This window comes from Pelodiscus sinensis, chromosome 21 (assembly GCF_052426305.1).
Source record: "Pelodiscus sinensis isolate ZL-2025 chromosome 21, ASM5242630v1, whole genome shotgun sequence".
Classification (NCBI taxonomy): Eukaryota; Metazoa; Chordata; order Testudines; family Trionychidae; genus Pelodiscus; species Pelodiscus sinensis.
In genome coordinates this window covers 2,290,100-2,548,599 of record NC_143072.1, presented here as the reverse complement: position 1 = coordinate 2,548,599, position 258,500 = coordinate 2,290,100, and the positions used below count along the sequence as shown (strand labels likewise).

At 45.5% G+C, this 258,500-nt stretch overlaps 2 protein-coding genes across 4 annotated transcripts; both read left to right on the top strand.

The window, feature by feature from the left end:
• Positions 1-2,509: 2,509 nt before the first annotated feature.
• P2RX1 (purinergic receptor P2X 1) lies at positions 2,510-49,243 on the top strand. Of its 3 annotated transcripts, XM_089772095.1 has the most exons (14): positions 2,510-4,311; positions 14,828-14,975; positions 15,917-15,988; positions 18,411-18,480; positions 21,195-21,291; positions 24,202-24,264; positions 26,590-26,670; positions 30,266-30,407; positions 33,148-33,278; positions 36,266-36,356; positions 37,199-37,264; positions 38,748-38,849; positions 40,632-40,700; positions 41,134-49,242. In XM_089772095.1, exons 1-13 carry the CDS (start codon positions 4,175-4,177, stop codon positions 40,695-40,697), a joined length of 1,266 nt encoding a protein of 421 aa, XP_089628221.1. In that variant the 5' UTR covers positions 2,510-4,174; the 3' UTR covers positions 40,698-40,700; positions 41,134-49,242. The 3 variants fall into 3 exon arrangements, with proteins under 3 accessions (XP_089628221.1, XP_089628224.1, XP_089628223.1); XM_089772097.1 differs by lacking the exon at positions 24,202-24,264 and having other exon boundaries at positions 2,524-4,311; positions 41,134-49,239; XM_089772098.1 differs by lacking the exons at positions 24,202-24,264; positions 26,590-26,670 and having other exon boundaries at positions 2,513-4,311; positions 41,134-49,243.
• A 9,401-nt stretch (positions 49,244-58,644) lies between these two features.
• Positions 58,645-256,188, top strand: CAMKK1 (calcium/calmodulin dependent protein kinase kinase 1). Its single transcript, XM_006136070.5, has 16 exons — positions 58,645-58,794; positions 127,526-128,094; positions 157,836-157,883; positions 160,836-160,889; positions 174,120-174,171; positions 176,660-176,793; positions 178,466-178,502; positions 179,904-179,925; positions 186,434-186,522; positions 212,557-212,756; positions 213,342-213,395; positions 216,007-216,080; positions 228,230-228,317; positions 231,665-231,793; positions 233,063-233,166; positions 246,836-256,188. The coding sequence occupies exons 2-16, from the start codon at positions 127,627-127,629 to the stop codon at positions 246,906-246,908; spliced, it is 1,626 nt and encodes a 541-aa protein (XP_006136132.1). The 5' UTR covers positions 58,645-58,794; positions 127,526-127,626; the 3' UTR covers positions 246,909-256,188.
• The last annotated feature ends 2,312 nt before the right edge of the window (positions 256,189-258,500 follow it).

Below are 258,500 nucleotides of genomic sequence, written 5' to 3'. Positions count from 1 at the left end.
GTGCAGCCTTCCCTACAAGGCCTTCTGTCGTACAGTCTGTTATGATTTACTTCCCCCCAACAAATGTCTCAGCTTATAAGGTCTGTCTGTTCTTCCCATTTGCAATATTGGGCTTCGCTCTTAAATGGTTATCATCAGCATTTCATGCTTGCTCTTGGCTTCCCATCGGATGGCTCTCCACATCCTCTAGGGCTTAGGAGCCTGCAGTACATCACGTCACTTCGGAATAAGCAAAGTGCTACCATCTGATTTAGATTTGTAAGCTGCCTGGTATGTCCAAAAGAACTTCTATTGAAATTCAACTGTTTCCATCCAGTCTATTTTAAAGGCACCAGGTTGCTCCTTGTAATCAATTTGTTCAGCTCTTTTCTTGTTTGTCAGGCTCTCACAGTATCGGGCCCATAGGTCAACATGTTGCCAGGCTAACGCCAGGTGAAAGAGAAAAATGACTGAATGACAGTATTGCCATGTGTCACCCGGTCGGCTCCCTGCGTGCACTCAGAGCCGACCTGCTCACAAGGCACGTTTCTTTTAAAAGGTACATTTGACACTCCTTAGACTGGTGCAGCCTCAGTAGCCAGGAGCTGGAGTCTGCTCTGGTTCCTCTATCATTTAACACAATCCTTGTGAATGGCTCCTTGGATACTGGGCATGTTGCAGACATCAAGAAGAGCCCAGGTTGACTCTCGGAGGTCAGGCTGAATTCATGGAGCTGGCTCTTGGGGATGTAGGGGGAAACCCTCGTCAACTAAGCACTTGTGCTACACAGAGGCAAGAATTATGGAACCTCTCCAAGTTACGTCTCCCCCCTCCTCAGGTGTCCTTCAGAATCTCACTTCCAAAACTGCAATCCCAGAAAGCATTTGACCTCACTTGGTCTCCTGCAGTGGGACTTGTGCATTGTACCTACAGCTTTCGCACTAGTGAGGAGTCTGGGACACACACTCTACCTCCAGCCCTCCCGCACGTCCAGCTCCAAATCTTAGCCTGAGGCTAACAGACCCAAGCACGCTTATTGGCACTCACGCCGAGAAGCCACGCTGGCTGTCGCTCTTTGCTCCCTTCCTCCTGAGATGGGCACGTCCCTTCACCCCTGTCCCAGTTTGTCTACGGGTAAAGAAGAGAGGAGCCAATAGTATTATCTTGCTGAAGTGCACTGATACCAATGAAACTGACACGAATACTAGTTGTTATGGGCTAGAGCATGGGTTCCCAAACTGGGGGGCATGAAGAAATTCAAGGGGGGGTTCGAGGTGACCCAGCCCCCCCCATCTCAAGTTTTGCTGCCCCGGTCGGGGGTGGGTGTTGTGCGGTTGTTTTTTTTTCTCGACAAGTGTTGCTATTTTGGGGGGGGGGGTGAGGGTTTTTCAAAAATCAAAAAGGGGGCATGATGCCGAAAAGTTTGGGACCCACTGGTTTAGAGCCTCAATCCCACAAAGCTCAAGAGGTGCACATGGGCCTTACTTTCCAGTAAGGCTGTGAATGCTTAACCGGATAACTGGTTTGGATTAACTGGCAGGGGCTTTGTGATGCATCAGAACCAGAAATTCAGACCGAATAGTGCTGTGGATCCAGGTGGACTAGAATTAATTCAGAAACTTATGGGGACTTCCTCAGTAACCCTCCCCTAGTTTACACAATGCTAACTGACATTCTCGCACCTTCCAAGTCCATCTCCTCGAGACACACCTGAGTTATACAATTTAGCTATGGGTCTCACCTCTCCCCGAGTTCAGGAGTGTTTGTGCAACGGAACCAAACCTGAGACCTCTAGAACTTAGTGCATGAGCCTCTCCCGCTTGAGCTAAAAGCCAGCTGGCTCTCAACGAAGGCTGGATCATAGAATCCCAGGGCTGGAAGAGACCTCAAGAGGTCATCGAGTCCAGCCCACTGCCCAAAAAGGGCCCACCCCAACTAGAGCAAAGTCATTCTGTAGAGGAGGGGAGGCCTACCTGTGGCTCTCCTGAAGATAATATGTGCCTCCTGGCTCAGGCACTGACTCCAGGGGTGCAGCTACAGGTGCCAACTTCCCAGTGCTCAACTCCTGGCTCCACCTCCTCCTCCTCCAAGTGTATTGCACCCTTGCTCCTTCCCTCCCCCACTGAGCCTCCTGAGGGCCACGAAACAGCTGATCGCAGTGGGCAGGAGGCACAGGGAAGGAAGAGGAGGCGCTGATCAGTGGGGCTGCTGGTGGGCAACAGATACTGGAGACAGGAGAGGAGGCACCTGATGAGGACTGCTGTCAAATCACTGTAGCTCTTTGGTAATGTACATTGGTAAACTGTGGCTCCTTCTCAGGCTGGCCACATCTGCTGTAGAGCAAACTCATTCCTTCTCTCTCTAAGTAGTCTCAGTGCCACTACATGGGACAACGAGTAGTCCTGTACCACCTTAGAGACAAAAAAATATATAAAAAATAAAAGCCTCTCTGAGACCTTACTACATGGGGCAGTACACCACACCCAGTAGGAGTGTGGGTTACCTTTGCAATAAGCTGGAGAAGTAAGAAGTTGGATTGCACCTATGTCTAGTATCTATGGTTGTTGCAAATGGCAGTCAATAATCTAGGCAAGATATGAATCTGATCCCAGGTCTGGGAACCAAATCCTCTTAATGTTTTTAGTTTGTCTTTAATGGATTTCCTCCATAGCACTTAGGTCCTCCAGTCCTGGTCTAGCACTCCCATTGTGCTAGGTGCTGTACAAATACGGGATAAAAAGACAGGCACTGCCCATCTATAATATGAGGAACGACCCACGTCCCAATGTATTGTGAGGTGGTTAATTAACATTTATGGTGCTCTGTAAGACTATGTCAACACAGCAGTGTTATTTTGGAATAACTGATGTTATTCTGAAATAATCTCGTCCGTGGCTACCCACAAGCAGTAATTTTGACATACAGGCAGTCCCCGACTTACGAGCGGGTTACATTCTGAACACCTGGTCATAGCTCGATTTGGTCAGAAGTTGGAAATACCCTTAAAAGCGTTGCCCGTGCTGTTCAAAAAACTTGACATACATTGTTCTCAACTTGAAAGTATTATAATGGAGTTAATGGGAGGTTGGTCGTAAGTAGGGATGGTTGTAAGTCGGTGTGTTCGTAAGTTGGGGAGTGGCTGTAATGCCAAAATAATGTTGAGCTGGAGGACTTCTTACTCCGATTCCTGTACTCATCATTGTACGAAGAGTAAGGGAAGTCAGGGGAAGAGTGCTGTATCTCGAGATAACTGTGGCGTAGGCAGCGCCAAAAGTCAAAATAAGCTATTTCAACGTAAGCTATGTTGGCTCTGATGGCTCAAGCCAAACCCTGGCATGCAAACCCCAATGAACATTCAGATCTGAATACCTTCCCTCGGGCTGTTCTTTTGAGTTCATGACTCCTCTTTGACCTCCCAATGTGATGCTAAGGCAAATAGGGAACAGAACTGTAGAGTACTGGGGTCGGATGGGTGAGTCAGTTACAAGAGAGCTGCACCACATCCTGTAATCATGAAAACCAAAAAAAAAAAAAAAAAAAAAAAGCCGTTATTTCTCCATCTACCGTTGCTTGGGGGGAGTAGTCTGTAACAGGAAAGGGATTAAAGTCCCATGCACTCCCAGAAACCCACAGCAATCTACAGACTGACCTAGACAATGCATTTTAATTTCACAACATCCACTCTGCGCTAACGAGCAATTTTTGTTACCCTGGGATGAGTTTCGCCTTCTGAGAAATTAGACACAGCGACATGCTGCTCCTGACAGCAGGCCTGCCCCAGACAGATGAATCAGAATAGTAACTTTAGCAATTTCCACTGCCCTCTGTATTATCCCAACACTGTAAGTGTTCGTTCTTCCTGCCTGTGTTGCATTGCTGTCACTGTGCTGCCAGAGAGCCTGGGTTGTATACTTCCGTTACATACCACACAACCCCCACCCCCTGGCCATCTAAGGAGACACTGAGTGCAGTGCTGCACCCAGGAGTGAATGTCTAGGAAGAGCAAGCATCTACCCCTCGCAGAGAAGAACTGTCCAGAGGTGCAGAGGGAAACGCTGATAAATGTTTGTGCAAACAGAAAACTTTACCTCTTGTATTCAGGAGCTCCGCCCACTACAGTCAGAAGCCACAGAGCCTGTGTGTGGTGGTGGATTAGGCATTTGCATAGAAGAGTACTAGTCCTGCTGCATCAGCCATGGGGCTCAAACTCAGGGAGAAAGCTGCTTCCTTCTTCTTTGAATATGACACTCCTCGGATGGTGCTTGTGCAGAACAAGAAAGTGGGACTCATCTTCCGGCTGATCCAGCTCGTGGTGCTTGGATACATCATAGGGTAAGGCTTTTCTAGCTTATTCATAGTGTTCAGGGAGAAACTCTTCTGAACCTGCTAGATACCACACCTGCTGGCCAGCCACACAGTCAGTTCTCGATTGGCTCAGTGATTTGAATTTCTGTTCAGCTCCTTCTGGGTGAGAAGTAAAACCCTGAGCGAGGCATTGGCCAGATTCTAATGTTCTGGGTAATGAGATTGTGCTTCCTTACATCCCCCAAACAGTTTCAGCTGGGTACAATATTCTCTTTGTCGAGTCGTGTTCCACTGCACTGTTAAACAGTCGCTGTGTCAAATCCCAGAGGTGGCTGCATGTCAGTGATGACAAACACAGTGTATAAAATTTGTAAATCATTGTAGGCTCACTGGAAGAAAGGCTTTCTATAACGGGCTGATCCAAAGCTCTTTCTGTGATTGGTTCAGGCCCTTAATACCTGCTGCTGCTGCGCTTTTCAGTATATTAAAAGAAAAGCAGCCAGGGGTGGCTTTGTAATGTGTGCTCCCCAAGCGGCTGAAAGAGGGAGGAGGAAGGGAGAGGAAGGAGGCCGTATATTTTCCCCCCTCTCTAGTTCTTTTTCCCAAGAGGGAGATGAGACCAGCTTATGGGTTAAAGAATGAACCTAGGTTGTGGCATCCCCCAAAAAGCAAGGGGCAAATGTCTGTTTTGCTTTGCTTTGGCTTGAGGCCCGGCCTGAAGGCAGTTAAAACTCAACAGAAACTGTTTTAAACCACGAGTAAATAGAGCAAAGACGTCTAGAGCTCCTGACTGAAACTCAAAGGCAGGTCCCTGGGGGAACATGTGCGCTACAGGATAACACGGAAACATAGAATCATAGAATACTAGAACTGGAAGGCACCTCGGGAGGTCATCGAGTCCAGCCCCCTGCCCTCTTGGCAGGACCAAGCACTGTCTAGAGCCGTGTTTCTGAAAGTGTATCACAGAAACACTTTAATTGGCCACCCAAGTTTGTTTATGTACCGGCGCCACAGCCATAGGGCCCCATGGCTCCCTTTGGCTCCGTTTTGTCCTTTGCAGCCAAGGGGAGCTGCGGGAAGTGCGGCTGCAAAGGACAAAATGGAACCAGTGGGAGCTGTGAGGCCCTGTGGCCGTGGCACTGGAACTTAAACATACTGGGGAGGCCAGTTAAAATGTTTCTGAAAGCGTTTCTGAGGTACATTTTCAGAAGCACTTTCTAGACCAGGCATGTCCAAAGTCCGGCCCGCGGGCCAATTGCGGCCCGTGTTCCGGTTTAATACGTCCCCCGCTTCCTCCCCCTCTCCTGGCTCCCCGGCGCTCTTTTGAACTGGTGCGCCCAGCGCGCCGCTTCCGGCCGCGCCGCCGCCGCCCATGGCCTCCGCGGTCCTAGAGCCTGCCCTGTAGGGCACGTCCGCAGCCCCGCTCCCCCGCTCGGCTGCGGATTCGCCCTGCCTCCGAGCCGCCATGAGGCCGGCGTGCCCTGCGCTCTCCGCCCGCCTCTGACCCCGCGGGCCCCTCCGCCTTGGGGCTGAGAGTGCGGGGACGGCCCTCACGCATGTTCACTTCTTCAAATCTGGCCCTCTTTGAAAAAAGTTTGGACACCCCTGTTCTAGATCATCCCTGACAGATGTCTAGCCAACCTGCTCTGAAATATCTCCAGTGGTGGAGATTCCACAACCTCCCTAGGCAATTCATTCCAGTGTTTAGCCACCCTGACAATTGGGAAGTTTTTCCTCATGTCCAACCTAAATCTCCCTTGCTGCAATTTAAGCCCATTGCTTCTTGTCCTATCCTCACTCACCTCCTTGTAACACCCTTTTAGATACTTGAAAACTGCTATCATGGCTCCCTATCAGTCTTCTCTTTGCTAAGCTAAACAAGCCCAATTTTTTCAGTCTTCCCACATAGCTCTTGTTTTCTAGACTTTTAATCGTTTTTGTAGCTCTTCTCTGGACCTTCTCCAATTTCTCCACATCTTTCTTGAAATGTGGGGTCCAGAACTGGACACAATACTCCAACTGAGGCCTAATCAGCGCAGAGCAGAGTGGAAGAATGACTTATCGGGTCTTGCTCACAACACAATGCCTCCCAAAATCATGTTTGCTTTTTTGCAGCGGTGACACACTGTTGACTCATATTTAGCTTGTGGTCCACTATGACCCTTGGATCCTCTTCTAGATCCACTATGGCCCCCTAGATCCCTTTAAGGTTGAATTAAGATATGTAACTTCGGCTATGTTAATTGTGTAGCTGAAGTCGAAGTACCTTCACTTGACTTTTGCGCTGTCCACACTGCAGTAAGTTGAAGGGAAAACACTCTTCCTTAGACTTCCTTTACTCCTCATAGAATCAGGACTACTGGCATGGACCGAAGCAGCCTCTCCCAGTTTGAATTAGCATGTCTCCACTAGCCCCGCTAATTCGAACCCTGGAAGTTCGACGGCGGCAGCTGTAGTGTAGATATATCCTGGAAGTTTAGAGCTGTTTAGAGCTGCAGAAGGATCTCACAGCGAGTGTTCCCATGCCCTGAGTTGTCTGAGAAGTCTTCAGCACAAGTTTGTTTTTAAAAACTGGTTCTGAAGCAGCCGCCCCCAGCAGCTCTCAAACTCTGTAGTGTGGCACTGGGTGTGTTTCAAAAAGATGGCAGAATCCCTGCATCATGTACCCAATAGGCCTCGCTGCCTATTGAACACTCTCACCACAGTGCATGTGGGCCAGGCCAATGCTGAAATACACTGGTGGAGCCAGTCAAGTCCATGCACCAGCCTCCATCTCTGGGCAGGCCAGCTAAGGGGCCTGGTTAGCTCATCTGTTGCAGCCTCCCCTGGTGAGGCGCCTGTGAAGCGTCCAGAGGAACTTAAATTTCAATTCAAGGATGGGCGCCTTGAAGGAGGGCAGCCATGGGAGTAGCAGGCCACTGCCAGCTCCCGTAGCTATTTGCATCTCCCTGCACCAGTGGTGATGGGCCTGGTGAGGTACATTCAATGGTGGAACACTATGGATTTCCCACATGTACATAGAGTTGCCAGATGGTTTAACAAAAAATACCGAATCCCCTCCTACCCCATCCCACCCCCCCCAAAAAAAACCAACGGGAAAAAATTCTGTTGAGGGGGGGGGGGGAAAGGGGAGACCAAAGTTAAGCCAAAAAAAAAAAAAGGTGCTGTGCCTTTAAATGGCCCCACGCTCCTCACTCCCCTGCCCCTGCCAGACACATTAGGGGAAAATTGTCCCCTCTGGGCTTCCGTTCAAGGGAAACGAAATACTGGACATTTCACATGTCTAGTATTTTCTGTTGTATTTGTTTGTTTTTTACCGGACGGGGGACCCAAATACTGAACTGTCTGGGCAAAAACCGGACTCCTGGCAACCCTACATGTACACGGAAGATGGGCAAAGCCCCTAAAAATGGGCCTTAACTCCTCTTAGGAAATACCTCCCGGAGGGTTTCTAGGACAAGGCCCTAGCTTTCCAGAGCAGAAGGCCTGTCACTTCACATGCATATTGATGGGAGATTGGGTTGTTTAGCTCCAGTTTGTGGATGTTCTGGTCTAGTCACAATTAGCAGGAGGGGCAGCAGGTGAATCCCTTTTGTCCCCAACTAATAATGTCTTAGCGGACAGAGCAGCAGCCTCGCACGGGGGGGCTGATTGCTGGCATGGGGACAGCACAGGCCTGGGGTGGCCAAACTAGAACATAGATGAAAACTCACGTTCTGTGCAAGCACGGAAACGGCGGTGACAGATTAATTGATTTATTAAGTTTTGGTTTGTCGCCCACTCCGCTCTTTTTCTGACCAGCCCCATCCTTAATCTGAACTGGGGCGGGGGGAGGCTATTGCAGAACCAGACACAAACCAGAGATGTCAGGGAAGGGGAATACTTCCTGCAGTACCATGCCATGGGCAGGCAGCAAAGCCTCTGCACTGCTCCAAAGCCAGAATCCAGTCGTTTTTTTCCTTTTAACCTCAGCAAGTCAGTGTAATAAAGGCTGGCTGCATAAGCAATAAAAACAGCTGCCAGGCAGGTAGAAGGATAGTTCTAAACCCACTACCCAACCCCCACCCCCCACCCCCAACACCTAACTGGCTTGAAGACGAGACTTAAGTTCATGGAAGGGACCATGACGTAGCTCTTAGCAGCAAGTATTCCCAATGGCCAGTGATGCAACACTAGATGGGAAGGGCTCTGAATTCCTATGGAGAATTCTTTCACGGGTATCTGGCTGAAATGCTCCAGGTCTAACTGATCGCCATATTTGGGTCAGGAAGGAATTTTCCCCCAGATCAGATTGGCAGAGATTACGAGGTGAGGGAGGGGATGTCATCTTCCTCCACAACAAGGCACATGGCTCACTTGCAGGTTTAAAGTAGTGTAAATGGTGAATTCTCTGTAACAGAGGAAGTCTTTAAATTATAAATTGAGGACATCAGTAACTCAGACAGAGGTTATGGTTCTGTTCCAGGAGTGTATAGGTGAGCTTCTATGGCCTGTAATGTGCAATAAGTCAGACATTTTCCTACTAGAAGCAAACTCAGTATTAGCACACTGAAAAAAACAGAGGCCGCTTTATATTTCTGTAGCTTCCTCTTCCTTGGTACCCTGTTATCTATGCACTTCCTAAGATAGTGTTATCAATGCATCTCAAACATATGCAGTTCACATGGGCCTGAGGGTTTTCCCCAACTTAAAAGTTTACACGCAAAGAGATTTCTAACTATGGGGAGACTGAACTGATTCATTTGTGTTTTCCCTCGTGGTGCCCTACTGGAGTTGCTTTTATCCAGGGGAGGGTTCAGAAGGAAGTGAGTGTTAGCATGCACCATGTGAAAAAATGATCCCTTTGTTTGTCTTGGTGTGTGCTGAGTGCAGAATGCAGGTAGCAGATACAATGCATCTTATCCCAGGCTGTCCTAGCAACAGTAAGGCTTAGCCTGAACCCAAATCTTCAATCTGAGCATTCCCAGATACTGGAGGTTATTATAGAAGGGTACATCTACACTAGCCCCCTCATTTGAACTAGGGAGGCTAATGAGGGTGACCATGGAACAAGGGTGACATGGAATACCAAAATAGTGTGCCCATTATTTCAAAAAATATTTCGAAACAATGGGTGGCTTGTTAAGACGTGGGGTAGCTATTCCAGGATACTTCCAGGATGCTGAAATAGCTGCGCTGTGTAGATAAACCAATGGGCTGCGTCTAGACTGGCAAGTTTTTCCGCAAAAGCAGTTGCTTTTGCGGAAAAGCTTGCCAGCTGTCTACACTGGCCGCTTGAATTTGTGCAAGAACACTGACGATCTAATGTAAGATAGTCAGTGTTCTTGCGCAAATACTATGCTGCTCCCGCTCAGGAAAAAGTCTAGACAGATAAAAACTGTTTTGTGCAAAAAAGCCCTGATGGCAAAAATGACGATCGGGGATTTCTTGCGCAAAACTGCGTCTAGATTGGCATAGGCGCTTTTCCGCAAAAAGTGCTTTTGCGCAAAAGCGTCCGTGCCAATCTAGACACTCTTTTCCGCAAATGCTTTTAATGGAAAAACTTTTCCGTTAAAAGCATTTGCGGAAAATCATGCCAGTCTAGACGTAGCCTTAGAGACTAACATATTTATTTGGGCATAAGTGTTTGTGGACAAAACTCACTTTGTTCGATGCATCAGGCTTCGCCATGGAAGTTTATGCCCAAATAAAACTCGTTGTCTTCAAGGTGCCACTGGACTTCTATTGTTTTTGCAGGAAAAAGGTTGGTTTCAGATCACCAACTCTAAGCCAGAAACTAAATTATAAGTCTGGTTACAGGTAGGGCTCTTCTGCCCACCCTTCCATGCTATATTCATCATGCAGGAGAACAAGTCTCAATTCCCATTTTGTCTTCCTAGCTGCTGCCTCTGCCAGAAAGGCTTATTTTCAAAATCAACCCCTTACACACACACTTAGAAAAGAGTCATAGAATCATAGACTCCTGGAGCTAGAAGAGACCTCAGGAGTCAAGTCCACTCCATTGCCCAAAGCAGGACCAATGACAACTAAATCATCCCAGCCAGGGCTTTATCAAGCCAGGACTTAAAAACCTCTAGGGATGGAGATTCCATCCCCTCCCGAGGGAGCCCATCCCAGTGCTTCACCACCCTCCTAGGGAAATAGTTTTTCCTAATATCCAATGTAGACCTCCCCCACTGCAACATGAGACCATTGCTCCTTGTTCTGCCATCCGTCACCACTGAGAACAGCCTCTTTCCAACTTCCTGAAGGGAGGTTCCAGGCTGCTATCAAATCCCCCCTCATTCTTCTCTTAAAAGCCAGCTCTTAAGCCAGCTTCCCGCACATACCGGCTGCTTGCATGTAACCGTGACTGTTAACCAATTAGCCCAGGCTCATCAGTTAAGCGTGTACACGGTTACACTTTCACATCCCTATTGCAGACCTGCCCACTGCTGCGGGGTTATGGGTATTGAGACTTGGCGAGAATGAGCCACTCTCGAGTTACCAAGTCCACCTCTTCTTTTGTGAATTGCATTGTGCTTGATCTCCATCGGGAATGAGTCATGTCTGACAGCACCAGGAGCTGCTGAAATCCCTCAGTCTGAGTTTCCCAGCCTGGTTGCTCTCGCCAGCATCTGGCAATGCTGTTTGGGGGAGCTGGCTGCACGGCTAAGAGGGCAGTTCAGCCTCCGTGCTCATTAGCGTTCCCGGTGCCCTTCGCTCCCAGTGGAGTCAATGGGAGTTGAAGGTGCACCACACCTTGCCAGAGACTCCCACAGAAGCAGGCCCTTTATTTGTGGCTTCCCCGCTAAAATCTTCACACTCTTCAGCCTGCAATGACTGTAGTGTACCAGATAGGAGAAGGAAAACTCTGGTGATGCACGTGAAATTTTGCTTTGTGGTGTACGGAGCCGGACTGAGGCTACTGACTTGGTTGGTGGAGGCCTCGCAATGCTGATGTAATATCCGTCTCCTGGGTGTGTCGTTGGCAGTAGGGTTTGAACTTGGGGATTGCTGAATGGAAAACCAGGAGTCTCCACTTCCTGAGACAGCAGACCTCTGCTGACAGCACGTATCAGCCTCTATAAGGGTATGTCTACACTACAGTGTTATTTCAAAATATCTAATTTTGAAATAACATGTCTATACACAAAATGCATTTTGAAATAGCTTTTTTGCTATTTCAAAATAGCGCGTCCACACTGATTGGACACTGAATCGCATTTAAGACCAGACGGAACTGGTTCCGACAGGGCATCAGGTCAGAAGTTACCTTGTGGCCAGGGCGGCCAGCAGGGCACCCTGGGAAGGGCTGGAGGCCCCCTACTTCGAAATAAGCATCTACACAGCGCTTATTTCGATATAGCAATTTCAAAATTGGGCTATTCCTCGTGGAATGAGGTTTACCAATTTCAAAATAAGCCCTCCGCTATTTCGAATTAATTTTGAAATAGCCGTTGGCTTGTGTAGACGCTAGGAAAGTTATTTCAAAATAACGGCTGTTATTTCAAAATAACTTTGCCGTGTAGACATACCCTAATATACAGCCCAGCCACCACTGGAGGGGTGACGGTGCCACACTTAACCGGTGTACGTTAAATGGATTAGGGCTGCATTTGAAGTGGCATCCTAGGTGGCTTAGAAATTTCATTTTCTCTCCCCTAAACCACCAGGCACTTCGTTCCCCAGAGAGAGAAACATTCAGGGTACCCACAAATTCACCCATGATTAACACCACATGCTAATCAGCAGAGCGCAGCCTCTGACATGTTCTGCAGTGGCTTCCCCACGTGGCTAGCTACAGGCACCCACCACAGCTAATGACAGGCGTTCACCACCGCTGCCTCTATGCTCTGCTAGAAAACGGCCCCAGCAGGGCGCTTGCTGTTCATGCCAGAGCCGGTGGGATCAATGCCCATGCGCTGCAGAGGATGAAACCCAGATGTCTCTTTTTTTAGTCTGACTCTCGTGTGGATGATGCCATGAAGTCTGGCATTCCAGCCCCAGATGGACACCTGGCCTTGTTTACAATTTCTCACAGAGTTAATTAAAAGACAGGTTGTTCATGTGATAGGTTAACAAGTGTCAAAATCTGGCCATATTGAAAGTATTAGAGACTATATAAATGTGGTGAATCTTTCATAAATTAATCTGTAAACTAATATTTAGACAACTAATTTACGTAACTTACTGCTGCTGTCCTCAGCTTGCCAATTGTCAGCAGAAACTACACACTGGTTAATTATTAACCTGAGTTACATCAGACATACCTTCCACTCTTGGGCAGGGCGATGTTTAGACCATTAAGCGTTGTTCTGATTTAATTTCATCTGACAGAGGGTTTCTTCACATGCTTGATGAGGTCAAATTCAGAGTAAGAGCAGGGAAAACAATGGAGATTCCTCTCTCCTTCACCCCCATCCCACTCCCTGACTATATTGTGGCCTGTGAAATTAACCCACGTCACCAGCAAAGGAATAAATTGCCTAGGGAGGTTGTGTAGTCTCTATTATTGGAAGTATTTAGAAGTAGATTAGACAGACGTCTTCAGGGATGATCTCGATCAGGTGTATGGAAAATTTTTTGGGTCAGGGCCTACAGAAAAATCAGCTGGAGCTGCACACAAGTGAGAAGCAAAAAAACCCAAAACCACAAACAAATAACAAACCCTCCCTGTTGTGGCCCCTGACTGAGGCTATGTCTACAATATAGTGATCTATCGGGAAAAGGTATGCAAACTGAGCTCCGCAATTTACATACCTTTTTCTGATTTTTTTTTTTTTTTGGAAGAGGCTTTTCTGAAATTTGGCCTGTCTACACTGGGCCAAATTTTGTAAAAGCCTCCTCTTTTGGAAAAGCCTTCTTCCTCGTGGGAGGAGGAAGACAGGGCTTCCAAAAGAGTACGTCTGCTCTTCCGTTAAAAAAAAAAAAAAAGCAAAAGTTACCTGGACATGGCGGAGTTTTTCCAGGATACCTCCAGTATCCCAGAAAACCCCATAGTCTAGATATAGCCTGAGAAGGAAAAAGACACTACCCACATTCTCCTTTCACACCAGAGCCTAGAGGGGCCCAGACTAGTAGATTTTGTGTGCTCCAGTCCCGTGATGGGCCGGCAGGGGGCGGCTGGAACACCAATGCGGGCTCCCCAATGCTGGGGGAGTCCCCTGAGCTTTGGGGGTCAGATGCAGGTAAACCGGGGGCTGCATCCTGATCTAGATAATGCTTGGTCCTGCCGTGAGGACAAGGGTTTGGACTTTATGACCTCTCGAGGTTCCTTCGAGTTCTAGGATTCTGTGATTCTATGAAAAGCTGCTGAATCCACATTGGTAAAGAACATATATTTTAATTTGAAGATCTCTTGCTTTATGGAACCATTATCTATACTATGTTGAAATCTAGAGACAGTGGAGTCCATCTTAAACCCTAATTTAAGAGGGTTAGCAAATGATTAGAAAAGAGGACTAGAAACTGGGACTTTCAGGACTGTGGGTTTCCATTTCCGATTTTCAAACTGGCTGCCTTAGATTTTTTTTCAATTCCTAACTTTAAAATCTTTTAAAAGGGAGAGGAGTTTCCCTCCACTTTTGGGGGGAGGGTGCAGAGTGGCTGAACAAGTTACTTCTGTAGCACACGTTGATGCCTGTAGATGAAAGATGCTACGGAAGAGATTGAAAAGCCTTCAAGATAAGGATTCTGATGTAGGTCTATTTCCGCAGCTCTCCTTCATGCCAGTATCCTTTGTGGACTCAGCAGGCTTGCTTGTGTAAGCTAGCCTGCTGAGATCTGCAACACATTTAATATAGTGCCTGGAAGGTATTTTAGCTGTTTGTGATTCTGGACCAAGTGCTGACTAGGACTTGCAGGACTGTGCAAAAAGGAACAGTGGTGGTAGTAAGGGACGGGGGAAGTTTAACACCAAAGTTTGGTCTGAGTTACATTTTTGATTGAGCTGAAGCAACTCCTGTTCTTCACCAGGAATTTCAAAATATATTTTACACAGAAATAGCTCAGTAATGCCTTCCAAATCCACCGACAGCACTGTCCATCTGCAATTGCTTTACCAACATGACTGAGTTCATACGCCCAGCACTTCTCGTTCTGCAGATGAGGGAATTGAAGTCTGTCAATACAGTTAAGGAAAAAAATGTCTAGTGTGGCCTCTGCTTCTGAGTGCCTTGGGAAATGTCCAACTTCTGGTGCCACATGGGCCTGATTTTCAGAGGAGCTAATACTATTGCAGGCCTCGCCCTTGGCTTCCAAAGCAGGAGTCCCAAAAACCTGAGGCCACACTTGAAAACTTAGGAAACCCAGGTAAGCCCAAGGAGTTAGTGGCAGACTGAGGAACAGAAACCAGCTCCCCAAACACACTGTTGTTCTTCAACTACTGCACTACACTTCCTCCTCCTAGCTATCTGCCTTCCGCAGTCTGTAAGTGGAGCTATTCTATCTACTCCATCCTGTTAACAAGTAATTAGACAAAAACCAGAGACGACCCCCCCCCCCCCGCGCTCCTAATGAATGTGATGTTCTGTAACTCATCTGGATGACTTTGTTTGCCTAGGTGGGTTTTCCTCTATGAGAAGGGCTATCAGTCAGAGGATGGCATCATCAGCTCGGTCTCGGTGAAGCTGAAAGGTTTAACCGTTACTAACATTAGTGGGATGGGCCCACGCGTCTGGGATGTGGCTGACTATGTTTTTCCACCTCAGGTAAGGAGGAGGGCAGGTTTTGCTGATCGCTGTCCTTTATGGGCACTTGTGGAGGAGAGGGAACCAGCCAATGGCTCTCAGGCCTGGTTAGTGCAGGACCACCACTGTCTGATAGGACGTCCTGCAACACACTCGGGGCCCTTTTTCTAGGGGTCCTGAGCATCTGCCACTTTTCTTAAGGCCAACAGGGACTGAAGGTGCTTAAGCCCCTCTTAAGGAAATCAGGCCACAAGTAACTGTCCGCTCTCGACTAGTTACCGTTTATTTCCTGCCTGTATTATAGTGATGTCTGAACCATTTTGGATAAGATTAGAATAGATTTTCCTTCCAGCCCTACTACTTCCATGCTCTGTCCTCCCCTCCTCTCCCCCATCTTCTCTGTGTCTACTTGACTCTCCTCCTCTTCAGGGGTGAGGCCTGACTACCCTCATCCCCCTAGAGACTAGGGCCTCTCTGGACTCTGTTCTGAGACGTGGAGGCTCTTGTCCCCTCTCTCCAAAGCAGGGGCTCCAAACTGCTGATGGGGCTGAGGAGAGGTGCAGCACCCAACAGCAGCCCAAAAGGATGTGTCCCCAGGAGACAGTGTTGGCCTCACTGTCCCTAGTCTCCTTATTTGGGGGGGTGATGTTTTATCTCCTTTTCCTCCTGCTGCTGCTCCCCCTTGTAGCATCCATGGGAGAGACTCCTTGCCCCTCACGAGACACTAGCTGGTTGAGTCTTTAAAGTGGCGGTGTTGGGAAGAGGGTGAAGGATGAGTCTGCCTAAGTGAGGAAGGGTCAGCAGGGTTGTTCACCACCTGGGACACAGTCAGATGGAGGATTTGTGCACAACTGCAGTGTCTTATGCCCAGTAATTCCCCTCCCCCACCCACACCCACACACCATGACGACTCGCTTGAAAATAAGTTTCCGTTACTGACCTGATTCCATTCCTCTTTGTAGGGGGACAGTTCTTTTGTGGTGATGACGAATGTCATTATCACCCATGGACAGAAGCAGGATATTTGCCCTGAGGTAAATAGAGTTGTTTTATATTTGCGGGGCTTTATTATTATTATTATTATTTATTATTTAGGCTTATTGGGGATGAGTGAATGAATTCAGGAAAAAAATCAGGTCTCTTCCCTCTCTTCCCCCACCCCCTAATATTTACCTAAAATTCCACACAGCCCCCAGAACTTCCCTGGAACTATCCCCCTTTTTGGCTGGTTATTTCAATAAGAACTCTGGAGTCACACATTTCCTCTTTGCACAGTAATAGGCAAGTCAGTTCACAAAGGGTTCCTCCCTGATGGATAAGAGACAGCCTCTAAGCAAGAGCAGGCCAGGGTGGAATTGTTTCCTATTATAGTAAAGCCCCATTTTCTCCTAGCTTACAAATCCCACTGTTTCCCCACCAATTTGCTAGTGGCAAGCTTCTAATCTTTACCTTTATGGATATTATGCTTATTCTTTTTGGCAAAGAAATACCTTGTTTATAAGCAGGGGAAAGCTATTGTTAATGTGGTGGATGCATTGTATTACAGTTGCCTTCCGTAATAAAACACTCTGGGAACTAACAAGCCCATTAGCAAATCTATTTTCAGCCTCCCCATTTCAAATGTGACTTTTGGTAACTCTTGTTATGTGGTTTCCAAAGAATTTGCATTTGCTCAGCAGAGACATGGTCGGGAAGCAGAGTTTTCCTTCTGATATCAGACGGATTTGCCAAGTCTCCGAAATTCCAGAGTCGCAAAGAAACGTTGTATCTCCTGTGGCTACCTGTACTCAGAGTCACTCAGGAATGCTCTGCGCAGTGTGGCTGAAATTTCCAAAGCCATTTAAAGGATTTGGCTGCTCAAATCCCCCTTAATTTTTAAGTGGAAATTTCAACATCCAAATCCTCTTTAGCAGAACTGAGAATCCCAGCCTGTATAGATATAACAAGGACCAGTACAGCTCCTCTGGGAAAATTGGATTTTCTACTTAATTCATTTACATTTACCCTGGCATCATTTATACTTGTATTCACAGTATACTACTGTCTTTTGTGAGGCAGAGGATGGCACTTCGGTATCTGCTTAGGCCCAACAGTGAAAGTAGTCAAATCCTTTAGGGGTTTTCCTCCTCATATTCTAGGAACAGCTGTCTAGAAGATCTGCCACCCAAGAGCATGATCCTCAATCCGGTTTAGGGCTTCTCTTCACTACTTTGTGTTATAACTCCAACGTTGCCCCTCATTCTAGTCATGTCCCCATGCAAAACCCCTCAAATTGAGTGTGCTGGAGCTTTTAACTTGAGTTGCCTGGCTCCTCAGGAGGTACAGGTACAGCTTAAGTGAGTTCAATTTGTCATCCGCTCGTCCAGTCGCTCAGAGCGGCTCTAGTGTTACTTTGCAACCTGGTTGCTGTTGCTCGAGCTAGGGTGGCTACGAGCGGTGACAACTCAAGTTACTCTGCAGTAAAGACACAGCTTGAGGGCTTGTCTATGTGGAAGGTTACATGCAGCACGCCAGTATGTTGGGGATTTGCATCCTTGTTTGCCACGCAGCAATGTCCCATGTAGATAAGCCCTTAGTCTAAAGATAATTGGAGTTCCCCACTACGGACAGTGCAGAAAGAACAAAGAGGAGTCCTGTGGCACCTAATAGACCAAGGGTGGGCAAGAGCAGTGTTCCCTCTAATACTGCCGCCCAGCTTCACAGGTGATTAATTAGCCCTGCCCAGTCAGTCAGCTCCATGCAGGGAGCCCTGAGCCTCTGACTGGGCGGGGCTGATGCCTGGGAGCAGGGACAAGCAAGCCCTTTCAGGAAGTGGGTAGAATCTTCTATTTAAAGGACTGTACTTCCCTTGGGTATAATTGCTGTCGTCATTGCATTCTCCTGCATCTGGCAGCTGTGGGGAAGGTATGAGCCCTTTAAATAGGCAACACACTAGAGGCGCGGGAGCTGCGAGCCCTTTAAATAGAAACAGTTGAAAGGGCTGGCAGCTCCTCCCACCCCGCTAACGTGATGCCTGGGAGCCACAGGGGAGGCATAAGCCCTTTCAACTCTTGCTATTTAAAGGTCCCGCCCCTTCCACCTGAGGTCCCGCCCCTTCTGCCTGAGGCCCTGCCCCTTCTGGGGCAGCCCACAACTGCTTCAAAAATTTCTGAAGTGTCTCACCTTCAAAAATGATTTGCCCATCCCTGTTACAGACAGATATATTAGGGTAAAACCCACTTCATCAGATGAATTGGAGGGGAAGTTACAGAAGAAGGGGTATAGCTGATGAAGTGGGTTTAACCCACCAAAGCTTAGGCCCAAATAAATCTGTTAGTCTCAAAGTTGCCACAGGACTCCTCGTTGTTTTTGCAGATACAGACTAGCAGGGCCACCCCTCTGAGACAGTACAGATAGAGATTGCTGGGCACCTGACTCCCAGCCACTGAGAGATGTCTGCTTTCTTTCCCACCACAGCTGCCAGATGCTGGAGAATGCAATAATGACAGCGATTGTACCCAAGGGAAGTACAGTCGCCAAGGGCAAGGTAAGAAATGAAGCATTCAGACTGTGAGCTCTTCAGAGCAGGGACTTTGTCTTTCATTGCCTCTGAAATTCCTAACTTGCTTTTGGTGCTATCGGAGTAGCAGGCTGCCAGCAGTTCTTAGTCAGATGGTACAATGAGAGGGGAGATCTAGGTTGGATATTAGCAAAAACCATTTCCCGAGGAGGGTGGTGAAGCACTGGGATGGGTTCTCTAGGGAGTGGGTAGAATCTCCATCCTTAGAGGTTTTTAAGTCTCAGTTTGACAAAGCCCTGGCTGGGATGATTTAGTTGGGGTTGGTCCTGCTTTGGGCACAGGGCTGGACTCGATGACTCCTGAGGTCTCTTCCCACCCTAGGATTCTGTGATAACAGAAATGCAGGGATTAGATGGGACAGATTCTTTGTTACTTTCTCACAGTGCAAGGAAGGTGGCAGAGACGGGCTGAACTCACAGGAAAGGATCAGATGAATCTGAATGTGAGAAGATTCTTTCCTGTTCCCATTCCTTGGGAAAAGGGTCACGTTCTATCACATCCACACCTGCCTGTGCCTCACTGGCAGCAGAAAATCACACACACACACACACACACACACACTCTTCAGTGCCAGAGTTACTAACTTCCTTCTCAGGGGTTCACCTTCCAATCCACACCTGCCTGTGCCCCGCTCTGCAGAAGGGTTGCGAGAGCAGAGAATCCCCAAATGCAGGACAAAAAAAGCCCTTCTCAGGCATTGATGCTAGTCTGTAACAACCACAGAGGTTGCATAGATACAGGGAAGATACACTGAGCAATCCAGAGGAATCCACAGAGGAAGTTTTGGGCAGGAAAGGGGAGGAGACGGGCATCCTCTCATGGGAGGAGGGGTGGTTTAGCTGCAGTATCAGCCAACACCAGGAAACAGCAAGCTGGAAGAGACAAACAATGCACATCAGGAGAGAGGCCTGTATCCCCCCAAGATGGAGGTGGGGAACCTTTTTTGGGTTGGGGGCTGCTGACCCACAGAAAATCAGTTGGGGACTGGGGGCGGCAGGGAGGCAATGGGGGGGCTGGCTTGCCAGCATTGGCTCCCCAATGCTGGGGAAAGCCCTAAGCCTCAGGGTCCAGATCCAGGCAACCCAGGGGTTCCATGCAGCCCACGGGCCTTAGGTTCCCCACCCCTGCCCCAAGAGAACTCTCCCCAAGAATGCTCTAGAGTGGTGAGCAAACTGAGGCAGGGAAATGCCTGTAGCTTGTCTTGTCTTTGTGTATATCTGGGTATTTCTCATGCTACTCTGTAAAGAGCCAATAGTTTTATAACCCTGCTGAGGGCCTATCTGCATTGTATGTGCTATACCTGTCACGTGCCCTAGAAAAATTAATCTTTGAACCCAGAACATCCACACAACTGGAGTTTTGGGAAAGGGTGTGATTAAAGATGGAAAGTCCGAAGGGTCAATATTAATTCCCGGGCCAGGCAGCGGGACTTTGGGGTTTGAACCAGATTCTCTGTCTTATACCCCCTCTCAAGAGTACGCCTAGAAACCCGGCCAGAGACAGAGCTAGGGGCATTACACTTACAGGAGTCAGTGGTTGGATCCCTCACAGCAGTGTGGTGAGTGTCTAGGGGAACCACTCAACTAGATCTGTGACAACAGGCGCTGCTAAAAACTGAGCAGCTATCTGGACTCACAAGAAACAGGATCTCCTGATCTTCAAGACAACAACTGCTTCCTACCACTCAAGCAGAGCTATTTGCTGGAATGGTTGGGGGAGTCAGAATTCCTGGGATCCATCTGTGGCTTTGCCAAGGACTCGTTCTTGGGCCTTACCCAACTCCCTTAGCTTCAGTCTTCAGAGTGAAATCCCCCCCTATTTGTTGGTGTAAGAGCTGAATAGACCCAGTGTGGACCATCTGCACAGGTGTGAATCTGACCCACATAGTGTTATTGTCCCTCTGGGTACGTCTACACAGTGGCGCTGTTTTGGGATAACAGACTTATCCTGAAATAGTGTTCTGCGCTGTCTACACAAGAAGCCTGTTATTTCGAAATACAGTCAAAATAATAGGTGTCTTAGGCCAGCTTCCTGTAAACTTTGTTGCATGAGGAATAAGGAAGATGCTCTATTTTGAAATTTAAATCTCAAAATAAGCTCGAAATAAGTTACACAATTTGCATAGCTCAAATTGCGTATCTTATGTTGAGCCAGTGCCACTGTGTAGACGCGCCCTCTAAGTATTAAAACTGGCTGAGTTATCCCTAGACCAATTACAAAGCCTCACAGACACTCTGCTTCAACGTTATTGCTTTCCTCGAGGCACATGTGATATGTGCCACCATGCTGTGCCTATCATCATAATTACTGTATTTATTAGTTACTGTTTTGCTATAACTTTTAGAGTCTCCATGCGAGATTGGAGTGTCATGGGGGTGTAAGAGAAAGAGATGGCCTGTGTTCCAAAAAGCTTACAAAGCAAACTGACAAAAGAGAAAGGGAGGATAGTGATCCCTGTTTCGCAGCGGGGCAGCCGAGACACAAAGAGATGATGTGACTTGGTTACAGTCACACTGGGAGTCGGTGGTAGAACTGTGATTTGCACCCAAGTCTCCAGAGGCCTGGGAGCACAAGGCTGCCCTCTGTCTCAATAATGTGACATTTGGCAGGGAGCATCTCTAGCTCTTGGACAGTCTCATTATCCAGCCACAAGTGTGACCTTTAAACTCTATTTCCTTCAGGAATCATGACTGGGAAGTGTGTCAATTTCAACAGAGATGACAAGACCTGTGAGATTTTTGGCTGGTGCCCAGTAGAAGAAGATGATCAGATTCCTAAGTAAGAAATGGTCCTATTTTCGGTCATGTTTCCCTACTTGGTTGCGAGGGGCATTGCTAGGGTGGGCTGTAAGCTCAGGGTTGCACTGGAACAAGACCACTGAATAACTATTGCTGCTCATGAGCCAAATCCCGAAGCTCCTACTCAGGCCAAACTCTAATGGGGCCAAATGCTGACCCTGCTGCTCCATGACATGGGCACAACTTTGCAGAGTGGTAAATACCTCCTTGGTGGTGGGCTGCAGTGGCAGGCGCCATGTGCTGCAGTTTCAAGATCACGGCACCTATATCCACCCTCCATGGTCCCATGAGGGCACCCGCTTAAGGTTTCTGGCTTCCAGGTATCTCCTCTCTTGGGCAGAGACCTCTGTCACTCCCTTCAGGATGGGGCTTTCAGGCTGCACGGCACCCCACCAGCCAGTCTCCGATATCCCTGGCAAGCCAGTCTGCCTACAGGCCAGCCCCAGTGCATTGCTTTCTGTCTTAGAGAGCGCAGAACAGCGCACTGCCAGCCGTTACAAGTTACCACCCAGTTCTTTCTGAGCAAGCACACTTATTCTTAGGGCAAAAGCATTACAGAGAAAACATAAACAGCCAGACCAGAACTTACACTCGTACTCAAAGCTTAGCAGTGGTCACCCCCAACTCCGTCTACAGTATGGTAGGTGTCAGTCTTTCCACTCTCACAAGAATTTGCCCCCTAGGTTACAAGTTCATTCAGATTTTCAGTGAGGAACCAGACCCCCAGTGGGGCTATTCAGCGGTTTCTTTATACACCATAGGCCTTTGCTTTCCTCCAGCCGGGACTGGGTGATCACCAGTCAATGGCCCTCTCCTCAGGACGTAGCTTCAAAAGGCTGGGGTTGTAGAATTTGCAATAACCATTCCCCAGGTAATCCTCTTAACACTTAGAGTGCATCTATGCAGCAGGGCTTAACTCGAAATAAGCTACACAAATTGAGCTACCTCAGTTGGGTCGCTTATTTTGAAATGTGGAGCATCTACACAGCACTTACTTCAATACAGAGCAGTCTTCCTCCCACTTTCCTTACTCCTCGTACAATGAGGGTTACAGGCGACGGAGTAAGAAGTCCTCCAGCTTGACAGTATTTTGACTTTATTTCGAAATAATGTTGCTGTGTAGACGTACCCTTATTGTATCAGACAGGAACGGGCTTTCGGGACATTTCAATACCGTTAGGTGCTGGGTTTAGGGTACGGCTCCTGGATGGTGTTGGCAGCCTGTGATATACCGTGGGTCAGGCCAGAATATGATCTTCTGGTTTTTACCTCTCTTGAACTCCTTACACTTCCCAAATTTCACATCTGTCACAGCCCTTATTAGCAACCAAGACGTTTCCCTCACACTTGCACACTTGTATACCTGGGTGGGAAATACCAAGGAGACATACTCACTAATATACATGTAAGAGCAACAGGGGCCTTCGTTGCTTCCTTTTCCTGATCCTTGAGCTGCAGATCACAGTCTCCCCTTTTGGTCTGTGGTGTGTTTGAGTGGTCGGGGCTGTCACGGTTACCGAGCTAGCTGTGAACCTGTCCTCTCTCTGGTCTCTCGGAGCGCACCATTTGCGTCGTTAGCATTTACTACGATTCTTCCACATTTAGACCCTCCCTGGGCTACAGTTCCCTGTGGATCAACTAATCAAATCCAGCAGGTTCAGCTGAACTCAGGTACCTGCTGCTCTTCCCTTCAGGAGTCTGCGATTGATAGTTCCCGGGGACCAGACCGCTTTCCTGAAACTCAAGGAGGATTTATTTTAACATTTTGAGAAAAAGGATTTTAAATCCATCGTCTCTCTTAGATAAAGGCTTCCCATTGCCTGAGGGTAACCCGGGCAGGCCTAACCTGTAGTCACACTGAATGACATAGGCATGCAGTGGCGCTGGAACAATTCTTGGAGTGGGGGTGCTGCACCCCCTCCAGCCCTGTCTGCACCAGCAGCAGAGCCCCCGAAGCTGGTGGCCAAGCAGGCTCCCGGGGCCAGCAGCGGAGCCCCTGGGCACAGGGCCAGCAGCCGAGAGGAGGTAGGCAGAGTGGACCCTCAGGGCAGCAGTGGGGCAAGCGGTTAGGAGCATGCTGGGTGGGTAGCCAGGACACTGGGGCTGGCAATAGAGCCCCAGGCACCAGTAGCTGAGGGGGATCCCAGGCTGGCAGCTGAGGAGAATGCCAGACAGGCCGCAGAGTCCCCAGGTCAACAGTCGTTGATGACCAGGAGCCCCACGTACAGTGCTGGCAGCCAGGACCTTGGGGCCCTCACCAGAGCCCTCAGGGCCAGCAGTGCAGGGGCAAGGACACTGGGCACAAAACCTGGAGGCACTACAGTGCGTGCGCTTACACACACACACACACACACACACACACACACACACACACACACCCACCTTCGCTCCAACTTCACGTGAACTACAGGTGTGGAGATTGCTGCAGGATTTTGCGCGGGGTCCTGCTTGTCCCTAGCCTTGCACCCAGGACACCTGTCCGGAGCTCTGCTATAGTCCCAGTCTCAACCCACCCACCCCACACCCTCCTGGAGCCATGGCCTGGTCCTAGCCCCAGCTCTGAGGGGGCACGGATAAGGGTAAGAAGAATGTGAAGTAAAAAGTTTGGGGACCACTGGCTTTCAGCACCCCCTCTGTGAAAAGTGCTCCAGCGCCACTTCTGCCCTCTCGAGAGAATGTTCCCTTTTAAACCTGCCACGGACCTTTTAATAGGCCTTCTCCTCTCTTGGTATCGTCGCTTAACCGCTCTCAAGGGTTAGCAGAGAAGCGGCTTAACTGGAACCTTTCTTCCCTTCCTGCTTGTTTTCCCATGACCGCCGCCTATGAACCGAAAACCCTAGAAAGCCTCTAAGTCGTAACCATCTCACCATACTGTATTCATAACTTACAGAGCTGCTCCAAATCCATCCCAGAGTCTTCCAGACATTCTCGCAAAGGTTCTTCCCCTTTCAGGGTAAGTCAAAGTTTCCAACAAAGGGAGACACCCAGCAACTTCCTCCTTCGCCCCCCCATAAACACCGGGGCGGGGGCAGAGCAGGACAAGGTCTGGGGTAGGAGCACTTAGCGGGGCACCCCGGCCACATCTCCTTGCCAGGAGTGCCCCGACCTTGAGTATCCGCATCCAGTCCAATATCTGCAGAAACAAATGGTGGCTACCCGCATCCACAGGGCTCTGAGTGTAGCCCGTTGCGGCTCTCGTGTCAAGCCTCTTCCTTCCTCTATGCACCTTTCCCAGGTTCTTCTAAATCTTACCTCCTCATCTCCTCCCCGCTGCGGGCTCCTCAGCATTCTCTGCCCCACCTCGAAGAACCTCCTGCCGGAGCCCTGCCTTATATACTGCCGCCTGTCACATGACTGCCCCTTAGCCCGGCCCCCAATCTGCAGCGGGACTTGCTCTCTGTTCGGTCACGTGGTCTGGAGAAGACAAGTCCCTTAAAGGGGCCGGGCTGTGGAACAGGGCTGGCTTAGCGCAAGCCCCAGCGACCCTTAATTAGAAGACAGAGTGCCCCGTTATGTAGGCAATGCAGCTAGCTGAGAGAGCACGATCTCCTGGGAACATGAATACCTAGCATTGTTCCTAAGTGAGCAGGTTCACAAAAGCTGCTCTTGGGCACTGCAAATGTCTTCTTGATTAAGTGGATCTTAGCAGAGGGGAAGTGATGTTTTCCCCCCTCCGTGGGGAGGAGGGGCTGTTCCAACACAGTAAAGTTGCTGAATAGACTCCATGCTGCTCCTCCCACTTCACTGAGTGGCCAGAGCAGGGGGCTGTGAGAGACACATCCTGCGTGCTTTCACCGGACGGGCAACAGGCTCTGAGGCCCATCAGATCATGTTACGGGTGCTCTGACTGGCCCATTGCCAGGATCCCTTCTCCCATCCCTCCCTGGGTGCTTCTGGGCTCTGGGGGGTATTGTCATGCCAGGGTTTTATTAGTCTCCACTCTCAGCTCTTCCCCAGCACAGGGGTCATGGAAAGCCTGGATCCCTGGAGTAGTAGGTCTGGGTCAGAGAGCTCCCTGCCCTTTTCTGAGGCTGCCGAGGCTCTTCCCATTGAAAACCAGGCACTCCCGTCATTGGGAATGGGAGCCTGCCATGGGAGCCGAGCTTGTTGCCTTTCCTGGGGAGTTTTGCTTGAGGGTAAAGACTTCAGAATGTGGCCAACGTGTTCAGCAGTAAATCGTTCTGGGGATCATTTCAATCCCTCTGTTCTATCCGTAAAAGAAGAGGTGCCACATAGGAAGCCAGCTGCGAAACCAAAGCCTTGCGACAGGCATCCGATTCTAGGCTCTGCACCCGCCAGTGGGCCTGTGGGTGTGCCTGAGCATTATGGCTTCTCCACAGTAAAGTCAACACAGCAGATCGTGAAAGGAAGCTCTTTCAACAGGCACAAGAAATGTCTTGTAGTCCTCATAGCAAATAGTCCCCCTTCTCTACCGGACTCCACCGAGGATACTTTGAAATCCATTTAGTTACCTACAAAGTGCAAGAACTAGGCCAAATATCTCATTGGGTTCTGAATGTGGTCATTTGGGTGCTACCCCATGGGATTTCTTTGCATCTGGTTTTCTTCCCTTTATTGTAATTACACTTGAACGACTTTAATCTGGCAATCCTGGGAAACAGGGTTTGCCAGATTACAGATTTTGCCAGGCCAGGGAGGGAGAGAAGAGGATGAGGGTAGGGCGCTGTACCAGATACTCTGCCTCCCTCACCATCCCAGGCACTGCCCCCATCACCACTATGCATCACTGTGCTGCAATTCCCCCAGCTGAAGGGAGTAGAGGGAGCAGCAGCATGGAGTCACTTCTGCCTCCACCCGGCAGGGTCTGTACCACGGTTGTTCTTGAACGAAGGACACCCAGGCTACACCGACACTGCTTCCGTCTTTCGCAAAAGCCTATGCAAATGAAGCACAGATTAGCATATTGCCGTGCTTCATTTGCATAATTAATTAGGACCTGGTTTTGCGCAAGTGGTTTTTGCGCAAAAAGGAGCCGTCTATACCATGCCTTTTTGTGCAAAAGCCCCCTCTTGCGCAAGAGCCGTTCTTCCTGAAAAAATGAGGAAGAATGGCTCTTGCGCAAAAGCCTTTTGTGTGAAAACAGCTCCTAATTAATTATGCAAATGAAGCACAGCAATATTCTACTCCATGCTTCATTTGCATAAACTTTTGTGGAAGAAGGGTGCAGTATAGATGTAGCCCCAAGGTATGGAGGTGCTAGTATACTTTAGATGTTGGCTAACTAAAAGACAAGCACTTGTTAACACGTCTTTTTCAGCCCCCCGTTGCTCTTAGAAGCGGAAAACTTTACCTTATTTATTAAGAACAGCATCACCTTCCCCAAGTTTAAAGTCTCCAGGTGAGTAAACTCTTTTTTAGAGCTCAAATGTCACATCTGTATGACTTGTATTTGTGATCGCCTGTGAGTGTGATCCCTGACACTATGCAAAGGGATGTAGAATTGGAGCTCTTGGCTCATTTGGTACAGAAAAACACCATCTTTTGTCCCTGAGTCTAGAATATGGTTGAATGAAGCGTTCGATAACAGATTGGCTGGCAGGAATCAGAACCGGTCCTTAAACAAGTCGCTAACCAATACTGGAACAAAAGTCCAAACAATAAGATTGCATGTGTGAGTAAAGATACACGTTTGTTCACAAGAGCAGAGTTTAACTTTATAACACATGGTTCAGTGTAGCTGGGCGTGAGTCTCAGCCTTTGCAGACAGATTCGTGCTGGCACACTAACAGTAGCAGCGTGGCTGTTGCTGTGCTGGCAGAGACTCAGGCTAGCCACCTGACCTCTGACACTGGAGACTGCGTGGCCAGCCTGAGCCCCTGCAGCAACGTTCAGTCTTCTTTTTTTACCACCCGAGCTCATGCTAATATGAGTCTATCTACTGGGAACTCGCAACCATCTTAAGAGTAACCTTCCTATTGGATTGGGACTCAGAAGACCTGGTTCTATTGCCAGATGTGCCACTGAGCTTGCTTAAGTCACTTTCCCCGCGATATGCCTCCGTTTACTGATCTGTACAATGGGGATAATGATAGTGACCTCCTTTGGAAAGCACTTTGAGATGTATTGATGAAACTGCTTAGATAGGAACCAGGTATTGTTACAAGGAACACGTCAGCTATGTAAAACCTGCTGGCTTGGTGCTAGCATTTGGCTATGTTTGCCTGCAAACAGTGTCGAATTTCAATCGTAAAATTAGAGAAGCAGAGATTGCAATGACATTTACTAGAGATCTCCATTGTCGTGGTGAACATACCTCTCCTCTGCCTGTCTTTTGATTCTTCTCAAGGCAGAAATGTAAAATACAGTTACTACAATGGGAGCAGCTAAAGCACCAGGACAACCCCTAGATTGTATAGAAATTGTCAAAGGCCCTTCTCATCATAAGGATTTCTGCTTCTATTACAGTAATTGATTTAGGAAATAATTCCCTCCGTGCCACTCAGTAAGTGCTCTCTCTGACCAAAGTAAGAGGATTTGTTGCTGAACTGATTATAAATGTGATCCAGAACAAATGAACAAAAGTCATGACTGATTCCCTTTTATAGATGTGCATGGTCCCTGTACTGTTTATGAGGTTAAATACACAGTAACCTGATATTAATCCATGCTGCTTTCTGAAGCAGCATGTATTCAGTAGAATCTATCCAGTCTCCATTACTTTAGTGCAGCAGTTCCCAAACTTTTTGGTATCACGCCCCCTTTTTGATTTTTGAGAAACCTTCATGCCTCCCCACCTCTTCTTTACCGTCATCCACCCTCCCCCCTTAACAAAAAAGGCAATTAATAATTTTTTACACTGATAATTTTTTTTTTCATTATGAAAATGTCTCAGCCTTGTGCCCCCCTTGGAATTTCTTCATGCTTCCCTCCACAGTTTGGGAACTGATGCTTTAGTGCCATGGCTTGCCAGTTCACCCAAAACTATGCTCCCAGCAGAGGAGAAAGAGGATAAGATATTCTATAGTGGTAATAAGGTGAACTGCACAGAACCCAGCTAAACAAATCCTTCTCTGTCATCCTGTCATATTTTGCCTTCACTATTTTAATTTCTGCATGACAAAACCTTGTTACCAATTCAAAATGGGACCAGTTTCACTAATTCAAATCCAGAGAAACTCCAACTGACAAGTTACCCTGGTTTACAATAGTGTAAGTGAGCATTTTGCCCTTTCGGCCAGGAACTCTGTTAGGAGGTGTTCGTACAGCACCTAGCACAATGGTACCTGTCCTGACCATGGACTATTGGAACAATCGCTATCTAAACAAACAATTGAAACAGTCTGGATCAAAGTGAATAAATTCTACTATGTCCCTAGTGGGTTCTAGCTATAATGTTCTCTTCCACTGCTTCGAAAACAAATTTCCGAGTCATGCCTCAGACCTTATTTTTGTCTCTAACGTGTCTCCAGATGATCCAGTATTTCACAAAATGTAAGTTCTTTGTTCTTGTGTTGCTGATTTAACAATGTTCACCTCAGCCTAGCTTTTCGAAAGAGCTCAGTACCCCTTAGGCCCCAGAGACAAGTTTAAAGGTTTTCAAAAGAACTTGGCCTGTTGGGTGCAGAACTCTTCTGAGACTTCTGATTTTGAGGAACAGCTAGCCAAAAATTCAAAAAAAATAGCAAAATGTTTTTTAAGTACATTAGAAGCAGGAAGCCTGCTAAAAAACAGTGGGGCCCCTGGACAATCGAGATACAAAAGGAGCAATCAAGGACGATAAAGCCATTGCGGAGAGACTAAATGATTTCTTTGCTTCAGTCTTCATGGCTGAGGATGTTAGGGAGATTCCCAAACCTGCACCGTCCTTCATGGGTGATGAATCTGAGGAACTATCCCAAACTGAAGGGATCAAAAAGATCTCACCAAACTGAGTGACTGGGCAACAAAATGGCAAATGGAAATTTAATGTGGATAAGTGTAAAATAATACATATTGGAAAAAATAACCCCAAATATACATACAATATGATGGGGGCTAATTTAGCTACAACTATACGTACAGTATGATGGGGGCTAATTTAGCTACAACTAATCAGGAAAGAAATCTTGGAGTTATCATGGATAGTTCTCTGAAAATATCCATGCAGTGTGCAGCGGCAGTCAAAAAAGAAAATAAGATGCTAGGAATTATTAAAGAGAGAGAGAAAATAAGATGAAAAATGTATTACTACCCCTATATAAAACTATAGTATGCTGACATCTTGAATATTGTGTACAGATGTGGTCTCCTCGCCTCAAAAAAGATATTTTGGCATTAGAAAAGGTTCAAAAAAGAGCAACTAAAATGATTAGGGGTTTAAAATGAGTCCCATATGAGGAGAGGCTAAAGAGACTGGGACTTTTCAGTTTAGAAAAGAGGAGGCTGAGGGGAGGTATGATAGAGGTATATAAAATCATGAGTGGTGTGGAGAGGGTGAATAAAGAAAAGTTATTTACTTTTTCCCATAATAAAAGAACTAGAGGACACCAAATGAAATTAATGGGTAGCAGGTTTAAAAAGTATCAAAGAAAGTTCTTCTTCACACAGCGCACAGTCAACCTGTGGAACTCCTTGCCTATAACGGAGTTTTAAAAAGAGCTAGATAAATTCATGGAGGTTAGGTACTTAAAATGATATTAGCCAAGGGGTAAGGAATGGTGCCCCTGGCCTCTGTTTGTCAAAGGCTGGAGAAGGATGGCAGGAGACAAATTACTTGATCATTGTCTTCAGTCCACCCCCTCTGGGGCACCTAGTACTGGCCACTGTCGGCAGACAGGATACTGGGCTAGATGGACCTTTGGTCTGACCCAGTATGGCCGTTCTTATGACACTGGATATCAGCTACTGGGTGAGGAGTAATGAGCTCATTTGAAAATCTAGCCTTCTCTACCTTAACTAGCCATCAGCTATCACATTTCATTCAGCTAATCTCTAGATTATTTTTTTATTCACAGACGCAACCTGGTGGAGAGCATTACCTCGAGCGATCTGAAAAAATGCACCTATCACAAAATACATGATCCCCTTTGCCCTGTGTTTGAGCTGGGATACATCGTGAAGGAGTCGGGACAAGATTTTCGTGTTTTGGCCCTTAAGGTACACAGATTTCAACTGATGTTTCCTTTGGTCATGAGAATGCCCAAATGTACCTCGGAGGCAGGTCTCCTTCAGCTGCAAGCACAGGCTACAGGGAAATATAGTCTAATCTGCAAAAGAAGAGTCCGGGAAAGGCAGAGCATGTTGTGTGCCTGTTAACAATGATTGTGTGCCTTTGCCACGTTGCTGATCATGAGTTGCTACGAAGTTGTTTGTTTTAGAACAAAGAAGGGGTGGTTGCGGGGGGGGGGGGGGGGTTGGTCTCCACCCTTCTCATGCTGTTTGGCCTTTGGATTGAGGAGCTCACCACAGCTTTACTTAAAAGTTTTTTGCTTCCTTATTGCTTTTTGTTAGCATTACTCTTCCCCCCCCCCCACCTGCAGCCACAAGTGCACACACATGGTTCACACCCAAGCCACCTGTCTCCATGTTAGCATCTTACACTTGGGCGGAAGAAGAGGTGAAATGTGTTACTATGGAGCTGTGTTGATGCTGCCACATTAATTAGATGGAAAATGGCCTCATGAATCCCAGCACTATCCAGTCTGTGCCCCTTCCTCTCTCTTTCCCAACCACAAAAATCGGGTACGTTCTCTCCATCACAGCCTCAGCCTCTGATACCTTCATGAGTAGGGCCCAACCAAGCTCATGGCCATGAAAAATGCCTCTCTATCGACCCCTATAAGGACTGGTGTTTTCTTTGCTTTTACCCTGTACTATACAGATTTTACAGGGGAGACCAGTGTTTCTTAAATTGGGGGTCCTGATCCAAAGGGGAGTTGCAGGGACCGAGGCGTCGCAGTATTGCCACCCGTACTTCTGCACTGGCTTCAGAGCTGGGTGGCCGTTGGCTGGGCGCCCAGCTGTGAAAGCAACACTCCACCAGCAGCAGCACAGAAGTAGGGGTGGTGCTGCTGGTGGGCGCTGCAGTCAAAGCCGGTCACCAGCTGCCCAGCTCTGAAGGCAGTGCCACCACTAGCGGCAGCACAGAAGTAATGGTGGCAGTATCACAACCTTCCCACCCCACAATAACTTTATAACTCCTCCTCCTCCCCTCATTTATTTTGGGGGCAGGGCACCTACAACTACACTCCTGTGACAATTCAAATTGAAATAGTTGAAATCACGACATTTATCATTTTAAAAATCCTATGATAGTGAAAGGGACCAAAATGAGCTGAGCATTTACTAGGGTTCGGCTCATGAGTGACAGCTGCAAACCTACAGCACTTGGGTACTAGTTGTTGATCCACTGGACTGACTAAAAAACAGCTAGAAAAACAGTGAATTTGTGCAGGAATGGGGTCCATACATGAAGACACTGTGCCTCCCGGATTCATTCTTTTGTTGTTGTAGAGGTTGAACCTCTCTGATCTGGGACTCTCTGGTCCGGCAACATCCATGGTCCGGCAGTACCACGATGTTGTACCACTGTCCGGCAGTGGCTGTTGACTGGAAGTCCAGCAAGGGGCTGGCAGCCTGGTCAACCTGGCAGTCGCCATTGACCCGGAGTGGAGCCAAGCCAGCCCTGTAGCCTCTGAGCTGAGATCACAGCCCAGCTGGCAGCTGTTGGGAGTCAGGAGCAGGGCGACAGCCAGGTGGGAGAGCCAGGTCCTCCCCTTGTCTGGGACCTGTCAGGTCCCAAGAGTGCCCAACCAGGGAGGTCCAAATTGTGTTTCCAGTGATAGCCAATTGTAACTGAAAAGATTAATCTCTCAACCAGTTTGATTGGCCAGACCTCTCTATGGGTATGGGCATGAGCTGCCAAATTTGAATCCACACCCAGCCTGCAAATTGTAGGGGTTTTCCGATGTCGGCTTTTAGCTTGGGCTGCTCTCTAATAATCACCAAGTGAAAATCCCTTCTTCTCTCACAAATGCCATCAGTCCACGCACCGGCTTGGGCTTTGCAGCCCCAGGCCTTACCAACAGGGGTCATAACTGCTCAGGGCAGTGCTTCTAGAAAAAGGTTACTGAACAAACAGCACTGCACTGATAAATAATCACCCCAGCTCGCAAGCTCTTGTAATCGAATGTCAGGACTTCTCAGTGAAACTCCTGATTTTCTCTTTCCGAATGGAGCAGCGTGGTAGTGGGACAGAGGGCTCTCCTGGTAAGCGAGGGTGAGGCTAGCATATCGACTGTTGTACAAAGAACCAGATGATTGATTGATTGCAAGGTGGAATCCTAGGTCACTGAGGCTATGGCTATGCTGCCCCATAGCTTGAAATAAGATACGCAATCTGAGCCATGCAAATTGCATATCTTATTTCAATTTTATTTCAAAATTCCTTATTTGGTAATTTGGCGCTGTCTACAGTGCCAAATTTTTAAATAACCTACTACTCCGAAACATCTCTTACTCCTCGTGAAATGAGGTTTACAGGGACATCGGAATAGCGATCCAGAAATAACAGGCTTGCTTGTGAAGATGTGGAAAAGCTATTTCGGGATACTCCGGTATCCTGAAATAGCATTGCAGTGCGGACGTAGCCTGAGAGTCCTGGGGGAAGAAAGAGAAATAAATTGGCAGGACTTGTCTGTGTATCATGGATGAATCTCTGGTTCCTCAGTAGCATCTTTGGAGCCAGCTGTGGAGCATGAGTTGATGGGGATGCAAAGAGCATCCCTTTGCAAATGAAAGAGCTAACAAAACCAGGATGTAGCCAGGTGTGCTGACCACAAATTTTGGCATGATAATGATGTGGGTATTTCCTGTCCTTTTGTTGTCTCTCCAACAGGGTGGAGTTGTCGGTATCACCATAGACTGGAATTGTGACCTTGATTGGCCTGTGACATACTGTAAACCTCTTTATGAGTTTCACGGACTTTATAATGATGACAATAATGTTTCACCAGGCTTCAACTTCAGGTAAGATAGCCCTATTATCTTCTGTTCAAGCTTCACATGTAGTGTCATTCCTCCTGCAAGATCTCAAAGCACATTTACAGATGCAATGAAAGCCCAGATTGTTCTCCTGGCAGCTACCAAAATAAATGTCACCCTTGTGTGAGCAAAGTGCAGCCCTTCGCTTTAGAACAGGAGGTAAAAAGTAATTTGCAATGCCCCCATTTCTCTTTAATCAGCTGCCCAGCCCCTCTTCCTCCTCTCACACACCCAGGCACTCACTCCCGACTCCTAGCTCTGAGCTAGGGATGTAAAATTTTGTGTAGAACAGCTCCAAGGCTGTTGCTACGCTTCAAAGGTGAAAGCGCTGGGGAGCACAGAGCTAGCGGGGGAGTTCTCAGCTGACCCTAGGCTCCATGCAGTGCTGCCGCTATGAAACGCTGTGTGCAGCCCGGGCCAGCTGGGAAATCCCAGCTGGCCCCAGGCTGCATGGCATTTCAAAGCGGCAGTACTACGTGAAGCCCGGGGTCTGGCCGCAGGCTCCACATGGCACTGCTGCTTTGAAGCACCCTCTTCACTCCCCCCCTTGCTGCCTCTTTCTGATAGAGGCATCAAGGAGGGGGGAAGCAACTAGTCGACTAGTGTGTCCACTATCCGATAAGCATTTGCTTATTGGATAGTCGTTCCCATCCCTACACTCAGCCCCTGCAGAATCTTCCCAGAGTCACCCAGGTAGTAAGATGAAGGTCTAAAACAAGCCAATGCCGCACAGGCCTGGTCTGAGGCCTGAGGCCTAGCTAACAATGGACAAAACCTGGCAAACATAAAGCAAAGCTAAGCTGTGAGCAAGAGGCAGGCCCCAGCTCACAGAACTTGGCACAAACAGGGCTGAGAGTGCAAAACACTAATTGGTAACAGGCCCAGGTACAGAACAATAATTGGTACGGGTCATAAGTGGAAAGCACATGGTATCACTAGCTCATTTAAAAAAGACCTTGGTGCCCACTCCTCACAGATAGAGACCCAAGTTCAGGAAAGGGTCTAAAATGACAGCATGATGGATAGAGATGATCTAATCAAACCACAAGATACAGGGTGATGGGTGGTATCGGACTATCGTCAGAGGCTGGTAACCTGACAATGTCAGTACTGAGGTGTGATTTGTTTGTATCTCTATATAAGGTGGTGTCTTGGGGGGACAGTCTTTGTATGACCAAGGGGGCAGTGGAAATTTCCCACTGACTGAGTCATTCCATTGTGGCAAGTACATGTGCGTAGTGGTTCAGTAAAGTCTACTGACAACTATGACTGTACTTCGCTTTACAATAAACCTGGCCTGACATCTTTGATCCTGGTTTGTGGTCTGTGGGGGCCCTCTCGGGGTCTGCTATGGTCATTGGGCCCACATCATTGAGCACACACGCAAGCAGCCTTCTGGTTACCATCATCGACGGAGCCAGGACACCATGGCAGTAAATCCGCCAAACTACAACCCATAGGCCCCAAATTATACTAATTATGTTTTAATCACCACACTGTGTCTCGATGTGTCTGCTTTGTTGAAATGGGTTAGCGGATACCGTTGTTGTCACTCCAGCAATGGAGAGCTCCAGCTAACATGGCACTTAATGATAGCACCAAGCTTTCCCATAGGACTTTCCATTCTCAGCGCTCATGAGACAGGAGGTTACTATCATAACTGCACCTCTGTTGTGACAGGCGAGGCAGCTGGACCAAATTTGAGTGACATAGTGCATGGGGTCAGTAATTTGGCCTGGCTGCCTTTTGGCAGCCAGGCCAAACCCGAATGGCATTGACGCCCTCTGGTTCTAAAGTCCAGAGAAGGGAGCAGGGCCAACTCCATGGGACAAGAGCCACTCCTGCAGGGTGAGCGCAGGGCCGCAGGTTTGTTCTCCAGCCTTCCCTCCCGTCAGAGTTGGTGATGCCATGCTGGCAGGTGCTGCTGAGAGTGGGCAGTGCTCCCTACTGGGGTGAGGAGGAGCAGAGATATGCTAGTCTATGATTTAGGGCTCCCCACCTCACAGACTTGGATGCTGGAAGGGCTGCAAAAAACAAAAACGAAACACCACCATAAAGTTGGTAGGTTGACTTTTCAATAGGTTCCACCTGTAGTAAGATCACAAGTATATTCACACCACTTATTGTCAAAAACAAGTGATTTGTGAGTTAGGCCAAACTTTCCTAAAACTTTCCTAAAACTCCATTAATCTGAAGAAGTGGGTTGTGCCCACAAAAGCTCATGAGACCAACTACATGGTTCATTAGTCTCTAAGGTGCTGCAAGAGAATGTGGTGTTCTTTACGTTTTTCTTAAAGCCAGCCAGATAGCCTCTAAACTGCTACTACAGTGATCCCACCCTATATCCATTCACCCATTAGTGATATTGGATTCTTAGTCAAATGCCTCATCATGAATTGCCTAGCTATAGATATTGAAATACCCACCCGTTTTTTGCATGTATTTGTTATTCATTTAGTTATATTTACATAATAGTAACAAATGAGAGCTCTGTACATCATACCACTTACTTATTCTTCTTGAAATAACATAATACACCCAGTAGCATTAAACAGCAAATGGTCAAACAGGAACAAATGAACTCATCTCAGGCAGCTATGACATTTTCAGTTGAACTCAGTTCATTGATTGACTTAGATTTGGTAGCAATCCGCTTCAGGGAAAAAATAATAGCTACTAATAAGCTATTATCTAGCACTTTGCCTCAGCTCTTATCCTCAAAGCACTTTATAAAGGATGTTACTGTTAGTAGGTCCATTTTCCAGATGAGGAAAACTGAGGCACAAAGCAAGGACATGACTTGCCCTAGGTCACCCAGCAGGCCAAGAGTTTCTCAAGTCCCTGTCTCTTCCTCTGTTCACTTGGTCCCAAAAGTTCTAGTTTCTCAAAGTGGTATATATTAGTTTGGTTTATTTTTTGTTTTCTAAAGACCATGACAGGCTATTTAACATATTATCTATCTGACTGGAAAGGTATGCCAAATACTACAGAGATAATGGAACAGACTACAGGACTTTGTACAAGGTGTTTGGAATCCGGTTTGACATTCTGGTGAATGGAAAGGTAACATCCAGTGTGAATTCATTTTAATTCAGACTTCTCATCAGCAGGGGCGGATATAGGGCAGGGTGAACGGGGCGGCCGCCCCGGGCCCCGTGCGTGCGCTGTGGCGCCACTGCGCATGCGCATGGTGTCACGGCACATGCGCCGTGGCAAAGGGGGGGCCCCGCGGAGTTATGCTGCCCGGGGCCCCGCAAAACAGTCATCTGCCCCTGCTCATCAGCCTAACTTTTAAACTCATTGCCAGTTTATATGTTGTTAGATAATCTCCACCCCTATCTGAACCTCATGCCTTAGCCTCAGAAAGAAGGATGAATAAGAGTCAGGATGGTGTGTGGGCCATTTCCATGTATTACTGCAGTTTGTTTACTGAAATAAGAGGTTGAAGTGTCTCAGCAAACTTGGTATGGGTGCTGGATGCGATTTCTGCTGGACGTGCCCCTCGTCATTAGCAGCTGGTTTCTTTGGGTCATGAGTAGGTGAGGAGCATTGTGGGAGAAGCAGAAGAAAAGTGTTCATTGGACCTGCCCATGTGCTACTTCTGATCTTTGTCTGAATAGAGAGCTCCAGTTGTATGGACAGACATCCCCATGTATTCCATTCAGAAAATAAAATAAAGTAATAGCTTGATATTGAAAACGCTCAGTCACCCCTCCTCCTTCCCTAGTAGGGTATCCACAGCGCCTGCCCTATCTTTGAGAAGGAGTGAACTCTTCTAGTGGTAGCAGCAGCAAGGTTCCCTAGCAGGGTCATCCCTAGCCCTGCTTTTGACACTGTTTCCTTCCCCCTGCCAGATTCTCCTGCTTTATTATGAGAGCCTGCCTATTTTCTCCTATTTTTTTCAGGCAGGTAAATTTGACATCATCCCTACGATGACCACAATAGGCTCCGGAATTGGTATATTTGGCGTGGTGAGTATTGATATGTCCAGACTGCCTGGGAACGTGCCCATTATTCTGTTTGCGTGTGGCACTGAACTGAAAGTGACCCTCAAGTATAGCAAAAGACTAGCTCCATGAAAGCATCCACCTGGCCTTTTTAGCATGGAAAATGCAAAACGAAAAGAGAAGATGTTTCCTTGCAATAGAGTTAATCTATCTCCAGATTGGAGATATGACCAAACAAAAGTAAAATGGGGAGTGATGCTAGATGGCTGGCATATTAGATTGGTTTGCTATCTTGCTGGACTCAGTCAAGCTAAAGAAAGTTAGACCTAGTCAATATTTTTGTGGGAGACCTCCAAAGAAAATGCTGGAGCAAATATCTGGCTGATAGGTAGAGATAGTCCTTCTGCTTTCGTATTCAACAAGTTACAGTGGGGGAGGTCTAGGTTGGATATTAGGAAAAACTATTTCACTAGGCGGGTGGTGAAGCACTGGAATGGGTTACCTAGGGAGGTGGTGGAATCTCCATCCCTAGCGGTTTTTAAGTCTCAGCTTGACAAAGCCTTGGCTGGGTTGATTTAGTTGGGATTGGTCCTGCTTTGGGCAGGGGGCTGGACTTGAGGACCTCCTGAGGTCTCTTCCAGCTCTATGATTCTATGAACCAATACCCCAGCATGGTTTGCAGAGGTGAGCTCCTGTCTTTGAGGTGAGATGCCCCATGGCTTGTGGCCATGAAAGACAGCATGGCACTTTTTGCAACAGTAAGGGTGTTAAACTGGAATGTGGGTAACACACATGGCTACGTCTACACTGGTGCGATCTTGCTTAAAAACTCTTTAGCGCAAGAGTTCTTGCATTAAAGTAGTAGTGCAAGAGAGCGTCTACACTGGCATTTGCTTTTGCGCAAGAGCAAATTTGCCAGTGTAGATGCTCTCTTGTGCAAAAAAGCTGTGATGGCCATTTTAACCATAGGGCTTTCTTGCGCAAGAAATTCATATTGCCTGTCTACACTGGCCTCTTGCGCAAGAATAGTTGCGCAAAAGGGCTTATTCCTAAGTGGGAGCGTCAGAGTTCTGGTGCAAGAAACCCTGATTTCATACATTAGAATGTCAGTTTACTTGTGCAAGAACACGCGGCCAGTGTAGACAGGCAGCAAGTTTTTGCGCAAGAGCAGCTGTTTTTGCGAAAGATCGTGCCAGTGTAGACACAGCCACAGAGTTTAAGTTAATTACATTCTGCCTGCTTTCGTGCCCACACTTGAATTTTGCATGTATCACTTCTATCCTAAACTAAGGTATAGCATGTCTGTGCACTATTAAACCGTTGTCATGTTCCACATCCAAAGTGGATGAAGTGACTGCAGTTTACAAGGTGCTTTGGGACACTGTGGGATGAAGGGTGTGTTATAAAATCAAGAGATTGGTGCAGATTCTTGGTTTAGATGATTTAATACTTTAGGTGCTGCTCTAACCAAGGTTTGGTCTCTGTGTGGCACTTTGTCTGATTTAAGGCATCGGTGGTGTGTGACCTGGTCCTGCTGCACTTTCTCCCAAAACGGGATTATTACAAACAGAGGAAATTCAAATGCGCAGAAATGAAGCCTTCCGGGCCTGTAAGTAACAATCCATTCCTCCTTGAGCTGAGGCTGCAGAGAGCAGGAGGCGTTTGTATATATGTATGCATGTTTGGAGGTATGTCTACACTAGCCCCCTAGTTCGAACTAGGGAGGCTAATGTAGGCATTTGAAGTTGCAAATGAAGCCCGGGATTTAAATATCCCAGGCTTTATTTGCATCTTCCCGTCCGGTCACCATTTTTAAATGCCATGAGTCCAGACTAACTGCCCGCGGCTACACGCGGCAGGGACCCGGTAATTTGAATTAAAGCTCCTAATTCAAACTACCATTAAACCTGCTTGCAGGAGGAATAACGGTAGTTCAAATTAGGAACTTTAATTTGAACTACCGGGTCCCTGCCACGTGTAGCTGTGGGCAGTTACTCCGGACTCATGGCATTTAAATATGGAGACCAGATGGGAAGATGCAAATAAAGCCTGGGATATTTACATCCCAGGCTTCATTTACAACTTTGAATGCCTACATTAGCCTCCCTAGTTCGAACTAAGGGGCTAGTGTAGACATACCCTGGGAGAATAGCTAGACACTTCCTTGTCTGGCTCTAGTGAGTATCAAATCCACGCAACTGAACAGAGACTAGAACCCATGACCTTCAGCTCTGAAGTTACAAGGCCCTTCTATGAGAAGACTGTCTAGTCATGCTTTGCTTAGTCAGTCAGTGGTCTACTCACTAAAGAGTGACACAGTCACATGCCTGTAGGGTAAGGTTTCCAAAAGCAGTCTGTGCCTGAGGTGATTTTGCTAGCACTGGGGTCTATGGCAAGACTCCCATTGGCTTCAGTGGGAGCAGAGGTAGGCCAGCACTGATTGCTTGTCAAAACCCCACCATATCACCTTAGAATAACATCAGAGCATTGCAACACTGCAAATCCAGGTTGTTTTCACAGCAGCCTAATGGATCTGGACTGTGAATTTCCATTCAAATGAGCAGCTATTCCTCAAATTAATTGTAATGGGCATTGAGCACCTGGATAGCTTTGGTGGGTTTGAAAATCTCAGTCCTTATGTCTAATGATTCACTCTCAGCCCTGGTCTACACTAGAGAGTTATTTCAAAATAACCCCCCTTATTTCAAAATAATAAGCAGAGTGTCCACGTTACCAAGCCTGTTACTCCTGCTTTCCTCGGGGAATAATGCTGATTTTGAAATTGTTAGTTAGAAATAGTGTTAGTGTGGACACTCCACTGCTGCTATTTCGAAATAACTACTCCCTAGTGCTTCCTAGGGCTCTAAGTCGAGGTAGCACCTCCATGGTAATGGAGCCTGCCTCGGACTAATTTCCAGGCTTTCTTGTAGTGTGGACACGCTATTTCGATTTCATTATTTCAGGAGTCATTAAATCGATTTTAGTTATTTTTAAATAGTTTCCTAGCGTAGACATGCCCTCACAGTCCTGAGGTTGAGTTGGAGTTAAATCCTTTGCTCTATCTACAGTGCATCCTACAGGACAGGAGGTGACTTGCAAGGGGAGGATATTTTAAAGGAATAGCCATTGAGATCTGGGTTATTCATGAGTCACAGGGCATACACTCACTGATCTTTCTAGGCTACTTTTTAGCACAAACTTGTTCTGATTTCCAAAGAGTCAGGAATCCTTGATATACAGCTGCACTAAGCATGGCATGAAATATATTGAGACCCAATGGATCGTGGTTACTGTTGCACAACACAGAATAGTATTTTTTCATTGATGCCATTGTGGGGTCCTCCCAGAAGTAATAATTGTTTCATCTGGTTTGGACTGGATGATATCACAGGAAAAAGAAGATGCTGCCCCTTCCTCCACGTACAATCTGCAGAACAACATGACGGACTCTCAGTGAAATGTAAGTGGCCTCTCCCCATCTAAGTTAGTCACTGCTGAAAGTTGATGAACTAGCACCATTTGACCCAGTGGTGAATTTGACCCTCCCTGTTTCAAGGGAGGCTTGAGAAAGATGTTAAGAAAAGAGAGAGCTGGGGAGAGCAAGAAGAGAGAGACTGAATGAGGTTGTAGATGAGGTATAAGGTCGGGGGAGGGGGGAAGGGAGGCTGGTGAGCCATAAGCTGTAAAATCAAAACAGGAGTTAATGTTTCATTGTGTGGACTGGGTGAAAGCTGTCTGGTGGAGATAACAGCTGAGGTGAAACGGCATGGGTTTGAGTGTGTCTTTGGCAGTCAGCTGAAGTACAGCTTAGCTCTGAGCTGTGCCTGCTGGCGAGATGTAGGACAGAAAGAACCGTTCTGGAGAAGATGGTGAACCAGTTTCTATCTTGGCAGGGCCTGCACTGAAAGAAGAACCTGCATCCTCTTCATCTTCTGATATGTTTTCACTGCCCCTGGTTCATCAAGCTGTCAACAACCAAAGGCCAACTGAACTCACTATTTTGTACCTTAGACTGAGTCTTCCTAGGATGATACATCGGGTCTGTTTTTCAGCTGGCTCTGTGTCAGGATAGGAGCACGTACCTTCATGAGCCCACTCAAAAAGGGAGTGGAAGGCTGGTGCAGATGGTGCTGATTTACTCACTGCTATAGACACTGACTAGTTTTAACGAAACGATTCTGACATAGGGGATCCTCCCGGTCTTCACTCTAAGAAAAGAGATGCATGGAGCCCCATTCAGTTAAAGCACAGAGGGACTTTTTCATTGCTTTGTTTTTGTTTTTTAAAGGCCTTCTCAAATGCTCCCTTCTTTGGGCCACATCACATAGACAGAAGGAGAGAGGTTAGGCCAAAACGAATGTTGAGTCTAAAACAACCGTGGGGAGACCCAAACAGTACTGATTACATCGCACTCTCGACCCCGGTGGGGGGCTGGCGTGGCCTGAGAAGGCCGCGGTTTTCAAGCTTTTTTCCTCAGAACCCACTTGAAGAAAATTGTGGATGCCTGCGACCCAACATAATTTGGCTGGAGTGTGGGCTCCAGAGTGGGACTGAGGAAGAGAGTTTGGGGATGGAGGTGGAGACTCAGGATTTGGAGGGAGGGGTGTCAGGGCTGGGGCAGGAGGGGTTTACCTTGAGCGGTTCCCAGACAGTGGGGGTGCTAAGGTAGCATCCTGCCTCTCTTGGCCCTGTAGACCATGCTGCACCCCAGAAGCAGCCAGCGGCAAGTTCCTAGCTCATGGGAGTGCAGAGCTAGTGCTCAGGGCGGGGGCAGTACACAGAGCCCTGTGCGCTCTTCTCCCACCCCTAGAGCTGGGCCTGTTGCTGGAAGCTTTTGGAGCACAGCATGGTCTGCGGTGCCAGGACAGGCAGGTCGCTGCCTTATCCTCCCCACTGCTCACCTGATCTCCCTGCAGCAACGAGCTTCGGGACCTGACATTCCACTACTCAGTACTTGGGCGCGACCCGTCGTTTGAAACCCACTGCAATAAGGCACCCACCCATTGAGTCTAATGAGATCACAGCAGACAGGTCTAGTTGTGACTAGACCTTCTGTGGTTTATTAAATGCACAGAGGCTGTTTAGAGCTATGCCTTGGATTAGCCTAAGCTTTGCCTCCTTTGTTGGGACTTCGTTAGCCCTGGCTAAGCTATTGCCCGGTCGGAGGACCTCGTCCTGCTGAGGACTGCACTGTTCTTCTTGGTCAATTAGAGCACTTGGTAATTATCTGTGGTGGAAAAATGGTTATTTTGTAATAATGTATTTTATTAAAAAATAAACCTCTAGTTTTTCAATTATGTCACCTCTCTGGGCCAGTCCTTGTCCTTAGGGGAGTAGGGGGAGGTAGCATGCTGGCAGTGTTCTCAGAAAGGTGGTATACTCAAGTCTACAGCTCTTCTCCTCTAGCTTAAGAAAGAATGTGCCCAAAAGCAACCCCCTGTGCCACAGCCAAAGCTGCATGTAGGCCAGGGCTGGCCTTACCATGAGGCAAACTGGGGCGCCCGCCTCTAGGGGGCACCACTAGGACCGCCACCTCCCCTTGGGGGAGGAATAGTTCAGTGGTTTGAGCATTGGCCTGCTAAATGCAGGGTTATGAGTTCAATCCTTGAAGGGGGGGCAGGTCCATTTTGGAATCTGGGGCAAATTTGTCAGGAATGGTAGTTGGTCCTGCTGTGAGGGCAGGGGACTGGACTTGATGACCTCACAAGGTCCCTTTCAGCTCTATGAGATGGTATATCTCCTTATATTATATATATTGACCCAGAGAATTGAGACCTTTCAAAGTTTTGGCCCAAGCGAGGGGGCACGAGGGCGTCATTTGAGCTCTCCGCCTCAGGTGCCAAAATGTTGTGGGCCGGCCCTGATGAAGGCTGAGGATATGCCTACCCGTCCTTTCGACTCTGCACAATCTAGGCTGCAGCTCTCTACTCACTTTTTCTTCATGCTGTACATGCCTGGGGTCCCTCTTAAACTGTCTTCACCTGTTTAATTTTATTTATGCTTCCAGTGTGCTCTGCTGTCTCAGAGGGAAATCCTGCTTGAGTCAATGGTAAGTTTCCCTCTGATCCCATCTTTGCCCAGGGATGAGCTATTTTTGCTCCAATGACATAACAATTAATAATATTTGCAATTCTTTTCTCCAAGGAGCTTAGAACATTTCCCACAAATCACCTAGTTACACATTACAACATTTGTGTGAAGGTAGTAACAGATTTACAAAGATTACTTCATCTACCATGGAAAGGCAGCCACCTCTGGGATGGGACATGAGCTGTTTAACAGCACACAGCAACACTACACTACACAGGGAAGGGCAGAAGGGTAAGGAAAATCGTACAATATTTGTAACAGCAGGCAGAATTCAGTTAGAAGCTCACATAATTAGCATTGCAAACCATTCATTTACAAGGATCTATTCCTCCCTTGTGTAGCCAGAAAAGCAACCTCGACTTGCCCCCTATGCTATACAGATTGATCGATTTAACTAATCTTTTCTACTGCTTGTAATGACCTTGCTTTGCTCACTATAGCCCTTTAAGAGGGCAGATGACAAGAAATCTATATCCTCTATCAACTGAACTTGATTAAGGTTAAAAGGCATAGGAAGAGAGATCTGAGGTGAGCGGAGGCACTTGAAAGGGTGCGTCAACACAGCATTGTAACTCAAAATAAGATATGCAATTTGAGCTATGCACATTGCGTATCTTATTTCGATGCTATTTCAGAATAGCTTATTTCATCATTTGGCACTGCCTACACAGTGCCAAATTTCAAAATAAAACACTATTCCAAAACATCTCTTACTCCTCATGGACTGAAGTTTTCAGGGATGTCGGAATAGCGCGCCCGAAATAACAGGCTTGCTGTGTAGACGCAGGGTAGCTATTTCGGGATATTCTGGTATCCCAAAATAGCGTTGCAGTGTATACATACCCACAGGCTCTTGTGTTTTGCTGTGCAGGAATGACACTAGGCCAGCAGGACTGTACAGGGTAACAGGTTCTGACTACAGACACCTCCTCATTCCACAGTTTACAAAAATCCTGCCAGTGCTGCACTGTACTTAGTAATTTAATGCAGTATTAGATGTACCTGCTCCTAAGTGAACTATCGCTTCCTGCCTGGATACCGGGCATCATTGTCACACCATTGTGCTAATTCAGCCATGTTCTGAAATAAAAGCATTTCTGCAGCAGTCACCATGCACGTTTGTGCCAGAATCATACAAAGCTGATTAGCAGCCATATCCTGGAGCTGCTCAAGAAAAACACAAGTGCAACACGCTCTGCATGGTTGAATTTTCAAACAACAAATAACGCTGCCGCAATAACTCTAGTGTGGCAGCATTGTCCCATCTGCAGTGACAGGCTACAACCAGCAGATGGAACCAACAGACCATCTGATGTCTCCCTCAGTGGTCACTCGATAACGAGTAGGACTTCTTCCTGGCGCTCTCCTATTGGTGGATCCATTGATGGTGACCAGCCTGATTCTGGAGCCACAGGTCTTATCGCAGAAGGGGCAGGTGCTGGTGGCTATTGGAGGGACGTGGGACAGTTTTTGCCACTGTTTTCCCCTTCTCCGCCTCTGACCTTTGAATTAAAAGCCAACATAAGGAAAATGAAAACTCAGATCACAAGCACCAAAATAAATGTGTTTGCACAATCCTTTGTGGCAGTTTAAGTGAATCAGTCATTAAGGTAAAGCTGTGTTTAGAACTTGATATTTCCTGGCTTCTTGATACTTTAACTTTTGGCCTTCTCATAAGTGAGTTGGAGGCATTTGGGAAAATGCTACTTTATTAGTGTTATCAACTCTAAACATTCAAGACCAATGTTCCTGCTAATATGTTCCATCCATGGAATAATTTTATGCACGTCAAGGCATGTGCGAATGTGCACCACCAGTAGAAAAAACTCTGTGGGGTGCTCTACTAATCAGCTGGGCAGCATTTGAATCTCTCCAAAGTGGCTGTACAAGTGCTTAGCTTACAGGGAACACTTCTCTAGACTCAGGAGCCCTCAAAATCATGAGCTTGTCCTTAAAATTATGAATATTTAAAAATATATATTCATTGAGTTCTTTTCATTTGCTGTGTAGTTTATGGCTCCCATAAAACCAACTGAGTAAATTCTTTACCACTAAGGGCAGACACCCAGGGTCTCTTAAGCCTGAAGGATGCCTACAACTATAAAATATGTATTTCCCAGTCTACACAATCTCTCCTAGCTCTGATGCATTCAGGATGCATCCAGTCCTTAAGGGAAAACGCTCTTGGATTTCTCTATAACAAAGCCACTGGTCCTTTGTTACATCACACAAGTTTCAATAATCCTAACAAATACTCCAGAGGATACCTCGTACAGAACAGGCAGGAACACCTGCTACTCTTACCTGCTTCTCAGTGATGCTTCTCATCCCTTTGGTCTCAAAGAAATTCATTCTGTGCCAATACTAGGCTATATGGAGAAAGGTACCTTCAGTAGTGTAACACTAGACACACAATATTGTGCCACAAGTCATAATCCCAGCAACAACGTGGTTGTTATATAGCTCATTTCCTTGGTTATAAACTGCAAACTGGTATTTTCTATGGAAAACGGAAATTTCCTTTTGCCTTTTTTAACTGATCACTTTATTTTAGGATGAGTGGCAGGTAGGCAGGGCCAAATCTAATCTGGCTGTAACAGCAGTGAAGTCCCTGGACCAAAGCTTCATCTAGCATAAATCAGCATCACTTCATTGATGTGACTAGAGCTATTCCAATTTACACTAGATAAGGATCCAGTTCAATTTTTTTTTAAAGGTAACAACTTTGGCTTCTTCTTAAACAAACTGCACTTTTTCACGCTGGCAGAATGTATGTCATGTCACCCTTTTGTGGCTGCCCCACAAAAAAACAACCTATTCATGCTATCTAGTGAAGTTATTTCTTTAGCTCAGCAATTTTCAAACTTTTTAGACTTGTCAAATCATATAGCCTGCTGCATTCCTCCATCTGAGATAGGGTCATTACATACCTATGAAAACAGAAAATAAAAGATCTGGAAGGAATAACATGATGTATTGTTCACCATTATAGGATTTTTCTAGCATTACCCCTTCCATCCGGAGACTTCAGTACCCAGAGGGGAACACATACTCCAGTTTGAAAACCACTGCTTTAGTCAAGCGGTAGAGGTCTGTACTGCTCTGCAAAAGATAATAGATTCAGAGTTTGCTGATGTCCATGAAGCTAAGAGTTTAAAAGGGACCAGTGATTCTGGTGCCTGACCTGAGACATGTTTCGGAAGCAGTCCTCAAGCTCTTTTAAGGCATCTCACGTTGAACACCCAAAAATAGAGACAGTCAAAATTAGCAGTCACTTTGAAAATCTTGCACTGATTTTTTTTTAAAACCAAAGAAATAGGGAAAGAAACTCCCATTCCTGAGATCAAAAGATTCTGTTCTTCCCTTGAAGCATGTGAACAACACTTGGTTGGCATCAAAGACAATGAGCATCATACACACTACTTTGAGAGGTATCAAAAGTGGAGAGAAACTGGCCACTGTTTAGTCTTCCGTATGCTGAGATCTGTATCTTGTAACATTTCATGCTCCAAAGATGTGCTTGCATGACAGCACACTATCTCTCCAGATGAGCGCATTCTCTGGATCCTGTGGTGCCACGACACGGCAATGTCTACAAATCTGGTTGTGGATGAGAAAAGGTATTCTATGTTTCTCATTATTCTGTGTAGGAGATGTTTTGCCTGTTTATAGTTCCTGCAAGAGTTCTATTAAAGCGGGCTTCAGTGAGGGAGCTCAGCCTGACTGCACTAAATCAAAGGGTGCAGATATAACATTGCAGTATACACTGAGCCTTGTGATCTCAGTGTATCTTGTAGACTAAGCAGAGTAAAGTCGTGTCTAGACTTGAAGAGAGACAGCTAAGGAAAACTCAGGTGATGTAGGAGGCAGTGTTGAAGATTCAGCAAAGTAGCAGCTTTCTCTCTGAGTCAATGGCAGGCCAATCCTCCACATATTATTAAAGGGCACCATGAAGTCTTTTGGGTTCCTGGCAGAACCGAGGTCAATGAAAAGACCCATTTCATTTTCTGCCAAGGGCTGGAAGCTATCTTGAGACTGTCATGGACAAAACACCCTGGCTCTAAACACCCTTGAGTTTGGGGTAAAGTTTGCTGCTATATCCAGACTTTGCATCTCAGCCCCAACTATTCTGGGAATGCTGGTGTTTGGTCCAGTTACCTGGGGAGTTGCATTTATCCGGGGCAGAATGCAGTATAAAAGTGAACAGAACAGAAGAGTCTAGAATTGGATCATTTTCACGCCTTGCTCTGAAATGTTTGGACTGTTCAAAATCTACCACATTCCGCCCTCACCTAATGACTGGCAAAGTCATCCCTGTGCACAGCCAGTTTAAGACCCATGGGATGAAAGATTCTAAATAAACAGGATATAGGATTATGTTTTACAGGATGGTAAATTAAACTGGTAGATCAAAGGTAAGAGTTAAGGGATGCTAAGGATAAGCATTATATTATCCAAGTTTATACTTAAATTAGAAAGAGATTCCTATTCAAGACTTTAGGCATTCTGTATAATGGTGTGGAGGTCAGCCCAGTGTGCCCCCAATATCAAGTGTTAGCCCTACCTCAATTTCCCCTTATGCAAAGTATAAACAAGTCCAAGCAGGTCTTTTTAGTGTTAAATTAATGAAACCTCCACAGAAGGGAATTATCCTTCCCTCGACAGCTGTGACAAAGTAGGACTTTTTAAAAACACTTATGAAGCCTATAGGTGCCTCAGTTTCCCTCTGAACTTTGTATTGTAAACAACAAAAAAGTTTGTTTCCTGCTCAAACAGTGCAGGGAGTATGAGGTGGGATGCCACCTGGCTACGTGGAGAGAAGAGCTAGGTCATTCAAGAACTGGCTCAAACCTTCCCTGAATCAGAAAATCCAGCAAGTCACAAGGAATGCCCAGGGACTGAACCATTAACACTCAACAGCAGGAAACCCCCGCAGGCAGGATATGTGAACGGAGCAGGGGAACAGGGTGCCAGGTGAGTGGGAAAAGGCAGTATTTGGAGGAACTCAGGAGCGGGGAGCCAAAGTGAGGAGTCCCTCATAGCTTGGTTGGCTCATCATGGCACTGGTTGACCAGGATGGACTATGGCTTAACTCAGTGGTGCCCAAACTGTGGGGCACACCCCCTAGGAGGCATGGTGAAACATCAAGAGGGGACATGGTGGGGTCTGGGCCAGTCCCCACAAGTGGGCAGGGAAGGACTGCTACTCAGCCCTGCTCTGCCCCCAGTCCAGGCCATGGCACCCCGCCTGGCTGCAACTCCTATTCGAGTTGGGGGAGACCTGGACTCATTTTATTGTTGGGGGGAGGTGAGAGGAAAACTTTGGGGATCACTGACTTAAATTTGGCCTCTCTCTGCTAATCTACAGGCTGTAATTATCTGTGTGCCTAGCCTGGTGACTGACAAACAGTCGCCTTGCTTTGAAAAGGCTGCCGATGGTGCGGTAAATATTGATCAGCGTGGATTCTTGGGCCCCAGTTCATTAAAGGGGTCACTCACTAGCTCGGCACAGACGAGACTCCATGAGTCCCTGACCCTGAGCAACTCCCTATTAGCTCCTCAGGAGGTTGTTTGCCCAGTTTGTTCTCCTGGGCTGCGCTGGTCCCTTGCCAGGCACCACTTTCTCTCTCGGCCTGCTCCTCTCCTTGAATGTCTGCTCACCAGGGAAACACCACTGGGAGCAGCTTCCTACTCAGTTCTCAAGGGTCCGCTTTCCTCAGAAGCTTCCTCTGGTGTGGCTTCCTGACTGGCGCGGACCTACTAAAACTTTATGGTGCCAAGTGTTCTTAAACTAATTAATTGCTGCCTCGTCACCTAGACAATTAACTACTCATGATAGATCGGGTTGGCTCATGCGCCTTAGCAGAACTTACCACAAGTAGGTTGGGTGTCTAACCCCCTCCCCACTGAGTGTATGTGTCTACACTTCAGTTAAGCTATGTCTAGACCACAATGATTTATTGGGAAAAGGTATGCAAATTGTGTACCTTTTTCTGATCATTTTTTTGGAAGAGGCTTTTCTGAAATTTGACCTGTGTGCTCTGGGCCAAAGTTCAGAAAAAAACCTCCTCTTTCGGAAGAGCCCTTCTTCCTCGTCTGCTCTTCTGCAAAAAAAAAAAAAAAAAAAAAAAGCAGAAGAGCAAATGCGTTCCCTGGACGCAGCAGTTTTTCCCGTGGAAAAAACCCCATAGTGTAGACATACCTTACAGCAATCCCGTGCCACCCTGCTATACATTATGAAAATAAAATAAGAGCATGCACCAAAACACCAACTCCTTTCTCCCCCACACACCTGATTTCTCTCTCAGGTCCTCTTTCTCAGCAGCCCATTTAAGTAGATGTGTCTTGCAGCGTGCCCTGAAGGGCAACAGTCCTCCTCTCTTTTTTTAAATCAAGGAACATAATTATACCCAGCACTCAACATCTTCAGAGCTCCTAAGCAGTAATTAGCCCTCTCAAAGCCTTGCAGAGGTAAATATTATTTATTTCTAATTTAGATGGGGGAAACTGAGGCACGGGGTGGGAGAAATGACTTGCTAATGGCTAGTGTCAAAACCAGCATTAGAACTGAACCCTCTTCATCTGTCCAATTAGCTAGATTACTAGCTGATTCTAGAGAGGTTCCCTACTGGTTTTCTTTGTAATGCTGAAGGTCAAAAGGAGATATACCAGGGACACTTGTTTCCTTGGTTTTAATATTGGTGTCTTCTTACCTCATTGTTTCTTCAGAATCATTAGTAAAGAATATGGGGAAGACAAATTAGTCTATGTAGAGTAGCCTGTTTTTCAAACTTGTATATAGAGTTTGGGTGCCTATTGTAAGTACATAAGTCTGGAAATTGGGCCATGTATGACTAAATTTAAAGGACATTTTTGCATCCAATTATCACACTGGTGCATAATGCTGCCCTCCATGTGGATTTTCTACCATGACTATATTACAGAATGGTGCTAGTAAATTTAAACCATGTTCCTTAACAGAGCACACTTAGAATCTCTCTTATGGAACATCAAAGAAACTAATTAAAGTGGTCTGTTTTCCCTTTTGCATTTGCAGTCTCAGCAAAATGACGGCAGACTGGGAGTAGTAAAGAAAGCATCGGGCTGTTGGCACCATTTCTCCTTCCAGTTTCTGAATTTCCCAGGCAAATGCAGGCAGGAAGAGGTTCTTTATTAATCTTTTACAGTTTTCCCTGCCAATCATTTTTGAAAATGCAACCAGTGTTGTGTATTTTCCAGTATTAATATCGACCTCCTGCAGCTCCAGCTGCAGGCTTGGCATTGGTGGAAATGATCTATCAGTCCGTTGGGTTCTTTGTGCGTTGGGAGGCAGCGCTGTGTCTCCAAAATCAGGCCTGTACGCAGGAATTTCTGGTGGGTGTGTAAATGTGGACCGCAATTTTTTTTTTAAATATAAAGGAGTTCAAAATACTCATGCAATGAGTGTGCATAAGAGAAGTTATAAAAAAAATGAGTGGAAACCATGATTGGTAAAATGACTTTGCTATAACATTCTAAAAACGTATACAGTAATAAAGGTTTTATAGAAATGATCTGCAGGGATTAGGGTGGGCAGTGTGACCGCCAAGCCCTTCTCCCCGCTCTCTCAGCTGCCTCAGCCTGTTGCTGCTTTACTTGCTCAGTGAGGCCAGTGCTGGATGAGTATGGGCAGGGCTTCCGGCCAACAGGGCCAGACTGGGGCTGCTCCTTACAGGTGGGGGGGGGGGGGAGTGCCATTTCCCTGGCCCTGCCGTGCTGCCACCAGCTCCGCCTGCCCATCCCTCCGCAACACAGCATTCTCCCATCCCCCTAACAGAGCCTCCTCACACTTACCCATCAGAAAAGGCCTAATCCTGTTGGAAGTATTGGAGCAAAACTCCCACTCAAGGCAACGAGCTCTTAATTAGGTCCAAGTACATGGGAGGGAACTGAAGGTATGGAAATTACTAGACTCCCCTCAGATTCCTTTGAATTCTTCCATCAGCAGAGGGGGAGTGGCGGCTGTGAGAGGTTGTCTCTGACTTGACAAAGAAAAGCCAGGGATAATGTGCGCTACTCAAGTAGCACTGGTCACTGAAACATGCCCAGACCTTGGGGGATTTGCCAATGTTGTCTGCACTGCCTCATTCGCCCTCTCTTCTGCAGCTCAAGCTACATTGACAGGACATCTGCAGGCAGCAAACCCCGGAGTCTTTTGTAACAAGAGAGAAGGCTTGCTGGGAAATGTCTGTGTTAACTGCTAAACCGATTCTCCATAGGATGGAGGGCGTCCTTTCTCCTCTGTGGATACCCATGAGAGTGTGAGAACAGCAATGCAAACACTGTGACTTCTGTCTTTCCCACAGAAAAAGGGCAAGACCTGGGCACATTAGTTCTTTCTAGTCAAGAGTCTCATGGAGCATGGGCCATCCCTAAGAGGCGTGGGGCCTGGGGCAACTCCCCACCGAGGCCCCACCCCCTCTCACCTCCATTGCAATTACAGTCCTTCCCCCAGCCTGCTTCCCTCTGCTCCACTGTCCATCTCCCCACTGGCTCGCTTCAGGGGAGCAGAGCGGCCTTGGACACTTTTCTTCCCACCGCCACAGTGAAGTGGAGTGACCTGGCTGACAGATGGTGTCAGAGTGGCGCAGGCTACTGCGCCTACACTTGCTGCAGCTCCCGCCACCACGGTGACCGTGAAGGGCCCCTACCCCTGCTTCCGGCCCATGCCGGGCCTCCCTGGTAAATTGCCCCAGCTGCCCTGGGCACATATCAGTTTTGGTGGACTGTCCTGCCCGTTCTGATAGCAGCCAGTTTGCCTGAGTAAGGACTTCAGGCTGCTGCCTAGTAGGAGTGTCCAGTGAGCGACAAGCACAAACCCAAACCTAGCCTGAGTTCTTTCCTGGCCTCTTACTTAAACTCATGAGGATTTTTCAATTAAAAAATATGAAAAGACTCTGTGGTCCGTATGAGGCAAGGAGAGTCTCCACACCAAATTCCCTTCCCAAAAACCAGGCTCACGGAAGGGAGTCCCTGATTCACTACCTTGATAGTGTAATTTGGCTCTCCTAGCTCTGGCGGCAGGCAGAGAGAGTTATATGTGCACGTATCTAACGGCAGAATTGGATTGAATAGTATTTAAAGATACGAAACCATGGAAACTACAGCAAGACTATAAATAAAGAACATTGCAAGGATATAAGTACCAGGTTGACAATAATTTAAAAAACTAAATGGTCAGTCTAACCTTTATCTGGCTAATTCCCAGCCATTGGTTCTTATTATGCTATTTCTGCTAGATGAAAAACTCCTTTAATACCTGGGATTTTCTCCTCATGAAGATACTTATACACTGTAATCAAGTCACCTCTTGACTTTTTTTTGTTTTGTTTTGGATAAGCTAAATGGCTTGATTTTTTTAGGCCATTTTCTCGGAATTTAACCATTCCTTATCCTTTGATGCTTGGCTGATAAAACAGATTTTGATAAGAGTGCTGGGGCTTGCACACCCGCGCTAAAGCAATACAGGAGGTCTGATGAACGACTGCAGTTTGGACTCATAAAACTTATCTTCCCTGAAAGGTGCTGTGGAAACATTTTGTATTTTAATAACCAGTGTCCTCTTCATAATTATCTTTAGGCCCTTTTGTGTGTGGAGACTACATGCAAATGAGCAGGATTCTGTTGGATGGGAAACAAAAGTTTATTGTGAGCCACAAGCTGCAGTAATATCGTGTCAGTTATTTTGAGAGATGAAGCCGGCACTAAAAATAAAATAGTGGTGCAATGGAGAATATCGAGCAGCTTCAATGTCTACAAAGGCACCAGTGAGGAAAAGGCCTGATCCCATTGAGAAGTGTGTTGTGGGGGGGGGGTAAATGGTGCCCTTCCCTAAAATGGTTCACTCTTGGGGGTAACCGTCTCCACAGAACGGAAAGGGCTCTGCTGCCAGGGTTCAGACCTGTTAATAGATTTGTGGGGGGGCTTGTCAGGCTCTCCCTTAAACTCCTTCAATCACAAAGCATGTGCTGATTGTCCTCTCTCCCATGCCACAGGAATTAGCTGGCAAAGGGATCTCTGGCCCCTGCTCCGGTCAGCATGGGGTGTAGCCCTTCCAGTGGGAGTGGCGGTAACAGCAACACCAATGGCAGGTTGGGTCACAGGGAGGGAGGGACACCATTCAAAGATACAAGCGTCATTCAAATATAACCTACTAACAGCTGTACCTGGGGTTGCTCAGGTCTTTAACTGAAATATTCTTTTAAAAAAACAAAATGAAAAATGAACATGCTTTGTCAATTATTGTATTTTTTGAAAAATCACTCTATTAAATATGTATGCCTTATGTCCAATCTGAATTTGTCTTCCTTCAACTCTCAGCCATTGGAATATGTGATAGCTTTCTTTGAGCAATTGAAGAATATGCTATTAAATACTTGTTTCCTATGTAGTCACCCCCTTAACCTTCATTAAGCTAAACAGAATAAGCTCCTAGAGTCTATTGCCATAGGGCAGGTTTTCTAATCATTTTCATGGCTCTTTCAACCCTTGCCAATTTATCAACAGCCAACATGAATTGTAGACCCCAGAATTCGACACAGGATTCTGTCCAGTGGTTGGACAAGTGTCAAATCCAGAGGTCAGATAACCTCTCTACTCCTCAAGATTGTCCTTTTCCTGCATTCACCTTTTTGGGCACAGTCACTCACTGCAGGATCAAATTCAGCTGATTATCCCTCACAATTTTTCAATCTTTTCAGCTTAGAAAAGAGGAGACTAAGGAGGGCTATAATAGAGGTCTATAAAATCATGACTGGTGTGGAAAAAGTGAATAAGGAAAAGTTATTTACTCATTCCCCACAATATAAGAACTAGGGGTCATCAAATGAAATTAATAGGCAGCAGGTTTAAAACAAACTAAATAAAGTTTTTCTTTATTTAGCGCACAGTCAACCTGTGGAACTCCTTGCCAGAGGATGCCGTGAAGGCTAGAACTTTAACAGGGCTACAGCTAGATAGATTCATGGAGGTTAGGTCCATCAGTGGTTATTAGCCAGGATGGGTAGGAATGGTGTCCCTAGCCTCTGTTTGTCTGGATATGGGTGACAGCAGAGGGATCACATGAGGATTACCTGTTGTGTTCCCTCTCTCTGGGGTATCTGGTATTGGTCACTGTCAGCAGACAGGATCCTGGGCTAGATGGACCACCACTCTGACCTAGTATGGCCGTTCTTATGTGATCTTTTTCAAAGTGACTGCTTTCCAGAATAGAGTCCCCCAATGTGAAAGAAGATTTTTTGTAAATGCATACATTTACATTTAGCTACATTAAAAGGATATGTGTTTGAGCCCTTTATCAAGCAATCCAGATCACGTTGCATCAGTGACCTGTCTTCATTATTCCTCCAATTTGTGTCATCTGCAAACTTTATCACTGATACAAAATACAGCTACACCAGACTAACACGGCTACATCTCTATCACTTTATCACTGATTATTTTCTTTTCTTCCACATCATTAACAAAAATGTTAAACAGCATATGGTCAATCATTGATTCCTGAGAGAGCCCATTAAAAATGCCATTTGTTGATGACTCCCCATTTATAAATTCACTTTGAGACCTATCAGTTCGTTAGCTTTTAATCTATTTAACATGTGCCATTAATGTATCTTTCTACTTCTTTACTCAAACTGCCATGCAGTGCCAAGTCAAACACCTCACAAAAGTCATGTTAGCTTGACATCTATTTTCCATAAACTTAGGCTAATTGGTATTAATTATATTACCCTTCCGTAATCCTTTATTAATTGAGTCTTGCTTGGGATGGTATTGAGACTGCCAGACCTATAGTTACTTGGGTCATCCCAGTTACTTTTTTTAAATATTGGCACAAAATCGGCTTTCTTCCAGGCTTCTGAAAAATCAACATTAACAATCAAGTGAGAACCTTGTCCAGCTCCTTTAAAACTCCTGGATGCAATTAATCTGGACCTGATGTTAACATGTGCCACTTAAGCAGTTGGTGGTTAATATCTTCCTGAGAGAGTAGTGCAGGAAGTGGGCGGGGTCCAACCAATGCTTCATTTCTTCACCACAAGCCAGAAGTCCCGAGCCTTTCCCTGCAGCTCCTAAGTGCATGTGTGATCAGGGAAGCTCCACGCACTGCCGCTGCTCCTCAGCTCCCATTGGCTGGGAACTATGACCAATGGGCGCTGCGGATGTGGTACCTGTGGACATGGGCAATATGCATTGCACAGAGCTGCCTGGCGCCTCTGCCTAGGGGCTGGACTTGCCAGCTGCTTCTGGGAGCAGGGCAGGCAGGGAGCCTGCCTTAGCTCTGCTGCACAGCTGACTAGAAGCTGCTTGAAGTGAGCACTGTCTGGCCAGAGGCCAGAACCCACACCCCGAATCCCCTCCTGCACCCTAGCCTCAGCCCAAGCCCTCTCCTGTCCCTCTCCCTCCTGAAGCCTGCACCCCAATCCTCCCACTCTCCAACACCCAGCCCTGAGGCCCCTCCTACACTACAAACACTCATCTCCAGTTCCCACCCAGAGCCTGCCCCAGATTAAGCCCTCACCCTCTCCCCAAACCTCTATCCTGACTTCTACACCTTGAATCCCTTATTCCTGACCTTACCCTGGAGCCTTGGGGAAGCCCCAACCTTCAGAGCCCCCACGTGGGTCTGGATCCATGAGTGCCGGCTCACCCCACTGCAGGGAGAAACCACAAGCCTCTACGCTCCTATGCAGTGAAAAACCGTTTCCCACCCTGGTACTAGCAGAATTAAGGGAGTTTTAGCTTATGATCCTACTACATCATTTGTTCTTTTCTCCCAGATATATTTCTGTTCTGTATTTCTGATTTCTAAAATTTTCATTAGCGGAGACAAAGCAAAGCATTTTCTTTATTGAATATTTTGATCTCACTCTAATTTGTGAGGTCCCCTGTACTAACATACAACACAGCTGCAAACTCAATATCTGAGAGACCTGGGCCTTGCATTCACTGGACACATATCGGGATGTTTGGCATGGTCGCAGCTGTATTTAAGTTACTGCTATTACAACTCCTTTGCTGATTACAGGTAAAAACTGCTGAAATCTTAAAAACCTCACCCTCTTCAGTTTAGATAGCTCAAGGAGAACAGTGTTCTGGAGTGCTGCAGCTCCAAAAACCACAGAGTGCACCCCATTTTATATTTTGACTCCTTTAGTACATAGGGATGTAAGCAAGTTACTCAAGTCAACTACTCACATTCCTTCCCCCCCCCCCCGGTTGCTGCCTCTGTATTAGAGGCAGCAAAGTGGGGGAGGAGGGAGAAGGAGCGTTGCTGGGGGGAGCTGGCTGAAAAGCTGGTTCTCCCCAGCACTGTCTCCGCGGCGCTGCCTCTATCAGAGGCAGCAGGGAGGGGGCAGGGGAGTAGAAGAGGCTGCCATGAAGCAGCCCCTGCCTGTTGCAGGCCCAGGCTCGCCGTGGGCAGAAGCTGCTCCAGCAGAAGCCCCTGACCGTGGGGAACGCAGCTCCCCGCTGGGACTCCCCACAGACAGGGGCTCCTGGACCTGGTGTAAGCCACGACTGAGCAAGCCCACCTCAGTCCTGGCTCATGTCAGATCAGGGACCCTCCCCCGCTATGGCTCTGCAGCCCACATATAGCAAGGCTGCCTGCTTGCCCAGGTCTTATTACACTTAAACCGCAGAGCCACAGCAGGGGCAGCTCCTGGACCCGACGCAAGCCCAGAACTGAATGCTTTCCCTTATTGACTAATTGTGTAGCCGATAAAAATTCTATCAGCTACACGATTAGTGAAATACCTGTTTCTTAACATCCCTAGTACAGTAGGGAAAGATTTTGCACTGGCAGGAGGACAGAGTAGATAATCAACTAAATCTCCACATTCTTTTTATTATACAACTGTTAGCACGCTGGGACCTCGCCTGGTTCTGGTGTTTAAGGGCTACCACAATTACTGGAGTTACATCTGCTATTCATGTTAATTATTATTACTACTACTACTACTAATTTTGGTTTATACAAACATCTGCTTCTTTCTGGCTTCAGCTTCTACTTGAAGTCAGAAGACTGAATTTATGGTAGCAAAATCATTTCCCTGTCTATCTCTACCCTAATCTGACAATGGGAGGATTACCCTTAGGGAAGTGCCATACTGCCGACCTTATGGCTGTGTTTACACTGGCGCGATCTTGTGCCAAAGCAGCCACTCTTGCGCAAAAACTTGCTGCCTGTCTACACTGGCCGTGTGTTCTTGCACAAGTAAACTAACGTTCTACTGTATGAAATCAGGGCTTCTTGAGCAAGAACTATGATGCTCCCGCTCAGGAATAAGCCCTTTTGCGCAACTGTTCTTGTGCAAGAGGCCAGTGTAGACAGGCAACATGAATTTATTGCGCAAGAAAGCCCTATGGTTAAAATGGCCATCAGAGCTTTCTTGCGCAAGGGAGTGTCTATACTGGCATGGATGCTCTTGCGCAAAAGCACATGTCAGTGTAAATGTTCTCTTGCACAACTACTTTAACGCAAGAACTCTTGCGCTAAAGAGTTTTTGCACAAGATCACGCCACTGTAGACGTAGCCTAAGTTTGCAAAAATAATGATTCAGCTGCTTCCCTGATAATGTGATTTTAAAATCCCACGATTTTTAAGGCAAATCAAAAGAACTCAGGATTATTTATCCTCTCTTTTCTGAGCCTTCAAGGTGCATTTGGATTACATGAAGGTTTTTTCTGCAATAGTAAATGCTACAAGACTCCCCCACCCACACTTACAAATCAAAGCTAGGCGTCTCCAATAATCACACTCCTCCCGAAGCTAAGGCATTGACAAATATTGCAAGACTTGCTACCAAATAGCAAGAGTTAGAAGCACCTGAAGTGTGGAGTGAAAAATCCCTGAGCTCCCACTCCATCAGATACACAGAGCTGCAGTAACCTACCACGAGAAAACAAAAGATAAGATTTAATTTCTAGCGGCTTTAAAAAGTAAATTGCCTCCACTGCTTAATAAAGCAATGGGAATTCTTGCGGACATACTCGGAGTATTTACCCTTATGGTGTTTCCTTTTTAAATGCACGTTAAAAACACCTTCCCCCTGGCTACACAGATCAGCCCCTTCCAAGACACAGATTGCAATTTCCATGCGGGAGCCTTTGATCCCGAAGCTCCAATCACCCTGCAATTTACAACAGGTTCGGAGAGCAAAGCCTTATGGAACGCTCAGAAGCACAGAGCCAACGGGATCCCGACTTCACGCCCTCATTTGCATACTTCCAATCAGAGACCAGAATAAGCTTCGACCATCCACCAATCGCACTGGACATCAGAACTTGCCAATGGGAAGGGAGCCGCGGCGGCCGCCTATAGTACAGGCTGGCTGATAGGAGGCTGGCTGGCTACTCTGTAGAGTCTCTGCAAACAGAGGCACGTTGCGAGTCGCCCCGAGCCGCTGCAGCTCCCGACCTGCCCAGGTGAGTGGCTGCTGCAGGGCGGGTGGCCGGGGGCGACGGCCGCGTGCGCTTAGGGGGGACGCGCGGAGGGCTGGGCTGAGACCCCCTCCTGCTCCTGGGGGAGCACTTTGCTGGGAAGGCAGATGCAGCCCAGCAGCGCGGAGGGAGGGGAGCAAAGTGCAGCCCAGCAGCTGGGCTGGGGAAACTTGGCTGCCCGGCGGAGGATGCCTGACCCCCTTCCCGCTGCCTGGAGCCGGGTCCGATGTCCCATCGCTGCAGCCTGCTGGGAGTCCCACGCTCCGGCGGGGCTGGCGGCAGGGACTTTCTCCTGGTCCGCGCACTGCCCCTGCGGGCATCCCTGCGGGACCTGCGCCCTCCCCGGGGCTGAGGGGTCCGTGCCCCAGCGCGGAGCGGCTGCCAGCGAGTTGGCTGGTGGCTGCAGCGCTGGGCTGGTGCCGCCTCGCTCCGAGCCGAGGAACGCGCAGCGCGGATGGAACAAAAGCGGGGGGTCTGGAAGCGACTTTCAGCCACTGCCTCGTTAGCGAATAAAGCCGGAGGGGGGGGGGGATCCTCTCTGCATCCTTCCCGGGATTCGCCCCGGTGCTTGTGTCCCGGCATCTTTATACCGGTGCAATGTGCATTGTATGCCCCAGGGTTGGGGTTTGTTTCACCCGGCACAGCCTTCAGACAGCCCATCACAACAATGAGGCTGCCTTGCTCTTCCTATCCCACTCGCTGTCTTTTTGCAGAAATGTCTCTAATCTGGGGGGGGGGGAGGAAAACCGGAATAAAACAACCTCTGCTGGTGTCTTCCATCTCTAGCTCCTGTGATTCTTTTTGGGGGGGAATCTGCTTTACAGTGTATTCTGCCTAGAAGGATATTTGTAATGGATCTATAGAGCAGCCAGATGATATTCCTGTTGTATAAGCATATTTATTTTTTAAAAAATCTGCATGGTATGTATTCAGGATTGTGTGTATCTCCATTTTTATGCTGCAAACATTGGCTGGTGGTTGGATTTTTTTTATTATTTTAAAGTTGAGACTAATTACCATGCACTGCTTATAACATGGCTTTGTATGATTAATTCAGAGCCAATGGGGTTTTAAAATTAAATATTTGCTCTAAATGCCTCTCCTTAAAATTTGGAGGGCAGGGCACGTGAGCCAAATTCTGCTGTGTAACACCAATGTAGATCAAGAGCAATGCTATAGATTGGTGTAAATGGAACTTGGTCCTAGGTATTTACTGATGTGCTAAATTCTGCTGTATATATACGTGAAAATCTCCCCTACTTCCATTGACTTCAGTGAGGTTACTCCTGATTTGAACTAGTGTAACTTAGAGCAGAATTTGTCGCTGTGGGTATACATTTCCAGTGCCCTAGAAATGTTTTTGAAAGTCACTTTATAATAATAGTGCTGCAGTTTTTGTCTTCTGTGCATCTGAATTTGACTTCATAATGAAATAAAATTACCCTGCTAAACCTGAATTTTAAAAAAAGCCTGCTTGTTGGCTGTATAGCCGAAAAACTGGCTGTAGACTTGAAGAGCTTGTTTTTTGAGTTCTGCAGTGGGGGAAGCCAGTTACAGCAATCACGCTATCCATCAGCAGGTAGTTGCTGTCGTTCTGGAGAACTGGGTAAAAGGCAAGTCTAAGTACATCTATTAGTGGATATAGTGCAAGAGGTGTCAAGGTCAGATCCAGTAATTCATGGCTACGCTTGCTTATCGTTTTGAGTAAACCCTGAGTGTGGCTGTTGCAATGCTATGAATAGATAGGCTGTTGCAGAATTTCCTCTACTATACTGGCGGTTGAAATGTATAGAAGTCCTCAGTCTGGTTTGTTTTGCTTTTTCCTTTTTGGAAAAGTCAAATCGCACTCATCTTATTCACCTGAGTGGTCCTACTGACTTCAATAGAACTATTCTCACTCAAATAAAAACTGAATTCTTGTGATCAAGATAAGCAGTGTTTGATCTGTTCTTTCAAAGTATTTTAATCCAGCTTTTTTAGTAGCAGAGAAGCAAAATAATTCGTAATAATATTTATTTATAAAGCATATACAAATCTGGAGTATTGAAGGTAGGGTTTTTTTTTTTAAATCTTCACCCCATTTTTCTTTTTTTAAATCTGAGATTAAACCATAAAAGGATTTTCAAAAGAGCTCAGCCTTTATTTAATTACCAGAATAAGTGTGCAGATTTTTATAGGCGCTCAACACAGTATGTAGGGTGCTGTGCAGTTTTGAAAATCTGGCTGTCCTATAGGTGTTTAAGTGGTTACTAAATTCCTCAGAAAATCTGGCCTGCTCAGCATTTGAAATTCTGGCTCTGAGCTCCTTTGAAAACGTTCCTTAGATCTTAGTAAAAGCAGAAGTTTCCTTTTGCATTTCAGTCTCTCAGGTATGTGAGTTTACTGTGTGTTGTAATAAGAAACACTAGTTGGTTTAAGATCTGCTAATGAGTCTAAAATGGAATTGCAACAAGAGAAAATCATGGAAAGATTATATGTGATTCCAGTGTCCATGTTCAGTGAGGTCTTTTTGACACTGATGTCTGCTGACCGTATAGAAATCAGGGTAATAATGCTATCTAAAATATTGGTAAATAATTAATATTAGAAATTAAAGGTCAATTGTTATTGATGCTATAGAAATCATATGGAATCATAAGTTGTCCCAGTTAGGTTTTCCTCATTACATGAGGTGTGCTCAGTTACTATGGTGGAGAGAGCCATATAAATACCTGGCTGATAGTCTAATGCAGAGAATCCATGGTTGTTCAGAAAGTGAGATTTTTATAAAGGTGGTGGAACTGCTTCCACCTTCAACACACTGGTATCACAGCAATGGTTTAATCATGGAACTGGCAGGAACCTTGAGAGGTCATCAAGTCCAGTCCCCTGTACTCGTGGCAGGGCCATCTAGATCATCCCTGACAGGTGTTTGTCTATGCTGCTCATAAAAATCTCTAGTGATGGAGATTCCACAACCTCCCTAGTAAATTTATTCCACTGGTTAATCACCTTGACAAACCCCTAAGTTAGGAAGTTTTTCTAATATCTAACCTAAACCTCCCTTGCTGCAATATAAGCCCATTGCTTCTTGTCCTATCAGACGTTTAGAAGAATAATTTTTCTTCTTCCTCCTTGTAACAACCTTTTAGATAATTGAAAGTTATCACATCCCTTCTCAGTCTTCTCTTCCAGACTAAACAAACCCAATTCTTTCAACCTTTTCTCTTCTCATGTCTTCTAGACCTTTACTCATTTTGTGTTGCTTTTCTCTGGACTTATTCCAGTTTGTCTACATCTTTCCAGAAATGTGGCACCCATAACTGGACACAGCACTCCAGCTGAAGCCTAATCAGCACAAGAGTAGAGTGGAAGAATTACTTCTAGTGTCTTGTTTACAACACTCCCGCTAATGCATCCCTGAATGATCTTTACTTTGTTACAAAAAAAAAAAAAAAAAAAAAAGTGTCACACTGTTAACTCATCTTTAGCTTGTGATCTGCTATGATCCTTAGGTCCCTTTCAGCAGTACTCCTTCCTAGATAGTCGGTTCCCATTCTGTATGTGTTAAACAGATTGTTCCTTCCCTAACTGGAGCACTTTGCATTTATCCTTGTTGAAGTTCTGAGGGGGGAAAAAAAGATGAACATTTCTCCAGTGACTAGATCAATTTTGAATTCTAATTCTATCTTCCAAAGCACTTGCAAGCCCTCCAGGCTTGGAATCATCTGCAAACTTAATAAGCATGCTCTTTATGCCATTATCTAAATCATTAATGAAGACATTGAACAGAACCAGTCCCAAAACTGATCCCTGAGGAACCCCACTTGTTATGCCCTTGCAGCATGACTATGAACCATTAATAACTACTCTCTGGGAACAGTTATCCAACCAGATATGCACCCACCTTATAGTAGCCCCATCTAGGTTGTATTTCCCTAGTTTATTAATGAGGTCATGCAAGAAGACTATATAAAATAGACCACATTTTCCCCTTCCCCTTTACCCACAAGGATTGTTATCCTATCAGGTTGTTTGACATGATTTGTTCTTGACAAATCCATGTTGACTGTTACTTGCCACTTTGTCTTCTAGATATTTGCAAATGGATCCCTTAATTGCTCCATTATCTTTCCTGGTTCAGCAGTTAAGCTGACTGGTCTGTAATTCCTTGGGTTGTCCTTATTTCCCTTTTTATAGATTTGGCGCTATATTTGCCCTTTTCCAGTCTTCTGGAATTTCTCCTGTCTTTCATGATTTTTTTAATGATAATAGCTAATGGCTCATAGATCTCTTCAGTCAGCTTCAGTATTTCTAGGATGCATTTCATCAGGTCATGATGACTTGAAGACCTCTCCATTCTCTCCGTAATTTTGAACTTGTTTTTTTCCCAACATTACCCACTGAAACTATTTCATTTTCACCGACATTTTCTGTGTTAGGTATCCAATTGTTGCCAGCCTTCTTGGTGAAAACCAAGACAATGAAGTAATTAAGTATCTCTGCCATTCTACATTTTCTGTGTGGTTTTCCCCCTCTTCATTGAGCAATGGGCCTACCCTGTCCTTGTCTTCCTTCTAATATATTTGTAGAATGTTTTCTTGTCTGTCTCTAGCTACTATGAGCTCACTTTGTGCCTGGGCCTTTCTAACTTTGCCCCTTCATACTAGGGCTATTTGTTTGTGTTCATCCTTTGTAATTTTACCTAATTTCCACTTTGTGTTGGTCTCCTTTTTAAATTAATGGAGAGTGTATCTCCTATTACTGGAAGGGACCTTGAGGTCACTGAGTCCAGTCCCCTGCCTTCACAGCAGGACCAAGTACCGTCCCTGACAAACTTTTGCCCCAAATGGCCTCCACAAGGATTGAACTGTCAACCCTGCCTTTAGCAGGCCAATGCTTAAACCACTGAGCTATCCCTCCCCCTAATTTTTAGATCATTCAAGGTTTCCTGGTGAAGCCAGGATGGTCTTTTGCCAGACTTCTTATCTATCTTCTGCAGTGGAATAGTTTGCTATTGTGCCTTCAATAACATCTTTGAAAAATTGCTAACTCGCTTCAATTGTTTTTCCTCTTACACTTGCTTCCCATGCAATTGTACCTACCAACTTCCTGGATTTGTGAAAGTCTGCCTTCTTAAAATCCAATGCCTTTATTTTACTGTTTTCCCTCTTACCATTCCTTAGAATCACAACCTCTATGATTTCATGATCACTTTCACCCAAGTTGCCTTCCACTTGGAAATTCTCAACCAATTCCCTACTATTTATTATAATCAAATCTAGAACAGCCTCCCCTCAGTAGTTTTCTCCACTTTCTGAAATAAAAAATGGTCTCCAATACATTCAAAAAATGTGTTGGACAATCTGTGTCCTGCTATCCTATTTTCCCAACTAATGTCTGGATAGTTGAAGTCCCCTATCACTGCCAAGTCCAATGCTTTGGATGTTTTTATTAGTTGTTACATAGCACAAGGTGCTTTTTTCTAACATGATGAAACAGAATACTTTCCTGTGATAAAGGCCTGGGAAAACCCAGATGTTTAAGTGAAAGGAGCCTTAGATTGCTAAGGAGTTGCTGTGTGTGGCTGGGATATTGTATAGTATCCTGGATATTGCTTTTGCAATGTATCCATTTGCATGGCCATGGGATATTTTATTTTAATGTCTAGCTTTTCAGCATTTCAAGTATTTGTAGTTTCAAACTCAGACATAGTATTTAAGAAAACCCTGATTTTAATATCTTGAGAAATTATAGGACGCTCCTATATATTAATTTCTGAGCAAGGAAATGTACCCATTTTAAGGAAGAATGGTATGCAGTTACATCACAGGTTTTGGGTACAAAGGGCTTGGGCTCTATTCCCAGCTCTGCAGCAGACACTGCACCAGAACTCTAATGGTCTAGGATAAATTCTTGGCACTATCAGAGATTTTCCTGTGTGACCATAGGCTAGTCATTTAATTTCTCTGTGGCTAAGTTCTTTGTAACATGTGGAGAATAATCCTTCTCCAGTACATGCAGTGTTGTGAGGAGAAATTCTTTCGTGTCCGTGTACTGCTCAAATACTACAGGAATAGAAATTCTAAAGAACAGAGCTATTATAATAAGGAACCTTTTTACGTTGTATTATCACAATCTCAAAATAAAAAAAATGCACCAAGAGTTGGTTAGAAAAATAGCAAAAAAGCAACTGTTTTTGAGAAATGTTTGCCAAAAAATCTTTCATCCAAACTTTGAAAAATGTTGACCTATCCGAATTGATTTAGCTCTGGGAAGATGTCTATTAACTGTAATTTCTACAGTGTTACAGGATCATTGCCATTTTACTAACTGTAAGACTGTCTACCTTGCTGTGCCCAAAGCCTTGGGAATTAAATTTTCAGCTGTTTTGGCTTGGATTTTACGTTGTGGCAGTGCACAGTGCAGTGTCAGCCTTTGACGTCACCAATATTGATTTTGATATTGGACTGTGATTACTAGATTTTGTATACAGTGCCAGTTGAGAGTTTCTTCCACTACCAAAAGCTGATATCCACCTTGCAGTCATGCAGTGACAGTACTTTTACTGTTTCGTCTGTCTCATTGATTCTTCTGAAGTGTTCTCTTTTTTCCCCCCATATTTGCCTGCACACTGTCGGTGAAGAAAGCTGCTTGTGTTGCAGTGATAGCAGTTTTTTTCAGCTGTGATGTCAAAGCAAAATCTATAATTCTTTTGTGGTTAAAACTCAGTGAAAAGATTTCATTTTAACAGGGAAAATGGATACTTTAGTTACCTCCTCCTTTGCCATAATTTCAAGTTAGATGTATCCTGCAACTTCCATTCACATGTTTGTTTTTCCCTGTAAGTCACCACAGCAGTTTTGACTTGTTTGGCATTTGACATAAGAACACGTTGATATGTGGCTTCTGAAATTGCAGTAAGGTAGGTAAAGAGCATGTAACTCTCTCTTAAAAAGAAGAAAAACTGTACAGTGCTGCTGTGGTCCCACAAGTATTTGTACAAGGGGGCAGCAGATTGTTGTACTGTAGCATGAGTATGAGGCTGGAGTGTTCACAAGAATGAGTGAAATGAATCACGAGGCACGTGAACATCTTTGCTCACAAGTGTGCAATGTATGTGTGGAGAATGGATATGTTTTAAGAAACATGGGTTTAAAACAGTTCATTTTTTTTGTTTTGTTTTTTGTTTTTTTTGTTCCAGTTAGGAGCTCAGGTACATTATTATTTATTTCTAGTAAAGTAGTAGCTAGGGGTAGGGCACTGAGACCAGGGTCGCAGAGGTTGAGCGCACACACAGGAGAGAGCCCTGCCCAATGACTGGGAAGGGAAATCGATACAGAGAGAGATGCCTTCCCTGCGGTCATGCAGCATGTCATGGAGCAGAGCTACAAATAGAACTCAGGTCACCCAAGTCCCAGTCTCTGTGCTCAGGACAACACTGCCTCTCAAAGTTGCCTTGTAGGCCCCTTCCTGCTAAGAGGTTTATCATGCAGTGCCCGTGTGGCAGGGGTCTCCCTGGTACAGTATTGGGCTCCTTCAGCACTGTTGTTCTTGTGTGTGCCTGTGTGATTCTCAGCTGTTGCTCTGTAGAGGGACCGCACAGTCTGAGTGTTCTCCATCAGACAGGATGCATTAATCGGCTTTAGAGGGCTAACTTTCTTTGGATGAGAATAAGTGGTTAATAATAGGCAGCATCCATGTGGTTTCCCCTGTGACTGCAGTGTAATCTTGGAGTTTTAGCTGGAGAGGTATTAAACAAGACAGTGGGTGGCTCCGCCAGGTTTCTCATCCCCTGGCTAGTAGCATTTTTCTTCCGGCGTTGGTTTTATTTCTGACTGACAAGCTTTTATCTTGTGCCCACGGCCCCTATATCTCTTCAAATTAAATTCTCTTGTGAACTCAGAGGAACAGGCGGTGGTGCTTTTTGTGACAGCAGCCATTGTTGGATAATCACCAAATGAGGGACCTTTGGGCAGACTGCACAATAGCCTGTCATAGTTATTGTCAGAGCTGGCTGCCACTACAGGCACAGGCAAAGGAGCACAATTTAAAAAAAAAAAAGCCAGATACACCTAGGTTTCCTATAGGAGCTTGTCAGTGCATGTTAGACAAGGTATATGTAAAACCATCTGAGCTAGACCAATTGCCTGGGAACAGGCTACTGTGTTAGGAATTTGGGGGGAAACATTGGACAGCAAAGTGATAAATGTGCCAGGCCTGAGTTGTCCTGACAAAGTCCTGTGGTGTTTGTCCTTAAAAGACTGAGAGTAACACAAGTACCTGTGCACTATGAAGCCATCTGTGTTATTTCTGGCAGATTTTAGAGGTCTGTACAAACACCGACTGAGTAATCCCTGTAATCTCTCTTTGAAAAAGGGTGGGAGGTTGTAGATGGGGCAACAGACAGACAAGAAACAGCCCTTACTCACCATGACACAGCAATTCTTGAGTCCTTGTGAATGTGATTTCTATTTCCTTGACATTTCTTCTCAAGGGACTGGATTGAGAGGTAAATGGGATCCTTGAAGTTCTTTGCAGAACCGATCTTGTGTAGAATACAACCCAACAAACCTGCTTTCAGGCACTCTCTATAAAGACGGCGTATAAGCAAAATCTTATTTAGTTGCCTGAAATATACCAACGTGGAGAGCAGTATTAGACAAGCCACAAAATGGATGCTACTAAAAAGACCCCTTTTTCTACTGCAACATCTGAGAGAGTGGGCATTTTGCTTTTATCAAGGAAAGGAATGCCTTCATCAAATGCTAGCCAAGTTGTCATTAGTCTGCCTTCTGTAATGCAGGGGAAAAGGAGGTGCTATGGAAGTGTTCTGAAAGCTGCTTGGGTGTAAAGAAAGCCAAAAGGCTTCAGTCATTGATTTGTAACTAGGATGAGAGACTCAGCTCCAATGAAAACCAAACATGGATTTGGCCTGGTCTAAACCTGTGTAGCTCTTATCCAGTAAATTATACTACAGTGCTAGTCAGTTACGACAGCTATTCTGTTTTTGTGTAGACGTTTACACAGTGAAAGCTCACCAGGTAACTTCCTTTTTCAATGAAAAAGAGAGATGTACAATGGTTGTTCCCCCAGATAACAATTGTTTACACTGGACCCGATAGTAAATAAAAATGTTTTTCTTAAGTATAAACAGTAGGATTTAAGTGATTGCAAGTGAAAACAGACAGATCAAAGTAAGTTACGAAGGCCACATCTAGACTACAGAGAAGATCGATACGGAGAAGATCGATGCTGCGGCGATCAACCTTCTGGCGTTCAGTTTAGTGGCTAGGCATCCCCTGGTGATGCTGGAACTCCTACTCCTTGTGAGGAATACGAGAAGTCAGTGGGAGAGTTTCTCCTGTCAACCTCACACTGTGAAGATGGCGCCAAAGCTCAACTTAGGGTATGTCGACTCCAGCTACATTTTCTGTGTAGCTAGAATTACGTGCCTTAAGTTGATCTTTGGCTGCAGTGTAGACCTGGTCTCAATTAAAATGAAAAGAAATTGCATACTTAGATCTAATTCACTAAAAAACTTACTGCAAGCAGATTCTTACCCTAAAGAGCTGTTCTGATTTCAGGCGTAGTCTTCAAGTCAGACAATCTCTTTTTCTCTGACCTGGGTCTTCAGCGCTATTTGTGTTTTCTTGGAATGGGCCAGGCCAACGGAAGACAAAGGGCTGATAGCTTCCCATTGCTGAAATAGACTTTTCCCCAGGGTGGGAACCCTTTGTTCTACAACCCCCCCTTTCCATGGAAAAATACGAGGGTCAAAATGGAATTCAGTGCCAGGTTGTATGGGGTCACGTGTTTTCCTAGGACCAACCACTTACAGGACAAACAAAGCTGTTTACAAGTTAAGTTCATCACCGAGTTGTTAAGGCTTGAAGGAGGGGGGGACACCACAAATGGTTCTCATTATCATATTTAGAATGGTAAGCAGTCTCATACTTCATATTTTCAACTTTTCATACAAGAATACCTGCACTGAGAGAGGATATACAGATCCAGCCAAATGTAACATTACAATGAATAGGTTACCTGAGGTATTTTGTCCAAGGCATCTGAGATAGGCATATTTATATTCATATGCCAATTTTCATCAATCATGGGGGTGGGGGAAAACTGTCACACTGAGACGGGAAGTCTGAGCAGCAGCAAGAAATATGGAGTACCACGATAGAAGATTTCCCTGCAGTTCTTTTTAGGGCAAGTTTGCGGCATTGTTTGGGTTAATAAAGTGTTTCCTTTTGTTGCAAAGCTTCAGGGCTATCAAAAAGTTCCTATGGAGATTTCCTGTTCTTTGTCATGACTCAACTTTTCCTGTCTTGATAAATCCCAGCAATGTGGGATATAAATATGGGAAATTTTAAGGAAATAATTATTAGTGATTGCATGCATGATCCTACAAATACTATGGCCCAGATCCTCAACGGCGTTTAGGCACCTAACTTCCATTGATTTCAACAGGGGGTTAGGCATCCAAATACTTTAGAACGGTGTTTCTCAACCAGTGGTACGAGTACCCTTACAGGTACTTGAGAGAAGTCTTGGGGGTACGTCAAAACAACTAAAATCTGGAGAAAATTGAATTTGTTTTAAGTTTTAATTATTTTTGTAGTTTTTACACCCAAAAATTTAATCACCGCCCAGCTACAATTAAGTTGCTTTAAACAAATGTGTTGCAATGGTAGAAATTCTTGTGTGTGTGTCTGAAAATTATAGGTACTGGGGGTACCTTTAAAAAAAGGGGGGGTACTTTATTTAAAAAGGTTGAGACGCTGCTTTACAGTGTCTGGGTCCGTGTAACTATGTTAACATGCATGTGTGTCTGCAGAATTGGATTCTTCATCATGTTTCTTGTTGGTTCAGCAGCTTTTTAAAATCATGGTTTCAAGTTCTGTTTCCATATGTGTGTGTCTAATTATCTCTTTTGCTTAGAATCTTACAAGGTTGATTTACTTGTCATTCTTCAGTGTGTAGCAGCTCAGATTGGGCCTGCTGCAAGGGTCCTTTGGTCAGGAATCCATCCCTGAGCGCCCTTCCCTGCGCCCCCAAATTTACCAAGGACACAAGAAACGTGGCTAAAGAAAGTCCTGGGCTATAGTAGAGGCTGCTTCCCCTAGGTACACAGTTTTGGTCCTTGGATTTGTGTAATGAGGATCCACTGAACTGCTTTTGTCCCCAGCTCCTTCTGTGTTGCCATGAACTGTGGTTTCCCACTGGTTATTCCATATCTGGGGAATTCTCAGTCTGGGAGACTTTCTTTTCAGGGAGCCTTAATCCAACCCACAGTGAGGGCCACAGTTTCTCCGTACTGAACAGATCTCTTTAGCTGTGTCACAGGTTGCAGTGGGTATTCAGAGGGAGCAGTATTTCCATCAGGTTGAAATCCACAGTTTAAAATCTACACTTCTCTAGTTGACGACATTCTTTCTGCCAGAAAATGTGCTGGATTCATCTAGCTCATTTGTCTTGGGTGCACTTCTGCATTGCATATGAATCTGGGGCTATGTGCAGAAAAAAAGTGTGAAGTGTCGAGAGTGATAAATTCTCCAGCATGTATTGTTCAAGTAGGTTTACAGTAAAGTTGTTAGCGAGTTAGCAGTGACTGTGCTAATTATATTGGTGTGAGTGTAAACAGAAATTAGCGCTGCGATGCTGTGCGTGTGATGTTCCACTGCTTGCTGGAAAAGTATTTATATGCAATGTTGTTTTCTGAGGTTTGGCTTATCATTATCTCTTCTCTGGAGCCTCCTCTGCGTTGCGCCTTTGTCATGTTGTCAGCAAAGCTACTATATTTAATACTTGGGACAAATTATGCCCTACGCAAGGAAAATTCAGGGCCTGATTCTCCTCAGTGACAGGGGTGCAAATTGAAGACAATCCCACTCAAGTGAGTGCAGTTAAATCAATGCAAAATCTCTGTAAGGGAGGTAACAGTCGAGCTCCTGGTGTCTTTACATCCCTTGCATTTCTCTTGTAGCTCATTGGCTTTAATAGTCCCTCCTGACTGGCATCATTGTAAGAGAAAGGAAGATCAGGGCCAGTTGGTTTCATCTTGCAGAATTTACTGCTCGTCGTGAAAGGGAGTCACTTTCACGAAGTGGAGGCATTACCTGAACAGGTCATTATAGAGATATCAGGAACACAGAGCCTGGGAATTGGGTGCATCTCTCAAGCTGAGGGGGAGGAGAGGAGGGCTGCTCCCTGGGACCGCCAACCTTTATGCTAGAAGCCCTTTTTGTTGTTAGTACCATAATTCATGTATATGTTAAGAGCAGAGCCTGCATATCACTACAGTCTCTTATAGGCTCATTGATTACTTCGTTCAGCCAAGAAAACTTACTAATTTGCCGGGGTAAGGGTGTTCTCTTGAGAAATACAGCACTGATTGTATGTTTCAGATGATCAGTTTCCTTGCAGGTCCTATCTCTGCATATTCTACATTTTTCCTGTGACTGCAGAAAAAAGTTCCAGGATTTTTTTTTAAGTTGAATTCTGAAAGGGCAGTCAGATTCAAATCTCACTGATCAGAAGCCAGGCCTATAGATTCATGAGCATCAGAATTTAAAGAAAGGGTAGTCCAGTGGTTAGGGTACTAGTGTAGGACATGGAAGTCATAGGCTCAATTCCTAACTCTTACACAGATTTCCTGTGTGGTTGGTTAAGTCACTCAGGCCAGGCCCACACTAAGGGTGTGTCTAGACTACATGGCTCTGTCCACAGAGCCTTGTAAATTAGTATATTCAGCATAGGCAAAGAAGCGGGGATTTAAATAATTCCCGCTTCATTAAAATAAACATGGCTGCCATGCTGTGCCGACGATCAGCTGATCCAGCACAGCAGGGCAGTCTAGACGCGCCGCGGTCGACAACGGAAGCCTTTGTCGACCGCTCCGGTAAACTTTGTTTCACGAGGCATACCGGAGCGGTCGACAAAGGCTCTGATCGTTGGCACAGCTTGGCGGCCATATTTATTTTAATTAAGCAGGGATTATTTAAATCCCCGCTTCTTTGCCTATGCCGAATACACATCCTAAAGGGGAAGGTCAAATTAAGATATGCAACTCCAGCTGTGTTAATTACCTTCATTTGAGTTTTCCCTCTGTCTCCACAATGGGAAATTGATGGAGAAAATGCTCCTGTCAGCTTCCCTTTCTCCTTGCAGGAGTACGGGTGCTGACAGGGGCATCCTGAATTCAATTTAGCAGGTCTTTACTAGACCCACTAAATCAAACTCCAGATGATCAACCATGGCAGTGTCAATCTTCCTCGTAGTGAGGACCTGGCCTGAGTCTCTCTGTGACTTGATTCTCAACCTCCAAAATGGGGATGATGGAGCAGCGCAAACTTGCAAGGTCCTGGCAGAACAAGAACATTAAAGATTGTGAGGTACTCGGTTGCGGCAGTGCTCACCCTGTAAAATGGTGAGCACTTACTTTCCACCTCCTAGCAGCATAGTGTGGAGTGCTGTTCTTTGAGCTGACCATGCGTTTTGAGTAAACGAGCACCATGTGTTCATTTGCTGAGCAAGCCCAGGTTGAATACACCGTGCAAAAACATATTAGTGCTCAAACAGCTGCTGACACTCATGCTTATGTAGGCATATATCTGTCATGCTGAGGAAAGCAACATTATTTTCTAGGCCTGTTATGATGGAACTAAGAGTGGTGCTTTGTATTCATGTCACAGAGACACTCTCATTGGTTTGCATTTTAACGATGCAGCTATGTCCCTTTACAGTTTTAATTAACCCCCTCATAGTGTGCTACGTTAAATATTTAAATCACTTTTAGATATTAAATTTGTCTAAACCAATCTTGGATGTAGTATAAGTATCAGGCAAAAAATATTTAGCTTAAATCCACTTTGCTTTTGCTACCACTGATGCATATTGTCCGTAAATCAGGGAAATAAGTATGGGTACATCTACACTTGCCCCCTAGTACGAGCTAGGGATGCAAATGTAGGCAACTGAAATTGCTAATGAAGCGGGGATTTAAATATCTCTTGTTTCATTGGCATGATCTCGCCGTCGCAATGCTCCGCTCAACAGCTGATTCGAACCAGGAAGTTCAAACCTCATTTTTTGAGGAGTAACGTTAGTTTGAACCAAGGGGTTTGGTTCGAACTACTGCATCCAGGAATGCACTTCCTGGTTTGAATCCGCTGTTGAGTAGAGTAACGCACCGGTGAGATCATGCTAATGAAGTGCGGGATATTTAAATCCCCTCTTCATTAGCAATTTCGGTTGCCTATATTTGCATCCCTAGCTCGGACTAGGGAGCAAGTGTAGACTTACCCAGCATGCGCAAGTCCATCCTTTCCACGACAGCTTTTAAGCATGTGCTGTCACTGGATTTAAGCACATGCTGAAATGCGCTGTCGAATTGGGGCCATATATATATATTAATTATGTTAATTGCCAGAGCATCTGTGCCGCCCAAAAGAATCCATCCTTCTAAATTAGAAGAACATAAAAAAGCTTATGGGACTTAACAACATAGAAAACATACAAAGAATGGCCTATGACAGGCCTACTCAACACGTGGCCCGCGCGGTGTGGTTTGGGTTTATATGGAGCTCAACATACGGACCGCGGGTCGGAGCCAAAACAAAAAAATAGTCAATATAATGGTCTTCTGTTGAGATGCGTTTTAATAGTTAAATTCCTGGACTGTCATTGCTCATTAAAAGTGCTGTCATATGGGTGGAAATTGGGTAACTATTGCATTTTATTAATAGCAGCAGAACTGACTTAAATGGGGCCAGCGTGTTGTGTAGTCTTGCCTTAATCTTTGTATTCTTTCCCGTCAGTGTGAAAGAAGCTATTTGCATATATATATTTGGAAGTATATGCAACCACACTTTAGTTGCAGCCCTCAGCATGTGCTGTGAGTATCATTGTGGTCCTCGGGGCTTCCAGAGTCGAGTAGCCTTGGCCTAGGATAAAAGTGGAGGCTTGTTCATGCCTTAAGCAGTCTTTGATGTCATGGGAAGGGTACAGGCTCAATATGTTGGTTCATTCAGTGCACAAAAGGGACCTGCTCGGGGCATAAATCATGATTGTGTTGTGAAGGAAACTGTTGTCTGTAGGATCCCTGACTCATTTGTGGCAGATGTTGGTAAGTATGTAGTGCAGGGGGGTTGCAGGTAGAGAAAGGACAATCTTCTTGTGGATAAAGCAGTTCAGTTTCCCAAGGCAGCATTCTACATTAGTCTTCCACTGCCCAATGCTGGGAATGGACCACAAGGGGCTGGATCATTTTGATCAATCAAATTAGTATCTTAGATGCCTATATACAAATGCAAGAGTGTGGGGAATAAGCAGGAAGAACTTGAAGTGCTAGTAAATATCTCACCAGCTATGTTATAATTGTGTTTAATACACACAACTGGAATATTGTTATAGAAGGAGACAGCTTGCTCAGGAAGGATAGGCAAGGGGAAAAAGGAAGGAGGTGTTGCCTTATATTAAAAATGAATACACTTGGACTGAGGTGGAGATGGACATTGGGGACAGACGTGTTGAGAGTCTCAGAGTTAAGTTAAAAGGGATAAGGATGATGTAATGCAGACCGCCTATCCAGGCAGAAGTGGTGGATGAGGCTTTTTTTTTTAAACAATTAACAAAATGATCAAAATCACAGAATTTGATGGTGATTGGGGACTTCAGCTCTCCAGACGTATGTTGGGAAACTAACACAGCAAGGCAGAGATTATCCAGTAAATTCTTGGACTGCACTGGGGACAATTTTTTTTTTTTTAATTTCAGAAGGTTGAGAGAGCTATGTGGGGGGAAGCTGTTCTAGTTTTGATTTTAACAAATAGGGAGGAATTGGTTGAAAATTTGAAAGTGGAAGGCAATGTGGGTGAAAGTGACCATGAAATCCTAGAGTTCACGATTCTAAGGAATGGTAGAAGGGAGAACCGCAAAATAGAGACAGTGGATTTCAGGAAGGCAGATTTCAGTAAACTCAGAGAGCTGGTAGGTAAGGTCCCTTGGGAAGCAAGACTAGGAGGAAAAGCAACTGAAGAGTTGGCAGTTTTTTAAGGGGACATTATTAAGGGTCCAAAAGCAAACCATTCCACTGCATAGGAAAGATTAAAAAGTATGGCAGGATAACAAGATGATGTTCTACAAGTATATTAGGAGCAAGAGGAAGACCAAGGACAGGGTAGGCCCATTGCTCAGTGAAGAGGGAGAAACAATAACAGGAAACTTGGAAATGGCAGAGGTGCTTAATGACTCTTTTGTTTTGATTTCTGTCAAGAAGATGGATGGTGATGGGATGCCTAACGTTGTGAATGCTAGTGGAAATGGGATAGGTTTAGAAGTTAAAATAAAATAAGTTAAAAATTACTTAGAAAAGTTAGATGTCTGCAAGTCACCAGGGCCTGGTGAAATGCAACCCAGAATACTCAAGGAGCGGATAGAGGAGGTATCTGAGCCTTTAGCTATCATCTTTGAAAAATCATGGAAGTCAGGAGAGATTCTAGAAGACTGGAAAAGGATAAATCTAGTGCCCATCTATAAAAAGGGAAATAAGAACAACCCAGGAAACTACTGATCAGTCAATTTAACTTCTGTACCAGGGAAGATAATGGAGCAAGTAATTAAGGAATTCATCTGCAAACATCTGAAAGAAAATAAGGTGATGGGTAATAGCCAGCATGGATTTGTAAAGAACAAATCATGTCAAACCAATCTGATAGCTTTCTTTGATAGGATAACAAGCCTTGTGGATAAGGGAGAAACGGTGAATGTGGTATACCTAGACTTTAGTAAGGCATTTGACATGGTCTCGCATGATCTTCTTATCAATAAACTAGGGAAATATAACGTAGATAGGGCTACTATATGGTGGTTGTATAACTGGCTGGATAACTGTTCTCAGAGAGTAGTTATTGACAGTTCACAATCATGCTGGAAGGGCATAACAAGTGGGGTTCCACAGGGGTCTGTTTTGGGGCTGGTTCTGTTCAATATCTTCATCGGTTATTTAGATGATGGCATAAAGAGTACGCTCATTAAGTTTGCAGATGATACCAAGCTTGGAGGGGTTACAACTGCTTTGGAGGATAGTCAAAATTCAAAATGATCTGGACAAACTAGAGAAATGGTCTGAGGTAAACAGGATGTAGTTTAATAAGGACGAATGCAAAATACTACACTTAGGAAGGAACAATCAGTTTCACACCTACAGAATGCGAAGTGATTGTCTAGGAAGGAGTACTGCTGAAAGGGATTTACGGGTCATAGTGAATGACCAGATAAACATGAGTCAACTTTGTGTTAATGTTGAGATGCATTAACAGGAGTGTAGTGTTCCGCTCTACTCTGTGCTGGTTAGGCCTCAACTGGAGTATTGTGTCCAGTTCTGGGCATCACATTTCAAGAAAGATGTGGAGAAATTGGAGAAGGTCCAGAGAAGAGTGACAAAAACGATTAAAGGTCTAGAAAACATGAGCTATGAGGGAAGACTGAAAGAACGGGGCTTGTTTAGTATAGAAAAGAGAAGACAGAGAGAACGTGATAGCGGTTTTCAAGTATCTAAAAAGGGTGTCACAAGGAGAAGGGAGAAAAATTGTTCTCCTTGGCTTCTGAGGATAAAACAAGAAGCAATGGGCTTAAACTACACCAAGGGAGGTTTAGGTTGGACATCAGGAAAAATTCCTAACTGTCAAGGTGATTAAACATTGTTGCAAAAAGGGGTTGTGGAATGTGGAATCTCCATCACTGGAGATATTTAAGAGCAGGTTAGATAGACATCTGACAGGGATGATCTAGACAGGGCTTGGTCCTGCCGTGAGGGCAGAGGACTGGACTCAATTACCTCTCAAGGTCCCTTCCAGTTCTAGTATTCTATGATGATTGTCCTGGTCTGTTCATTCCCTTTGAAGCATTTGGCATTGGCCACTGTCAGAAGACAGGATGCTAGGCTAGATGGATTCTTGGTCTGAACCAGCATGGCAGTTCTTCTTTTCTTTTTTGATTCTATTCCTGCCTCTGCTATAGAGTTCCTGTGTGATCCTGGCAAGTCACTTATGCCAGGCTTTTCACTGATGGTCAGTAATTGCGTGTTCCTTATTGTTTGGTTTGGGGCTTTGCAGTCTGATTTGTGGAAGTGATGAGCATTCACAGGTGCAACTGGAGTGAATCAGAAGCTTGGGCACAGTGATTTGAATGTAAACGGGTGTATAATGCTACATGCTCTGACCTATCAGGTCCCAGTTGCTAAAATTGGGCACCCGGAATTAGTAGAAACTTTTGCCCATAATGTCTCTGTGCTATAGTCCCCCATCTGTGCATAGGGATAATTATGCCCCCTGTCTTTTTACAAGGGTGTTTAGAATAAATAAGTTAATATTTGTGATAAGGATGTTGATTTAGATTAATCAACTAACTGAATAGTCGATGTAATTTACATTGACTATTCGATTAGTCGATAAAATGGAGTCCCTGTTGTTGTAGATGCTCTCAAAATGGCGCCTGTGCCCACGATGGTGTTTCAGAGAATTTTAACCCTACAGGGAGAGCTCTTGTACATTTCAAAAGCAAAGCGCTGCCAGGCGCATGGGGCCAGCGGAGGACTGCTTGAGTCCCCAGCTCGCCTCAGGCTCCACACAGCGCTTCTGCTTTTGAAATTTCTCTTGCTACATTTCAAAGGCGGAAGCGCCACCAGTTCCCTGCTGGGCCCCTCCCCCTTCTCCCCATGGAGACTGTGCTTTTAAGCCGGCTCCCCCCAGCACTGGATCTTGCCCCCCCTTGCTGCCTTTCTCTGACAGAGGCAGCAAATGGGGGGGGGGGGGAGAAGAGCGACTAGTCGATTCACTAGTCACCTATCCAATAAGCAGTTGTTTATCAGATAGTCGATTAGTCGCTTACATCCCTAGTTTGTGAACCAGGCAAGTTCTGTTTTGGTGATCACCATAGAAAAGTCCATGAGGAAATTAATCTGTAGAATAGGTCTTGAATAGCGTGCAGTAAATAAGACACTTGGGGCCATCTGCTGAACAGAGAGGAGGAACAAAATATTGAATAGCTGCTTACTAAGTCCATTTTGTGTAGTCAACTAGTCAAGAGTCATGGAAAAATAGTATGTGAGAAGGAAATGTAAAAGCTGTATCATAATGTACATGCACAAGGGATTGCATAGGCAATCTTCTTTCTGGCATTTCCTAACTTTTAAGGGCTTGACTTTGCAGTCTGCATCCCCCTTTGAACATAGCTTATTTGTGTGTAATTTAATATCTCTGTTGTAAGTGAGGTTTAGTGTCCCATTGTAATAGGCACTGCATAGATGCATACAAAATCATGAATTTGCCAGGAGGAGCACGTGTACCATATTAGAACTTGAAACCCAATTAGCGACCTATGGCTGACAGGTGGCTGTATATAGGGTTGAAACATCTAAAGATCCATTCTGTGGCTTTTTGCGGATAACTGCATTGGTAAAGATTAAAAATAACAACTCTGCAAGATCTGTATATTGCAAAAGAGCAGTGCTGAGAGATGGGTTTCTGATACGGTGATCTCAGATATGAACACATTCCACCTGTTTTTTGTCATTGCCTCTCTCCCTCTTCCCCTCATCCTGCAAAGCTTCCCCCTCGCCCCCCCCCCCCCCAAAAAGCAACATTTCCCTTATCATTCCAGTTCTCGTGTCCTCTGGGTCTCTTTCTGTCAGTCTGGGGTTATGCCAGATTGTGGTTTGTAATGTGAACTTCTAGCAAGTGATGTAGGAACCAATAGGAATCAGGACTGGAAGGTGAAAGGCTGCACAGTGCTTGGCTATATGCTGTGATGTGTAACTTTATTTTTTTTTCTGTTGGAGATGAGAAAATTAATTCCCAGTTGACTCAATTTACTGTGTGACTCATGGGCCCCTGCTGCCCTTCCTCATGTGACTGGTCCCAGTGTGACAGAGGACTGCTGTTTGGCCAAAGCTGAAGTCTTGCCCTGTGAGTTTTTAATTTTGGGGGGCTAACAGGTTCTGTATAGAGTGGGTCTGTCCTGTCTGTGCTCCATATCTGGATTAGAGCAGGGTTTGAGTAGCGTTCCCAGAAATTCCTTTTCTTCTTTCCTGTGCTAAATGCTCTATGCTCAGAAACAAGATGACGGTCTTACTTTGGTGGAATATTATTTTCCTTCAGTGATGGGCTCCCTCAAGTCAGCCAAAACCTCTTACAGGTGCTGTTCAGCTTTTACCAGCCATTGCCATGTAGTAACATTAATGAACTTGAAGTGCTCTGAGTTAATATAATGCACAGTAGTAACTCAAGCTGATTTTTATACATAAACATTAGAGTGATAGTGCATCTGTTCCAGCATGTTTCCAAACTCCAATCAAGCTATCTCTTTCCAGCTCATAAAATAGTGACGCAGACAGTGCTAGTAATTTGGCTAAAAGCAATAAAATAAAGGTATAACTTATTCATGTCATGTAGGAGTTCATTCCTTAATGTTGGGAGGATTAATTAAAGTCTGAAGACGCGGCAGGGTGTGACTTTAATATGTGCTTCTATTTTACAGTTGGGTCAGGTTAATTTTCACTCATCACTAGGATTCCCATTGGGAATTCCAAATGAATAAGTCAACAAAGGGTAAGAAAATAAAGCTGGCCCGTTACCAAGTGTCTGATTCATGCAAATGTTTCCTGCATGATGCTTTACAAAACTAATAAGAGTCTGAGTAACACGAGACTGGGACATCTGCATTGTCAATATTGTCTCATTTTTTCCTTGTGCTCTCCCATCTATCTGGCTCCACCTATGATCTCTTTTTGAGGCTGAGAGAGCGCTCTTTGGGACTGGGAGCATTGACTTGTTCTGTGTTTGTATGGCATATAATCGAATGGCGCTCCGGTCCATGACTAGGCTACCTAGGTGCTACTGTTACCCACACATCTACTGGGGGATGGTTCACTGTCCCATATAGTGGCACTGAGACCACTTACACAGAGAGAATGAGTTTAGTCTTTGCTGAGAGCTAGCTGGCTTTTAGTCTAAGCTGTAGAGGCTCATGCACTAAGCTTCAGAGGTCCCAGGTTTGGTTGCACTTGTCCACATTCCATTATTCCAGTATAATAATAGTAGACCGAACCTCAGAGCTTTAAAAAGTGCATGGACCTAGGGAATCCATAGCCAAGTCCGAGTTGATTGGTCCCAAGTGTGCATATCAGAGACTTTGCTACAGCACTCCTGCTTTTAAAGACCTGATCCAACAGCTCCCATTCAGATGCTGAGCACCAAACTCCTGCTGATAGGAATTCTGTATGTGTTGTGTCTGTGGGATCATGCTGTGAACTTTTCTACGGTGTGGGAAGACCACTGTTCTTTACGTCTGTGAATTGCAAAGCATGTGGATTATCTGAGGTTCTTTTATGACTTGCATGATTACGGCTCTCTAGATGCATTGAAGGAGGGCTGCTGTTGATAAATGTGAACAAAGCAAGTGTGCTTCAAGGGTCTGAGTATTCTTAAAATCAGAATGAATACTTCCCTGGTCCAGGCATTTCCCATCTGTTAGATCCTCTCCCTCTTTTTGCTGAGCCAGTGACCTTTTTCCAAGACACAGCTTTTATTAACCTAGAAATGCACTGACATTAGTCTCTCCTTATGAGGAAAGATGGAGGGATTTGGGCTTACTTCGTCTGCAGAAGAGGAGGGATTTGGGCTTACTTCGTCTGCAGAAGAGAAGAGTGAAGGGGGATTTGATAGCAGCCTCCAACTACCTTAATGGGGGTTCCAAAGAGGATGGAGAGAGGCTGTTCTCAGTAGTGAGGTATGGCAGAAGGAGGAGCAATGGTCTCAAGTTACAGTCTCAAGTTATCTAGATAGGATATTAGGAAAAACTATTTCCCTAGGAGGGTGGTGAAGCACTGGGATGGGTTCTCTAGGGAGGGGTGGAATCTTCATCTCTAGAGGTTGTCTTGGCTTGACAAAGCCCTGGCTGGGATAATATAGTTGGGATTGGCCCTGCTTTAAGCAAGGATTGGACTCTATAACCTCCTGACGTCTTTTCCAACCCTAGGATTCTGTGAAATATGGGAGGTGTGCCAAAAACTTTGCAACTTGCCAGCATAAATCACCTCTGAGAGAAGAGATGGATATTCCACCAGATGTGATCGTTTCCAGAGGAATTTGGTTTTCCTTCAGAAGTGTTTCTCTGCAAAAGTACTTTATCGCAAGTCCATGAACATGTATGGACAGCCCCATCATGAAGTACAAAATCAGCGTAAGGAGAGATTTCTCCAGAATGAATTGATATTCATGTTAGTGCCACATGTCCAGAGACTCCCAGTTCAAATCATGAAGACGTTCTCCCTAATTGTCTCCGTTGTCCGAGTTTCTGCTTGGAAAGTTATAATCTTGTGAAACTTTTGTGAATTATGAACGTATTATGCTTTTGTGGATTCACTTTCCATTCTTGACAGGAAGCAAGGGAAATATTCTAAACCCGTGGTGTCCAGCACACTAGCCGCTAGCCACATGTGGCTGTTTGGCTGGTTGAAAGTGGCTACTGCTTCAGAACTGGTTGGACACTACAGCTCTCGAGCCGCCATATCCATTTTCCGTAGGACTGTACATAAGGAAGGCAGTGTTGTGTAGCGGTTATAGTCCAGGAAAGCAAGTCAGAAGTTCAGTATTGAGACAGACATGTCCCAGGTTGAACAGCCCTGAGGAAGAAAGAGGCAATAGAAAGACCCCAGCCCTCTGCTTAATTTGATCCAACCCATAGCAAGTCTCCAGGCTGTAGGCCCGAAGACCCAAGCTGCAGCACCCCCATGCAGGGTCGAGCATGAGCGCTGGTGCCATAAGTCCGTTCCCACTACAGGTAGAGCCAAATTAAGAAAGTGGCTTTCGGGGCTGCAGCCTGGGGCCCCTCAGATCCAAGAGCCACCCGAAGTCCAGATCTTTTTGCAAGGCCCCCTTAGCATGGGACCCTGGGCTGCAGGCACTGAAGCCCCTGTGCATATTCTGGCCCTGCTTGGTTGGGGGGAGGGGGCCCCCCCATTGGGCTGGAGCCACAAGAGCCAGGGGAGGCTCCATCCCTGCCCTGCCTTTGCTTGCAGACTCCACTCCCATTGGAGCGGAGAACAGCGTGGCCCGCGCTAAGCCGCCTGCCTTCGCCTACCAAAGGGGAGCTGTCCCCGCTGAGCACCCTGCGTCCATGCACCAACCCCCTGCTCCAGGTCTAAGCTCCCTCCCAGGTTCTAGGAGTCCCCACCAAATCGGATCACCCGGAGTCTCCAAAAGAGTTCACCTGGCCCTGACTACAGGTGAGTTCAGTGAGGGTGGTTTTATTTTTCACTCGTAGGTGGCCCCAAGTGGTTTGTTTGTTTCTGTGGGTCAGTGGCCCCTGACAAGAAGAAAAAGGCTCTTCACCCCTGCCTTAGCTCTGTATCCTGTCTGGCTTGTTTCTCTGTCGGGTATCTGTCTGATGTAGCAATGTTATCCTCGTGAGGTGTTTACAGCATTGCATGTAGAGTAGAATCCGCAGTAAGCAGACAGTAAAGCAGTGCTATGGCAGCGCTGTAACGTGGCTGTGTAGTCACGGCGCCAGCACTCCAAGCGCTGTTAAAAAACCCACCTCAGGAAAGGGAACTGCTCCCAACCCGCTGCTGTTTTCACACCCATGCGTGAGGAAAGTTTCAGCACGGTGAGCAGCAGCGTACACACGTTCTGAGGGCACGTCTACACAGCAGGGCTATGCTCGAAATAAACAACTCAACTTAAGCTATGCAACGAGTGTCGCTCAAGTCGAAATAGCTTATTTCGAAATTGGGCGCGTCTACGCAGCCCTTATTTCGAAATGGAGCCGTCTTCCCCCGACTTCCTTTTACTCCTCATACAATGAGGGTTACAGGAGTTGGAGTAAGTAGTCCTCCAGCGTTCGACATTGTCAAAATAACTGCTTGTATATAGACACGGACTATGTTATTTAGGAATAAGGTCCATTATTCCAAAATAATGCTGCCAGGAGCGGCTTGAGGCCAGCTGCAGCAGCTGGCGCCCCAAGCGGAAGGCGCGATTGGCACCCCCGCCTGCATGGCTGTCAATGGCCATGACGTTATCACGGGGGGGCCTGGGCGCCCTGTGACGTCGTCATCAGGTGCCCATGCTGGCACCTAGTCTGCCTAGGCTCACAGGCCACCCCTGAATGCTGCTGTGTAGACGTAGCCTAAGTGACCACATAATCAGCCAGCCAAAGCTGGTCAGAGAGCAACAAATACAAATAAAACCACAGAAACCAGTAATTTAACCAAAGGTCTAGTCAGTTTTAGTCTGGCAGTCAAGCTTGGATGCTAGAGTTGTCTTTTAAATCAAGTTGTTGTTTGTGGGAGGTTTTTGGATTGAAGTAAAAACCCAGACTTAAACTATCTTTAATGCTATTCCAAGCTACTATCTGGATTGCAAAGGAAGTCTGAATCCTGTTTGGTGCAGTGCTAATGCAACAGAGCCCTGATTCTGATATGGGCTTACGAGCATTACTGCAGTGCAAATACATGAAGATGTGGGGGTGTCTAATTCACTTAGGCCCCTTTTAAATCTAAATCCTAATAAACGATAGCAAGGAGATGCACATGACAGAAGACTGTAACCCAGCCCACTTGTCCCTGTAAAGCAACTAATGGAGTGGTAGCCAAAGTTGGGACCATTTTGCTGTCTGGTGCAATTCTCATTGAAGTCAGTGTGAGTTGGATCGGGCCCGTATTTCTTTAGAAGACAGCCAGTGACCTAATGTATTCAGGCTTACTGGTACACGTCCAGCCAAATAATCGTTTGATAATTGGGACAGACAGACTCTTTCTCCTGTAGAACGGTTAATTCTAGCTGTAATCTTGTATTTCTGCTGGAAGTTTGTAATTTTTCTTGCCTTTAAAAACCATCTCCCTGCAGGGGAATCTGGAAGTCTGAAGTGTTTAGGCATAATTAGAATGATACCATTAAATTTCTTAATTTTATTTTTTTTTCTTGCATTTGAGGAGAGTTTTTTAATTACTTTGATCTAAGCGATGGGAGTAGCTAATTGGATTTCAGGCTAGAACTGTGTAGGCACCAGAGAAGAGAAAGTGGAAACCGGTCTTGCCAAGAAATTTAAATGTAGTTCTTGATGGAACTAGTAATGTCCTGAAGGGCAAATTTTAAAATAAATTACAAAATCCATTTGAATGTGTTATCAGCCAACCTCATCTTAAAGGGAATGATGAATATGAATGTGGGAGTTAGGTGAGCAAGTGGTAGGGTTGATCATACCTTGGACTGTGTGCATGAAAACAGTGCTCCATAACTATTAGAGGGAGCAGAGGGGAGTACATCTCACCTTTGCACCCTGAGGCTGTTACCTGCTGTTTGCCCCCCCCCCCCGCGTCCTTTGGTGGTTGGTCCACAGAACCTAGTACATTAAGGGAGGCAGCGTGATCTAGAGAGGATAAAGCACCAGACCAGGAGGCAGCAGACTTGGGTTCTATTTCTGGCTCTGCTCCTGGCTGACAGTGGATGGCTCACTTCATTTTCTGTGTCTCCGTTTTCCCCCCTCTGTATAATGGAGCTAATGCTCAACTTGCTTTGTAAAGCCCTTGGAGCAGTGCTGCGTACGAGCTGCTTGATGTTGCTGACACCAGCAAAGAGCGAGATTGTGCCCCGGGCTACACGGACGGCTCTGCAGGGCTGTGAGGGGAAAGGAGGAGACCTCTTCTTCTTCTTCTTTGGGCAGCAGCATTGGGGAAAGCAACTTCTGTTTGGCTGCTTCTCCCCTTGTGAAGCAAGTGAGTGGCTGGAGCCTTGGTTCTGACTCTCCCCAGGATGTAGGTGAATGCAGCTAAGCTGATGAAGGAGAAATAATTGGAATGAATTACATGTTTGGTGCAGACTGCACTTCACCCCAGCTCACATCAAAGCAATGGGGAAACCAGGAAGCAGAATGACACAGTTGTAGTCCTAGCCTGCTCTGAGTACAGCACAGCAATGTTCTGTCCAATGGTCCCTCTAATTTTTTCCAAGCACGTGCAGAATACATTTTATGTGCACCGAGGCATGTGTGGCTGTGTGCCACCAATAGAAACACAGGCTGTGGGCACTCTGCTAATCATCTGGGTGTCACCTGTATCTCTCTTACAGGGAACGCTGGTTCTGTCCCTTATTTGGGGTTTATGCATTCGAGTCTCAAGGAGCTGGGTTTAGTCACTCAGGTATTTAGGCTCCTAACGTCCACTGAATTCCGCTGTGGCTCTGGGCCTTCCTCCTTTTGCTCTGGTGAGAGCCTGCCCGGGTCCGCAAGAGGCGGGCGCCCGCCTGGTCTAGTGCGGAGATCGTGGACCTCATCCACGACCTCCGCACTAGGCACAGGAAAGTGGCCGTCTAGGGCAGGATAGATGCCAGCCTGGCCACCCAGGAGCAGGTTTGCATGAAAATCAAGGTGGTCCACTGAGACCCCTGACCCTGAGCCCTGAGCTTAGAATGGCCGTACTGGGTCAGACCAAAGGTAGCCTGTCTGCCGACAGTGGCCAACACTAGGGACCCTGGAGGGGATGGACCGAAACAATGACCAAGCCATTTGTCTCGGGCCATCCATCTCCAGCCTTCCACAAACAGAGGCCAGGGACACCATTTCTACCCCCTGGCTAATAGCACTCCATGGACCCAACCTCCATGACTTTATCTAACTTCTCTTTAAACTCTGTTCTAGTTCTAGCCTTCACAGCCTCCTGCAGCAAGGAGTTCCACAGGTTGACTATTTGCTTTGTGAAGAAGAACTTTCTGTTGTTAGTTTGAAGCCTGCTACCCATTCATTTCATTTGGTGTCCTCTAGTCCTTCTATTATGGGAACTAATGAAGAACTTTTCTTTATGCACCCTCTCCACACCATTCATGCTTTTATAGACCTCTATCATATCCCCCTTCAGTCTCCTCTTTTTCTAAGCGGAGAAGTCCCAGTCTCTTTAGCCTCTCTTCATATGGGACCTGTTCCAAATCCCTGATCATTTTAGTTGCCCTCCCCTCTCCCACCCTCTCTCTTCCCCTCTCCCACCTCTTTTTCCCAGTTTCCCTGAGTTTTGTTCAATAAAGAGAGTTTCTATTTTTGAACACACGTGTCCTTTATTTTGTACATCAGGAAGGGGGGCTAGGGAGGGGTAAGTGGAAGGAGGTGAGGGAGGACTGGGGTATGAGCCCCCCGAGGGGGAGGACTGGGGTATGAGCCCCCCGAGGGGGAGGACTGGGGTGGCTCTGTGGGCTTCTCGGGGTGGAAGCTATCCTGAAGCCCCTTGATTGACCCCCTGGATGGCAGCCTGTGGCAAGTGCAGCCGGGCTGATGGCCGAGTGCTGTGATGTGCCAAGTGTGGGCACTCAGGGCACTCCAAGCCAGGACTGCTTTGCAAGCAGGGAACCCCTGAGAACTGTCTGTCTGGGGTAGGGGTCAGGTCCATTTAAGCACAGCCCTCGGCTCTAAGTCCTAACCTGATGCCCTGCCGGCACTACTTCCAGCCATCCTCAACCTCGGTTCAGGGTCCACTCAATGTGGACATGCCAGTTCGAATTAGCAAAATGCTAATTCAAACTAGTTTTTAAGTCTAGATGCACTAATTCGAATTAGCTTAGTTCGAATTAACTAATTCAAATTAAGTTGGATTGAATTAGTGCTGTAGTGTAGACATACTTTCATGGTGGTACAGCTATCCCCAGTGGTCTCTCTGCAGTATAGCTTCCCTCTGTGGGCTCGCTGCCTCCAGTGGCCACTCTGAGTATCATGTCCCTCCTCTGTGCCCCTCCCTTTCCATGTAATAGAAAACCAGTCCCATTCCAGGCATTTCCCATTTTTTTTTTTTTTTTTTTTTTTTGGCACAACCAAACCCTGGCCTTGCTTCAAGTTAGGATACCAAATTTCATGGTCCTAGCTCGTACCGTTTACGAGCAGTTCTTGAACAAACAGACTCATAGGTGGACAGACACGCAGTCAGACAGATGCACATTTCCAAGATATATAGGTAATAAATTTTGAAATTCTGGGCCAGACTCCAATTCCTCTGCTCACACCAAGAAAATCAGGAAGCCTCCCTGTGTGATGGGAACAAAAGAAGAGACAGAAGCACCAAATGAAATGTAAACTACCAACGAAGTTCTGTTGCAGCCTCAGGTTAAAATCACAGCAGCATCATGCTTAGTAATTTGTTGCCACTGTAACCATCCGTTACAGTGACCAAGAGAACAGATTTACTGATTTCTCTACATCTTGGTGGTATTGTCTAAGCTGCTGCTGCATGGGCAAATTGAAAAGGGTGGTTTCTTTCTTTCTCCTCCCGGCCTGCTATTTTTAGCGAACAGGTAATGTTTCTTGCAGCTTCACGTTAATTGCTCCTTTCAGCATTTGCTGGTGCACAGAGTAGCAAAACGAATGGTCGGTTTCTATCCCCTTTAAGGCAGTATTTTCAGACATACATGATTGTCAGAACTAAGCAGAGCCGGCCCAAGCTATGGGCTGACCAGACGATAGCCCAGGGCGCCCGATTGTAAGGGACGCCGCACAGTGCTGCGGGGCTGCACATGCGCTGCATGCCCAGGGTGCAAGAATGAGCCGTGCGCCCGGGGGTGGCGCTGCGAGCCCAAGGTGCAAGAATGGCTCGGGCCAGCTCTGGAACTGAGTGGGATCCTGGAGTACTGGAAGTAGGGATGTGTGAGCAGTAAATTGCCCACATATATTTGCCAAGGGTGTCTGAAATTTTCTGCTAAACCAGCAGGATGAAGAGCATGATGAGGGAAAATAAAATGATTGTGGAAGTGAGAAATAGTATCTAGTAAATATGGGCCAGGTTCTGCTCCTATTGGAGTCCATGGTGAAAATCCCATGGACTTCAACAGCAGCCAGATCAGGTCACAGGTCAGTGGGAGTTTGAGGAAACATGTGATGGGCCGATAATCTTCCCTCCTCCCCCCCACTCTAACAAGGAATTAATTTACATAACTGTTCTGAAGTGTGAAGAAATACAGCTTTTCCCTATAGAGAAGGTTCTGTAAACATAACCTGCTCCTGTTGCTATTGATATCCGTGGGAGTTTGTCTTGATTTCAGTGCAAACAAGATCAGCTGCATCACAGACATTCTCCATTTAAAAGTTTGAGGGGTAGCCGACCTAGTCTGTAACAGGAAAAACTTAAACAACAAATAGTCTGGTAGCACTTTAAAGACTAACAAAGCATTTAGATGGTATCATGAGCTTTCGTGGGTACAGCCCACTTCTTCAGATGACCAGAGTGGTGGAAGTCCAGATCCAAGAATAAATAAGGGAAGAGTGGCAGGGGACAGGGGGGAAAGAGGACATTGGGTAGATAAGTTTCAAAGAGATAGCGGAGCCAGTCTGTAACAGGAAATACTTAAAAAAACCAACAAATAGTCTATTAGCACCTCAAAGACTAAATAGTTAAGAGGCTGATTTTAAATGATTCTACATTTAGTTATACAAGGAAGGAGGGGTCCTTTATTCAGAAGATCCATCTCCAGGGTCACTGGTCTAAATGGAATCTGTAGACTTTATAGGTTGATACAAGTATCTGAGTGTTAAATCCTTTCCCCCTCCATTCAGCAAATGCTGCCAGGGAAGCTTGTTCCCAAGGAAGCTCATGTTGCAGTGAACTTCCTATGGGAGGCCTTGTCCATGCTGATCAGAAAGGTGAGGGTGCATTGGAAACTGACAGGGGGGAGCTGATCCTAAGAGCTACTGAGCATTCTCAGTGCTGGAGTTGAGAGCGCCCAACCGCTCTAGAGGTGTGGCATCTTGCAGGATCGGTGCTGGACTGATTGCATGATTGTGTCTTCCGCAAGAAATCTTAAAACTAAAAAGTGATTGGGACTGTAATGTATGAGGCTAGTGGTAAGGAAGGCACAGAGATCAGACAGGCTTCCATCATTGTTGTTCTATGTATTGTTGTAGTGTTTGGAAGCGTCCACTGAGCTATGGCTCCATTGTGCTAGTTGCTGTACACTCATATAATAAGAGAGTCCTTGCTAAAGACAAGACAGGGTGAAGAGCGTGAGAGGGTATGTTATCTCTGTTCTATAGATAGAGTGCAGAGGCATAAAGAGATTAAGTGACTTGCCCAAGGTAGCATGAGAAGGCTGTGGCAGAGTCCGGAATGTACTCTCTCTCCTAAGTTCCAGTCCAGTGCCCTAACCACAATACCTTCCTTCCCCTTTGAAGTGCTGTTAATATAGGAGGAAATGAAAAGATTCAGTCTTTCTCCTTTCTCTTTCATCCCTTCCCCGACCCACTGCTTGTTCTCTCAAGGAAAAAAAACAAGATCAAATCTTGCAATTTTCAACCATGAACCTCCATCCAGTAATAAATAACTTGCAGCTTCTTCTTAGAGTGATAGTCACTATTATATTCCACTGTGGGTTACCCATGTGTCTGGAGCCAGAGATTTTGAAAGTAGTGTGCCGCATTTATCCCCCAGAGATCTCAAAGCCGGCAAGTACTGTCATCTGTATTTTACGAGTGGAGAAAGTGTACGTGCAAATAACTTAATAAGATGTGTTCATTGTCATATAGCTAGTGAGTGTCAGAACAGTGCTCATCATCCACTGGGGTCATTGCAAATTTAGAATGTGTAAAGACCAGGTAATTACTGCGAGAGTTGTCTAATGGATAATAAGAAGGGAAATAACAGGAAAAAAATCCAAACACTGGAACAGATTTAGTAACGGAGAAGAATAATTCTGAAGTATTTTAGAATATTAACTAATGCATGAATGCATTTATTTAACATAATTAAGTGGGTTTGCAGTGGTCTTTTAATCTGACAGATGGGTAAAAGATTATGATCTAAAATGGGAGCTGAATACAATGAATGCATTTCATTACTGAAAGACACAAGAAGTGAGTTTGTTTTTAAACTCTCTGCTAATGGATTTATCTAAATTGTACAACCAGGAAGTCTCACATATTGGGTTTTTTCTTAAATCCAGGTGAATATTGTTTTAATGGTTTGTGGGTCTTTTAGGATCTATGTCTGAAGTTAGCAGGATCCCTGACACAATGCAAGGAAAGATTATTTGGTTAGTGATGTCTGAACGGCCACAGGAATATGAGGGAAGCTATTGACGCTGTTCTTTGTAGCTTGAAGCTGTGACCAATGGACTCCTTTGTGTTGAGCTAAGTTTCTCAAGCAGAAATTGTTGGTGATAGTAAAATTTAGCATGATTACAGTACTCTCAGCCACTTGTGTGACATACTGGGGTCTATACATTACATAAAATGTCCATTTTATAGATGAGAATACTGAGGTAGTGACTCACCTGAGTAAATCGGTGATGTAATGAGGAATCGGCTCCTGAGTCCAATGTCATATCCCTTTGAATTAGATCTTATTCAATTAGCTTTCTCTTCGTGTTGCGAACCATGTCTGTAACAGTATGTTTCTGCTCTAGCTTTGTATTGTGAAATGTGATTTTGATCAATGTACCCCTGAGTATTGTGGGCAATGGAGGGTTCTAACTCACTCGCATTGCTTGTCAAGGTGGTTCTGTCTTTGTAGGTTGCGAAGAATCCTGTAGTAATCCTGGGAGTCCCCAGCTGGCCCAGGTTGCACAGGGCATTTTACAGGGCTGCTGGGGACTCTCCCATTAGGCCCAGGCGCCATGTGGTGCTTCTGCTTTGAAACGCCGCAGGGAGCATGAGGCCAGCAGGGCCCCCTGGTCCAAGGCTCCCTGTAGTGCTTTTGCCTTTTAAGTGTAGCAACAGCCCTGGAGTTGTTGCTACACTTCAAAGGCGGAAGCGCCCTTATCAACTAACTGAATAGTTTATGCAAATTGCATCGACTATTCAAGTAGCCAAAGCGACAAGGAGTCCTGTGGCACCTTATAGACGAACAGATGTATTGGAGCATAAGCTTTCGTGGACAATGGCCCACTTCGTCAATGCATGTCGAAGTGGGCCTTTGCCCACGAAAGCCTATGCTCCAATACATCTGTTAGTCCATAAGGTGCCACAGGACTCCTTATCGCTCCAGACTAACACAGCTACCCCTCTTATACTTGACATCAATTAGCCAAATAATTGAAATTTTACATCCCTAATCCCCACTAGATAACATGCAGCTCCTAGGGCTAAGGCATTGAGAATTGAGGTTTCAGCTCTAATCCTTTGTGAAAGGCTGCCATTTATTCCCTCTTCATCATCCTCCCCCAGTGAAGAACAGGGCTTCTGCCCGATGGACCATGTCAGCAGTTGCTTACTGGAGTGATGGCAGCCACTGAACTGCTGTGCTCTCTCTACGTTTGGCCAAGGAAAAAAGGACTGAATTCATGCCACGTAAAAGGCAGGCCTTGCTTAGGGCCAGTCTGAAATCCGTTTCCCCTTGTCATACATTAAAAAGGGTGTGGATTACCTCTCCTCTGCCAAAATCAATAGACTTGTGTGGTGGAGTCCCTGTGTTTGACTCTGCTTCACTTTTGTCCCTGCAAAGAGGGGCCTGCAGAGTTATATATTGAGTTCTATCACGTTCTATTCAGAGGCATACTTCCTTATAGAATATGAGGTGCCATGTCACAGATGGGTTCCAGGGTAAAAGCCCCGACAGTGCAGAATAATCAAACCCATCTGTGTGCTCCAGATTATTAACGTAGCCGATTTGTGTGAGGGGAACAGGGATGAAGCACAGTCAATACAATAAGGGCCTGTTTTTAATCTCCAGCCAAAAGCGTAGCTCGATAAAGCTGGAGGAGGGACTCTACCTAGGCCTGAGGCAGGGTAGGGAAAGTGAAAGTACATCTCATTCCCATTGATAAAGGGCTCTGTGTTTGCTTTCACCTCCCTGTGCAGACGGAGGCCAAGCTGCGTTTTGCCATTTAAAAAAAATTAATTCTCCCTTTCACTGCCCTGGTCTCATTCTCCAAGCACGTTGAATAATTAACAACGTAAACTTATCACAAATTCCGTGCTTCTCGGGCCCTTGTCTCTACTTGGTTGGGTGATGAAAGTGTAAAAAATTGGGATAAGGTGAAGGAAATGAGGGATGTAGCGCAATATAAGATAAAGTCCTAATATCAGGATGCCCCAATAAAATCGGGACATCTGGTAACCCTAGTACTTGGGATTAGCCCTGACTCCACCATTGGTGACTAGCAACCATTGGAGCTGCACAGGGGCACACCTGCAGTGTATATTGAAGAATCTGTCTGTAGTAAGGCGACATGGCCTCCTGATCGAGGTGGAAGTTCCCCTAAAGACTCCTTGGTGGGCGGTGCCATAGTGCCCTGGTGCCGTCTTCCCCCCCCCCCCCCAGGAAGCAGAAGGGTGGGACCAGAAGTATAAAAGAGGGGCTCCCAGTTTGTTGGTCTTAGCTTTTGCCCTGTAGGAGGAGTTCCTGAGCAAATAGAGACAAACTCTCTCAAATAGACTACCATCTCTTAAAACAATGGTCCAAAACACTGCAGTTTGTACTAGCTATACTGAATGGATGGGTTTATTGCTTCAAAATATTGCAGACTTCTATTTTACATGAGGATATTTACATTTACCACATATTTACATTTACTTCTGTGAGTCTATAGTATAGCCATTGAATGTGGCTATTTACACTGCTTACCTGCATTGCAAGAACTTGGTGTTAATTAATGGCATTGCCCTACAGAGCAGGAAATACACAGCCAGAATGTTAAGGCTCCAGGTTTGCATGTAGTCTTCCAAACAACCAGGCATCTGAGCTGTGCAAGCTCATGCTTTCTATGCTGAACACAATATTTTGATATTTAAAGAGCACCAAGTATATAATTATAATAATGAGTTAATACCTTGTAGCAGAAGTGCTTCCAGAGGTTTTTTTCCTCACTGCTCAGTTCTTTATTCTTTGTAAGTGTTGCCTATCAGTCTAGGAGAATCCCTTTTTCAGTTTTGTATTTAAATGAGTTATGATATCCTCCAGTTTATTTCAGTACATGGAGTCTCATGTTTAACTTGACGCACATAAGTAGACACTGTTGAAGGTAGTGCTGTATTGCAGGCTTTAAGCTTATCATAGAATAGTAGAACTGGAAGGGACCTCGAGAGGTCATCTGGTCCAGTCTTCGGCCCTCACGGCAGGTCCAAGCATTACCTAGATTATCCCTGACCAACGTTTATCTAACCTGCTCGGTGCAATCTCCATCACTGGAGATTTTAAATCTCCCTCAGCAATTTATTCCAGTGCTTAACCACTTTGACAGGAAGCTTTTCCTGATGTCCAACCTCAACCTCCCTTGCTGCATTTTAAGACTGATACAGAGGCAGCCAGGGGAAGGGAATGTGTGTAGTCGACAGGATTAACCAATAAACTCAGACCTTTGGGTTAATCATCTAGTCGTCTACATGTTGACATCCCTACTTGTAACCTCCCCAGAGTTACTCAAGAGAGGAGAGAGTCGGGCCCTATGCATTGTTGTTAATGGTGCTTATTAAGATAGAACAGAGTAGCCAGGCTAATAAGCCGCAATTTTTTACTGAGGCCAGGACTACACAGCAAGGGGGAAGGTTGGCTTAAGGTACGCAACTCCAGCTATGTAAACAATGTAGTTGAAGTCAACGTACCTCATGCCATGCTTGGCACCATCTCCACAGTGGGAAGTCAAAGGAAGAAATGGTCCCATTGACTTCCCTTAGTACTCATGACAGCGAGGAGTACCAGCACCAACAGGGTGCCCTCAGCATTTGATTTAGTGAGCCTTTACTAGGCCCGTTAAGTCAAACCCCGAAAGATCGATCACCAGAGCATTGATCCTCCAGTAAGTGGAGATGTAACCTGAGTTTCTAACCAAGATGTCAAACATCACATTGTGTGTAATGGTGTTTCTGATCTTGTCTAAAGAAATCCTTATGAGGGGAATGAGATCCTACTGCAGCTGCTTGCATGGCTGCGCTCTAGAGTAGCAGGCAGTCATGAGGCAGATTCAACAAAATAAGCAGAGTGACTTCAGTCCCCTTTCACAAGCAGATGCTTCAGAATCCATGTTGCTTTCAGAGGCTTCTTGTGGGCCCAAGAAGCGCAGGTGAAACCGGTTGTTATTGTAGTCCTCCCCCAATATTTCTACACCTTGTTACTGACACTTGAGAGAGGTGATGGTGCTCCTGGAGGTGTATGCTGCTGTTGGTTTCTTCTGCAAGGGTGTGCCATTCGGCTGGAAAGCTTGGCAGTTCGGAGAGGAATTTGCTGACTGGATATAACCAAGATGGAGGCAGAGTGAAAAAAGATTACAGTCCATAATAAATCGCTGCTAACTGATGCTCTTTGAATGTATCCCTCCATTTCTATTTTTACACCATTTAACCTAGGTTCTCCGGTTTCTTTCTGGCTAGTGAGCATTAATCAACTATGAGCCATCTAGCTGAGGTCACGTTAGAATCGCAGGATTGGAAGAGACCTCAGGAAGTCAGAGTCCAGCCACCTGCCCAAAGCAGGACCAGCCCCAACTAAATCATCCCAGCCAGGGCTTTGTCAGGACTTAAAAACCTCTAGGGATGGAAATTCCACCACCTCCCTAAGGAACCCATCGCAGTGCTTCCCCACCCTCCACGTTGTTTTGTGGCATGTTGGCTGGGAGTCTTAAACATCTTTCTCCCTCCCTCTCCACCTTTGCCATTCCCCAGTGAACACCAGTAATAGCTAGAAGGTTATTCTGTGGCAATGGGAGAATTTAATTCTCAAGGGACATAGCGGAAGCAGTACCTTCTTCTCCATTTGTTTCTCTGTTTCATTTTTAAGAATCTTATGAATAACTTACATCTAAACTCTTCCTCCTCTTCATTTATTACATCCTTAGAACAGTATAAAAATGTGTGGTCTTACGGCACCATAGGCTATGTCTACACTACCAGGTTATTTTGAAATGGTTATTTCAGGAGTTATTGAAATAAAACTTATTTCAAAATAAATTGATTGTTCTTCACAAGCAGGAGTTATTTTAAAATAACAGGAGCTTTGGAGAGTACCCTTTGCATAGAAAAGGTGGACAAGGGAAGTATTTTTTTCTTAGTTGGCTGCTTAGGATCTAAGACAAAGTGACTTGCCCAAGGCTATGTAGAGAGTCTGGCAGAGCCCAGTGATGTGCCTTAATCCCAAGAGCCTCCCTCCTCTCTGTGAAATGCAGCAGATAGTCCAGAATATGTCACCATGTTCCCTCGGCTTTTACGTTGCCAAGCTTTATCTGGAAAGCAGGCTCCTCCAGCTTCTTTGACTGACACATTCTAGTATTTTAACATTTTGCTTGAGTTATATAATAGCCAAACAATCTGTTTTGTGAGTTTCATAAAAATCTAATTCCAGTGAGTCACATGCTGTGCTTGCAATGGTGGAAAGTTAATGAGTTGGGGGAGTGAGGGTGATTCTTTCTGGGCTTTTGTATGGAAATCTCTTGCTGCCTGAAATATCCCTGATGCCTTATTATCAAGTAAAGCTGCCAATTTACCTCCCCCAGTCACTTTCCATCACTGGGGGCTTGTTTTGAAACTTTGAAAGAGCAGTGGGTGAGTCACTTCAGCTCTCATTCTTCAACACCGTCAAGCCCAATGGTCTTGATTAAAGTGCTTTCTGTGCCATAAGCAATCATCTGTAGCCATCTCCACAAGAGGTGTGTATGATTGTCCCCACTGATCTTGGCCATTATTTAAATGCATCGCAGGGCAGGGGAAAGGAAGGGTGGGTGGGATTGTAATGGCCACAAAATTCAAAAAAGCATGGCCTGGTTCATGTCCTGTAGACATGTACCTTTTATAAACAATCCAAGAGTGCAATGTCCATTTAATGTGGGACCTTAGGCTTGAATCTGAAGGGACAAATCCTCCATGGGTTTAAATAATCAGAACTCCACCTAAGTCAATAGAACTCCGCTGGTTTGCACCAGTGGATACGCTCATCTCTTTCTTAACCTCAAAGTGAATATCTCTAGATGTACTTCAAGTGCACTGAATTCTAATACGCAGACTGGGCCTCGTTTTAGCTCTCAAATGTTAGTGCTGTCCACGTGTACATAGCTTAGTTCCAAGCATGACTATGACAGCAAACCAATTTCTATACGTTTACTGGTGGAACCTCTCTAGTCTGGCGCCCTGGGACCTGACCGGTGCGGAACCAGAGAATTTGCCAAATCACAGGCGGTCGATATTGCCTAGCAGTTTCTGCTGCTTGCTGGGTTCTTAGAAGACATTGGGGGGTAAATTAGAGTTAAATAGCAGCACAGAACACTGAGAGCCAGGACTCAGCAGTAAACAAACTTTATGGGACTGCGGGACTCTTGGCCACACCCATGATAAGCGGACATCCAGCTAACTAAAATCATACCGGACCATGGATGTTGCTGGATCAGAGAGTGCTGGACTAGAGCGGTTTGACTTGTAGTTTAGATGGTCTCCTGGGCATGATCTGTTAATTTACTCCATGCAGTCAGGTTTAAGTCCTGCTCTCACTTCAGTTTAAGTGAAAATAAAACTCCCATTGAGTTCAGGGTGAATGGGATTAGGTTATAACATTGTCTGATGTCTTTCAGTGTCTTATGCCGCAGACATCTTTTTAGGGCCTCGCTAACTGCTTAAGAATAGGATATTGATGGTTAACCGGCGAGCTTTATCCTTAACAGGCGAGGCTTACCGTTTATGGTTAACTGGTAGGGGCTGGAGCAGCCTCTGGCCATAGCACTGGAGCGACCTCCTACCCCCTTTAATTGGTTAACCAGTTAAACTTAATGTTGAACCAGTTAACCAATTAAATGGGATTTTACATCCCTAGTTGAGAAGTGAGATCCATCAACAGCATACCAGTGTGCTGGAGCCTAACCTAGCCCATCACTGGGTGCACTTGTACATGATTTAAAATGAGTGCCAAAGGATTTTTATTTCTTTTAAACTGGACCACTGAATATGTTGGAGGTGCAAGAGGAAGAATCAGCAACACTTTTGTGAGTTTTCACTAATGCAAAGGGGTGGCGTGCAAACTTCCGCCACCCAAGTCTGCTTAGTCTGCAGCGCCCTGGCTGTTTGCTCCAATGCACCTCTTGAGCAGAGGTTGTCCGTCATGTGCCTCTGGTTTTTGTGAAGTGCACAAGTGCAGATCACAATGAGGTCACCAACCTAGATAGCCCTTGTGAGAGAGTTTTGAACTGGAAGTTCCAAGCAGGATAAACCGGTCTACAGAACCCAGTACCGCCTATGTGCTTGATCTTGAATTGCGCTTTTTAGCTAACCCAGCAGGTCTCTTGTTTGCAACTTGGCTATCTGAATTATTATCTCCAGAATGGAAGGGAAACGCTGACAGGATGATACCTTGTCCCGCAGTCAATATAAAAGCATGCAGAGCACTTGCAAATTATTTTCATCTCCAAATAATTCCCCTTGCTGCACCCCACCCTTCCGTATAGCCTCATGTCTGCCATCCCTGTAAAGATTGCTTGACCAAGTTCCACTGCCTTTTAGAAATTCAGTTGCTCACTTTAGATTCTTTGTGTCTCTCTTTGGTGCTGCTCAGATTCAGTCACATTGAGCCGGATTCCTGTCTTACTAGCACGCTCCAGCGTGATGGGCGGTTGGGTTTTAATGCTCTTTTTTTCCATGCACACTGAGCCAGTTTCTGAGAGATGCCAATAGTGTAACCTAGAAACCTGGAAGAAACCCGCTGGCTTGGAATTTCTGACCCCTATGTGTTCGAGGTTTTGCAAGTATTTCCAGCCACACCCCAGTGGCGTTTCTTGATGAGTAAAAGGAAACATGTTAGTTTCTCCTGCAGCTGAGACATTCAAGCTTAGGGTGTGCTTGTGAGTTTCTTCTGCCTGCCTCAGTGAGTAGGTGACGTTCTACTCAAGAAGGTGAGGCAGCCAAGGAATGAAATTCATCTGGGGAATCAGTACACTGAAGCAATAACACAAACAAACAAAACAGCCAGGTTGAAAAATTGGAGTTTAATGTTTAGAATCCCAGTCAAGTAACGCCACAGTAACTCTGGGAAGAGACTCGCTACAACTGGCGGCGTCCTGCCGTAGCTGCGGATGGCAGTTTTGTGGTTTTTAGTTACAGCTACAGTGTTCCAATAATACCTCTTATAGTAATAGATATCTGCATACAGTCTTGTCTCTGTGTTAACACATTTTCCTATGAGTGATTATCTAAGGCTTGGTCCAACTTGTATTAAGACCGATGACTTTAATTAGACCATTTTTTCCTAAAAAGTGTGGGGGGAGGAGGGAGAAATTCAAGAACTCAGCATCCACGTTGAGGGTTAGATTTTTTTTTTTTTTCCAGCCACTTCCTGTGTGGTACCTCTGGCCGGGTTTTCAAAAGAGCTTGGCCTCCAACCTCTGCCTACCATGCCGAGCTCTTTTGAAAAACTGACTCCAGTTGCGGGGCTGATCCCTTCTTAAGTCCTTAGCAGCTGTACCTGCTATTACCCTTTCACTAGCTCTGTCTTCCAATACAGCTCTGAAGTTGAGGTTTACTTGTCTATCTGGTCTGTCCAGATACGATTTTTACCTCCGTCCCAATAGTATCTCGAAGCCTGATGGCTGCAATCTCACATCAGTGTTGCTCGAGGAATTCTGCATGGAAATGTCTTCACAGGCTGTCTTTGTGCTCTCAGCTGAGATTAAACCCTTTACAGAACTAAATGCAGTAACCACTAATCCCCCAGAGCGGTTACCAGCGTCCTGCGAGATGAAAAGAAGCTTTGCTGCTTTGATTAACAGCACTGGCAAGAACATTCATTCACTTTTTCTTCGGAAATGAGAAGTGTCTGTCGAATAATGTAAGGGATTAAATACCAGCTGGAATATTGAGGTATGTTTCCTGATCCGCTATGTAGATATAAAATCTAGATCCAATAATGAGTAAATGTGCACTAATCCAGTCATTCTAAGGAGCAGACGCACTGTCGTGGAGAGGGGCCACACAAGGCCGGCAGCTGCACCGTTTGAGAAACACACCCTGTTTTGAGGATGTAAATAGCATGTAGGTCTCTCACTGATCTGCAATGGGGTGAAATTCATTCTGGGCATATATGCTGAGCTTGCTACAGCAACAACTCACTAACTATCAACCAGTAGTAAAAGTGCACCAATTTAATGCCTTAGCAAGACCCAAAATAACCTGATTCACTGCTACTCGGCCTCCCCAGCAAAATCCTAAGTAAATAAAACCCCCATGCTGTGCCATTGTTGCCAACTCTTGTGACTTTTATTTTATCTTGTCATTTTAATCGAGCCAATACCAAGTGCTCCAGAGGGAATGGAGTGAACAGGGAATCATCAAGGGATCCATCCCTGTTGTCCATTTCCAGCCTCTGACAAACAGAAGCTTCCCAACATCCTCTGGCAAGGAGTTCCACAGGTTGACAGTGCATTGTGAGGAGAAAAAAAATCCTCTTGTTTGCTTTAACCCTGCTACCTATTAATTTCATTTGGTGATCCCTAATTCTTGTTTTATGGTAAAAAGTAAATAACTTCTCCTTATTTACTTTCTTCACACCCATCATGATTTTATAGAGCTCTATCATGTCCCCTCCTCAGTCTCCTCTTTTCTAAGCTGAAAAGTCCCAGTCTTACTGTTCTCTTCTCATATGGCAGCCATTCCAAATCCCTAATAATTTTTTAGCCTTTTCTGAACGTTTTCCAATGCCAAAAGATCTTTTTTTTGAGGTGAGGCGACCACATCTGCACCTAGGGATGTCAAATATCGGTTAATTGAATAATCAATTAACCTCATGAATTCTTATCGGTTAGTTGATTACAGGCAGTCCCCGGGTTACATCAGTCCGACTTACGTCGGATCCCTAGTTACAAACGGGGGGGTGGGGGACGCAGCTAGTGTGGGGTGCCTCCCCCACTGTCGCCGCCTCCAGCGGCGCGGGGAGGGCGCTTCCCCCCCCAGAAGACCAGGGAGATGTGGAGCGGCTTTTCTCGCCGCGGAGGATGTGGGTCTGCTGGGGGGAACAAGACACCAGCCAAAAGGGGGCACCCCAGAGCGGAAAAATTAATTTCCTAGGGAACAGCAGGAGCAGCAGGCAGTGAGACCCATTGTGTTACAGTCCCCACCTTGGGAGCAACAGCTCTTTCCCTCTTCAGCACTAGAGCTGCAAGTATCTTGTTAGCATCACGTGAAATTAACAAGTCCCTTCCAGCCTGGCAGAGGTGAAGCTGAAAAAACCCAGTGGTGTGGGTGGGCAAGAATGGGGAGGAGCAGGGCAGAAGGGAAGAGGGGATAAGCCCCAACCCCACACCCTGGCTGGAGCGGAGCAGGGTAAGCCCCGAGGGGATGGGTCTGGTTGCAAAGTGGGTGAGTGGACAATGAGGACCCACCTGTGGCTAAACTCCTGTTCCCAACACAGAATTTTTCTTTAAAATTAATCTTGTGGATAAATTCACACACACACTTCACAGGAAGGGATTTCCATTTTCTGCTCAGCAGAATACAACAGCAGCTTTGATTGTATCAATATTTCACTGTGCTCTCCAATGACTATTGATTACACTTAATACCCATTTCATTGAACCATCTGTAGCAAATTCTATTTGGAACAGTCATATGCATTGAATAAACTTTTTTTAGTTATAAAAAAACAAAGATTCTGACTATTAAATGAATAACTGGGATCTTTCAGGTACCCCAAAAGGAAGATTTGGATATAGCATGAAACACTGAAACTTATGATCAATTTTTAATTAAAATATCAACCAAAAAAACCTTCCTTTCAAAACAGTATGTGTTTTTCTTAGAATAAGGAAGTTGTATGAGAATCAGGGTCTTTTCCACCTAACTCCAGCTCCCCCTCCCCTCCCCCCCAAAATATGTACCAGTTCCGACTTACATACAAATTCAACTTAAGAACAAATCTACAGTCCCTACCTTGTACGTAACCCGGGGACTGCCTGTATTCTACAGTCCCCAGGGGTGGGTCCAGCAGCCAGTGAACTCCAGCCCCACTCCTGGGGAGCCCCCGCCACCCTGTGCTGCTGCCTGTCTATCAGAGACAGCAGTGTGGGGTGCCAGGAGGGAGCTGGTCCGCGAGGGGAGCCAGTTTAAAAACCAACTCCCCTTGCAGACTGGCTGCCTGCCGCCCCATGCTGCTGCCTCTAGCATGGGGTGGTAGCAGCCCTTTTCTGGGGGTCTGTGGGGGAGGGTCTGAGTTCCCAGACCCAGGGTGAGCTGGAATTGAGCCAGGCTGCCTGCCCCACTGGCTCTTAATACACTTTAAATGCAGAGCTGCGACGGGGGTAGCTCCCAGACCTGGCACAACCCAGGACTGAGCTGGGCTGCTGACCAGCCTGCTAAAAAATGTACGATAAGCTTTTGCTTACTATTGCTATACTGTTATATCCCTGCTGTACACAGTATTCAAGATGCGGACATAGCATGGATTTATATAGAGGGAATAAGATATTCTCTGTCGTAGTCTCTCTCCCCTCTTTTTAAAAAATGATTCCTTACATGCTGTCTGCTTTTTCGAGCACGTGTTGTCAGAACTGCTGTACTCCTGCAATATCAACCGTCACTGGCCCCGAGTGTTGGAGCCATGAGGAAAGCGGCCCCTTCGCTAGCAGGCAGAGTCCACGCTATTAAGTTCTTTAAAACGACTCCTTTGAACTGCCTCTGGAAATGAAGTAGAATTCAGTGCAGGCTCCATGGCGTAGGCGTCATGGTTGGTGCAAGAAGCACTGCTGAGTAAGGGCAGGGTTCTGATCCCTTTCTCACGCTCGTCACACCTTCGCTCACAAGTAAAGACGTCAAGTGAACAAACCACCTTCAGTACTGAATGAACAGAAGAAATGAACCCAACTCACCCAATTCACTAGTTTCCATCAAATCTGAAGCATGTTTTTCCCCTAAACAAATGTCTTAGAGTAAGGGTGGGGAAGCTTTTTTGGGTTGGGGCTACTGACCTATAGAAGAATTAGTCGGGGACCACACACAAGTGAGAAATGGGGGAAAAAACCCTCATCCCACATTCCCCTCACACACCAGAGCCTAGGTGAGCCCAGCATGATAGATTTTGTGCTTGGGCTTCCCAATGCTGCGGGGGGGGGGCCCTGAGCCTTGGAGGCCAGAGCCAGGCAAGCGGAGGGCTGCATTCAGCTCATGGGCCTGAGGTTCCCCGTTTTCCATCTAGCTATAACATAGTAAAGTAAAATACAGAGGAAAAGTCACTTGACAGATGTATACATTTTTATATCCAGAGCAGCTTTTAGTATTTGAAATACTTTCAAAAGCCTGTTAATTCACAGCTTGTGTATTTCCTATCCTGATTAAATAGCACACGACAAAACATTGCAAAGCCGACTTTGCTTGTTTAACATTTATGGTCAATGTTTTAGAAACAACCAAGTATTAGAAATGGCATGAATTTATGGCGGTAGCTTTGTACAGAGTTTGCAATATGTACGTTGGCAATTGTCCCAGTTAAACATTTAAGAAGATGAAAGTACCGGTGGCAGTATAAGGAAGCTGAGAGCGTCCGTTTTATGGAAAACAGTGATGATGCACTTTGCTTTAAACACCAGTGGAAGCTAGTGAAGTCTCAAAGCAGACTGCAATACTGATATTCACAGTACCTCTCTGTCGCTTTAGCAAAGCTTTTGATACAATCTTCCACATAATTCATGCCAGCAAGTTAAGGAAGTATGGATTGGATAAATGGACTGTAAGGTGGATAGAAAGCGGGTAGTGATCAACGGCTCAATGTCTGGTTGGCGGTTGGTTTCAAGCGGGGTGCCCCAGGAGTTGGTTCTAGGGACAGTTTTGTTCATCTTTATTAATGACCTGGATGAGGGGATGGATTGCACCCTCAGCAAGTTTGCAGATGACACTAAGCTACAGGGAGAGGTAGATACGTTGGAGGGCAGGTATAGGGTCCAGACTGACCTAGACAAATTGGAGAATTGGGCCAAAAGAAATCTGATGAGGTTCAACAAGGACAAGGGCAGAGTCCTGCACTTGGGATGGAAGAATCCCAAGCATTGGTACAGGCTGGGGACCGAATTGCTAAGTAGCAGTTTGGCAGAAGGGGACCTGGGGATTATGCTGGATGAGAAGTTGGATATAAGTAAACAGGGTGCCCTTGTAGCCAAGAAGGCTAATGGCATATTGGGGTGCTGTAGGAGGAGCATTGTCAGCAGGTCTAGGGAGTGATGATTCCCCTTTATATTGTACTCCCCCAATTTGTTCCCTTTCGTCAGGGAGCGAGGAGAAAGTGCACAGCGTGCTCCATTCCTTAATCTGGCTGGGGAGCATAGGTGGTAGATGAACCTGCGCCTGTCCGGCCAGGGGACACGCACCCCTCCCCTCCTCTGGTTGTGCCCACTGGAGCTGCAGTGGTCATGGAGAGGCGCTTCTCACCTAGACCCAAGCTGCTGTGGTGAGAGAGGGTTGGGGTTGTCCTCTCTCCCTGGGGCAGCCTGCCTACTAACCCTCTCCTCCCCAGCCCCACCCCACAGCAATGATTTAATGCAGGGGTGGGGAATCTTTTTTTTGGTTCGAGGGGCCGCTGACCCACTGAAAAATCAGGGGGCTGCACATAAGTGATGAGCAACCCTCCTCCCCAAACCCTCACTGACGTGATCCCTGACTGAGAAGGAGAAAAACACTCCCCCACATTCCCCTCTCACACCAGAGCCTGGGGGGGTCCAAGCTAGTCGATCTTGTGTGCTCCATCCCTGCAGTGGGGTTGCAGGGGTGCTAGAGCACCGGCATGGGCTCCCCAATGCTGGGGGGGAGCCCGGATCTTCAGGGACCGCATCCGGCCCCCAGGCCTTATCTTCACCACCCCTGATTTAATGGAAGAAAAGCAAAACTTTTGTGTAAGGACCCAAGCAACTCCAGGTAAATCTTCTACTAAGTATATAAAGTTGAGCAAGTACTTAAGTGCGTTGGCCAAAATGTTTGCACTTAAGTGGCTTAAAGGTACAGCTGGAAAACTACCACTGAAGAGGCCAGCTGAAGTCCTTTTGAATGGTAAAACTCCTCCCATTTTCAATAGGGACAGGATTTCACTCCCCAAGTTCTGGGGAATGGGACACTTAAGAGGTGCATAGGCCTTTTGCTAGCTGTGCAGAGGATGAATTTCACCTTGGCCAAGTAAACGAAAATAAATAAGACCTGGTAATGCGGGAGGCAAGTTACTTGCAAATATTATCCCGTTCCTTTTTGTGGAATGACAGAGTAGAAGAGAAACATCTTTTCCCCCCTCTCTTTGAGTGGAAATAATTATTCTTTTTATGATATGAAAAAAGCTTCAGCTGGAACAAAATTATTCTGAGTGTGGAGGTGGCAGCATAGCATTTAATTCTAATTTAGAGATTTTTTTGGGAACAGATGATTGACACAAAGCGAGGAGTGCATTATGTTGTTTCGCATCAGCTTGTCATGTCTGTTATCCATTTACTTGTCAGTGGCTCACTGGAAAGCTGGTCTTTGAATGCCATTAACCCACTTCCATGGACAACTACCATATACTTAGTGCCCATACAGACTCTCTTCAGTGCTCCGTTCTGTAGCAGAAAGCAGACCACTTCTGTCCTGCCTTTCAGTGGTCGAAGCCCAGAGGAACTCCAATGAGTTTGATTCTCTTTCCCATCATTCAGATGATGATGTCATCAATGTACTGCAAATAGAGGAGGGGCACTTGGGGCCGAGAGCTGAGGAAGCGTCATTCTAAGTCAGCCATGAAAACGTTGGCATACTATGGGGTCATGTGGCTACCCATGGCAGTGCTGCTGGCTTGAAGGGATGATCGTCCCCAGCTCTGAAATGGTTGTGGGTGAGGACAAAGGGGGGTGGGCCAGGGGCTGGCAAACCCTGGGTGGGGGGGCAGGGCTGGCAGCCATAGATCTCTGGTGCGTGTGGGGCGGCTGTGCCAGCAAGCTCTGGTGAACAGGGCTGGTGAGCCCCAGGGGGTGGGCAGAGTCGGTGGCTGGAGAGCCCTGGGGGGGAGGGTAGAGGCTGGCGAGCCCTGGGGGCAGGAGGGACAGGGCTAACATTCAGGAGCCCAGGGGTGCTGTAGTTGCCTTTCCCTACCTAATAGCGCTGTCCTCATGGCTCCCATTTGGCTGGGAACAGGAGCAGCGCAGGGCAGGGCCATCAATAGGGACTGCCCCAGCCCTGAGCCTCCCATCCCACAATCCACCCTACACATGCTCATCCCTGCCCCGAGGCCCTCAGACACACCTCCAGCCCTCTGCCCTGACACCTGCACCCCGCCATCCCAGCCCCTCTTCCCTGGGCCCCTCATGCCTCCCAACCCTGACTCCTGCACTCCCTACACCTCCAGTCCCTTGCGCTGACTCCTGCACCCTCCCACACACCCCAGCCCTCTGTCTTGAATCCACTCCACCCCATGTGGCCTGAGCCCATCCCAGGGGGGCAGATTGTCACAGGACAGTACCTGTAAGAAATCTGTTACTTTCACCCCTGAGCAAGATCTAATTTGGCCTCTTTGGATATAGAGTTCAGATCTTGTTAAATTCCTCCATTCGTGTGGCCTGGCTCAGCTGACCTCGGTGTGCACCGGCTGAGAATCTGGCTCACTGTGCCTTTGACTCTCCTGGAGCTGAGCATTGGTTTGACATAATTTGGCTTCTATGGTAATTCACTCTCTCCCAACCTGTTACTTTTGGCCAGCCTGGCCGGAGCCAACCTGTCCTTTGTACTGGGGTCATCAGAGCTGCAAGAAGCCAGGCTGTGCCCCCACCTGCCATGTGCTCAGATTCACAGGAACAGAACGGGATGATTTCACTTTCCCAGTCTGGCACATTTTTATGCAAGTATCTGCCAAGGCCTCCCTTGAATTGCTGCCGATTATCCAAGACAAAGGGCCACACAACAGAGGAATGAAGCTGGCCATAATGGCGATGGCAGGGATTTGAAGTCTTCCTGATGATCGACTAATCTCTCTTCTATGTGCTTTCTCTCCTCTGGGGTATGTGTGTGGAGTGTAGCTGTGTTATCGCATCACTGGGAGCCTTCCCTTCATTTCGAAGAGGGAGCACACTGAGACCGCCAGCTTATCCACCACCCTCTTCTGCCCTGTCTTGGCTTTAGAGCCCTTCACCTTAGCAACAGTCAGGAGGACTGGGGAATTAACAAGACCTGACAATCTTAAGCTCTTTTCCTCTTCTCAAGGTGCAGCTTCTTGACTGCTGAGAGGATCTGCCCTTCCTGGGGTTCCTATGTCCCTGTCGCCAGAGGCACAAATTCAAAGTCTGCCAGTTGTCATCCTGCTAGAAATCATTAACTCCCTTATGCAGTGGCACAGACCCCTCCCCCATGAGATTGCCAATGGAAGTACAGTGTTGTCTTGCTGGCACTTGCAAGAGAAGGGCCTGGAGGGAGATGGACATGGGAAGTGGTTATCCCAATGGGGAACGTGATGGATCTTATGGCAGTATGACCTGGGTTATGGCAAAAGGTCTCTTGTGTGACAGGACACAGTTTGCCACTGTGTTAAATGGACAATAGCCCAGCTGCCTTGTGATTGCAATAAATGCTTTGTTTTTCCTTCTTCACCGGGACTTTTATGGCACATTAGGCACGATTACTGTTCAAGGCAAGCTTAATAATATACTGGTGACTTTGGACCTGTCTGCTGAACCTTGTGTAACTTGCTGTGCAGTGTGTTACTTGTCCCCCTCTGAGGTTGGTGTTGGTTACTGCTCCCATCTGCTAAACCTAAGTCTACACTACAGAGTTTTTGCACAAAAACTCGCGGAACATCCACATCTCAAGCACGTTTTTGCGCAAGTAAAACGAAAGCACAGAGGGGTTTTTCTGGTGTAGGTATTCCTCCTTCTACGAGGAATAACTCTTCTTTGTGCAAGAATTCTTACGCCAAAAGGTGTGTGTGTGTGGATGGGGAACGGGCGTTTTTGTGCAAAAAGGCAATCGAAAGAAGCACAAGTGCCCTGGTGGCCATTCTGTAAACAGTAATCAGTTTCTTTTCGAGAGAGCGTCCATGCTTGTGCAAAAGCCCGTTGCTTTTTTGGTGCGCTTTTGCAGTGTGGATGCGCTCTTGTGCAAGAAGCCTGTAGTGTAGTCGTAGCCACAAGTAGTAGAGGTCTGTGCTGATGTGCTCAGGAGCCGAAGCCCATCCCTTGATGTTGTGAGGGTTGCAGTACCTGCTTGTTGAGCAATGACTCCTGAGCCCTGTAGCTGAGATCTCAGGGGAGACAACTGAGTTCACTCAAGGTGAACTGCAAAGAATGGGGCAGCTCGCTTAAAGGACCGGTCACTTTCCAAGGCCAGATGTTCAGAAGATGCTGGTGGTGATGGTCATAGTAGGTTAATCTGAAGGCAGACCCCTTTGAACCAGAGTTGAAGAAAAGCTCAGCAAATTGGGGGCATGTTGGGTGCTGATTGAGCCTTCCTTCAACTCTGGTCCAAAGAGACAGTTGCCCTAGTATCATCAGAATCTAACGTTAATTATTTAATGTTTTCTCTTTTTAATGCATTTTTGCTGGAACGCTAAGCTGGAGAAATTAACCACCCCACCTACTTACTGTGCACTGCCAGCGAACCATATAATACCAGCGAACTATCCCCCACCACACCCCGTATACCCTCCTTTACTGCATGATGCACAGCATGTCAGAACTTTTTAATGTTAATCCTGAGATGGGTAGTGCCCATGATTTATGTCTTATGTGCGTCAGCCTTGATCCTACACCTGCACATGTTCTCATTGACTCTAAGGGTATGTCTACACTAGCCACCCTCATTCGGACTAGGGTGGCTAATGTAGTAATTCGAACTTGCAAATGAAGCCCGGGATTTAAATATCCTGGGCTTCATTTGAATGTTCCCGGGTGCCGCCATTTTTAAATGCCCGGTAGTTCGAACTACCTGCCCGCGGCTACACGCAGCACGGGCTAGGTAGTTCAAAGTAAAGCTCCTCATTCGAACTACCATTACTCCTCCTGCAATGAGGGCACTCCAATAATTTTTGGCACTTCAAGAATTTGGAGAGTGGTCAAAGGGCTGCACTCTTCCATATTAATGTAGGAGGTGTGGGGTCTGGGTTGGAGGTTGGGTGCAGATGGGAGTTTGCAGTAAAGGATTGGGGTGCAGCATGGCGTGGGGTCTGGGAGGGAGTTTGGGTGAAGGAGGCAGTTGTAACCTGGGGTAGGGGTCTAGGGTGCAAGGGTTAGAGTTGTGACCTGGGGCAGGGGAGTAGGGTGCAGGAGGGGGGTGGAGGGTTTTGGGCTGTGACCTGGGGCAGGGGGTTGGGGTGCAGGATCTGGGAGGGGATGTGGGAGCAGGAGAGGGGCAGAAGGTTTAGTTTAGATAGGGTGGGGAGAAAAGGGTTGGGGTGCCTGAGGCAGGCTCTGGGCAGGAGACTTACCTGCTCGACTCCCAGCCAGCAGCCTTCTCAAGCAGACTCCCTGACTGCCCCGCCCCCACACAGGCTGCAGGGGCCATGTGGTTTGAACATCTATGAGCCTGAGAAGAAAGGTGGGGAGAGGGGCAGGCAGGGAGCCTGCCTGAGGTTCCCCCTGCATCTGTGGGCTAGATCCAAAACTCAGAGGGTATTTTGCCCAGGCCTGGTGTAGGGGGATAATGTAAGTGCAGTTGTGTCCCATTTCTCTGCTCCCTTCCAGCAAAAAGAGAGTTGTAATTAACAATTCTGCAATAGGCTGAGTCAATCTGCGGCTCGTTTTTGTGGATACAGATGCGGATGTGGATACAAAATTGTGTATCTGTGCAGGGGTGTAGTAATTGAGAGTCAGAGCTTTCATTGTTCTTTACCTGGCTGTCCCTGGACTTAAGCAAGGCTCTGCCCTGTTTCCTGTTCAGTAAAATGGCTATTCTTGCCCACTCTGCAGCCTAGAGATCCTCAAGGATAACGTGTAAAACACTAGTAGGTCTTTTGAGAATGACAGTTGTTGCCTAAACATTAATCCCCATTGAAATGCAACAGACTTTAAAAACAGGAAGCCACAAAAAATAGGGTTTTATTGTTGAACAGAACTGATGAAAGGAAAGCCATAAACAATTTTTTTAAGAGTGTCATTAATCTCAATCAGCTACTGGAAAATAATACAGAGTCATAGATTTTTAAGTCCGTTATGATCAGCATCAAGTCTTACCTCCTGCATAGCACAGATCAGAGAATTTCACCCAGTGATTTCTTTGAGAGGCAATTCTTCTTCTCTGATCTGTAAATGAACACTATTGATTCCCATAACTTGTGGTTGAACATATTCTTGCTTGTTTTTATTTACCTTGGTTGTTAATTACCACAGCATCTATAAGCCCTAATTATGGACCAGGAATCTGTTCCGTTAGGTGCTGTGCAAAACCCCAGGAAGATAATCCTTGGCCTGAAGAGATTTACATTCTAAGGCCAGGTCCATATTACAGGGGAAGGTTGGCTAAAGGTATGCAATTCCAGCTGTGTGAAAACCGTAGCTGGAGTCGATATACTTTACACCGAGCTTCAGCACTGTCCTCAACAGCAGGAGGTTGCTGGGAGGAATGCTCCCATCAACTTCCCTTATTCCTCATGAGTGCAGGCAGGGGCATCCTCAGCGTTTGATTTAGCGGTTCTTTACTAGACCCGCTAAATCGAACTCCGGCCAATTGATTGCCACAGTGTCAATGTTCCCACAAGTGGAGATGTGGCCTAAGTATAAGATAAAAGACAAGTGGGAAAGTCAGACAGACAAACCGACTGGGCAGTAGAAAGAAACAATGACCGCTTTGTAAAATCTTCTCTAGGTGTGAAAGTGGAAAGTTGTGAGAATCTCTGTACTCCGAGAGGAACACACAGCTCCACCAGTGTAGCCCGGAAAATTGAAATGTGCTTTTCAGAGGTGATCTGTGTGTCTGCAACTGCAGCTGAAGCCAGTGGAGAGCTGCAGGCACTAAGCACTGCTGCAAGTTAGGCCCTGTGTGCCAGCAAGATGCATGTGAGATGACAGGACAGTGCTGCTGCTAGCAGCTTTTGTATTAATTGTTTTAAATGGCAGGTGAGATGAACAAAAAGCGGAGGGAGGACAAAGCAGGGGTGAGCACAATTGATAGAAGCCAAGTGCTGGAGTATTTGTTGTCTAGGGTATGGATGCGTTGCTATGGCAACAGATTACTAATATTCCTACTTTACAGGCACGGCTGAGCTTTGAGAAGTGCTCCGCTGGAAAGGTCAGCTTGCCGTGTTGAAATCTCTCTTAGGGACTGATCAATAGCCCAGTAATGTCAGGATTGGGCCCCAAAAGTGGAAATGCTTGCTAAGAGCTTCCCTGATGATGCGGGTAGAGGAGGCAGAGTGTTTGTCTTTACTTATATGATGAAAGAATATGCAGGAAACTCCATACCGGCAATTTAACAAAGTTTCTTGTTCCCTGTGCGTGAGTATCCCTCAGAGGGGCTGTAGAAAATCAGTGCATCTGTAATTAGGTGGATAGTCCTGCGAGTTCTTGGATGTGTTTTAATCTTTTTAGCATAGCAATTAATGTAGACAATTGTCCAGTATGTGAGTGCACATACAGCCAGCAATAACTGTTGTCCCAGGAGAAAACTCCAATGTTGATTAAATTTGTTTTCCTTTGGTCAGGAGCACAGTGTGGTCTGGTAATAACTGTTGGTCCTTTGGCATTTTCCTGACTTTCAGGAAACCTTTGAGATTGCACACTAGTCCCACTTGAGCCACAATGCAAACAATGGGGAACATCTAGCCCTGTAACAAAAAAAGCCCTTGTTTAAAACAGGAAGCAGATTCTTTGTCCACCACTTATGCATGCAGGTGTATACGCATGTGTAGCCGTGTGGGCAGTTTCCCTTCTTAATTTGGTTGTGAGCCTATGGGAGTCTTATGGTTTGGCTTGAATACCATGCATGCCTCAGTTTCCCTGTGGGTTGCACCAATGCCTAGGTGGTAGGGAAAAGGGTATGTTTTGTGGGAGCAGCTCCAGCTGCTGTCCCTTTGCAACCTGAGCCCCAGGAGGGGGATGTGACCAGATGAGTCTGGCCTGGGAAGCGAGACAAAGGGAGGAGGAGGAGAAGCAAGGTATCTGGGCCAGGCAGCTGGAGGTGGAACAGTCTCTGCTGGCATGGGCTGTAGGGGAAGGGCCAGGACTCTGGCTCTGGGCTCCCATCCTCCCGAGATGGATTTTACTGAATGTTTCTGTTTTGTATGTGCTGTGTCCTGGTCAACTAAAAACCTTTTTGTTCTACATGCTGGCTAGGAGTCACTGCTGACTTTGGAGTGCAAGGCCCTTTGGCTTCCCCCGAGACCCATCCTGGCAAATTTGCTACAGGGACTACTCTGTGTGTGTGGGGGGGTGCTGAATGCTCTGAGGTCAGGTCCAGGCAGATCCAAGCTGTGTAAGCTTCTTGCCTTAGCAAGAGAGATGGGACGTGCTCTCCCAGAGTCCTGACCAGCTTCTCACAGAGCAGTTCTAGAGCATCGTCCCCATGACTCCCTGACACCACCTTCAGCATTGCCCATTTTTCTCTTCCTTTCAAGCCACAGATAAGAGAGACTTTCTGTAAACTTGCACCCTGTGTTGGTTTAGAAAGGCTGCACCCTGATTACCGCACTGTTAAAGCCATTGCTTTTGCAGTGTGTCAGAGATAACTTGGGTCTAATCCGGCTCCAATTGAAGTCACAGGGAACGTTACCATTTTGTGGCATCAAATCCTACTTTTGTAAATGACTTAAGTTCCAATTCCAGTGGTTCCTCTCTTTCAGTTCATTTGTCCTTGCATGCCTGTTATAGGGCAATTCCAAAACATCATTAAGGAGAACACAAGAAAATGAGACGAATCCGTTTATTCATTTACCATGCAACAATCCAAGGGTGTTTTTATTTTTGTTTGCTGTTTAACTTCCTCTTTGCACATGCATTTGAAAAGCCATTAATAAAAGGAAACTTCCTCAGTGTTTTGAATCCTAAATAGAGTGTAGTGTCTTCACTTGTCACTTTGCTCTTGAATGAGCTGGGTCAAGATATTTCACTGTTAATACTTAAAAATAACTTAATCATTATGGTTCATTGACTCGATCTTCTATTATTTGAAAGCAAACCTTCCCTTTTGATCCAAACAACAACAAAAACAGCCCCTACATGGTTATTATTCTCATTCCCTTGGGCTTGTCCTATGGCAGGGATTGGCAAATCCCCGCCCATGGACCAGAGCTGGTCTGCCATGTTGGGCCCCCACACCGCTGTATGTACCTGTGCCTCTGCTGGTGTAGGGGATTACAGCTCCTGTTGGCGGTGGATCGCCGTTCCCAGCCAATGGGAGTGGCGATCACCTGTACCTGCAGAGGTGCAGGTAAATATAGTGTCAGCAGCCCACCAGGAGCTAACCCTGGTGAACTGCTACCATTTTATTGCCCACCCTTGTGCAATAGTCTGCCACGAATGTTGTCTTTCTCAGGAAAAGGCATATTACAGAAATGTTAAGTGGATTTATGCGGGAGGAGGTTGGTATAGACATGAAGTCCAAGCTGTATGTCTGTGTTGGTCAGCTTTGCTGGATGGGGTATGCATGAAAGAGGCATGGTCTAGTGTTCAGAGCACAGGACTACTCAAATCTCTGATGCCAAATCTGGGTGACTTCGGGCAAGTTGTTTTATTGCCTGAATTTCAGAGGCGCAGGTTGACTTCAGCAGGATTTCTGATAATCAGGTTCTTAATTTTGGAGCCTCATTTTCCCCAGGAATTAACTCCTGAGTTGACAAAGGTGTCAAGAAAGGAGAGGAAAGAACCAACACACTAATCTATTGTAGCCATACAATGAGAAACAACAGTGAAGTATTAGAGAGATGCGTTTGAGCTACAATCAAAGTTCAAGAACTCTGGTCCCATTGCTTGAATAATGGGACAGCAATAACCGGCGCTAGAAAGGAAACTCTCAGCAAAGGCTCAGAGAGCCCAGTACAGTAAACTTCCGATAATCCGGCACCTTTGGGACCCAGGGGGTGCCGGATTATCAGATATGCCGGACTATCGGAAGGGGGAGCTATGAGGGGTCTGGGTGGGGTGGGGATGCCACCCCAGACCCCTCATAGCCCCCCCTTCCGATAGTCCGGCTCTGCCCCAAGTGTCCCTGATTCAGCCGCTGCTGAAACTGACCAGCAGCGGCTGAATCGGAGACGCCTGGGGCAGAGCAGCTGGGGTGCTGCCGGGTTGGTCAGGGTAACGCTGACCCTTGGCACGGTGAGACCAACCGGGCAGCACCCCAGCTGCTCTTGGGGACGCCTGGGGCAGAGCAGCTGGGGTGCTGCTGGGCTGGTCCCTCATCGCCGCTCCTCGGCGCTACTGGATCGACCCGGCAGCACCCCAGCTGCTCTGCCCCAGGCGTCCCCAAGTCAGCAGCTGCTGAAATTGACCAAGAGCTGACTCCAGGAAGCCTGAGGCAGAGCAGCTGTGCCCCGGGCTTCCCGGAATCAGCCGCTGGTCAATTTCAGCAGCGGCTGAATCGGGGACGCCTGGGGTGCAGCCGGGTTGGTCCCACAGCCCCCAGGGGCAGCGTTAGGGGACCTACCCTGCAGCGCCCCAGCTGCTCTGCCTCCGGCTTCCCGGATTCAGCCGCTGGTCAGTTTTAGCAGCGGCTGAATAGGGGAAGCTGGAGGCAGAGCAGCTCCAATGGTCTGGCTGCGGAGCACTTCCGGGTTCCTGATGGTGCCGGACCATCAGGAGTGCCGGACTGTCAGATGCCGGACCAATGGAGTTTTACTGTAATTAGGTCCAAATTCAGCCTGAGTGTAATCAGACACAACTCCCATTGATTTCAGGTGGAGAGAAAGTAAAACAGTATTGTAGCAGTATCCTTTTTCATCATGGCCTAGTGGCTTTCAGCTTGAATGCTAACTTTCCTTTCACTTTGCCAGTCAGCTCTTTTATTCTCCCTAATGTTTTTTTGTTGTAAGAATTTCCATAAGGAGAATTTTTTAGTGTAATTTTTGGTTGATTATTGCTTATATATGCAATTAGTGTAATTGCATCTGATTATGCCAATTAGAGTAATCACAAAATTAGAACATGCAACGATGAAGCATAATACTTTTGTGAAGTTTTTTGTAAACTTTCTGAATCACATATGCCAAGCAAAAGATGTGGGTTTTTTTGTTTTGGTCATGGGAGTTTTTAGGATTAAGTTCAGCATCCTGGCTGATATTTTTTTTTTAAAAGAGAGATTTTTAATTGTCATTAGTTACTCTTAATATAAGTATTGCTATTAATATTTATTATTTTTGGAATGTAGTAACACCTCGTAACCACGGCTGAGATCAGCTCCCATTCTGCTAGATATTCTACAAGCACATACTAAGAGATGGTGTCTGCTGCAAAGAGCCTACAGCAGGGGTGACCAACCAATTAGAGGCGAAGAGCCAAAGTAGCTGTGGCTACAGTGTGAAGAGCCACGTATTCTATATTTATTTTTATATATCTATAGATAGATATAGTACACAAAATGTAGTGATAAAAATAACATTACTGACATTTTGGACAAAAAACAATAAAAAAATTCAGGGAGAGTCCATAGATCTTCAGAGAACTTGACAAAGAACAAACATCAAATTAAAAAAAAAAAAAACCTTTAAAAATACTGTAATATTCTCACACTTAAAAAGCCTCTCCACCATGTATTTTAAATGTAACACTACTGTCCTATTGTGTCTGTAGTTATTCAGGCGGCAGTTGGGATTTACTGCCGAAGTGTCCTGGCAGGTCTTTGGCTCCGTTGATGATGGTAACCAGAAGGCTGCTCGTGTGTGTGCTCAGTGATGTGCGCCATGTCGATTTGTGCACTTAGTCTCCACAGCAGACCCCAAGAGAGCCCCCACAGACCACAAACCAGATAAGGATCGAAGGTGCCAGGCCAGGTTTATTAAGTGAAGTACAGTCATAGTTGTCAGTAGTCTCTATTGAACCACTATGCACATGTATTTGCCACAATGGAATGGCTCAATCAGTGGGAAATTTCCACTGCCCCCTAGGTTATTCAAAGACTGCTTCTCCCCCCACCTTCCCCCCCAGACACCACCTTATATACAGGTACAACAAATCACAACTCACTGCTGACGATGTATGTCAGGTTACCACCCTCTGGTGCTACTCAGATACCACCCATCACCGTGTACCTTATGGTTTGATTAGATCATCTCTATCCATCATGCTGTCATTTTAGACCCTTTCCTGAACTTGGGTCTCTATCTGTGAGGAGTGGGCACCAAGGTCTTCTTTAAATGAGCTAGTGATACCATGTGCTTTCCACTTATGACCCGTACCAATTATTGTTCTGCACCTGGGCCTGTTACCAATTAGTGTTTTGCACGCTCAGCCCTGTTTGAGCCAAGTTCTGTGAGCTGGGGCCTGCCTCTTGCTCCTAGCTTAGCTTTGCTTTGTTAACCAGGTTTTGTTCATTGTTAGCTAGGCCTCAGACCAGGCCTGTGCTGCATTGGCTTATGTTTTCGGCCTTCATCTTACTACAATGACCTGTGAGGTTTTTAAAATTAAACTGAACTGAGAAGTAATTTAGCACAATTTGAAGTGCCTGTTTCATTCCATCTTGTTGATCTCTGGTATGGTTTCCTTTTTTTTTTTTTTTTTTTTTTTTAAACTTATGTAAATTATGGCTTTTTTTTTAATAGTTCTAAAAATTCAGGTCTATCCCAGACTGCAAATATGAGAGGTTCAAAAACAATAAGGGAGAGATTTATACCTCAGAATAATTGCTTCAGCCTGGCAAACAATAGCCTTTGAATTTTTTTAAAGAAACACAGTGTACACCAGGTACATGCTCATTCTTTTTTTGCCTTGGAATTTAAATATGACATCTGTGTTGGCTGCCTTATTCTGCATCCATGAAGACTTTGAGTTTATGGTGCTTCATTCCTCCCTCTCCCCCCCCTCCTGCCTGCTCTAACCCAAAGCCCCACCACTCCCCTAGAGCCAGGCACCCTCAGCCCCCTTCTCTAAACCAATCCCTTTCCACTCCCCCAGAGCCGGCCATGCCCAGCCCCTCCCCACTCTAATCCAATGCCTGGGTCCCGGAGCCACCGCCACCATGCACTTCTCCCTCCAGGAGCTGGGGCATGTGCGCAGAGCAGCCAGCCATGAGCAGTCTGGCCATGCAGCTCAGAACTAGCAAGAGTCGCATTTCTTTAAGCAAAGACCCATGGGTTGGCAACCCCTGGCCAAAAAAGGAGCTAGTAGTATTGTCATTTTGCAAATGGACTTTTGTGACACCGAGGTGTTAGGTGATTTGCCCAAGATCTCATAGTTGATCTGTGGCAGAGTCGGGAACTAAACCCAGATCTTCTGAGGCTGTCTGAAGCCGCTACAATCTTCCATTTAGTGTAATCGATCTTCTGGAGTCTAATTAAGACTCAATAAATTGAACTCAGTGGGTGCTCTCACCAGCTGCCAGTACTCCTGCTTGTGCAAGGAGAAAGGGAAGCTGATGGGAATGTTTGCTCCTGTCAGCCTCCCGCTGTGGGCACGGCGGGGAAATGCGAAGCAAGGCGCATTGACTCCAGCTATGAAATTAATGTAGCTGGAGTTGCATATCTTGCTTTGATGTTCCTTATGAGGGTTGACCAGGCCTGAGTTCCAATGCAGTGCCATAACCAAAGACCATCCTTCCTGTCACCATTCACCAATTAATCTTAAGAGCATTCTGAAATAGATGAAGATTCCTGCTTTTAGTCTAATATCCAGCCGTGGCAAAATCATAACCAATAAGAAAAAGAGGGAGGGGCAATAAAGGAAGAAGAAAGACAAGCATTACAATAGCAAAATCATGTGATTGCCCAGTAAAGCAAGTCATTATCTGTTAAAATAACAAGGGAGTGCTATCCACAACAGAGTATTAAACCCATTGGGAGGAGGAGGCTGACTTGTACAGACAATCCAAACAAGGCGTAATTATTATCTGTTTTGTGGTGATGCCTAGGGACTCCAGTCAGGGATCCAGGCCCCTCTGAGCTAGGTGCTGTCCAAACACTGAACAAAACTCAGAGAGATTAGAGTCTGTGTAGTCTGCCTTGATCAAGGGCACCATTTAGGGTCTTCCTCCCATCTTTGAACACCCACAGAGGCTGAGCTGCTTGCAGCTTTGCATCTGGGGCAGGGAGTTTGTTATAAAAGAGGGAGGGAGGTGATTAAGAATAACAAAAAGCTGGGCATTCAAGTCATTGAAGGCTCATTAGATCATCATGAAAGCAATGTCGGGTACTCCACTTAAAAGATGGGAGAGGGGGAAAGAGTAGGAATGAGTGTTGTGCTGCAGGGAGCTGCATTTGGACCACTGTTGTTCACCCCTTTTTCAAGAACATTTATGAGAAGTTGAACAGGAACTAATCCAAAGCTGACTGCAAAGAGTTACAAAGGTATTGCACAAAACTGAGTGATTGGGCAACATGAGGGCAGATGGAATTCAGTATTGATAAGTGCGAAGTAATGCACATAAAAAATATAATCCTAACTATACATACAAAATAGCTGTTACCACTCGAGAAAGAGAACTTGAAATCATTGTGGATAGTTCCCTGAAAACATCTGGGCTGTGTCTAGACTGGCCAGTTTTTCCAGAAAATCAGCTGCTTTTCTGGAAAAACTTACCAGCTGTCTACACTGGCTGCTTGAATTTCCGCAAGAACACTGACGATCTCATGTAAGATTGTCAGTGTTCTTGCAGAAATACTGTGCTGCTCCCGTTCAGGCAAAAGCCCTCTTGCACAAATCATTTGCGCAAGAGGGCCAGTGTAGACAGCACAGTACTGTTTTGCGCAAAAAAGCCTTGATGGCTAAAATGGCGATCGGGGCTTTTTTGCCCAAAAGCGCATCTAGATTGGCACGGACGCTTTTCCGCAAAAAGTGCTTTTGTGGAAAAGCGTCCGTGCCAATCTAGACGCTCTTTTCTGAAAATGCTTTTAACGGAAAATTTTTCCGTTAAAAGCATTTCTGGAAAATCATGCCAATCTAGACGTAGCCCTGTTGTGGCAGTCTAAAAACTAAAATGCTAACAGACTACTGGGAATCATTAGGAAAGGAATAGGTAATAAGTCAAAATACCTTATTGCCGCTATATAAAGTTATGGCATGCCCACATCTTGAATATTGTATGCAGATCTGGTCATCCCATCTTAAAAAAAAAAAGATGTATTGAATTGGGAAAAGGTACAGAAAGGGCAACAGAAGTGATTCGGGGTAAGGAACAGCTTCTATATGAGGATAGATTAACAAGACTAAGTCTTTTCATCTTGGAAAAGAAATGACTAAAGGATGGGGGATATGTAAGATGTCTAAAAATCATGAATGGTGTGGAAAAATAGAAAAAGGAAATGTTATTTATTCCTTCACTAACATAACACGAGAAGCTGACCCAATTAAATGTATAGGCAGCAGATTTAAAACTATCAACTTGTGGAACAGGAGATGGTGGAAAAGCCCAAACCATAACAGGATTCCAATAAGAACAATATAAATTCAAGGAGGATAAGTCCATCAATAGCTACTAGCCAGAATGGGCAAGGATGGCATCCCTAGCTTCTGTTTACCAGAAACTGGGAATGGGCAACAGGGAATGGATCATGATGATTGCCTCTTCTGTTTATTCTTTCTGAAGCACCTGGCATTGGCCACTGTTGGAAGAGAGGCTAGTGGACTAGAAGGACCTCTGGTCTCTGACCCAGTATGGCCATTCTGATATTCTTATGGAGAGGTGGAATGTGTCTGTTCCCTGCTGTAACCCACTAGACTCCACTCCCCTTCCAGAGCTGAGACAGAGCCCAGGGGTCCTGACAGGGTCTCTCTCTTTCCACAGAGTTAGTAGCAAAGGAAGCATATACATTCCAATTTTAAAGCTAACCAGTGTTCCTTAAGTGACTTGCCACAAGGTATCCAAATACGTTAGTGTTAGAGTTGAGTGGGTCTAATATGTATTTAATTTTGTTTCTTTTATATAGGATTTAGATACAGTGCTCTGTCAGCTAACTGCCAAGTTGTCTGTCAAAAAAGTAGAGTTGTCCAGTGCCTTAGTAGCCCCGGATAAAGATGGGAAGGGGGGGCAGATGGGGTTGATTTTTCTCCCCCTCCCCATTTTGTGCTTGGCTTGCACTGAGCATTCTCAGTTACACTGCTGAAGCCTCTGTCCTCAATCGTCCCGTTCTCCTCCCCCCCCCCTCGCCCCATGCTCTCACTCTCTGCCACATTAGTGCATGCACAGGTCCCTCCCCTCCTTTCCCCCACCCCCAATCTCCAGAATTCTCTCTCTTGGCTATTTCTTGTTTTGTCCTCTGGTTATTTGTTTATTCAGCTTTGGCTGCTTGAGGCTGGGAGATGCTGTGGGGTTCTTCTTGCAGATGCTGAGAAGCAAATGAATTTTTACAAAGGCTGATTCCTTGTACATTCTATTGGCGAAGGAGGCGGTGGTAGGCGACCTTTTGGTCATACTGTGTTGCTGACCTTGGGAAGCAGCTAGACATAAGGAAAAGAATAACAGCTTTGGAGCTTAGAATTGTTTGTGGGGGGGAAAAGTGTATCTTGAGTATCTTAAGCACAGCAGCCACCCAGTAATGAGAACTGTCTGTAGCTAGAACCATGAGGAATCTGTGGCACTTTAGAGACTAACAGATTTATTAGGGCATAAGTTTTCATGAGTAAAACCCACTTCATCAGATGAATTGGAGTGGAATCTAGGTAGCTGTTATGGCACATGTCAGAACCATATAACCTGGGTATATTTTTGAAGACCAGTAAAGGCATCTCTTGTCACAGCCCTATATTAGCAAGTGGTTTTAGAAACCAGGGGATGCAGCTGTGTATCTAACAGCATTGAAGAGCATTATTTTCAAAAGCAGCTAGTGATTTTGATTGCTTAACTGATTTCCAGAGATTGTGTTTTAATGAACCATGAAAATCAGCCCCCAAACTCAGAGGGAGTTTCAGGATGGGTACCCAAATGGTTCCAATGCAAATATTTGCACTCATTATTATTAATCATTGTTTTACAATACAGATCAGGTCCCTGTACAAATACAAAATACTGAGACACAGCTTCTACTCTAGAGAGCTTACAACCTAAACAGAAAAGGCAAGCAAAATGGGGGCGGGAAAAGCATTATTCTATCTCTCTCATGCCTTGGGAACAGCTAGCCAGAGACACACAAATATATTAAGTGACTCACCCAAGGTCACTTGGGTAGTCTGTAGCAGAGCTACAACGAACCCAGATGACTAGCGTTGCAGGTGCCTTAATCACAAATTTATTCATCCATCATCTAAAGAAGAAAATTCTTGTTGACCAAGAGAACCAAACATGGAAGCAAATTTGCCACTTTCATTTCAATCAGTGTTTGCAAGTAATTTATTGAGCAGCAAAACTAATTAAATTCATTCTCCTCCAGGTTCCGCATCCAGTACACAGAGATCTTTTTCAGAATCACAGTCCTTTTAAATGTATATTCCATGCTGTGCTCTGGGCAGAGCATATGTGGAAAACGTGCAACCATTTGATAAATAATTTGCTGAGCTGCACGAAAACATATTACACTTTAAAGTGATGGTCTACGTGCTGCAGGAGAATAACTCCATTTATAGAGAAAAATAAAAAATAAGATATCAGGAAGTAAATTAATTCTGCTCCTATAAGCTTATTTGTAGCTGTGGTTCATGACTGTAATGTAATCCTTTGATCTAAGGCAGATGTTTAGCTTTGATTGGGATCAGACAGATGACCATGCCTAAAGCACCATGACCACGGATATAGGATATGGTTTATAGATAGCGACACTGCAGTTCAGCTTTGTTTCACTTGAGGTAGGCACTCTGGGTTTCTATTTAGACCCAGCTGGTAATAAGCAGTAACCTTATGCCTGACAAGTTTTCCAGACTTGGGGCTCTGTTTGCTGTAGATTGTGCTTCAGGGAAATACTCGCCATTTGGTGCTGTCTTGTATAATGTAAAATGAGCGTGGATAGGTATTTTGTTTGCTTATCCTGAAATCAGTTGTATTGATCCTTCTGATGAGGATCTTTCTATAAGGTTGTAGTTGAACCAAGTTAAGAATTGTTAGAGATTTATATCTCTGCTGCAGAATTCTGTATAAAAACCCCCTATCAATTAAACACCAAACCCTGCTGGAGAGACAAACTAATTTTCCATTGAATTCAGCAGATTTGTAGAGTGATATATACAAACTTTGGTTACTGTGGTGGTTGGTATATGCAAAGCATCATCTGGCTTGTTACTATTACTATTAGTCACTTGCATTATACTAATGCTTAGAGTCTGCAACAAAGATCAGAGCAAAGTTGAGCTAGGAACTGTATCGACACAAAATTAGTAGATGGTCCCTACCCTAGGTGTTTGTGGGCTGAAACTTCCAGATCTGGGGGTAGCCCCATTTAAGTCAATGGGCCACTTACAGCAGCACTTGCGTAATGTGTAAAGCGCTTTGAGATCTTGTGCCACGAAGCACTGTATGAATCTAACGTTTTATTAATCATTCTGTAGAGTGGCAATATCTCTAAAAATGGCTTGGAGCCCAGTCCTGAGACAGTGAGCCAGGTTTAAGCAAAAAGGCTCACCCACTAACGCACTAAGATGCGGTGGGACAGAAGGAAAGACTCCTCATTTGCAATGTTATGTAGTGCTGAATCATGTTCAGTCAGTCCATGTTCCTCTTGGGTGTGGGGAGGACTAACACGTAAAGTAACTTATAGTTTAGGCCCTGCATTTCCACACTGTGCAAGGGGCCCTCTGGCGATTTGCCAGGTGTCCGGTTTTGAACCCGACAATCCAGTATTTGAGCTTTCTGTTCAGGAAACAAATTGAGAAAATATAAATGAGAACATATAAATGTCCAGTATTTTCTATGCAATGTAATGTCGATTGTGATGTAATGTCAAGTGTGTCCGGTATTTTTATTGAAACCATTTGGCAACCCTGCTGGCGATAGCTCTGTTCATGGGCAACATGCCCATACTCCTTAGTCCTACATTCCCACAGAAACCTCCAGCAGCAGGCAGTAGTCGTTTTGTGATCCTATGCCTTACACAATTCTTCTAAGTCAGTTTCTGCGCACTAACTCTTTAAATCCCAAAGGACCATGTTGCTAGCAGAAACTGGCGGCCATTTTGTATTCACCCAGCAGAGATTGCTACAGAGGAGCCACCCACCATCCTCTTTTGTGGAAATCCTCCATTTGTTCTTTCTTTTTGTTCTCTTCTAAAATAATCAGACATGTCTGTTGGAGAAGAGAGAGCATGCAGTGAGCTTCTTTCTGAAAGACTGAGATACTGAGGCACTTGGCCTGAGGATATGATAGAGTAACCATAGTGTAACACAGGCATTACTATAAAAAACGTTTCACACCACCAGCCCAAATGCCTCGGGGTCTTTCCTGGTGGCGAGGAGGGGAGGGAGGGGGAATTTGTGCAATAGATTGAGTTGTTACTTTAGCCAGTCAATGCGTTAATGCCCCAGCCTCACAAATATCCCCAATCAGTCCCAGCAGATTTAAAAAAAAACTGTGGAGGTTTTAATGCTGTACAGGCAGTCCCCGGGTTACGTACAAGATAGGGACTGTAGGTTTGTTCTTAAGTTGAATTTGTATGTAAGTCGGAACTGGTACATATTGTAGGGGAAACTCTAGTCAAACATTTCTCCAGAGCTCAGTTTTATTCTCCCACACCTCACTTCCCTCAGTCCTTTATTCTCAAGCTGAGGTGTCTGCTGAGAAAAGCCGCTCCGCGTCTCCCTGGTCTGCTGGGGAGGGGCGTAGCTTCGCGTCTCCCTGGTCTGCTGGGGGGAAGCAGCTAGTGCGGGGTTGCCTCACCCCGTTTGTAAGTAGGGATCCGATGTAAGTCGGATCCATGTAACCCGGGGACTGCCTGTAGTGGGTTGGTTTCTTTATAACTGGTTCTCTTTAGGGATCAAGGTGAATTGTAAGTGCCTATGGGCCTGTTCTTCTTTGACAGACCCAGCCGAATGGACTACGGTAGTTTGATAGGCACATATACTTGGCACTAGACAAATAGTTTTCCGTTCCCTGATTGAGCAGGGCAAGAGTCTGGGGGGCTAAGCAAAGCAAGCAGGTGGATCCTAGAGTCAATTAAGAGCCTTCCAGAAGCAAAAGAGATGCAGGCTAATCAGAACACCTGCAGTCCATTCAGGTCCTGTTGGGGCTAGTTTAAAAGGCTTCCCTTCAGACATTTCCCTTCAGCGTGCTGCAGAGCGGTATCTGGGTTTTGGAACAACCTAATTTCTTTCTAACAAGGAAATCAAAGCCAGGTTTAAATCTTCAAGCTAAATCCTCAGTGGAGGATGAAATCAGTAGGAATTCTGGAATGGTGATTAATTATGCTCTCAGCTGACCTTCTCGCACATCAGACTAAATGGCTCGGGGCTTCTTTTGGTCTGGTCAGAAGTGAGTGCTGAAGCTGGAGTCAATCGGTTTGTGTGGTGCACACCTCTGTCCAGAGCTGGATCCTAATGCTGAATCTCTTTGACAGCCTGGTAACAAACTGAGTGTGGGATGGGCCTGTCTCTTCTTTGCACAGGTTGGAACTCCCTGGTTCAGCACCCTTGGGACATGACTGGTCCCAGATGAGGGATCTTTCCAGACCAGGGAAGGTCATTTCTGGCCCCCTGCTGCTGCCCTCCCCGCACTTTCTGGCTCCCTCCCCAGCCCAGCTGAGCTGCGTGTCCACTCCCGGCCCCGCACTCCACTTGCAGTGTGCCAGACCATGGATGTTGCCAGACCAGAGTGTCCTGGATTTTAGAGGTGCAGCCTGTAATCCATAAGAACTCATCTCCTTCCCTTGCTGTGATACAGGCCAGTTCTACTCTCTAGGAGCCAAAACTCTTGACTCTGGTGCACAGTCCAGCCATACAAGCGATGCAAAGGAGTTCTTCACAGGCTTCCCATCTCCCGGCCACCAAGTACAAAGCTGGGACAGAGTTACTAGCACAGTCTCAGGGCTACGCCCTCCAGCTCCCTGTGCTCCATGTCGGGTGATGACCAGCTGGTTTGTGATCAAGAATCAGCCAAGGCAGTATGCAGACATATATGTTTTGTGTGAAGGCAGCATTCCTCTGTGAGCAGCTCATCCAGATGGTGCATACTTCCCATTGATGGAACATTACTGGGCTCTTGGTGGTATCAATAATTTCTCTCGTTCCTTTCTGTGTGAGCATCCCTTTTCTCTGACGGGGACTCGCCCTTTGAAATTCAATAGCTTCATATTGCTTTAATAAATGCTTTTTACAGCAGAGCTGCCATTTGATTACAGCTTTTAACAACTGTGACATTTTTGTCACTTTATTAAAACATAACTGCAGAAAGAGCAGGGAATGATTATGGGAGGGAGAACAGTGTTACTGCAAGGGAGGAGGGTTGAGTTTTGCTACTTTCCATTCTGTGATACTTAGCATGCTCGCAAAGAATGAAAACTCTTAGCTGTTGGCATGTGGTCTGAGGTTAAGATTGCAGGCCAAACCTTGCCCTTGTTTATACCCATAAAGCCCTGATGAAGTCCATGGAGTTGCACAGATGTAATTCGAGGCAAAATTAGACCCCATCTCCTTCCCTGCTGGTGCAGTTTTTCTCGTATGCTCTGTTTGCAGCAGAGTTCAGCTTTGTTATTTTGAATTGTGCATTTATTGATCGCTTAGGGCCAGGACCTTCCCTTGATCTGTGCACAGGATCCCCACTGATCTACAGCAAAAGTCCTGTGTGTGCCTGGATTGAAGGCAGCCGGCTGATTCTGGTCTTGATTTACAGACTAGTGTGAATCCGAATTCCATTCAGACTGGAGTCACGCTGGTGTAGGTGACATCAGAATCAGAGCCAGTGTTTGACGAATAATTAACAACTTGACTTGCATGCAACAGACCCAAGCAGGCTGGTGTTGTTCTTTCATAGTACTAGGGATGTAAGCGACTAGTCGACTATCCAATAAGCAGCTTATCGGGTAGTCAACTAGTGATGCGACTGATTGCCCTTCCCCCCCCCCCCCCACTGGTTCGATCAGAGAGAGGCAGCAAGGGGGGAAGCAGGAGCTGATACTGGGGGAGCTGACTTAAAAACTGGTTCCCTCCCAGCACCATTTCCACAGGGGATAGGGGAGGTGAGGTAGAGGCACAGTGGGAAATGCCGCAAGCGGGGACTGAAGCAATCTCCGCTCGCACCTCTTCTGCTGTGGTTCTGCTTTTGAAACATACAAGGGCTCTTGTACGTTTCAAAGGCTGAGGCTACGCAGGGAGCGTAGGGTCAGCGGGGGAGTCCCTGCGGATCCTGTGCTCCCTGCAGGGCTTCTGCCCCTTGCTCCCTGTGGCGCCTGAGCCTACGGGCCACCAAATGAAATTAATGGGCAGCAGGTTTAAAACAAATAAAAGGAAGTTTTTCTTCACATAGTGCACAGTCAACCTGTGGAACTCCTTGCCTGAGGAGGTTGTGAAGGCTAGGACTATAGCAGGGTTTTAAAAAAGAGCTAGATAAATTCCTGGAGGTTAAATCCATTAATGGCTATTAGCCAGGATGGGTAAGGAATGGTGTCCCTAGCTTCTTATTGTCACAGGGTGGAGATGGATGGCAGGAGAGAGATGGCTTGATCATTACCTGTTCGGTTCACTCCCTCTTGGGCACCTGGCATTGGCCACTGTTGGCAGACAGGATACTGGGCTGGATGGACCTTTGGTCTGACCCAGTGTGTCCATTCTTATGTTATGAAATGTACAAGATCCCCACTGGGGCTCTTGTACATTTCAAAAGGAAGCCCCGTACTCCTTGTGGGGCTTCCGCTTTTGAACTGTAGCAAGAGTCCAGTAGGGTTCTTGCTATAGTTCAAAGGCAGAAGCACCCTTATAGACTAATCAAATAGTTGATAGAAATCCCATCGACTATTCGATTAGTTAATTAAGCTTAATTTAACATCTCTACATTGTGGATTATGTTTACGGAAGTACAGTAAGAGAGAAATGCTAGGATTAACCAGACAAAAAAAATGAGTTAAGGGATTCAGATGCATATTCCTGCAGCACCATGTGATCAGGGATGATTAGTGGGTGATAGTGATATAGTATATATGATTGGTCCCTTTTTTGGACCTTATCTTTTTTTATAGTCTGAGGTAGTTGATAGTTAGGTTAATGTAACCACTGGATAGCTAACTTCACCCTTGCTCATCATCCTTTCAGTATGTAGTAGAGATAATCTTTGTCATGTTTATAATGCAACTCACACTAGTAATGAACTGGATATATGTGAGAGTGTGTGAGTGCCCCTGAGTGACTGGAATCAGTAAGGTTTAACTGTTTGTCATTGACCAGATATTGCTAGCAGCAGAAGGGGAGTTCTTTTTAGTGCGAGTAGCTAGGCTTTTTCCCAGCACGAGGTTCAGAGATCTATGCTCTCAGGTCGGGTCTACATGAGACCCAGCAGGTCGGCCGACAGGAACAAATACTCCCATCGACTTCCTTTGCTCCTCGTATAAGGACGATTACCAGACGTCAGCAAAAGCTGCCCTCGGCGTTCGATTAGCAGGTCTGTACTAGACCCCCTCAATCGAACGCCAGAAGATCAGCTTTCAAAGCGTCAATCTTCTGCTAAGTATAGATATGCCCTCAGGAACAATGTAGTCATTACCTTGAAGTCCTACGTGACTATAGATTTGACATACTCAGTAAGAATGGCTGATTCACAGTATTTTTTCCATGTGTCAAGTTCAGGGGAACTTTCTGCAATATCTTTGAGCACCATATTTTATTAAACGTATAAATGGTTTACATTTCATTATGGGTCAGATGTATGCACTCCATGGCTGGGCTGTGTTTGCCCTTCTCCCTCCATGAAGTAAAAACAGTAGGGACGATGAGAGGAGATCGTTCAGATTCTAACACCTCCAGAGAGAGATCAGCTTCCCAGGAGTCTTGAGTAGTCTAGTTCACGCTGAGGTGTTTGGATAAATAACCTGATCTTAAACTGCCTTTCTTGTAATCCTCTAGAAAATCAAGTTGAGCCCTTTGTTGGTGTTTGTGGGGAGAATTAATGGTGAGCTTTTTAGCATGTGTGTAAGTTTCTACTATTTGTATATTTCTCTTTAATGCTTTCACTCTAAGAATAAATGCGCTTGCTTATAAGGAGCTATGTGGTAACTGCTGGCAACTCGCTGTCCAAAGCCTGTGGAGAGAAAGCAAAGCGCTAGTGCCAGCCTTCTGGCAGACTCGCCTGTGGGAGATGAGGGTTGTGCAGCCTTAAAAATCCCTGTCAGAAGGGAGAGAGAGATGGGTCTCCACTCAGAAGCAACAGCTGGGAGCCAGAAACTTTTAAAGGGGTCCTCTCCCAGACCATGTAGGAGGAAATGCAGTGACCATGGAATTGACATGTTGTACCTATAAATGTGATTTAAAACAAGGTTCAATGTTCGGCTTTTCATCCCTGTCATCATTCTTTTCAGAGGCTGTACTCATTTCCTCCTTTCTTTATTAGAAACTTGCACTATCTGTTGATCTAGCTATGAAAAGCAGAAGCATCTTTCAGCTGACTTGCAGATCAGCGAACAAAATTCTGCCCTTCTCACTTATAAATGTTTTGTAACCAGCTTGTTGATTTGGTTTTGCTTTTCCTTCTGGATGTTTATTTAACTTATAGCTCCCTGCTGACGTTCTGCCTTCATTTTCTTTGACAATTTTCCCCATGCCTGCTACTGGAGGTTTTGTCTACATCCTTGCTTAGCTGATGCCATCAGTCAGTGATCTTTCATTGTGTTCCCTTCCAGATATCCATGTGGAGAGAGTCCTTCATGACACATGTTTTCCATGAGCCCTAAGAGCGCAGCTGTCTGCAGTGTCATCTGAGACCTGGAAAGTCAACACAATTATGGGAGATTCGCCTGCCGATACCACTGATGAAGGTGCAGACGCAGGCTGCGAAGACACCCAGGCTGAACTGGTCGAGAGAGTAGCAGCCATCGATGTTGCTCTTGGGCCCAATGTAGATGTTCCAAGTGTTCAGGAAGCAATAGAAGAGAACGATGCAGTCTTTTCTGACGGTGTAGCAGACATGCAGAGGAACGGGGTTGATAGTGACATGGTAACAAATGAACCTTTGCCTTCACAAGAGCCAGAGGATGTCCATCGGATGAATGTTCCAAGGAGAGCTCCAACTAGGCCGCTTCTATCTAGCAGAAAGTTGTCTCTTCAGGAAAGGCCTACAGGAAGCTACCTGGCTTCTACCAATGCTCCAGGCTACGGTCCTTATGCTACTGGACCTTTAACACATATCTCACCACGCATAGTGAGGAGACCAACGATCGAGTCCAACCGGATCGCCATCTCGGATGCCGAGGTAGGTTTCTCCTCTGCTGTACTGACAGCATTTTCTTTTCTCCCTGCTGCTAAGAAACTTTAGCCTCCAAAGTCAACAGTTTCTGTGGCTCTAAATTAACTTATGAAAAATGCCCCCAAACAATAAAGTATGAATAAACAACATGTAGTCCTACATTTCTGTGCCTTCAAGAGTTGAAGCAGTCTTTACTTCCAATGTAAATGGACCATCTGATCATAAAAGTCCTAATTCAGTAAGCTACATAATCATATGCTCAGCGCATGAGTTATTTCATTGAAGTTAATTCCTTTCTTATAACTACTATCGGTGGCGGATATAGGGCAGGGCGAGGGGGGGCAGCTGCCTCGGGCCCCGCGCTTCAATCGGCCCCATGCCCTGGGCCCCGCAAAACTCTTATCCGCCCCTGACTACTATATTGCAGTAGAATAGTAGAAGCGTCAGCCTGGTAAGCTAAATTTGTCATCTCTCTCTCTCTCTCTCTCTCTTTTTTTAAGTAGCAGTAAGGCTTGTTTCAAATGGATTTCCTTGGGAGGTTTTTTACAGCATGTGCCCTCAAGAAGTTTATCTGCTGTGGCAGCTTTGTCATGATTATTTTATGGGTTTGTGTGTGTGGAGATCGTGCATTTCCCATCATGCCACCTGAATAAGGTTGGTGGTAATTGGGGACATGAGTTAATCACATGTGAAGCATAAATATATTATGATCGCCCTTTCCTGATGGTTACATTTTTATTGACTTTCAAAATAATTCCTCAGTGTTTCCAGGATTGCATGGATTCTGACAGAGTCCCACCAAATAGCTTTGTGCAGATTACACAGTCCTATTTCACACCTCAGAGCTCACTGAGGCTTCCAGCAGTCTATGATGATAACACAAGCAGTACAGTCCTTGAATAATAGAGGAAGTGCTCATAGACAGTGCTGATCCTTTGATAGGGATTTGGGGAGCGCTTTTTCTTGGTTTTTTTTTTTTTTTTTTTTTAAAGCTTTGCATAATGAAAGATTAGTGTGTGTATATATAAGACCAGCCATACTAGGTCAGACCAAAGGTCCATCTAGCCCAGTGGCCAATGCCAGGTGCCCCAGAGGGAATGAACAGAACAGACAATCATCAAGAGATCCATCCCCTGTTGCCAATTCCCAGTTTCTGACAAACGGAGTCTTAGGGGCACCACCCTTGCCCATCCTGGCTAGTAGCCATTGATGGATCACTCCTTCATAAATTTATCTAGCTTGGTTTTGAACCCTGTTAGAGACCTGGCCTTCACAGCATCCTCTGGCAAGGAGTTCCATGGGTTGGCTGTGTGTTGAATGAAGAAATACTTCCTTTTGTTTGTTTTAAACCTGCTGCCTGTTCATTTAATTTGGTGCCCCTTGTGTTATGGGAGCAAGTAAATAACTTATTTATTTGCTTTCTCCACATCACCCATGATTTTTAAAATGCAAAGTCCCAGTCATATTAATCTCTCCTCATATGGCAGCTGTTCCATATCTTTGTCATATTTTTTTGCCCTTTTCTGAACTTTTACCGATGCCAAGATACCTTTTCTGAGATGAGGCAAACACATCTGCATGCAATATTCAAGGTGTGGGTGTACCATGGATTTATATAGAGGCAATAAGTTATTCTCTGTCTTAATCTCTGTTCCTTTCTTGATGATGCCCAACATTCTGTTTGCTTTTTGGACTGCTGCTGCACATTGAGTGGATGTTTTCAGAGAACAATGACTTCAAGAGCTCTCTTGAGTGGTAATAGCTAATTTAGTTCCTATCATTGTATATGTATAGTTGGGATTGTTTTCCAATATGCATTACTTTGCATTTATCAACATTAAAATTCATCTGCCATTTTGTTGCCCAATTACTTAGTTTAGTGGGACCCTTTTGGGTCATAGTCATAGTCTGCTTTGGATTTAACTATTTTGAGCAGTTACCCTCTGCAAATTTTACTCTCTCCCTAATGTCCTCAGCTGTAAAGACAGATGCAAAGAATTTGTTTAGTTTCTCCACAATTACCTTATCATATTTGATTGCTTCTTTAGCATCTCAATTGTCCAGTGGCCTCACTGGTTGATTAATAGGCTTCCTGCTTCTGATGTACTTATTTAAAAAAACAATTGCCTAGCTGTTCTTCAAATTCCTTTTTGACCTTCCCATTTATATTTTTACACTTCCTTTGACAGGGTTCATGCTCTTTTCTGTTTTCTTCACTAGTATTTAGCTTCCACTTTTTAAATGAATGATGCCTTGTTATCTCTCACTGCTTCTTTTATTTAGCTAGTAAGCCACAGTGACACTTTTTTTGGTCCTCTTACTTGTGTGGCCTTTTCTTTTCTTTTTATATATATATATAATTATAATTTGCGGTATATATTTAAGTTGAACCTCATTTATGGTGTGTTTGGAAAGTTTCCATGAAGTTTGCAGGGATTTTACTTTTGTCACTGTACCTTTTAATTTCTGTTTAACTAACCTCATTTTTTTATAGTTTCCCTTTCGGAAATTAAATGCCACAGTGTTGGGCTGCTGTGGGTTTTTTCCCACCACAGCGATGTTCAATTTATATTATAGTCACTATTTCCAAATGGCCCAAAGATAGTCAGCCTCTTGGACCAGATCCCATGCTCCACTTAGGACTAAATCAAGAATTGCCTCTCCCCCTGTGGTTTGCAGAACCAGCTACTCCAAGAAGCAGTCATTTAAGGTGTCAAGAAACTTTGTCTGCATCCTCTCCTGAGGTGATGTGTACCCAGTCAATATGGGGATAATTGAAATCTCCCATTGAGTTGATTTATATGACCACTCTCATCTCCCTTAACATTTCAGTCACTATCACCATCCTGGTCGGATGGTCGGTAATCTATCCCTATTGCTATATTCATATTATTAGAGCGTGGAGTTACTATCCATAATGATTCTGTGGAACAGCTTTGTTCATTTAAGATTTTTACTTCATTTGATTCTCCAGTTTCTTTCACACACACAGTGCCACCCCCCTACCAGCATGACCTGTTCTGTGTCCATTGATTGTCCTCATTCCGTCGAGGTTCTGTTTGATGCCTATTATATCAATATCCTCATTCAGTATGAGGCATTCTAGTTCACCCATGATATTTAGACTTCTAGCATTTGCATTTGAGCACTTTAAAAAACTTAGCTCTCTGCCATTACATGATGTGATAGAATGGGAAGCTTTTTTTTTTCTTTTCAGTTGACTGTTTCTCATTAACTCTTTCCCATATTGTATCTTCCATCCTCTCTTCTTTATTGGGACATAGAGATCTCTGTTAATAGCCCCTCCCCTAAGGGATGTCTCTGTCCGATCCATGGGCCTCTTTGCACCTGTGGGGTCCCCCCCCAGCTCATAATTTAAAAACTGCTCGATGACCTTTTTGGTTTTCAGTGCCAGCAATCTGGTTCCTTTGGTAGGCTGTGTAACCTGCTCTCAGAATAGCATTGACAACTTCATTCAGACCATATAAAGTTACTGTGGACAGAGCACTGTGCAGCAATCCTGCATTGGCGGTGAGGAACGAATAGGCGGGAGTTCAAGATGTATTGATCTTTTCCATCTCTAATGTGTGGGATTCCTAGATACATACGGCCATTGAAAGTTTTCTAAGGCCAGATTTCCAAAGAGCTCGGCTCTAGAACTGGTAAGTTTCTCTCCCTCCTCTCCCCTCGGGGTGGGGGGGGGGGTGGAGGGGGGGAGAGAAATGCTGATTCAGCAAAACCAAAACTTTTCAGGGAATCCTAGAACTGGAAAGGACCTCGAGAGGTCACCAAGTTCAGCCCCCTGTCCTCACGGCCAGACCAAGCACCAGCTACATCATCCCTGACAGGTATCTGTCTAACTGCTTGTAAATATCTCCTGTGATGAAGATTCTACAAACCCCACTGTGAAACTGGCTGGCTTTCACAAAGCTTTGTCAGGTGTCTTAGATCCAAGGTAAAATTTATAGAGACACACCCCATGCTAGAAGAGCCAATATCTCAGGAGCAAGAGAGACCCAGGTTCAGGTCCCTGCTCTTAAGGAGGTTGAGCAAGGACTGGATTCACCCCATCTCTGGTGAATGCCCTTTTTGAAAGGTCTGTATCTTGTTCTGATGCAATACAAAAACATATTCTGAACTTACAAATATTTTTTGCAACGTGGAATTCTTGGTTTTTTGGCCAGCCCTACTCAGCTCCCATTTGGTCACTTATTTTGTCGCCTGAATAGGAGCTGAACTCTTTTGAAAATCTTTCCCGACTTGTAGATGTTGAGCATTCAAGAATCCATCTCCTCCATGTATATTTCATTCTGGCCACATGCCTGTTTTCTCACGTTTCTCTTCCTCTTTTGCTTCCTGTGTCTACTACACTTTGTCTTCCTCTTTCTTTCCTTCCTCCTTTCTCTACTCTTTGCAGGACAGCTGCCAAGCCAGTACAGGCCAGTGACCAGTGATTTCAAGGCCACGTTTCATCTTTCACCATTGGACAGGAAGAATTTAGTGGCTCTTCCTGCCTTTCCCTCCATGGAAGTGGGAGGTCCCTGACTATGGAGATCAGGATTGGCCTTCTGCACATAGTGGAGTGGGAACAGGATTTGGGGAGAGTACAAGGGTCTGAGGGTCCCTGGCTTATTGCAGCTCTCTGCTCCTTTGAGATCCTTCTATGCTTGGGGGCCACAGGGATTGAAGATGGACAGAAGCAGGTGATGATGGAATGGAAAATCTGTGACTACACTGATCTTATGGCCTTGTCTGCTCCAGCCTCGAAGGGATGGGAAATCCCCCCCCCCCTTCCCCATCACCTGTACCATTAACCCAGCACAGTTGGGATCACTCAAGTAGTTAAAGGAAAAGGGAGGCTCTGTGGTGGTTTCCACACCTTTAGTGTGGACCAATCTCCTTTCCTTCTGGAAGCAGCAGCTAGAATGTCAGACTGAGGAAGACGGTAGGTTTTCAGGTGGGCCACACCCCCACAGCTCTCCAATCTCGCCGTCTTCTCATGTACTCGCATCCCTTGGAGTGGGAGAGTTTAGTCGATAAGGGGGGGCATTTGCTACCCCCGCTGCTGCTCTGCGGATTAAATATTGTAGGAGCCAGGCGTACAGATGGCCCAGCTCCTACTACATTTCAATGACAGAACCGTAGCAGGGTTAGCTCCCGGAGGCGGCGCGAGCTGGAACAAAACAGTCCTGGCTCCAGGACTGCTGTGGCTCTGCCTCCCCTGTCCCCTCCTCCCACACCGTGGAGATGGTGCTGAGGGGAACCGGCTTTTAAGCCAGCTCCCCCCAGCATTGCCTCCTTTTTCCCCCTGCCCCCACTTGCTGCCTCTGATACAGGGCACCAGGGACAGCCCTGCTGTCGGCTGGCCTGGGGAAAGTCACTTCCCTGCTGCCTCAGTTTCCCCTTCGGGAGCCGGGGAGACGCTGCTGCCCTGCATGGCCAAGCGCAGTGACCAGGTGGGAAGGGGCGAAAGGGCTAGGGCTCCCTGGCCACCCCTTCTGGATGGATGCCCGCACACGACCCCCCCACAGGGCCCCGTGCCCCTCCCTCTCCTATTCCCTCTGCAGGGCCCCGCCGGGTCTATGACGTGGCGCCGGCTGGCCAATCAGCATGCGCAGCGGGGCACACGCAGGTCCTGGCCCACGGGAAAGAGACTCTGGCAGTGCCAGAGTGGAGGGCCGGGGTTATGGGGCACTGCCTGGGTGCTGGGACCCCCTACATGGGGGGGGCATGTGGAAGGGGCTGCTGCTGGCAGGTGACTGCGGATGGGGGGCAGAATGGGGGCGGCACAGTACACACAAGTATGGCCAGCATGCTGCCTCTGGAAATGTGCCGCCCCAAGCACGTGCTTCCTTTGCTGGTGCCCAAGTCCCCAGGTCCTTTTCTGCCAAACTGCTACTTAGCCAGTCGGTCCCCAGCCTGTAACCATGCTTGGGATTCTTCTGTCCCAAGTGCAGGACTCTGTCCGTGTCCTTGTTGAACCTCAGCAGATTTCTTTTGGCCCAATTCTCCAATTTGTCTAGGTCCCTCTGGAACTTATGCCGACTCTCCAACGTATCTACCTCTCCCCCTACCCTACCCACTCCCCTACAATAAAAGGAGAGAACTGAATTCAGTCTAGGTCACTCTGGACCCTATCTCTACCCTTCAATGTATCTACCTCTCCCCCTAGCTTAGTCACCTTTCCCTGTAGCTTAGTGATTATGCGGCCAGTGAGGTCTAGCTGAAGGTGGAGGATAGCTCCTTATTATGGAGGCTGCATGGTTTTATCTCTCGCGTATGAGCCTGGAAGTCAGAACTCTGGGTTCTAATTCAAACTCTACTACTTAGTTACTGAATGACCTTGGGCTAAATCACGTAGCTTTCCTACAGTTTAATTTTCTTCTTCTGAAGAATTTGTTTAATTCTGCATGCTCCCTTTGAGGCTCAAACTGGGATTTATAGATGAAAGATACTATAAAAGTACAAAGTATTATTACTTGTATTTTTTGGCATGGGGGACCTTTGTGAGTCACTGAGCAGTGGGCTAGGAATTCATTGCACTCTTGCACCAATAAAAGGGAATATATGACTCAAACTATAGCTGTTGGCAGGATTCTTTAACCTCAGGAAAATGTTATAATGGAGGTTCAGAACAAATTTCAGAAAACTAACTTGACTTGTGTGCCAGCGCTGCTGTTCTGTGATTTTTCTTTTTCTTTTTACAGTGCTGGGAATGATATTTATTTCAAGGTAACTGCAGTGGAATATATTTATAACAAGCTTCAATCTGTAGGGAAATTCAAAAAGAATCAACACTCCCATATATAAAATCAGTATCTCAGTCAATAGGTGTTGCTTTTCAAAAAGAAGAAGATTGGTTTGAAATGCAGATGCAGAGGCCTTCATGTCTCTGCTCCAGTAGCAGTTTTTATTGTTCAGCGCTTCATTTTTAGCGGTCAGTTTAATGTGGCTATTAGGAGCCCCAGTACATCATGACTGAAATACGTAACAAGCTGCATTCTGTGGACAGCGTCATTCATATTAATGGAGAGTCACTGCAACAAGAAGAGCTGAAGGGATACGTTGGCAGGGAGTCTAGTCAGAGGGATCTTGGGCTGTTTTGAAAACCAGCAATATTATGGTTCGGGTTTTAAGAGTCCTCTGGAAATGTGTAGGCTCACTGTTTCAGAGTTTAATCTGTACATTTTGCAGTTCAGGCTTTTCCCTGCCAGCACGCTTTAGAACCTTTCATTTGTTCAGTATACAGTGTGGGTAAGGGGATGTGTTCCCAGAGGATTTCATCTCTCTTTCCGTGTGCAGTACCGTGCGTATTTAGGGTTGTTAGGTGCCCAGTTTTTAACTGGAATGCCTGGTCTTAAAAGGATCCTGGTGGCTCTGTCAGACCTGCTGACTGGGCTGTTAAAAATTCGGAGCAACGTGTTCCCCTCCAATTCCTAGACCTAGGGGCTTCTGTATACTTCCCCCACCCCTAGCACCAGCTCAGCAGCTCCCATTGGCTGGGAACTATGGCTGCCTGGCTGTTCCTCCACCTGGGAGCCAGAATGGGGGAAGCTTCTGGGAGCTGTTTGAGGTAAGTGCTGCCAGGAGCCTGCAGCCCTGACCTCATCCCAGGCCCCAACCTCCTGCCCCAGCCTCCTCATCCTCCTTCCCTCCAAACCCCTCAGCCTCCCACGTCTCTGCCCCAGCCCTGATTCCCACCCTACAGTCTGAGCCCTTGGAGCAGCCTCCTGCATCCCAAACTCCTCAGTCTACACTTTCACCCCCCCCCCCATACCACAACCCCGGCGCCCGTCCCGCCAAACCCTTTCGTCCCAGCCCAAAGCACCCTCCTGCATCCCAAACTCCTCATCCCCCAAGCCCATACCCCCAGACAGAATCCTCACATGCACACCTCATGCCTCAACCCTCTACCCCAGCCGGGTGAAAACGAGTGAGGGTGGGCTGAGCAAGCGAGATGGGGAGGGGGAATGGAATGGGCAGAGGACAGGGCCTCAGAAGGGGGCTAAGGGTATGGCCTCTGAGCAGGGGTGGAGCAAGAGTTGTCAGTTTTGTGGGACTAGAAAGTTGGCAACTCTAAGCACAGTCAGCCCCAGCTGTGATCAGGGCTCCCCAGGGACTACTGAAATTCAAATAATGGAATCTTTCTCTTCACTTCCCAGGCTGTTTCTGCCCTAATTTACATCCAGCAATAACACCACTGGCTTCAGTCCATCTCTGCTTTTTGGAAAGGGTGAACAAACCTTTCTGTAGTCGATAGTACCACTCAGCAAGGTTCATTCCAGTTTAGATACCTGGGTATTTCATCTTACCCTGGCACAGCCAGCTCTTCGGTCAATATGAACTGAGGTGAGAATTTATATGGAGAAAAACCGTCTCATAGAACTGGAAGGGACCTTGAGAGGTCATCGAGTCCAGTCCCCTGCCCTCACAGCAGGACCAAGTACCATCCCTGACAGATTTGTCCCAGGTCCCTAAATGGCCCTGTCATGGCTCCTTCCCCACTCTGGCACGATAAATGCAGAAGTGGGAGCCAGCAAAAGTACCCCAAAACCTTATCTACCAGGATTTGGTATAAAACTTCCCCCCCAAAACCTTAACCGCCTAGATTTTGGGGATAAAATCCTGCTGCCACCACCCAAGTATTGATAAGAAAATCAGAGGAGAGATCACTTTGGAAATCTCACCCCTAAAGTACAAACCAGGACACACAAATTTACCAATGCCAGGTTAAGAAAAGAAAAGAGAACTTCTATCATCACCACAATATTCCTGTTGCAAGCATGACTAGATGGAAAAGTCATAAGTTAATATATGCTTGGGGGGGAACCCCGCCATGTGCCTAGAACTTAGTTATAAAGGAGAGCAAAAAGACATTTTTAAATGCAGACATCAGATCCCATTTCCCAAACCATAAAACGTAACAGATTTATCTAAACTTTACCCTACTTAGAGACCGTGAAGAAAGAGTCTTTTCTTGGAGAATAGTAATAGAGATGTAGCCATGTTAGTCTGGTCTTGCTGAAACAAAAGACAGGACTATGCAGCACTTTAAAGACTAACAAGGTGGTTTATTAGATGATGAGCTTTCGTGGGCCAGACCCACTTCTTCAGATCAACTTGTGGAAGAAAATTGGCACGACCATATATACCAAAGGGATACAATCAAAAAAAGTGAACACACATAAAATAGACAAATGAGATTTTAGAACAGAGGGGAGATGACGGGGCGGGAGGTTAATGTCTGAGAAGCCTCCAATTATCACCTCTAATATCATTATCTCATAGACATTAGCCTCCCCCTCTCATCTCCCCCACCCCCCGTACTCCCCTACCTACAGTCCCTGATTGGCCTGGGGGTGGAGGAGCATGTGAAGTGATGAGAGAACTGCCAGCTGTTTTGAACTGCTGGTGGTTCCCTCTAGGCACCACGCACCCCTGGAGGGAGGAAACTCTGTGTGCTCCCCCCACCCCCTGGCCAATCAGGGCCTGAGGGTGTGGGAGTGTGGGAAAGTCTCTCACCCCCTACCCCTCACCCTGCAAAAGGCACCTGGCGCCTAGAGTGAACTGCCAGCTATTAAAAACTGCCTAGGTAAGTACCTCCAGGCCAGAGCCTTCCTCTAGCACCCAGACCACCACCCCCTCCTGCCTCAGGTTACCACTCAGACACTCTGCTCTCCTCTCACCCAGGACACGGCTCCCTCCCAGACCCTGCACCCCCTCTTGAATCCCTCCCCCAGGCCAGAATCCTCTCCTGCACCCATTAGGGATGTTAAATATCAGTTAATTGAATAGTTGAGTAACCTCATGAATTCTTTTTGGTTACTCGACTAGTCTGTAGTCCCCAGGGGCGAGGATGGCAGTCAACATGCTCCCGCCTCGCTCCCAAGGACCCCCCGCCATGCCACGCTGCTGCCTCTGTATCGGTGGGATGCCAGGCAGGAGCTGGTCCATGAGGGGAGCCAGTTTTAAAAACCATCTCCCCTCACGGACTGGCTGCCGGGCGCCCCATGCTGCTGTGTGTGATACAGGGGTGGCAGCAGCTCCTGGACCCATCGTGAGCCTGGGCTGCCTGCCCACCTACCTCCAAATAACACTTTAAATGCAGAGCCGCAGTGTGGGTAGGTCCTAGACCCATTGCAGGCCAGGATGGAGACAGGCTGCTGGCCAGCCCACTAAAAAATTTACTGGTGGACTGGGGGAGGGGAAATGTATGCCGTTTATGGCATTAACCCATTAGCTTTTGCTTATCAGTTAATCGACTACAGTATTACATCCCTATCAACCATAGCCCTTCCTGACCCTGCACTCCAACCTGCTGCCCCAGATCACAACCCTCTTCCTTCACCAAACTCCCTCAAAGACTTCCACACCCTCTCCCGCACCCCAGTCCCTGACCACAAGCTCCCTTCTGTCCCCAACCTTCAGCCCAGACCCCGCACTCTCTCCATAGAAAAGCATGGCCCTTGACCACTTTCTAAAATCTTGGGGGCCCTCCTGCCCCCCATCAAAAATCATTGCCTGCCCTGTTACACATGCTCTTTGCAACTAGGGAGCTGGGGTGCCTCCGAACTCAGCTGCACCGTGGTATTGAAAAGTCAGCAGTGAAGGTGGTGCTCTGTGATGAAAAGCAGCAAGACTGATGTTGCTGTCCTGTGAGAGGCGGCAGACAGAGATGAAATACAGGCAATTACAGAGCAGACGCTGAGCACTGACTAGTGAAGCTCCGAGAGAGATACATTTGGTATCGCACGGAGAGAGGAGCCTGAATAAATGGCGTGACGCACTGATATCTTCTGCCCAACTTCCACTCTGCTGATCATTCGTTAAACAGGGACATTGGGCTGGACAAGACCCACAATACAGACAGTTCCTCTTGTGGCATGCTTGCAGTCAAAACTAGATAGATACGGTGGGCAAAGATGCATGAGAAAGCTCCCAGAATGGAGGGGAGTTTGTTTAAAGCCCCTGCTAGTTATCTGTTCCCTTGCTGCTTGTGTGCTTCGCTGCAGAAGAGGGTACATCTACGCTGCACGGTTATTATCCCGAAATAGCTACCCTGCCTCTTCACAAGCCGTGTGTTATTTTGAAATAACAGGCATGCTATTTGGGCATCCCGGTAACCCTCGTTCCACGAGGGGGAAATCATGTCTCGAAGTAGAGCGTTATTTTGAAATATGGCGCTATGTAGATGTGCCAAATTTCAATATAGCCTATTTTGAAATTCAGTTGAAATAAGAGACACAATTTGTGCAGTGCCAATTGTGTATCTTATTACGAGTGTAGGGTGCTGTATAGATGGACCCAGAGAGTCATTCAGATGGACTTGAATGAAGAGAGAATAGAGACTTAGTGAAGAGAAGTCATAGACTTGAGGTGCGGGAAGGACTTTCCAGGTGTCTTGGCTGACTGCACATTGAGGCTTTTAACCTGTAGGGGTTGAAATGAGACTGTGGTGATGATGATGATCATGCTGTACTTAGTAGCTGCTGCTGCTTTTTATGCAGATCCCTACGGAAGCTTAGGTAAAGCGGTCCTTTGTGAGCTGGGAGCCAGTAGAGCAGGCTCACAGACTTGACGTGCAAGTAGTTGAATAACCGCCAGGTTTCAGTGCAGGTCATCCAGGTAAGTGCTGTGGGATGCATTTGTGCTGAAAGTGTTGGTGCCCCGAGTCTGTTTAAAGCTCCTTTAAAACCTGCTCCTTTCTCCTCGCACTGGCTGCTTAGCATCATCAGTCAATGTCTTTCTAGAGATGGAGCATCCATCCTTCGGAGCTAGCAGTCATTACGCAAGGTAAATGATAATCTTGGAAAAAGTGAAGATTAAATCCATGAGCATCCGCACTTCATCAGAGATGTACAGGGCTAGTCTCCATCAATCAGAAACCAAGATGGATTGTACAGCTGTGCCCTGGAACTTGTCAATGATCCGCCATTGGCTGTGTTTTCATCAGTCATTACACCAGGAGTTGCAGCCATTAGTTTTAAACATCGAAACTATCTCAACAACCATTCGAGCATGTGCTGCAGGTAGAAGGCAGGATGAGCAAATAGAACAATGGTTCTATGATGTATCCTAAAGGGACCTCTAGACATTCTGCGCATCCTTTTGGGGTTGCTGAGTCTTGCCCAGAAAGCTGCATGGAAACTTCCTTTCAGGATTGGGCTTCTTGTTCTGGAACTGTGGCCAGGAGGTCCTTGGGTATATGTTCTTGCCCTAACTCTGTAATTCCTTTCCTTTCAAGGCTGATTAATATTTCTAATGAGATTACTTGTTTTTCATCCATAAGCCTCAAAATTCATTAAAAGGTGGGGGGGGGGCATGATCTTCACCTAAAGCACAAAGCGTTTCAGTGCTGAGGTCCATAACCAGGTCTTGCAGGGCTCGGATCAGAACACAAGACCTAGGCCTGAGGCAGAGGCCAGTGTTGTATTGGAGTGCACAGTCTCCTTCACTATTAGCTCTCTGTGTGTATAGCTCACAGATTCCTCTCCTTTAGATACAAGATGGCGAGGGGCTAGCAATGACGTACTGACCAAGGGTACAATCTAGGCTAATGAGCAGCTGTCATGCTGCTCTCTACCTTGGGGTGCCTTTTTCAATGCTTTCCTGCTGTTGCCTCCGGTCTGAACTGCTCCCAGCCTCCAGTGATCCATCCCCTGTCACCCATTCCAGACTTCCGGCGAGATAAATGGTGTGGACCCAAGAGTGCGCTCTGTCACAATCGGTTTTTATGCTGAACTTGGCAGATTCCTTGTTTGGCTATGCCATTAGAACTGAAATCTGATTTATCCTCTGGTGCTTCCACTTACAAAAAATAGGAGAAGGGAGCTTGTCTCTGAAAAATCTCATTACAGACTGGCTCTGCATCTCCTTAGCACCGTGTCTAATATGCCTTGTCTTGCGTAAAATGGCAGTGATATTACAAATGGAAAAAAATGTAAGGACGCTGAACTACAGTGCTGCAGTGCTGGCTTTGAAAATATGCCCCTCCTCATCCCCCTGCCAAAAGAAAAGAATTCTAGCCAGCTGGTGAAATCAAAAGGCCCCTTTCTCCATTTGCTAATCTGACTTTCTTCACCCAACTGCCTTGTATGGCTACTTGGATCACTCTTTCTTTCCCCCAGATTCTCCTGACAGATTAAATTGTCCTTTTCTCTCTCTCTCTCTCCTCTCCCTGGGTATTTGATTTCCCCATCCCCAGCGGCTGCCTGTCCTACCTGTCCCCTGGGGTCGCTGATTAAGTTGTCCCCATCTCTTTTTTGCTTGTGTAGTGTGTGTAAGTGGAACATCATCATACAGCGCAGATAGGGTGACACCAGATAAGTGGTTGCGCACGCTCACTCTCTCTTCTCCATGCTCTCTCTGACTCCTATCTTGAGATGGGCTGAGAAGTCTTTAAGGATCTGTCGTCTACTTTCCCACAGCCAGTTTCCAACATATAGCTTTGGGAATAAGCCATCCTCTCTCATGTAGATTGCAACAGCAGTTGGGTGCATTCCTCCTCTTGAAAGTTCAGGACATTAAGTATTTGTTCAGTTGTTCTGAAGCATTTAGTGTGGGGTTCTGAGAGACACTGGGCCATGGGTCCGATCTAGCATGGCAAGTCTTGTGCTCCTGGAACTTTACAGAGCTATCTGCTTTTTCTGCACAAGTCCTTGTCTTTTAACATTTCTGTCTTTGTTCTGTGCCCCTCATAATGGAGTTCACCAAACTAGCTGGATGTTATGATGATGGATCACATTTGCCCCTCTTTTAGCTTCTCCCCTGCCTGGTGCCCCTCACCATTTTCCCTTCAGTGTCCCCTCTCCCTTCACTTCACTTCACTTCACTTCACTCCCCCCCCCCCCCCATTTTGTTTATCCATTCCCAGCTGCCAAGCCCTCAAAAGAAAATCATGGAATTAATATATTTGCCATCACCATATTTTTCCTTATACTTGTGTGTTATAGCAGGCTCTGTCTGGTCTGCTTAGATTGTAAGTTCTTTGAAACCAGGACTGTTTCCTACTGCCGGGGGTTTCAGATTTTTTTTTTCTCGTGTCCCAGTTGAAGAAAATTGTTGATGCCCATGACCCAACATAATCTGACTCGAGATTGGACGCCTGGGTGGAACTGAAGATGAGAGCTTTGGGGTTTGGGAGGGGGCTCGGGTTTTGGGGGTAGCAGGTCAGGACTGGGGCAGGAGGGGCTTACCTTGAGTGGCTCCCAGTCTGGGGTGCTAAGGCAGCTTCCTGCCTCTCCTGGCACCGCAGACCATGCTGTGGCCCTGAAGCAGGTTCCCAGCCAATGGGAGTGCAAAGCTAGTGCTTGGGGCAGGGGCAGTGCCTAGGAGCTGGGCCTGCTGCCAGCCGCTTCTGGGGTGCAACGCAGTTCGCGGTGCCAGGACAGGCAGGTCGCTGCCTTGGCCCCCCACTAGTCACCTGATCCCCCTGCAGCAACAAGCCCCAGTGCCCGACATTCCACTACCCAGTCCTGAGTCTCGACCCATCGTTTGAAAAACCACTGTCCTACTGTGTGTGTGTCCAGTGCCTCGCACAATGGGGCCCACTTGTCAGTCCTTAACACTGCTGTAATAATCACAATTAATTATGTGCTGCCTCTGAGTTGACCCGGCTTCACTAATATTGAATCCACTTATTAGCCTTGAGTTTTTGTTTAATAGCATGATCGCTCTGATAACAGAGGTTAGTAGGTTTTTAAGGCCAGAAGAAAGAGACTGTTGTTATCATTTAATCTGGCCTCCTGCATAACACACAGGCCAGCGACGTCCCCAGATTAATTCCTGCTTCCGGGCCCCACAACAGTATTAAACCAGGGCCTAGCCTTGAGGAAAAACCTGAAGTCTTGACTTCAAAATGTCTGCTGATGTAGAGTCTACCACAACCTGTGCTAAGTTGTTCCTCTAGTTAATTATCCTCACAGATAAATTCATGCTAAAGTGCAGATTTTCACCTGCCCCTTGTTACACTTTAACAATGAAACAAACGTGCCTGTTTGAGACCCTGCCCCCCCCCCCCCACTTTATTTATGGACAGCTCCTGTGGCTACAGCACAGAACTGAAAGTCACGAAATCTGGGCTCTTTTCCTGGTTCTCCTACGGTCCCACTGTGTAAGAAATTCAGGCAAGTCACAAAATCTGTCAGTGTCTCCATCTTTTACAGGGGGCTTTGGAGTCGGTCCTAGAACTTGAACTCCAATGTTTGATTCTATGGCTTTACGATTTTTGATCAACACTGATCTCCGGTGCTATGTTTTTTTTTTTTTTCTTGCAGTGTGCATGATGAGAAATAGAGCATCTTGTTTTAAGACAAACAGTTACTGTGCATTCACAATTACTGTGCATTCACATAAACACGGCATTCTAATTCTCTGACCGCCTTTCATCTAAGGATCTTATTAATGGTGTAGTTCCTGTTCTGATCGTTCAGCTGTTGTGAACACATTAGAGTGATGGAATCAATAAGGAACTAAAATCTTATCTTTATAGAACACTTGGCCCAATGACAGGTGTTCTCCCTGATAAAGAAACTATATCGTTGTCTTGCGTTGCTGTAGCAGAGCAAAGTACTAACATGGAATCTACCACTTTTCAGGCAGACGCAGTGCCAGCAAAAAGAAAGTAAATTATTTATTTTTTATTTTTGATGTTGTAAAATCAAACACATGGTGCTCCGTACCAGGTTTGGTGCATCTTCTACTTGCATAATTTAGCTCATTTCACAGGTAGATTTCTGAGCATTTGCAGAGCCAGTGAATGTCGTTCTCCCCATTTTACAGGTAGGGAAATCGAGGCACAGACTGGGGAAGTGGCAAACCTTAGGCCAGTGGAAGAGCGGGCAATAGAACCCAGGTATCCTTATTGCTAGTCTAATCCTTTGGCCACAACGCCTCCTGCTATTAGCTCCCTGCACTTGGATGTACAGTAGAGAAGTAACCTCCTTCACATTGTTCCTCCTCCGCAGCACAGCTCAAGTGGTACTACACTGCTAGGCTTCTTCTCAGTGGTACTGCACTGGCAGCTCTCCTGAGGATGGCCAGAGCAGCCCCTGCCTGCTATGCGACAAGAGCTGCTCCAGCCCCCTCCAGTTGGCTTAATGGTTACCAATTAACTTTTCACATCCCTTGTGCTCTCACAGTTGATAGGAAGGAAAGAGAGCAAGCCATTTAAAATATGGAGCTAGTTTATGTAGTGTAAGCAGTGTGTCTCTATTATGCCTCGTGTTCCATATACTATACCTTTAAATTGAGAGAAATTCCCCATTCTGCTGCAAACATAATTGCCATTTTTGTTCAGATGCAGCTTGCTGTAAAGGAAATATGCACACACTGCACTCACTCCAGGAAGAATTTACTGTGGTTCTGAAGCACGTGTCATTCTGGGTGAGAGCATGTGGTACCTCTTTGCATATACACTTTTTTACAAATTTAACGAGGAGGGAACAAAAAAAGACCTTGCATTAAAACAAAGCAATGGATTTCATCTTCTTCCACTGTATGGGGAGAGGCCAAAATGTTCGCTGCTTTGTTTGAAACAGCCCTAATTCAGCCCTTAAATGGAGCTATATCCAAAAAAGGGGAAATAATTCAGCCTCAAAATAAGAATCTGAGTTCAAATAGTGGGTATCTGATCTGTATCTGAAAATATTTACAGAAAGGACAGTTGTGTAAGCGGAATGCGTAACGAGAAGCATAGAGCAACCACGTTACCGTCTGTAAAGAGTGTGCCGGGGTGATGGCGAAGGCCTTGTGTTCTGCCTCTGTCTTACTCCTGTCACTGATGAACGGTTGAGGGTAAGCTCCATTCCTCATACTGTAACACAACTGGAAATGATCTTGTTAACATTTGTAGCTGGCAGTTGCTTAAAGGTGACCTGCAAAAGTAAGGGGAAAAGGGATGGCCCTTGTGCCCTTTTTTGTTTCTTCACGACAAATAAACAGAATCTGTAAGTTTTGGAGTTTTTTTTTTTAATTTTTAACAAGTATTGAAGTGTAGGAGGGTGAGTTTTTTTTATATATAGTAAATTCAGGCCCTAACAAGCCTAGAGGTCTTTATGGTGTCTAATGAAATAATGACCTATCACACTGCTCAGGAAAGTTGAGCTAGGAAGGGAGGGAAAAGATTTCTAGTCAAAGCTCTTGGATTTTTCTTAACACCTATTATCTTCAGTGACTAATATTTCAGAAAAAAGGCAGTGAAACCCACACACAGAGTTAAAATGTCTCCAAGGGGTACCCATGTTAGTCTGTAACTCTAAAAACAAAGAGTAGTTCTGTGGCACCTTAGACTAAAAAATATATAGTATCATGAGCTTTCATGGGCAAAACCCTCCAGCTCATTATCTGATGAAGTGGGTTTTGCTAATGAAAATTCATGCTACTATATATTTTGGTTAGTCTCTAAGATGCCACAGGACTACATGTACAGATAGCGTGAGCTAACAACATACAGTAGCCGTGCGCTCTGGATGCTAAGGGAGTGAGGGGAAAGTACTTGCATTCCATACATGCCTCACGCCTGGCTGGTGAGCTCCCTTCATCAGCCAGATGTGAGACACATGCACGGAATGCAAGTACTTTCCTCTCGCTCACTTAGCATCCGGGGCACGGGATAAAGAGCAAGCTGCGTCCCGGAGCGCATGGCTGCTGTCGTCATCCTCCCCCCTCCGTGCGTGCGCGTGCACACACACGCACACACACACATGCACACATGAAATTCCACCTTTGCACACTTGAGACATCCAGTAGGTCTTCCGGCAAAAGCCTGAGAAGACCAGAGTTGACCTTCCTGACTGCAAGTCAACTTTAACTTAGTCAGTGGTGAAGGATGTTGGCAATATCCTGTCATAAATAGGAAGCTTCGCTGGTAGTTGAGCATTTGCTAGAAAGGTTCCAAAAGAAAAGCCAGTCTAAAATTTCCCACAGCTGTGAAGATTCCTTCAAAGGGTTACACATCCTTTCAGACTAATGCCACTTCTCACCAGTACACTCATGGGTGAGTGGGCATGTTAGTTTGACCCGGAAGTGGTTGAAAGCCCTCAAGAGACTTCTGAAGTGGTGAAGTTGAATAAGGGATTGAAAAGTTTTTGAAAAATGGTTGAGAGTCCTATGCAAAGCATGATGGGCAGACAGCGCTTCGATTCTTTAAGAGAACCACTGCGTGTCCCACACTCTCAGACTAGGCATAGTTCCTTGAGTCCAGGTGACTTTAAATATAAATTATGTCTAAAAGAATATAACCCAGCTGAAGGACTATCTTCCACAAAAAGAAACCTTTGGAGCCAGTATTAGCAGAAGCTCCATCTGCAGAATCCAGGAATCCTCAGGAAACTGTTCTAAAGTTACGAACGGTCGATTTACGACTGTTTATACTTACGAAACCTCCCATTAAGCGTTCGTAAAGGCAGTCCCCGAGTTCTGAACATGATCCGCACTTACGAACAGCGCGGTCACATGTAAGTGAATGAGGTCCGACTTACGAACACTTGGCGTTTCGGCTAAGTGTTTGGTCCGTAACTCGGGGACCGGCTGTATTCTCAACATCTGTAGTGGCAAGAGAGTTCATCTAGAAGAGCCAAGCAAGTTCTGTTTCTGGGCCCTCCCAGTGCTCTTGCAGTTTCTCTCTCGCTCTCTCACTGACTTTCTCTAGCTCTGTCTAGCTCTCATATATGCTGCTGTGTTCACTTCCCCAACATGCCTAGCAGATTAAGCATCTCCTTCAGTACTGAGTCTGAGAGTATACAGTGTATATCCATTTAGACTGACGGTGCTTTTGACAGTAGCTAAGCCTGCTGTCAGCTTAAAATATTTATCTTGGAAGAAACTTTCTCCCATAAATAACCTCAGCCAGCAAAATGTGTGTATGTTTAGGAGGAAAAGGAGGAGAATATGTAGGTTATGGTCATAGGTTGAAAGACCTTTCATGGGGCTCGCAGAACATGCTGCATACGTAAAGCCTCGTGTCAGACTTGTCTAAAAGAAAGCCTTTATTTTTGCATTCATTTTGCAAAATCCCATGCACTAGTGAAGTCTTATCTCAGTTAGTGGATATCACAAACGCTTTTAAAAAAGGCGTTTGATTTAGGGACATGTCACCTTACTGCCATGACTTTTGTGTCTTTGGACAAGTCATTTTGTTTCTCTTGTTTCCAGAGTTACCCAGTCTTTAAGATGAGGATCATAATATTTACGCACATTTTGGAAAGCAATTTCAGCTCCTCTTGGAAAAAGTCTATAGTAATACAATTATTATTATTACTACCGTGTTACCAGAGGAGGCTGCTATGGCCCATTGCTGAGGAAGACTGTAATATCTTTCTTTGTACAACTCTGTACCAAACCGGAAAAGCAAGCCGGATGGTATGTCGGAGCTTAAAATGTTTCACAGCTGAGGTGCCTGTAGTAGGAAAGTGTCAGCAGCAATAATGCCCCCTCAGTATGTCCATTCACTGCAGAAAAGCCTGTTCTCTCACTCTACCACACGCAATCTGCCTTCCCTCCTCACTCGAAGGATCCCTGCCAAAATACTGCAGTCCAGTAGATCACTCTGGGGCTTCATGCCATCCTTTTTTAAATCCAGATGCAAGGTTTGTCCCTGTATCTGCCCCATTCGTTGACTGACCCTTTAGGGGAGAAATTCCAGGTTTTTATTTCAACTTTACGAAAGACGCTCCACCTGCTGCTAAGATCTAAAGAAGAAGAAAAGAGGAGGCAGCCGGGCTACCATGAACGTCAGCTCTAAGTGAGAGCAGAAAGCAATAAAGAGGTGGCAGGCAGCATCCGTTGCTAGTGCAACACAGCAATAAATTATTGGATCCATTAAAGTTTAGTCAGCTCAAGTGCTGTGTATTAAATTGGCTTAGAGTCTAGAGTGGTGTAATGTATGTGGCTCACAAGTCAGTACCTAGAAAAATCTGGTTGCTGCACACAGGCGAAGGGCAGCAATCACACTTAGCTTGCATAGTGACAAAGCCCCTTCAATTAATAATAAACTGGTTAATTAAGCAGTTTTGCCTGTTGTTTATTGCATTGACAGCCCAGATTTTCCTCCCTCCCCCTCTGCCACATTGCTGTCCTGGAAACCAGTAAAATGCAATTATGGTGGGATGTTCTTTTTGGTTCACATACGCTGGAGCTGAAACAACATGGCAAAATGGGGGGTGGGGGAGAAAGGAGTCTTATAACGTCTGGAAGGATGCTTTGATTTGTGTGTGCAAATACTGTCAGCTTAACTTCTATGCCAGGAAAGATAATGGAACAAATAATTAAGGAATCCATTAGCAAACATCTGAAAGATAATAAGGTGATAAGTAACAGTCTGAGTGGATTTGTAAAGAACAAATCATGTCAATCTAACATGAAAGCTTTCTTTGGTAGGATAAGCCTTGTGGATGAAGGGGAAGTGGTAGATGTGCTATGCCTAGATTTTAGTAAAGTATTTCATACAGTCTTGAATGACCGCCTTCATAAATTAGGGAAATACAATTTAGATGGGGCTGCCATAACATGGTGTGACGGGGCAGCATTGGAGCCCCACACTCGCACCGGGGCAGCCGCTGAGCCCCGCATTCTCGAGGAGACAGCCTCGGTGTGCTGGGGCGAGGGAGTGTCCCGGCCACAGAGACACCTCTGCATTGCAGGTGCATGCTCCACCACCACCGGGAGCATTGGGGGAGGGGGAAGCAGCAGCCGGGTGGCTGCGAGTGGCGGGGCCGAAAGAGGCAGGTCAGTGACCTCAGCGGGCCCCTCCGCACTGGTGGTGGGCAATTTAAAAGGAGGCCGCCGCCCATCAAAGGGGGAGAGAGCTGTAGACCCCAGACGGGGAGCGCGCCCGGAGGTTTGCCAGAGTGGTGCACCCGAGGGAAGGCTGATGGAGGACCGAGACCCCGTCAAGTCCGGGTGCCCCAGGATGAGGTAAGCTGGGAAGAGATCCTGCACTGATACTGGTAGGAAATGGCCCAGGGCAGGGAGTTGGTATTAGCCTGCAGGTTGGTGAGTTAAGCAGATTCCCCACCAACTGGACAGGGGGTTAATGTCTCCCCATCCTTAGGGCCCTGAGCCAAGACTCAGAGTGAGAGCGCGCCTGGGTGCCCCTACTGCCCTCCATGGGCATGAGCAAGGTCCGATTGATACTTGGCATTGTTGACTTGTGAACTACTATGTCCGGGACTAGTTGGGTGGAAAGACTAAAGAGTAGGACTGGCAACGTGGATGGGAGAGGGTGCACGGGTTCGGGATTTCCTGTGGGGTGCGGGGGTAACCGCAAAGGTGTGGGTGGCCCAGAACTGTGTAGATTCTGACACATGGATACAAAACTGGTTGGATAGCCATTCTCAGAGAGTAATTATCAGTGGTTCTGTCATGCTGGAAGAGCATGAAAAGTGGGGTTCTGTAAGGATCAATTTTGGGACCAGTTCTGTTAAATATTTTCATCAACGATTTAGATACTGGCATAGAGAATATGCTTATAAAGTGTGTGGATAATACTAAGCTGGGAGGGGTTGCAAGTGCTTTGGAGGATAGGGTTATAATTCAAAATGATCTTGACAAATTGGAGAAATGGTCTGAGGTGAATATGATGAAATTCAATAAGGACAAATGCAAAGTACTCCCCTTAAGGAAGAAGTCAGTGTCACGCATACAAAATAGGAAGGAGTACTGTCTAGGAAGGAGTACTGCAGAAGGGGATCTAGGAGTCATAGTGGACCACAACAGTCAACAGTGTGACCCTGTTGCAAAAACACAAACCTCTTTCTGGAAGACCAAGGACAGGGTAGGCCCACTGCTTAGCGAGGAGGGAGAAGCAGTAACAGGGAACTTGGAAATGGCGGAGATGCTCAATGACTTCTTTGTTTCGGTCTTCACCGAGAAGTCTGGAGGTGTGCCTAACGTAGTGAATACAAGCAGAGAGAGGGTAAGTTTAGAAGATAGGATACACAAAGAACAAGTTAAAAATCACTTAGGAAAGTTAGATGTCAGCAAGACACCAGGTCCTGATGAAATGCATCCCAGGATACTCAAGGAGCTGATAGAGGAGGTATCTGAGCCTTTAGCTATGATCTTTGAAAAATCATGGCAGACAGGGGAGATTCCAGAAGACTGGAAAAGGGCAAATATTGTGCCCATCTATAAAAAGGGGAATAAGAACAACCCAGGAAATTATAGACCGGTCAGTTTAACGTCTGTCCCAGGGAAGATAATGGAGCAGGTAATTAAGGAAATCGTATGCAAACACTTGGAAAGTAATAAAGTGATAGGGAATAGCCAGCATGGGTTTGTGAAGAACAAGTCATGCCAAACTAATCTGATAGCTTTCTTTGATAAGATAACGAGCCTTGTGGATAAGGGAGAAGCGGTGGATGTCATATACCTAGACTTTAGTAAGGCATTTGATACGGTCTCGCATGATATTCTTATTGATAAACTAGGCAAATATAACTTAGATAGGGTCACGATAAGGTGGGTGCATAATTGGCTGGATAACCGTAGTCCGAGAGTTGTTGTTAACGGTTCTAAATCCTGCTGGAAAGGGATAACAAGTGGAGTTCCTCAAGGGTCTGTTTTGGGACCCGTACTATTCAATATCTTCATCAATGATGTAGATATTGGGATAGAGAGTACTCTTATTAAGTTTGCAGATGATACCAAACTGGGTGGGGTTGCGACTTCTTTGGAGGATAGGGACATAATTCAAAATGACCTTAGCAAGTTAGAGAAATGGTCAGAGGTAAACAGGATGAGGTTTAATAAAGAGAAATGCAAAGTGCTCCACTTAGGAAGGAACAATCTGTTCCATACATACAAGATGGGAAGCGACTGTCTAGGAAGGAGCATGGCGGAAAGGGATCTAGGGGTCATAGTGGACCACAAGTTGAATATGAGTCAACAGTGTGATGCTGTTGCAAAAAAAGCAAATATGATTCTAGGTTGTATCAACAGGTGTGTTGTAAGCAAAACTCGTGAAGTCATTCTGCTGCTCTATTCTGCACTAGTTAGGCCTCAGCTGGAGTACTGTGTCCAGTTCTGGGCGCCACATTTCAAGAAAGATGTGGAGAAATTGGAAAGGGTACAGAGAAGAGCGACAAGAATGATTAAAGGTCTAGAGAACATGACCTATGAAGCCAGGCTTCATGAACTGGGCTTGTTTAGTTTGGAAAAAAGAAGATTAAGGGGGGACATGATAGCGGTTTTCAAATATCTAAAAGGGTGTCACAAGGAGGAAGGCGAAAATTTGTTCCTCTTAGTTTCTGCGGACAGGACAAGGAGTAATGGGCTTAAAGTGCAGCAGGGGAGGTTTAGATTGGACATTAGGAAAAAATTCCTAACTGTCAGGGTGGTCAAATATTGGAATAAATTGCCAAGGGAGGTGGTGGAATCTCCCTCTCTGGAGATATTTAAGAACAGGTTAGATAGACATCTGTCAGGGATGGTGTAGACGGAGCTTGATCCTGCCTTGAGGGCGGGGGGCTGGACTCGATGACCTCTCGAGATCCCTTCCAGTCCTATTATTCTATGATTCTATGATTCTATGATTCTATTGAAATTAACAAACAAAAGCTGGAGCTAGCTCGGTTAAATGGAGTGTTGAGTACATTTAGAGTGAAAGGCATCCATATCCAGAGAGGCAGCAAAAGTCCTTGGGCTCCACTTAAGACCTAAATCATAGTTTATTCTCCAACTGTTTACATGATCTGTAGTAAAACCCATGTCTTGTGCTGAGTCTCCAGGCAGAATCTCTCTTTGCTAGTTCCTGCACACCCAAACACTCAGGGAGGAGGGATTTAGTCACATATGGAAAGCCCTTGAGCTAATTAAGTGCAAAAAACCCTACTCCTGTGGAAGAATGTCTACCTTAGAAGCTAGCAATCTGCTCTGTCCTTCTGCATGCCTGTCCCTCAAGGGCATTCTCATTAAAGAAAGCTGCTGCTATTCTAACCACTAACAAATCAAGTTTTATAGCTACATTTCTTATGGTTGTGTTCCATTCTGCAAGGCACTTTGTAAAAGGCTGCTATGATGAGGGGAGTTTTTCTGTTAGGGTGAAACTCACGCTTATGCAGAGGGCCCATGCAAAGCTTGTATCCCTCAGAAAAGCTCAATGTTTCTTCCTTGGTGTATTTGCCTTTAATTTGATCCAGGGTATAGTATAAAATAGAGCCCCCCCCCCAAAAAAAAGAAGGAACGCGGGCTAAGCGGTGTTTGCAACCCTGCCTCCCAGCTGGGACTCCCAGGCTGGGAGGCAGGTCCACGACCGGCACTGGAAGCCTGTGATTGCGCAGAAGTCTGGCGGGGGTGGACTCGCAGCCACTCCCCTCCCGCCCTCGCCAGGCTTCTGCGCGATCACAGGCTCCCAGCGCCGATGGCGGCCCTGCCTTCCAGCCGCTCCCTGCACCCATGCCAGGCTTCCGTCCAGTGCGCAGCTGGAAAAATCAGAAAATACCGGACATGGCATATTTCCGGTATTCTTTGTTTTTGTCTGGTTAAAAAAAAAAAAAAAAAAAAGAGCGCAAATACCGGACTGTCCGGTTGAATACCGGATACCCGGCAACCCTGGATACAAATTGCCCTTGTTTGTACCTCTTTGACCTTTCCTATGGAATTACCCACAGGAAAGTATTTTGGGAGGCCCTATGACCTCCTGATGTGAAGCTGCAGCTCCCCCCTTTTGGCTGGAGGAGCTCGGGGAAGTTGCACAGACTGTCAGGCATGTGGCATATGCCAGTCTGCAAATAGTCTGTCCTTCTGCATAGCACGTCTGTTCCCCATTCCTTGAAGGCACTGTACTGCCATGGGGTAGTTTCTTTCCTCTCAGGGATGCCAGGAATTTGGCTTTCAGCTAGGGATGTAAAAAGTTAACCAGTTAACTAGTTACTTGGTAAGCATCAGCCTTACCTACATGCTTACCAGGTAACCAGTTAACGAGAGGGTCCAGCCAGTAGGAGCAGCCCTTTCACCCACGTTTGTTAATCACAAGAAAAACTTGGACTTTTGTGTGCGTTTTTATTGAAGAATTTTGATTGTTTTTATCGTGAAAGATTAGGGTCCCTGGTGATCAGGCCCGTCAGGTTTTCATATCCTGTAGCAGTTATTTTCAGTGACACACATGTCTACTGCTCTTCGGAAAGCAGCGTTTGGAAGCGTAGCTCAATATCCTGCAATGTGATTCCCGTGCCCCATAGGAATCCTCCAAACACTAGCAAAATCTAACAGGAAGGCAAAAAGTTCCATGGCATTTCTTCAGTCTCACATGGCTTCAGTAAGGGGCCAGGAGACAGAGCTGCTTTGCTTATATGCTCAGAAATACTCGGCAACCGCTACTGCCTGTACTATGGGCCACAACTATCTTGTTCAGATAATCTAGGCTGGCAGTCTACGAAGTTATACCATGGGCTATTGTGCATTTATTAGCAGTCCAATGGAGGCTGCTCAGCGAAGGCTTTGCCATTCCCGTCTTGCTGTGGATCAGAATGGATATCACTCGGCGTGGTTTCATTGAAATACAGACATTTTGACTCCAGCAGAAAAAGATTTCACTTGTAATTTTTTTTGGCACGCTGTCAGGATAACAAACCTTGGGGTGTATTTATTTTCTTATTTCAGTAGGACTTATTAGACCTGAAAGAATGTCTTTTAACTCAGCAATGTATCCTTCTTTTCATCTTTTTGTTTTCTATTTGGTAGAAGTTGATGATGATACAGGATCCTTTTCCCCCCTCCCCTTCAGAAGAGCTGAGAAATTGGCAATTTCCAGTGAAGCCTGAGGAAGCTCCATGTGTCTGCATTAGGGATGTAAGCGACTAGTCGACTATCTGATAAACATACGCTTATCGGATAGTCGAGTAATCACTCGACTTGCCGCTCCCCTCTCCCCCAGTTGCTGCCTCTATCAGAGGCAGAAAGGGGAGGGGGAGCAGGAGCTGGTTCCCCCCCAGCACGGTCTCCATGGAGGGCAGGGAAGGAAGAGGCGCAGGAAGTGGGGACTGCTTCCGTTCCCACTGCGGTGCGTCAGCCCTTGAAATGTGGTAAGATCTTCACAGGGCTCTTGCTGCATTTCAAGGGCTGAAGCACCGCAGTGGGCACACAGGTTGAGTGGGGACCCACTCTCCCCGTGCTCCCTGTGGTGTCCCGCCCCACCCGAACACGGGCTGCTCGACTGAACAGTCCCGGCTCATGCGGATGATGCACTTCTGCATTTTAGACCTAGTAAGAGCCTGGTGGCATCTTTAAGCATCTTTAGATGCCTATGCCCTGGGCTATACTAGGGAGTTATTTCAAAATAGCAAGCGGAGCATCCACACTACCAAGCCTGTTATTTCAAAATAACAGCTCCTGTTTGTCGTAACAAACACTTATTTCAAAATAGTTATTTCAAACAGTGGCAGTATGGACGCTTCAGTGCTTCTATTTTGAAATAACTACTCCCCAGAATCATTCAAAGTAATTAGAGCCCCAGGAAGCCCAGGGGAGTAAGTCGAGGTAACCCATCCACATGAAGGGAGCCTGCCTCGGACTCATTTTGAGGCTTCCCTGTACTGTGGACGCGCTATTTCCAAATAGTTATTTCGGGAGTTAGTTTCCTAATGTTGACATGCCCTAAGTGCCTTTGTAAATCTGGCTGGCTCAATGTAAATCTTGCCGTTGACTTCACTGGGAGCTGCGTCAGCCCCATATACGCTTAGCCTCATTTGCTTAGCATAGTTCCAAAATGAAAGTCCACCACAGGGTGTACCAGGCTTAGGGGTGGTTCTGAGCCAATATGGAGTGGTGCTGCGCACATTGAAAAAATCTCCCATGTGTGCTGTATATCCAGCATGTGTTTGATATGGGAGCTATCCCTCGAGTTCATGCTTCTACATGTCTTCTGCACACGCTGTGGAAGGCTTTTACTCATCGCATTGAATCTGATGCCTGAAACTTGAACACTCATGAATGGCCTGCTAATATGGAGATATTGGCCCAGGCTTTGGAAGGTGTTTAGATGCTTGATTTTAGATGGCTGTTAGGCACTGAGGTGTGTTTGAAAATAGCAATGGTGGCTGTTCATTTTTAGGTGCTTCAATACCTTTCAAACTTTGGCCCATAGAGCTCATGTGGGCCTATCCTGATGATACCCTTGGAGCCAGAAGCATGTCTGGCTCCTGTCTCAGCCTGCACAATTACCCAGATACAGTTTCCCTCCAGAGAACTGAACCTTTGCCAGAGTTTTCAAAAGGCCATTGGGTCCATGTGTGCTTAGGGTCCTGGAGGCAGTGCAATCCACAGACCCTTGAAAAAACTGGCCCTTGTTTCCTGACTCTGAGAGCCTGATTCAAATGAAGTCTGTCTCTTCATTTTAGTGTTTTTTGGTGATATCCCATATATAAAGGTTACAGTTGTGGTCAGTATGTCTGATGCCTTCCTGGCATTGTCTGGCTGCTTCACCAAGGCTATGTGTAGACCATGGGATACCGGAGGTATCCTGGAAAAACTGTACCGTGTCCAGGGAACGCATCTGCTTTTCCACTCCCTCCTTCCCCCACGGAAGAGCAGACGTGCTCTTTCAGAAGCCCTGTCTTCCTCCTCCAATGAGGAAGAAGGGCTCTTCTGAAAGGAGGTGGGGTTTCCGAAATTTGGCCCAGTATAGATGGGCCAAATTTTGGAAAAGCCTCTTCCAGAAAAACTATCAGAAAAAGCTACACAAATTGCAGAGCACAATTTGCGTTCATTTTTTCTAATAAAGCCCCATAGTGTAAACATACCCTAGTTACTCGGCTCTGCCCCCAGATGGCTGAGCTGATCCTGACTGCATCCTCGCTAGTTGCCCAAGTGGCACTCAGAGCTACTTCTAGAAGAGCCTCCGTTCAAGTGGATTGGCCCTGCCTTGGGCAGGGGGCTGGACTTGATGACCTCCTTAGGTCTCTTCCAGCTCTATGATTCTATGATGTGTCATTTAAGAACCAAAAGGTAGATTCTGGTTTCACTTCTATTCAGAGCTCTCAGTCGGATGGGCCTAGGGTGCTTAGGGACTGCACAATACTTCAGGACTACACCCCACAAAAGCTCCATTCCCCAGGAAAAATGCACGTGTCCACTTCAAGAGTGAAATTCACTTGCGGGCGAGAGAACGTTCCAAGAGGCTGATCCATGACTGTGGAACTCACTGACACAGGACCACAGAACAACCACAAATCTTACCACCTTCAGGCCACTATCTTCACTTATTTTTAGTGGTTGTGGCATGGGAAAGCTAACCCTGCCCTTTCAGAGGGGTGCAAGAGAGGCCCTCTCATCTAGTGCCCTGTTTTACCTGATGCTCAGAGGAGTGGCATTAGAAAAGCTTGCATGGGTAAGCTATGCTGGTGTAAATGTGGAGTTTCTTCAGATTCATACTGACGTGTAACATATCAGAATACAGCCCATGTCTTTATCTTGATGTTTCAGAACAAAAGAATACAGCTGACATCCATCATTAAGAGAGAGACAGCTAGCTGGTGTGCATCTTACACTAGAGCTAGCTTCATTTTATGAACTGTGATGGTTTCCTATTATATAATCAAGGGACTTTGTAAATAATTGGAATGCAATAAACAAAACTGTCACTGTACAAAACAGAATAGAATCTTGCTCAGGGCCTCTTTGCCTTATTAGTCAGGGTTAATAGGCCTGAAAAATAAATTAGAGCTGGCTGATGTTTTTCAAACACATTTTCCCCCCAATTTAGGAGATGGGGAAGGGGAGAGGAGGGAAAGAAGGAAAATACAAAAATGAATATTGTGAAGAGTAGAGAGAACATTTTTCAAATAACAAACATGAAGTGGATCGTTTTTGAGCTGTGCAAAACGAGGACAAGTTTGAGATTTTGATTGGTTTTGTTTGTAATGTTTAATTTTTAATTTTTCAAGCCACTCTGAAGCAAATGAATTGTAGTCATTAAAGTAAAGTATCTGACTGTGGTGCAAACCAGGAGCAGATCTGATCGATAAGTAGGTTCCATGGTTATATGGTATTTTTCAGGTATAAGGGCACTTTACATTACTGTGAATTTTAAGTTTCCAGTGAATTGCATCCTGTCCGGAATGGAGCATTAAAAGACTGCAGAGCACGTGACTTGTAAAACAGTGCGGATCCCCATGGAGCTACCCAGGGCACACAGATCTGTGAGAGGAATCAAAGGTCCAGCACAGTCAGCATTTTGTACTGCAGCTTTGACAGTTGTAATGAACCCAGTTGGGTGGGCTTGTGGCACATCTGGGGGGTTTTATTCCACCCTAATTACGATTACAACTCTCTGAACATCACTGCTTGATAACTCACAAATGGGGGGTCCATGCAGTTTACAGATTATCAGATGGATTGGAGAGTTCATTATTCGTTTTGGTAGTGTTTTAACTGAGCTTGCCGGAATGCTTGTTTCTTTTAAAATGTGTTCTGGATGTTTGAATTCTGTTCCTTATTGACTGCAGTGATTATGTAACCTTCCCTCAAATTTTAAACATAAGAGGGTCAGATTCTGCTTTGATTTATACCAGTAACAGTTTTGGAGTGAGTGGAATTAATCCAGTTTTACGCTAGTTTAACTGATCTTAGAATCTGGCCCATAATTACTCTGTTCTATTTTCATAAAAATGCAATAATTATAACTTAACATCTAATGGCTTAAATCAGCCTTAATACATCTGTCTTCAAGACTTCGTATTCACTTGCTGATGGTTCAAGCTCATAGTAATTCCCTCTTACTAATGCTTATTTTTTCTCTTTTTGATCTGCAGGACTGTGTGCAATTAAACCAATACAAGCTGCAAAGTGAAATTGGCAAGGTATGTTAGTGTAATTAAGGTTTCTATTACAGTAGCACCCAGCAGCCCCTTTGTGCTAGGCACTATACATGCACACCCACGTGAAGACACAAGCTCTGCCCTGAAGACCTATCCAAGACTATAATCAGCCTTTCTTTTCTTCCCTCTTATTTGTCTTATCAAGTTTTGCTCCAGATCAGCATTAAGCTACTTTTTCTGAAGTCTACATTTATTTGCCTTCCAATGGAAGGTAATTGAGCTGGCTTTCTTCCAGGGTGTTTCTTGCCAAATGGAACACCAAGGTCCTTTAATTAATTAATCCAACCAATGAGAAAAGAAAGATAAAGGTAGGCGCTTGTTCTACGTCAGGATTGGTTAAGTTATTATTTCCATGTAGAAATTGCTGATTTAATTCTATTCTGCATATAAAGTCTCAGGATGATTCAGAAGAGATTCGCTGAAAGTTATTTACAGGTCTGATTTGGTGAACAGTTCAGACACCTGCACATCTGGACTCATGCCATCGCTGCAGATGGAGCAGTAAATGATCGTTCTCTAAAGGCAGCTCTTGCTATTGCTGTCTGTGTACTCTGTTTAGAAGTGACTACACCTGCTTAAGTTGATTAGTTCAAACTTCTCTGGGGTTCACAGACCCTACCCACTTCGGAGAGTTGTCCTCTTATTTACAAACTGACTGTACAGATCAGTTAGACCACCCAAATTAGCACCAAGTTGGAGTAGAGTACAGACCGTCCTCAGTGCAAGTCCAAGATACGTTCCAAAAAACTTGGACTTACAGTGCAACAGCTTAAAGCGGGGAATTTTTTTTTCCCGTGGCTGACTTCCATTTTGGCAAACTGAGGGGGAGTGTTTCGCACAACTTATAGTGGAGAATGGGAGGACTTATAACGCATCAGTTCCTACAAACATCAACTTTAGTGTGGAATGGATATATACTGGAGTGACTTATAGTGGGGACGCCCGGTTGGTGTTTCATACACATGCTGAGATTCTGTACTGAAGCCAGTCCTTGGGTACGTCTACACTGCGGCGCTACTTCGGGATACTTCCGGTATCCTGAAATAGCTATTCCGCGTCTTTGGAACAAGCCTGTTATTTTGAAATCGAACTGGCTCGCTATTCCGACATCCCTGCAAACTTCATTCCATGTGGATTAATGGACGTTTCGGAATAGTGGGTTATTTTGAAATTTGACGCTGTATAGACAGCGCCAAATTATGAAATAAACTATTTTGAAATTAACTCAAAATGAGCTATGCAACTTGTGTAGCTTATTTCGAGCTAAGGGTGTGGTGTGGAGTGGACACACCCTCTGAGGTGGTATTAATGGCTGTTATGGTAAGGGTCGCCCTTGCTGAACTGTGCTCTTCTCCCCTTGGAGCTTTTCTGTCAATTAGGGTAATCAGATTTCCCCTCAGAAGCAGGTTAGCCTGATGGTCTGTCCCTGAGGGGAAGGATGGCGGAAGCTCAGGCCTAGGCCGAGGCCCTTGCCCTCCCTATTCCTCTCTCTTCCCTCAACCTAACAGAGGAGGCTTTTACAAGGTCTCCAGCAGGCCAAAAGTGGAATCAGCTGGCCCTAACTGGTTCAAGGTACCCCATCTCACCTGATCCCTAATCTGCCTGAGACAGCTCCTTGTCAGCTGCTCCTAATTGGCCCACTCCTTGTTAACGAGGCAGTTAGCTTTTTTCCCCCCCTCCCTCCTAGGGCTGCTTTTCTCCCACTCTGTTGCAGCCCTCCCACCTGACTCTGTGTATCAAAACATATGCCTGGCTGCTTTCCAAGTGTGAGGACCTGTTTTCTGCGGCAATAAGCCATCGTTGCTGCGTTCTTTTTGCCCTTCACGTACATGCAGGAATGGGGAGGTGGGGATGGGAGCTGGTTTCTGTTGCGCAGCTTTGAATGTACCTATCTTCGTTGCGTAAGTCCATGGAGAGAGCAGGATCAAGGAGAGAAGCTTGCTAATGCTCACAATTGTGCTTATCTCCAGATTTGATGCGTCTCCAAGGGGTTTCCTGTCTTATTAGGAGAACTCTAAGCAGTTCTCATATCATCAGGGCTTCATGGCGCACATGCAATTTACCACAGCTCTGGGAATTGTTTGGGCCTCACCTCCATTTAAAGCTAAACTACATATGTCAGAGTGAATTAGCAAAGCCCTGTGCTTGTCTCTTTAAAATTGTATCTTTTTTTACTAATTAAGGCCACATTGATATACCCTTATTCCCCTTGTGAAGTATCTGTGCTCTTCCGTTCAGTCCCCGGAGGTCAGTAGAGACTATGTTCCTATTCTAGGTGAGTAAAGTGAAACTCACTCTTGTGCAGAGGGCCCATGAAAAGAGTGCCCTTCTTAAGACCCAATTAAACCTTATTTTGGTGGCTTGAGTGGGACGCAGTAGTCGACAGGGCTTGTGCAGGCTTTCTGCACAGGACTGATGTACAGGCCTTCTACAAAGGAATGTCTAAGTGGTCAGACCAAAGGAGTGAATTTCGCCTTTACTTTCTAGTCTGCCCCAATACCGAAACCAAAAGACCCTAAAAAGTAAATTTCCCCCAATGTTCAACTTATAACAAAAATATAACCTTGGCTCAGGGCATTTGCTAAGGATTAATAACTGGCTGGAGTTAATGGCCCGAGGCACAGTTCCTTCTAGACAGTCATTTATCCTCAGCAAATGCTCGGTGCTTCTGTCATTATTGCCCAAATGAAATAGCTGCCTGGAGAGGGAGGACACCGTCGCTGGCAGCCTGTGTGTCCTGGTCCATCGGTGTTGCATTTTGTCGGGGGACGGGAGCTGTGCTGCATAACGCAATCTGCCATCGCATGGAGCTCTTGCTTGAGGCTGTTGAGGATAGTTCTTATTTTTCACTGCAAGGCCAAACACGAGAAGCCTTGAGCAGCAGACAAACAAAGGAAGGCAGCCGAACTGACTGTAATTTGTGTTTATTTATAGGGCTCCTACGGTGTTGTGAAACTGGCCTACAATGAGAGTGACGACAAGTATTACGTAAGTGACTCTCCCCCCCGTATTACTGGCTGGTGTTGATATTTCTGATTCCTTTGTCACATCCCGGAGGATTAGCGCTCTCCTGCTTTTTTTTTTTTTTTTTTTTAATCCTTCAGAGCCATGTGCCCTGTGACTAGAAAACCAACCTGATAGGGATAGAGACCTACACTTTTCAGTGTGTGTGATGTAGAGAGGCGTAATGTCAGCCAAACCCAGTGTGAAGTGCTGTATAATGAGTGGAGATGTCCGACACATTTCAGAAACAGGCAGGCAAGCTCATTGGTGAGTTAGTTTGACATTTTCTAGATATGAAAGAGATTACCTGAAAGGATCCCTCTACTGTGCCTCTTAAAAAAAAAATCTGTCTGAAAGGAACAGGCATGTTTCATAACTGAATGTTGGGCATTGGATGTGACACCCCCAGCAATACAACCCAGCAGAGCACTATGTGATTTCTCTGTGACAGCACAGCGTTTTAAACTGTTCAATTAGCAAGTACTTATTTAGCTATAGGGAGTATTACCTTGGGGGATAGACCATGAGGCTGGGACTGAAGAGATTCTATTCCCAGCTCTGCTACCAAGGGTACCATTTTGGGAGAGCAGCTGGGGCAGCAGCCATGCATGCTGGGATGCCACTGGCTTTTCTTCCCATTCCCCTGATTATCAGGGAGCCGGGGGAAAGTACTTGGATTCCTTAAATTACTCCTCTGCCCCTTCCCTTCACCAGCCACGAGTGAGAGCATGCACGGAATCCAGGTACTTTCCTCCCGCTCTCCCGAAATGGCACCCTTGTCTGCTACTGAATTGCTGGGTGAGCAGTTCACTTTTCCTTATCAAGTCAGTTTCCTAACTGGTAAATTGGGGGTAATGCAGCTTACGTGTTTGTAAAGTGCTTTGAGAGCTACAGGTGGAAATTGCCGTATAACCGGTAGGTGGTGTTATAATGAAGACTATGGAAAATCAAGATTCTATGGGGCTCTGTAACAAGGCCTGCAAATAAGTAAAAATCAATCAGTCCATTGTGTAGCTAATTGCATGGTTTGGGCCTATAGGCTCAAAAAATGTCATCTTAGTTCAGAACACCATATAAGCACAGACTTAAGGGCTTTCCTGAAGTGAGGCCAGAGGTTTGATTTCTACATCTAAATAAATTGAAAAAGCCCAATCGCTGTTACTTCAAACCCGTAAGTGAGGGAAATCTGGAAACTCTAATCTGAACCACTTCAGAATTTCTAGAGGGGGTGGGCTATACTTGACTTCATTTTCCCTTAGCTAACCTTGTAGGGTTTGTTCTGGATTGACTCAAGCCCCACAAAGCTGCAAATGTTTTTATTTGGATGTATCTGAAATCTCAGAAGAACAGCCGACCTTGAGTGATTTCCATCATTTTTCAGGTCTGATGAAAAGCCCAAATCCAAACATGAGCCTTCTTTGGGCTCAAACTTTTGAAAGGATAATGGATTTGGTGGGTGGGGGGGGGGGAAGCATTGGACATAATGGTCTTCAGCACATGGCATTCTGATAAGTAAGCTGGAGAAATGCAGGCTTGAGAGAACTCCCATTATAATTGGTGAAACAATCACAAACGAAGAGTAACCATTAATGGTATGATGTCAGATTGGCTTGAGGTCTCACTTGGCTTCCACAGGGATCTATTCTGGTCTCAGTGTTGATTAACATCTCTAGATGTAGGAATAGGAACATACCGATGAACTTTGCAGATGACACAAAGCTGAGGGTGGGGGTTGCCGGTTCTACAGAGAATAGAGCTAAAATTCAGATGGATCTTGATAGATTGGAGAATGGGGCGATGGTTGAATTTCATTTTATTACCTAAGACAAATGTAAGGTGCCCAACTACAGAATGGGGGGAACTGCTGAGAATGCTCTAGGAGTCTGGAGTATCCCAGCCTCAACATGAGCCGGTAATGTGATGCTGTTACAAAAACCAGCGAGTGTAATTTCAGGTTGCATTAACAGCGGCATAGCCTGCAAATCACGGGAAGTGATAGCATTGCTCTACGTGGTGCTGGTTAGTCCTTAGCTGGAAACAATACTGTGTCCTGTTTTGGTCACCAGTGTATAGAAAGTATGTAGAGAAATTCAAAAGAATCCAGAGGCATCCTTGATGAACAAAGGGATGGAATGCAAGCCATAGAAGCCAAGGCTAAAGGAACTTATTTTTGGCTTGGGGAAAAGAGATTAAGGAGTATAAGCGTGGTATTCAGATACTTAAGAGACTGCCACTGAAAAGATGGAGAAAAGTTGTTTTCTTTTGCCACAGAAGGCAGGACGAGAAGCAGTGGGTTCAACCTACAGCGTAAGAGATGAAGATGAACGCTCAGGAAAAACTTCCTAGCAGTAAGAAGCCGGGGTGAAAGTAACTTAAATTTCTTACAGGTTGAATCCTATCATAGCCTGCCCTATAATGGGGGAGCTCAGGGCAGGAGGTGGGAAGTGTGGAATCAGAATTCAGCGTTGGAGATATGAGGGAATCAGGGCAGGGGGATGGAGTGTGTGAGAGAGGTGCACGAGTCAGACAGGGAACATGGAGGTGTGTAGGAATAAGGATTGGAGTGTGAGAGGGACTCAGGGCAGGGGTTGGGGTGTCTGGGGGAGCTGCAGGTGTCAGGGCAGAAGTCTGGGGGTTAGGGATGTGAGGGACTAGTTGACTATCCAATAAGTAAATGCTTATCGGATAGTCGACAGGCTAGTTGTCTAGTCGCTTCTATTCTATCAGAAAGAGGCAGCTAGGGGCAGGGGAAGAGGAGGGGGTACTAGGGCTGTTGCTACACTTCAAAGGCAGAGCCGCCCTATCGACTAATCGAAAAGTCGATGCAAAATGCATTGACTATTCAATTAGTCGATATTTAACATCCCTCTGGGGGGTATGAGAGGTGCAAGAGGCAGAGCAGGGGGTTAAGAGTGTGGAGGAGGTGCAGGAGTCAGGGCAGGAGGCTGGGGGTGTGGGGCATGCAGGAATCAGGGCAGGGGCCTGGGAGTGGGGGGGGAGGTGCAGGAGTCAGGGCTGGGGGTAGGGGGAGAGAGTAGGGGGGCCTAGTTAGCTTCTCTGGCTGGTGGATGGGTCCCTGCTCCGAAGTTGCTGTTTGCTGCTGCCACAAGGGAGCTGTGGGCTGGCTGTGTGGGGGCGCTGCTGCAAGGAGACTGGCAGTGATGCAAGAGACTCTCAGACCTGCTACTCCCTTCCCCTGGCATCTTCCCAGGTACCGCTGGCAACAGCGCACGCCACGGACCGCCCATGTGCTGCCCGGCGTCCACTGATGTCCTCTCAAACTGCCTGCACAAATAGGATACGGCCTGGTGCTGGGCCCAGAGATAAGAAACAAGCTCTCCAAACTATAGATCAGTGGTTCCTCATTGCCATGGTAATAAGAAGGAACTTTCACAAATAGATAATCCGTTGCTCAGATATTTTTCCTTCCTGACTTGCTGCTGAGCTACCAGCTCTTTTAGCTCTTTTAACATCATTATCCAAGATTCTCCTAGGCTGGTCGCATTCCCAGTTAGTGTGAAACTGTACAGGAAATGCATTGAAATAATAGAAGGAAGAAACGATGCAAAATCAGGAAAGGGTGCATTGAATCTGTCCAACTAGATAGAATTGCATTTGTTTCCACACCTTTCACTTTTCAACTGAGTCAGCCCGTGAAATGAAATGCTCGCTATTCCCTTTAGTTCCTCTTTCAGCTCTAGCCTCCTAACAAACCCTGCCCTGTCATTCCCATTTGGGTAGGTGGGAACGGCATATTGCACTAGACATTGTTCTGAATGCTGCACCTTGTGACAATACAATAATTTCTGTGACCCTTCTCTTCACACTTTTGCCTGGGGATGCCTCTGTCACACGGAGGCATGCAAAACACTGAACATGTCAGATTTATTAATTTAGGAATTTTAATTTTATTTTCTGGGCATGACTTTATTTAGTTTGACATGTCACAGGACCTCTCCTATGCCTCCTGTAATACACCCAAAATCTTTGAGTTACTGAAGTCCTGAAATCATGATTTAAAGACTTCAAGTTACAGAGGAACCCACCATTTATACAAGTTTAAACTTGCATATGACCATGGCCCATGCTGCAAAAAAAAAAAAAAAAAAAACAGCCACCGGGGCACTGCCAGTCTGACATGGAGAACAATTCCTATCCAGCAAGACCCAATAGTCAGACACCAGTAGTAATTCAGAGATGCCTCCCCATCTAGTGACCCAACACTGGTCACTGGGGTTACTTGTGGCTATCAGTCTCTGAGGGATAGTCTGTTAGAGCATGTCTACAGCAGGAAATTATTTTGAAATCAGTTATTTTGAAGAAATAACTCCCAAAAGAACTATTTCAAAATAGACAAGGAGTCCTGTGGCACCTTATAGACTAACAGATTTATTGGAGCATAAGCTTTCGTGGGCATCTTCGTCAGATGCAAAGCTTATCCTCCAATAAATCTGTTAGTCTGGATCTGCAAAAGCAACGAGGAGTCCTGTGGCACCTTATAGACTAACACAGCTACCCCTCTGATACTATTTCAAAATAGAGTGTCCACATACAGGGAAGCCTCGAAATTAGTCCAAGGCGGGCTCCCTTAATGTGGTCACACTACCTCAACTTACAGCCCCAGGAAGTACAGGGGAGTGATTACTGTGAATAACTATTCCCCAGAGTCATTTTGAAACAGCAGCAGTAGAGTGTCCATACTCCTGCTGTTTCGAAATAACTGTTAAAAAATAACTGTTTTGAAATAAGCGATATTCCTCCTGGAAAGCAGGAGTTGTTACTTTGAAATAATGGGCTGATTATTTTGAAATAACGGGCTTGTTAGTGTGGACGCTCCGCTTATTGTTGCAAAATAAGAGGAGTTATTTCGAAATCACTCCCTAGTGTAGACCAGGGTTCGTCTGTCTTTGCCTCTGTTGCTTCCAACTGGTAAGTTTTTAGTTTATAGCAACAATTCTTGTGGGTCCCTCCCTTGCACTTTACACTACTAAATTTCATGCCTGCAACAAAGGCTCAAAACAAAGAGCGCACAAAACCAGTGGCCTCAGCCAACAGCAAAAAGAAAAATACCTGACTGCAAAGAATATCGGCTGTGTTACAAACCATGGTAGAAGGGCCTGGGTCTGGTTCACATTTGACCCAACATTTTCCTATGGTAAGAGCATGTTGCTGCAGGAGAAGAGTAATAATGCTGGATTTTTACTCTATTGAGTTCATTGTCTGACCCACACTGTTCTTTTTTCCGGGTGCAACCATAAAGAGAACCTCTCCCCTCTGTAAAACTCTTAAATTTTGTCTGCTCATCCTGTGGGCATCAGTGCTCATATTTTGCAGCATGACACATTGTGACGGAAAGGCCTCCAGGTCCCAGAGGTGTTGAAATTGCCTGGAATTTGGACAGATCTTTAGAAAGCTTAACGGAAGTGGCAGAGACTTGTGTAATTAGCTAGTGGTTGCATTGCTCCTCTCATTTCGCTGTGTGTCTGACTGACATGCAGCTTTTAATACCGAGATAAATTGCATGTTGTTCCGCTTATCGCTGCTGTCTGAAACCATGTTACAACAATACTCTTTGACAAGAGTTGTCAGGCAGCCCCGGGGAGATCTGATGCAAATGTGTCGCCCCACCAATTACCAGCAGCACTTCTGATTGTGGCAATGAGGAGGGGAGAGCCTTTTAATTTTATTTATTTATTTATTTTTTCAAAGCCAGCATTGCGGATTTCTTATTTAGTCTTTATGTTGAAAGGGGACAACAAATAATTTGAGAAAAATGAGCCTGAGTGGTCTAGCAATTGTATATGCTATGTAGCCGATCTTCACGCATTCTATTTTAGTTCTAGCTCTGTGCTATTTATTTGAAAACTGGACCCCTTCAACTCCATTCATCTGAAGAAGCGGGCTGTGCCCCCGAAAGCTCATGATCCTATCTACATGTTTTGTTGGTCTCTAAGGTGCTGCAGGACCATTCCTTGTGTTTGAAGTTTTTCCCGTTAGACTAACACGGCTCCCCCTCTGAAACGTTCTGTCTCCGTATAGGGACGTAGTGCCACCTAGCTTACAGGAAGCAGAGAATGTTTTTTAAGATGCAGGATTTCATTCGCGTTACAAAATCCTCCACGGTGCAAAAGTTTTTCCGTTGAAAGCATTTTCGGAAAAGAGCATCTAGATTGGCACGGACGCTTTTCCGCAAAAGCACTTTTTGTGTACAAGCGTCCGTGCCAATCTAGAGGCGCGTTTGCACAAAAAAGCCCCTATTGCCATTTTAGCCATCGGGGCTTTTTTGCGCAAAACCGTCCTGTGCTGTCTACACTGGCCCTCTTGCGCAAATGATTTGCACAAGAGGGCTTTTGCCCGAACGGGAGCAGCACAGCATTTCCGCAAGAACACTGACAATCTTACATGAGATCATCAGTGTTCTTGCGGAAATTCAAGTGGCCAGTGTAGACAGCTGGCAAGTTTTTCCGCAAAAGCAGCTGATTTTGCGGAAAAACTGGCCAGTCTAGACACTGCTCTGGTGTCCATAGGTACGGGAAGCAGGGATGCGGGAGAGGGGATACTGTAGCACTCTATATTTTGCGCCCCTTGCTGAGATGCCAGATGCCAGCCCACACCCAGGGGCCCTGCTGTCACCCATGGTTCTGCATACCAGCTCCAGCGGGTCCCAGATGCTTACCATGCTGCTTCCGTGTCCTGGCTGCCAGCCCCAAGGGGTCCACTGTTGGCTGCTGGGGTCCTGGCCGCCAGGGGTTCTGCTTCGGGCCCTGAGGCCCTGCACCTGGGGCTCCACAGCTTCCTCCAGATGTGGCTTCAGTGAGGTGCACAAACGGGGTAAGGTGCGGGGGAGAGGGCGGACACAACTCAGCACGTCTACCCTAAAATTTGTTCCAGCACAACTGCATAGGTCCCTGTGGAGGTTTAGTTTGGAGTAATTTTGCTGATGACATTTGAGTCGGAGAAGTCTTGGCCCATGTCTTTCCCATTCTCAAGCTCTACCAGAGCTTGTTGCATATCCTCTTTCGAAAATAGAACACAGTCTAGACGTAAGTACAGACCACAGAATAGTTCCATCAGGTCGCTGGAACCAGGATTAGACATGGCCACGTGGAGGCGAAGACCTAGAATGGTCTAGTCCGCATCTCCTGATACGACTATTTTCAATGTGTCCCCCTGCAGTTATGGAATGAGACTGAGGGGCAGAGTCTCTGCTCAGTCACAGCAGCATAATTGGGATTTCCTAGGTGTTAGTCCAGCTAGTCCTTGATATAACTGAGATCTGAATCTGGCCCTTCCACTAGATGGGAGATGCTGAAAGGATGGATGGCGATTCTGGGTGATATCTGTACCCTCGCCAGCAGAGAGGGAGCATTAGGTACTGTGTGATAAAGTCTCTTCCATTGTTCCATTGGGTGTTTTTATTTCACGGGGGTCACTCCACTGGGGATTACAGAGATGGTTAATAGAAGTAAACTACTCTTTCTAGAAAAGCCTCACTAATGCAGAAAATTCCCTGAGCAAATTATAAATTATACAGGTTTCTCATGAAATATTTATCTGTGGCGTCTTCAGGGATCTTAGGAGAGGCTGCTAGAAGATTATTTAACACAGCAGTACGCATGGAGTCTCAGAGATGTGATTTATTGCATTCAGGTTGCCTTTTGCCATAGCATCAAATGCAATTTGGGTAGCAGAAAAATTACTCTGATGTCCACCATTTCACATCCGTTACATGTTGGCTCCAAACAACTGTGCAGTACTGGAACATGAGACTGTAGAGGGATGGAAGAGTGTCACCAAATGGCCGGCTGCCTGTACAAAGGGCGTTCCCAGCCACCTGGCACAGGCTGAGGTCTCTGTGCCATCCTTGCTCCAGCTCCTGGCACAGGCTGAGGTCAAATGATCACAGGGGTGGCCAGAATTCCCTCCCTTCCCCAGTTAATTTGGCTTCCCGGAGTCAGTGGCAAATGTAACTGAGAGCAATTCTAAGGTTGCTCTCACTTGGCCCAGTGACTGAGTGGCCCCAGATTATGGGGAGCAAAAAAAAGCTTAAAGTCACCTTCTCTCTTCAGACCCTGCTCAAAGCAGGGAACATTGTGGGACAGTTCTTGGGGTACCCGAGACTGTGAGCCACCTTCCCTCCTACTAAAGAGAATCTTTCTTGTAACTGGGTGTCAGCTCCCTGATACCACCAGCCCTTCAGCCGCTCAAGCATTCTCATCTGAACTAGGCCTGCCCTCACTTTCTCTTCCAGATTAATGATAGATGCACCCAAGTTCTGAGTTCCTCTGAATTGTTCCCCTGTGATATCCAGCCCCAACGTTGGCTACTCCAGGAATTGCAGATCTTTTTCCCTCAAAGGAACTGTGTATCCCAGTTTACCAGTTCTACCTTAAACTGGCACTTCTGTAAGCCACACAGAACTTATGGGCACTTATAATAAAACACAACAGGGGTTATTTAAAAAAGAATGAAGATTTAACTGGAAACGAGAGAAGAGTGGAAACAAATGGGCAGAACACAAAACAAACCCCTAAATAATGAATCCAATTCTCTACTTATCAAGAGTTACCTTTCCTAGCCAATGAAATATTTCCATCCCACCCCCTTCCCTCAAGCCCGCATGGGCTATGTCTGGACGGCGGCACTATTTTGGAATACTGGAAATATGCCAAAATAGCAATTCTGCATCTTTAAATGCACCCGTTATTGCAAAATAGAATGGGCTTGCTATTCCGACATCCCAGTAATCCTCATTCCACAAGGAGTAAGGGACGTTTCGGAATAGCAGGTTATTTTGAAATTTGGCACTGTATAGACACGGCCAAATTTTGAAATAGATGGTCTCGAAATAAGCTATGCAATTTACGTAGCTCAAATTGCATAGCTTATTTCGAGATGGTGCCGCTGAGCAGAAGCACCCACAGAAAGGGGGAATACCTTTCTTGTTGTAAAGTCTCTTTTATCTTTAAGTGGTTTTGATTGTTTGCCATTGCCTGCGATGGTTTCCTGTTGAAAGTCATAAAGCTAAACAATTGAATCTTGCCGGCATCACCAGCTCAATAGGGTGGGGTCACAACCCTCCTTTGCCCTAATGGGTCGTTACTGAGGTACACACTGGGGGTATGTCTAGACTACATGCCTCTGCCGGCATATGTAGTCGAGACATGTCCTGGGAGATAATGGACTATGTAGCACTTTAAAGACTAACAAGATGGTTTATTAGGTGATGAGCTTTCGTGGGCCAGACCCACTTCCTCAGATCAAATAGTAGAAGAAAATAGTCACAACCGTATATACCAAAGGATACAATTAAAAAAATGAACACACATGAAAAGGATAAATCAAATTTCAGAACAGAAGGGAGATGCGGGGCGGGGGGGGGGAAGAAGGTAAATGTCTGTGAGCTAATGGTATTAGAGGTGATAATTGGGGAAGCTATCTTGGTAATGGGTAAGATAACTGGGGTCTTTGTTGAGACCCACGTGTAGAGAGTGTCGAATTTTAGCATGAATGACAGTTCAGAGGATTCCCTTTCAAGTGCAGATTTAAAAGGCTTCTGAAGCAGGATGCAGGTAATTAAGTCGTTGAGACAGTGTCCTTTCTGGTTGAAATGGCAAGAAACTGTTTTTTCTTTGTGATCCTGTCTAATATTTGTTTTGTGGGCATTGATCCTAACACGGCTACATTTCTATCACTGGGAGATAATGTAATTTCTACTCCCAATCCATAAAGCAAACTTCCAATATAAATACATTATTCTGTAAATATTACTTTTGCATACAAACATCGCTCCTTGATTATTAGCTGTGACAAGTTATGGGCTTTGTGTAGTTATTTCAGGCTACGTCTAGACTGCAAGCTACTTTCGAAAAGTTATTTTCGGAACAGATCTTCCGAAAAAACGTCTTTCGAAAGAGCACGTCCACACACAAAAGCGCATCGAAAACGCGATCTGCTTTTTCGAAAGAGAGCATCCAGACTGATTGGACGCGCTCTCGCATAAGAGGCCACGTGGAACCACTTCAACCAGGGCTTTAGGTCACCAGTTGTTTCCGAGTGCAGGTGCCAGAGCCTTGCAGAGACATGCGCTTAAAGGGACCCCCCCTACACAGCCGTTTCTCTGCTTCTGCTGTGCGCTTGCTACCTCTTCGAGGGACAGCAAAGCTCTCGCAGTGCCTGCTGTGGTTGTCTGGCTTTTTTGGACACCACAGCTTTTCTCTTGGTGCCATGAAGCCGGAACTGACCCTGGGCATGTGATGGCCCCACGCGGCCAGGCTGCAGTTTCTGCAGCACTTTGTGCCAGCTGCCTTCCTGGTCCTGACTGAGCTCAATCCTGAGCTGATTCTGGGAACCCTCTCCCTGGGTGCGGAAGCTCCACACTAGCAACCGCACCCCACAGAGGAGAGGTGTTTTTGGAGGCTGGACACCAGTCCCAGCTGGTCATGGAGCAGTGGGATGACCAGCAGTGGTTCCAAAACTTCTGCATGCAGAAGGCCACGTTTTTGGAGCTGTGTGCCTGGCTTGCCCCTGCCCTCCAGAGACACGACACTCGCCATCCCCCTGGAGAAGCTGAGCTGTGGCATGGCTCGCCCCTCAGTCCCAACTGGTCCGGCTGTGGAGAACACAAAGAGGGCGAGGCGGTCAGTCGTCCAGGCAGACGCTGTCCCTGAGGCCGTGCCCTCCTCTGTGAGGCCAGGGGAGGGGGATGTCCTGGGAGCAAGGCCATGTGTGGCCTGCACAGCAGGCCCTGCCTCCCGGGGCCCCAAGGTGCCTAGGGGACCATGCTGCCCGCTTCCCGGCCCACCGTCAAGAGGCAAGGGAAGTGTCTGGCCACAGTGGGATCCTATGCGCGGCAGAGGGGCTGGGAGCAGCCTGGCCCTCTCTGAGGTCCACACACACACCTGCACCTCTCAGCGCTGCCCACGGGAGCGGGTGGTGCCTCGCACGTGCAAGCATGCCCGCGTGCTGGGTGCGACGCTCCTCGGGGTGTCCGGGGTCGTGCCTGTGCCCTTGTGGCTAGCCTGCTTCCAGCTGTGGCAGGTGCTGGAAGCCCCCCCCTTCCCCTCGGGGCTGGATGTGTGTGGAGTCTGGCAGCGGGATCCCACCTGTGCTCAGAGGCTGCCTGCTGAGTCCACGTGGCGCACATTAACGCTGCTCCTGGTTCCACGTGCATGGACTGCAGCGTGATGTCCAGCCCGAGCTGCCCCAGTGATGCTCGCACCCCTCCCCCTCTGCACCCACCTCCCCCGCCCTGTGTGTGTGACAGACTGAGAGCACTCACCTGAAGATCCCTTCCCGGCGTCAGACTAGGCCTGGCTGAAAGGCACCAGATCCAGGGACAGGGTGGCGATGTCCGTCTCCTCCTCCTGCTGGCTCTGGTCATTGTCCTCCTCTGCCGTGACCTCCGGCTGGGTGACGACAAGGGTCTTGAGGCCGGAGTCTACCACGATGGGTGGGGAAGACATCCCCCCCCCCCCCCCCCCCGGATCCTGCCCCTGAGTGCGAGCTGCGCTCTCTGGCCCTGACGTATCCCTGATGGAGCTCTTTGGCTTTACTCCAGACCTGTTCCAAGATCCAGGGTGGGTGTCCGCACTCTGCCAGGAACTCAGCCATGTGCTTGAAGATGTCCGCGTTGCGTTGCTTGGAGCGGAGATCCTTCAATGTCTCCTCCTCGCTCAACAGCTCGAGGAGGGACAGGATCTGTGCTCTTGGCCAGGAGGGTAATCACCTCTTGGTCCCCCGGGAGGGTCCTGGGACCCCTGTAGCTGCACCCTGTGATCTTGGGGGCCTTGTGGCTCCGCCATGGTTAGCAAGGCCTGTGGCAGGGAGAGCCACACAGTCAGGGTGCTGCTTTCAGGCCAGCTTCCTGCCACAAGACCTGTCCAGGGTGCCTTCAGCTTTGAGGGCCCAGAAGACAGGAACGATAGAGTTGTGATTACTGTGGATGGAGTGTCCGCCAGGGCACCTGTATTATTTCCTGAGGCCTCTTCTTTTGAAAGAAAACCCTCCTCCCTGTCCACACACACCTTTTTCTGAAAGAGCTCTTGCGGAAAAAGGTTTCTTCCTCGTAAAAAGAGGAGTACCAATGCCAGAAAAACCCCTCTGTTCTTTCGATTTTCTTTTGAAAACGCAGTTGCAGTGTGGACATAATTACAGCTTTGTTGGAAAAACGGACAAAACTCTGTAGTATAGCCATACCCTAATGTATTACTTTTTAGTGATGAATATCCCACACAGCATCTGTGGTGTAGCGAGTGTCTCAGATGTGAGAGGAGGGATGTTCGCAAAGACTTTATCCAAGGGGGGGGCTCTGTGCCACACAGAGTAACTGAGAATCGGCCCCTCTTTTTACTTCTCTGATTGAGATAAATGAATCAAGTATAGTTTTGTATTGTAAAAAGATGGTAAAATTGGACTTTTTATATAACCAAAGGAAAATAATGCATTCTTTCTTGTATCTCGTGTATTTTGAAGGTGTCTGTTACTAATTAAGCTCTCTCTCCTTGAGATAATGGTCTGAAAACTGGAGAGCCAGACTAATAGCTGAACTGAATTGCAAAGTCTGAGAGGTACCTGTGTTAGTCTGTAACTTTAAAAAAGAGTAGTCCTGTAGTAGCACCTTAGAGACTAACATATATAGTATCACGGGATTTCGTTGGCAAAATCCACTTCCCCAGATGAGTAGAGTGGAAGGAAGTGGGTTTTGATCATGAAAGTTCATGATACTATCTATATATTTTTGTTAGCGTCTAAGGCAGGGTAGGCAATCTTTTTAAAACCAAAACTCCAAACATCATCAAACTTCAGCATAAATGAAACATTGTAGTCACAGACTTTATTTAATGGGACTTCTGCTATTGAATCATTTCACACATTTCTATAAAGTTTGCATCATATCTCGTCAAATTCAGGCTCATGCGCGCTTTCAAGCTATCTGAGTAATTACACATTTTTAAAATTTTGAATTAATTTTTCATTTTAATTTTAAAAAGTTGCATGTATTTTGGGAGTGAGAGAAGAGCCCTATTTCATTCCATGCTGAGCCATATTTGGCTCGAGAGCCGTGGGTTGCAGACCCCTGCTCTAAAGTGCCACAGGACTACTCAGGTTTTTTTTTAATTGCTAAGGTATAGCAAATACTGCAAGGACAGAGCAGTGAGTGTAGCTCCCTGTGTCATAGCTTTGCTCCGTTTTAATACTTTTTTCTTCCCTCAGGCTATGAAAGTCCTCTCCAAAAAGAAGCTGTTGAAGCAGTATGGATTTCCACGTAGGTATCATGCTTTTCAAGGTTACAGCTAAGCTCTGCAGGCCCTATCTACTATCATTTGTAAGGCAGAATTTCCAGTGACTTCACTGAAAATTTTGCCTGAGTAAGGTATAGGGAATCTGGCCTCCTTTCAAAGCTGCTTGAGTGCTTTGTGAAGATAGGTGTATCCCGCCTCACTGCTCCTTTGTGCCACTATCCTCTGACTGTGTTGCTCGTAGATGGTGAAACACTGACCTCTGTATTCGTATGGCATATAGGAGCCCTTTTTCTTGTTGTGCCTCTGCGGTATCTGACTAGGCTTTCAGGCACCTCTCTCTTGCGTGCTGTAGGGTCAGTGTGTCAGGAGAAGCCAGTTTGAATTTGCGATGTGATCTGAAGCCACTTCTGCGTGTCTTCATCCATCCAGAAGTTAGCTCTTTCTTGGTTGTCCCACCGTGGTCCAGCACAGAATATGGAGCCTAAAGGCTCAAATGGGCTCTCAAAAGGTGTGCAAAACTCTCAGGGCTGCGTTTTCAACATCACATGACATTCAACATGCTGAGTGTTCTTGAAAACCTGGCCTGGACTATGGATACTGACAATTCCAGCATTGAATCCAGTTTATCAGTATCCACAATTGGAGCCAGATTTTCACAAGTTCTTAGCACCAAGCAGCTCTGAGGGTGACATGGGCGGTCAGAGTTTCACAATATGCTGAGCACTTTTGACATCCTGGCCTTGTCAAGGGAAAAAGGTTCCCATACTGTTGACTCGAGCTTGGGTTGTAACCTAGACTGAGTTTATCTGTTCTTCTAGTTTGTGTCTCTTGCTGTAACTCAAACACCCTCAAATCTAAGACTCAAACTTTGAGGAGGAAAACTTGCTAACTAAAGCTTGGGCTTTCTCTGCTGGTCCATTTCTGCTGTCTCTGGTAGGCTGCGTCTAGACTGGCATAATTTTCCACAAATGCTTTTAACGGAAAAGTTTTTCAGTTAAAAACATTTGTGGAAAAGAGCATCTAGATTGGCATGGACACTTTTGCGCAAAATCACTTTTTGGCACCCTGCCAATCTAGATGCGGTTTTGCGCAAGAAAGCCCCAATCGCCATTTTCACCATCGGAGCTTTTTTGCACAAAACGGTTCTCAGTTGTCTACGCTGGCCCTCTTGCACAAAAGCATTTGCTCAAGAGGGCTTTTTCCTGAACGGGAGAGTCATTGTATTTGCAGAAGAACACTGACAATCTTACATTAGATCATCAGTGTTCTTGCGCAAATTCAAAGGGGCCAGTGTAGACAGCTGGCAAGTTTTTCTGCAAAAGCAGTTGCTTTTGCGGACAAACTTGCCAGTATAGACACAGCCGTAATGTTTTAAGGTGAGGCCTTTTGCCTAATACATCAATACGACCGATTCCCTATCGGGCTTGTCGTCTTCCTCTGGAAAGTAGGCTTTTGTTCAATCCTTCATATGAAAAAAGATGTTTTAAATGTCATGTTTTGAAAACGTTGGGCTTGATCTTACTGCCTGCTAGGCACTCTGAACTCCCATTGGAGTTGTGGGCACGCAGCCCCTTGTAGGATGGGGCTCCCTGTGTGAATGGGAGCTAATGCAAAGCGCCGTGTTTCCCTGGGAAATTTTATTATCAAGAACCAAATTTTCTTTCTGAATAAATTGGTCATTTCTCGTGGAATAATTCATTCAAGCTAGCGAGAGGCTTCCTGATTGGGTCTTAAAGCTGTTTGTTAGTGGATCTTTCTAATGGGTTTGGAAGCAGAATAGGACATGGGAACTGGAGTTTGCTGTAACAATAGAAAAACCAGACCAGCATGTGCATGATGCCTGTCTGCATCATGCATTTATTCAGAACAAGCCTAAACCTGTGTACAAATGAAACTGTGTGGCCACCTCAGGGGTGGAAGGCATCGAATAGCCATATCACAATAACTGGGGAGAAGGCAGATAGATATATTGTGGCTGGTAACACAGGGCAATGAAAACATGCCATGCCTTCCTTAATGCTCATGAAGAGTTTCAGTTTTAAGGCTTCACTTGAAAGGTCCACACTGTGAAGCACACAGAGCTCAATTCATCTGCCTTAGAAAGCTAATGGGATAAGTCAGCCCAGCTACACTTGGGACTTGTTGGTTGGCCTTCCAGCGTAGATTGGAGGAATATTGATGGGACAGCACTGATGACCTTGTTGGACTTGGTGTGTGGAGAACTAATTTCCTATCCCCTAAGTAACCACGCTGACTCTTCTCACTGACGCTCATTTCAAGTTGACTTGATAAGAGAAAATAAAAGTCAGGCATTGTCTTGGGCAGAGAATATTCACTGTCAGCGTGTCCTCTCTTGGGTCATTCAACCCCTGCTCTTACGTCTGTCAAACTGGTCGTATATCTTTAGGTCCTGCACCCATTCAAAGCCCAGTGTGCTACAGCTATTCACTGTGAGGTATCATGTGCTGACTAGCAGGAATAAAGTACCATTTTTTGTGGTTGCTATTGTAGGTCGACCTCCCCCAAGAGGCGCTAAAGCAACTTCTGGTGGACAGCTGAAGCCAATGGCACCACTGGATAGAGTTTATCAGGAAATAGCCATCTTAAAGAAACTGGACCATGTCAACATTGTCAAGCTGATCGAGGTGTGTATGTCCAAGTGGGTTGGGGGAAAAGAGGTCAGAGGGTGCAGATGGGTTACATGCAAGTTTGGTTGGTTGTTTTTTTTCAAGTTAGTGGGAATCGGTAGGTAAAATCCCCCAAGGGATTTTGAAAATCAGTCTGTCTTTATAAATTAAGAACCCCATTCTCCCCACACTCCACATAGTGGTGCTCAGAAGGGCTTGCTTGATCAAGGTCAAAGTTGATCAACAGCAGATCCTTAAGCAACTGTGTGCGAGTGCGAGAGCACCAGCCTTGCCGACACACAAACGTGCACTGGATTAATTAAACTAATGCAGACTCCTGTGTAGATGTTTTTTATTCAGTCTAAGACCAGTTATTTTGGTTTAGCTTATACCTGTGCCTACTCAACATAAGCTAAATAAGCCTAGTTTAAACTGATCCCAGCCTTTTGCTGCAGTTAAACTGATTTCATTAATGATTATACCTTAAACTAATTGATGGAGTGTTGTATGTAGATAAGCCCCATGTGTTTGTGTGGCAGGGTGCGGGGTAGGGCGGGGAAGAGCAGAGGGGGAGGGCTGTATGGTGATGGACCTTAATATGACATGGGCAAATAGCATCTTTATTTGTACGTACCGTCTCTAGTAGGCAGAGGAATGCATGGAATTTGTTTTCTTTAATTCCCCAAATATTGGTGGCAGCCCAGATTTATCTAGGGTAAACTAAAGAAAATTTCTCTCTGTCCTTAGAAATCCTCTCCAGCGCAGGGAGTTTCTAATTGCGAGCAGTTGCTCTGTAGCAGGGGAGTCTTTGAATAGGATCTCTGACCCCATAACAACTCCTGTATGCCCATTCTGATCCTGGCAATGTGGTAAGAAGGGAAGTATACTAGTGACTAGCAGTGCTGACTCAGTGTAAACAATGGGCATCCATAGAGAACTTGGTGAACCCTGAATCCATTGTGATGACACTTACGCAAGGCCATTGCTTAGTTCCCTTGGTGTCATGACATTGCAGTACCTGTCCAATGAGACCAAAGCTTGCACACACTACAGTTGGAAACGCCACTCTGTTCTCAGCTAGCAAACAATGTGTCTCAGTGGACAAAAGAGACTGCAACAGGGTGGTATACACAGCTGCTGGCAGTCCTGGAGTTTAGGACCCAAACCAATACATTGGCGTGAGATCCTTTCCTTTCGTTAGACTGAAAGGCCAGCCTGATTTTTGCATGTAGGTCACATGGAGATAGGTGCATTGTAGATTTTCTTGCATATACCTTGTCAGGCTTACACGACAGTGTGGCATCCATGAGAAGGACCCTGGGTGTGTACAGTGATTGTGCTTACATGGCCCAAGAGTGCAAGTCTTGTTTTTTGAAGTCTAGTCGGCAGAGCATCTGAAATGGGTCAGATTGTAATGTGCACGTCGTTAGCTCAATTTCCCAGAGTTAGGGATGTTTGAGTCTATCCCTACTAAAATCCTACAATCATACAAAATCAAGGCAGGGGAGAGAGCTGTATATGTAAAGTTGCAAATCACACATTATTCCATTAAACTTCAATTCAAGTGCCTTGTGAGTTTAACAGCCTGCAGCTCAACATTAAACATGGGTAACTGTCGGGTATTATTGGATTAAAGATGTCTCCCTCTCTCTGTGTTTCCCTTCCCTTGCCTCTGTGCTATCCATTTTAGGTACTTGATGATCCAGCAGAGGACAATCTGTACATGGGTATGTATCCCCTTATATGTTAATAGAGCCATACTTGCTCTCACTAAGGTGTGTAATGTACATTTCCAGAAGAGATCATAACGAGGTGCCTAGCACTGATCACAACAGATAGAGTTGGGACCTAGGAAATGTTAACACCTCTTAAGAGGTTGGAAAATGCAGAAGGGCCTTGCACCAGTGTCCGGTCCCGGAGGCCTGGCATTTTAGGAGAGCTGCACAGAGCGGAAGCTGCTCTGTAGTGGGTGTGGTTTGTGTTTCCTGCGCCCCAACGCCCTGCCTTTAATGCACCCAGCCAGTGTAGAAGAAAGGTGGGAGAAGTGGCTGGAAGTGTGATGTGCATGGACTGAGATCAGGTCTGTCTTCTGCATGTGCACAAGGAATGAGCGTGTGGGGAAGGAGGGTGGAATTTCCTTGTGTCCTGTCTGCCTTAACACTCCTGCAAAGAGTCGGCCACAGTATCTACAAGAATAATCCTCATGAAATAGTAAAGGAGGCTTTGGAAGCTGCCTGCAAAGGGGGGCCTGCCCAGCAAATGAAGCTGTGTTCCTTTAAAAGGCCAGTTGCTCTTCCAGGTTTATCAACTACACGATTAGTGAACTACCCGCCTCTTAACATCCCTGGGAGGAATCTGTGCCAGGAATAGAGCTGAGCGAGGTCACTCGAATGTGGGCAGATGGGACGGGGAAAGGGCAGATTTCCAGGATCTAACACTCCCTTCCTCCTCCTCAGTGTTGGTGGGGTAGGGACAGTGATCTATAGAGCAGTACAAATTATTCCCTGTCTCTTCTGCTCTCCCATAGCAGGGTGGGGAATGGGAATGCATATTGGGACTTGAGTCACAATCTGGTCCCCAGGATGTTCCTGGGGGAGTGCAACAATGTGCTGCTGCTTACCCGGCAAGGCCACGATTTGGCCCCTAGTAAATTGGAGAACACCCAGACTTGTACAAACTAGAGCCTGTTTCAAGATCATAAAATCGCCTCCCCTTTATCTGTGGAGAGCAACGAAGCTTTCCTGCCAATCTGACACATTAATGGTCAGGCTGCACATTCCTACAATATTGTGTTTTGCTGCTGATAATATTCCAGTGGTACCAAACCAATGCAGTTATGAGAGAAGGGAAAATCAACAGGGTCTGGAAACCAGGAGAGGGAAGTAGGTTAGTAAATTAGCATCGGTTGTCTCCCCATAGGAGCTGGCCTGGGATCGTTACATTCGTCTCTGTGAAACCAACAAGCTCTTTTCATTCTCCTTGTAGCTTTGTTGGGTGGAATAACTTGATTTCAATGGTTCTGGGGCTGTGTTTAGTTTATAGGCAACATTCTAGGAATGTGTGTCTACATGATATTGGATTCCTTCTCTCTTACCCTGGTCGCTTTGTTTGTTTTTCTTTTCTTTCAGTGTTTGACCTTCTGCGCAAGGGGTAAGTAGCCCAAAGGCGACTTGGGAGACTAGAATAGCTGGCAGTTTGCAGTTCTCACCAGACGGAGAGGCAGCTTGTGAATGGCAGAGGACTCATTCACTGACCCCTGGTGAAAGGCAGGGATGATGTGTAAAGTGGTGCCAGTTGCATGTCACTAAGGCCCAATCTACACTTAAAACATTGAAGTGAAAGCATGGCCATGGCTCTCCCAGCGCTCTGGGTAAACCACCTCCACGTGGAGCCTCGCTCCCAGCGTCGGGAGCCTGTTTACCCAGGCGCTTTACAGCTCTGTAACTTGCTGCACTCAGAGGGGAAGGGTGTTGGTTTTCACATACCTGAGCCAGAAAGACACAGCACGCTAAAGTGGCAGTGTAGACATGGCCAGAGTCAGGGAGATAGATTCCAAAGTGGCAAAGGAGATAGATTTCAATTGCATTTGCACCACCTAGACTATAGATTTTGTAGTGGCTGCAGATTTACACGAGCATCGCTGCTTTCAGACTCTGGTGACAGGAGTCTGACTTAATGTAACTTCCATGTCAAGTGGCCAGAAAGAGTTTTTAGATAGTGTAAATTAAAGTAACTTCCACCTTACACCTGCATAAAGGGTGCATTTCCTTAGGCTCCCTTTTACTCCTGTATTCACTGTGACCTTATGCCAATCACTATTGAATTCTCCTTCCCCCAAATTATTTGAGCGACAACATTTTGTAAATAAACACAGGAGCTTTTCCACCTCCACACATAGATTTTCCGGTCCTTTGGGACAGATACAGTTTACAGCGGATCCTGAAGTGCTTACAATCTTTATAAACAAGACAAGTCCAGGAAGGATTACTAACCATATTTTTGAATGTCCGTGCTTTGGAGAGAGAGAAAGCGGTCACGGTCAATAGAGAGCCTCTGTCACAGTGAGCAATTGAACATAAATCTGCATCATAGCTTAGTGCCTTAACCACAAACTGTTGAGGGTGTCTTGATAGTGGTGTGGTTAGTGGAGTTGCTTTCCAAGCAACTGGTCTGCGTTCAGTTCCCAGCCAGTGCTGGCTTCAGCTCTTCCCTTTCCTTGTTACAAGGAGGAGGGAGAAAAATTGTTCTCCTTGGCCTCTGAGGACAGGACAAGAAGCAATGGGCTTTAACTGCAGCAAGGGAGGTTTAGGTTGGACATTAGGAAAAATTTCTTAATTGTCAGGGTGGTTAAACACTGGAATAAGTTGCCCAGGGAGGTTGTGGAATCTCCGTCCCTGAAGATATTTGAGCAAGTTACATAAACATCTATCAGGGATACTCTAGACCAGGAGTAGGGAACCTCAGACCAGGGGCTGGATGCAGCCCCCAGCTTCCCTGGATCCAGCACTGGGGAGCCTGTGCTGGTGCTCCAGCCCCACTGCCACGCACCCTCAGGACTGAAGCACCCAGAATCTACTAGCCTGGGCCCCTCTAGGCTCTGGTGTGCAAGGGAAATGTGGGGAGGGTCTTTCTGCTTCTCAGTCAGGGGCTTCTCACTTTTCTTTGCACTTGAGTGCAGCCCCCGACTGATTTTTCTGTGGGTCAGCAGCCCCCCCATCCTGATCTAGACGGTACGTGGTCCTGCTGTGAAGGCAGGGGACTGGACTTGATGACCTCCCGATCCAGTTCTATGATAAGACCCTCCTTCCTTCCTGGAAGCTTTGCTTTTCTTTCTCCTGGGTCTCAATACCATAATCTCTCGGGATATGTCTATGCTGCATAGTATCCCAAAATAGCTACCTCGCGTCTACACAAGCCGCCCATTATTTCAAAATATTTTTCAAAGTAATGGGCACTCTGTTTCACCGTCCCGGTAAACCTCGTTGCACAAGGGATAAGGGATGGCCCGAAATAGCGCACTATTTCGAAAGTTGGTGCTGTATAGATGCGCCAAATTTCAAAATCCGCTATTTCCAAATAGATTCAAAATAAGATATGCAGTTTGCACAGCGCAAATTGCGTCTCTTATTTCGAGTTTAGAGTTCTTTAGATTCCAGTGTGGGCTCGGTTTTTCTGTTTGCTGTTTCCTCCAACATAAGAATGTCCGTGGTGAGGTAGGCCAGTATTCCATCTCACCCAGTCTCCTGTCTTCCGACAGTAGCCGATGCCAGTGAGAATGTCTGCACGCTAGCACAGCGACCGTTCGATATGCATGCGGTAGACAATTTTCAGTGTGACACGATAGGTGTCGTTGCTGCAAACAATTGGTGAATATCACTGAGTGAGAAGGGAGTATTACTTGAATGTTCTGCTCCAGATGAATAGAGGTAATGGCTGAAAATGCCTTCCGGAGCATCAGCTGCAAGACAAACACGGACTCAACCCAAACCACCCAACTAGGAAGGGTCCCAGTAACATTTTAAATGTCATTGCCAAGTCAAGTGTCACAGCACCGTGTGGCAGGCTTGTTAGTATAATGGGGAGCGTGATGGTTTTAGGCCTGGCCTAGCGGAGGTTGAACCGCTATACACGAAGGTGGTTTTGGAGGAGCCTTTTACATTCTGATGTATAGCATGTTGTGGTACGCTGGGGCCTTTGGCACTGGTCGTTTGAAGCTGAGGTAAAACTCCCAGGCTGTGTCTACACTGGCCACTTATTCCAGAAAATCAGCCGCTTTTCCGGAATAACTTGCCAGCTGTCTACACTGGCCCCTTGAATTTCTGGAAAAGCACTGACAATCTACTGTAAAATCACCAGTGCTTTTCCGGAAAAACTATGCTGCCCCTGTTCGAGCAAAAGTCCTTTTCCAGAAAACTGTTCCGGAAAAGAGCCAGTGTAGACAGCACAGATTTCTTTTCCTCAAAAAAGCCCCGATCGCGAAAATGACGATCGGGCTCTTTTGTGGAAAAGCGCATCTAAATTGGCACGGACACTTTTCCAGAAAAGCATCCTGCCAATGTAGACGCGCATTTTCCGGAAATACTTATAACGGAAAACTGTTCCGTTTTAAGCATTTCCGGAAAATCATGCCAGTGTAGACGTAGCCCCACTGCCTTCAGTGGCATGAGAGCTGGGACAGTGATGAGCACTTTTGAAAATCCCACCCTTCGCCACCACTGAAGGCAACAAGTCTTTCCATTGGCTTCATTTGGCTTTGGATCAGACCTTAATTCGGGGTCGGTAGAGCCACTTTCATTTATTTCAGTGGGCATCAGGTTGGGCCCTAAGGGCGTAATAGTACAAGGTACTGAGCACCCTCAACGCCCATTCATTTCAAGGCAGGATTGAGCCCTGAGACTCTCCTTGACCTCTTACTTCTGCTTTGGAGCCAACCAGAAGAAATGGAGCAAGACGTGAAGGTGGGTTTAAGCACTGAGGCTGTATGTACCCTGCAGAGGGAAAGGCTGATTATAGCCCAGGCAGGCATACCCATGTTAGCTTTCATCTCGCTAGCACGGGTAACAGCAGTGGTGCAGAGATGGCAGCATGGGCTACCAATGGAAGTATTTACCCAGGGTCCTTGGAGGGCTTGTATTCTGGTTTCCAGCCCATGCTAGATCAAAGCTAACACAGATATGCTTAGCCAGGCTACAATCAGAGCTTCATTCAAATCCAAATGCCCCTTTGTCCAAACTTTCCTTCTTTACTTGATTTAGGGCTGGGACAAGTCACCGGGAGCCACTCCATTGACTTGAAATGCACTTGGAATGGGCCTGTAATTCCACTAGGGATTAAGAGAGCTAAATCTGCAGGGACATTCCATGCATTTTATTTCCCTTTACCACCCTTTCACAGCCTGCCATCTCTTGCAGGTTAATGGTGACCAGATGAGAGGCAAGCCAGGTCTGACTAGTGATCAGAACCGTCGTCGCCTCTTTGGGGTAGGGGAGAATGCTCTGTCGAATCTCTGCGCAGGTCAAGGAAAGCCACTGCACTCAGCTGCAGTCATGAGGAAGCTGTGCCACTCTTCTCCCTCTGTAGCAGATGGCCATTCTACTTCATTGGCAGTCCTGTCACTTTCTCCCCTTGCTTCTCCCAGGATTCAGCAACACATTGTAGAAGCTATTTTATGTTTAGCTAGAAGCCATCTTGTATATCAAAAACCATTTCAGCTTTTCTCTCAAGCACGTAAACCAGAGTGAACTTTCTGTCACCCCGTGAGAAGAGGCCTACAGGATGGGCTATTGGTATGTGTTAATTGGGCTGGTTGGGACAGGAGATGTACTCCCTCGTACCTGTCCGCCATCTTGTTGATAAGGCTTTGTTTTTCCAAATTTAATTAAGGATTTTTGTAATTGGATGCCCTGACGTCAGACTGTTTGGCTAAGGGTATAAAAATACTAGAATTGATTGTATTAGCAGCCTTACTGGGCCCGGCTCTGCTGTGACCACGTTTGGCTCATGCTGTGCTTTATTAATTAATAAAGCTGTTTAGCTGCCTAAACACAAAAAAGCGTGTTTTTGCTTCAACAACGTGAATGTTGCTATGTGGTAGGGGGGTGGGGGAGGAAGCTGGAATTCGGTGACAAAACAGCATTAAGCTCATCTATTGAAAGAAGTAGGGAACAAAAAAGGACCTACAGTTGTTTTCTGATAGGGGAGATAGTAGTGTTGGCAGCTCCCTCAAGCTCTGTGGCAGGTGCACTGGGTGGTTAAAAGTCTCAGAGGGGTAGCCTGTAACTTTAAAAAAACAGTGAGAGAGGGGGGGGGGGGGGTGCCATGAGCTTTCATGGGCAAAACCCACTTCCTCAGAGGAGTGGAGAAAAAAAGGGGGGACCTCTTCTTTTTCTGTTATGTATTAGGAGGTTCCCCCCTTTTTTTTCTCCACTCCTCTGAGGAAGTGGGTTATGCCCACGAAAGCTCATGATACAGTTTTTTTCTGTTAGTCTCTAAGGTGCTACAGGACTACTCGTTTTTTTAGGGTGGTCACAAGAGAGGGTAGCTGTTGCTAAGCTGCCAGAGACCATTTTTGCTGACTCTGTTGTGTATCAATTCTCAACGAGGGCTCCGGCCTGCAAGACGCTGAGAACTCTGGCTCAGGTCCAGCACAGCATTTAAGCTTAAGTCTCTTCAAGGCAGCGAAGTTAAAGGTTGTTTTGCTGCCAGAGTGCCAAACACGGGACAGAATCCGGCCCAGTCCTGCAGGATGCTAAGCGCCTGACCTCCCATTGTCTTCATTCAGAATTGAAGGTGCTTCTTCCTTCTTGGAAAGTACCAAGCAGCTTCTAGGGTCTGGGCTTTAACAATTGGCTCTCCGTGGGGGTCAGGAGGGTCACTTAAGGAATTATGCAGGTCCATTAACAATGAAGACATAGAGAAGGTCACAAGAATGGGGAACAAGGGAGCTTTCTATCCAACTGCTGATTCCTGAGGCATTTTCCCTGGCGTCACTGAACCTTGAGCAGAAAACAGAGTTGCAAGAGCAGCTAAAATGATCAATCAAATATGTTCATGTTAATGTCAAACTCCGGTAGGAAAAACATTTAGCCCTTAGGCTGGTCTCCTTTGAACCTGGATGACGCTGGTTTAATTGCCCTTTGCTGCAGGAGTAAATGCTAGCTAGCATGGTGTCAAATCAGAATCAGGTCCTTGGAAAACCGGTTTGGAAATGCAAGTTACGTGACAACAATATGGTACTTGCAAAGGCCATAAGGCAAGATACCAACAGCCATTTATTTCTGCGAGACTGGTAGGAACGGCCATGATGTGCTTCTTTAATAAGTGATATAATCATAAATAATACAGGTTTGTCCCTTTTATAACACTTCTCTTCCAGGGTTGCCAGTGTTACACATTGGGGTAGGTATTATCCTGATTTTACAGACTGGAATTCAAATAGTTAGGGCCTAATTTCCAGAAGTGCCGAGTGTGTCCAGCTCCTGTTGCCTTCCGCTGGCGTTGTGATGCTCAGCCCTCTGAAAATCAAAGGGTCAGAATTTTTCAAAAGAGCTCAGCTCCCATGTAGGCACTAAAGTAAATGATCAGCTTTTCCCAAGAGCTCGGCATTCTGGGTCTTTTGAAAATTTGTCCCTAAGTGTCAGAACGAGTGATGCCGGAGGATGAGCGTTTTTAAAAATCTGAAACAAAAAACAGGACTACGTAGCACTTTAAAGACTAACAAGATGGTTTATTAAGTGATGAGCTTTCGTGGGCCGGACCCACTTCCTCAGATCAAATAGTGGAAGAAAATTGGCACAATCATAAATTACCAAAGGATACAATTAAAAAAAATGAATACTAAAGTGCTACGTAGTCCTGTTTTTTGTTTCAGCTACACCAGACTAACACGGCTACATTTCTATCACTTTAAAAATCTGGCACTTCTGTAGGTACCTGAATGGGAGCTGAGCTGAATATCTGGCCCCCGTTGTGTTTGCGCAGCACTTGTGGAAATCTGGTCTGAAATGATTTGCTCGAGACCATGCAGAGTCACAGACCGAAATGGAACCCCAGGGCTTTGTTTACTAGCTGACTGCTCTAACTGCTCAACCACACTCCTTCAAATGAGTATTATTTCCCGTGAACTGGGCACTTGGTAATGTTCCCTTTTTCCTTTCAGACCTGTCATGGAGGTTCCAACTGACCAGCCTTTCACCGAAGAGCAGGCTCGGCTCTACTTTAAGGACATTGTCTTGGGCATAGAGTACTGTGAGTACTATGATCAGTGGCACCTTTGCAAAGTATTGCATTGACCTACATTCTTGTTTGAAGCCAACCTTTTAGTCATGGTGAGCAGGCAGGGGAGTAAAAGGATTCTCTCTGATCTTATAGAAAGGGTTTTGCAAGATTGGCAATGACCCATCTCAGCCTGGATTTGTATGGGCCGTAGCACCGTTATTCACTGGCAGACGCTCTTTCAAGTGGCCCTGTGAAAAAGATTTGCTACTTTTTTTTGTTAACACTCTCGGATAGAAATTGGAGGCTTTAATCCTTGCAGCTGCACCAAGCTCAGCTGAAGCCAGGAAACAGCATCTGCAAAGATACAGGCGAAGAAAGTCAATTAGCTTCAGCTGAAGTGAACTTGCTGCGCTTCCAGCAGAGCTGTGGGGGAAGCACTTGCCAGTGGCAGCTGGAAGGCTTCTGTCCTTGTCAGCTCCCTTGCACCACAGCTTGGTGACTCACCGTTACTCACGGCCGTGGCACGGGGAGAACACGCCGCCTCCTTGCTCGCCCTCCCAGCTGGTGGCTCCTGCATTTCACAGACTCCTCAGTCAGCATCTAGACAGAGTAATGGCCTAGTGTGCAATTCATTCATGTTAGTAAACCAGAGAGTGTGTCTCTCCCTCTGCCGTAGCAGATGGCTTCCCAAGAGCTCTCATCTAAGATCCAGCTCTACAGAAGGGCCAGATTTGATCCTTAAATGGTGATCAGGGGATTTTCCATGGCATAGCCCTGCTGGCATAAAGATAACGGAGGCAGCTCCTGTGCCAGCTGCCCCACCCTGAAAGTGAGGGAGGAAGGGAGCAGTGAGTGGTTGTACGGGGGGTGCCCTGTGCTAGTGGGGTAAGAGCAGCCCTTGACTGACTAGCTCTTACTGTGGCCAATGCACTCTGACTTCTTGATGCTCCTTCTTTTTCTGCACCAAGGGGAGCTGCACTGTCTAAGCTAGCCATTCGGTTTTTGCACCACACACATCACCATGCCATCTGCATCTCTGCCAATTCATCTCCTCTCTTCCTTGTGAGCTGCTACCCAAAGTTCATTATCTACGTGCAAGAGAAATATCTTCCTGCCTGTCTGGGCTTCTCCATTTAAGACTTTCCTCTCTGATGCAAATAAAATTGAGGAAGGCATCAAAAAACGATTTACTAAAAGAAACTACACTTGCCAACTCCTTTCCCTCTCTCTCCTCCCCCCCCCCCCCCCCCACTCCCCCGGGGTATGTCTACGCTGCAGAGATTTTTTTTGGAAAAACGGCCATTTTTCCGAAAAAACTTCACTTACGTCTACACTGCAATTGCATTCTTTCAAAAAGGAAAAAAAATCAAAAGAACAGAGGGGTTTTCCCGACATTGGTAAACCTCTTTGTATGAGGAAAAAGCCTTTTTCCGAAAGAGCTCTTCCAGAAGAAGGCGTATGTGGACGAGGAAGAGGGAGTTCTTTCAAAAGAAGAGGAAAGAGGAAAAAGCACAGGTGCCCTGGAGGCCATGCTACCAGTAGTAATCACAGCTTAAATGTGAGAGAGAGTTCATTCAGTGTGGACACTCTTTCGAAAAAGCAGATCGCTTTTTCGATGTGCTGTGGCAGTGTGGACGCTCTCTTTCGGAAGAAGTTTTTTTGGAAGATCTCTTCCAGAAAAGCTTCTTCTGAAAGAAGCCTGCAGTCTAGACATAGCCTGGGGGTAGGCAGCTCCGGCTCTTCCCCCTGTCCCTCCCCTGACCACCAAGAATACCGTGGGCCAAGGCTAAGCCAGCCCCAGCTCTCCTTCTCCCCCCCTGCCCCACTCCAGCTGCCGGGGAGAACTGGACCAAGGCTGTGGCAGCTCTGGCTCTCCATGTGGCCCCTAGGGAGGGCCAGGCTAGGAGTGGATGGGGCTTGGCTCCTGTGGACACAGATGATATGATAACATCATTCTGTTGTCCCGCAGGAAAACTGATATATAGCGAGAGAGAGAGAGTGCTTGAATACTGCAAGTACCATGGTGTTAGTCTCCATCCCTAGAGGTGTTTAAGTCTCGGCTTGACAAAGCCCTGGCCGGGTTGATTTAGTTGGGATTGGTCCTGCCTAGAGCAGCGGGGCTGGACTTGACCTTCTGAGGTCTCTTCCAGCTCTATGGTTCTATGATTTTAATTATCTACCTCATTGTGTGTGTGTGTAACTGCAGCAGGTTCCCTTTCTTAGCTAGACTTCTTAATATTATTTCACTATTGCTGAGGTTTGCTGTACCTATAGGGAAAATCAAGCTGAAAAGTCTGTGGTGCTGATTAGCATACAATGGTGGCCCTTCGCAACCTGCCAGATTCACATCAGCTAGGGATAGGTACGCTGGGATCTTTCCATTCCTTTTTATTTCTCTCTACTTCCTAGAGGAATACCTGGAAATGGCAGATTACCAAGCTGCAGTTGAGGGTTTGTTTGTTTGTTTGTTTTTTATAGCCAGAACTGGACATACTAATGGCCACTCTTCGACGCCCCTTGGTAGCATTTCATGACTGGAATGAATATGGTTGAACAATCTCTCTGGCCTGGCCATTGCTGTACCAAAGGGTTTAAGCCCAGGTCTTCCAGGGTATTTAGGCCTCTAACTCCCATTGACCTCAGTGAGAGGTAGGCACCTAAATACTTTGGAGGATCTGGGTTTCAGAGGGTTAAATTCATTCTGCTACACAATGGGAAAAATTAGAGGGAACACTGACCCTAAGCTGGCCACTTCCAGGAGGGCAGGTAGGGAGCCTTCCTTAGCCCTGCTCCATCGCTGACCAGGAGCTGCTTGAGGTAAGTGCCGCTTGGCCGGAGCCAGCTCTTCTCACCCCACACACGGCGCCAGCCCTGAGCCTCTTTCTGGAGCCAGCAGCCTGCACCTCCTGCCACTCCTCTGCCTCAGCCGTGAGCTAAGTTCCCTGCAAACTGTGCGGCTGCCTATGTAGCGCCACGCCGGCACTCCAGCCTGACCCAGCTCCTGCCATGGCTTGGACAGACCGACCTTCATCCGGCCTCTTCCGTGGCCTGGCCAGCCTGATGCCCTAGTCCCAACCCTGGCATTGCCTGGTCCCCGAGGTCCACTGCCGCAGCTGGGTGGCCTGGCTCTGGAACCAGGCCTCTGGGGCTGGAGCTGCCTGGCCCCAGAGGCCCTCTGCTGCGGCTCCATAGCCCGGGTTCCATAGTCCTGCTGTCGTGGCCCAAGTGGCCTGACCCAGAGACCCTCCTGCTGTGGCCCAGGAGCCCCCCTGCCATAGCCAGAGCAGCCCAGACCCAGAGTCCCCTTGCCATGGCCTGGGCAGCCCTGAGCTCCTCAACTCCAGCTTCACCCCAGAGCCCACACTCCCATCTGGAGCCCTCACACTCTTACACCCTAACCCTCTGCCCCATGTCTGAGCCCCCTCCCACACTCAGAACCCCTCGGGCTCTCCCCTGCCACATTAATTCCCATCTGTGCGCAAATATGAAGGGGATGTGTCGCCCATACCCGCCACACTGGGGCTCATAAGAAAATTAATTCCACTTAGGGGTGGGAAAAATTAGAGGGAACTCTGGCACTGAGCCCCTGTGCTCCAAACCCCTTCCTGCACCCTTAGCCCATGCCCCAGCCCCAGTGAAGGTGAGGAAGAGCCAGGGCACGATGAAGGAAGGGGCCTCAGAGAAGGGACAGGGCAGGGCCTCGGAGAAGAGGCAGGGGGCGAGGCAAAGGTGTTTGGGTTTGAGTGACGAGACAGCTGGCAACTCTAGTGGGGCCAGGATTTCCACTCTAAAGACCTGATCTTACAGCCTTCAGGTCAGTAGCTTCATTGACACCTTCAGTAAAGGGGTCTGTGGGCTGCGTTGTGATACCCTCACTCAGACTGAATCACACCTACCAGGTGCAAGCTGTGAGTAGTAAGTCACAGTCAAAGTATTAGCCCATCAGGCGCCTTCTAGATATGTAACCAAACCTGTTTTGCTTCCGTTGAAATGTTTCCCACTGTTTCCACCCGTAGAAAAATCGGTTTGTCTTACTGAACAAGAGGAACTCCTCTCTAATGCACGTCCACAGATTGTTGGGGGGGTCGCTGAGGAGCAGGGCTGACGGGGGAGATTTAAAAAGCAAAACCAGCCTTGTCAGTCAGAAGGAAATGTATTATTCTGTCATATGGACTCAGAGTCTTGTCTGCCTTCAGTTGCCTGGATCTCAGAAAGACACAGAGAGCTCTGCTGGTCTCTCCGTACCCTGAGCAAAGCTTTTACAACTGAGCAGGCTCTGACAGGGTAGCTGGAATGTGAACGTCCCTAATGAGCACAGCAGACCTTGCTGAGATTAAGGCAGATCATTCACAAGGCCACATTCCTATCACACACTGCAGTATATTAGCTGAAACTACCGGAACAATACCAGCCACTGAATGGAAGCGGAGTATTCACCGTCAGTAGGACTGCAGCGGGAGTTAAAGCTGAGGGGTCTATGGTTGTTTTTCCAATAGAATGTATAGGGTAGAAAACCTGTGATTTGTGGTGTTTACGTCTCTATTAGGATAATGCCTCAACAGAGATCGGGGACCTGTTTTGCTTGGCACTGGGTCTTCGTATAGTAAATGACTAGAGCCTTGCAAATCCCTGAATATCCGCTTTATATCCGCAGGTATCCATGGGTGTGGACATGCGCAGCTCATTTTTGCAGCTACAGATGCAAATTTTGTATCTAGAACCTTGTGAATGCGTGGCTATCCACTGTATATCCATGGGTATCTGCATCCGTGGACGTGGTTGCAGATATCCCCGGATCGTTAATGCAGAGGCAGATACCAATTTTGTATCCCCGCAGGGCTTTCTAAATGACAGCCACTGCCCCCAACGTATTTACAGTCTGAAAGACATGTCATACAAAGTGGAGGGGGAGAGGTGAGATGAGACAGAATAACAAAACCAAACACTATGTTTCGGTAGTGATAACAGCAAAGCCCACAGGATGTTTCGAGTTAGGCTAGTGGGTAACCATTTGTTTTATTAGATTGAAAAGTTAAGAAATGTTCTCTGTTGCAACTGCTGTGTAATTACAGAGGAAAGTGCCCCATTTGTGCATGCGGAGGGAAAGTGTTGCCAGGCAATCCCAAGATTGCAAGGTAATTTTAATGTAAGCACACGTAATTGTTAGGTGATTTGCTTGGCTCAAGCACCAGGCAGCTGTTTTAAGCTCCCAATGTTCACAGCAGTAACTGCATCATTGCTAGTTGTGTTTTATTAAATTAGATGTTAAAAACTGGATTTTTTGTCACAAACGGGAATGTATTAATCAAGAACAATATGCTGCACGTTGTATGTAAGGCATTCTTTTCTAAATGAAAAATGGCAATGACTGAATACAAGCCTGCCTAAGTAATGCTGTAGAAACATGGGCTTAAGTTAATTATTGGCGCCTCTCACAGTGTGGGCTGGCCCTATAAGAGCATTGGGTTCAGCCCCAGCTGTGCCTAATTATCAGGTGCTTGGGTTGGTGTCCATGCATTGCCCATTGGGTGCTTGGGATTGGAGCTGCCTATAAAGCAGCATTTCTCAAACTATGGGAAAAGAATACCAGGCCTGAGGGTGGCTGCCGGTAGGGGAGCATAGCGGGGCGGGCTGCTAGGAGGTGGCAGCGGGGGGAAGGGAGAACTGGCCGCCAGGAAGAAGGGTTGGGGGCAGCGGGGCTGTCCCGCAAAGATCAAGGCAGGCGGGTGGGCGGCCGGTGGAAGCAGGGTTAGGGGTAGCAGGGCTGTCCCTTGGAGATCCAGGCGGGTGGGCGGGCGGCAGGCGGCGGAAGCAGGGTTGGAGCTAGCGGCACTGTTCTGCGAAGATCCGGGCGGGCGGCAGGAGCAGGGTTGGTGGCAGTGGGGCTGTCCCACAGAGATGGGGGGGGGAAGGGGAGGAGCGGGCGGCAGGAGCAGGGTTGGTGGCAGTGGGGCTGTCCCGCGGAGATGGGGGGGGGGCAGGTGGCAGAAGCAGGGTTGGTGGCAGTGGGGCTGTCCCACAGAGATGGGGGGGAAGGGGGGAGCGGGCGGCAGAAGCAGGGTTGGTGGCAGTGGGGCTGTCCCACAGAGATGGGGGGGAAGGGGGGAGCGGGCGGCAGAAGCAGGGTTGGTGGCAGTGGGGCTGTCCCACAGAGATGGGGGGGAAGGGCGGGAGCGGGCGGCAGGAGCAGGGTTGGCGGCAACAGGACTGTCCCGCGGAGATGGGGGGGGGGCAGGTGGCAGAAGCAGGGTTGGAGACAGTGGGGCTGTCCAGCAGAAATCGGGGAGGGCAGGCGGAGGAACCAGGCCTGGATGGGGGGCGGGAGGGCTGGCCAGGGGAGAACAGGAGGAAGAGGACGGGACCAGCTGCGGGAAGCAGGGCTAGATGGGGGCAGCTGGGCTGGTTGGGGGGGTCGTTGGGGGAGCAGGGCTGACGGGGGAGATTGGTGGGAGGCGGGGGGTACTGGCCGCCAGAAGCAGGGCTGGATGGGGGCAGCAGGGCTTCACTGGGAGATTGGGAGGAGAAGGGGTGGGGAGAGCGGGACTGACCTGGTCACATGCAGACCCTACAGACTCTGGCAGAGGAGTGAGTCTGCCGGGGGGTTCCATTTTGCCCCCCCCCCCCACATACCCTCCCTGGAGTAGTTGCGAACTGCCTGGCAGGTAGACGCACTCAGGCAGCGTGAGCACATCTACCAGCCAGGCAGTTCGTAGCTAAGGACTGATAAACCTAATTATAATAAAACTTACCTAATTAGAGAATAGCAGACATCTTATGTGTCTAGTAATTTCTCAATTTGTTTCTCAGACAAAACCCTCCAATACCAGATTGTCCGGTACAAAACTGGACACCTGGCAACCCTACCCCTCCTTGTACCCTCCCTCCTAGACAGCTACCCTACGCCCAGTCTGCTCCTGCTCCGGCCTCCTGGAGTGCCCATGCAGCGCCGGGACCCCAAACCCTGGCCCAGGCTGGGCGGAGGATGCAGCCGGGTGAAAACTGAAAATTTATTCATTTTTCATTCTTTTTTTTTTATATGTGTTTATATTTTTGGGCTGCAAAAAACAGTACTAAAAAACCGGGTTCCAACTAAAATAAAAAATTTGGGAAACCCTGATCTAGCCAGATTTCTATCCATCTTACAGTCCATTTATCCAATCCATATTCCCTTAACTTGCTGGCAAGAATATTGTGGGAGACTGTATCCCAGTTCAGCAGATCACTTCAACACATGCATAACTTCAGACACATCAGTTTCAAACACATCCTCATTGCACGGGGCCCCTCTCGAGGAAAGCAGCCCTGGAACTCAGCAAAGCCCCATATCCATGTGCTCAAGTGCTTTCCTGACATGGTAAAGTCACTTCCTGAACGGGGAGTGAAAGCACTCTGCCATGGGCGTAAGTCGCACTGAAGCCAATGAGCATTAACCACGTGCTCAGGTATTTTGCTGAGCAGGGAGGAGAGGATGTTGCCCAATCAGCCAGTTTTGTGAGATCCCGTTGTAACTCTTTGCAGTCAGCTGTGGACTTAACTATATTGAGTCATTTTGTAGTGCAGGTTGGCCCTCCCTGGTCCGGCACCCTTGGGACCTGGGTGGTCCCGAAGGAGGGATTTTGCCAGATCGGGGGAGGTCATTTCTGCCTCCCTGCCACTGGCCCCGCAGCCTGGCTCTGCTCCTGGTCTGGCCTCCTGGAGAGCTCCCTACATGCAAGCAGCCCTGCTGCCCTGCCACAGCAGCCCACAGACCCACCACTGGGGCTTCCGGCTTCACCGCGGCAAACCACTGCCAGTACTCCCGGACCCGCCAGTCCACCGTCCTGCTGCCCGGACTCCCACTCCCCTCCCCCTTCCCACAGCAGACAGCTGCTCTGCTGCCACAATTCCCAATTGTCAGCCCTACCTGGGCAGCACCAGCCCTACTGCCAGGACTCCTGGCTCTGCTCACCCTGCTCCAGCAGCCCCACGGTCTGGCCCCACCGCAGCAGACCGCTGTCCCAACGAAGCCTGCTGAAATTCCGGCTGCCCTGCCACCGGCTCAGCTGGACGGCCGCCCCACGGCAGGGATTCCAGCTGCTAGCCTCCCTGCAACCAACATGGCTGGGTTCCCGCCCCTCTTGGGGCTCCTGCCTCTGGCCCCCCGATTGCGTCGTTGTGGTCCAGCAGCAGCTGTGGTGCTGCCGGACCTCAAATGTTGCCAGGGAGTCCTGGTCAAGAGAGGTCCAACCTGTATCTGCAAATTTTGCCACCTCACTATTTACCCCTTTTTCAAGAGTATTTATAAATGTAACAGCACTGGTCCAAAAGCAGATCCCAACAGCACAACGCTCATTCCTATTCTTTTTTCCCCCCATCTTGTGAGTGAAGTACCCTGCAATGTTTTCATGATGATCTAACAATCCTTCAGTGACTTGAATGGCCAGCCTTTTGGATTCTTAATCACTTGCCTCCCTCTTTTTATAACAAACTCCCTGCCCCAAAGGCAAGGCTGCAAGCAGTTCAGACTCTTTTGCATTTAAGAACTGCCTCTGGAGCCAGGGCAAGAGCTTTAAGCAGACCTTTGGTATGAAATCCAGGGGTACAGACTTGGGGGGGAGGGGCTACTGTCCTATGCCCCCTCCCTAAATGGCACCTTTGAGTACTGGCTAGCAATAGTAGAACCCAGAATAGCTGTAAATAGGAGGGACACAAAATTTCAAACACAGTTAGAAATGTCTAAAACAATACATGAAAAATCTACAGAAAAGTCTACAGAAAACCCCATTGATTTACTTAGAGTATTTAATTTTTGCTATCTCAGATACAGTGGGTTAGAGGTTTGAATCCCGATGACAGCAAGTAAGGTTTCTCTCAGATTGACTTAATGCTAATTTTCTTATCAATAACTTAGCTTTAAATTGGTTTGCTGAATGAAGATTAATTTGATGTCCTGCAGATTTGCTTTGGCAGGTGAACCATGGAAACCAGCACCAGATAAAATTCATAATAGAGGGAGGATGGTTTTTCCATAACTGTCAGGCTGCCGTCTCTTAACAAGAAATCACTCTCTTGCTGGGAGCTGATGCTAGTGTGCTAAAAAGAGGGGAGAGCAATACTAAATCTGTTTCCAAATTGTATATAAGAGTGTGTATGTACATGTGTATATATATGTGTGTGTGTGCGCGCACACACAGAGGCTGGGTCTACACAATAGCCTTTTTTCAGAAAAAGCTACGTAAATTGCACCACGCAATTTGCATAGCTTTTTCTGATTGTCTAGACGGGCGCCAAATGGCAGAAAAGCCTCCTCCTTTGGAGGAGCTATTATTCCTCATAGAATGAGGTATTCAGGGCTCCGTGAAAGAGCGCATTTGATCTTCTGCACAAAAAAAAAAAAGAAGAAGCAGAAGAGCAAACATATTCCCTGGATTTGGCGGGGCTTTTCTGGGATACCTCTGGTATCCCAGAAAACCCCCACAGTCTAGACGTACCCAGATCCACATGTGCACATTTGAGGTAAGGGCGATGAGAGAGAAAAGGCTTATTATACAAATTTGCACCAAACCATCCATTTGTCAATAGGAAGTTTGATATGCCTAGCAGAGGCAATACTTCTTTTGAAGCCTGAATGTTCCTGAAGTCCTTATTTGGGCAAAGCTCTAGGACTTGGGGATTCGGCCGTGTCTGCGTGTGCATGTCTGTGTATTCAATTACTGCACTTGCAAGCCAGACATTATAATTTAAACTAAACTCTTAGTGAGTCAGAATGCTGATTCACTCTCCAAGGACCTGCTTTAATGAATGAAGCTTTTGCCGTGATCTCATTGTTTGTTTGGTCTCCTTGGATTTGGAATAGAGAGCATCATACCTTAAGGAGTCATGGATATTTATATTACACAAGCCTTGGCAAATCATTAGATGGGGAAGTATGAGATCCAGCAAATCCAAGTGTGCTGTTTCTTTGTGATTGAAATGCCCCCCTCCCCCCCCCCCCGCCCGTTCCCCCTTCCTGGTTCAATCCTGTATTTCTTTTCCCAAGTTGCACTTTGTTAGATGTATGGCAACTTTCAAGTCTGTTACTGAATGTCCAGGAAGGTGTGGATACTTGAAGTTGTTGTACTTGAGCAGAAACAGACTGCACCATGAAATTGCAGAGCTGGACTTCATAGGCAAACTCAACACTATCAGACTGGGACTGATGAGAGACGGGGAATGGCTGGCTTACTGGAAAAAGTTATTTCCCCCCAGTGCTTTTTTTGTTTAAAAAAAAAAAAAGGTGCTCGTACTCCAGGGGAAAAGTTGTTGAGGGGGGAATAAAAAAGCCGGGGTGGGGCCAGCATTGCCCTTTTAAGAGCTGACTGTTGGACATTTGCATACAGAGGTACTGGTACACTCCGTTCTTTCCAGGTACCGGGCAGTGCCATCACAAAAAAAGCACTGTTTCCCACCTTCTGGTATGCTCACCTTCTTATCAACTATTGTGATTGGGCCTATGTCCACCATGACTGAATTGGCCTGGTTAACACTGGTCCTCCATATAGTAATGTAACACTCCCATCATTCTATGCATAGATCCCTACCAAACTGAAGTTTTCACTTCATGCCTCTGACAAAGTGGGTTCCAGCCCATGAAAGCTTATGCCCAAATGGATTTGTTAGTCTTTAAGGTGCCACAGAACTCCTCATTGTTTTTACAGAATTATAAACATGGAACTGTATGTGTTTATGGGTATAACTAGAACCTCAAATGTGACCCTGCTGAACCCTTCAAAATGTTGGGGTCAGACACCCAGATCAAGCCAACCCCTTACAGTTTTCATTGGGCACTTGAATCAATTAGCTTCATTCAAGAGCCTGATTCTGGAGTCTTTACACAGGCTAACCACCCCCTGGCTGTAGTGGGAGTTTTGCTATAGTAAAGATGAACTGCAGGATGTGTACCTTCGCTATTTATTTGCAAACACGGTGTCATGCCCCTCATGCTCTATGAAAATTGGCTTATGAATATGCATAATTCAGATCTTTATGCAATATGTATCATGTAACTTATCAATTTGAATGTTATAATCTGCTGAATCAGTATATCCTATTTCTGTGCTTGTATCATTGTATCAAATATAACTGTGAATCTGATTTTAATTCCAAATGCGCTAATGACAGCCATTAGGGATCTTTAAGAAACATAATGGCTCAGTACTCAAACCAAAGACTTGCGAATAGTCTTCTTTGTCCTCTCATCCCAAACTGTGGTTGGTCCCTGAAAGACATGACCATGCCTCCTGGTACTGGAATCCATCTTGATTATGGTATTTTTCTCTGGGGAGGGAGAGTACTAAACCAAGGCTATGTCTACACTATAGCCTTTTTGTGGAAAAACATATTCAAATGAGGCTAAGCATGGAATATTGCCACACCTCATTTGCATAATTAATGAGCACCCGTTTTTGTGCAAGAGGCTTTTGCGCAAAAAGAAGCCATCTGCATGGCTCCTTTTTGCACAAGTACTCCCCTCTCGCGCAAGAGCCGTTCTTCTGGGAAAAAAATGCAGAAGAACGGCTCTTGCACAAGAGGGGGGTTTGCACAAAAAGGAGCCATGTAGACAGCTTGCGCAAAAGCCCCTTGCACAAAAATGGGCACTATTAATTATGCAAATGAGGCACAGTGATATTCACGCTTAACCTCATTTGAACATGTTTTTCCGCAAAAAGCCTATAGTGTAGACACAGCCCAAGAGCTCCTACCCTGGGGAGAAGTCTATGTAAGGAATGGAAAGCTATTAGTTCTTTGTCTTCATCTGGCCTTTGAAACGGTCTCATCCACCCTAAGAGGATACACATGAAGAAACCTGGCAACAAAGAGCTCTGAAAAAGGCTGTAGACCCAGGCCGGAGTAAAGATCAACTCTGAGTTGAAGCATATTACTTGAGACAAGAGCAGCTGTTTAGAGTAAGAATTTGCATATAACAAGTTCCGTAGTGGATTAGAAATAGCTGGCGTCTTTTGTTCATTTTAACTTAGTAACTTATTTTGCTCTGTCTGTTTTTACTTGCAACCACTTAAATCCTATTGTTTATCCTTGATAAAGCACTTTTGTTTCTTACCAAGCCCAGTGTAAATAATTGTTACCTGGGGGGAGTAACCACTGTGCATATCTCTCATTTGTTGATAAAGGGGGCTGCCCTTACGAGCTTTCTCTGTGTAAAACTTTACACAGAGTAAGATGGATTTATTTGGGGGGTTGGTCCCTTTTGGGGGTTGGTTTCTTGGGTGCTGAGCCCTTATAGCTAAGCCTTTCTGGGGCTGAACTGATTCAATGTCTGTGGTGCTCTGCAGGGTCTGGTAACCCTAACTCTGTGTCTTGGATGGGGGAGACCAGAGCTTCTGGCCCAGCAGCACAAGGAAGGCGGGGAGCCTCAGAGGGCAGGAAGGCAGGCACGAATAGTTTGAGCAACACTCTGGGAGACAACCCCAAGAGGATTTCTGTGATCCAACCTGACACACGCACAATATTAATTTTACCTGGATCACAAGACGCTAAAATAGCTGCAGTTCCCGTGTGTGACATGAAGAAAATCCATTCTTTCTGCCACTTTTGCACTAGGAAATGCAGAGTCTCTCTCTTGATTATATTGGGAAAACCCACTTTGGTTACCAGAGGCAGGTCCATTGTCTGCTCCAGGGAGTCCCTGTCATCCGTGGGTTGAACTAGTGGGTCAGAAGGAGGAACAGGAAAAGATAATGAAGTGCAGCTAACACCTTGGGGAAGATACTTTTCCAGCAACACTGCCATCCAAAGCAATTCTCAGTATAATCTCCAGCCTGCCACTGGAGCCCTGCACTGTACACAAAACCCAGAGCAACCTATAAGTGCCTGTTGTGCTGATCAAAAGCTGGTTCTTTCAAGATAAGGCGGAGTCTTCTGGACCATCAATATGTGAGTATAATTCCCATTATCGTAAAAGGGGAGTTATGTAAATATATCAACGGAAGAGTCAACTGCAGTTTTAAGGGTATTCTCGGGACTATTATCAAGAGACAGTAAATTCAGATGCTGGTAGCATGGCAAGTAAAAGCCTTGGTGCGCATGGTCTTGTTTTGGATTTTAGCAGGTGCACATCCTGAATGACAAAGCTTGTTGGGTGGGCTTCTGCAAATGTGGCTGTAAGCTTGTAACGTGCATGAAGCAGGAAGGAAGGTCTTGTGGTTAAGACACTGGCCTGGAACTCAAAAGATTTGGGTTCAGTTCCTGGCTCTACCACAGACTCCCTGTTATACCTTCACAAGTCACTTAATCTCTCTGTGAATCTGTAAAACGAGGATAATGTTCTTTTGCTTTCCCCCACTTCTTGTCTGCTTAATTTGAAGACACAGCTGGGCCAGGACTGGCTTTTACTATGTATATGTACAGCACCTCACACTGTGGGGCTCTGGTTTCAATTGGGACCTCTAGGCATTGCTGAAATATAAACAATAAGAACATAAGCTTCAGGGGATAGCCGAGTTACTCTGTACAGGATAAACTTAAAAACAAGAAATGGTCTGGTAGCACTTTATAGATTAACAAAACATGTAGATGGTATCATGAGCTTGCATGATAGCCAGTGTTTGTGCATATTGTAATAAGTCTATTATGTCCTGTTTCTCCCTCCTCTCATTAAATGTTCTTTCCAACCTTGCTAAATATCTGTAAAATGTTGAATAGTAATAGAGATGTAGCCGTGTTAGTCTGGTCTTGCTGAAACAAAAGACAGGATTATGCAGCACTTTAAAGACTAACAAGATGGTTTATTAGGTGATGAGCTTTCGTGGGCCAGAGAAGTGGGTCTGGCCCACGAAAGCTCATCACTTAATAAACCATCTTGTTAGTATTTAAAGTGCTGCATAATCCTGTCTTTCATAAAATGTTGGTTCTTCTGTAGGAGGTTGTGGGCACTTACACCTAATCTGTGAGAACTGATTTGCTTATTCTAGGAATTATTCTAGGAATTCTAAGAATTCAGAGTTTCCAAAGAGTTCAGCTGCCCAGAGCTCCCATTATAAAGATGTGTGGCCATATTTTTGAAAAGCTGGCTCCTTATCCAGGTGCTGGTCCCTCCTGAAAATGTTGAACTATGTGACTTGCTCTGGGTCATAGCAATTCACTGTTAGACCAGTGAATGGAACCCAGAAGTCCAGATTCACAAATCCTCTGCATTCAGCACTAGACGAAATAGAAAAGGCGGACATAGTCACAGGAAGCAAGCCATGTCTCTACTTGTGGAGCTTCCTGGTATGTCCACTTGCTTTGGATCGTTCTTGGTGCCATTGAAACACTGCAAAGTGGCACAGAAGCCTTGCTTCAGAGAACAAGGTTTCGCTACAAGCTTTATCTGCTGCTGCAGCAGCTTCCTTGGTAGGGTGTTAAACCATTTCTCCACTACAGGGCTGATGTGAGGGTAATACTAAACAGACTGCAGCAGCACCATGTGGATTGCTTTTGCCCTTGAACAGTAACAGGCTTCTATTTTAATCGAATATAATTCAGCACCAGCCTTCGTAAATAGCATTATGTGCTAATGTGTTGCAATTTTTTTTAATGGAGTTTTGGAGAGTTAGTAATGAAATGCCTGGGCTCCGGGATTTCCAGCAGGGAGAGCAGAGAAGGAAGCTGTTCTAAAAGACAACAGGGAATAATCTCCAATTTCCGCCCCTCCTGCTTTTTGCTGCTGGCTGGTATAGATGAACAATTCTCAAATGCCTGCTTTCGACTGGCAAGCCCAGCCTGAATTATGGTCTGACACGTGGAGGTGTTTAGAAATGAGGGAAGAAGGGGGGTTCGTTTAGAGGTGAGTTTAGTCCTTGTGAAATGTGCTGCATTATCATCCCTGAAGGAGGGCAGGTTGATGGGCACTGGCAAAGGACCAGCACAGACTGATTTGCTCTTTTCATGCTTCATTAACATTAATGCAGCAGACAGGCAGAGTTGTAGGGAAGAGATCTGCAGTGAGTATCTCCCATAGAGAAACCTGTGTCTATCCAGTAGCAGCCTGGCCACCTGATACCTGGGTCGTTTTCTTGCAGTCGCTCTCTGGAACTCATTGCCAGGGTTGTTTGGAAGACAAAAAGTATAACTGAGTTCAAAAAAAGAATTAGGTAAGTTCGTGGCTGTTAGCCAAGATGTTCAGGGATACAGCCTCATGCTCTGGCTGTTCCTAAGCCTGTGATTGCCAGATGCTGGGGCTGGAGGCAGGGGATGGATCACTTAATAATTATCCCATTCTGTATATTCCCTCTGAAGCATCTGGCATTAGCCACTGCCAGAAGACCGGATACTGGCCTACATGGACCATTGGCCATGCTCCAGTGCCACTCCTTGTACCCCAGTGTAGTGAGAGAGTACAGCCTAAGGAGGCTTCCCAGCAGCCCCCACAGGACACACACTTTGTGCAACAGTGGAGCAGCACGGTACAAGTTACAGTTGTCGTTCTTTTGGGAGTAGCCCAGGAGTGTTGCATCCTGGGGGAATGGAGTAATTGCTGAATGCTGACCTGGCTGGAGCACCTACAGCGATCCGAGGAGGATTGACAGCAAGGGTGAGGTTTGTGATGGTGATTGTGGAGGGTTTCCCATTTTGATGTGGAAGCTGTTTGGGTTCATCCGGGCCTCAGAATACCAATCTCCTGGACCTTTCTCAATGGGGACTCTGTCAGAATGTAGGATTTGACACTTGCTGATATGAGTCAAGAACAGCAAAATGTAGCACCCAACCCTTCCAGCTTTTCTGCATTAAAGTCCCACCGTGTCTCTTCAGGCCTGTCATTCATGAGCATAGAGACTCCACTCTTGAGGTGATGGCGTAAGCCAATGATTCCCAACCTTTTTCCCATGGAGGAACCCCTAAAATAATTTTTCAGATCCCGAGGAACCTCTACCTATGAAAATGTTTGCTTGGCCAGAAAAAGTTGACAGCGGGGAGTGCAATTCAATTACTGCTAAATTATTGTCAAGAAAATGTATTTGTAAAGAGCTGTTACATACATATAATATATATGTGTCAGCTTACATTGTAAGAAAAAAATTACTTATTTATTCCACGACTTCTCGTAGAAACCCTGACGATGGTCTGTGGAACCCCAGGGTTCCGCGGAACCCTGGTTGGGAAACGCTGGTATAAGCAATGGAGGAAGAGGGAGAGAGTCCAGTTGACAAAAATACTCCAGGGCTGTGTCTACATTGGCACCCTTTCAAGTAGGAATAAGGGATCTTCCGGAAAAGGGTTTATTTTCCGCAAGAACCCGCCTACACTGGCGCTGTTCTCCGGCAAAATCCCAAGCTGGAAAAAAGCGGCAGCCATGTTCATGCAAATGCCGCGGGGGATATTTAAATCCCCCCCGGCATTTGCAATTCCGAAGTGTCTCATTAGCATCCCTTTTCCGGAAAAGGGTGCCAGTGTAGACACAGCCCAGGAGTTTTGGAGGGATGTGAACCAACCTAGAATTGATAAGCATTAGAAAAAAAAAAAGTTTCTACACAGGAAGGTTATCTCATAAGTGCCTGCTATGTGGTTATTGGTATCTTCCTTGATACTAACCCCCCGTCAGGTTTATGCTGTAGATAAACCATTGATCTGATCCAATATGTCAGGGATCATGTTCTTATTATACTAATGCATGAGTTAGATTGTCAGGGATTTGCACTATACAGCCATAACCGTATTTCCTCACTACTAGTATCAATTAGGTTAAAATGCATTGTTTTAAAAAAAATCTAAATTTGCAAAACAAATGCCTCTCATTTTGGTAGTCTCACGGGGTAGCAGTGTTAGTCTGTAACTTTAAAAACAATGAGTAGTCCTGTGGCACCTTACAGACTGACAAAAATATAGATAGTATCATGAGCTTTCGTGGGCAAAGCCCGCTTCTTCAGATGAGCTGGATTAAAAAAAAAACAGGAATCCAGAATTTATAACACAAAAAAGAAGGGGGAAAAGTACCTGTTAATTGTAGTCCCGGTGCTAATGAGGCTAATTCAGTGAACTGGAAGTGTCTCATACTTAGCTTATGATGTAAATGAGGTGTTAAATGCAAGGAAGGCTGGCTTTATAATGCGACATCCAGTTAATGTCTTTGTTCAAGCCCAGGGAAACAGTGTCAGTTTTGCCTATGAAAGTCAATTCTGCACTCTCTCTCTGTAATTGGTTTGTGAAATTTCTTTGTGGAAGAATGGCTAATTTTTAACCTGCTTGGGCACTCATTAATGGATGTAAATGTCCTCCCTACAGGTTTACGTGTTCCCATTTCTCATGTCTGACTTGTGTCCATTTATCCTTTATCTAATTTGGGGATGATTCAATTTTATGGAACCCACATGTAGGCACCAACAAGCTGATTTTCAGTTGGGTACTCTGCATCTCTGATAATCAAGCTCTTCCCGCAATGGGATAAGTTTTCCAATTTAGTGGACAGGTTTGACAATTCTGTGCCTCAGCTTCCCCGCTAGTGCTGCTTGCCTCTCACAAGGGTTGTTGTGAAACTCGGTTATTGGGTGTTTATAAGGGGTTTGGAGATTCCTGAAGGGTAGATGCTATAACATGATAAGAATTATTATTAAGGTCCAAATAGTGCCTGAATTGCTGCTATTTTCCCACAGAAGTAAAGGATGATGCTAATAAAACTGAATTTAACCAAGAGCTCCAGAAGCAGATTTCCCCCTGGGGGCTCTTATGGTGTTTCATTTTCATTATGAAGCAGCATTGATTTATTTTTTTTAAATCAGGTCTGTCAGCATTGAGACAGCAGAGCAACTGGAACATGGGGAGCTTGTTATAGTGAGCAGCCAATCTCAGTGCTAAAGCACAAAACAATTTCCAGCCAAAATGAACAAGTTAAACCATTTGTTTGATGCCTTTGACAAATCATCTCTATTCTGGGACATTTTTACCAGCAAACTGTGTTCCGACTGGGCCGCATCTGTGTTCATTGAGGATCAGACGTATAATCTTTATACCGGAGTAATGGTGAATGCATCATTTGGCTGTCTCTGAGACGCCCAAAAGTGGCTGTTGCTCTCAGGATCTTGGGTCTGTGGAAAGTGTGAGATCAGGTTGCCATTCTACTCACTCTACTGTGGGTAGACATCAATCAAAAAGGTTTCTCAATGCCTGATACCAAAGCCAAGTGCCATGGTCCGGAGAACAGACCAACTGGTTTGTGGCTGGTTTGAGCCAAGTGCTCAGCTGCAGAGAACAGATGTCTCATTACAGCATTTGTCTCTGCTACAGTAGCAGAAAGTGATCAGTTAATGTTGGGTTCCTGTCTGCTGGATCAGGTGCACCAGACCAGTTTGCAGTGCAGGACTAAAATGCAAACTGCTTCACATTGTCTGGGAAACCCAGCCTCAGTTTTCCGTGTACAGCAAACAGTTGCCACATATTAGGTCTTTTGTGGAGAAAATAGTCATTTATTCATACCAGTGTGAGCAGAGGCGCTGTCCTGAAACTACTCTGACTTATGGGGTGGGGAATGCATGATCAGGACAAGATTGAGACGCCCTGCCCTGAACAGCTTTTATAAACTAACCAAAAAAGTAGATGGTATGTGTTTTGTTAGTCTATAAAGTGCTACCAGACCATTTGCTGTTTTTGAAGTTTATCCTGTACAAACTAATTCAGCTACCCCCTGAAGTTTTTATAGAGTCTGCAGGCACAAACTGAAGTACCAGTGTTCCCTCTCAACCAGTGTTTCCCAATTGGTGCTCTGTGGAACCCCAGGGTACCGCAAAGCGAAAGTAAGGGTTCCATGAGAACGCGGCATTGCCCCGCCCTCTCTTAAAGAGACAGAGTATTTTGCAGGGTTTTTTGTTCAACCAATTCTGGTGGGACTTTTTTTTTTCTATTCTGGGGGTTCCTTGAAATTATTTTAAGCTGAAAAGGGTTCCATGGCCAAATAAAATCAGGAAACACTGCTCTAAACTGCACAGCCTCACAGCTGCTTCATCAGCCTTGCCCAGTCAGTCAGCTCCATGCATGGAACCCTGAGCCCCTGACTGGGTGGGGCTGATTAAACAGCTGCAGGGCTGTTCCCTACTGGTACTGCCTACAAGCAAAATGGGTTGCATGTCGAGGCTCCTGCTGATTCCCTGGCTAGATGCCTCACATTTGTCTCGAAGGACTGGGGAAGGGCTGGTAAGGACTTTCCAGCACAGGGTTAGATAAGAATGCGTATTTGTTGGTGAGTGTAGAGCTTCGTGTCTTTCTCTACCGTGTGATCACACAGCTCTGCTATCTTGTTGTTGGTTCATAGCTTTTAATACTTAACCAAGAAAAACTAGTATTGTTAATTTCCCTCACCTCGTGGTTGTGGGGATGATGAACATTGGGCCTACCGTGACTGCCTTTAATTCCACCCACTCTGGCTTGTGTTCACAGTGATCCAGAAGACAGCCTAACTCTGAGCACTTTGTGCTGATGAAATAGAGGGCCTAATATGGTGCGATTGTAAACGGGGTAATTTATTTGTACTGTGTATAACTATTACCAGCTCCCTTGTTGTGATCTTTCTGTGGCTCTGCCCTGGCAGTATGATACTCCAGAGCAGATCTGAAGCTAGTTCATGCTGATTAGCCCTTTGTTTTCAGGGCTGTTGGGACAGGATCTTTAGCTTTTTCAATTGAGCTTTCTCTTTATTTCTCCATACTGTGAGGAGACAACTCCAATGTATCCTGTCTCTGCAGCAGACTACAGCCCTGCCCTGCAACAAATGTTTTGTACTGTAACCACAAATCACACCAATTTGCTGAAGTTTTGCAGCAAGCAAAATGACATGCAAGAGAACTCTTATCCCAGGTGATTTTCTGTTGCAAAAAAATTCCCCTTTGCAGCTCTTTAATCCGTAAGGCTTTGTCTACACCGCAAGGTTTTTGTGCAAGAAGCCTTTTGCAGAAGAGTTCTTGCTCAACTTCTTGTGCAAAAGCTCATCCACATCACAAAGCACATTGCAAAAGCAATGTGCTTTTGCACAAGAGAGCATCCACACTGCATGGACACTCTTGCACAAGAAAGCTCTGGTGGCCATCAGAGCACCTGTACTTTTTCCGATAAGGGCTTCTTGCGCAAAAACCCCTACAGAGCATCCACACTTGCCTTTTTGCACAAGAGCTGTTGCACAAAAAGGCATTATTCCTCATGGGGAGAGGAATAACTCTACCGGCAAAAGCCCTCTGTTCTGTCAATTTTTCTTGGGCAAAAACGTGCTTGAGGTATGGACGCTCCGCCGGTTTTTGTGCAAAAACCTTGTAGTGTAGACATAGCCTAAGGGTTTCAATGCACGCAGTAGTCTCTGTTTTAAAGAGCAAAAGTCACAGGTCATTCTTCAGATGACCTCCCTATAAAACACAGCAGGGAGCTATAGGGCAGTTAACTAAATTGTGGGACTTTGTGACAAGTACGCGTTTACGTGGTCTTCAGCGTGCTTTCCACCTATGTCCTGAGAGATTGTTTTGATAGTCATTACTTTAAGAGAGCAGATGTCTTATGTTTTGTTATCACTTCAGCTGATACAGTTGATGGCTTTTGTCTCATACTATTTGCCTCCAATTTGTTTGCACTATAAAGTCACGAGTCATCAGTTGCAATCAGTTTTACAGTGTTATTATGGCCTGTATTAAAATTAGCGATGGCCCAAGCTAAATACTCCTGTTCTTTACAGAATTTCAGACCCGAATCCAAAGTTTGTAGCTTTCTCCCTTTCTTATTAGAATTAGCACCGCGTTTTTGTTTCATTCATAAGAGATCTGGAATTTCCAGAATTGGCTGGTGGGGAAATGTTTTGAAATCTGGTGTTTATTGCTATTGTATGGACAAATAGTTCTTGGTTCTTTTCATAGGGCCTGAAATCACTGGGAATTGTTTTCACTGACTATAGTCAAGCCCCTATAGAACTATATGTTGTTGTTCCTTATCCACATTATCATTTGTACCCAGTGTATTTCACAGTAATGTCAGACCTGGGACAAAGAGCTCTGTTTGCTCCATTGAGAGTCCTTAGAAGAACTACCTGCATATGGGAGTGGATTTGCAGAACTCTCCCTGTGTTTGAAATAATGCTGCAAGGTCTTCAGGATGGAAAATTATATGTGGCTCACGCTAATGCAGAGGACAGATTTCTTTCATTCTTCAGGCTAGTCATTCAGCACCAAATTATCCGTTGTTGTTAAGTGAATGCACCATGGAAGTGAACAGAGCTCCTCCCCTGCACATCAGCAGGGCATTTGGCCTTCAATGTTTAGAAATGGTTCTATATTCATTTCTTTTTCTCATCGGGATGGCTTTGGCATATGTAGCAGGAGGTTATGTAGGGGAAAGGACGGAGGTAATAATGCAAATATCTTTGAATTCATCGGTATAATGCTCTTATTTCCCTAGATGCTAACTCCATGGGTGCTTCAGGGTTGGAACACCCACAGGAAAAAAACCGGGGGTGCTCAGCAGCTACCAACAGCCCCACAAATTAGCTCGCCCTCCCTCTCAGTAGCCCTGACAATCTGCTCCTTGCCCTTCCTCCCAGTGCCTCCCACCTGCCACGATCAGCTGTTCAGTGATGTGCAGGAGGCACTGAGGGGAAGCAGTGGGGACAGGAAGAATATGGGGAAGGGTGTGGGAGAGGGTGAAAGTGGGGCAGGGACTAGAGGGAAAGGATGGAGTGGGGGCGGAGCCTGGGGCAGAACAGGGATCTAGCACTCCCAGGAAAATCCCAAAGTTAGTACCTCTGGTTATTATAACAGGTTGAACCTCTCTAGTCTGGCACTCTCTAGTTCAGCAGCCTCCATGGACCAGCATGATTTTAGTTAGCCAGATGTCCACTTATCATGGGTGTGGCCAAGTTTCCTGTGGCCCCGTAGATTTTTACAGGCGCCAGTCCTGGCTCTCAGTGTTCTGTGCTGCTATTTAGCTCTAATTTACCCCTAAATGTCTTCTAAGAGCCCAGTGGAAGTGTTGGTAATGCTGCTAGACAATACCGACCTCCCATGGTTCAGCAAATTCTCTGGTTCGGCACCAGTCAGATCCTGAAGGTGCTGGACTAGAGAGGTTCCGCCTGTATTAGAGAGGCAGTGGGTATGGCCCTGGGTTGGTGCTCAGGTGACCTGGATTGGCCAATGACCAGCCATTTGATTTGGGGCAGATCACTTCACCTGTCTGCCTGTTTCCCCACCTACTTGCGGTGTTTTCTCTGTTTAGGTTGTAAATCAGATTTTGACTAAAGCTCCTAAGCCAGTTAGGCACTTCTGAAAACTTTAGTCCATAAGCTCTACAAGGAAGGAGATATCGCTCACCATGTTTGTATAGTGCCTAGCACAATGAGGCTCTGACATTGGTTGTGTCCTCTAGCTATTACTGTAATACAAATAAATAAATAAACGTGAAATACTAATCATAATGATTTGTGAACCATGACACTTGTGAATCCCATTGTTTAGTGAACTTGATCCCATTGTTTAGTGAACTTGATCCCTGTTACAATTTAACCCTGTGTTTATTTGTAGTACTCACTTTTTTAACCTTTTATATTGTGATTGCGCCCAGAGCCAAATCTGGGTCTAATTGTGCAGGATTTCTGTACAAACTTACCATAAATGACAGTTTCTACACTAAAGAGCTTATGTTTAATGTATTTTTTATTAGATTTCACCAAGGCAGGTTATATATATTTTTGAAAGATAAATATTTATTTGACTTGGAATTGTGTTTTCCTTGTTTAATGGATGAAATAATAAAAATCCTGGGCTAAATTCTCCCCTGGTATAAAACTCCATCAATTTCAATAGACTTTAATGCCACAGCTAAATTAATATGACCTATATTCATGGGCCTGTATTTTTCTTGCAAAAATGTGTTGGGAATCTGAGCCCCTCTAGTCTCTGGCATATTCTTAAAGAATCTTTTAATTTCGCATCTGCATGAAAGGCTGCTAATCATTTCCTGAAGGAAAACTGCAGTCTCATTTTGTTGCATTACCATAATGAAATGTCAGCTCGTCACTAGGTTTGCCATGCAGCAGATGTCTGATAATTACTGTTGTCACGGGGTTATTGGTGTTTACCCGGATTGTTTAGTGAGCCTCACACATCACGCTGTAACTGCACAGTAATAGCAAATCTGGGAAAGAAGGAACGCTGATGTTTCTTAGTACTATCCTGTGAACATTTGTCTTGCAATTGGTCCATTGTATGTCTAGATTACCGCTTCCAGAAGAATACTTCCTCACAGAATCGGTGCACTATTTAAGCAGATGCACAATGACACTGGGTAACCACACACTGTCATACAAAGAAACAAATGAGATCATTGTATGCTATTCAAGCTCTTGTATCATCCTTTGCTTTAGATGACAGTGACATTGCAGATAATCTTTTCTGAAAGTTATTGTTTAAATTGAATACTGCTGGCATGATTCTGCTATACAGTACAATAAATCCTGTTTCTTTTTATAATTTCCTTTTTCCCCTTCCACACGGGACATAGAAATTCCTTTTCTTACCACCACAGTATTGCCTCCAGGATAAATTGAAAACCCAGTAGTGAGTTTGTTAGAAGGGTATCTTTTGACCTCATGATCTATGAGGATGAGCTTTTCAACCTTATATAATTCAGCTGGATCTGATATTTAGCAGTGCTATAAACCTGTTTAAAACTTGCAATCCAGTCTCACTAGCACAGGAAGCAGTTGATTCTTTCAGCCTAATCATAATTGCGATCTTGCCTGTTGTAAAATTTCAGAATGGAAAGTTGGTTGAAAACATGACTTTGCTATGAAAGGGTTCCTGTGACAAAGGCTTGCAAGGCCACGCTTCTGACCATGAGAGTGACTTGTTATTTTCACGGTTCTTTAATTTTATTCTCTTTTAGAATAAAACTTCCCGTGTCTCTTTCAAAGGTCCCTGTTAATGGTACAGCTAGAGCATGATGCTATCTTCCGGAGTTCTGGCATCGACAATCTGATGATCACTCAGGGGTTGAAAAGAGCCTCTTTCAAACTGAAAATGTTCTCTGCTTTCTTGATGTCTGTTCCCCTTGGCACAACAAAGATGCTAATTTAGCCCCCTCTGTCTTTCAGTCTTTGCCTAACCCTCTCATGTGGGCATGTTTCTCTCTATGGCTACGGCTACACTATGAACTTTTTCTGGAAGAGGAAATGCAAATGGAGTGCTCATTTGCATATTATGCATGCTCATTTGCATATTCTCCTCTGATCCTTTTTGCGGAAGAGGTTTTTGCGCAAAAAAGTGCCATGTAGATGGCGCCTGTTTGCGAAAAAAAACCCTTTTGCGCGAGACCCCCATCTTCCTCAGGATTGGAAAAGAGTATGCAAATGAGAGTACAAGATATGCAAATGAGCACTCCATTTGCATTTCCTCTTCCGGAAAAAGTTCGTAGTGTAGCCGTAGCCAAAGTGTGTATCTAATGTTCTGTAGATCAGCCAAGTAGAATTGCAATTTTGAGATGCGCATCTAAAACATCCTGTGGACTCACTCTGAGTTAGTAGATGGAGTAAAGCTTTGCACCATCTGCGAGACTCGACTGCAGTTTATTTTCTTTTTCAACAGCAAAACTCCCTTTCCCGGGTACTAAGATCTCTGGAGATTTGCCCATGTTCTTTGGTTAATGACTTTTGTCAGCTTGAATTTTCTCCTAACGTTTGTTCAGTGCTGGTGAAAAGTGCTAGATTGACAGCCCTGGCTGGAGGGCTGCCAGGTGCCCTGAATCTCACGTAACACACATTTGGCAGTCCTGCCATACTATGCTGTCTCTCAGGCTGTATCTACACTGCAGGCTTCTTGTGCAAGAAGCTTTTGTCGGAAGAGATCTTCCGCAAAAACGTCTCGCACAAGAGCGCGTCCACGCTGTAAAAGCGCATCAAAAAAGCGATGAGCTTTTGCGAAAGAGAGTGTCCAGAGAGCATGGATGCTCTCTTGAAAGTGAGCTCTGATTGCTATGCACCGAATGGCCAGCGGGGCACCTGGGCTTTTTCCTCTTTCCATGCAACAACACCCTCTTCCCCATCCACGCACACCTTTTTGCGAAAGAGCTCTTGCGCAAAAAGGCATTCTTCCTCATAGAATGAGGAATACCTACTCCGGAAAAAACCATTGTGTTCTTTCGATTTTTTTTAACAAACATGCACTTGAGGTGTGGATGCTCCGTGAGTTTTTCCGAAAAAACTGCAGTGTAGACATAGCTTGGATCCAGATGTCATGCCTCTGGCTCAGTTGCTGGAAGGCTGTAGGCATTTGCCTGCAGTTGCACCTTTTGGACAATAGAGGCTGTGGAGACAGGCATGTGCCACTAGGAAGGGCTTTACATGGGCCCTAGGCTCCCTGCTTCTGCAGGCAGCAGCTCCGGCCATTTAGGAGTTTCCGCACCTCCACTTCCCAGCCTGCTCTGCTCTCCGGTGAGACAACAGGCAGATAGGGTTGTAGAAAGCACCTCTTCTAATCCTAGAGTGGCCGGTGTTACCTGAGGTGGTTCTGTTGCTCATCTAGTTACAACCCAACCCTGCCTTGTTCTTCCTCAGTCCTGGTCCCTTGCCAAGCTCAGTTTCTCTTGAAATGTGTCTGTCCTCCATTTCCGCTCGCCATACCACACTGGAGATTATCCTCCTTTGATATGCAGAACAACAGTCCTCCGACAAGCACTGGTCCCAGGGCGGTGCTGGTTTAAGTGATGACACATATAATTAAAAATGCTTCAGCTGATTAATTTACACCACATAAAGTAAGGTTGCTGTCATTTTCAATAGAGCTGCCCGTGCTGATTTTTCTGATGATTCAAAATGTAAGAGAAAGTTTCAAAAATACTAAGCCCAGCAAGGGGAAAATATTTTCAAACTCCCCAAGAGGACTGTCCAAGGCTTACTACAAACCTATAGTGGGTCAACAACTATTTTGGAAAGTATGATGGTGTGGTTGGCTTTTTAAAGTCGGATGCCTAGGCCTGGGTATAGCAAGTAAGTTGTTGGAGAAGGAAGGGTACTGTTCTATACCCAGGAAAAAGTGGTTTCTTCCTGATCTGCTGGGTAGCGTTTGAAGAGCATATTCCCCCATTTGTTTACAGTGCACTATCAGAAGATCATTCACCGTGACATCAAGCCTTCCAACCTGCTCTTGGGAGATGATGGGCATGTCAAAATAGCGGATTTTGGAGTCAGCAATCAGTTTGAAGGGAATGACGCCCAGCTTTCCAGCAGTGCTGGGACACCGGCTTTCATGGCTCCAGAAGCGATTTCCGACTCTGGCAAAAGCTTCAGTGGCAAGGTAGGTCTTGGAGCCCCTCTAATTAATCTGAGTTTTATGATCCGGGGAACATGAAAAGAAGGGTATCATCACCCTCATTGGTGCCTCTCTGTTCACAGGCAAAGCGAAATAGAGCAGAATATTTCTTGTACTATTACGGAGTCTAATCCTGAGGTCCTAACTCTGTTTTACTCAAGACACAACTCCTGTAGACGCCAACGGGAGTTTTGTCTGAAGGAGGCTTCAAGTTTTGATCCATTATTCTTCGTGTAGGTCTGATTTCTGCCAGTCTTCATTGTTCAGTAGTGTGTGTCTTCCTCCACAAGTAGTCTGATTAAAATGAATGGCATTGTTTGTACAGTGAGATGCTACTGGATGTGATTAAAGTGGGCAGAATTTGGCCAAGAGTGATCAAAGTGTGCCAAGTGGTTTGCAGACTTCTTTGTGTGCATATAGCAATGTACTTATCTAATTACATTGTTCAATATCTATAAAATTGGGTTCCTAATAAAACAATTTATTTTTATGCTTGAGAAAATAACTGGCTGATCTAAAATGTATCTAGGTGTTGTACCTAATTTACTAAGTGCAATTGCTTTCTTTCAGGCACTTGATGTATGGGCCATGGGAATTACTTTGTATTGCTTTGTAAATGGGAAGGTAAGATGATTGCAGAACAATTGAATTTTATAAAGGAGACGCAGCTTGGTTATTATTAATCTGCACGAGCAAAAAATCGTTATGGTTTTGTAGGATCCTCCCCAGGCCATGCAGGGCCCCACAAATCACACTGCACAGTTCCAAAGTAAAATGTAGAGGAGCAAGTTGGGGTTTTTTTTATTGCTGTGAAATGGTTTAACTAATTCAGGGTCATTCATTAGTTCAGATAACTACACACTGGTCTGTTTCTAAAATAAATTTGCACCAACTCCTGAAGAGGGTGAAAGTTGACTGTGCATCTCTCAGGATTTTGCCCCACAGCGATATCATTTCCCTATGTGTTGTGGTATGGAGAAGACGGGAAGAAGTAAGGTAAATAAAACCAGTGGACAGTTCTGTTCCAAGAAACCCTGATAGAGCTGGTTTTACAATAAATATTGTGCATTGCGCATTCATTTCCCTTTATTTTATAACTTGCCTTGGCCAGACGGTGAAGGGGACAATGCCAAAAAGTCATCCCCTCACCCACCAGAAGCAGGTGCTTACCCTGCTGTCTTTAGACGAGCTGTAAAGCATTTGTGCCTTCCCACACACTGCCCAGAAGGTATTCTGCAAGTGGCAGAGTGGCTCATGTAACATCCACTTAGTCGCAACAGCCCTGCTCCTGCCCACCCACCCATATTGCTCAGATAGGAAGAGCCGGCATTTAAGCATAGATCAGTCAACTAGGAAAAGTTACAAATGTGTGTTGAGCCCATGTGTCTGAATTTAGCACAGAAAATTTAAGAAGTGATGTAGGAAGACTATTCTAGGCATGGCGTAGGTGGCTAGTGCCCACAATCTGTAAAGCTGTTCTTTGGAGCATTTTAAAATCTGTTGAAGATCCTAGATCACGAACAGAGCTCTCAAGTAAATGTCATCGTTAATATGTGAAACCTGTGTCCAGCACCTGTGAAGACTTGACGCTCAAGATTCTATTTCACCTGCAAAAGTCAATGACGTTGCAAGCAGCCAGCGCTGTCAGGGGAGACTGTGACATGACCAGTAGTCATGGGAGGCCTCAAAATTGTGAACGGACATAATAGCAGGCAACTAAAAAAGGAAGCAATTTGTTATGTATCATATAAAAATATACCCCTGTGGTCTGCTGAGTGGAATTCTCCTACTTGTGTAGGCTCCCTACAGTTACGCTGTCCATACATCCCGGATTTTCCAGGACAGTCCCAAATTCAAAGATTCTTTCCCGTTGTCCCCATGAACTATCAAAATGTCACAGAAATTCCAATATTTCGGCAAATATTTCAGGGGAGTGGGGGGGGGGGGGGAGAGCCCTGAGGCTTCCCACCAGATTTGGCTTCCAGGAAAGAAGCTCAGCTAGAAGTAGCTATGCGCGCTGCCGCTGCCACTCCCTCTCCCCCTGGCTGGGGGAACAGCAGCGCAGGGACACACCTCCTGGAGGCTTTTCCCGCTGCTCCGGAATCTGTCCAATAGGAGTAGTGCAAGGCAGTGCCTGGGGCATGGTTTTGGGAGCCGCAAGAAAGCAAGTAAGGGTCCTCCCTCACTTACTGCCCTTCCAACACCCCGCACCCCCAACCCCCTCACTTACCACCTTCCCAACACCCTGCCCCAGCCTGCTCACTCACCACCCTGCCAACACCACGTACACCCAGCCCACCAACTCACCACCTCCAACGAGACCCCACACTCAGACCGCTCACAAATCAGAAAAAAATCCTTTGTCAAATCATGTGTCCCAATTTTTGGTTTGGAAAATATGGCCACTGTACGTCAATGTCCTTCTGATAAAAAAAATCTCCATAGTAACCCGGTACGGCATTGGCTAGGAGAGCAACACCACATGGGGACTACACCCTTGTGTGTGTGTTATGAATAAGGGTTTCTCCCTGGCTCCAGATAAACTGGTGTTCAGGAGTGCATTGAGGGGAGAGGGGCAGGAATGGAACCATTGTATCTGTGCATACAAGTTGTGTCTAGGAGTCTAATGCAGCAGCAGACACATTCCACAGACTGGAAGAGGGGTGCATGGTAACCCGCAGCCTTCCTGCAAGTAGCATGTGTGTAGGGTAGATTCTGGATTCCATCCCCTAGCCCTTGGGTAATTTTCTTGCTTCTTCTTTGTTTTCAGACAGTTAATTCTCCATTATTTATTTTTGAGATAATTTTATCCTTTGTGTGGTAAACAATAATATACACAGCTTTTCATCTGTAGATCTTAGAAGTGCTTTACAAAGAACACTAGTGTTATTACCCCCATTTTACAGGTGAATAAGCAGAGGCAAAGGGCAGTGAAATAATTTGCCCATGGTAGCCCAGCAAGTCAGTGGCAGAGTCCAGAATAGAACCCAGATCTCTTGAGAACTATTCCAGTGCTGTATTCATTGGGTGACCCCGCTCTTTTAAAAGCTCTGAATTTAACTTTTTAAGTAAGGCATAAAACTGCTTGTGAGAGGTGGGTAGATTTTACTAACATACCCAGCATGTATCTTCTGGGTCAAGTTCAGAAGGGACTTATGACACAAGCGTATTTGCAACTGTTAACCATTTGAGATGCACTAACTAACAGTTGAAAAACCATGGGTTTGTTTTGCAGTGCCCTTTCATAGATGAGTACATTCTGGCTCTCCATAACAAGATCAAGAACAAGGTAGTGGAGTTCCCAGAAGAGTAAGTAAACTTTACTGTGCTATTGTAAAATGAAAGTGCTGTTTGCAAAAGTGCAACATAAATTATAACAGGTGCCCGTTGTGCTGTATACACCAGTGATGTGTTTTTCATTCTTCTGCGTCCTCCCTGATGTTGCATTTGTTCTGAGGTTTCCTATCTGTGTAAGGCACTGATATGGCCTGCATCGTTGTAATATCTTATTGTGCTTTAATAGAAATCTGTATTTGTATAAATCTTCAGTCTGTTTATTTTCACAAACCCTTGTGAGGTAGGGACATGCTGTGGTCCCTGTTTTATAGATGGGAACCTGAGGCCTGAGACTAGGCAGCTTGCTCAACGGAAATTGGTTGTAAAGCAGGGACTTAAATTCTGAGTCTCCAATATTTCATTCTAACCATTGAATTCTCTTTCCTCTCCAGCTGAGCTAGTCTCCCTGTGGTGGCTTTGGGGATGCTGTTCCAGTTGGGCTGTGTCTGTTCTTTGTTTCTTTTGCTTCTTATCCACTCTATTGTTTGTGAAAGTAAGACATTCCAGGGCCAAACTCTGGCCACAAACAAGCAGTCCTCTGGAGCTAGGTGCAACATATATGAAGAGAGAATTTTGGTCCGAAGCAATTTACAAAGGTTTCCAATGCTAAGTCAAAGCAAGTAACTTGAGTAAGGGCTGATAGGTGCCCACGGTAATGTAAAATATAATGTAAAATATTTATTTATTTTGGGTTTTTGTGAAGTCTAACCAAAGAATATCCCTCTAATTCTTATAGCACCCTTAATCTTAAACAGTGCACTACCAATCAGACACAACAGTGACCCAAGATCAACTGAGAGAGCCTAATGACACCAAACCACCCTCAGTACAGTCCCCAAGGTTCTTGCAACATGTCCAGAATGCAGAAAAACCTGGCTTGTTACGAACCTTGGGAGGAAGCCAGTTCCAAAGGTTTGGAGTGAGTGGAGACTGCTTTGGGTCTGCTCTGTTGGATATTGCCACAGGGTTTCAGCGCAGGGGCCTCTGCTAACCAGAGTGTTGCAGTATGTGCCAACACCTCTTCTGCTGAAGAAAGGTATTTATTCTTGAAGCCAAATTCAGCAGTTCAATACCCTCATCACTTACAAAAAGATAAGAGTGTTAGCGTGAAGCGAGTGGGCTTCGGGAATTGCTGCAATACAGAGATGGAAGCTATCAGGGCACCATGCCATGATATCCATAAGGAATTGTGTATAGAGAAGGGAACCCTAGAAGGGTAATCAGAAAAGCAGCTACTAGAAGCAGGTCTGGCTACAGTCTATCTGTGAAACCTGCTGCTGTAGTAGAATTCTTCATCTCAACCCTTGTGTTCTAGTGGAGTGCTGCAGGGTTAAGATACTTGCCTAACTCAGCCTGCTAAAAAGACAGGATGAATAGAGACACACCAGAGGTGCCGTCGGCTCACTGATTGATTAGAAACTGCAACCTGCCCATTTGGTGGTGCCAAGAAAGTATCACAAGCCCTGGCATCTGTAATGGTTTTTATAACCCCCCCCCCCCTTTTTTTCCTCATAGCTTAAGATCTAGGACTCTGTGACTAATGAACATAACACTAAATGCAACTAAATACAGGTTGGACCAGCACCCTCAGGACCTACGGAAATTTGCTGGACCAGGGGAGGTCCCCTGTCACCGGCCTCCCAGCATGCTACCCCTCTCTGCTGTTGGTTCTGCTGCCGCCAGGCTCCAGGCAGCAGACTCCAGTTATAGCCAGCTCTGCTAGAGCTCCCCAGGGACCACCAGTAGCCCAGCTTCTGCCCTGCCCAGCTGAGGCTCCCCAGCCACTGCTGTCGCAGGCTGGAACTTTCTAGCCACCAGATTCCTGGCCTGCTCCCACTCCTGGCCGCCAGAGCTCTTTGGTACAGCACCATCTGTGGTCCTTCTGTATCACATATGTTGTCAGACCAGAGAGTCCTGGATTTAGGAGGTTCATAGAATCCTACGGCTGAAAGAGTCCTCAGGAGTCATCGAGTCCAGCCCCCTGTTAAAAGCAGGACCAACCCCAACTCAATCATCCCAGCCAGGACTTTGTCAAGCCAGGACTTAAAATCCTCTAGGGATGGAGATTCCACCACCTCCCTAAGGAACCCATTCCAGTGCTTCCCCACCTGCTTAGGGAAATAGTTTTTCCTAATCTCCAGTCTAGACCTTCCCCCCTGCAACTTGAAACCACTGCTCCTCATTCTGCCATCAGTCACTTCTGAGAACAGCCTCTCTCCATCCGCTTTGGAACCCCCCTTCAGGTAACTGAAGGCTGCTGTCAAATCCCCCCTCACTCTTCTCTTCTGCAGACTGAACAAGCCCAAATCCCTCAGCCTCTCCTCATAGGTCATGTGCTCCAGGCCCCTAATCATTTTCGTTGCCCTCCACTGGACTTTCTCCAATGCACCCACATCTTTTCTGTAGGTTCAACCTGTAGTAGTAAGGAGAAAATAAATTGACTTAAGCTATATTAAATAAGTCAGTAGTTCAAGAGGCTGGAAGAACTCAAAACCCATGGAAGCCAAATCCAGCGGGATAGTAGCATCAGTCTAGAGAAATGTTTTCCCGAGATGAGTTTCACGCTGCAATAGTGGGTGGATCACAAATGCTGTTCTGTTAGACCCAATAATACAGTGAAATAGTAACACCTACGTCTGTCTTGTTGCCTGTATCCTATAGTAATAATGAGAGTAATTTCATGTCATTTGTAATTATGGGGTTGAGTTTTTTTTCTTGCTGATGTCCATTCAAAAATAGACAGGCTGTGCCAATGAGTGTCAGTATAGAAGTTAAAGAGTTAATAATACATGAGAGAGCTATCTTGGGAGCTCCTGTGAACGTCATGTTGGGACCAGTGAGCGCGGGATGTTTTGAGTATTTTGTTTCTAGTGGAAGGGCAGACACAGCATGACCCAGAAGGCTCACAGGGATGAGTCCCAGGGGATACATGTGAAGGCTCTGTTCTCTTGACCCACAGAAATCAGTTGTTCTATTCCTGTAAACTTGAACTGCCTAGCTGAAAAGTCTGTCCGCAGATTAGTCAGACTCCTGCCTTCTATCAGCAGCCCCATTATTAAAATTAGCCAACCACCCAGAAAGAATCAGAATTGTAGTGCCCTGTATCAAAGTCCTGTGATAAGAGGTAATGGAAGTCTGAGCTATTTGCTCTGATAACCCTGGTGTAGCTTGATGTGGGACACAACAGAGCTGTACTATTGGATAATCATGTAACGCGACATCCTTTGATATTTCCTGTGCAGAATATTAATTGGGAATGAGACTTCTGTTGGAGGATAACGGTTGGCCCTGCAAAGGATGAAACAAAGCTGTTGATGGACTGGATATATGAAACAAGAATCAGAGGGGTGGTCGTGTTAGTCTGAATCTTCATAATCAATTAGAAGTCCTGTGGTACCTTAGATGAACAGATTTATTGGAGCATAAGCTTTCGTGGGCAAGGACCCACTTCATCAGGTACATCTGACGAAGTGGGTCTTTGCCCACGAAAGCTTATGCGCCAATAAATCTGTTAGTCAATAAGGTGCCACGGGACTTCTCCTTGTTTGTGGATATACGGAAAGCTCTCTTCCAGAATTCCTACCTACACTGGGATGGGATTTTTTACTAAATTGGCAACTAGGATGCAGCAAAGTTGATACCGTCCATGCCACATGATAAACACATGATTCCTAATCATGTGGCTGTTCCTTATTGCAGCACTGGGTTCTACCTGGGTTCAGATATGAATAGGGAGGACCCTCGTTGTACATGTTTAACCAGTACTGCTGTCCGATTATTCCCTGCCTTGCATGTCATGTATTCACATACACCTGTGCAAAGTGGGTATAAAATGCTTTCATTCTGATATTGGTACTCTTTTACACTCACTTTGCACAGGATGTAAATAACGACACATCGTACGTGGCAGTAGGGAACCAGGCCCCGGGTCTGTGCAGTACACCAAGTGAAAAACATTTAACCTCCACCTTTGGCATACATAGCTAAGGCTATATGAAACTGCTGTCTGCATGTTTCACAGAATGTGCTGAATATAATGATGATACAATTCCATCAACTATAAGGATTACTGTGTAAAATCCCATGCCCTGTGCTATGCAGGAGTCAGACAGCACAATCATCATGTTCTGTTTGGCCTTAAAAATATCGATCTGTTGATGTCAGGATTGTGCAGCATGGCAGATGTGTACAAGCCAACCAAATTAAAACACAGTTGTAGTGGGGAAAACACTGTTATGTGATCCATACTTTCTGTACCCCGTCAAATGAGTCCCTGGTCATGCTTACTAGGGCTCTGTCTGTAGTGTAGATCGGGCTATAAATGGATATAAACGTTCCTGCCCCTTCTCAGCACTTTCTCAGCTTTGAGCCGACACGCTGGCTTTTGGGTGATGATTCATTTATTTCACCATTTGCTTTTGGATGAGGCAGCCAAAGCTCGGTTTTTCCAATTCAGCGAAATACCTGGACGGAGAATTCCTGACCTACTTGCATTAATTAATCCTTCATGTTAATCAAAATCTAGAAATAAAGTTACTTCACTGCTTAGAAGTAGACATGAGGAAATTAAAAGTCTAATGAAACATGCTCCTGGTGTAGAACCAGGATCACCCAGCCCAAACTGTAGCCAGATAATCATTACCCAGCGATGTGAATCATTTTTGAGATGCTTAAGGGCCTTCCCCTGTGTGCAGCTGAGCAGCCTCGATTCCTACAAAAGTCAGGAAGGGGGCAGATGAAGAGCTCGGCTCCCATTTAGGCGCTCAAATAAGATCCAGAATATCCAAACTTGTCAGTCCCCAAAGGGTGTGTCTAGACTACATGCCTCCTTCGACGGAGGCATGTAGGTTAGCCAGATCGGAAGAGGGAAATGAAGCCGCGATTAAAATAATCGCGGCTTCATTTAAATTTAAATGGCTGCCCCGATCTGCTGATCAGCTGTTTGTCGGCAGATCGGGGGAGTCTGGACGCGATGCCCCGACAAAGAAGCCTTTCTTCATCGACACAGGTAAACCTGGTTTCACGAGGCTTACCTGTGTCGATGAAGAAAGGCTTCTTTGTCGGGGCATCGCGTCCAGACTCCCCCGATCTGCTGACAAACAGCTGATCGGCAGATCGGGGCAGCCATTTAAATTTAAATGAAGCCGCGATTATTTTAATTGCGGCTTCATTTCCCTCTTCCGATCTGGCTAATCTACATGCCTCCGTCGAAGGAGGCATGTAGTCTAGACACACCCAAAGTGAGCTCCTTTGAGAATTTGGTCATTTCTGCCTAATGTGGAACTGAACTCTTGAAAATCTTGCACCAAGTGTGGGTGCTGAGCCTTTCTGAAAATCTGGCCCTTAGAGTTGAGAGCAGTCAGCACATTATAATCAGGCCTATAACACTGCAAATATGGGCAGAAATCACTAGGGTAATTCATTCTTTGCCACTGCTGCATGGATTTAGATGGATGTTTGTTTTAACAGAACTGCCACAAAAAATTGTTTGTTTCTCTGGTAGTCATGTCTCTGCTCTCTCGGGTCCTGGGCAATTTGCCCATCATTTCTCATCCATCTTATATTTGGGTTAGCAGTCAGCTTATGAGTGACTGTTCCCATCTGTCTCCACGGTAAGTTATTAACATTTAATGGGCTAACTGGGTTGCACTAAGAAACCTTTTTTTCATTCAGCCGTCTCCTTCAGCAATAACTCTTGCTGCATGATTTATTTTGACTTCTTGGTGACCTATTCTCCCAGTCTAAAAAAACCCTCATTAAAATGTTGAGAGGTAGAAAGAGTTACTGTGTGGTGATTACTGTCTAAACTAAATCCATTTATTTGATAAAGATGGTAGCAAAGAGATGCATAGTAAGCAAGAACTCCCTGGATTGATTCCAACTCAGACCTCCCACAGAATTAGCACCTCGCTATATATAGGGGCATTTTAGCATCAATTTATTTTACCATAGCTACAATATACACAAATTTCTGTGTACGCAGGGACCATGGAAACACATCTCTGCCTTATGAACGATTAAATAAAGAAATGTAACTTTCAGCACCCCTTAGGCCAGAGAGACGGGTAAATATTTTCTTTAAATCTGCCTCTCTGTTCATACGAATGGGAATGATGCATCTAAATTCTAATGGATTGTACCAGATATTTGAGGGGAAAAAATGGGTTTAGCCATAATTTCATTTTGGAGTAGGTTACAATTGGCACTAAATAAAAATGATTCAGGAATAACAGCAAATCAGTAAAGGCTTTATGTCCAGAAATCTGTTAAGAGTGCAAGAACTTCTATGTGTGTGATTGCAATAAGGATCTAAAGTTGAGTTGTCCTTCTTCTGACCTGCAATGGAGGCTCCATGCAGTAAGGACAACTCCCACCATTTTGTCAGGAGTCTCACAATACTGTGTTCTTCCAAGCTTCTGGGAATGTTAGAATCTCAGTTTTCATTTAGAAAAATAGACACTTTTTATTTTCTCCCTTCATTGTGGAGAAAAAAGCTGGAAAACGTGAACTTTAATTCCTCCAAGTCCAGACAGGAATTTAAGAGACCCCAAACATGGTTTTTATGCCAGTCCATGATTATTTGAGGGCTTCCCTCAGTGATTGTGGTTGGCCGCACTGATACATGTTCCAGTTGTGAGAAATCCTTGTGCCATGCTCTACCAATACTTCCTGCTGATTGGGAAATGGTGTTAACGAGCTCCAAAGTATTGAGGAATCCTCTGCTGAAAAAATTGTCAAGCATGATATGAGTGCTTCTAGATTGGAGTGAAGGAGACTTCTCCATGAGTCTCTGAGGGAAGGCACACAAACACATTTGTGCCCATATGTTCAAAACACATGGAAGATATTTTCCCCATTTTGGTGCACATGCTGTCCCTTGGAACAGACCCAGAATTCCCTGCACATCTCCTCTGACGTGGCATGTGGACGTGCTTTATTAAGTGGAGGACATTTTGTTTGGCATTGACATAGTGAATAGCCAGAGCATGGAAATTTTTCTCTCTCATCAATTGGATAATTACATTCCTTTTCAACCGCACCTTACCCAAAACTGCATGAATTTTCCACAGAGCTGGTCTGCAACAAAGACAGCCATGCATTTGCCCTTCCTTGTGGCTTTTCATTATTTCTGTGTATGCCTGGCTCCTAGGAAAATATCAGACGAGAGCATTGTCCTGTCTTCTTTTTTTAATCACATTAATGCTGCTTTTGCACATACAAGTATTAGGCATAGTCCAGGTCTTGTTATAGGAGTGTCATGGCTTTTCCCCTTCCTGCTCTCTGCCTAAAATATCGTGTGAGCGGCAGTCTAGAAATGGCAGTGCTTGAATGGTCATTCCTGTACCATTCTCTAGACCTGATTCTCATTTCAGGGCCAAATTAACCATTAGGCTCATAAGGCCTTAGGTCCAACTGGTCCCACAGGGGACATGACCAGAGTTGGGGGGTCAGGGAGTGAGCAGGTAGCCCTGCTGAAGCACTACTGCCAGCCGGAAAGGCAAAGCAGCGCCTGTGGCTCTGAAGGAGCTCAGCTTGCAGCTTCCTTTCCCTCCTCCATGCAGCAGGAATACACCGCCAGGTATCCAGTTAACACTGGTGAACAGACACTAAAAATCCAGTCACTGCAGGAACCTAGGTCAGCCATGGGCAGTGGGTGAAGGTAGGGCTGGGGGAGGCAAGCCCTCAGCCCCACCACTTCTGCCCAGGCCCTGCCCCCCCATGGGAGCCATGAGCCCCCTTATTCAGAGCACCGTCAGGAGGAGGGGTGGCATGTGGCCCCAGCCTCCCTGACCCTGGAGTACACGGAGGGTGGAGGGCATGTGGTTTGAGCCTCCTGTGTCCCGGAGCACGGGGAGGGTGGGCACTCAGGGGCAGCAACACTCCCTCCCGATACACGTACAGTAGGGCTATGTCTACACTGGCAGGTAGTTGCGCCAGAAGTATGCAAATGAAGCTAAGCCTAGAATATCACCAAGCCTAATTTGCATACCTAATGAGCCGCCATTTTTGCGGAAGAGGCTCTTGCGCTAGAAGGAGCTGTCTACATTGCCCCTTCTGGCGCAAGAAAAACCCTCTTGTGCAATGCCGCTATTCCTGAAAATAATCAGTGTAACGGCGTTGCGCACGAGGGCTTTTCTTGCACAAGAAGGGGCAGTGTAGACAGCTCCTTCTAGCGCAAGAGCCTCTTCCGCTAAAATGGCGGCTCATTAGGTATGCAAATGAGGCTCGGCGATATTCCACGCTTAGCCTCATTTGAATACTTCTGGCGCAACAACCCACCAGTGTAGACATAGTCCAGGGGTTCTGGGTGGGGCCAGGCTGGTGGTTTGGGAAGGCAATGCCTTCCCCTGCCTATTATACCTGTTGTCCCTGGGGCCAGCCGTGGGTGTGGTCTGAGCAGGCATTGCACTCTGACCTCCCCAGAGCTTCCACCCTGGTTTCTCTAGAGCTCTGCTTAGCTGCCCTGCACAGCCTCAGTGCCTGCACCCCCACCTCCCACCAGAAAGCAGGGCAATTTTAGTGGTGCCCTGTGCAGCTGCGTATGCCTAAAGAGGGGAGGATCGAGGCTCCCTATATCCCCTCCTTGGCTGAGGCTGACAAGGCAGCTCCAGGACACTGCCTCCTGCGTCCTCGTGCTCTGTGTGCGCTGGGTCCCATTCTAGGCAGCTGCTGAGTGCCTAGGTGGGGGGCAGAAGAGGGAGAGGCAGTAGCAGAGCAGTAGGGAAGCTTGCTCTGAGCCTGCACACTATCCAGCTCTAGCCAAAACGATCCCTCCTACCCCATCCCAAATATAAGGAATGAATTCCCACACATTTGCAAGAAAAACAAAACCGAATATCCCATTCTGGATACCGGAACTTAAATTCTGCAGAACCGTCCATCGAGGCACTTCAGATTTGTGATGCACTGTGTTCAACACTGTTTTGAACTTTGACCCCTTTACACAGCCAGAGCAGTGTTAGAGTCTCTGTGTTAGTGAAAATCGGGCCCTTTGGTTCTCAAAGTTACAGGACGTGCTGCATTTCTGTCCTCCCCCTGCCCTCTCTGGGCATGTCTACACTAGGAGATTATTTTGAAATAAATAATAACTCCTGAAATAACTATTTGGAAATAGTGCGCCCACAAGGAGATCTTGAATGATCTCAAAATAAAAAAGGAGTCCTATAAAAAATGGAAACTAGAACAAATAACAAAGGATGAATATAGGCAAGCAACATGGGAATGCAGGGGCAAGATTAGAAAGGCAAAGGCACAAAATGAGATCAAACTAGCTACAGGCATAAAGGGAAACAAGAAGACCTTTTATAAATACATTAAAAGCAAGAGGAAGACCAAGGACAGGGTAGGCCCACTGCTTAGTGAGGAGGGAGAAGCAGTAACAGGAAACTTGGAAATGGCGGAGATGCTCAATGACTTCTTTGTTTCGGTCTTCACCGAGAAGTCTGGAGGTGTGCCTAACGTAGTGAATACAAGCAGAGAGAGGGTAAGTTTAGAAGACAGGATACACAAAGAACAAGTTAAAAATCACTTAGGAAAGTTAGATGTCAGCAAGTCACCAGGTCCTGATGAAATGCATCCCAGGATACCCAAGGAGCTGATAGAGGAGGTATCTGAGCATTTAGCTATGATTTTTGAAAAATCATGGCAGACAGAGGAGATTCCAGAAGACTGGAAAAGGGCAAATATTGTGCCCATCTATAAAAAGGGGAATAAGAACAGCCCAGGAAACTACAGACCGGTCAGTTTAACGTCTGTCCCAGGGAAGATAATAGAGCAGGTAATTAAGGAGATCATATGCAAACACTTGGAAGGTAATAAAGTGATAGGGAATAGCCAGCATGGGTTTGTGAAGAACAAGTCATGCCAAACTAATCTGATAGCTTTCTTTGATAGGATAACGAGCCTTGTGGATAAGGGAGAAGTGGTGGATGTCATATACCTAGACTTTAGTAAGGCATTTGATACGGTCTCGCATGATATTCTTATTGATCAACTGGGCAAATATAACTTAGATAGGGCCACGATAAGGTGGGTGCATAATTGGCTGGATAACTGTAGTCAGAGAGTTGTTGTTAACGGTGCTAAATCCTGCTGGAAAGGGATAACAAGTGGAGTTCCTCAAGGGTCTGTTTTGGGACCCGTACTGTTCAATATCTTCATCAATGATGTACTCTCAATCCCAATATCTACGCTTATTAAGTTTGCAGATGATACCAAACTGGGTGGGGTTGCAACTTCTTTGGAGGATAGGGACATAATTCAAAATGACCTTAGCAAGTTAGAGAAATGGTCAGAGGTAAACAGGATGAGGTTTAATAAAGAGAAATGCAAAGTGCTCCACTTAGGAAGGAACAATCTGTTCCATACATACAAGATGGGAAGCGACTGTCTAGGAAGGAGCATGGCGGAAAGGGATCTAGGGGTCATAGTGGACCACAGGTTGACTATGAGTCAACAGTGTGATGCTGTTGCAAAAAAAGCAAATATGATTCTAGGTTGTATCAACAGGTGTGTTGTAAGCAAAACTCGTGAAGTCATTCTGCCGCTCTACTCTGCACTAGTTAGGCCTCAGCTGGAGTACTGTGTCCAGTTCTGGGCGCCACATTTCAAGAAAGATGTGGAGAAATTGGAAAGGGTACAGAGAAGAGCGACAAGAATGATTAAAGATTTAGAGAACATGACCTATGAAGCCAGGCTTCATGAACTGGGCTTGTTTAGTTTGGAAAAAAGAAGATTAAGGGGGGACATGATAGCGGTTTTCAAATATCTAAAAGGGTGTCACAAGGAGGAAGGAGAAAATTTGTTCCTTTTGGTTTGTGCAGACAGGACAAGGAGTAATGGGCTTAAAGTGCAGCAGGGGAGGATTAGATTGGACATTAGGAAAAAATTCCTAACTGTCAGGGTGGTCAAATATTGGAATAAATTGCCCAGGGAGGTGGCGGAATCTCCCTCTCTGGAGATATTTAAGAACAGGTTAGATAAACATCTGTCAGGGATGGTGTAGACGGAGCTTGGTCCTGCCTTGAGGGTGGGGGGCTGGACTCGATGACCTCTCGAGGTCCCTTCCAGTCCTATGATTCTATGATTCTATGACAGGGAAGCCTCAAAATGAGTCCAAGGCATGCTCCCTTAATGTGGACAGGCTACCTCGAGTTAGAGCCCCAGGAAGCCCTGGAGAGTAATTACTCTGAATAACTCTGGGGAATAGTTATTTCGAAATAGCAGCAGTGGAGCGTCCATGCTACCGCTATTTTGAAATAAATATTTGAAATAAGCGTTATTCCTCGTGGGAGGGAGGGAATAGTCATGAGTCAATGAAATAAATAGTTTTTCCCTCCTTCCCTCTCCCTCACCCCACCTTCTGTACTAAATCTGATTTGTCCGTTTAATAATGTGTTCACTTTTTTCATTGCATTCCTTTGGTATATATTTGCAGAATTGGGGACTAGATTATTAAACCCTGGAAAATTATTTAAAATATCAAATGTTCTTTGTGGTGTTTACTTTTTGTAAGAACCTTTTCTTGGAAATTGAAACTTTTTCTCTTGTTTGACCCTTTGCTACCATAATTCTGTAGTTGTTGGTTTGTAAAAGCTCCAGAGAAATGTTAAAATGAAATCAATATTAATCTGCATTCATAGAACCATATCAAATCATACAACCTGCAAACTCAATCTGGGATTTGAATATCGACAGGGCTATTTCTTTCCAACATATTGTTGTTAATGTTTCTGCAAGAAAAATGCTGTATTTAGTGTCATCTGTACAACACCATGTAACTTGTGTCAGTTATACCTCATCGCCTCATTCTGCCCTCAGAATACCTGTATAACCCCCAGTCTTCAGATATGCCCTTAGTTACTTATATACAATCCCTTTGCCTTGCCTTTGAGGATAATACATCTGTAACTGTAGTCAGAATCCGGTGTACATTATCCTTCTTGGTGATCATAAGGCCTATAAAGAATTGATATTTACTTCCCAGGCTGAATTTGCTGGCAATTTGGGGGGGTGGGTTGTTCTTGTAAACTAAGCACATTAACAGAATATTACTCTGAGACTTTACACATACACTTGTCATTTGTAATTAGTAACCATATATTGGTATTGTCTTTAATCAGGCCACAGATAAGTGAAGAGCTCAAAGAACTGATTCTTAGGATGCTGGATAAAAATCCAGAAACAAGGATAACGGTTCCTGAGATTAAGGTAAATTTGTCATGAATGTTGTATTTATTTGAAATTGGTTTATATAGTCTTATTTCATACTTTTATATTACTGGTAATGTGACAAACTGTTGCCAGTATTTTTGTTCTGGGGATTTATCAATCAGGATAGCCCAAAGGGTGAGTATATTCACTTTGCTACAAGTTTGTATGACTTTAAATCACTCTGGTGCTGTTTATTTTTGAAAATATGAATAAAAAGGGATTTTTAAGTACAATTGGTCAAAATCTGAGTAAAACACTGGCCGTCTTTCCCAGAAACACTTGTGTAATTGATACCTCCGCTTTTCACTGAAATTGCTACCTCTAGTGATCCAGCCTGATTCCTCTAGCAGACATAGATGTGTGTTGCAGGGACTATGAAGCTGAATGCTATATGCGTACACACTTGTTGTTCATACCATGCTGGCTGCTGTTATAAATGCAGCCGTGGGATCAAGGCATGTAGCATCCATTTCTGTCGATATTACCTGAGTCATTGTTCTGCAAGGCACATGAATCCAGAGCAATAAATGCTCCTTGCTGCTTTGTAATTTTGTTTCAGGACTGATTCCATTTTCTGTCCTTGAGACGTCTCATCTATTTGAAAAGAAACAAAAAAATAAAGCCAGGGAGGGGGCGGATTGACTGTATCTACTTTCACCTAATTTGCATCTTGGATGCATCACTCTTGTTGTTCACAGTTATTTAGGTTTAATTGTTTTTAAACTTACTTTGGAATTGCTGTTAACAAAAAAAAATCAAGCCAATTATATGGAGGAGAACTTGAGGAAATTGCTGTTTCTCAACCATCTCACTGCCCAGAATACACTTGTCTCCTAATTGAAATGCTAACACAACTCCGGTATTCCACACTTTTAATAAGAAGGATTTCATTTTTTTGCTTCTGAAGAGGTTGTTATAAGCACGAATAAGCATCTTCAGAATACACAATTTAATTAAGTGCCGTGAAGAAGCTCTTTGCTGAGCTCTTGGAAAATGCTCTGGACAGCGGCACTAAACTCCTTTTATAGCTTGTAGGCCATGAGCATGGGTCTTACTGAATGTGAGGACTCTTCCCCAGGAGATAGGCAAGTATATCTTACAACGACACTGGATGCTGTTCTGATTGACAGCCATAGGGGCCGGTCCTGGGACAAATACAAATACATTGATTTCAAAGAGCCTTACTCGAAACCCCTTGTATTATGCAGAACATTAGACCACTGTTAGGCACAGGCCTCTCATGCCCTGAACTGGCCCTTGTAGTCAAGAAGGCGAATGGAATATTAGGTTGTATTAGGAGGCGCATTGCCAGCAGATCTAGAGAAGTGATTATTCCCCTTTATTTAGCTGTGGTGAGGCAACATCTGGAGTATTCTGTTCAGTTCTGGGGCCCCCACTACAGAAAGGATGTAGGTGCATTGGAGAGAGTCCAGCAGAGGGCAACCAAAATGATTAGGAGGCTGGAGCACGTGAGCTAGGAGGAGAGGCTGAGGGATTTGGGCTTATTTAGTCTGCAGAAGAGGAGGGGGGATTTAATAGCAGCCTTCAGCTTCCTGAAGGGAGGTTCCAAAGAGGCTGGAGAAAGGCTGTTCACAGTAGTGATGGATGGCAGAACAAGGAGCAATGGTCTCAAGTTACAGTGGGGGAGGTCTAGGTTGGAAATTAGGAAACATTATTTCCCTAGGAGGGCGGTGAAGCACTGGGATGGGTTCCCTAGGGGAGGTGATGGAGTCTCCATCCCTAGAGGTTTTTAAGTCTCGGCTTGACAAAGCCCTGGCTGGGTTGATTTAGTTGGGACTGGTCCTGCTTTGGGCAGGGGGCTGGACTTCATGACCTCCTGAGGTTGCTTCCAGCCCTATGATTCTATGATTTACATGGCAGTATGAGGCAATGCTAATTTAATTACAAGATGATCTAGTAAGCCATGTGGTTATTAAACTAGAGGAGCATGGAGCATCCCAGAAAGGTGAAGTGTCCTCTTGGGAAGGAAAGGGAGAGAACTGCTGGAAGATGCAGGTGCCTCAGGCTCCTAAACCACATAGAAGCCACTCCTGTGGCGTTTAGTTATATCCTAAGGAAAGAGGACACATCCTCAGACAAGCCTCCTTCTTGTCTCTGTCATCTGTGCCTCCTTCCACTGCTGCCTCCTTATCCAACAGTCCCCTAGCTTGCAGTGTGATCCATCTGCCCCAAAGATCCCCCTATGTTGGGTAAACAAGTTCCTCAGCTAGAAGGGAGTAGGAAGGTGGCTCTGGTTTATGATTGATATAGCATGAGCATCAGTCTGTGTAACATCCAGGCAAAAAGGCAAGTTGTGTGGCCACATCACCGCATAGGGACCTCTCTATGATCCTGAGACACCTCATTAACATAAGGCCAAAATGTTCTGAATTGGCTTTCATGTTAGATGTTTTCCTAGGTGGCCTGATTTCCAGAGATGCTGAGTATCTGCTGCATCATCTGAAGTCTCAAGTTGAGTACTCGCTGCTCTGCACTTCTGAAAAATCAAGCCACTTGTTTAGGTGCCTAAATCTAGACACTGAAGTTTGAAAACATATTGTGGCCTTTTTCCTGGGCCAGGGCTATTCAAATGGCTACATATGTGGGAGAAAACTGCTGTTGATTACTGGGATTTTTGTAAGTTTTGACTGAATTCAGTGGAAATTGAGTGCCTAACTCTTAGCCCCTTGGAAAATGCCTGCCAAATGACAGTTAGTGGTGATGATTTCTTACGAAGGTTGCTCAGTAGCTGGAGAGCAACAGAGCCTCTGAGGGTACATCGATAAAGGGATGTAAATTAGACGTATCGAAATTGTAAATGAAGTCGGGATTTGAATTTCCCGCGCTTCATTTACATAACCACAGTCCAGACAGGGATCTTTTGACAGAAATGCCCTATTTCAAATGATCCTGTAACCCTGAGGATTTTTTTTTCTGAAAAAAAGCCGTGGCCACCATTATGTAAATAGGGGTGGGAAATTCAAATCGTGGCTTCATTTACAATTTCGATACATCTAATTTACATCCCTTTATAGAAAAAGGGATGTAGTTTAGATGTACCCTGAGTTAACCCTTCAGCTTGTTGATTCAGCATGTGCCAGCCTATGCAGAAAATAGAGCCATACTGACTTGCAGGTAGTAGTAGTAGTAGTAGTATAGTAGTAGTAGTAGTAATAAAAAATAAATAAATAAATAAAAATGAATCCTTATTTCCCCATATGAGCAAACATCCATACTGTGTGAAGTACAAGGAACATTCACATTTAGGATTCTCTGTAGTGACTTCTTCACAGATTTCTTTGTGTCTCTTTTCCCCGCTTTCTTTATGTCCCTTTTTTATGTAGCTACATCCCTGGCTAACAAAGTTTGGGGAGGAACCACTGCCTCTCGAGGAGGAGCATTGCACTGTGGTGGAGGTGACTGAGGAGGAGGTGAAGAACTCTGTCAAGACCATCCCAAGCTTGCCAGCTGTTGTAAGTGTCAACAGGAGCTTTTCTAAGGTTTTATGTGCCAGGAAATGTATCACTTTCTTTGGGCCATCAGCCTGTGAAGCAGTCTCAACGTGAGGGATGGACAGCTTTCCAGGGTATGATGTGAGTGCTTTAGGCAGCCGTTCAAGTCAGGGGGAGTTGTTCATGCCTTCAAGCTATGAACTTACCTCAAAAGGTTTACTGGTTCCACAACATGTGGGTGGGGGGGGGAGGGGAAGGAGGAGGCTGATCCATGTGAGCATTGATATCAAAGAGACTATTCAGATAATAGCTGGAGGGCCATGCTCCAAGTTGGCCTGCACCAGAGGAAGCTAATGATAAAAGAAATGCAAATGTGTGAAGACTGTTACCAGACCTGATGCCAGCTGGAAAAACTTAAAAAACAACACACAGTTTTGCAGCACCTTAAAGACTTGCAGAACATGTATCATGAGCCTTCGTGGGCACAACCAAGATGCTGCAAGACTATTTCTTGTTTTTCCAGTTACAGACTAACTCAGCTACCCCTCTGAAGCTGATGCCAGCTGAAGATCTGGCCAAAAAGATTGAAATGTTCTATTGCTGCTCTAAACACTAGATCAGAGGAACACAAAGATGACTTGTCCAAGGTCACAGAGCTGGAACTAAATCTTAAGAGTTCCTGGCTCCCAGTTCTGTGCTTAGGCAACCAGCCTGTTCCCTACCCTCTAATGAGTCAATAGACATTGATAATATTCATGCGACTATTGTTAGCAATGCTTTTCAAGCAGGATCTAACGTCAGTAGCCAAAGGATTGTCAGTTATCATCCAAACAAAAATCTAAGGCTATGTCTAGACTGTCTCCTCTTGCTCAAGAGAATATGCAAATGAGGCAAAGCAGTGAATATTGCCACGCTTCATTTGCATACTTAATGAGCCGCCATTTTGCTCAAGGGTTTTTTTGCGCAAAAAGGAGCCATGTAGACAGCTCCTTTTTGCACAAAAACACCTTGTGCGAAATGGTGGCTCATTAAGTATGCAAATGAGGCATGGCAATATTCACTGCTTTGACTCACTTGCATGTTCTCTTGCACAAGAGGGGCAGTCTAGATGTAGCCTAAGGGTATTATACAGATCCCTCTAGTTCAGTTTTTAACTGAGAAATGTCATTACCATTGTATGAAACTATTAACAAAGTCATATTTATATTCCTCTGCCTCATATTTAGAGCAGTAATATAAAGACGATGAAAACTCACCTATCTTCTCTGATCTGTTTTTTCTTCTTCAAAGATTTTAGTGAAGGCCATGCTAAGGAAACGCTCATTCGGAAATCCATTTGAGGCTCAGGTCAGAAGGGAAGAGAGGTCCATGTCTGCTCCAGGAAACCTATTAATGTATGTATATCTACCTGGCTTAGTGCTCATCCTGAGCCATTCATTAAGGCTATTTTAATGAACAAAATACAGTGGAGGAATAATGGAAACTGTTTTCAGGTAATTTCCTTAGAATGTAGAGGCAAAATTCATGTGGAAATACGTCGGTAGAGTTACACTGGGGATGAACAGGGCCTCAAGTGTCACTTCTGTGTGTGGATGCAGCGACTTTCATATTTCGGGCTGATATGAATACATCCTGGGGATACCTCCTGAGCTGGTATGAATGAGTGCAGCTCCATGGACTTGAGAGGAGTCCATATAGAGCAGCTCAGAATTGTAATCAGTTTGTTTATTGTTTAGAAGTAATCAAACATCAAGCTAGTAAAATGAAAGCTAATGAAATCCAGCTGGTTTCTTTAATGCTTATGTAAGTAGCCTCTGCTCTGCTGTGCATGAACTACAGAAGTAGGAACTTTGCCATAACCTATAGAGAACCAAAAGCCCATTGTAAATGTACCTCCTGATTAATTAGCTGTGGATAATGAACTGCACTCCTAATCCAGAAAGGAAAAAAGTTATTACAGTTAAGTTGGATTGAACCTGGCTAGCAATAGAAACACTTTTAGCTTTCTGACCTTATCAAAAATAGGTTTTAAGATCTTTTCTCCAGGGGACCAATCTTGTGAGGTGCTGAATGCCTCCTTTAGGAGTTCTGACCATGCTCACATCCCATACGGATTGGCCTGTAGTGAGTGCAGAGAGGTACTATGCTCGCTAATGTCTGCTGCCATTCTCCTGAAGCTTGCAGATTTTCAGAGTCTACAAACTGACAGTTTCAATCCAGGCTGACAAGTGGGATGTCATGCAAGAGGCTGCTCTATAGGAAGTGATTTTTAGCTTCAGATACAGTCTTGGGGACACATCTGAAGAGCATTTCAAATGTGGATACTTCATCAGCTTAGCAAGAAGAGCTTATCTTCCCTTTATATAACTTTCAGACCATCATCTTTTTTCCTGTCACTGTAAGATATTGCTACTGTCAGCCATATCTTCACATAGTTCCTTGCCAGGGCGTCTCTGCTCTGTGATGTTGGGACTTAGCCATTCGGTATTTTTCTTTAGACTTGGTAATCACACTGTCCAGTGTATTTAACTCAGGAGAAGCCACAGGTGCACTTTTTAAAAATGATTTCTTAAGTGGCATATTATGTCTGAGAGTAATTAGTACCAAAGGTTTAAGAGGAAGATAGTGTAAGAAGCCCTTGAGTTGACAATGACAGAATAAACTACCAGTAGGAGTTTATTCCTGACCCCCTGTGGTTGCTTATGCCCTGAAACATGAAATATTTATCCAATCTGTCTGATGCTTTTGAATCGTATTACATCTCAGTGACAGATTGTATGTCTCTATTGTGCCCCTTTTATTTATCTTCTCTCTAAATTGAGCGATCCTAATCTTTTCAGTCTCTTCTTGCATGGAAGCTTTTGCTTGCTTATAATAATTTTCATCCACCATGTCCAGACTTAGTTTCCTTAATAGCCTCTTGTGTGGCACTGTGTGAAAGGCTTTTAGAAATAAATTATGTCAGCCAGTTCTCATTTATCTACTATTGTGTTGGCTTGCTCAAGGCACTTGATTTACTATAATGAGGCAGTTCACTGATTGAATCACAGCCAATTTGTGGTTGGCTTATGCCCCAAAGCAAGGAAGTGTGTATCTCTTCTTTTAAAAAAACAATGTATCCTATCTAACGGAACTTTTGCGTATGCAGGCGCTCAGCTGTACTGTCATCTTCACTTAATTGTACCCAGTCATTTCATATGATATCATGCAATCAGCATTTCTGGCCTCTTCCAGTAAAACGGCTAGACTACATTGTTTTCTGGAATACCAGAAGTATCCTGGAAGAACTGTTCTGTGTCCAGAGAACACGTTTGCTCTTCTGCATTTTTTGCAGAAGAGCAAACGCACTCTTTCGGAAGCCCCTCTATTCCTCGTTCCACGAGGAATAAGGGAGCTTCCGAAAGAGGGTTTTTTTCCGACATTTGGCCCAGTCTAGATGAGCCAAGTGTCGCAAAAGCCTCTTCTGACAAAAGAATCGGAAAAATCTACGGAAAATGCAGAGCACATTTTGCATACCTTCTTTCCAAAACACCGGTGTAGTCTAGCCATACCCTAAGACTTGCAAAAATGGATCAACACAGGAATGTTTCTAATTAAATCAAGAGACATTGACACATCAGCCAGTATTTTTTACATACAGTGATGTATGTAACACTGTAAACAGATCATTTTAAAAATATGGATTTTCTTTTCATACTAGTTTAAAAGTTAGACCGGTGTACTCGAATGAAGGAGATTAAGTTTCTAATCTTTATCCATCTTTTGCTTCATTGCACTGAAGAAAATACAGAAAACAAGAGGCAAAGCTACTCTATTTCTGTGAAGTCTAAGTGGGAGTGCTCACTATATTAGGTGAATTACACCCTGATTCCACTGAGGTCATTTGCCAGGAGAAATGGTGCTAGCTACTAAACCCAGGCTTCATGCTAACCTTTCTTACTTTACAGTGCAAAGTGTAAAATCATCTCCAGTATAAAATAAAACCTGTTATGGATGATGCCGAGTTAAAGTAAATCTAGAACAAGAGTAAAGGATAACAAATGTCTATGAACTAACACTGTTAAATCACATGGCTACAGTATAAGGATTTGACATCGCAAAGTCTGGCCCCTTATCCTGCCAGGCATGTAAGCAAGCACTTAACTTTAAGGACATGAGTAATCTCATTGAAGTCATATATATAGTCATACTCAGTGTGCTTTAATTTAAGCATGAACTTAAATACTTTGCTGGGACCTGGCCCGAGTGCTCAGCATCTAAAGCAATATTGTATATGCTGCTTCGGAATCTCACATTCAGGGACAGTATCTGTTTTCAGGATGGTGGGATAGATTCTCAACTGGTTCAAACAGAGGTGAAAGGAAGCTGGTGCACCCCAGTGCGCCGAGCCAGCAATGAGCCAGCTGGCCAGGGTGCTCTGCTGCAGGGGAGGCACAGCCTATTCTCAGCCCCACTCCAGGGCTGTCCTGCAGACTTCCACGCTAAGCAGCAGGCAGCCGCACAAGTAAAAGGAGGTTCTTGGAGGTGCGCCAACCCACTAGTACAGGACAGCCTCAGTCAGGAGTGGCCCGAGGCCGGCTGCGGCAGCTGGCGCCTCCGGCAAAAGGCACGATTGGCTCCCCCACCTGCATGGCCGTCAATGGCCATGATGTAATCACGTCATCATCGGGCCCCCGGGCCGGTGGCTAGTTTGCCTAGCCTCATGGGCCGCCCCGGCCTCAGTCCCAAGGTCCCTTCTGCCAGGGTGCCATTTAGGGAGGACAGGGAGGCTAAAAGCCTGCCTCTTCCCCTTGCAGGAATTGTACCAGGACATTGTTTGCTGCTGTTCCCCTTTGCATCGCCGTTAGGGAGCGAGGGGAACATGCACAGTTTGCTGCAGTCCTGTCCCACTGGCTGGGGAGGGCAGGGTGCAGGTGAGCTAGGCACTTTCCTCTTACTCTCTGACAGTGACAGGAAAGGGAAGAGCAAGCGGCGTCCGGGTACAAATCTCAGAGGGGCTTTGGCCCCTTCTGCCCTTCTCTGCACACCAACTCTCTGCCCTGAGCCCCTCCTGTCCCACCCACCCTGACTCCTGCACTCCCCACACCCTCAAGCCCCTGCTCTGAGCCTCTCACACCCCTTAGCCCTGACTCCTGCACCATCACACGCATCCTCACCCCCTGCCCTGAGCCCCCCACATCCCAATATTCCCCATTCCTTGCCTTGAGCCCCCTGCACTCCACCCCACACTTAAATTTCTTACAGGTACTGTTGTATTACAACCTCCCCACTCCACACACTCTCCTGCCCCGAGGGCCCCCAGGGGGGGTTGCGATACGACTGTACCTGTAAGAAATTTAAGTTACTTTCACTCCTGGGTGCAAATTGGAGCCACTGCCATTGACATCAGCTGAGTATCTGGCCCATTGAGGCTTTAAAGCAAGTACAGGTAATACACAACAGTAAGGACGAGACCGAGGGAAAGCCACAGAGACATGATACCGTAGGGTGGCTGAACTATCTGTTCTGTGCCCTGTACTATCTGCCACCTGTCATCCATATGTGCAGCACTGGCAGTGATACGGCTCTGTTATCCAGATGGCCCGAGTGCTGCTACGGATGTCTTGTCTTAGCCCATATCCACATGAGCACTGGGTTTATAAGAAAAACAAAACATAACGCTTGCCTCTAACACAATTTGTACTAAGTATCCGGGGTAAGATTTATCTTAAAACGAGAGCTACTCCATATAATTAAGAATGGAGCTGTTCAAAGCCAGTTAGTCTGCTGACACGTAGCGGCTGTGGAGAAATACAAATCCTATTGGCAGAACCCAGGCTTGTTCTTCTAGTCTTGTGAGAAGTGGGATAGGACTGTAAAAGATAAGGCTTTACGTCTGCTGGAATGGGCAGTATCCTCAGCTTCACCGTTCACCCTGCAGCCGGGGAGTGGGTGTCCGACAGTGACTGAAGGGGAACAATTAATACCTCCTAGTGAATGACCCACGTCAGTTCCTAGGAGCACACCAACTCCCATGGGACCCAATTCTGCTGTCCTCACTCACACAAAATTCCCATGAAATGGACATTGCAGCCTTAACGATTTGGCTCATATTCCTCAATAGGGATGTTAATTGAAAAGTCGATTAACCTCATGAATTCTTATCTGTTAGTCAACTAGTCTATAGCCCGTGGGGGCGGAGCTGCTGTGCTCCAGCCCCACTCCCGAGGAGCCCCCTGCCACACCGCACTGCTGCCTCTGTATCAGGGGCGGCAGCACGGGGTACCAGGCGGGAGCTGGTCTGTGAAGGGAGCCAGTTTAAAAACCAGCTCCCCTCACGGGGACCTGCCTGTCACTCCACTGCTGCCTCTGATACAGACACAACAGCGCGGGCTCCTGGACCTGGCACAAACCAGAACTGAGCCAGGCTGCCAGCCCACCTGGCTCCTAATACATTTTAAATGCAGAGCCACAGCAGGGGTAGGTCCTAGACCTGGCCCAAGCCAGAACTAAGCCGGCCTGCTAGCCAGCCTGCTAAAAAATGTACTGGCGGGGGCAGGGGAGGTGAATGCATGTAGTCTGTAGCATGAACGGATAAGCTTGTGCTTATCAGTTAATCATATACACTATATATTAAATCCCTATTCCTCAGTGGAAATTAAGAGCACTTTGCACAATCTAATCGTGAACCTCCGTTTGCTGAAAACACGCTGAGAACTGAATTGCCACCTTGTGTCACCTTTATTATAATATATATCTTGATGATATTAATGCAGCAAACAAAATTTTAAAAAATCCCAGCAACATTGGATTTCCACATGCCTGCCTGTACCATCTTCAAAGTGTGGTAAATCAGCGATTATAATGTTGCATTTAGTTCCAATTATAGGAAGGAAAATGACTTTCATGTTCCTATATAGGAGAACAGAAAAGCAATTAGACAACTTTCCCAATTTCACCTTCAGTTTGTGTAATTTGGCTGTTTGTAAAATAGTTGAGGTTTTTCTAAGCCATATGCATTGTGTGATGCTGAAGACAACTTGCATCTGTGCCACTGTTAAGCATCTTCCTGCGATACGCCTTTTGACAGCTGACTGAGTAAGATTTTCAGTATCTGGTGCTCAATTAACATTTCTGAAAAGGGATCTGCCCTTTAGAAAAAAGAGAGAAAGATGCCAATTTAACAGCCTACTCATTGGACTTCTTGGGTTGGAAGCTGCCTGACTTAATTAGTTTCTTCACAGTCTTTCCACTACCTGCTCACAATATGCCAACCTCTATTCTGGGAAATACTTAGGAAAGAAGATGCAGATCAAAGTTCTTTGCAATAGCAGGAGGTCTTTCATAGCTATCATGGATTTTGTTTTTCCTTAAGAGAACGTGCTTTAAAAATAGTTTTTAAATTCCTGGGGAGGGCTTAAACTCTTCAATTCTTGTAGAAATGTTCAAAAGGCACTGATGCCAAGGCATATAAGCAATATATTGCAATTGAATGGTGCTAAAATAAAGATGGCTGTTTTTAGCAACACTATTGATGTAGCTTCTGCCTCGAGCAAAAGTACCACCGTACATCGGCATCACTGATTGAGCTTGGAATGGAGTTTAACTGCTGCTACAGGTTACAAAACACCATGGGGCTGATGTCCTGGCTCTCATTTTGGTCCCTCCATGCTGCTCCTGTACAGAGGCAGTACAGAAAAGGCTGCCGTAAAATAGAGCAGCCCTGAAGGCTGCTCTGACTTATGCTAGGAAATAATGATGGTCACATCAACTTCTTGAGAGCTGAGCAGCTCAAAGTTGGTGTAAAGTCAACTGTAACTTCCCTCCGGGCTTTTCTGTCTGTGCAGCACCTCTTAGGAGCCCTGCACTGGATGTGATCCTGTGCTTTTGAAAATGTTTCATGCTGTGGGCCAAATTCAGTTCTGATGTAACTTACTTCAAGTGGAGCTACATTAGGGATGAATTTGGTCTCTTGCTTTTAAATTTCAGAGTCACTGAATGCAGGTTTTTAAAAATCTCCAGTCTTCAGTATTCTCAGTTAACTTCCACTGTATACATATTTAGTGCAGGCATGTAGGTTCCCCAGCTGAACCAGATTCCTTTCATCAGTGCAGCCATGATTTCACTGAATTTATTACTCTCATTTATCACTGCTAATACATCTCAAATTAACTGAAAGATGTTTTGGCAGATCCACTTTACTTTCACATTAACCGTGCTTTGCTGTTCGTGAACTGTGGTTTTTAGCTACTGTACGTGAGATGGCATTAGTCTTATTATTTATCAAGCTTGATCCTGTTGAGAGTTCAGATCACAGGGTCCATGCCCTGAGGAGCATACAGTTTAAACAGAGACGGCGCAGACAGGGGAGGAGGGCAGCAAGAGGCAAAGTGTGACCAGGAAGGCCAGGGTGCTAGAACAATTTGTACAATGAGAAGGTAGAGCCATTGAACCAAACTGTGAATCCTCTTTATGGGAGAAACTTCAAGCCACAGGGTGCAGCAGAATCCATAGTGCCAGCACCTATGCAGCGAGGTCTACAAATAGCTGTAACTATGGAGCTTTTCTCCTGAGCATCGCTGGTGCAGGCCTGGCCAATCTTGCCATGACCGACTGGTGGCTTTTGGGTCATGTGTTAACGAATTAGCACACTATCTAATTCTTGTTAGTAGGAGTCTAGGTCTCACACACAACCTTGTCCGGTTTGTTGACAGTCTTTGCAAAGTCCAAGAACCGAATAGCTCCACTGTCCACCCCAGGACTTGCTGCCTCCAAAACTGAATGGAGGCACATGGGTGGGGCTGCAGGAGCAAGACTTTCCTTGCTGCTCCTTCCAGGCTGAGAGAGAATGCCGGTCTCAAGGGCAATTCCTGTAGCACCTTTTACCAAAAGTACCTTCACTTTTAAAACTCAGCCTGTTGGCATCTGTAGCCAGATTAAAGGATTCTTTGTTCATGACATTGACAGAAGTCTGGCTGCAGAAAGGATGCCAAGTATGGCTTAAACCAGTGGTTCTCAAACTTTTTGGCCTGCAGCCCACCCCACTCAATGCAGACCTTTCCACAGACCACCAGCAAACCACCCATGATGACAAAATGGGTGTAGGCGGAGGTGGGGATGCGGGGTCCGGCTGGGAGGTAAGGTGCAGGAACGGGCTGGGGCGGGGGGTCTGGGTGGGAAGTTGGTGCTAGAGTAGGCAGGGGATGGGAGGGGAGGGTACAGGAGCGGGCTAAGGGTGGGAGAGGCTGCAGGTGGGAGTGCAAGGTCTCAGCAAGAGGGAAGGTGCAGGAGCAGGCTGGGGTGTGGGATGTATGAGGGTGATAGTGCGGAATCTGGGCATGAGGGGGAGAAAGAGATGTTTACATAGCTCCATGCCTCCTGCTGCCCCCCCCCCCCCCCCCCAGGCACTGCCTCCTACTGTTCCCATTGGCCATGATTCAGCCAATGGGAGCAGCAGGGAAAGCCTCAAGGTGAGAGGTTTCCTACGCTGCCATTCTCCCGGGGAGGAGGATCATCAGCATGCGGAGTCACTTCCTGCCCCTGTGAACAAGATCCAACCTGTGAGACTTGCTCCTCCCCATAGTGGGAAGTTGACACTGGCGCTCCACCCTCGCAGGAGTGGGAGCCATGAGGCGGGAGCACCAGCATGGGCTCCCCGCTGCAGGGGGGTGGGTGAGCCCCAAGTCCACAGCCCACCTGCAAAATGCTCATTGACCAAACTTTGAGAACCCTGGTTTAAACCTTAATTTCACAAAAAGTGTGTTTAAGGATACATCTGCACTGAAAGGGAAAAAAAATCTCCGAGCCTGGATCATGTAGTAACTCTCAGAGCCCAGATCAATTGCCTTGGTGTCATGGGACTTGCACTTGGGGCTAAAAATAGCAATGTGCATGTCTGGGCTGGGGCAGGAGCCTGAATTCTGAGAGCGAGAAGGAAGGGTGTTGGAGTCTGTGCCCAAGCCACTTTTCACCACTTTAGCACAAGCCAAAGTCAATTGACCCTTATTGATGCCAGGTTTTTTCCCCCTGTGTAAACATACCCAAGCCAGTCTCTTAACACTGATAAATTCTGTGTGCATCTGTACATCTGCATGCACATTTTGACTTACTAATACTTACATATTGTCCACAGAAAATAATGTCCAAGTAAATGTCTCTCAAATCTATTTTTCAAGGGAAGGACGCGTGCTTTTATTAAAAGCTACGGCTCATATTGTGGCAAGAATCCTTATTATTAGAGTCTAATGGTGTATAGAATAACTTGGGCACACGATTTCACATCTTGTTACGCAGAGCATCACATACAGTACCCCCTCTCAGCTGGCTAGTGGTGTATGGGCTTTGCTTCTGCTCCACTTGTGTCCATTGGCAATTAGTAACTCGACATGTTCATAAGACTTTTACCTGCTGTGTGCACAGTTCCATATGCAGCTCAACACCCTCACCACCCACTGATTGCAGTGAGTGTTGATGGCACTGAACACAAGTGAGAGCAGTTGGCACCGTGCAGGGTCACTTGCTCTTAGCACAGGTAATTATTCCAACTTGCATAGCATTGCGCTATGGGTGACAGGATTAACTGTCAGGTTTTCTTATTTGGTCTTTAGCCTCAGTAACCATTGCTGACTAATACTCTGTCCTCTATTTAATTTCCTTCCTGGGGCTTTGCTGTATTCAGAAATATGTGCTCATTTGCTTTTTGCCAGCATATTCTTTACCATTTTTTCCTTTATCTCATTGTTTTGCCCTTAGGGACAGCTTCCTCTTAAGCTCATCTGTATATTTGCATCCATCTTTAAGGTAACTGTGTGTTTGTGTTTCCCTTGAGTGCAGTAGAATTACACATCCTCTCCTCAGTTGTCGTGTTTTGTGTGTTATTATTGAGGACATAAAATTCCATCCTTCGTTCCTACATATAGGAGCAATTTTGTGTCAGTAGTTATGTGTGTGACACTAACATTCATTCTCTAAGGTATTTGGGGTGGGGGGTGTTCTTTGGTCATTGGTTTCCTCGCTCTTTTTTTTCTTTTGGGAAGGGCTGGAGAGGGGACTTCGTGAGTTTTAGCAGAGATGGTGCCCAGTCCAAAACCGTGGATCCAATAACCATAAAATCTGGGATTCTGAATCTGAACTTGCAGCGGTGGCTCATCTGCAATACTTAGAGCTTATGGAAGAGGAATAGCTGTTGCTAGAACTAAATATGCAGCAGACGGTTCTATCAATACCTCTACTTTCAAGTTTCTGGGACTCTGCTGTGGTGACTGATATGGACAAAGCCTTTGGTTTACATTTCAACACGCCTCATCTCCATTGGCACTTTAAAGCAGACAGCATGCATATTGCAACAGATTCCACAGACCTGTCCACAATGTATGCTGTCCAATTTAAACAACAAAATACCATAATCTCCAATGTTTCACATTAACTATTTTTTTAAATAGTTAATCTGAGAGCAAAATCTCACTGTGCACTTCCAGCTCAAAGCACAGTTATTCTGCCTAGAATTTGACAATGGTTCCAGATGAATGATTGGAAATTAATCATGTCTCTTGAAATTCCATTTGAGACGCTCCATTATTATGGAGACAGTTGTTTGTTTAGGAGCTCATTTATCACTGTAAAATAAATAGATGAATCAAGCTTGGGACACCTCCTACTGCAAGCATGAAAGGTTTTGAAAAGATTCTTCAGTTGTACTGGGAAGGAATTGAACAAAAAGGCTGATTCAGAACTTTCATTGGCAGTTGGGTTGTGATACATGGGACTGGTTTCAGTTTTGAAAAAAGAAAGTCTTGATCTAGGTAATAGTCCTTTCTATTTGAATGTACAGTAAAGAAGTCACAGACAGGTTCACTGAAGTCAAAGGAAATTTGGACCTCTGATGACTTAGGTTAGAAGATCAGGCTCTATCAGAAAATCAAGCTCAGCCCTATATCAGCACCCATAAGGGCTAGAGCGATCTAATAAAGTACAGAAGTTCACTGCTTGCCCCCATGATATCCAAAACCTGTTTAGCTTGAAAAACAGCATATGCACAGTCTCCCGATAAGGCCATGACTGTGACTCATCTACATTGAGAATTTATCCTGATTCCAGCCATCTTTAGCCATTTAGCTCCATTTTATCTTCCCCAGGTTTCAAGCAAGCACAATCTCCATCTGTGCAAATCGAGGGTTCTCTTGCCTACACTTATTTTGCACTGATAGAGGTAGTTCCAGGAATCTCTGGCCAGCCATTGAAGTAAGATGGATTACTAGTGCAGACAATTCTTGGGTTTCGGAATGAATAACCCAGCCTGGTGCAAATGAAAGCTGTGAATGATCCCTGATGACTTGACCTCAGAGGTGCAACAAACTGTTCATAAGATAGATGCTGCCATTGTTGTCAAGCAATTTTTCTTTAAATACATTGGACCAAATTCTCTTCTCAGATACCCAGGCATAACGGCTGGTCGCATCATTCTCATTGATGTTCTGCCTTCATTCCCAGAGAAGTCAATGGAAGTTCCAAGTGCATAAATGAGGACAGATACTGGGTCCATAGTGATTGCATAAATGACATTAGGAAAGATTTCTTATCCATTCCCAGGACAGAGCATGAGTGAGCCATATCTGAATGTGGGACAAGGAAGGAGTCAAATATTGATTTGTTGCTTCTTTGCCCTAATTTTACTATCTGTTATGTTGTGATGTTTGTGCCATTACTGTACAAAAATTGCTACACACAGGCCATGTGTTGTTACTACTAACAACAATGGTCTCAACAGTGCAGCGTGTTGGATTACCACATGGAGCAAGTTCATTAGCCTGCTACTAATAAAAGTAACATGGATACAAAGTAACACCTTAAGAATAATTATTGAATGGAGACTTGCATTTAGCCTTTGCCTTCTCAGCAGGAACTCACTTCTCCTGTGTGGCAGCACAGACCGCACACCCCTTACTGCGTGATCCCTCCAGCTGTCTGGAGAACATTCATGTAGTTGATATTCAGTGTTGTATGAATGCTATGTCAATTTATGCTGTATTGCACCCATTCTACTTCCTGCAGATCACATTGCCTTTAATGCTAAAACAAGGTGTCCAGACAGGTATCAGCTACTGAGAATTTCAGGGAAACATTTAATCTGATTCATCAAATCGCAGAGACTAGCAAACAGAACAAAATGACAGCAGGCTCTAAATAACTCGTGAGACACCATCTGCTGCTGAATTATGCTTGCCGTTATCCCACTGCACAGACCTGCTTGCGTTTTATTTGATAATGAAAACTCCTTTCCTGTTCACGGTAATAAATCATTTAAAGAGGGTGATGACAAGCCCTGAATTAACTTGGATCAGCCTCTGAAGACAGATCTATTACTCAGCATCTTGGAGTCAGGCCTGAAAGTACATTGGGAAATGATCAGTTGTCTATGTTCAAGGTCAGGTTTATCACATGGGCTAGGATGGTGCACTTAGAAATGTAATTATACTTAATGGTAACTTTTTTTTTCTGTTCACTGTATAAAGTACAGCTCAGGCATAAGTGTTCTTCTGACACAGCTACAAACTAAATGATAAGGTGTGATGTCCAAAAAAAATTCACCTTACCATTTTAAGAGTTAATTAGCCTTGCTACCTTTCTAGGCTATGTCTGCAGAGTTAACTCAGGATACCTACACTTTAGTTACTTCCTCTCAAGTTAGCCTAGCTTGGATAAGAACAGACATACTGTTAAATAACACTCAAGCCACACAGTATGACTGTGTTAGAAGCACAGTGTTCACATTAGTACTTGAAAGGTTTTGCTAACTTGTCTTAACCACTTACTAGGCTTATCAACTCCTCTGACAGTGTAAGGTGCATTTCCAGTAACAGGATGTGTTTAGTATGGCTCTACCAGTATACCTTTCCCAGCAAACCTTTCTAGTGTAGACAAGGCCTTGAACGTACCACCACACTCTAGTTAAGAGCATTTGAGTGTGGATGAGACTCAAGTAGGGGTAACATTGAAGATGGTTTTGCAGTGGAGATAATTGTCACTCTTTTCAATTGGCAAGAGGGGAAGTTGAAATTTAGGAGCATTCTGAAAAGGCTGAAGACTTTGGGAATTAAGACAAATATAAGTAAGTTATCTTCATTTTGTTTTAGTGACTAATACTCTGACATGTGCAGAGTGCATTTGCTCAGGCTTTTTCTAATAATTGTCAATTTATCAGAAAATAGAAACAAAATTTGTGGTAAAATTTTTCAGTTGTCAGAAACAATTTTGGTTTTTGGTAAAAAAAAGGTTCAGTTTTTTGTGTAGTTTTCAGTAAATATTTTCAGTCTTTGGATTTCAAAACCATTTTTATCAAAACCGTATTTTTTTCTTAAACATTTTCTAGTTTGGGTTTTTCTTGGAAAAACTGAAAAAGGGGAAACACTGCCTTTTTTATATAATTGGCATTTTAATCAGTTCTGAGTTCTAATTCTATTAATATTAATTATAATGTCTATTGCAGTAACTCCCAAAGAACTCAGGAAGGATCGTGGCCCTGTTGTGTCAGATGCTGTACAGACACACAGGAAGATGAGATTCCCACTTCAAAGAATGTACAACAGCCACTGCAACACAGCTGTTGGCTACATTTTTATTTGCCTTCGGGGAACATAGCTGCCATTTGCAGTTCAACTTTGGAAAAAGGGTTGCAGATATCAAACCATAAAATCAGTGAAGCAAGTAGATTTTAAAAATATAAACCAAATAAACTCATAAAAATTGCTGCCTTTCTGTATGTCTGTTTCTGAGAACCAAGTCTCTTGTATTGGTGTAATATAATGGAGTTGAGAATGCATTTTAACAAACTAGGGAGCTGTAGCCTCATGATACAAAGTCTTTTAATACTTAGAGTGATCAGTGCACTGATGTTGATGCATTTATCTCTATGGCAGTTTAATGGTTATATGATATACTTTTTAGGGGAATACAGTTTGTTTGAATGTCATGCTTCATATAATTATTGTTATTGGTTTGACTTGCCTATTGGAGAAAACTTATACCTGCTCAATTTCTCTAAATGTCTGTTTCTAATTATTTCCTTCCCTTCATTGATTCATGTAGAAAGCAAGCAAGCCGAGAAGGAGTAAAGGACCCTGAACTCCCTGATGTCTGTGAAGATGAGGCTACTTCCTGAGGCCATCTGCATGTCCTGGACTGGGTTATTTACTGCTGTTGTAAACATTGTGTTGTGTCGCACACATACTGCTCTCATGAGCCAAAGTTCTGTGACCTGAAAATGAAAAGAAGAAACAAGCAACAACAACAAACTGCGAGTTCTTTGGAAGTGGCTTACTCATGAAAGCTATGTTATGTTACCGATTGGCTTCATTCAACACATAAGACGTTTCTCTGTGTGTATGTAACATGTGCCTCACTCGCTATTTGTGCTTCAGCCTAAGTTGTGTGGTCATTATAGTCTGGTATCTTGACCAATGAATGTGGTTTTTTTATTTTTCATTCAGAGGACCAAACTTTATTTAATAGGGCACTTGCCATCAGGATGTATTCCAGCTTTTTGCATTCTGTATTCAAAGTACCAAGAAAAAAGATATGCAGTAGCTTGGTCTCCTTTCTTACGTTAACTTTGTTTATTACTCAATTAAGCATTTAATTTTACTGAGACAGTCTTACTTCTGCTGAAGTCAATGGCAAAATTCCTGTTGACTTCTATTGAAGTAGAATGAGATGTTCCACTGTGTAATTCTTTATGCTTTTCAATTTTTCTAATTTTTGCATTATATAGTTCCAGTTAACATACAGGACCACATTACATTAAAGTCTTTTTAGTATTATATTGGAAATATACAGTATTCCCACAATCTGCATTGAACTTTTGAGTGTCCCTAAACTGTTAAAGGCTCTGATATTCATCTGAACATGATGGTTTATGAACCAAGAGCATTTGCTTATAGTGTGCTGTTCACTGTAGATGTCTGGGATTTGGTCCAATTGCATGCCAATGTTTGGACAGGAAATGTATTTACAGATCTGAAAGCACGAGACAATGGATTTTATTTGTCATTTAAGTCAATCTGATTCTCCTTTACCATCACCTCCCAACCCTCTACCCCCATAAGAGAGAGACAATATATATATATATATATATATATATATATATATATATATATATATTTGATTATACATTGAGGTTTTTTTACCTAGCTATTGTTGTGAATGCCCTGAAATAGGACATCTTCCTGGAAGATAGTATGTTAGTAGCTGATTCTTAGAGGATAAACAAGAGAACCAGAAGAGCTACAGGACAGAAGTTTCTAAATTAAACTCAGTCATATACCATTTCAATACTTCAGATTTTATGCACTTGGTCCTCTGTTGTATCATGCTGCTGTAATATTCCCAATCTGGTTTTAATAATATTCATGAATGTTCAGTGTTGTCGAATTAGTTGGTGAGAAATTTGAGTTTGTTTGGAATCCCCAGTCAACCATGGAGGCTGAAGCTACTACAAAAGTAATTATAGGTTATATTTACTGCAGTGCCACAGGGGGGAGAGAATAGCTGCCAGTAGCAGTTCTGAGACTAGATGTCATGTTGCATAGCTATACATTTGGATTAATTCATTCACTTCAGTGCAGTTACTTCAGATTTGCATTGAGTTTGCTCTGTTTTGTCTTTCAGGCAAGTACAAAGATGTGGACACACCTTTGTTTAGCTATGTCAACAAAAAGGGCAAATAAAGTTAAAAGGCAGGAGTATTTCCCATTATTATGTATTTAAGTGCAAGTTATGGGGGTTTTCTGTGAGGAAGGCAGTTAGAATATACATTGTTTTAGAGAGAAAGGTGGTAAATTAAGGCCAGTCAGAATGAAGAGAGAAGGGCTTTTTTTGGACTTTCAGACCGTGAATGAGATATTATTACCCATTTTATCTTACCTCTAGTTTACTCCCCTTCTCATTTTACGTAGAATCGTAAGTTTGTAAGAGCCGAAGGAGCCATTTTGATCATTTAATCTGACCTCCTGGAGAACAAAAGCCATAGAATATCGCCTCCTGTCTTCACCGTATCCCTTTGATGGTTACATATGTTAATGAGCATCTCTGCTAACTTCATTCTATCAGCGAGAGGTGTTATAGTTATTTTTCATCATATAGAAGTATTGTTTTGAAAAATGCAGATTCATTGCTGCAAGAGAGAGGCAGAGACTGTCTAGTACCCTTTATGCCTATGGTCTAGTCGAAGAGCAGAGGATGAGGGGTGAGGAAATCAGAATTGTCATCTGCATTCTGACAGTGACTCAGTGTGATGTTGTGTGAGTCACGTAATTTCTCTGTGCCTCTGTTTATCCCTCTGTAAAAGGGGGATAATATTCCCAACCACATTGGGGGGGGGGTGAGTTTTAATCAAAGTTTGCATAATGTTTTAGTAACAAAATGTAATTTATTATATTTATGTGAGAATAGTAACCGTAAAAGCAGGTGTCTAAAACCAGGATAGTCTAAAACCAGGGGTGGTTATTGTGAGGTTTTGTTGTTGTAAAAGGAATGGTTTTGATGGAAGACTATTGATTTTTTTATCAGATCAGGCAGAAAGTCTGACAGAAGAACTTGCTGACTACAATATCATGGAATATTATTTCTCAGTAGGGGTATTCTCCTTCAGTTCACCTGGGCTTTATCCAACTATGTCTAGACTTCACACCTTTTTCGACAGAGGCTTTGTCGACATATACTGTCGACACAGCCTCTGTCGAAAAAGAGCGTCTAGACTACGATCAGTATTGTCGAAAAAGCAAGCCACTTTTTCGAAAGTCTAGACGCTCTTTCAAAAAAGCGCAGTTTCCATGCAATAGCGCCTTTTTCAAGGGTACTTTTGAAAAAAGGCATTATTCCTCGTAAAATGAGATTTACTGATGTCGACAAAACTGCCGCGTTCTGTCGACTTACTGTCGACAGAACACGGCAGTAGTGTAGCTGCAGGTATAGTTTTGTCAAAAAAAAAGCCTACTTTTGTTTAAAAAAAAATCCTGTAGTCTAGACACATCCTCCTTGTCTATATTCAAAGTTACACGAGTTTTAACTGAGGTGTGACTTTAAACCATTTAGTTATACTGGTGCTAAAAACTTTAGTAGGCACTCAGAATTCAATTTTATACTTAGTTTACATTGATAAACTTTATAAGGAAGTTTAACTGATACAACTCAGAATATAGTGTATGACACCTATCGGCAGATTATTTCTAAAACCATTTAATTTATATTTCAGTAACACTCCATTTTGAAATTCTGGAGAGGAGATATTTCAAAGGACTTCAGTAGAGTTAGGCTCCCAAATCCCTTTGGAGACTGAGTGCCTAACTCCTGTAAGAATCCTTTGAAAATCCCAGCCTCGATGAATAAATCGAATCTAAAGCATAATATTTTTTAAAAGCATGAACTATTTATTTAGCCATAGGGCACTGTGTTTGATAGTCTTTTAATCTCTTAAATTCTCCCCCAAATAAATTTTAGAAAATGTTCAATGTTCCTTGGGAGGGAGGCCACACAAACCTATTTTTTCCAATCCAGACACAGTGAATTCTACTTCAGAGACTTTGTCATCTCTGGCATTCAGGCCAAGATTTCTTTTTCTTTAGATGGCAAGAAATCATCCTAATTCCATCACACAATGCAGACGCAAAATCTGCACACAGTTCCAAACGTGGAAATTATGCAAACATCAAAAGAAGTCTAATCATTTTTCTGCATGTCTAAAGGGAATGTTGTGAAATGACATTCCACTTCTGTCATGCGATCAGAGAGACGTGTACCGTGTTTGCAGCAATGTTAGTATAGCTTGGAGCAATAGCGCCTTTCTATTATGGGACAGGAGCAAATTAGAATAATAGAATCTTAGGGCTGGAAGAGACCTCAGGAGGTTGAGTCCAGCCGCCTGCCCAAAGCAGGACCAATCCCAACTAAATCAACCCAGCCAGGGCTCAGTCCAGGTAGGGCTTTGTCAAGCCAAGACTGGATGAAGAATAAAGGATAAATTAAGGTTAAAGAATGTTTTAAAATTACTCTTTCATCTCTGACAATCCAGTCCTACCCAGAATGGATGAAAATCTTTTTCTTGACATGGATATCAGGCATTGGGATGATCTGCGGAGGAAGGAATACGTTTTGTATTCAAAATCTTCCACCGCTATTAAGCCATGTCCACACTAGCAAACTATTTTGAAATTACTGAATTCGACTTAAGAGCTCCCGATTTAACAAATTTGAACTAGTGTCCTCACTATGAGGAAGCCTCAAAATTAGTCTGAGGCAGGCTCCATTAATGTGGATGCACTACCTTGGACTTAGAGCCCCAGGAAGCACTCTGTAGGAGACCTCCTGGACGCCAATAGATTCGAATTAGCAGCACTGGAGCATCCACACTACTGTTATTTTGAAATTACTATTTAGGGAGTAGCATTACTCCTCATGAAAAGCAGGAGTACAGCGTTTGAATTCTGCAACCTGTTATTTTGAAATAACAGACTTGGTAGTGTGGATGCACCGCTTGTAAATTCAACCTTGGGGAGGTTATTTCGAAATAAAGTCCTAGTGTAGGCCAGAGCCTATATACTAGACAACACAATTTCTGCTGCAAGTGTGTCCTTCAAAGAAGGGTTTCTGACTTCATCAAAATGTGTGTACTCAAGTTCGCATCTGTCAGAAATACTTCTAACAGTTGTTTGTAAAACAAATCATATTTATCACTTCTTATAATTTAGTCCAAGTTGTAATTAAGTTGTGTCTAATTTGAAAAGCCTTTAAAGAAATCTCTTGTGGAGAAATAACACACTTTTTTTAATCGGTATGAAGTATGTGTTATAAATTATTAATAGATCTCAGCTTGAAAAATAACACTTGATAGAGTTTGTCAAGTCTGTTAGCAAGGGCAGCAATAGTAGAGATCTTTATCACTTTGGGTGGGAGTATTTCAATATGAATGTGACACTTAACAAATTCCTGTTGTTTTCAGATGCTTGTAGAGTCTGAGTAAATGCACATACAGTGACTCTTAATGTTTGTAACACCATCTCACCTTCCTCCCTGCCCCCATGTGCACGTGTATATCTCCTTTTGTGCTATGGTTTCCTGCCAATTTTCTGTGATAAAGAATAATATGTATTTGCTGGGTAATTGTGTCATATCTGCATGATTCTGCTTTTGAGCAGCAAAGGTATATAAAGACACCAAGCAAATCAGCCATGTTAGATATTTGCCAGTTGTCTTTGGGAGACTTTGACAATGCAAAATAAGGAAACAAGTTTACAGTAAAGTCTTTCCTGTTTGAATCATGTAGCCAGCTCTTATAATTGTTATTCATAAGATAATTGTGTACATGCATCAGTAATCATGATATTTGATTTTCCTAGGATTTTGTTCAGTGCCTTGGCATGTGTGAAAAAACCTATAAAACAGGATTTTAGGGGGGGGGGGTTAATTACAAATCAGGAGCCACAAAGATCTCTGTAAGGCCCACCTATTTATTTACTCTATTATAATATTATTTCCCATAATAACATATAAAGCATAAATTGAAAAGTGGCTAACATTAATGGCATGTTCACAAATTTCCTTTTCCTTCCACTCCTTTGATGATAACAGTTTTGCATCTTGTTTGAGTTCCTTCTGACAAGACACTCACTTTTTGGTTTTTCACTTTACTTGTAATTGCCAGTGGGTTGCATGCCAGAGCAGTCCTTTGAGTTTCAAATATGTCAGGCAAATTAGAGGTCATTGTTTTTGTGTTAAGAGGAGAGGGGATGCTAGCTTGATTCATTTTATTTGCAAATTGGATGCAATTGAAAAGATTCTTATTAAGGTTTTAATACTCTTGCTCAAATTGAAGACAATGGATCTTTTGCCACTAACTTAGTCCGAGTGAGATCAGGGTCGTCCTAAGTCAATAATGAGAGGCTCTGGTAATTATGAAAGGAAAGCAGCTTTAGAAACAACTCATTCTGTGCTGCTTGTTGCAGCTGTTATATCTGTCTGTCAGCAGGGGTTTGTAGCAAAGCATAAGTTCTGATGTCAAATTCTGCTCCTCTTTGGGGACAGCGTAAGTGAACATGGTATCCATAAGACCCCTTGACCTGCTTACGTTTCCAGAAACAAGGACACAGAGAGACTGTGAGGACTTTCCTTTAGTTACTATGTATGATAAACCGGTGCCATATTGGTTGCAATGGATTTCATGAAGGAATTTCACTGCTCCATGGATCATGATGTCAAAGCAAAAATGTTGTAAAGAAATCTACCTCCTTTGATGGGCAGTTGCAATCTTGTTATATTTATTTCAGGAAACTATGGACTGTGAGTCAAGTTAATATTCAAGACATTGGGGTGAAATCCCCTTACAGCAAGGGTTTCTAGGCCTTTAGCTGCTGCAGCTGAACAGGGACTAGGTTAAGTTCAGAGATGTGCAGTTGTGAAATAGATTATGTTCAACAACATAAGCATGAGGGCTGTAGCAAATGGACCCCTTAAAGCCCACACTTTGTTCTTTGTAACACTGGGTTCTTTGTAACCTGTCGGGCACCTGCTATAGCAGGAGGAGTTCACGGTATGCAAGTTCAAGTGCCACTACTTTATTTTAAATTAAAATATGAGTTCTACATGAAATCAACATACATATCTTTCTGTTGAGTTTCTAGCATGCTAAGCAGTTTCACTGCATGCTTCCAATTCTAAGCTAATATTCTTTTGACAAATAAAACTCCGATGATAACTTGGCCTTTTTTGAGCCCCATCTTGTAGGGTGCTGAGTGCTCACTAGTGGAAATTAAATGTGTTGGTTTTGCATATGCATTATGTGCATATGTGACTGTGCACTGTAATTCATAGACAAGACCATTTACATATGAGGTTATGATGAGTCTATACATGGTCTACTATGAGTTTTAATATTTGGATGTACATGACCTATTTCTGTTCCACATGGACCTCTTAGGAGATTTGGCGTGCCCTCAACACCCATTGAGTTCAGTGGGAGTTCACATGATTCAGCACATTGGCTCTACGAAAGGATTTAATGATGCAATAACAAATAATCCTGTATTTATCTTAGTCCTAGAGCCTTCCAGAATAAATAAAATGAGATATAAATTAAATTGGGAATTCAGAAGAAAATGTTCTGACAAATGTTTTTTAAAAAGTGCACTCCATCTTGAAATCTCTGCATAACAAAGAGAATGCTGTTACCACTGCATTCTTTACTTAGGCAAATTGGTACTGTAGGTAGGAAGCAAATTACCTCCAGATCAGAAAATGTGCCATACAACAGAGTCTTAATATGAGAGGCGAGGGCATGGTATAGTTCTTTGTCAGACAAAATGAACTATAGTGCAACTAAGGGTGTGTCTAGACTACCTAGTTTTGTCGACAAAGGTGGACTTTTGTCGACAAAACTATACCAACGTCTACACTACCGCTGAGTTCTGTCGACATAACGTTGACAGAACTCAGCAGTTTTGTTAACGCTGGTATACCTCATTTTACGAGGCATAACACCTTCTGTCGACAGAAATCTGTCGACAGAAGGTGTTATTGCCTGTAACATTGCGTCCAGACTACGGAGTTCTGTCGACAAAGCAGCTTGCTTTGTCGACAGAACTCAATGTGTCTGGACGCTCTTTGTCGACGGAAGTTTTGTCGACAGTATCTGTTGACAAAACTTCCGTCGACAAAACGCGGTAGTCTAGACGAAGAAAAGTCCCCATAACATATTCATTACTTCACCAGCCAACTCAAAGTAAGGTTAGGCATTCTGCAGTCCTGGAAAAAAAGGCAAAACTCCCAGGAACTTCAAACGAGTACCTAAACTAAAATATGTCTTGAAATTTGTTTTCTTGTATTTTGTAATAAATTGCAATGTGAGTTCCTTTACAGTCTCAATATATGTGCCATCTCCTCTCAGGATTAGTCCAGGAGGATCTAACAAAGCTGTATTCACATTGTTCACAAATATCCATCACCCAGTAAAAGTCATAAATAAATAAATGAAGCTACTCCCTCACATATTTGTCCCCAGCATCAGCAAGGCAAAGAGCTGCATAGAAAATGTGCAAAAAATAAAAGGTCTTTTCAGCATGATCTCAAGTCTCCAGTAGCCAGCTGTGTATATGATGGGTCATTTGTTGCATGATTGTAAATTAAACTTTAGTGTCATGGCTAGAGAGATCTTTTCAAGACATGTACAGCAAAGAATGTTACTTATATCTCCAGTTCAGCTAAGGTTCCATCCAGCAAGATACTGAGCATTGTGTGTAGTGAAATCAGTTGGGCTACTGACATATTTAAGCATGAGCTTAAGTTATTTCCAGGATCCGGGTCAGAGTCCTCCATACCATGCAGAAGCAAACCTCTAGCTCTTTGCTGCATGCTGATCAGGTGTAATGTAGTAGGTCCTGATCCTTGATACTAATGCAAAATGTTTTAATGATTTGAGAGTCTCAGAGGGATAGCTGTGTTAGTCTGTAACCTTAAAAACAACAAGTGGTGCTGTGGTGCCTTAGAGACCAACAAAAATACACTACACTTGATACTATTTATTATTGTTGTTAGACTCTAAGGTGCCACAACACTATTTGTTTCTTAGTGATTTGATACAAGAAAACAGGAGGAAAGAAAGAATTGTCTCTCCATATACAGGGCATCTAGATAGTAGTCTAAATGAAAACTGGGAAAGTGGAATTGCTAGAGCTTGTGTGCAGTTTTTATTATATTCTAATGGAAAAAATACAATATTTCAGATTTGTACAGCATTTCTGGGAGGCAACTAGTGAATTTTTGTACAGTGCATTGAGTTACCTGAGATTCTCCTTTTCATGTGAAAACATTTACAAAATGGTCCTGTGATCAAAAAAGGAAAACATTTTCTTTCCTGGGCCAGTGCACTGTAGAAAACATAGTAGGTTTGCTTCACTCAGAACTCTGGATGTACTGGAGTGGGGGGAAAGTCAGGAGCTAGCAGTTTATCCCTAGCTTTTCATGCAAGAATAACCATCTCTGAATCAAAGTCACTTAAGCTTAGTGTTTCTTCAAGCTGAGGCATGCACCTTCATTCAACATCTCTTCTCCATAAAGTGTTTCCAACACTAAAATTTCAAAAAGAATGATAAAAGCTAAATGAATTGTAATATTCAGAGACAATGCTGATACTGTGTGCCGTAATTTTGCTGCTGTGTACCTGATTTCTATGCCTGTTCTGTGTTGGTATTGACATCTGTTGTGCTGTTTGGTGTGAGGTATAGCTATCTGTATTGTACTCTTCTATAACTGAAGCATGATGTATATGTGCTCTGTATTGTAATGGCACATGGCCATTGCAGTGTAAATATGTACTATTAAGAGAGAGGCTATTTTTTGCATGCTTTTATACTCTGGAACTGAAAGGAAAATGACAATAAAGTCCATAGAAACGACTAGTGGTGATGTAGTGCTTGAAGTACAAATGATTTTAAATATGTTTATTTAAGCATTGAGGCTGAAATGTACCCCAATGCACAGAATTCATACTAAACCCTGCTCTTCAGTTGGGGCTTGTGCATGAAAGGTGCTGAGCATTCCAGCCTCAGCTGTTAAAACAGAGCCACGCAGAAGCTAATTTTCATTAGGGCTATATCAGGTCATATTCATCCTCTCCATCTGGAAGCAATGCAAGAATCTGCCAAAACTGGCCAGTATGTGCATAATGAAGAGATTACTGGGAAACGGTCATCTTGCACGAAGGATTTTCAGCTCTGGTGTTTCATGAGAACATTAGGGGTGTGTCTAAACTACATGACTCCATCAATGGAGCCATGTAGATTAAGCTGATCAGCAAAGGGAAATGAAGCCGTGATTTAAATAATCGCGGCTTCATTTAAATTTAAATGGCTGCCGCGCTGAGCCAACAAACAGCTGATCAGCTGTTTGTCAGCTCAGCGCGCTTGTCGACCTGAAAGCCCTTTATCGACCTCCCCATTATGCCTTGTAGGATGAGGTTTACTGGGGAGGTCGATAAAGGGCTTTCATGTCAGCAGGGGAGCGTCCAGACTGCCCCGATCTGCCAACAAACAACTGATCAGCAGAGCGGGGCAGCCATTTAAATTTAAATAAAGCCGCGATTATTTAAATCACGGCTTCATTTCCCTTTGCCGAACAAACAAATCTACATGGCTCCGTTGATGGAGCCATGTAGTTTAGACGTACCCTAGATGGGCAAGAGGCAGTGAGCCCAGAGGGTTCCCACAAGACAATCCCCTTCAGTAAGCTGTCAGTAACTGTCACCTCAATTGTATGGCTATCACCTTTGCACTATTATAAGTAAGCTAAGGACACCTTTATCAATGCCTGCACTATTATTTGTCTTGTCTTCTTCACGGTTGGTCTTTCCCGCATATTAGGTGAGGCAAAAGATGTACATAGTCCTGAGACAGTCTCGCCTCAAGTCTCAGTCACATCCCTGACCATTGTGAACATTGTTTAAATACAAACCCGTAAGGTTATCCTGCCTTTAATGATGTTGTTTCCTAAGGAATGTGCACATATTAAAAAAAATAGCAGCTGCCTCCTAGTGAAGTATTAATATTACCAGTGATGTGATAGGCAATGCACATCATAACCAGACATTTGAGAAGCAATATCAATCAGCATGAATTTTTTTTTAACTAGCATGCAAAGGGTTAGAGCAGTGGGAAGATATTTAAAAGAGTGACGCTTCCAGCTGTCTCCTCCTAGTATCTTTCTCCTTATGCAAGAAAGAAATTTCTCTCAAGTCCAAATATTACAATACCTAAAAACCCCAGGAGAGACTTCTAATTTGTCACCTGTCATGTATATTTTTGTTTGTATGAACAAAGATGAAATACTGTTAACTTCCTAAAGCTCATTTTACAACTATCCCTGGGCATAAAACTTTGTATCATCATGCAATTTTATAGGGGGTTTTTTGGATCCACAAACTGACTAGACTACGTTTTCTACCCATGCAGACAAAAACTAAGGGCTTAGTCCTCAGCTGATACAGATTTATGTAGCTACTTCGATTTTCTCAAGGAAATGGGAGGTCATTGCATCAGTTGAAACTAGACTACAAAACATCTCACAGTATGTATCATCTGAGAATTGAAATGAGGTAATCCGGCACTAAGGTAGACAGTTCCAGAAATTCAAACCAATAGAAAAGAACTTTGCTCAAAAAATAGTGTGACTGACGAAGGCTACGTCTACATTGGCGTGATCTTGCGCAAATACTCTTTAACGCAAGAGTTCTTGCATTAAAGTATTTGCACAAGAGAGTGTCTACACTGTCATGGGCCTTTGCATAAGAGATGTACTTTTGCACAAGAGCATCTGTGCCAGTGTAGACGCTCTCTTGTGCAAGAAAGCTCCGATGGCCATTTTAACCATCGGGCTTTCTTGCGCAAGAGAAATTCATGTTGCCTGTCTACACTGGCCTCTTGCGCAAGAACAGTTGCACAAGAGGGCTTATTCCTGAGCGGGAGCATCATAGTTTTTGCGCAAGAAGCACTGATTTGACACATTAGAACGTCAGAGTTCTTGCTCAAGAACTCACTGCTAGTGTAAACAGGCAGCATGTTTGTGCTCAAAAGCAGCCGCTTTGGCGCAAAATTGCGCCAATGTAGACACAGCCTTAGTGTTTTAGTCAGGCCTAGCAGAAGCAGGAGGGAGAGAAATGGAGACCGACAAGTTCCACGGTGAATGTTGGATCAGGATTATGGAGGCTTTTTCA

What these genes read in the sequence shown, in the direction of transcription:
- P2RX1 (XM_089772095.1), top strand. Translation starts at nt 4,175, where the DNA reads ATGGGGCTCAAACTCAGGGAGAAAGCTGCTTCCTTCTTCTTTGAATAT. An exon ending in ACTATGTTTTTCCACCTCAG is followed by an intron (nt 14,976 to 15,916) that starts GTAAGGAGGAGG and finishes TCCTCTTTGTAG; the next exon opens with GGGGACAGTTCTTTTGTGGT. An exon ending in GAATTGGTATATTTGGCGTG is followed by an intron (nt 37,265 to 38,747) that starts GTGAGTATTGAT and finishes GTCTGATTTAAG; the next exon opens with GCATCGGTGGTGTGTGACCT.
- CAMKK1 (XM_006136070.5), top strand. Translation starts at nt 127,627, where the DNA reads ATGGGAGATTCGCCTGCCGATACCACTGATGAAGGTGCAGACGCAGGC. An exon ending in TGCAAAGTGAAATTGGCAAG is followed by an intron (nt 157,884 to 160,835) that starts GTATGTTAGTGT and finishes GTTTATTTATAG; the next exon opens with GGCTCCTACGGTGTTGTGAA. An exon ending in AGAGGACAATCTGTACATGG is followed by an intron (nt 178,503 to 179,903) that starts GTATGTATCCCC and finishes CTTTTCTTTCAG; the next exon opens with TGTTTGACCTTCTGCGCAAG.